General features: G+C 34.8%; 7 protein-coding genes across 13 annotated transcripts; 6 read left to right on the top strand and 1 right to left on the bottom strand.

Annotated features, from left to right (window-relative positions):
- Positions 1 to 13,369: 13,369 nt before the first annotated feature.
- LOC147074841 (uncharacterized) lies at positions 13,370 to 48,143 on the top strand. Its single transcript, XM_085943257.1, has 19 exons — positions 13,370 to 13,487; positions 14,156 to 14,270; positions 14,963 to 15,078; positions 16,147 to 16,233; positions 18,074 to 18,183; positions 19,367 to 19,474; positions 20,883 to 21,057; positions 22,915 to 23,069; positions 27,700 to 27,815; positions 31,758 to 31,912; positions 32,265 to 32,445; positions 33,355 to 33,518; positions 34,066 to 34,232; positions 35,994 to 36,127; positions 37,251 to 37,387; positions 39,459 to 39,609; positions 40,341 to 40,569; positions 46,110 to 46,322; positions 47,215 to 48,143. The coding sequence occupies exons 1-19, from the start codon at positions 13,387 to 13,389 to the stop codon at positions 47,322 to 47,324; spliced, it is 2,724 nt and encodes a 907-aa protein (XP_085799383.1). The 5' UTR covers positions 13,370 to 13,386; the 3' UTR covers positions 47,325 to 48,143.
- A 1,294-nt stretch (positions 48,144 to 49,437) lies between these two features.
- Smox (Smad on X protein) lies at positions 49,438 to 94,278 on the bottom strand. Of its 2 annotated transcripts, none has more exons than XM_085943171.1 (11): positions 93,963 to 94,278; positions 76,460 to 76,550; positions 74,361 to 74,466; positions 73,332 to 73,431; positions 72,520 to 72,597; positions 72,015 to 72,094; positions 64,987 to 65,155; positions 64,599 to 64,696; positions 62,491 to 62,598; positions 62,151 to 62,295; positions 49,438 to 61,172 (listed from the first exon to the last, which is right to left on the bottom strand). In XM_085943171.1, exons 1-11 carry the CDS (start codon positions 94,052 to 94,054, stop codon positions 61,049 to 61,051), a joined length of 1,191 nt encoding a protein of 396 aa, XP_085799297.1. In that variant the 5' UTR covers positions 94,055 to 94,278; the 3' UTR covers positions 49,438 to 61,048. The 2 variants fall into 2 exon arrangements, with proteins under 2 accessions (XP_085799297.1, XP_085799296.1); XM_085943170.1 differs by lacking the exon at positions 93,963 to 94,278 and adding an exon at positions 82,612 to 82,972.
- LOC147074839 (guanine nucleotide-binding protein G(f) subunit alpha-like) lies at positions 93,129 to 114,874 on the top strand. Of its 3 annotated transcripts, XM_085943172.1 has the most exons (9): positions 93,129 to 93,616; positions 93,980 to 94,074; positions 98,958 to 99,114; positions 101,420 to 101,517; positions 103,070 to 103,184; positions 104,639 to 104,725; positions 108,854 to 108,984; positions 110,516 to 110,705; positions 114,312 to 114,874. In XM_085943172.1, exons 2-9 carry the CDS (start codon positions 94,040 to 94,042, stop codon positions 114,498 to 114,500), a joined length of 1,002 nt encoding a protein of 333 aa, XP_085799298.1. In that variant the 5' UTR covers positions 93,129 to 93,616; positions 93,980 to 94,039; the 3' UTR covers positions 114,501 to 114,874. The 3 variants fall into 3 exon arrangements, with proteins under 3 accessions (XP_085799298.1, XP_085799301.1, XP_085799300.1); XM_085943175.1 differs by lacking the exon at positions 93,129 to 93,616 and having other exon boundaries at positions 94,021 to 94,078; XM_085943174.1 differs by lacking the exons at positions 93,129 to 93,616; positions 93,980 to 94,074 and adding an exon at positions 94,492 to 94,634.
- A 7,338-nt stretch (positions 114,875 to 122,212) lies between these two features.
- Positions 122,213 to 126,192, top strand: LOC147074838 (uncharacterized). Its single transcript, XM_085942820.1, has 2 exons — positions 122,213 to 122,832; positions 125,594 to 126,192. Exons 1-2 carry the CDS (start codon positions 122,463 to 122,465, stop codon positions 125,902 to 125,904), a joined length of 681 nt encoding a protein of 226 aa, XP_085798946.1. The 5' UTR covers positions 122,213 to 122,462; the 3' UTR covers positions 125,905 to 126,192.
- Positions 126,193 to 127,351: 1,159 nt separating this feature from the next.
- On the top strand, positions 127,352 to 137,822 carry LOC147074837 (RNA polymerase-associated protein CTR9 homolog). 2 transcript variants are annotated; one of them, XM_085942818.1, is made up of 6 exons: positions 127,352 to 127,773; positions 132,590 to 132,699; positions 133,609 to 133,850; positions 134,078 to 134,316; positions 135,334 to 135,529; positions 137,382 to 137,822. In XM_085942818.1, the coding sequence occupies exons 3-5, from the start codon at positions 133,779 to 133,781 to the stop codon at positions 135,416 to 135,418; spliced, it is 396 nt and encodes a 131-aa protein (XP_085798944.1). In that variant the 5' UTR covers positions 127,352 to 127,773; positions 132,590 to 132,699; positions 133,609 to 133,778; the 3' UTR covers positions 135,419 to 135,529; positions 137,382 to 137,822. The 2 variants fall into 2 exon arrangements, with proteins under 2 accessions (XP_085798944.1, XP_085798945.1); XM_085942819.1 differs by lacking the exon at positions 127,352 to 127,773 and having other exon boundaries at positions 132,369 to 132,699; positions 137,382 to 137,821.
- A 12,628-nt stretch (positions 137,823 to 150,450) lies between these two features.
- On the top strand, positions 150,451 to 176,721 carry LOC147074836 (putative ATP-dependent RNA helicase TDRD12). 3 transcript variants are annotated; one of them, XM_085943328.1, is made up of 5 exons: positions 150,451 to 150,672; positions 150,800 to 150,905; positions 156,658 to 156,940; positions 169,212 to 169,753; positions 171,106 to 176,721. In XM_085943328.1, exons 2-5 carry the CDS (start codon positions 150,896 to 150,898, stop codon positions 176,598 to 176,600), a joined length of 6,330 nt encoding a protein of 2,109 aa, XP_085799454.1. In that variant the 5' UTR covers positions 150,451 to 150,672; positions 150,800 to 150,895; the 3' UTR covers positions 176,601 to 176,721. The 3 variants fall into 3 exon arrangements, with proteins under 3 accessions (XP_085799454.1, XP_085799453.1, XP_085799455.1); XM_085943327.1 differs by lacking the exon at positions 150,800 to 150,905; XM_085943329.1 differs by lacking the exons at positions 150,451 to 150,672; positions 150,800 to 150,905; positions 156,658 to 156,940 and adding an exon at positions 158,145 to 158,331.
- Positions 176,722 to 207,916: 31,195 nt separating this feature from the next.
- LOC147074835 (dymeclin) lies at positions 207,917 to 243,840 on the top strand. Its single transcript, XM_085943156.1, has 16 exons — positions 207,917 to 208,053; positions 211,857 to 212,011; positions 213,612 to 213,758; positions 215,497 to 215,638; positions 216,874 to 217,003; positions 220,221 to 220,395; positions 222,410 to 222,529; positions 223,461 to 223,588; positions 224,267 to 224,437; positions 225,855 to 226,018; positions 231,464 to 231,589; positions 233,718 to 233,880; positions 234,219 to 234,427; positions 234,909 to 235,091; positions 236,507 to 236,629; positions 237,330 to 243,840. The coding sequence occupies exons 2-16, from the start codon at positions 211,872 to 211,874 to the stop codon at positions 237,477 to 237,479; spliced, it is 2,271 nt and encodes a 756-aa protein (XP_085799282.1). The 5' UTR covers positions 207,917 to 208,053; positions 211,857 to 211,871; the 3' UTR covers positions 237,480 to 243,840.
- The last annotated feature ends 44,518 nt before the right edge of the window (positions 243,841 to 288,358 follow it).

The following is a 288,358-nucleotide window of genomic DNA, read 5'->3' as shown; positions in this document are numbered from 1 at the left end:
CAGTCGAATAATTTGATACATTAAAAAATAGATATTTGATCGCTAATATACTACAGCTACATGTATATAGCAGTAGCGTGCGGCTCATAGATGCTCTATATAGGAGCATCTCCAGAAATAATCAATTATGTAACACGATCACGTACTTGTGCATTTGTCTGGTGAATTTTATTTAACTATACGTCTTATCCTAAAAGTTAGATAATATACATTTTAGATAGTAATTATTTCACACAATTTAATGACAATCAGGACCAGTTGATATTGATTATCTAATTATGTATGTGGAATAAGTACTGTATTATTTTATAACCCCATTAACACGGCAAGGGTAAGCGTAACGCAGTTTGAGAAATACTGTTACAGATAGTTACTTATTATTATTAGGGACATGGTGAAACATGTTTATACATATGGTGAAACTGCTTACATTTTACCAGCGTTGTCAATTAAGTGTTTTCCCTGCCAGATCTAGTATTTTTTACTAATCATCTAGCTTGTGGTTCCATTGGCACGTAGCGCTAAATCTAGCGTATATCAATCAACATTTTCTAACATTCTTTGAATAGGTTTTAGCTTGCAAAATTTCATCTGGCGTACGGTGTTTTTAATTTAATGTTTTGCGACACCGTAGACAGCTTAAAACTTCTCATAATAAAACTAGAATATTATAAAAGACTTGCTGAAAATTAACATTGTATTCTTTTGTACTTTAAATCTTATAAATAAAATTAATGTTACATACAAAATGCTTACTTACCTGCATTCATTTTTAATTTTACGACTTATGTCATTAGTTGTAAAACTGTACATTTTGAAGCCTGATACTTTTTAAGAAAATTTAGCATTTTTTTCTGCCATCAAGATTATTTTGTTATCCTATCTGACATAATATTTTTGTGAATTCCAAACAAAAGGTTCCAGAGTTTGATTTGAATTAAAATTTTAAAGCTAAGTAGGTACTAGAGCCTCGTGTCAATCCCATCAGGTATCATTAGCGAGGGGTGCAAGACTAGTCAATGCGCTCCCCAAAGACGTAGACATTTATCGTGACGTGCTATGTTTTTTTTATTCGAAATTTTATTTTTCTGTATAAAATTGTACCTACTTATATTTTTATTATTATTATGTATTATTACTAGATATAATATATTCTCTTGGTGAGGGTAATATTTGTTATAATGTAAATCTCATGTTGTGAACGTCTTGAATTTAGATTTGTCATATCCACAATGTTTTGTGTTCTTAAATAAATAAATAAGAATGTAATTAAATTGTTGATTTCCTTGAAATTGGTTTATGTTTTATATAATCTTATTCTAATTAATCTAAAAAATGTGTGATTTATATTTCTTATAGGTTTTTTTTCAATAACGATAAAATTTGTTAAATGAGTACCTTGGTATCAAAGTGGGACATAAGCCATTTACAAAATTTTACAGGAGACTCACAAACATGTGTGAAAAGTGTCCGTTTTTCATATAACATACCAACTTTAAACTCAAAAATCTCTATGAAAACTACCGTTTTTGATACTTTTTGGTGGATTTTTTGAAAAGAGCATCACTTGCACTACCATAATCAATTAAAACATGAATTTAGTGGGAGGTGGCGTTTGTCCCACTTTGATACCAAGGTACTCAAATATCCTGAATGTAAAAATGTACCAAATGGTAATTTTTATGCGAATTGCTTTCTTATTATCCAGTCAAGGCATGCTTTTGTCGACGATATTTAGCAATACTAGACAAGATAATGCGATCTATAGTTACGCCTCTGGTTATAGTGGTATCATTTCCGCAACTTTAAAGTGAGAAACACTTTTACATTACTTACATTTTGTTTTATAACCTCATGGCAATAATGACATACAATCAATGTAATATTATATAATTCGTATTATACGTTGACAATAAAATATCGATTTTTCATATTAATACATGGAACGTCTAAGCTACATACCTATCTATCAGTGAAATAGACTAGATCAGTGCTACTAAAACTGTATAGAGGTAAACAAGAGGTAAACGATGCGAAGCCAAAAATAATAGTAAATATACGTATAGTCCAGGGAAGTCAGAAATAATGGGAACTGAAATACCTAACGGGTAAGGAGAAGCAGGCAACCGATCTTGAGTAAGGAAGAATACGGGATAAATATAAACACGTGTCAAGAATACGTCGTACGTCGAATACTGACAACTGCTCTCGGTTTATGCATTTACGCTCATTTAATATTGGTGTATTAACACACTATTACACGTCTATAAATAATACGTGGTTCATTTTCTACTACTCATGTGGTTCATTTTCTACTGATACTCACACATTCAAAACTCTGCGTTAAAATTTACTGTATTGGTATAATATATTATAGCCTATAGGAATTCTATTTATTATCTGTTCTGTGGTATATTCGTATTAACTCATCATCATCAGGGGCGCGACAACCCGGTGTGGGTCCTGGCCTCCTCTAACAGCTCCCTCCACCTGTCCCTATCCAGTGTAGCCGCTTTCCAACTTGGTACCCCCAGAATACGGCAGTCACTGGCAGCTCCATCTAACCAGCGAATCTTTGGCCTCCCTCGTCTTCTACGTCCTATTGGATTGCTGGACATCACTCTCTTTGCCGGTTCATTGTCATTCATACGGTGCACATGATCTAGCCATCGCAGTCTCTCAATCTTAATTGATTGAACTGCGCTGCAATCTTCGTACAGCCCGTAGAGCTCAGCATTATAATAATCTTCTCCTCCAATTGGTGCCATCCCTGATCGGTCCATATATACGGCGGAGAATTTTTCTTTCAAATATCTTCAGGGCTCGTTCATTTCGCAGATTTAATGTCCAGGTTTCCGATGCGTAGGTGAGCACTGGCTTTACAAGTGTCTTGTAAAGAGTGCTTTTAGTTCGGCGAGATAGTAAGCGGGACTTAAGTGTCTTAACAGACCAAAGTAGCATTAAATAATATCATTATGTCGAGTTACAAGAGATCCAAGGTATATGAAACTGTCGACCGTATCAAACTTGTATGCACCAATATCTAACTTTGGTGCGACTTCTCGTGGTGTGACATAGACAGGCATGAATTCAGTTTTTGCCTCGTTTATTTGTAAACCCATTCTTTTGGCAGAGGCTTCTAGTGCTGTGAATGCCTTTTTCAGCGCCAATTCCGATATGGCAATGATGTCGATATCATCGGCATACGCCAGCAGCTGCACAGGATTAGTAAATATCGTGTTAATATATATATTCGTATTAACTAGGGATTGCAATACGGAATGAATAATATATATCAATACCAGTATCTCGGTATTTGTTATTGAATACCAGTATTAATACTTTGGACGCGGAAGACGCACATGGCGCGTAATGACCAGGCGGCCGATCGATGTAATTAACGTGCATTTTAAAGGGGGCAATTAAAAAATCATTATCGAGTTAGCAGCGAATGAGTTAATACCGGTACAATTACAATTTTTAATTTTGCCTCTACGTGCTCCCATGGGTACTTTTCATAGTCATGTAAATTCAGTAAAAGCACATGTAAGCGCATGGTGACCTCAGTCTTTGGGTAACTGCTCCTGAGACTTTCACAGTCATCAAAAAAGATGCTTCACATAAAAACGTAGGGTCCCGTGATATACCCGATTAATATCGGGTGTGGTGCGGGGCGGGTGTGGTTTGGTGGGCCCATTACAGCGCTCGAAATGGAAAAGTTCACGAACCGGAGCGCTCGACAATTTTCTGAAGATATTACATAGTTATCAAATTTTATGTGTACTTCATAAAAATAAATGTGTTACATTTTCTATTACATGGCCTATCTAGCTCAGACGGTCAAAATATTTTTTCCACGAGACGGAGCGATAATTTTATCGATGTCACGAACCGGAACGGCGCTCCGGTGCGTTCCGGTCCATTTCGAGCCCTGGCCCATTAAGTTTAATGGCGTTAATGAAAATGACAGAAAAATAAAGGGGGGTTTCTAAATAATTAAAACCAGTACTTAGACAAGAGTACGCGATGTTAGAGAGGTCGCTAAATAGATGAAATGGAAACGGGCTGGACACGTCACTCGGCGAGTGGACAACCGCTGGACTATGCCGTCATATAATGGTACCTAAATGACACTAAACGCCCACAGGGATGCCGTAAAACCCGCTGGATAGACGAACTTGTAAAGTTCGGTGGATGGACGTGGTAGCAAAGAACTAGGGACCGAAAAGAGTGGAGGAAGCTAGGGGAGGCCTTCATCCAGCAATGGATCGACCCCGATTGATGATGTTGATGTTCTGATACACAATGTACGTCTATTTTTCTTTTCCGACACAGATGGGAAATATTATTTATAATAAAATAATATATAGATGTGTATACATATTATAAATAATAATAAATAATAATAATATGTCTAGACTGATTTAGAAATGAGATATTAGTTTTGAATAATTCCATAAATCGTTAATATTTATAAACTTATAACCAATGACATTATTAATGGACGACGCACTCAATACAGTAGCTAGCAAGTAAATTAGCGCATTCGCATGTATAGGTAGACGTCACGCAATTTCCATTATGCGATATCACGCATCGGGAATTTATAGCAATATGACCTTTATTGAAATGGCGTTAGAGCAGTGTTTCTAATGTCAATGTTCATTTGAGCGAACCCGTTCGAACCAAACCATTCGGCAGACCCAACAAAAAGTATCAGGAATTGATAGCAATATCACCTTATTGTAATGGCGTTAGAACAGATTATGCCATTCGGCAGACCCGACAATAAAGTGAGTGTCATTTTTTTTCCCAGATGATTCGTCCATATTAATGTCATTGCTTATAACATAACATTATGCTCTGTTTGGTATTGTCGCGTCTGGAATCTTGTACGTATGCAGTTCGCCGTATCACACTTCACCGTGAAATGTTGTATCGGAAATATATGGCAGTATATTAAAGACCGTCCAACCTTTTTGAGTCGTATAGTACCTACTGACATAAAATTCATGTCTACATAAAACACGGTTCTTGTCAGCTTACACTTTACAGGAAGCCAGCAGCAAACAAATTTTGAAAATAGCCGATATACTGGATTATTTGTTAGGTTACTTTAGGTTTTCATTCTTGAGTTATTCATGATTTTTTCCAAAATCAGTTGATTAATGTTCATATTGAATCTAATACGATTGGAGACCGTATAATATACGGTTATCTCTTTCCGATAAGAAAGCTCACGGCGAATTGTGCCACGGTGAAATGTTTTACGTACAATTTACATGTAACTTTGTATTGTATATAAATGGTAATTTAGTTATTCTACGAAATACTTACAGGGTACCGCGAACCGCCATTTGAGTATCACAGGACTAGATCATCATTAAAACCAATGCCGTAGTTTGAATAATAAAAAATAAGGTAAATATTGATGTTATCGAAAGGGTTAATAATATTTGTTCAATTTTCACAATACTTAGACGAGAATTTTTGGTCAGTAGCACAGTAAACAGGCACATGGTAGCAAGCAGGTGGGAAATAGGTAGATATAAATAAATTTATATTATAAAAATATGTCAATGTATAAAATCCAAAATAAATTAATACTGCTTCAGCACAAAAACGTCAATGTCAACAAGATTTTCAACAATTTCCAAGACTTGGATGTCAGAGTTTAACTTTTCGGTAAATTAATGTCTCGAAATTCGTATGTAGGTACCTAGTGGTTTATGTGTGCTTAAATTAATTTTGCATATATATACGATGTTTATTATGGTTATGGATTATATTGGCTCTTGTCTTTGAGGCACAGTTTCTGTATGTTTCCTAAAACAATGTGAACCTACTCTTTTATAGTACTTTCAGCGTTCGAAATTGAGTATTTTATAAACCGGAGCGCTGTATAATTTTCTGAAGATATTAAAACATGTTTGATTTTTTTGTTAGATACACACAATGCGTTTCGTATTGAGCTGTAAGAAAAAATACGTAATATAAATGAATTTAATGTTTTTCTTAATAATTCACTTAATTTATAAATTTTCCACGAGACGGAACGATAGTCTTCAGGATTTCACGAATCAGAGCTGCATTCCAGTCTGCTCTGGTTTATTTGAAACCCTGGACTATTTATTTTAAGTCTATTAAGTTTATTATGATCTTCATGACACATTTGGCAATGGGACAATACTGACATGGCTCTAAAGTCATAAGCATCACCTTCTTTAAATTATTATTTCATGTCGTTTTGGCATTTAGATGTGAGTTTATACTTTATATGGAGGTCTGGACACTTGGAGCTTTTTTGAACAAGCTAATAAACATTGCAAATAAGATTGTAGAATAATTATTGTGCTTGTGCACGATGTATAGTCGACAATAGCCATATGTACCTTATTGAACAGCGGTCGAATTGGAAAAAATCTACGAACCGGAGCACTCGATAATTTTCGGAAATAATATTAAGATGTTTCTCGAATTTTATATATTATATTTTGTAAAAATAAGTGTGTTCGATTTTTGGTTATTGTGCATATCGACTGCTTAATATGCAAACCGGCTAACTCCATTTGTTCAAATTATTGAGGAAGGAGGAAAAACTTAATAATTTAACTGTTGGGTGGAATTTAGTAATTCCAAAAGTATTTTTCTAAATTAAAAATTATGAAGTAAATTTCCAAGTGTATGCGTTTTTTTTACAAATAAGTTGGTCTATTAATTAATACACTATTTTAGCTTCCCTTTTATATATAAAAAGAATTTATATAAAAAGCGGAGTTGTTCCATTTACGATATTGTACATTTGACATCTGCAGTTGACTTTGTTGTGTGAAGAACGATAACGCAATTTTTTATTGGTTTAGGAGTTTGAAATTTTGTGTGAGCATAGAAAACATGCAAATATAACAAAATGCCATCAAAATCTCATTTTTGGTCAAAAGTGCAGTTAGCTGGTTTACAGGTTAAGCAGTCAATATCTAGCTCAATGTCAATGCGCCGTCCATTTCAAGCCCTGTCATGGAATACATACACACATGATATAATATATGAATCAGGAATATAGTAGGAACCTACCAATTCACTTATTGTTCTACGTGTCGGATAGTTTAGATAGTTAGTCTTTTACATTTTTAAATTATTGCATAAAAAAATCGTTTACGAATATAGCATTTTAATACAAGACTTTTTTTATCTCAATACGGTCTTGGAAAATAGATCTCGGAAAATTTCCATAGGTGAATCTGGAATACAAAAAGACACAGGTAATTTAATTATATGCCTTATTAACTTAATAATATAAGTTACATATATATATAGGGTGGGAATTACATACACCTATAATTTCCTACACCACTGAAAAAAGTAGCATTTTTAAGCGAGCAGCTGTTCTTTTTCTCACAAATCATGCCTCACATTTTTTTTATTCAGTATTTAGTTTTCCCGGCAACAGGTGGCAGTGACAGGCGAGGTTTTCACGTAAATAAATAATTCAACTACCTGCCCAGTGCTTTTATACGTGCATTCTGCAAATGGTATATATATTTTTAGAATATTGTTAGCTATACATATTATTATTATTAATATATTAGTATGATAGTTAGATCACAGCATATTTATCTATAGCCAGTTGAGAGAGTGTCGCCTTATGGGTATGACGTACGTATTTTATTTCAGCACGTTTTATTGTCTTTGTTCAATAATTGGGGATTATTAAAATGTTTCATTTTTTATTGGGGATGGAATTTCTTTAATTGCCATCATTATTGGGAATTTAAAAAAATAACACTTTGGTGTCTGTCTCGAATCTATAAAATATAAAATATTATAAATAAGTACAATTGTTTCAACCACCGATTTGTATGTTACGACTTCTATATTCTGGGCGATATGTTGGAGAGGTGCAAGAGTTGTGAGAGGAGAGAGTGTAGAGGGTGGGTGTTGAGGACAGTGTTATAGACATGGAACAGAAAATTAAAGGAACCAAACTGTCTTATGTCTTAACATACCGGGTGTGACAGGGTACGAGGGTATCTCGAGCACGTAAAAATATGAGGTGAACTTTTGAATATTATACTATATTCAATAGTCACGCCTGTCTCATAATATGCATTAAAATTTGTCACGTAAATATAACGCTCATTTAATATTTGAGGACAGACGTTTGTGGCCGTTGGTTTTATGACCATTTTGTGTTTGACATAGATGTGTGACATCGATTTACAGTGTACCTACATCAGTGACGTCCCTAGATAAAATGCCGCCCCTAGGCAGCGCCAAAATGCCGCCCCATTTTTTACAACGTTTTTCTTAGGTCGTATTCTTATTTGTCCGGTGGTTGTTTGTCCGGTACAAATCTTGCAATCAATTTTTAACTAACTTTCCGACTAGCTAGACATTTGAAACTTTTAGAATATATCAGAACACGATGCCAATGCATTTTTTAAATACTTTTAGCCACCTTTAAGTAGAATTGAATTCATTTTCAGTTAATTCTGTTTTGTATGAAAAGTTATTTCGATACCATTATTGGCATTGATATACTACTAGATGAGCAGTTCCCATACAAGTGTCATTTTAAAAATGTACCACAAAAGATATAACGAATATCGTCTTATAATATTTCCTTGTAGGTATAATGCGTTAAGACCGTTAACATGGATTCCCGAATTTCACCCGTATTCCCCTGGCTGTAAAACTAAACTTGCGTTCTTGGAATAGTGAACCTAAGGGTGCCTGCAACGCAAAGCAGACAGAGCAAGTCGTCATGCGCTGACTATTAGTTAGAGTAAGATGCAAGCTAGATCGGGCTTACTCAGTAAGTTTTAACAAAGGCCGAGTCGCTGAAAATCGAGCGTCATTTTAAGAAGCACATGATTCATCCAGTAGTATATCAATGATTATTGGTTACTAGGGGGTCCTAGCAACTAAATTATTAAATAATATATACGTGCGTTACTATGGAAATCAATATGAAATGACATTTCATTATTCAGTATTTCTATCAAGTACATTTTTTTTGATCGTTTAAGCTAGTCAAGTCAAGTTTATATGATTCAACAGAAAATTTAAAAACGATGTAGGTATATAAAAAGATCTTTTTATCTTGTTATTATTATACAGTATTTTTATCATCCTTTCATAAGTCTAATATCTAAGAAATGTATTGTATTATACATTACTAATAAAATATCAGACTGTAATTACTCGCAAATCTGCACGTGTCATTTCTGGTTACCAAGGACGTCGAAGGGCAACGGAAGTAAACTAGATATCGTGAACCCGACAAAACCAATGAGCTGATTTTTTTTATGGAAAGATATTTTCGTCATTACTAAGTTTAGGTAGATATTTTTATATATTCCAAATGATTCTCTTCGATTTGCCGCCCTTCGAGTAACTGCCGTCCCCAAACGACGCTCAATCTGCCTACCTCCACGGGACGTCACTGACCTACATGAAAGAGCAGGGATGACGTGTTGATCAAAATGTAAAAGTCACACTCGGGGACCACAGAATTAATGGGATTTGAAATACGTAACGGGTGTGGAGTAACGGTCAACCGATCTAAAACCGCGAGCAAATGGCATATTGTGTGACACGCGTGCAAAGTTCATATTTTATATGAAAAGTCTTAGAGTTTTTTTCATGCCTGATTATCTAAAATCTACTCGTCACCTCGAAACTCTGGAAACCTTGAAAACTCGAAAAACTCGGAAAACTCGGAAAACTCGAAAACCTAGTTTTTTGTGTGTGGCCTTGCTCCAGATGGATGCTACGTACGTGATTGTAGGCTCGATTATTCCCAAGTAAATGATTCTAAGGACCTCTGGGGAGGCTCCCCACGTTGCTCTTGCAGCTCTCATAAATCGCTTGCCAATTTGTGTGGCTTTTTTACATGTGTATTCAGTGTGTTTTGACCAGTTAAGGTGTCTGCAGCGCTCGTAATGGAAAAATTTACGAACCGGAGCGCTCGACAGTTTTCTGAAGATATTTACGTAGTTATCAAGTTTTATGTGTATTTCTTAAAAATAAGTGTGTTAGATTTTGTATTATATGGCCTATCTAGCTCAGACGGTCAAATTATTTTAACCACGAGACGGAGCGACAATTTTACCGATTTCACGAACAGGAACGGCGCTCCGGTGCGCTCCGGTCCATTTAGAGCCCTGGGTGTCTGTCTAGAACTACTCTCAGTATTTTGAATGAGTCAACAAGATCTTTCTTTTGTCCTTTCCATGTAATGTTCGGTAGTTGTATGGTGCGTTTGGATATGAACATAATGTATGTTTTTGAGTCAGAAAATGTGAGTTTTGTGTTATTCCCCATTCAAGTGTCTTTTTTAGTATGTCGTTGGTTGTTGTTTCAAATGTTTGTATGTCTTCAGCAGCGATCGTGATTAGTACGTCGTCTGCGAATGCTTGTATATGTGCGTGTTTGGAATGTTTATTGTGAGGAGATCGTTTATGGCAATGTTCCAGAGGGTTGGTCCACAGGTTGAGCCTTGTATGCAGCCATCGGTCTGTTTAGTATTTACTCATCTCCCTGCGTATTTGAGTGTAACTTGTCTGTCTTGTAAGTAGCTTCGTATGAGTTTGTAAATGTTGAGTGGTGTGGATTTTTGTGACGAGTCACTACAGACAGATAACTCTGATTTGGTCATTGTTGGAAAAATTAAATTTAAACTTTACTTGATTAACGTTAATCTGGACTATAATTATTATTTAAAATAAAAATGGAAAAGTGTGCTTATCTAATTCGGAAAAATTACATACTTAATGTTCATTTGTATGGAAAAATATTGTAGATATTATATTATTTTATTTATTTAGTGCATTTACGGTTTTAAAGTTATCTAATATTTTCAAACACGAAATTAATACAGTTCCCATTAATTTCTGACTTACCTAGTTTTATAATTTTGTAGAGAATGACATGTAGAATATGTAGAATAGCTATCTCAAAAACAGTGAAAATCAAGTAATCTAGTTGTAATATTGAGGTGATGTACTGATTTAAAAAAATAGATCATTGTATTTTGGGGTTCGAGGATGATGATGGAGAAGTCAAAGATGTATGCAGAAGCGAGTTTTATTAGCAGCGTAATGGTTGGTACAATAGTATGTTACAGCAGTTATGTTACAATACTAAACTTATGATAGGTACGGATCCGAGGTCCGCATCTCGGTACAATCAGATGTTGGCGAAACGATATAGAGACTGCGATGGTAACAGACTGGAAACGTATATTCGAGTGACATTTTGATAAATCATTCTTCGTAATTTATACAGTCGAAAGTAATACATAAACATTATATTCTAGTACATAATTATCTTGAACGAGTCAGCGGTTTAAATTCGAGTAGCTTGTGAATGTTATTTATTATTACAGTCATAATATAATATGAGACTATGGGAAAGGATTATTCGACTAATCTTCTATTGCGATACCGTATATCGTATCGCCAATCAATCTGCTGATCCAGCTAAACAGTAAACTTGTTTACCGTTATATGAGTCGCTGAGAAATTATTATTGCGGTCGAATACTTTGATACATTAAAACTAGATATTTGATCGCTAATATAATGACAGCTACAGTATCTTTGGCAATATGCTTGTAAATAAAAAATGAATATTATTGCAGAATATGAATGGAACTCATTACCTACCCGATTCGGTTAACGTTTAACTCAATGAAAATTTAACAAATCGTTATTTTGACCATTTTTTGGTAAAAATAATTATGACTATGTACAAAAGCTATTTTTGTCAATGAATTACATCAAAGATAAAATCGAACTGAACGATGTGTAGGATTGTCTTATATTATGTACACCGCGCGTCTTCAATTATCTTCGAAAACCCATCAGTGAGTCTATTCTAGAGGTGAGTTGGAAATACTGTCACCAGTTTGTGTACTCAAGTTTCAGATGAAATTACCCATACTCAGTATGTGTGGCTCAATAAACTTATTCCAAAAAAACTAGTCGCTGTTCTGTGCACTCGCCAGTTGGTAGATTTTCAACACTATTGACATTAAGGCCATGCATTAGTTGAGGCACGGTCTAAAAAGATCGTTGCTAGGCGATGTGCGGATTGCGGGTCGCGGGTGCAAAAGACGCCTGTCAAACGAAATATTATTTCTCATATAAATCCAACATACGTCCATTTTATGTTCTGTTTATTATTCTATTAGTAACAATAATAATATATTCATTAAAATGTTTTCTTTTTAAAGTAAATGGGTAACGTTTTTAGTTATCTTTACACGATTTTAGAATTAATTGGCCCGTCGCCATCACGCAGCAAAGTGACGTATGTCTGACTCCACGTTCTCTCAATGAATGCGAAGCGAGTACAAAATTTCGTCGCGCGTACAGTTGAAAATTATTTGGCGTTTCACTGATGCGTCACCTTAAATGCGCGCGAACGAGATAGTACTTGAATATAGGTATATATCGTCTCTGTTCTGGAAGAACACACTAACTGGAGAATACTAGTTTTGAGTAATTTGACTTTGAATTTGTTAAAATGTTTGAAATGGTCTATCATGTGAGCTTAGAGACTGTTTATATATTAATAAGGTTTCCAGACGGTAAAGTTTGAAATAAGGAACATTTTGGTATAACTAACTTAATATGTAATTTTTTTAAATTAGTGTCTTCTGTCAGAACAGTGACGAAATATTTTTTTATATTACTATATTATTATACTATTGCGTTCAAATGTATGCATTTTGTGTCACAGCACAGTAGTGAGATGACGCACAGGCTTAAACTTGTTATTGACCGCTCAAAACATGTTTGAAATTTTAAAAAAAATCACTGTTATTCATTTTTATTAACAAGAATATTGTAACCTAACAGAAAATTTTTAGCGATTCTATTGAAGCCGATACACAGTCTGAGTTCCCTGAGCCGATATATATTTCAAATACTAATATGGAGTTGGTTTTAGTTTCAGTTGAGTATGAAACTTTTGTCGCATACGCACGCCAAACGCTCTATATAGTATTCCAAATACTAGTTTTTAAAAAGTATTTTGGAACAAGTTTAGTAGTAAGTATACTTAGTCTTCAAAATCGACCAGTTTTCCCATCTCGAGACTATTATATACTTATCGACCGCTAAGGTGATAAAGTGATAAATATTATCAAACTTAGGGTAGGTTTGTATCAAAGTATTAGCAATTTTTAATTTAATTATTTTTTTTTGTATTAGGTGTGTAAATTTAGTCTTGATTGCTAAACTTATAGTAGGTAAACCATTGTATTTTAATTATTTGCAAGTTTGACATACTTGTAGAAAAAGGTTCACTATCCGTGCACTATAGTATAAAATTTTTAAATAAATCGTTTTAATTTTTTTCAGCACCTATATCTTGAACAATGGCCGAATCCGTAAATGAACTGCAAACCTTGAAGTCACATTTGAGTGACGTGACGTGCTGTGATTTTTCAGTCGACTGCATCTTGGCGACAGGGTCGGGGTAAGACATTTCATAGCCATTCTAGATATCAACTAAGATCAAAGAATATTTATCATATCAGAATAGATATCAACTAAAATCAACGAAGAAAGAAAGATAGCGCGATTTGATTCGCGCGTAAAAACTCGCTCGCTTTTCAGGTAGAGGTGACTTCATTGAACCGTGCACTCGGGGCGTAGCACGACGATACATATTGTGATGCAGATAATTTCTAATAAATAAATATTTAATGTGTTTTAAAATTTTGTTGATACCGGCAGCTATATTTGGAATAACGATGGCCGCGCGGCTTAAGCGTTGGACTATAGCGTCGTGGGTCCCAGGTTCGAATCCTGGGTCTGGAAAGTACCCATATTGTTTTTCAATTTGTGTATGAGTCAGAGTATGGACTTGATAGGTTGAGCAAGTAGCTGATATCCATTTCTCGTAAAAATAAAATCTGTTAATACACACCTCCACTCTGTGGGAGCCCATATGATCCTATTAGGATCGGATATGGTCGAAAGAATGGTCACAATTAAATAATGTGTGTATAATATGGTATGTATTGTCACCAATTGTTACCATTCTTTTGTGACACAAGAAGCTAACCACTTCAAACTGTTTTTTTGTAATTTTAAATCAAGCTAATAATATAATGGAACAATTTTGACATTGAATTATTTCAGAGACAAGACAGTAAGGATGTGGGAATGGAAACCGGGGCTAGGTTACGTGGAGGATAATTTCTCGCCCATCATAGCACACAAGTATGGAGTGACCTGCTTGTCTTTTTCTCCACAGGTAATAAATATTTTGCGGTCATAAGACAATAGTTTTGAGCAGACAGTCTCGGGTTCAAAGGAAAGCTATATCACAAATACATATTTTTATTTTGTACTTACTTATAGAAATCAATGTTTTTTAAAATTAATATAAAAAAATTTGGTAATAGTGCCGCAGATGACCACATGACCTTTTATAACTTTCTCTTTAGACCTAACCCAACCTTATCTAACCTAACCTAACTTACCCTAACCTAATCTACCCCAAGCTAATCTAACCTAACTTTAATGTGTGATAATGATGCATTGAAATGCATGAAAATATCAAACTTTAAATTAACAATATTGGATCGAAAAGCATCTCTGCCGACAGAAAAAGGTATTTAATAATATAATTGTCTACATGGGATAAACTGTTTCCGAAAAAAAATATATTGATAAATGGTCATGCGGTGATCTGCGGCACTATAACCAAACTATGAATAACATTAGTTATTTAATTTGTATTAAGTATTTAAATTTGTTAATGGTACCGAACACACTTTTATAATACATTAATTATTGTAGATACAATTTTGCTTTGATACAAGTTTTTTATGCTTCTTAAAAATTACTGCCCTAGGCACTAAAACACCTTGCTACGCCCCTGGCTGTACCTATGTATTATTCAATAACAATAAACATTCATTTTAATATAATTTTGTAAATTAGGGAACAATGTTGGCATCGTCGAGCATAGATGGCACCACTATACTCTGGAGTGCAAAGAACGGTCATCAAATTTCTAAATTCTCACAAGTCAATGGCGATCCAGTAAGAGTATGCAAGTTGGTATCTTATTATATATTATATATTAGTAAAATTAAAATAAACAATATTATCCTATATCAGTGGTGACGAACCTATGGCACGTAAGGTGATTTTTCATGGCACGCCAGTGTTTTATTTTGAAGAGAAAAAAATTTCCTTTTCACAAAAAAGTTTTACAAATAAATATATAATTATAGGTGGGTACTATACTTACATATAACATAAAAAAATAACGATGACATAGCCATAAGTATCTTCTTTGGTTTTAATATTATTTTTTTTACCAATAATTACCAATAACAATAACACCCACGGTGGCCGCGCGGCTTAAGCGTTGGACTATCACGCTGTGGGTCTCAGGTTCCAATCCTGGGTCTGGCAAGTACACATACTATTTTTCAATTTGTGTGTGAGTCAGGGTATGGACCTAATAGGTTGAGCAAGTGGCTGACATCCATTTCTCGTAAAAAACAAAATCTGTTAATACAAACCTCTACTCTGTGGAGGCCCATATCATCCTATTAGGATCGGACATGGTCGGAAAAAAAAAAAATATTTACCAATCGATGCACAAATGGAAACGACGAAATTTGTGCATAAATGACAGATATCATACTCCTCAAGAATAAACACTACGTACGTTTAATGTAAATATATAATTGCATTCAATATACTTAATTAAATTTATCGGCAGTGATTCTAATGTAATAGCTGCTTATTATTTTACCTCAAACATAATCGCCAAAAACGGAAAACCGTTCAGTGATATATGAAAGAAGCATGGTTAAAATACTCCCACGATCTCTTAAAATTTTTTGAAAGCAAGGAAAAAATTATTCAAAGAACAAAAGATATACCTACATTCGACTAGAAACACTGAAGATAGAATCTCAAGAGCTCAATTTAATAGAATTCCTAAAAAACTGTTTTTTTCATTTTTTCCCCATGAAACACTGCTTGGCACGTCCGACAGTCGAAAAATAATATTTGGGAAATTTTGGCACGCATTCGTAAAAAGGTTGGCCAACCTTGTCCTAATCGTATTACGCTAATATTAATATTTTAGTACATTTTTTTCCTAACAGGTTCACTACAGATAGCTTTAATTTGGTGACGGGAGGTGATAACGGAGTGGTTTGCGTCTGGGATTTAATTCACAGGAACCTTATCAGGTAAAATGTAATTTTTAGACATCAATGTAGAATCAAAATAGATCTGCCAATACCAGAAGGTGTTGTTATATGAAGGGTAAACGCCAAAAACAGGCTCATCGACAAAATGATAATAATTGTGGAGGAGAGCAAAAAAAAGAATGAAACTGTTATTGTTGGAAAATGGGTTTAATATTAAGTAAAAGAATTTATATATTGACTTCTCATTTATTTTGAAATATAATAGAGTTGAAAAAAAGTAATAAAAATATATCCTATGTTTTTGTGCAGTTTCATTTTGATTTTGTCTTGACTACACTTTCTTCTCCTTTCATTTGTGAAGCAATGAAATCGATTTTGGTAGTTTTATGATACCATTCTTGAGCACTTCCGTTGTTGAACAAATTGGCATTTAAATCTCAAAAATGAAAAAAATGCGATGAGCCTGTTTTTACCGTGTACCCTTCATAATATGTTTATCTGTAGGTATCCAGCATAAGAATGGCTGCAATGTTATTTAAACGGCTAATATTATAATCATTAACCTAAATAGAAACCACAGAACATATTAATAAGATTGAAATACAAAATCCATGGCTATGGACCAAGGTTTTGAAGCAGGGCACTTTATGACAGTTAGGCCGTAAGACCCAAATAAAACAAATTGCGCAGACTGTCTACAATATTGAATGCGCGTTACATTTACATCACAAACTTTAATTCATATTATTATGATGCAGACATAACTATTAAAAATAACATTTTCTTTAACACGAGTTTAAGTTTATCTCATATTTTTAAGCCAGTTCCTGTTAATTAATTGGTTTCCCGGGTAGGAACCTTTTCAGTTTTACTTTCAGCAGGGCTATTCTAAATAGTAACCTAACACTGTAACACGTTTTCGTTATTTTTATTTTTCCAAAATAACACAAATTTCACTCAGAGCAACCCCTTAAACAAGGCAGCTATCTACAATAATTGTTAATAATTGTTAGCACATGTCTTAATTACAAATACATTTCATTAGAATCAAGTAAGATGTGTTAACTGTGTTACTCAACGATAGCTCGCGGTTAACGCAGTCATGGATGGCCGTGTTAAAAAATATCACACTTGACATTTAACTTCCTGGTATAATTAACTGCCTGAATACGACATATCATATTTATCACTCTATTTTATTGATTTTGGAGATAAGTGAAATGTTAGAATAACCCTGCAGAAGTTAGTTTTTCTTCAACATTATTTAAATGTACACCATATTGCAGTGGCAAAGGGTGGAGGTAGGCTGTTAAGATCCGACATAGATAGTGCACACTAAACTTTGTCAGTCAAACGTGTATGTTTTCACTGAACTAGTAACACTACAATGTGTAGATAGTGTTTGTTAGTTTTTCAAATTCAATTAAACCCTGCCTTATCCAAGCCATAGTAAAAAATAATTCTCAAAAAATATTCGTTTAACTATAAAATATCTCAAATTATGCCATTAAACCATACATTATTTTAGATATTTTATAGATAGAAGAATACTTTTTATTGTTTATGGTTAGGTACAGGGCACAAAAAATTAACCATTAATTCAACGAAAACAAATAAGTATGACTGAAAAGGTGTGCACTATTAATTGTTACCGGATCGCCTATTTTTTTTATTTTTTTTTTTAAACTAACCAGCACCATCTGCAAATTGTATTCTCAGTTCAATGAAAACAAATAAGTATGACTGACAAAGTTTACTGTGCACTATTTATGTCGGATTTTAACAGCCTACCTCCACCCCTCGCCACTGCCATATTGTGCGTTGAATGATGGTAGAGTGAATTGATAACGTACAAGTATTATTGTGTTATTACTTCCAGGACTATACAGGACCATGAGGATGCAGTGTACAGTCTCACACTGTCTCCCGATTACTCGTTTCTTCTCACAAGCTGTAACCAAGGCGTCATCAAACTTTATAATTTATCAGGTTGGTATTTACTGTAAAAATTATCAACTCATTACTCTTCATTACTCAAAATTACACCCTTCCATTTTAGCCATAAATTATATTATGTTCATTACTTACTGTATTATATAAATGCTATTACAGTGGGGAACAAAGTAGGCTTTGGAGATCAGAGAAAAAGAGCACACTTGTCAGGTATACTTACGGGAAATAAGAAGATAATACGTTATTACTATTGATGAATAAGTACACACCAGTGGCAAAGGGTGGAGGTAGGCTGTTAAGATCCGGCATAAATAGTGCACATTAAACTTTATTTGTCATACGTATTTGTTTTTATTGAACTAAGACTACAATTTACAGATGGTGTTGGATAGTTTTTAAAAATCAGTTCAATCCTACCTAAACCAAATCATAATAGTTTTTGTATATTTTGGGAGAACGGACAAAATTGTGCACACTTTTTCGTTCATACTTATTTGTTTTCGTTGAATTATAAATACATATTTCACATATTGTTAGTTTTTTTTTTTAGGTTCATTAAGCGCTGCCTAAACCAAACTGTAATAGCTAAAAAATATTATTCTATCTATAAAATATTCAAAATTATATATGATTTAATGGTATAATTTTAGATATTTTATAGATGAAAAAATATTTTTTGACTATATGGTTTGTTATAATTGAATTTTAAAAACTAACCAACACCATCTGTAAATTGTAGTCTTAGTTAAATGAAAACAAATACGTATGACTGACAAAGTTTAGTATGCACCATTTATGGCGGATTTTAACAGCCTACCTCCACCCTTCGCCACTCGTACACACTAATGATAACGTCACACTAATTCCATGACTCACTGATGACATAAAATTGAAAAATGACTTAAGTATGGTAACATTTATATTTTTATCTATATTAATGAAAGAGTGTAAAACAAATCATAGTCTTCCGAGAATAACGGTTTGTCAGGTCCAAAAGTGGGAAGGTCCCATGACGTGTAATGAAATGTAACAACGAATGTCAAACGTCAACTTTTATGTTATGATTTCATATTAAATCTTATGAGTAGATAGATATACATACGAAAAGTTGGTACCTAGGTACTCAAATGAATCAGAATCAATGAATATATCAAAAAAAGTAAAAATGGAGGTGTTATACCTGTGAGTGCTTCATTTTTCTGTATTTACTATTTTTCAGATGTCTGTGATACAAGACTTGAAGAAGTAAGTGCAATTTTGTCAATTGACGATGCACACGACCTCGGTGTTCTCAGCTGTGACTTTTCAAGTACTACTGAATGTGATGGTAAACAATTTTGAACTATTTATTTATGCTTCCAAAAAGTTTGCTGTAAAAATATTGAAGTTTCTTTTTTGACGTCATAGATCTTTGTCTTCATTATCGACACTCATTACCTAAGTCCTGTCAAAGACAACTTATCCGAGAGAGGTAAACGATAGGCAATGAAAAAGGCTCACACTTGAACAGTCATATTTGCAGAAACTGGTTACATGTAAATTGAAAGTATTACAAGACCGTATACTATACGGTCATCTCTATAAATAGCACCTAGCACAAAATATGCGTTGTTCGTGGAGCATTGCAGACAATAATGTTCCAATTTTATTAGATTCAATATGGACATTAATTTGATATTGATTTGTTTCAAATATCTGATAACTAACGTATCCTAACCTAACCAAGCCAAACCTAACCTAACTTAACCTAACCTAACGAATAATCCAGTATATTGGTTACTTTCAAATTTTGTTTGCTGCTAGCTTCCTGTAAACCGACAAGAACCGTGTTTTATCTCAGTACTATACGACCCAAAGAGCAAACATATATTTCTGATGCAACATTTCACGGTGAAGTGTGATACGGCGAACTGCATATGTACACATAATATTTTTAATACTATTAATGAATTAGTACACACTTATGAGAATGTCGGGCTCATTTGAGCAGAGCGTGCTGCGTGGTATTTTGGAATCCATCACTGACACGCAGTTGGAGTGGAAATAAAGATATAACTGTACACTGTGTATGGGGGCCCGCATATTGTGCAGTACATTGAATTGGGCTGTCTTAGATGGATTGGTTATTTACATACAACACAACTTGGTCGACCTCGTACAAGATGTAGGAACAGTGTCGAGTTAGATTTAAAGACTTTAGCTGTCCTAAACTGGAGGGAAGCGGCTTTGGACAGACCTGGATGAAGGTAGATGTTGGAAGACTCACATATGGTTGTAGTGCCAGGAAGAAAAAAAAAAATGACAATGTACTTATACAAAATATAAAATTGAAAAGTTCGTTGGTAATATAAAATTGAGCGATGATTTAAAATGATTCATTGTCTTTTTTAACCTAACCTAACTTTACATAATATTTAACTTGAACAATGGCTTTAAAAAAAATACTAATTTGTATTCATTGAATAATCTATTTAATATTAATCATCAATAATTCCTTGAAAAGCTGTGAATTAATTCTTTAAACACTACCTTTCATAGTTGTCTGGTAGATGGCATTGTGAATAGCGCAAATATATTTTTTTTCGTTACCTATTTCATACGAAAAATGCATTGAATTGGTGACAACTATAGTATCTATATTAAGCATATATATTATATTGTGGCATATATATCACATATCTAATTACCACATTAACAGAACACAAAACTATCAGTATCTATCTATTTTTTTCCAGATGAAGATGACTTAGCCATCAAATATTCATTTGCCACGAGCGGTAACGACCACTGCCTAAAGTTGTGGCGGGTCACTTTTGTGCCCGGAATTTTGAAAGAAAATGCTTCAAGCTGTGTGGTCACGACAGTTAGTGCCATACGAGAAGCTCATTCTAGCGCCATCACCTGCGTTAGGTTAGATTAATTTTCATCAACTTAATAATGTAGAATAGTCATATGAATTTCAATTCTTGAAATTAAAATATCCTCCTTGCCAATCTAACATACCGTCGGTCCCTATTGAAAAAGTCGGATGTGCAAAATGCTATTTTTCAGTACGAGCAATCAAAGATGTTTCATCAAATATCCTTTGTGACCTATTGCTTGCCGTAATGAATAAAAATACTGGTTATAGAAACTTTTCTAAACGTTTATAAAAACATTCATCTGTCCGGTGAACATAGCAGCAACTGTCAGATCCGACGCATCTTGCTCACCCACGCCCAGCCAACAATGTCGGTTGGTAAGAACCGACATTGTTATTCGGACACTTTCGGTAGATCCGTCATTTTTAACTTGAATATCACGAAATTTTTCAAACAATCAAAAAAAACTGTGATTGTGGTATAAATGTTTAAAGTGTTTAAATAACTTTTACGTAATAATTCGAAAATGACAAAATTTTAGATCCGACTTTTTTAATAGGGACTGACGATACCATAACCACTCAAACTAACCCAATTAAATTATGTTATTAAGTACTTTTAGTAAAGTAAAAAGAAAACTTCCATTTTTGCTCCTAAGTACCTAATGGTCCTAATGCATGATATGGGGCTCAACAGAGTGAAGGTTATATTAAAAGTTTTTTTTTGTAAAACAACATACTTTTTGACACCCACTGTACCAGCTCGGCTACTGCGAGTGCTTCAAATTAGTTAAACTAAAAAAAGTGACATTTAGAGGCCATCCATAGACTGGAGCCGTATGCGGTTTCGAACCGTGTGCCATACTAAACTTATGATTTCTGTTCATGGAAATATATTTTCACAAAGTATATTATAAGCATCTGATCGTATCCGTTTATACCATACACTTACACTTACAAGCTTAGTGAAAATATATTTTCATGAACAGAAATCATAAGTTTAGTATGGCACACGGTTCTACACCGGATACGGTTTCAGTCCATTGATGGCCTCTTAGTTTCCACCAATTGGTACTAATCTCTCAGTGATTTTGATTAAGGGGGGACATGCTTAGTGTAGGTCAAAATGGAGCTTTTTATTGAATTTTCAAAGCATAATCCTGGACATTCCTTAAACGTTGTAGACAATCTATTTATATAATTTTGAAGCCTTATTATCCTTTATATTTATTTTAAACATTTGATGACTGCATAAAGCATTTTTATTACGTAAAATAGTATTCTTTTAAACCTCTCGCTCTAATGTTTAAGAATATAGTCATATTTCAGTACATAAATGTGCAGTGGTGTTAAGATTTTTTACATTTATTAATTTTTAAACGCATTTATAAAACCATTTGTATAATTTATGTCGACATTATTATAGTGAAATATTTACGATAAAAAATTATATTGATAATCTCTGTGATCCCAAATTTGACAAGAATTAGGCATTTTATTATTCAAAAAATGGGCAAGATTAACACATTTGAAGTTAATTCTAAAGATACTAATTATAAGCTATGTCTTTGACCATTCAAGTGTGATAAACATCCTACGAATAATGATTGCCTTATAATAATTATTGACCTAAGAATAAGGTAGTGTTTTTTTGAAATACACCATTTCTTTTGACATTTCACAGTGGTTAAGCTACAACATACGGCCGTAGCCATAAATTGACAAACTAAAACTGAAGTAGGGAGTAAGATTATGTTAACGCGCGTCTTTGAACATGATTTTGGATTTGGATTCACATCATGCATATATATTTACCTACATACAATAATTATGATAGAGAAATGTCAGAAAAATACCAATATTGTTTAAGACAAAATATTGTAACGTAACCACTTGTATTGCATTAGGTACAACCAGACTGGTGATTTAGTATGCAGTTCCTCTATGGATAAATCAGTAAAAATTTGGACATCTGAGGGCGTGTGCGTGCATACTCTCACAGCGCACGCAAGATATGTGAACTGCGTTGCATTCTCCAGAGATGGCGCTATTTTGTGTTCAGGTGAGACCTCATAATGCTAGAGTATTCTTTTACCAATCAGTTCAACCATGATAATGGGTTATCAAATTGGTACTATAGATTTTTTAAATGTCATAGCAGCCATTTTTTTTTTGATTTCCACCAAACTAATGCTAAATACTAATTGATAAAATTTATTAAACAATAATGAATCTATTCAAGCTAAGTTTCGGGCACTATGTGAAATTTGAGAAAAAATAGTACAGTACACTCTCAGTAATCCGTCACCCCAAAAACCAGACAAGTGTCCAATTAGTAAAGCGGCGGATTATAATGCATACATACAAAATATGGTCAAAATTAAAACAGGTACAGTTTTATTTATAATCAAAATCAAGTATTTAATACATTATACATATTTATGAACTAAGTTTATTAACTAAATATTAAACAGTACATCACTTGACACAACTAGTTGTTCAGTGAGGCAGATATTCTTGAATGGTTTAAGATTCCTGGCTTTCCCTATGACCAAAAGCTTCATTTTGTGTGTCCCAGCACGGCATAATTGTGATACGGTCCTTGGGCACTTTGATCCCTGGTAGATTACTTTCTTTGCGATGAACGTACGTTTTACGAAGGAGAAGTTTCCCAAATAAACCCGTCTCCCGTTGTATACTTGTACGCGGCGGACTACGGAATTTGACAATCGAATACCGGCGAATTATAGAGCTTGATTTTGTGCTTTCAATTAGTAAAAATAACGGTGGATTATAGTAGTTGTCGGATAATCGAGCGGCGGATTACTTAGAGTGTACTGTAAATGGTAATGTTTGCGATGTTAAGAATCCAACATGTCAAAAACATCAATGTTGTGAATGAAAGTGTGGATGAAAATTCAGAACAATCAATTACACATCATTCTCTAGAACTTGGACTTTCTTATGGCACTACATGGAATATTCTTCATAAATATTTGCATTTGAAGGCGTATACAATACAGTACTAATCTGTATTTGGTACTGTATTACCACTATTGACTATTTAGTGTAACAATACTTATTTGATAACCCTATATTATCTAATATATAAAAATTAATATTTGTGTGTTTGTTTGTTCGTATTTAATGCGCAGCCATACCGTTCATCCGATTGCGATAAAACTTTGTAAACTTATTGCTTGCACTTGCGGGAAGAGTATAGGCTATACTAATATATAAAAATGAATGTCTGTCTGTCTGTATGTCTGTCTGTCTGTGTGTCTGTCCCGTATGCGTTCCTATACCATTCATCCGATTGCAATGAAATTTTGATAAGTGGTTGTATGCATACCCATAAAGGTTTCTGAATTAGAAAAATCATCATCTTCTTCTTCTTCTTCATTATATTTTCTTTTATTCGTATGGTTCCTATACCATTCATCCGATTGCAATGAAATTTTGGTAAGTGGTTGTATGCACACCCATAAAGGTTTCTGAATTAGAAAAATCATCATCTTCTTCTTCTTCTTCATTCTATCTTCTTTTATTCGTATGGTTCCTATACCATTCATCCGATTGCAATGAAATTTTGGCAAGTGGTTGTATGCACACCCATGAAGGTTTCTAAATTAGAAAAATCATCATCTTCTTCTTCTTCTTCATTCTATCTTCTTTTATTCGTATGGTCCCTATACCATTCATCCGATTGCGATGAAACCTTCATCAGTTGTTGTGGTAACACCCGCAATGGTTTTTGAATTAGTACAACCATCTTCTTCTTCTTCTATTCTATATTCTTCTATTTCTATTCGTATGCGTTCCTATTCCATTCATCCGATTGCAATAAAATTTTCGTCAGTAATTGTGCCAACACCCGCAAAGGTTTCTGAATTAGTACAACTATCTTCTTCTTCTTCTTCTTCTTCTTCATTCTATCTTCTTTTATTCGTATGGTCCCTATACCATTCATCCGATTGCAATGAAACCTTTATCAGTTGTTGTGGTAACACCCGCAATGGTTTTTTTAATTAGTACAACCATCTTCTTCTTCTTCTTCTTCTTCTTCTTCTATTCTATATTCTTCTATTCGTATGCGTTCCTATTCCATTCATCTGATTGCAATAAAATTGTCGTTAGTAATTGTGCCTACACCCGCGAAGGTTTCTGAATTAGTACAACCATCTTCTTCTTCTTCTTCATTCTATCTTCTTTTATTCGTGTGGTCCCTATACCATTTATCCGATTGCGATGAAACCTTCGTCAGTTGTTGTGGTAACACCCGCAATGGTTTTTGAATTAGTACAACTATCTTCTTCTTTTTCTTCTATTCTATATTCTTCTATTCGTATGCGTTTCTATTCCATTCATCCGATTGCAACAAATTTTTCGTCAGTAATTGTGCCAACACCCGCAAATGTTTCTGAATTAGTACAACTATCTTCTTCTTCTTCTTCTTCATTCTATCTTCTTTTATTCGTATGGTCCCTATACCATTCATCCGATTGCAATGAAACCTTCATCAGGTGTTGTGGTAACACCCGCAATGGTTTTTTAATTAGTACAACCATCTTCTTCTTCTTCTATTCTATATTCTTCTATTCGTATGCGTTCCTATTCCATTCATCCGATTGCAATAAAATTTTCGTTAGTAATTGTGCCTACACCCGCGAAGGTTTCTGAATTAGTACAACCATCTTCTTCTTCATTCTATCTTCTTTTATTCGTATGGTCCCTATACCATTTATCCGATTGCGATGAAACCTTCGTCAGTTGTTGTGGTAACACCCGCAATGGTTTTTGAATTAGTACAACTATCATCTTCTTCTTCTTCTTCATTATATTTTCTTTTATTCGTATGGTTCCTATACCATTCATCCGATTGCAATGAAATTTTGGTAAGTGGTTGTATGCACACCTATAAAGGTTTCTGAATTAGAAAAATCATCATCTTCTTCTTCTTCTTCATTCTATCTTCTTTTATTCGTATGGTTCCTATACCATTCATCCGATTGCAATGAAATTTTGGCAAGTGGTTGTATGCACACCCATGAAGGTTTCTAAATTAGAAAAATCATCATCTTCTTCTTCTTCTTCATTCTATCTTCTTTTATTCGTATGGTCCCTATACCATTCATCCGATTGCGATGAAACCTTCATCAGTTGTTGTGGTAACACCCGCAATGGTTTTTGAATTAGTACAACCATCTTCTTCTTCTTCTTCTTCTTCTTCTTCTATTCTATATTCTTCTATTTCTATTCGTATGCGTTCCTATTCCATTCATCCGATTGCAACAAATTTTTCGTCAGTAATTGTGCCAACACCCGCGAAGGTTTCTGAATTGGTACAACCATCTTCTTCTTCTATTCTATCTTCTATTCGTATGCGTTCCTATACCATTCATCCGATTGCAATGAAATTTTGATCAACTGTTGTACTCACGCCGCAAAGGTCTCTGAATTGTTACAACTATTTTCTTTTTCTTCTATTCTATCTTCTTCTATTTGTATGCGTTCTTATACCATTCATCCGATTGCGATGAAATTTTGACCAGTTGTTGTGAGCACGCCCGCGAAGAGTTCTGAATTAGTACAACCATCTTCTTCTTCTTCTTCTATTCGTATGCGTTCCTATACCATTCATCCGATTGCAATGAAACTTTGGTGAGTTGTTGTGCCCTTGCCCGCAAAGGTTTCTGAATTACTACAATCATCTTTTTCTTCTTCTATTTGTATGCGTTCTTATGCCATTCATCCGATTGTGATGAAATTTTGACCAGTTGTTGTGCGCAAACCCGCGAAGGTTTTTGAATTAGTACAACCATCTTCTTCTTCTTCTATTCATATGCGTTCCTATACCATTAATCCGATTGCAATGAAGCTTTGGTGAGTTGTCATGCGCATGCCCACGAAGGTTTCTGAATTAGAAAATCATCTCCTTCTACTATTCGTATGCGTTCCTATACCATTCATCCGATTGCAATGAAACTTTGGTGAGTTGTTGTGCCCTTGCCCGCAAAGGTTTCTGAATTACTACAATCATCTTTTTCTTCTTCTATTTGTATGCGTTCTTATGCCATTCATCCGATTGTGATGAAATTTTGACCAGTTGTTGTGCGCAAGCCCGCGAAGGTTTTTGAATTAGTACAACCATCTTCTTCTTCTTCTATTCATATGCGTTCCTATACCATTAATCCGATTGCAATGAAACTTTGGTGAGTTGTCATGCGCATGCCCACGAAGGTTTCTGAATTAGAAAATCATCTTCTTCTACTATTCGTATGCGTTCCTATACCATTCATCCGATTGCGATGAAACTTTTGTCAGTTGTGTGCGGTTTCTAAATTATTATTATATAACATACAAAGTTTGTTGTTTGTTTGTTCCATCCAATTTTGATTTTTTTTTTACCACATATTTATAACATTAATAACGTTTTCATATTTTGGATTCGATTTTAATTTAGTGTTCTTATGTTTGACCTTTACTCCTATTATAATTATTTTCATATTGCCATATTGTATTACACAGATATTTTAATATTAAAGAAATAATTACCTCTTATTATTTTTCAAATATCTAAGATAAATATAACCACGAAGCGACCCCGTGCGAAGCCGGGTACTTCAGCTAGTATTATATAAAAAGATCAGTTGGAATAATATCTAATTTAACCTCAAAATGTACTGTTGCAGGGTCCAATGATAAAACTGTCAAAATCTGGGATTTGACCGGAGAAAATTTGAGCATTGATTCTGAACTGACAGTTACATGCGTGAAGTACCAACATTTTGCATCAGGAGATTTAGAAGTATGTTATTTGTCCGCATCGTGGGCCTTGCCATTATATATTTTAATGTATTGTATATTATTTTAATTTTGATGTCAAAAATATTCAAGCGATTTATTTTATAATCACCTAGTACAGTGGTCGGCAAACTCATTAGTCAAGAGAGCCAAATATCAAGAGTACAACGATTGCGATTTCTTTGAAGAGCCAAATTTCTTAAACTTAAACTATATATATGTAGGTACACTGATTATTAACTTAATAAACTTTAATTAAAGTTTTAAGTCTTAATTAAACCATAGGTAGGTAAACTGAAAAAAACTTGATGTCTTACTTAATAATGATATTATTTATTGATAAAAATTAAATTGTAAGTAAGGTATCCATAAAATTAAATCAATAAAGTATATAAAAGTCTATAGAGATATAAATTACATCAATTATTATCTTTAAATTAACAATTGCCTTCCATCTCCTTGAAAAGTTTGGGTAAGTCAGGATTGTATGATGTCGTTTTTAATTTTAGGCACGATTCAGGTTTTCATCAATAAGACGACTTCTCAATCTTGATAAGGTTCATGCTTGCAAAAGATTGTTCGCATGAATATCTAGAACCGGAAAGGGAAAGAACAGCAAACGCTAGTTTAGTTAGAGTCAGGAATACTATTCCAGGTGTTAAAAATCATCATGTCTTCCTTCTCCAGGTCTTTCAAAGTAGACTACTTGTGCTATGAACCATATTCATATTTGTTTTTCTCCCATATGTCCATATCAGCACAGAGACGTTGAAATTTAGAGCTCCATAATTCTTCATTTTTTAAATCCAGCATTTTACATTTCAAAATTTCAAAGTTGCCATTGTCAACATTAAAGGGAGAAAAAATTAATTCTGTTACCGTAGCATTAAGAAGTTTTTTTAACAAAGACTAACGTCGCTTTGCTGTTTCTGAATTCCTGAATCCTGTTGAGAAGAGCTTTCCTCATATTTAAAATTGTTGTTTTGAAATAGCAAATGTCAATATCAGAATTATTTTCGTAGCGATGTTTCAGCAGGCTTTGAAAGTGAATCGAAGATTCTCTTTCGAAATCTTAAGCAAAAAGGGATAATTTGTTTTCGAATGAAATAACTTGTTCTAACATCGAAAAAAATGTGTTTCCTTCCCCCTGCAGTTTACGATTAAGCTGATTTAGATGAGATGTAACGTCTCCCATGAAATAAATTTTTGGATCAACTGATTGTCCGTTACCTATTCCTGGATAGTGAACATCATTGGTTAAATGGTTTAATTTCTGTTAATAAGAAAGCGAAACGTTTTAAAATGTTTTCTCTTGATAATCAACGTACCCTGTTATGCAGCAGAAGATCTGCGTACTAAACTAACTAAAAAAAAAAATTGGCGATGATTAAGAGCTAACTTTGCTAATTTCTTTTGGAAATGTCTGCGCACAAAGCGCTTTTTGACGAATGATGCATTGTGTTTATTTTTTTCTTTCAAAATAGTAACAAACCCTTTTCCTACACCGGTCGTACTTTTCGCCCTATCTGTTGAAATTGACACAATTTTATCGAGTGGAATATGATGTTTTTCCATGCACTAAATTACAGCATTTGCAATATCCTCTCCACATTTGACCTTTGAGTGGCAAAAATCCTAAAAGTTCTTCTTTATTACCTGTAGATGAAATAAATTGTACAAATTTGTCCTGTTTCATTAATGTCACAAAATTTCATTAATGTCACAAAATTTCATTAATGTCACAAAATTTCATTTATGTCACAAAACTCGTCAACTACTACTAATAAAGCTGAAACCAATTTAAGATCTTCGATTTGCTGGTTGGTTATATTCGAAGACATTTTGACTGTTTTATCTTTCACTGTTTTAGTCCGTACGTGGTCATTTGTAGAAGAGCCACACTCAAGGGGCCAAAGAGCCACGTGTGGCTCGCGAGCCGTGGTTTGCCGACCACTGACCTAGTATAAGGCCTTTCGCTCATGGAGAAACTAATATCTGACGAACTGGTTGCTGATAGAACTCATAAACTGGCCAATGACTGATGCTTCGCACACGGCGCTACTGAAGCACATTAGCAATAATAATCTCATAACCTCAAACTATCAAACCAGTTTTCTTTCCTACTACATTCAGTTTGATAGCGAACGTTTCGAAACTGAGAGATTCAGTCTTGCCGTGAGCGAGCCGCCATTGAAATACATTAGTTAGATACTGGCCGGAATTTTAGTTTCAGTCTCGTCTTTTTTGAGTATTCTTGTTAGCGGAAGGCCTTAATGTCATTTAATTTGATTTGATTGTAATTTTATTTGTTGATTAGTTGTTTGATTTAATTGATAATTAGATTTAGTTGTTTGTAGATTGTTGATTTGATTTGATGTAATAAGATCTTTTGTCGGATAATATTTGCTAAAATAATGTTTGCCGTTTTATAGGACTTGTCTATTGACCATTCGGTCATAACCGTTTCAGAGAGGCGGAAAACCATTATGCTTCAAATACATTATCATCACGTTATGTGCTGTCACAGTAAGCTACCGCTACCGGAAAAAAATATACAATGTCGTTTTTTTAGTTATTTAAAATGTTATCAGACTGATGCTCCAATCCCGTAGCATTGGACCTTTGAATGAACATTGTCAGTTAGCAAAATCTGCCGAAATCACCAGAACAACAATGAGGTCAACTCACGCGTATCGCGCTATATCATGAACTGCACTAGTAAACTTTTTTTCTATTATCTGCAGGCCTACACATCTTCAACTCATGTCATTCTTTGTTTTTAGTGGTTTTCTCTGTAGATTTTTTATTAAATTATTATCTATGTCTGCTGTTTACGTCTATTATCTATAGTCGCCTGGTTGGCTTCTGTTCAAAATATTATCTATGGATGCAATATAGCAAGTTATTTTAACGTACACACACATAGAAACTGTTATTAATTGTTAAAATTAATTGAAATTAGCGTGAATAATGAATAATAATTCAAAATACTAAAACATTAGAGTTGGCACTCTCTATTGTTGAATTTATAGAGATAGTGATCATTCAAAATATTCTGTGGAATGACGAAACCGTAAATAAAAATTTGTCGCCGTTAGCGACAAACCCCACCAAAAGCGGCGGATCGGGGCACTCACTAAGAAGTAGACCCGTGAAGCGTGAATACAACCGTAATGACACTCCTTCCACCCACTCATTACCCTTCACCTATGTAATAAGGAGCGCGAGGAGCACAAAATAATTATTATTATCAGCGCCTTTCATAACAAAGCAATAAAAATATAATTTTATTTGTCAGCGGCTTGTAATCCATATTCACGATGACATAATTCTGCTAGCGATATATCACACACCAGCAACTAAACAAAGACTTTATTATTATTAAAAGAATATTTATTATATATTTGTTTATCGACAACGCGTCCAGAAGCGGATAAATAAAAAGCGCGAGCCCAGTTTGCCTGCCGCATTCAATGGGCTTTGACGTATTTAAATATGTAGTATTTTCGTTAAATCGCCGCGCTGAGAAGTCAAACGACACGTGCGCCCCACCTGTGTGCTTTGAATTATGGGGCAGGCGGGCGCAGCAGCGCCTTGAAAAATCCGGTGTTTTCTGCCGTATTTGATCATGTTGTATCTTCGATGATTCACTGCGCCATTTGTGAAATTTGCGCGGGCGCCGCCTCACTCCATGGTGTGTAGCTTATCCCTTACAGCACATGTGATAATAATGTATTTGAAGCATTATTCCTGTATATGAGGGTTGTAATCTCCAAAAATGACCACCCCCACAAGTCATTTTCATTAAAAAACAGCTAATATATCTTTTATTTGACAGTTGTATAGCTGAGCAAAGAAGCTTTTGAATATTGGTCCGATACTACACCAAACTCGCCATAGTGGCAGACAGATTCTATAATATTATAGTTCACTTTTTTGATTCCAGGGTATTTCTAAGGTTCAGTACGATCCCGATGTTGATAACAGTGAAATAGATGAAACGGAAATGTTGAGGGTTCAAAATATTGAAGACCTTCATACAGTTTCCATAAATACTATGGAATTTAGTCCTGATGGAAAGTATTTAGCGACAGGTAGTGGGTGAGTTAACTGTTTGTCGTTTACATAACAAATATGCATCATTTGAAAACACCTCCGCGAGGCTATTCTAACATATCACTTAACTCCCTAATAGTGATAAATATGTAACAATCATAGCACTCAAAATTAAATGAGTGCCACACTTTAATATTATGTATGTTTTGTTGTCAAAACAAAACAATAGAGTGATAATTATGTGGTTGAATTAGCCATAGAAAAATCTTATTATTCTGTAAAATAGCAGTTGTGCAAGATGGTGACCTAATTTGACAGTTCGTTATAATGTACATATTACATTGAGATATTAAATGTCTTTGATTTTATATAACTTAATATTGTAATATTTCATCAGAGACAAGACAATAAAGATACTCATGATGGATGACAGTAATGAAGGATTCGAAGATGTATCTTCAGGGTCGATGACTGTTGGTACTCACCGCTACCAAGTGAACAGCATCACGTTTCTGGAGCAAGATATCCTCGCCTCTTGCTCCTTGGATGGATACATTATGTTTTGGAAAGCGGATCCGGTAAGATATATTTTTTTTATTTTCTCTCACTTTTCATGGATTTGGATTTTATAAAAATAACCAGATGGAAAGCCAGTTTAGGGATGTACAGAAAAATATCTTATTTTTCGTTAGGTAGTTCAATGTTAGGACCTTTATGCTGGTATTTATATTAAAATAAGAAAAAAGATTGTGTGTGAAAAAAAAATGTACGAAATCTCCAAATCGATCTTATGCCGGGTCCACACTGGCAACATGTCGCGCGACAACCTTGTTAAATTTTACGATAAGTATGATAATTATCGTAAAATTTCTTAGGCAATTGTGTTAATTATCGTAAAATTTAACGAGGTTGTCGCACGACATGTTGCCAGTGTGGACCCGGCATTATGTTTACGATTTTCAATGAATTTTGATCTTTTTTACACCAGTGTAATTTTTGTATATAGGTATACATTAATTTATGCGTGCCAGATTCGATGCCAAATAGTCTCTTGGTTAAGATACTCTAGAGACAGTAGAATTTTCTAGCCCGAGTTCGAATCGCAGTTAGGCATTACTTTTTTTAACATCTATTCCAGTGCCCATTGTATTTTTTGTTCAGTAAAATACTGAAGATGAACAAATTCGAATTCAATAGGTCACCTACGAATATAGGTCATTTATCTTTAAAAAAATACCTCAAAATTAGAATATATACCAATCTAAGCATTTCATAAGGTATTGATTCAATTCTTCTTCTTCTTCTCTCACCCTGTCAAGCCCCAGCATTGGGGCAAAGGTCAAGCACAAGTTCACGCCATTTCCCTTGGTTCATCGCCAACTCTTGCGTCTCTCGCTATACCAAACCTGACTTAATTCATTGTCTCCAAAAATCTAAGAAAAGTTAGGTTAATTTTGAAATAATTACAATCTATTTATCTGATCTAGGAAAAAGGCTCGTCGTTTGCATTGAAGACGATGTCCATGACTTCGGCAGGAGTCCGCTGCATCAGGAAGGTGAATCATGAATCGGAGACTATGCTCCTAGCGGCATATGACGATGGATTGGCGGCGCTTTGGAGTATAGATTCATCGTCTGCATTGCCTATTGTGTGAGTTTGATTTTCTTCTAACAAGGATATAGACGTCTTGCCATATATCTGCCAATTGAACATCGGTAAATAAAAATAATAATAATGCGCACTTGGATAATGTGTTACTTTGTTTAAGACAGAAACATGCGGCAATTTATTCAGGCTTACTCTGAAGATTTCAGAAATATAGTAAGTATATAAGATTGCCTATTGACAGAGGTAAATAAAGAATAATAATGCACACTTGGATAACATGTCACTTTGTTAAAGACAGACATACAGCAATTTATTCAGACTTAAACTGAAAATTTCAAAAAACACTAATACCTATTCAGTTTACTTTTTGTATAGAAAATTCTGGATCTTTTTTATTTCATTGTAGTGAAGTTTTTGAAGAAGTATTATTGGATGTATAAATGCATATTTTTTAACTAAAATATAATATGATAATAATTCTTTGCCGAGTGACTTAGTGAAATCTGATTAAATTTGCAGACAACTAACTTTTGCGAAGTTATGATACAAACCAAATATCACTTATTAAATAATAATATGTTGTTTTCAGGGTTTATCCGGAGCACGCGGACGCCACAACTTGCTGCAGCGGCTCAAGCGACGGCAGATTGGTCTGCTCCGGATCCCACAATGGAGACTTCAAGATTTACGAAACGGTAGAAGGCGATCAACAACCAGTCGACCCCATATTTGTGCAAGATTGTGCGCATGATTTGGGTAAAAAATGCATTATTTTACCAATTAGTTGATTTAATATCTGGAAGTTGCCCAGCATCACAACTGGTATTAATCGAGGATATCATAGCACCCTACATTTTGATGTGAAGCATCAGCATTTTTTTATGACTTGGAATATCAAAGGAGCCGTTACCAAAGACTGAGGTCATCATGCACTCGAGTGTGCTATGACCAAATTCAAAGTGCCCATGGTAGAGAGCAACATAGAAGCAAAACTAAAAATTGTAGTAAATAACAAAAGCTAATATAAAACGCTGAACAATCTAAGTAAAAAGATCTTCACATTGACAGTATGATGCTGCAAATGTTCTAAATGCAACAATATTGGTCTTTGTGATTTAGTTAAATATTTAGTTAAAAGATTATCATGATAATGGTTAGGCAAAACACAGAAAAATGGTTTGGAGAGATCCATTTTGAAAGGGTATTCATAATATTTTTTTTATTGATTTTAAAGGCAGTAGGAGGGGGCGCAGTTAAGAAAATTTAGCAGGTGCCACTGACTTCCAAATTTACTCCGTCTACTAATTATAGCTTCTCGTCACTTCAACCGTGTAATACTGCACTTTTACAGATACATTCCCCATACCCAGACACTCCGCACTTTGAGTCTAGCGATAGACATCTGGCCTGCAAATATAAGGGTGGTTATCGAATGCGTGTGGCTTAACGGTAATAATTATTAGGATTGTTAGTGTCCATTTGTGTCATTTACGGTGTCTTGTCTTTTAGACATGTTGCATCAGGATATTAAAGCAAACATTGGATGCCCTAGATCAGGGGGCGGCAAACTTTTTGGATGGAAGGCCAAATTCAAGAATTCAAAATGAGAGGCGGACCGCAAGTAAAATACCATTTTAGATAGGTATACACTTTTAATTATCACGAAAAATAAACATTACAAAAAATTAATGAGAAGAATAAAACTGTTGTACATTTTTTAACATTTTTTAAATTCAGGTGTCAATTTTGTAGTTGATATTCTCAAAACTGCTTGAAAATGGGCATCGGAGATATTTGATCGTAAAGAATTTTTATTGAGGTTCATGATCGAAAATGTTTGTTCACATATATTGGTTGATCCAAAAATAACGAGCATTTTTCTTGCATAATCTTTAAGTTGGTTGAATTTGTCTGAATTAAGGGCATTGTAAAATTTGGAGATTTCTTCACGACCATGCAATTCTCTTAAATCAGTGTCACACTGCAGATCAATAATCTCAAGTTGTAGCTCTGTCGGTACACTATCAATATCTATTGAAAATGGATCGCGTACTATTGCTAAACAAATTTTAATCTATTGTCAATATTTTTTAAAAAATTATAAAAAAGTTATTCGTCTACAATTAATGATAGCGGGCCGCAAAAAATACCCAGCGGGCCGCAGTTTGCCCCCCCCCCCTCCCCTAGATAGTTGTGCGTGTCGTAGAATTCCGAGAGGAGTCGGGCCAACCCATTTATAGGCGGTTCGACGGCTTAGAATAAGGAATTGTAATATTCCATTTTCCTAAATAATTTGTATTTTTACCATTTCTGAGAGGAGTACAGACCCGAAAACCCCACCCTTATCTACACGCCTGGAAATGGCGTTTCATTTAAATCTCTCTAAAGAAAAACATTTATAATAATATGTTTAATAAGCATTTATAATGTTTTTTTTATGTTGGTTGATCTATAAATGCACAGTGCGGTTTGTTTTGTAATATATCTAATATATAGTTATCGTTATCTATTTCATAGGTTTACAAGGGATGGACTTTGCGCCATCTGTCGCCGACATTCCTATTCTAGTTCCTGACAATTGCTCGAGTCATCTCTTGGCAACTTGTGGCAACGACTGCTTAGCCAAGATATGGAAAATTGTTATACCAAAGGTATCATAATATTATCATAGTTTCATTAATTAAATTGGTGTTTATGTGATAGAACTACTTTATACTAGTTTTTTAAACACAAGGAATTTTGCAATATGTTGAAAAAACTTTTTTATATACAGGTGAAATGTGAAAGGAATGAAATTAGCTACAAGAGACTTTGCAGACAACTTCACACTACTGCTATGACATTTATTTGCCAATTTGCAGGGCATATAAAAATACAATTCGTCACGATGAGTGGATAATTGGCATTACTACTCGTATTTAGTTAAAAAATCATGTAACATTTGTGTAAAACCATTTATATGTGCACTCCACTATATTAATCACAATGAACATAAAAATTGGCCGCCATTGCTTGGGTAAGATAATCAGAATGGCAACTTAGAGATCTTAATATTTGTGATAATAATAATGTGATAATTAATATTGTAATACTTAACCATGCTTCATGCGCTTGAAAAATAATTTCAATTGTCATTACAGAAATAATGTATAAATCTTCTTTTGTTGATTCTACTATATTTGACTTATTTATGTTGACAACTATAAATAAGAGAATAACAATACGATAATTAATTTTCATAAATTAAAACTAAACGTTTGCAATTCACAATTAATAACAGAAAGAGAGGGTACACTGTGTTAATCTGTCTTCTTTCTATCGCATAACTAGTGTTTAACTGGCGGCTCTCGTGGTACAGTGCGTAAGGCGCTTGCTTTCCACCCGAGAGTTCCTGGGTTTGATTCCCGGTCAGGACACACAATATTTGTGTGTTTTTCTAAAAGCCTGTGTGTTTGTGATTGTTCAAAATTACTAATAACCACCTTGTACGAAAAAGCAAGGATATGATTATTAATAATTCTAAAAAAAAAAAACTAGTGTATAACTAAGTTTCATTTATTTCTACAGACTTGAAAATATCCTTGAGTATGCACTTTTACTAGAGGATTCTCAAATAGGTTATATCCAACTGCTGCCATAGACTAAAAAATATAATATACCATACTGCAACATAAAAAGGATTGTCAAACTGATTTTTGTCTTGTTCATAAATACTCAAAATAATTTAAAATAATTATGTCATTAGTTGTCATTTAATTGTATCATATTTCAAAGCTGGAGGCAATAAATCGTCGGATAACATGCTGTGAATGGCGGAGTCTTCAGGGTCACGGGAGCAGTGTCACGTCAGTCAAGTTTCCACCGAGCAGAGCTGATCTACTCTGCACCACTTCTACCGATAAACAAGCCAGGTCTATTGAGTTTTACAATTATAATTATGAATCTATATCGTCGGTCCCTATTAAAAAAGTCGGATCTGCAAAATGCTATTTTTCAGTACGAGCAATCTAAACGTTTATAAAAACATCCGTCTGTCCGGTGAACATAGCAGCAACTGTCAGATCCGATGCATCTTGCTCACCCACGCCCAGCCAACAATGTCGGTTGATAAGAACCGACATTGTTATTCGGACACTCTCGGTAGATCCGTCATTTTTAACTTGAGTATCTCGAAATTTTTCAAACAAACAAAAAAAACTGTGATTGTGGTATAAATGTTTAGTGTTTAAATAACTTTTACGTAATAATCCGAAAAAGACAAAATTTCAGATCCGACTTTTTTAATAGGGACCGACGATATAATAGTATAGTAGCAGTTGATTTAATGAAACAGAAAAATTATAACTAAAATAATTGTCCCGAATGTAGTAAATTGATATTTTTAAAAGACACAACATTCTTTCAAATGAGAAGGAGTAATCTCAACTGAAACTGATGTAACATGCTGTCAGGATTATAATGTGATATGTTTTATACCTTCATGATGATGTAGTTCAGTGGTCTCCAAACTCAATAAGGATGTGAGCTACTTTCAGAAATTGAAATTATCTGGTGAGCTACTTATACTACATAGGTATCCCTTCTTTATAATTTTTTTATCATCGTCCTTTATTGTACCATACATTATATTGTTATATTACGTAAAATAAATTAGGACATCGTACTTCCAATAAAATATAAAATGCGTACGTTAATTATTTATTTATTTACAAAAACTAATAATAGAAAAATATCTTGAAATAAGTGTGAGTAAAAGTAAAAATAATTAGTGAAATAATGGCATTCGATTTCCTCCATATTTTTTTCAATTCTCGTTGAGTACCTTGTCACTCCCATCCGAATGCAATTAATTATCAAGATGTACATCTGTGGGTCTGTTTCTATCATCTGTGGGTCAGTTCGAGAAATATTTCATTTCGGAGTCCAATAATAAAATTTGAGAAGCAAATTTATAAATATGATAAAATATCCTACGCAGGCTACCGAAAATGCCACCGCGAGCTACCGGTAGCTCGCGAGCGATCGTTTGGCGATCACTGGTGTACTTTGTAGATCGCCCGCCACTGAAACTGTCACAATTATTACTCTTTTCCAATGTGTATTTGAATCAAAGCAAATTCAAATTAATTTATTTTACATATACATGAAAAATTACGTATTGAAATACACGTGATATAAAACAAAAAAAATACAAGATTTAACTAAGTATATTTAAATAAAATTCAGAGTAATAAAATGTGTAAAAAAAGTACATGAAAGTACGCCGAGTGAATTAAATAAACCCTATTTGAAAAAAAATAATATCAAACAATGTCCATCTAAACTCAACTTATGTAAGTGGAATATATCAATATCTGAAGCGATTTGATAGACCCAATGAAGAACCTTTACGGAGTCGGCTTATAATTTCGTGGGTTACCAGGTTCGAATCCTGAGTCTGGCAAAAGCACATATTGTTTTTCAATGTGTATTTAGAGTCAGTTTAGATCTAATAGGTTGAGCAAGTGGCCAACATTCATTTATCGTAAAAACAAAAATCTTTTAATACAAACTTCCACTCTGTGGAGGCCCAAATTAATGATCTTCTTAGGATCAGACGTGATCAAAAAAAATAAATTAAAGCTATCTCTCAGTCAGTGTATCTTAAGTCCAATTTTGTCACTAATTCAACTTATATGTCTATTGTTAACAACATACTCGTACTTAGAGCTAAAATTCCGAAAACCATAAAGCTATATGTCCATTAAAATTATGCAACTAAAATCTTAAATTGCGTTTTCTCAAAAATGTTCTTTTGGACTTAAGATACACCGGTTCTCATGTACAAAATGTATAATGTTTGTATTGAAAAAAGAATAATTTGTAAGTGCTTATAAAAATGGATATCGTATAAAATTACTGGACTATCTGTGCTCTAGATAGAAGTGGAAATGGTAGAATGTTGATTTTCAGCTTAATATTCTAGCATGTAACTTGTTCCAGGATATGGTCGGTGTATTCCGGCAGGTGTCTTCGAGTCCTTGAACACGAGTCTCTGGTGGCGTGCAGCGCTTTCAGTCCAGATGGCGTCCATATTGCCACGGGATGTCTATCAGGACAACTGGTGCTTTGGAAACTACCCCAACACAATATGGTCAGTATTCAGCATTATTTTGTTTGTGTATTTATCATTCATTAATACGCACTGGGTCTTGGTTTGCCTCCAAGAAAGGTTTCCATTCACCTATGTCTACTCCAAGTTTATACCCATGAAGGCTATCATACCCAAAATTAGCATATAGGGGCTGGGCTATTTGTAGAACCCCGAAATTGCCATGAGGAAAATTCATTTTCCAAATTGCCAAATACTTTAAATCACCAATGTTTTTAACACATTTACTACTGGCCGGATAATTACTAATTAATTACCACATTTAAATATCATGCTAATTATATCTAATGGCCAACTAATGGTTACGCATGTGATCATTGCACGTTATTAATCTCTAAATATAATAATCCCTAGTTATTCGCGGCCACATACATCCATGAAACTTTATGAGCTCGTCTGTCTAGCGGGTTTTCGGACATCCTTGTAGGCGTTTAGTGCCCCTTGGGTACCACTGTATGATGGCATTTGTCCAGCAGTAAAGTTGTCAACTCACCGACCAATATATCCAGCCCTTTGCCATTTCATCTGCTTAGTGACCTCTATATTTTCATTGGAAACGTAATATTGAACCGAAATTAAAGCCCCTTATCCGGTTGGGCTCCAATATTTTGTATATCCTTGCTATGAGGTAGCAACCTAGCTGATATTTCTAGCAAAATGAAGATAAAACATACGTTTCAAATCAATTACATCAGAATACCGTCTATTTCCAGATATCCACTGATGCAGATGCACAGCTTTTGATATCCCGTTCGTCGTCTCGTGACATTCGTTCATGGGATTCACTGGCTTTAGCGAGATGGGCGAGAGATAATTGTACTGCTTCAGATGAAGATCCACCAGTCCTGCTGCGGTTCACGGTGAAAGCTCTCGCTGGTCATATCACCGGAAGGCAGATCATGAATGGAAGCGAAGAAGATGCATTTATTACTCTTGGAATCGGTATGATTGAAAAAGTTCAGTCTAACTTTACTTTATTACTTAAAATTAAAACCAGAAAAGCTGTAGTAATGTTATGTAGGTACTAGAAAATAGTGATTACAGAATGGAATCCTGAATTGAGTATTTCCAGGAAAGATCTGATCCTAAAGGTCCTTTTAAGCGTCAGTTCTGCGTCGAGGTTTCCGTTTTGGTCCGTTCAGTTTTGAAACGGAGGTGTGTTTAGACGATCACTTGTCTGTTCAGTCGAGGTTTCAGTTGCCAGTACAGTTCGGAATCAGCGTTGTATATTTACGTAGTTTTTATCCACTAAAAATGAATATTATTCTTATAATTACTTTCTAAACATATTGGTTGGTGTAATACAGTACCTACCTATATTTGAAGAAATAATAAGATTTCAATCAAAATTAGAAAAGTAGTATTAAAAATATGGCAACATACTAATTTACACGTCAATTTAACTGGCAACTCTAAAAACGGATACAAAAACTGACAGAAAATCCATCCTGTCTCTTCTCCGTTTTGGTTTCAGTTGGCCGCTTCCGTTTTGCATTTACACGTTAGTTTAACTCACAGCTCGATGGAAACAGAGACTGATTGGATAGCAAAACTGATTATTTAAAAGCACCTTTAGTAGGGGTTGTGTGAATGTCTGATAATCAATCATAATTCAAGAATAAGTTCAATTTTCATTGTTCGTTTAACCCTATGAAAACTTCTGTAAATATAGTAAACATCCCGTGCTTAATTTTATTCTCTTCCCTGTTTTACATACAAAACGGTTTGTATGATTGCCACAATTACTTCATATATACCAGTGGTGGTGAACCTATGGCACGTGTGCCACTGGTGCCACACTGGATGATTTTGCTTGGCATGCGTTTGAAGTGAAGTAAATACACATAATAATAAATGGCAGATCGAATTGTATAAAAAATAGCAGGCAAATACTCTTCAAGAGTAAGCATTTAAGATACCCGGGGTTCCAGCGGCTAGCTCAGGTGTCTATCGAACCCCGGATTCACAAAAAAAAAGAGTTAAACGATTGGAGTGTAACAGTGCTCGAAATGGACAGGAACGCACCGGAGCGCCGTTGTGGTTCGTGGAATTCCAAAATATACCGTTCCGGCTCGTGGATTCATTTAAAATTGCGTTGCGGTTCGTTAGATTGAGATATTTATGTGTGAATGTATCTTTTAAAGTTTTCCTCAAAATTAAAAATTAACGAAGTTATGTCATGCCGGGAGTGCAAGGGTTAAAAATAAAATTTATGATATCCCTAAATTTCTTTCAATTTTCTTTTTTGTGTCGATACATCCGTGTCTAAATGCATTGTCTAAACACTCCAAATAATTGCATACTTACATAAAAAAAGTAACTACAGCTGCAAGCTACAAAAGAATTGTGCCTTTGCTGACATTGTTTGAAAACCTTTTGTACTTAAATAACTTAAATTCAATAAATAATAAAGTTGGCACCTACATATTTGTATAATAATTTCTAAAGTATGAAACATCTCAGTACAGTCTCGCTTTTACCTTTGACTGGTATGCATTGCGAATTTACTTACCTACTAATTTATTACTTATATTTTATTGTGAGTGATAAAACTTATTTATTTTCATCGCCATCTAATCGCCGTGTTAATTTTATACCCACGTCTATTTTTGCGGGCAAAATTTTCGGTGGTAAAATTAATATGATAAAGTTTGGTAATTTAAATCGTACAATACCGCTAAAATCTACTTATTAGTGATAATCGCTTGTTTTTTAAAACATTTTGTATTATTTAAATTTGTTCTCTTAAAATTTGGTTAAACATCTCAGCAGGCGATACCTTTCTATTTATTACATATAAGTATATTTTTTGTCGTTGGTATCCAAACTGATTTAACATATAATGCTGTTGACCAGTGGCCACAAGAAGAATTTTTTCGTTTTGAAAATGATAAATATGAGTGGATATTTATAAATTTTATGAAGGTTTAATTAAGTAGTAGGTACTTCGTGTAAATCTGCTAAAACATTAAGAATTCACTCCGATAAGCATTTAAGATCGACAATACAGTTGAAACAGGGTTTTCTGATTCAATGTCATTTCGACAATTGACTCGACGTTTTAAAAAATATTTATGACGTGTCGTAAACCCTTATTTTTACAATGAATAATAAATAAATGCACCATTATGCCATTTTCCTACAAAAATGTTTTTGGTATGAAACTATTGAATAGCCTACCGTAATTAGTTTATTTTTAAGGGACGTTTCTATTGTGTTATAATTACATACGTTGTAAGTTGCTACTTTAAAAATAATAGAAATAATAGATACATACTATGTAGAGAACTTTTAGTTAATTTTTGTTTGTAAATTTGTTTTAAAAAAAAAAGGAATATCCTCCAATAAAATTTTATTACTATCATAATAATAAATTATTGTTCTGTATTATCATTATTCATCACCGTGGCAATAATAATGACTATAATGAGACTAGGTAAGGACAAACATCACAAATTGAATCATTTAGTTTAAAATACACTCACAAATTAGGTAGGTACGTGTTCAGTGCGGACAACAAATAATTTTAGATGGTAGTCATAGATTAAATAAATACGGTGGTAAGTTCTTTAATCTGAGGTGGTAAGTGTACTACAATAATGGTAACCAAAGCATCATCATTGTAACATATAGGTCATGGTCTCCACAACGAGGGGCTGAGAGGGCTCTAGCCTGGGAGCCCGTGCTCAGGAGGAGCCCGGCGAGGCGAATCGACCAGATAAGTGAGATAAACACACATCACAAATTTGCTTTAATAGTAAAAAAAAGAATTTTCTTACAATACTATTATTTATAGTTATGTGGTTATACGAAACAATTCTTAATTGTTTATCAATACTTGACATCTCCATAATTCGTATGGATGTTTTAAAATATACAATAAAACACTAAATATACAGATTATTGTTACCCCGTACATACTGCCTTTATTCTTAGCGACAAGAAGGGGGCCCCACCAAAGATCCTAGCCTGGGGGCCAGCTTCACGATGTGGGGCCTATGGTATAGGTATATACTTACACTACAATATTAGTCCTTATAATGTTGAATATAGGTAGGTACCTACTGATTAATGACAATTTTATATTATTCTATAGGAATCGTGTTCAGCAACTCGAGTTGCACCTTCCGTCATGTTTTATCTTATATAATTAATGATACTTCTTCTTCTACCCTGTCATGTCCTAATATTGGGGCATAGGGCAAGCATTGGCGCCACTTCCCTCGGTCCATCGCCATGCGCCTCCCGCCATGTCAGACCTGCAGCAAATAGGTCGCTTTTGTAGCACCGCTGCAGGGTGAGGGAGAGGCGGCCACGGCGATGGAACCCTTGAGGCTGTGCCACAAGGGTACAAAGTGCCGCACTCTTTGGCGGCATCCGGAATACGTGTCCCAGCCACGTAAATCGTCCCTTCGTGATAACTTCAATCACCGAAGGCTGCTGTGCTCACGAACTCGGGTATTTGTAACGCGGTCGTACCAATGTACCCCTAAGATTCGGCGGAGACATCGATTCTCAAAGCTCAAAAGCCGATAATTAATGATACACCATTGGTAATTTAAAATGCTATAATTACGTAGTTTGGTGATGATGGCTTGAAGCTTTTCTTAGAAGTAGGTATGGCCTAATGGCCCTTATGGTGGAGAAGGTTCAAAAGAAATCTTTGAGGATCCTTTGTTTGAAGCTGTGTGGATGCCATCCATGGCTTTATCCGATTGATTTATCTTAAGAACGCTTACACACTGTGTTCAAACAAATTGCTTTGGATATTGGTATATTCCTCCTGCGTGAGAACGAGTTTATGTGAACGATTTATAAATTCTTTGTTTTATAACTTCTTAAATAATTAAATGGCGTAGTTAGCTCTATCGGTGTACAGATATGTACTGAATAAATTTTGTATTTACTCGTCTCTGTATAGGTACTTACTATTTTTTCTAATAGTTGCTGCATCTATTTCTTTATTTTTAAACACTATTTCTTTGATTTTTTTTAAAATATTCTGTGCTCGTCTTGAATCTATAATCTGTAAAATTTGTTATATGTAAATTAATTTTTAATTTGAATCTTTATGGTAGGTATGTGGATATGTTGTTTTTTAAGTTTAAAAAATTAACAAACTGAACTATCCCAAATTAGACAGTAATATAAGTTATAAGCAGTGACGAGTGGTGGTAGAAGTAACATGCCTGCTGATTATGGGTGGTAGATAAAGTAAGAGTAAAGAATAATACAATTCTTGACGGTATACTTTGTTGAGACGAGGTTCTTTCGCCTGCGGCGCTGACAATCCTTGCCCACTTGCTCAATATACAGCCACGTAAGAAGTTCAAAGTTTATTGTTGCATTTATACATCCAACGTACGTACGTATGTAAAGAAAAAAATTAAGCATACCGTTTTTTCGGAAAATTATAGAGCGTTCCTGTTCGTGAAATTTTCCATTTCGAGCACTGGAGTGTAAATAAAACACGGCCTTTCGTGCTCGTAACGTGGTCTTCTTATATTTTCTTAATTTTTAGTTTTACAAATTATATTTGGGATTTTTACAGTTGTAGTCGTCAGGTCCGTACGATTTGAAAACCAGACGCTCACTAACTTTCTTTTTTCTTTTTCAAATTTCGCGTACCCACGCCGTCCAGCAAAAAGGACTCTCGTGATTGGCCAAATTTTATCGCGTGATGCTTTTGATTTGATGAATCACGAGGACCACCCCGGCGCAGGCGCGTGGAAATTTTAACGTTGCCGGCAAGCGCGGCAAAATTTATTATATATGAATACTTATATTTAGTCTTAAAATTATCTCTCTCATCTATCATCATTTATACTTTTTTAAGTCAAATTAAATTTATCTTAATTACACCTCCGCCCAGTAAGTGATTTTCACGCACCGGACGAAGGCCTTTACTTATGAATAATAAAAAAAATTACGTAGTTGAGCAAGGAATCAGATTAGATGTTTTATGAAGCCGTTTCTAGAGGTCAGGGTTACGTTTCGACTTATGACTACTAAATGATTATTTTACATCGAGAGAAGCCCGCCTGTAACAGGGGTGTATCACTAACCTAACCTCATCAGGCGGCGGGGGATGCCGCGCATCAAACCTCTAAATTTGATCAAATCGCAATTCTTTAGATCACTGTAACGACAGAATGAAATGAAAAAAAAATCATTTCTACTCGCAAAAAATTATTGTACCAAATAAGAAACAAACTTGGCGAAGCTAGTAGTAGTGACTCAGGCAGACAGTTTCAAAATTGGTGGACCAGAATGTATAGCGTAATTGAAAAAAGTGATAAAGCTATATTATGTTTGCTATGTTTTCTGAGTGGTATCTAGAACATAATCATTTTTTTAATAGATTTTTTAATTACTAGTTTTTTTTAGAAATTTTAGCACTCATACGTAAAAAGGTTCGCCAACCCTGATATATACTATTATAAATTTCAATGGGTAAGGTAGGTACTGATCTATTGTTACAGATCCCTCAAGCGAAGACCCAGAAGAAGCTAATCTCGCTCGCGAAGTACAGTGGCTACGCAAGGGGCCGCCCCACAAGAACAAGCTCTTGATTCAGCCGCCTCACCGGTACCTTTGTCCCATAACTCATGGTCTGATGATGGATCCTGTCAGTTGCAGCGATGGATTTACTTACGAAAGACGTGCTGTCGAAGAATGGTTTATAAGTGGAGGAGGTGAACATTATATTAATCTAGTTTTAAGTTCTTAAAGCAGTTAACCATTACGAGTGTCCCCATCTGATTTACTCTCAACGATCTGTCGTTGATTGGGAACACTATTTATAAGGCTGACATGTAAAATCATACATTTAAATATAAAATTGATTTGTCTGAAATTATTTTAAGAAACTTGAAGAAGTTCAATATCATGACAAAAATAGATAACAAAATGTTTTAATTTCTCCAAAACTACAATAGGAAGGTTTACAATAACTAAATAATGTTTACTCACATTTAATTAAATGTATAATGCTCATATTTATAAAAAAAATGCAATATGTAACCCATGGACTCCACATCCTGAAGTGGGCCCCCAGGCCAAGATATTTGTCGGGCCCCCCTACCTATTGCTAGGGTTAAAAGCAGTGTGACTACAGAAACTTTTTCAAATGGTGTCCAGTTAAAATTATTATATGTATTTTTCAATAAATTCACTTGAGTTATGAAGTTTTCGAATATCGACACACAATAATCAAAATTTGCATCACATTATCACATATTTTAAAATGTTATTGAATATTCTTTAAGTAAAATAGCGCCGCAGGCGACTTTTTACCATTAGAGCAAATTTGTGATGACTGTACACTGTACTGACTGTTTATCTCACTTATAAGATGATGCGCCACGCAGGCCCCCCAGGCCAGAGCCCTGTCAGCGCCCCCCTTGTGGGGGCCATGATGTAACCACTGGAATATAATACTATTTTGTGAACATTAAATATTTTTCATATAAGAAAAGATAAGGCATTATAATGTATGAATCCTAAAGACTCTTAACTTACCATTAATTCTTAATTTTTGACCAGTTTAATCATGTGTCCTGTCAATGTATTTATTAATTCTTTCAGGCAAATTGCATTCTCCGATGACTGATGAGCCTCTGATGAACGGAATCCTGACCAAGAATAAGAAGATTAAAGCCATGATCAGGGAATGGCTTTATGAGGAAGACTGTTAAGATTAAGATTTTAAAAATACACAAATAATATTAAATTTAAATCTGTATGTATACATATTTTTTTCTTTCGAGATGCGGGTTTACCGAAGCATGTTTTGGTTATCATGGAACAAAGAATATGTATCAATGTCATTTGTGGATAACCTGGCTCCCACGATGGATATTAAAACAATAATAACCAAGAATCTTGTAGAGAAAGGGCATACTATAAAAAGAATATAATATATATTAAATATTTTATGTCAATTAATATGTAGTTAAACTAAGATATTCAATTTGAGAGAGAGGTCTTATACTATAGGACCAACAAAGAAGAGATAAGTCTGATAACTTTGTATAGGTATAATACAGAAGACAGTTATAATAATATAAATAAGTAATTTAAATGTTAAGAAAAATTATGTACAGGTGGCCCTCGACTTTCATACGTATTTGGTTCCTGAAAATATGTATGAATGTTGAATGTACGAAAATAGAGCAAAGTAAAAAAAACATCAGAAAGTGTACTTTAAAATATTTATTTATCAATGGATATAATAAAGTTAACGAGGCGCATTGACAATTGGGTGTTTTCTTTATAAACTTGTCAAGAGATAGTTGAATACCACCTTTTTTTTCTTTTCATGATAAAGAGTTCTATAACATAACATGCTATGTCTTTTATCAATTCAGCTGCATTGAAGGGCAGTTTTTGCATTATAACAAAAATTAAAATTTTTATGAAATGTACAAAATAGCGAATTGTACAAAAGTAGAACGTATGAAAGTCGAGGGCCGCCTGGATTACGAAATGTAACAGTAAAATTAATTAAGATTTATTATTATCTAGTAATTTATTGCTTTCAATTATACATATCGTAATAAATAATTTATGTAATATAAAAACTATTTATTTTCGTTTGTCTGTCCATTATTTTTTTTGAAAAATGGTTAAAAATATAATATTTTTATCAATGATCATTAAATTTGGAAGATGGATTTGTCACCTGAATCCGTCAACATCAATAGCTCAAGTATTGAAGAATTAATTAAAAGCTGTGTTAAAACTATTATAATGGGGCTGCACCATGTGCATACACCAATTTAGTTAAAATGTCAATCTAACCTGTCAGATGTCAGGAAGAAAATTCATAACAATTCAGTCAAAAATCACTATCGGCAGAAATGTCAGTAAAACTACATTATAATTTTTTTTTTTGTTATTTATGTTGACAGCAGAATGTTTCAAGCTATGAACCCATCATTGAAACGTTCAACATAGTTGGTGATTCGAAGAACTTTCTCCCAATCATGCAGTAATGTTTCTTTTTTTTCTCGTCCACAACTATTTTTTTTTCATTAATGTTTCTCAACTTGCTACATAAGCTCGATATATATTATTATATATACGCTCATAGAGTCGTTGCTCCTTGTCACATAGAGATGTACAGGTTTAGGACTCAGGTGGAATCTACAGTATGGATATTCTCCAAGAATTACCTGACGAATCGGGAATCTGCCTTACCTGTTTTCCTTGACTGAATGTGCTCTTTATATCTGGCAGCAAAACTTCTGCCTGTTTGACCAAAATAAGTCCCACACAAACAAATATATAAATTTGAAGATCTATTCAGTTTATTTTTCAAAAAGTTATACGAATCTTCAACTTCAGTTGTAGTCAACCGAGTTGTTCTAGTCCAATATAGCTGCCAAATTAGATCAAGCAGAATTAACGAAAAAAACTCTATTTCAAAACTATGATACTTTTGAGTAACATATGCCAATGGATTCCTTCGAAGCAATTCTATACACAAGGCGGATATTGACAGCTAAAGTGATAAATATTATCACTTTATCATATTTATATATTGAGGCGGTTAATTGTTACAATAAGTTAACTGTCTAAACTGTCTATCTCGCCCTAAAAGTTAACACAGCCAAAAGAGGGGCTGTTAAAACATGGCACTTTTTGACAGTTTAGTAAGACGATTAACTTATTGTAACAATTAACCGCCTCAATACATTAATAAAATACCTTTGATAGCCGCCTTGTGTATGGAATAGCTTCGCTGAAAGAAAAAATGTCAGAAACTTGACCCCGAGCATAAATAGAATAAAGAAATAAAACACGATATTCGATTTTTCATTTTATTGAAGAACACTTTATTCAATTGAAATCAAAAAGAAAAACATACAATTACAATTGGGGAGATCTCACAGAAAATTACATTTCAATATTTTATACGTATCTCGCCTCCGTTTCATAGCGCTCCGGTGCCGCATATTATTAAATTTACTTTTAAAATAATATTAATCTTTCTTAAAAAAAAAAAAAAATTGTACGCAACTTTAACGGGCATTCAAAAATATATTCAGTAATAAAATAATCTCTAACACTCCAACCAACATTTCTCTAACAATATCTGTGAAACCCTTCACAGTTGGCAACACCAAAACAAAAGCCAAAAGCAAAAACTGATTTGGAAATAATCCACCCATTACTGCGAAATATTTATGATTAAAAGCAGATAGATGTTGGGTTAATGCATTAATTGACTTTTGCCATCGGTTGGTAAATTTTTTTAATTTGATCAGAAGTTTTGATTGAAAATATGAAATTCAAATCTAATTTTGGCAAAAAATGACACTTCTATAATCATAATGCATGTCCAAATAGAAAAATTGGGATAAGAAATTCTGACAGTGGTATGTCAAATTTATTTTGAATCATTATAGCTGTGGTCTTTGGTCAATTTATAGTACAAAACTGATAATCCAAGATAGGCATACATTTTTGAGCTCTAATGAAAGTATATTCAATGATTAATAAGTTCATAAATTTATCATTGCAGTTTCTTATATCAGTTTACAGCTTCAAACTCTATTTCATCAGTTAAATCAGTTTTGCACTTACCATAACAAATTGACCAGAGACCGCAGACATAATCGGTTTAGCTATGTAATTGAAAAAGTGTAAACAATTAACGAAGGATTCCACAAACATACACATTGCATTTTTCCACAGCCATCTTAACAACTACTATCGATCCGAAACTCCGCCGCACTTCACTTCTACTAAAATATTACTAAACAAATAATAATTATCATGAGCCGATAAAACCATCTATTATTCATTTCATTGGGAATAAATGAATACTGCAAAAAATATGGTATCGAGCCTCAAACACAGCTCTTTTATCTATGTAGGTAATAATGACATTGTCAAAACAGTAAGTATCATGTTAATGTTATGATTAGAAAAAAGCCGCGGCATGTTTGCTGTGGCTGCTAAAATTGCTGCCACCGTTATGGTCGTCATCATTAATATTTCTGTCATCTACTCTCACTCAAAGAGTAAGTAATAAAAGTTTCAAAACAAAGAATATGTAGTACTCCCGAAGACTCCATTTAAAAAAGTCAAGGATTTTTATTCATTGTGGCAAAATATTCGATTTATTTAGCCATATCATGCAAAATACAGGGGAAGATTAACAGAAGGATTTGATGTATTTTTTGGCTGAAGAATATACATCAGTGTTTCGACCAAGCAGTCACACTGAATTAAAAAATATGATAGCCAAGCTTTGTTTCGTGTTCGAAAACTTGTACGTATGCAGTTCGCCATATCATATTTATTTATCGTATATTTGTATCGGAAATATATGGCCGTATAGTAAAAGACTGTACAACCTCTTTGGTTCGTATAGTACTGAGATAAAATTCATGTCTAAATAAAACATGGTTCTTGTCAGTTTACAGGAAGCCAGAGGCAAACAAATTATGAAAATAGCATCAGCTATTAGTATAACGATACTGGATTATTTGTTAGGTTAGGTTTTCATTCTTGAATCTAATAAAATTGGGAGACAGTATAGTATACGAGCGTCTCTATCCGATACAAAGCTCACGGCGAACGATATGCTACGATACGTACAATGCTTTGTTTAGAATATGCCACATTAAACAGGAAGTGTGTCAACTTGTGTATCAATAAAAGCCGATGATTCCATATTTTTTTGCAAGTATTGATTAATTCCGAGCACCCATGCTGTTGCACTACGTCACCGTTGATTAGGTGTAATTATAGGAAACTGAAAACTTTTCTACACATGCTATAATCAAAACGTTATTTCAATTTATTTTTACACCGACAATATCTCCTGTACTTTCAGATATGTATTCCAACTAAAATTTTAAAAGAATTATACAAAAACATGAATTATTAATAATTACTCGTCATACACTACGTGTCTATTGTCATGATGTAAATTGTACAATTCGTCAATGATTTCAATACTGTATCGACAACTCGATGTCAATTAGTCAGTTGAAAATAATATTTCAGTAAAAAGATTTTAAATATAAATTGCTAAATCTAAATTATGATTTTTAATCAATTAGTATGGGAGACCATGCCAATGCAAAAATACAAAATCAACATAATTCGACCGAGACAAAAAAAAAGAAAATTGTAAATATTTCATACATATTATGAATTTGGAAGACAATCAATAAAATTTCATATCAGAATATATAATAAATCTATATCCATCACAATCTACATATTAAATTTACCGCACATCGACAGAGAACTTGATTTTTTATGTGACACGGCAAACGCAAAAGTAATAATGCAGACTCCATTATTGGCTATGAATGACATGCTTAATATCAACCTGGCATACACGGTTAATTTGCAGAAAATCATTCATTTAAAAAGAACTTAAAATTCGAATTACAGCATAATTCATGATCAAAAGGAAAATTAAATAAATTTATAATATATGTAATAATAGTTGGCTTGATATTAAATGGACAGATTTCTAGTTCTAGTGATATATAAAGCTACCGATACGCTATACATTACTATGTAGCGGTCAAGTGTATTGGTGGCTTTATAGACCGTCAAGTTCCCCACGTGTGCAGGCCAATTTTTCAACACCGCCAGAATCAAAAAATTACAATTTACCATTATCATTACTAACTTTTAAATATTGAGAATTTCAAATTGCCGAAAAATACACATTTATAAATATTTCTTTTTGCTTTAATTACAACAACACTCCTAAAATAACACGTCCCCGGATAAAGAGACAATCGTTGCGAACGTGTTTTGAACAGTTCCACAAGGATCAACAAATTAGGGTAAATTTAATAATAGACAATTGGTATGCAAACAATTGAGCGGTGACTCATTCCTTTTAGAGCCAGACAAAGCAAGAAATAAATAAAAATCTACTGTGCAGGTATTCTAATTTTGAAATACATTATACCGTAGTAAAATCTTGACTTCAAAACAAATGAAAAGATATTTGTTGTCATTCATGTTCAGAGCACGCATATTATATGCATTAAAAAATTTGTTGATTTAATTGATGTGTTAAGTCAACGAATAATGTAGTGAGTTATTGTTTTTGCATGTCCTTGAATGTGTGCGGAAACTTAGACGTATGCAGTTTGATGTACCACACTTCACCGTGAAAAGTTGTATCGGAAATATATGGCTATATATTAAATACCGTCCAACCTCTTTGGGTCGTATAGTACTGACATAAAATCCATGTCTAAATAAAACACGGTTCTTGTTGGTTTACACTTTACAGGAAGCCAGCAGCAAACAAATTTTGAAAATAGCTGATATACTGGATTATTTGTTAGGTTAGGTTTTCATTCTTGAATTGATAAATTTTGCCAAAATCAGCCATGAAAATTAAATCAATGTTTCATATTGAACTAATAAAATTGGAGACCGTATCGTATATGGTCATCGCTTTCCGGCGAACTGTGCCATGGTGAAATGTTTTACGTACAATTTACATGTAACAGCCCTTGAATGGGTATTCCAACCGGTTCAGCTGGTTCGTAATATAGAATGATTGAAAGTAATTTTATGAAACTGTTCAAAGCATATCCGCATTTGTGTCTTTACACCGAAAGCGTTGTCCACTCAAGCACCATATCAGTCGATAAATACAAATCGTCCACAATAATTATTACGATTCGCTAAAATTTTTTTTTTTTAATGTGATCCGTCACGATATGTTATTTAATTTTACACTACATTTTTTTTGTTAACAATACAAGTAATTTTATTAAACTTCTAACGTATCATTAATTCATTAAAAATTTCTCATTTGGATCAAACTAGTGAAACATTGACAGTAACGATTTTTTTTTTAGCCAAGACTCGAACCTTTATTTTTTTTTAAACATTACTTTAGCACATACTCGAATCTTTCATAATATATTTCAAACACTGACCGACGCCATCTAACAAACCAAAAACAATACAATAACGGAGGTCTACTACAAAATACCTTATTATTATCCACTTCGAATCATTGTGAGACCTCTTTGACAAAATAATATAATATTAATCGATAACTATATTAAACTATAAGTAAATGTGTAGCAGTACCTAATCAATTATTGGTATATATTACATAATTCTAAGTAGCTACATTAAAATTAAAGAATGAATTATAATTACAATGAGTGTGAATTTTATGAAATATTATAACATAACACATACATCAAACATATCAATTTTTATTATATATATATATATATATGTATAATATGTAATACATTACAATTTATAATAATATGTACAAATATAATATTTATAAAACCAATGAAAATTACATATTATTTTGTGAAAAAGAAGATACATAAATCATTAATAAAAAGTTTCACTTTGCCACTCGGTAGTTATGTAAAAACGTCATATTAACAATAATAATATTAACATTGATGGGTTAGAGTGCAGATGTTGTATTTCCAGTTTTTACTAAAATTCAGTTATACACAAAATATCTACCAATATCATAACTTTATGCTGTAAAAACATTGTATGTCCAAATAGGGTATCATTATTACACGCCTTCGATTTTCTCAAAACATACAGAAATGGACATACTGCACTGATCCACCAATAATAAAAAAAGAAACAACGGAATAACCAATTATTAAAGATATGGTATTGGTAATTCGTGGGTCTCACTCGTTTATCAAGGATTTTTTCATCGGATGGAAATTAATCTGAGGTTTTGTGACATGTCTTATCCGCGCCTTTATTTAATGAGTGTCGGCTTGCTTGTCTTTGAGCAGAAAGCGAACAATCGAAACGCCTGGAGGACAATTGTGCAGTTGGACATGAACCGGGGTGTTTTATAGCTCCGATCATATAAAAATCGGCTAATGTGGTGATCTCTTCGGTTACTTGGAAATTTACTAATAAAATTCACAAGTCTGTCATTGGCTTTAGATAGAAGTGCAACAAACTGCAATTGTTTTAGTGCAGATAGCGGATCGAATTTATTCACAAACTGTCAAATTGAAATACAATCAATCTATCTAGTCTTGCACACATCGTAAAGCAGTATGAAGTTTATATATTTGAATTTTGCGTTCAATACTGAATTTCTATATAAATTTAATAATGACAATATTGTAAATTAGTGGGTATATAAATCCTTGTTTCAAATTATAAATGAATATTTTTTTGAAAACCAATAAACAATATGACGGAAGGTGACGATGTACACTATACAAATTAGCTCCGTCAACTTCTTGCGCATGGGAAAGAACGGTATCTGTAAAACCGTTGGTACCACTATTATGCCGATTATGATGTGTACCAGATTAGATAGAGTGATGACAAACATAAACGCAATATTTTTTTCGAGATTTACGTAAGTGGAGAATTTGATACCGATCTACGCATTACATAGTTGACAAGGTAACAGGCGTCTGACCAAAGGAAACTATACGACATTGTGCTTGCCCTATGCTCCGAGACCAAGGAGTCGATAGGATCGGAGTGAGTAAATATTTGCAATTATTGCTCAAGCTATTTCGCCAAAACATAAAAATGAATATTTTTAAATGAAACACTTGTTCAGATCATCAATAGTAACTACTATGTTTTAACGTACACTAGCTATTGATAATACACTAAATAAACATATTGTAATCTGCTGATATAACCATACATCTCCAATTAATGTACATTATTACGATTAATGTTTGTTTTAATATTAAACTGTATTGTATAGGAACATGCATCAACTGTATAATTTTTTTTTAATATGGCAACATTTCATCGGGGCTACTCACACACACACAACACACATAAAAAGGTGACTAATATCGAATGTGCGCAATTTAACCAGTACTATTACATTTAACCAGTTGGCGCATTATTTTTGTATAGATTTAACAAATACGTTACAATGAATTATGGTAAAGATAATTCCTGATTAGACACACGAAAGTACAAATGTTAATAAACATTTGCAGTGTCTTACTGCGAGTGGAAGGGCCTCAGGAGTTACTGGTTTAAAAGGCAGTTTTGTGGCACAGAGTCATGGACTGTCACCCGTTACTACAATAAAATAAGAGTCTTCAAGGTGTGGGTATATCAGCGGTGTTACCAATACGCGACTTGTCTTAATTTCAACAAATTAAGAAAAACAGATGGGTAAAGGTGAGAAATGGCGGGACACAATTCGGACGACTTTGACAAAGGATACGGTAAAATCCCACGAACACGGTTATTTCGAAATTCATAAAATCTATTTATAGCGATTGAACAATTTTTACTGTGTTTTGCAATACATTTTGTAATTCAATTTTTTCTCTCGTTGATTTCGAATTAACGGGGTTTTATTGTAAAGCTCAGCAAGGAGAAAATATCTTTTGGTTTTATAATTACCTACTTATAAATTGCGTAAATCCGATATTTGTCACTTTATATTAACATTCAGCATTAGACACGGAAAACATAGAAATAAATAGAAGGCATGTAAATGATCACACATAATTTGACTTCCTTCTATTATATTCACTGTTCTATCATTATCTAGCACAACATAACAATAGCCCGTATTGCGTTCACACAAATGTTTAATAACAATAATAATAATATGATAAAGCTATATAAATAACGCATTGAACATATCGGACTTTTCGTAAAATAATAACAAATCATTCTTTAAATGGACATATTAAACACCTGTAATAAATAAGTCAGTAAGTGCCATTTTTTTTTTTTTTGAATAAACCTTCTATGTGCCATTGCCAATACTCTAAAAAGGTAAAATTCAGTGACTGAGAAAAATAGTCTTAATCCAATGTGTTTATATACGAAAGACACCGTTTTACACCTGACAGCAGTCATGTTTTATATGAAAATGACTAACGGCAATACATTAAGTCCGGTAGTCACATAATCAATCAATTAAAAGCGTTTATTTATCTGAACACATATATCTCGAGTTAACTTTTTTGGCACTTAAGACTAGATGCTTAGTCGTACTTAACAGCCGTTTAACAATACGCCGCCGAGATCGGCAAGTGACACAAGTGACGGAATAGTCAGGTGTATCGTGTACAAAATTCAGATTTCATTTTTAGTACGAATAAACTAAATACAAAGTATTATTTACTTGAAAACTGTGTACAATATGATTAGACTGTTTTGACAGATGCCAAATGCATGCTCATGTCACTAGTTTGGTTACTTTAAGAACATCTTTGCATCTCGCCCTTAGTGCATTATTTATTTCAGGTATTTGAATGACATGTATAATTAACATAATAGTATCAAATTTATTGAAAATTCTAAAGTCCACATACCTTTTTAAAAAAATATACTAATTATTAAAGGTATGTGGGTAAATATTATAAATGCAAGTCTACTAATAATTCATTGAGAATTCAAATCGAAAATACACAAAATTGCCAATATACGACATAAAAAAAATGTGTAACAAAGATCATAGACAATAAATTATTATTAAAAAAAGATCGATTTGCAAAAACACATGTCCGGCAAATATATAATATTGCAAAAACAAATTCATACGTATCTTATCGAAAAATTAAAAGGTATATTAAAAATAAAACTTTTCAGGCGTAGCAGCATTCATTAAAAAAAAGACAAAATTATCATTTTAATCTATACAATATAATAATAATTATTACTTATTTAATTTCTATACAATATGTTTAATCGTCACTCGATCGTACCGGTTTACGTCTCGCAGAAAGCGTATCGTTTGCTGTCGCTTGCAATTTACGACTTGCATTCCAGACTCGACAAAAAATTACGTTGGATTTGTCGCTTTTAACTCAGTGATGTTAAATTTCTCAATTTTCTCAAAGTTACATTTTACACCGACGTATAAAATTTCCAGTTTTGTACCTTTGGCGGTAAAAATTAAAGATAATCAAACAAGAATGTTTCGTTAAACGAATGAGCATCTGTACAAATCTTAATTACTATTTTACATGCATATTACCGTATAATACCAGTGTCGACCAATGAATGACTCTGAATGCTTTACGAACTGTCAGAAAATGCGTATCCATCAAAATCTATGTGAAATTAGCTAAATGCCTATCCTGAATAGTAATCAATGGTCGACACACAACAAGTCTGCACATTTAAGATATATTCTGCAAAATATAGTTCATAGTGCAAGGAAAGGCAGCAGAGGTGTAAATTCGCCATACGTGGCTCAATGTCAAAGATATTGAGGGTCTGATATGACTGGTTAAAGATAGAGAGATGTACCGCAAATTGGTTGCTGATATTCAATAAAAGACGGCACCCTGTTGGTTGATTTTCTGACGAATCACGACTAGCATGCAATCAAAAAATACACCAACGATTCATAACTGACTTCTCGCAATGAATATTATAGAAACTGTAAAATAACCGAGAGGTAAATGACAAACAACACTATCTACAAAAGTGCAACTTTACAGGAGAGCCAAAAAATGTTTTTTTAGCTTCTTGTAACTCAACAAAGGAGATGTTTATTTAAAACCTAATGGTCATATTTTATAATTTATTGTGTAATGTACATTTATCTAGCTTATGGTGATTTTTAAATTTATTGGTATAGTTTTTAAAAAATATGATAACAAGGGTAACTTTATGTACTTAACGTTAAACTTTACTGACGATTTACTAGAAACTAGAAAATATTGACATAAAGTGACTATCATGTAGCCGTGAATGTAAAATAACGTTACGTTACGTTAAAAAAACACTTTTTTGTAGATAACGTTGTTTGATTTTAAGCACTCGAATTTCTATTTCACATCGAAGCATATTGAACCCAACAGATTGACGATATTATATTCAGACTTCTTACTGAGATAACCTCTTAGGCGTTGTTTCAATTTGTTGACACCATGACCTGTATTTAATTACGCATATTAAAAAAAAAACTATGTCAAATTTAACATAGTTGCGGGATTTAAATTAGGCAAAATATACAACATCTATATTGAAGGACAAATATTTCATTATATTCTAATGTTGAACAAACATAATTTTGAAAACACTTCTGAGAAAATATATTATAACCAATAGAAACAATCTTTTTTTTTGAAAAAAGTACTATACCCCGGAGGAATCGAACCTGCATCTCTCGGGTATCGCGCCCACGCACATTGACCACAATGCTAAAGGAGTCATACTTAATTACAACAAATTTTAACTAATGGCTTTTTATACTCACTGAAGCGCTTTCTATTGTTTTCAGTATCTACTTTCTTAGTAGTGTTAGTGTTTTCAAAATTATGTATGTTCAATAATTAGAATGTTACATTCTTAAAAAAAAATCAACTAAGTAAATATTATAATGCATTTGACGGTAATATACATATCTGTACTGATTTATTAAAACTGGGGTATTTCTTCACTGATTGAAGGTTTAATATCATTAACAAATGCGAAAGACGCTATCGGTTGTAATCCAAATTTCATTTGATTCAATCGTAAGTATCTCCATACATATTGGTTGGCAGTTTATATAAGCGAGGCAACACCAAGTCGACCACAGCATGCTTTCGTAATCGACCGATTCTTTAACAGTATTTTCCATCTTAGTTTATACTCCACACAACTTTCTATTAGATTGTTAAAAGTATTTTATAAAAATTACATCTTTTTTGTAACATTACACTATTGTACTGACTGAGTGAGTTGTAAATTTATTTAAAAAAAAAACAAAAACAGGAACTTTGAAATTTAAAAGTATTTTTTTTAATATAGGACGCAGTTCAATGCATATTGATATCATTTAATATGGCAAATTTTAACAGACTTACTTTATAGAGAGGTATTGAGTATTGACAGTCGGTTGGGCGGTGAATTCTTTCATGAGATGATAAAAAAAGACTTTAACTTCATTCAATCTGACATTTATGCGAACCGTGCTATTCCAAAAACATCTGACCTCTAAACGAAAAGAACTAGTATACAATATTACATTACATAACTATTCAATAATTTGTAGTAAGTAATTTAAATAGTTCAGGGAGAAGTGTCAACCACAAACTGATTACATCAGCACATACATTCAACAATAAATTTGAAAATAATAGTACTAAAGGTGCTTTTAAACAATCAGTTTTGCTATCCAATCAGTCTCCGTTTCCATCGAGCTGAGTTGAAACCAAAACAGAAACGAGACAGGATGGATTTTCTATCTCTGTTTTTAGTGTTGCCAGTTAAATTGCCATATTTTTAATACTACTTTTCTAATTTTGATCAAAATCTTATTATTTCTTCAAATATAGGTACTGTATTACACCAACCGATATGTTTAGAAAGTAATTATAAAAATAATATTCATGTTCAGTGGATAAAAACTACGTAAATATACAACGCCGATTCCGAACTGAACTGGCAACTGAAACCTCGACTGAACGGACAACTGATCATCTAAACACACCGCCGTTTCAAAACTGAACAGACTAGACGAGAATAGGTTACATTATAACATTTTCAGCTTATAAAGATATCTTTTACTCTTGCAGATCATTAATGTTTTTATTTACTATTCAGTAATAAATTGAAGCGCTAAAGTTTCAATAAATACAAGTGCACTGGTGATCAAGTTGAATAAATTCACTTCAAAGTTAAATAAGCGATTGTAAAATCAACGTAGCCGTTTCCAGCAATCCGTAAATGAGGTATGTTATCAAAATGATCTATTATTACTGTTCCAAGATGAAATATTGATATTTCTTTATGTTTTAGCATTTGAAGGGAGGATAAGTGAGGTCAAAAAACTCAAATAAACACGTTGCTATGACATTAACAACATTCTATACAGTATACACAATGCTAAATATTATAACTTTTCATACAGAGTACATAGTTACATGTTTCTAGCAATATGTACGTGATGATGTGAAAACTGCTCTCAACAATTTTTTAAAAATAATATGTCACTTGTACTTGTTTAATCCTCAGCGCCTAATTAATTAATGCTCCAAGATTGTTATGGAATTAAAAGAAGAATTTGTGACAGGGTTAAATAGAGAGATATCGAAAGAATAGTACAAGATCAGAAGCAATCGGGGACTAGTTGAATTTAGCTTCGATAAGATGTCTTCGTGTTACAGAAAATATGTGTCGGGGGTTGTACGCAAGTGAGTGACTCTATGGCTGCGGATTGCGAGCGGTCATAATTTAATGCCGGTATTCTCTACGGGAAACATAAATTCCCCTATTATCGGCGACGATTCATTCTTCAAAACAGACTATACCTCGATACGTACACTTCGGATCTCACTCTGTCAAATGTACCAGTGGCGGTGTCATTGAAGTGAAAACGCGGTGCGCACGAGGTTTCTTTGGGGTTTCTTCTACCGTCGCAGTGATAGCTATCATCATCTTCTAGTAGAGAGTGGCGAGGCTGGGGCGGTGGCCGAGGGATGACTTAAGACATGGACGAGCAGGGGAGGCGGGGGGAGCCCATCTGCGTCAAGACGCGGTCCAGCCACTGCAGGGGCCCGTTCAAGTGCAGCTCTATCCAGCACGGGGTCGATGTCACCGTCTGTCTCCTGATTTAAAAAATATTAATATATGATTTTGGCGGGTTTTAGAAGTGATAGATCATTACAAATTGTGTAAAATTGCATATAGAGTATGCGCGTATTTTTTATTAGCTTTTAACGATAAGTGTGATTTATCGGTTATAGTAATTAGACATCTCAAATCTATTCTTCTTCGGGGAATTTTACGCAATTGCTGTCGTAAAGATAATATTATGTAGCTACTATCTCCAGTGAAATAATCCAATTTGCCTTGGCAAGTAGCCAGGTGTGAATAGGTGCTGTAAATGATTCCTCTGAAGCCGTGGATGCAGGTTTGAATCCTGGATCCTGACAAAAATTACATGTTGTTTGATCCAATATGTGTTTAATCCAAAGTACTAATATGTTGGGAAAATGGCTGACAACCATTCCTCACAAAGAAAACTCTATTAATTAAATCTTCACATTTTGGAGGCGCATTATGCTCTATCTCTATGTAAAAGCAAATAATAGTTAAATCCACATTACTTACAAACATTATCGTATTATAAATGGAAGAAAACTAAGCTTAGTCAGTCGTACTTATTTGCTTTCATTGAACTAAGAATACAAATTGCAGATGGTTTTTAAAATTTGATTATACCCTGCTTAAACCAAATCAAAATAGATAAAAAATATTCTTCTACCTATAAAATATCTAAAATGATGCCATTAAACCATACTTACATAATTTTATATAAGAACATTTTTGTTTTAGGCAGGGTTCATTGAATTTTTAATACCAACAAATACCATGACTGACAAAGTTTATTGCACTATTTATGTCAGATCTCTACAGCCTACCTCCACCCTTCGCCACTGATATGGAATGATGTACTCAGTACCTATTCTCGACAAACGATTGCCTTCATTTAGGTGACTTAAAATGCCACAGGCAAGAGATGTTGAGACATTAGCAATGATTTGATTTTGAATATGCCATAGGATAAGAATATTTATTTTTACCTGTACTCCGCCCCCCATCCTTTGACGAATGACATCCTGATTATGCACATTCTGGTTAATTGGTAAACAGCTTCGAAGCCCTGTGACACAGATTGGGAGAGCAGCGCTGCAAACTCTTGGTTGTTGAATATCTTTAGGTTGCAACCTGACAACAAACATTCAAAGATTTTAGAACAGCTAAATATAATCATACGGATATTATCTCGTTGTTATTTCAATCGTTGAAATACAAAACACTTATTATTCAGTTTAATTTAAATGCTAAGTAATAAGATTAAGTGGTGTTTACGTGGTAGAACTCGATTATAACTTTCTTTCAAAACCATTAATAGGATTTTACCTGGAGGTATTTTGCAAACGGTAGCGGGATGCCATCCGTAGCGCTGATTACAATTGGGGGACTGGACAAATATTGAAGAATCACTCAAACACTCCGCAAACACTTCACCTGTAACAATAATAAGATGTATTTGAGACAAGTGTACTTATTTCTTTACCCGAAATAAAGTGTTGATTCTGACAAAATTGGATTTTTATCAAAGAATTTGAACTATAAATAGAAGTTCTTGTAATATATTATTTCTGTTATGACATTTGAAATTATTTTGCAAGCTCATGAAGTATGGTTAAGTTGGTAAACTCCACAAATATTAAGATCGATCAGGTGTCAATCCGATTTTTTTACATATGCAGTGGTGACCACTTTTTATGTTCACTGGGATTACTTACTCAAGTGCACTAATAAACGGTTTTACACAAATTTTTAAACTGAATAATATGTAATGCCGAAATGTAGTGAATATGTACTGCTTATCGTGACGGATTGTCTTTTTATACGGCCTGCAAATGAAATTGCAATGCAGTCACTTACAGCTAATTTCATATGTGGACCAGTGGTTTTTTTTTTTGCTTCAATTTCATTTCAAAGAGGTTTTTAACATCTTTGGTTTCTATGCATTTTGGAATAAAGTTTTCCATCAAATGGTATAAAAGTCTAATTATACAAGCACTCACAGATTCAACCAGATTCAATAATCCACGCCAATCATCATGAGCAAACGTCGACTAAAATGCAAGTACACGGAACGATTCAGCTACCTACCTAATCAATCATGTTGATGCTAGATTTGATTGGCTTATAATATACGCTCAGTTGCTAGCGTTAACAATTATAAGCAAACCAAAAAATATGCATTGGTCAGTTGCACAGTCTTTCCTCATAGTATGTTGTTAGTTTAAGTGCCAACGGTAACTATTGGAAAATATATTTAGAAAATTTGACGATTGTATTTTGTTTTAAATTATTATTGTCTGTTAAAAGAATGTACATGTAAATGTAAAAGACAATACGTTTTATGACGCTGGATGCAGCGTCGAAGACCTGGCAGCGAAAGTGGGATGCTTCTACCAAGGGCAGGCACACATTTATTTGTTCTTTCCGAATATACAATGGCAATTGGAGATAACCAAATTGACTCCTGACTACTACACCAGTCAGTTTTTGACAGGCCATGGATGGACTCGCTGCCAAGCTCTACTAGCTCGGACTTGTTACCCAGCCAACATGTTCAGGTGGCCGGAAAACTACAGGAAGCAAACCACATCCTCTGGGAATGTCCAATAATGTGCTCCAAGAGGGAAGAGATGCTTAAGTCGATCCAACCAGCTGTTGGGCCCATCGGGCCGTCCGACATGGTCGCCACAAAGGCCAATTATATTGCATTAAAAAATTTGCAGCGTCTTATTGCGGACGTGAAGATCTCTCCACATAATTTTAATGTCAATATTGTTTTAACATTGTTTTTTTTTTGTCTTAAATATCATTAAATTTTTTTATTTCTGTTAAGTCTCCGTGCCTTTCTCTCCTATGGCACTTTTTATTAAATTACGTCTTTCAGTAAACTCAGTCAAAGCTCACTTGAGAGCGTGGCAACCTCATTTGGGCATCTGGTCCTGAGACATTCCCAGGCGTAAAAAAACTGCTGATTTTTCACATCGAAAAGTAGGGTCTCGTGATACGCTCGATTAAGACCGAGTGTAGTGCGGGGCGGGTTGGTTTGGATGGGTCTACGTTTGTGTTGTTAAAAGAATGAATAAAGTCATGCAACCTTCATTATGTAAATGCCAAATTTACATTATGTCAAAATCAAGAGTGTCCTACGCCACGTGCACACAAGATTTACCATTAGCATTAAAAATATACCTAAGTAGCGGTTGTCTTCTGAGGTTATCTCACAATTTTCAAATACTGTTTGGAATGAAAAGTAAAGTAAAAAAAATAATATTTTGAAATCAAAGTATGCAAGTGTTAAAAAAAATATATTGGAATGGGCTTGCTCGCCACTCATTTGACTTCACCGTTTCTGCCCAAAACCAAAAAGATATTAGGGAATTTAATGCAAGAGATAAACATGTGTTGGGGTCTAAAAATAAGAATTGTCAATTTACCTCCGATGTAGTACAGTCGTACACCTTTGCCGATGTGTCTCCGCGTCTGCTCCACCACTTCGTTTCTGTTCACGTTCGACAAGAGACCTAGACAGAATCTGAAAAAAAAACAGACCAAGAGTGCTATAATAATAAGCACCGACAGAAAATTATACATCATTATAAAATTACATTTCATAAGTGTATTCAATACAAATATTATTTTTGACCAAAATGAGATTGAAGAGTTTTACAAGATAGAATGACGATTTGCTCCTAATAACATAATAATAATTATCTGGGTGGTCGATGTCACAATCTTTTTTCATTTCTGTTTATGAGGTCCTGGAAATGTGGACACAATATATTCAGCGATACTGTCAAGAGAGATAAATGAATGTCCACTAACCGTTCACTATTACTGGGGTCTGTGAATCCGTCGACGGTGATGCTGGGCTGGGAGGCGTGGAAGGTCTCCCCCACCCGGGAGTTGAGCTCGTAATAGCTGATGGAGCACCAGAAGGCCGGCTCGTGGTACAGCACAGGCGCCGCCTCATTGCCTGGCGAGCTGCGCGCAGCTGCAATCGACACCACAATATTACGTTAACTCACAACTCAATCTTTCAAAACTATTCGCAATACAAGGAGTCCTTATATCGTCAGCTTCTAAATAAAATGGCTGAATGAGCAACAGGGTTGCACCTATAACTGATAAAAGTCAATTCATTTATAGTCTTTATCTATATATATAAAACAAAGTCGGGTTAGTTACACCATTTATAACTCAAGAACGGCTGGACCGATTTTTATGATCTTTGATTTGTTGGATTTGTCTCCTCCCCGAATAGCAGAATAACTATTAAAACATCGGATGAATCACGGAAAAAATAAATTATGAAGAAAATTCATTTTCTCATACATTTTGTATCGAACGGCTTTTGACTGATATCGATGAATTATTTAAACGATGGACCTCGCGCATACGAAAACAAAAGAAAATCACAAAAAATTTAAATCCGTATACAACGCCATCTCTGATACATGACAGAAATAATAAACAAGAAACAAACAAACAAAATAAAGTATGAACATGGCGTTTTTGACAGTTGATTCAGTTCAGCCTCGGATAATACCGAAAGACTTTGTTGTAGACAAATAGCGATTTTGATCGTGATTTTCAAACGATAAGTTGCCTTCTAAAATGTTCACTTTGTGAGGTTATCAAATTTGTGAATGTGCGCGTATCGATAATTGCTTCATTATGTAATTTTGAATTGTGTGATTAATTTTCCAGTGTTATTTACAATGCCGCGAGCCAGAAGATCTAATCTATCTATCTATATAAAACAAAGTCAAGTTAATTACACCGTTTATTTTATAACTCAAAAACGGCTGGACCAATTTTTATGATCTTTAATTTGTTGGATTTGTCTCTGCCCTGAATAGCAGAATAACTATTAAAACATCGGAAAAATTCACAGAAAAAGAAATTATGAAGAACATTCATTTTCACATTTCGTATGGAACGGCTTTTTTGATGATGTCTATTGATGATATAGAACTGATTGACTGATTTCGATGATTTTTTTTTGTTCGTCTCAGCCTCAAGAAGCTTCCTCGCGCATTGGAAAATTAAGAAAATCACAAAAAAAATCCGTATACACCGCCATCTCTGATACCTACATGAGTATTGCAATTCAGTAAAGTACATCAATTACATCTGCAAATATGTCACCAAAGGCAGCGATATTGTGGTTTTTGGCGTTCAAACTCCCAATACCAACGATGAAATCACGCACTATCAAGTTTGTCGATATGTGAGCTGCAATGAAGCAATTTGGCGTATTTTCTCATTCCACATTCATGAACGTCATCCCACTGCTGTACATTTGGCGGTGCATCTGGAGAATGGTCAACGAGTTTATTTTAATGCACCGAATGTTGCTCAACGTGCTGTAACACCTCCAGCGACAAAATTGACCAGTTTCTTTTCAATTTTTAAAAAGCGATCCGTTTGCACGAACGTTGCTCTACTCTGAGATGCCACGTTATTACACTTGGAACGCTTCATCGAAGAAATTTCAACGTCGGAAGCAAGGCGATGCGGTTCCTGATCATCCGGATGTGCAATCTAATGATGCTCTTGGTCCCATTTACACAGTTCATCCGAAGAATGACGAATGCTTCTACTTGCGGTTGTTGATGGTAAATGTTCGTGGGCCGACATAATTTGAATTACTTCGAACTGTCAATGGTGTAGTGTCCAACATTTCGTGCTGCATGTCAACAGCTCAATTTGCTTGAAAACGATATTCATTGGGACATGAAAATCGCTGTAGCAATTGTTTCTGCATCTCCAAGTCAGATACATACATTATTTGCTATCATTATTTCGACATGCTTCCCATCAAATCCACCTGAACTGTGGAACAAGTATGACATGTCAGAAGACATTTTACATCGAATTCGTGTCAGTTCAGAGAATCCCGATCTCGAAGTGAATGAGAAGATACATAACCAGGCTTTGCTTTTGATCGAAGACATGTGTTATCTCATGTGCGGCAGTTTGTTAGTCAAGTTAGGAATGCCAACGCCACATCGTGGAATAAATGACGCTTTTAATCGAGAATTGGAACGTGAACGTGAATATGATCGAGATGCATTGAACCGATCGGTTCGATCGAATGTACCAATGTTGAACCCCCAACAAAAGGAAGTGTACGATACGTTAATGCAGGCAATTGATGATGGAAATGGTGGTTTATTTATCCTCAATGCGCCTGGTGGAACTGGGAAGACATTTTTCATGTCATTGATTTTGGCCACTGTTCGTGCGAGATCCGAAATTTCTGTAGCAGTTGCTTCGTCTGGGATAGCGGCCACGTTGTTAGAAGGATGCCGAACGGCTCATTCAGCGTTGAAATTGCCGTTAACACTCCCGTTGCCACGATGGTCTCGCAGTTTAGAAATGACCTTAAATCATAGATACCCCACTTATTATTATGTATATAAACGTCTACTTTTAGCTATTTGTAGATAAAATATTTAGGCATAAAAAGAAAAATATATAGGTGGTTGAATTGAATGTTTTATATGTAAAATTAATCATTTTTCGAAAGTCTAATCAATATTTTGATAAGACAGTGATGGGGCTATCTAGAAAGATATACGTTAGAGAAACGCGCATAATAGTAATGTAAACATGAGACACTATTTTAAAATGTCATTTGTTAGTCAGAGATAGAAATGTATGTCTTTGTTCAACATGATTCTGTGAATAATGCAATCAGTTATAGCCTCCCATAATATATCGAACCTTGAAGTATACATTTTCCAAATACATCTGACGATAAACGCTAAAGCAACCCTTAACGCAATGTTATTAGTGTTCATTTTACCGTGTTAACTTCGCTACATGTGGCGTTTATTCATAAACAATTGACGAAAAGGATCCAATGCTATTGACCATTGTCTAGTCAAGTCATAAAACCTTTTTTCCCGGATTTAGAATACAGACCCTTGCTACAAGGTTTGTAAAGATTACATCAGTTTGTGGGACATAAGCAATTGAAAAAAATTCTCGAGCGGGCTAAATAAAAACAGCACAGCATGTGGCGTGGCGTATTCACATGTTCTACATGTTTATACTATTATCATATTAGGCAATGCAATATGTTAAATATTGGCAAGGGTAATATTATTTCATTCTGTTTTAGAATTTTAGGAAAATAATACAATGCGATAAATTTCATAATATTGATGTACCTACCCATTCAAATGTTGTATTCAAACCCAAATATTAAACCCGTTTAAATAAATACCCTGCATTGAAATCAGACAGCTACAGAAAATGTAGGTATGTTCTAATGACTGGCATCAATAATAATATATTTGTATTTATTTATTATCGTTAACTGTAGCTTTGTAAATTGCAGTGCGGTGTAGTTAATACGATATTCTAAAATATCCTTTTTTTGACGATATTACTAATACCTACCTATATTAGTTTTTTTTAATTATAAAAGATTATAAATGAGACATTATTTTGTTGGTCCATGATTGAACCGTAATAAATTGTATTGTCGTCGTAAATCACTTATAATAGCTTTCATCCGAAAATAATAATGAGTCAGCAAATGCAATTCAAGTGCAACTAGGTAGTACACGTGGAGTTTCTTTTGTTTATGAAGTAGACACACAGTTGCAAAAAATATTTTATAGTGTTTGCAGTTACCTATGTTCAAACTTTCCCGTCGGAAAAATCGGTATAATATCTTTTAGTAGGTACAATGAATATTTACTTTTATTTTGTTTACATTTGTATCTCTTAATTTTATAAGTACCAATAATAAAATTATAAAGTAGGTACCTACTTACATACCTAATATGTAAATAAATAATCATAGTGAACCTGTTGTGTTTACATGATAATGTGTTATAATATTATATATTATTAACTATATAATATAATTTGTCCATAAGATCGGTGGATTGTAGGTAGGTACAAGAAATTCATTTTAAGATTACTGAATCATTCTAATTTCATAAGTACTTACCAAATAATATTATTATATAAATAAATATTATCATACTCAATCTGATGTAGGTATATGCATAATATTATACTATTGTTTCTTAGTGGTGAAGTGTGGAGGTAGGCTGTCAAGATCCGACATAAATAGTGCATTGTGAGTCATACGTACCTATTTGTTTTTCTTGAACGAGTACTACAATAATTTACATAGCATGGTGTTGGATAGTTTTAAAAAATCAAATAAACCCAGCCAAAATAAAACCATAATAAGTAGTTTCGGTACGCTTTGGGCAATCCGACAATTTTGTGCACACTTTTTCATTCATACTTATTTCTTTTCGTTGAATATAAAATACATATTATTATTACACGTCATGTTGTTGGTATTTTTTAACTCTTCAAGTGAAGCGCCTAGTTTCAGAAGCCCTAAAAAGGTTTTCATAAAATTTTGAGTTTGATATATATTTAGATATATGTTTTTGTCCACTATATATTGGACAAAATGTAAGCAATAAAACTTAATGTGTTCATTAAAATATATCGAAGCCAATATTATTTCATAATATGCTAGGTATCTATTATTTTATGTGGCGAACGTAATAACGAACGCCTGCACACGTGTTATTCTACCTTACAACACCCTCGTCCGCTTCGGATGAATTAGCCATCCCCACTCTCCGTGAAATGACAGCGTGTGTTTGTTGTTCCATTTAAAACAGATCGAGACACACCGTGGTTTGGTTATGACGTACATTTATCGATGTCCGATTATTATACACGATTATAAGATAATTGCATGTGATATACACAGAATAACATGTTAAACGATGACTAAATAGTATTTAAAAACATACTTTACCTTTTGAAGCAATCAATTAGCTTTTAAAATGCCTTAAAATGCCAAATTTCTATCGGGACACTGAGTGGACGGCATGGGAACGGGCGTAATTTTTTTACCATGGTAAGGGAAAGGTTAAACCTTCAAACGACTGAAACACCAACAAGCAGTATTGCGAAACACTCAGCAATGGCCAAAGTTTTGGTAGCAAGTAAAATCATCACCTGGGATGAATGCACAATGGCGCACAAATACGCTTTGGCAGCACTCAATCGAACTATGAAAAATCTGCGCAATTACTCAAGATGTTTTGGTGGCGCAATGATTCTACTATCTGGCAATTTCCGCCAAACACTACCAGTCATTCCAAGATCAACCGCTGCCGATGAAATGAACGCTTGCCTCAACTAATAGACTCTGTGGCGCTATGTGAAGAAACTTCAGCTGACGACAAACATGCAAGTTGCATTGCTAAACGATCCATCTGCCGAAGATTTCTCTAAGCAATTGCTGACTATCGGTAACTGCCGTGTTCCTGTCGACGAATCGAACGGATTGATTTCGTTTCAGCTGAATTTTTGAAATTTCTCAGCGAAGGACGACCTCATCAACAAAGTGTTCCCGAACGTCATTGCTAACCACAAAAATCACAATTGGTTGAGTGAACGAGCAATTTTTGCGGCAAAGAACAAAGATGTGGATCACTTAAACTTCACAATTCAAAATCAAATCGTTGGTCCAATGCATTCCTTCAAATCTATCGACTGTGTAATAAACGAAGACGAAGCAACCAACTATCCAACTGAATTTTTAAACTTATTGGATCTGCCTGGCTTGCCACCGCACAATTTACAACTGAAGATTGACTTGGTAGTTATCATGCTTCGAAATCTGAGCCAACCAAAACTATGTAATCTATTTCATTTTGATTTGATTTTTGCACATTTATTGAACTTAATTCATTTTGAGTATTTTAATTCAGCTAATAAGTTAACACAAGATTATTGATTCTAAGGCAGTACGAAGTTCGCCGGGTCAGCAAGTTAATATATAAATAAAAGATAAAAATATGTATCAACGAAAACACCACGGTATAGCAGTGGCCATAGGTCACAGAATTGGTATCTTGCATCACGCAAAATACACATGTTGATTTCTTGCAGTCACCAATGAGGAAGTCTTACGACGAGCCAGGAAAACTTATAGGCTATCGTCAAACATAAAAAAAGCTGCACACTTTGACCATATTATTTTCTACAATGATAAATAAACATTGTAGGTATCCTCCGACTTATAATAACGTGTAAAAAGGTAGAGAGCTGTAGAGACACAGGTAGAGACTCCAGAGTAATTCAATCGAATTAGTGTGTGTTGGTTATTTGTTTAACCGCTAATTATGCTGGTTGGAATGAGGAAAGGCTCCACATTATAAAACTGATTGTAAGAATGATAACTTAATATTTTCTCAGACCTGGTGACTGGATTACCACTGACTCAATTAACTCTTATTCTGTCACTGTAATGGCCTAATTCTAAGAGCAGACTAGCAGACTGCCGCCGACTTTTTGACCAGATTGAGAAACGTCACATTGAATAAGTGAAATAGAAAAAAAAATATTAGTGCCAGACCCGACGCAAAAGACTGGAGCCAATAATTGCCTCAAAGATTACCGAGAATGGCTTAAAATATCGGAATAATGACATTATTACATTATGCATTATTGAAAAAAAATTCATTCAAAAAAGTCATTGTGAATAAGTCGATATGGACGCTGTGTGTCCCATGGCCGGACAGTGTCGGTATTTTAACACGCATTAAAGGTAACCAGTATTTGCCATTGTAAAAAAGGAGCATAATATTTAACACCCCAGCAACACAACGCATGATATGAAACAAACATGGTGACAAGCAAATTGGTACCTGAATCGTTGTGTGAAATGTCGTAATTAGAGCATTTAAAAATCACTGAGTACTAATTAACATCAAATAAGAGTAAGAATTACATACTAGGCTGAAAGGTGTATATATAATAATAATAGTGCATTGGTTGTGACAGTTACTCACTCATGTTGTCATTGTGGTCCATGGGGTCACCATCTTCGCTCATGTAGCCTGGGGGAGGAGTCTCCACTTGACCGCCGCCACTGATGCAAACAAAAAACAATCAAATTATCACGCGAAAGCAAATGAGCGCTATAATAAGAGCTTGTCCAGACGACGAGTGTCTCACCGCGACAGCTCAATGAGGTCACTTGTACCTCGACCGTGCGCATGGTGACACGTGGCGAGTTCATGTGGACGACTCAATGATAATATTGCGCAAGTCTGTACAAGCGATATGAAAATCTTTGAATTTTTATACTGTATACTTCCACAGGTACATCTGAACATGTGAACACTTGCACAAGTCTGAACCCATCACAATGTTTTGTTGCACTTTTCAACGACGTGGTTCAAGCGTAAGCTAACACCGTCTATAGCTGGCTTTAGTAGATTGGAAATTTGAAGGGTTGCGATTGAGGCACCCCTTCTAGTAGGGGTTTATATAATTTAAAAAATAATTGCTTACAGATGGATAGTGGTATTTGTTGGTACTTGTTGGGCCAGCGTGGCTTCTAGGTACATGGCACTGTGAGGCTGCATTCCCCTAAAACAAAATAAAAAAAAACGCAATTAACGAAAATACTAATTATATATATCGCCACACACTTAAGTGTGCTCTGTCTATTCTCTTCTTCGTCGTACTCTCATGGCTGAGTATTATTGCCATGCTAAAATTCACTCATATTCTGAGCGACCAAGACTCTCCGCCCATCTCGGTCCTCTGCTTCTCTCTCGGCACAGTGAAGGCTGCCCCCAGTAAGCTCTTTCATTCAATTCCGTCTTTCTTTGCTTCACCTACCCTGGAGGCTACCCAGGGAGGGTGTCCGTTTTAACAGGGTAGTTTGTGAAAAATATAATGATGAAATACACATGATGTATTACAGATGGAGCCTATAAAGATTGTTGAAGGCAAAATTAGTTTGATGTAAGTGCCAATTTTGTATGCAAAATTATTTAAATGGCCAGTTCTTAGTTCTGAGTTTGTCTGAGTGATCTTATTAGGATCGGATATGGTTGATATGAGGACCTTTTTTGCCACTCCTTTTCTATATAAAAAGATTCTGTTTAATATCATTGGAAAGTAACCAATAATTCTTAAATTTTAATGATCTCCTTGCTTTTGGCTTATCAATGTTGATATGTGAGCATTGCATACGAATAGGTATTTCGCATGCGCTGAACTGAGGACAATAACGCAAGTGTAGTTTTGTATTTTCGATGTTGTTTTTCAGTAGTCTCGCAATGTGGTAAAATAAAAAAGATAATTCATTGCCTCACCCGAGCGGATTGTAGAGGGGGGTGTGCTGCAATATGGCTGCCGGAGGATAAGGGGGAGGAGCGTCGTTGCCCACTCGCGGGACGAGGATTGGCGGCAACGCTGGAACAGGAAACAAGAAGTAAGCAAGCAAGCAAGTCTCCGTTTTGATAAATCAGTGGTAATTTGTCAATTTATGGTAAAATCTAGTGCATACCGACATACACCTGCCCTTGCAGACAAAATAAACAAATGCATTCAAATTGTATAAAAACTGTTTACAAACATTTGCCCATGTTTTTGGTATCCTCCAGCAGATGGAAAACATAATATGTAAATGCACTGGAAAACAAACAAATTTGGACACGTGTTACGATGTGAACTGTACAAACTACATTTAGTTTGATGGCAATATTTGCAAGTGCAGACATGAGTTACGTTTCAAACAAATATTTGTTTACAGGCAAAAGTTTACAAATATTTTTATATGTAATTTGCTTGCAGGCACACATATATAATATGTACATCTAGATGTAAGTCCAAAATTGATAAATTTCATAAGAGTTTGAACCTTAAATTTCTTTCTGTAAACCGAAAAAAGAATCATTATTCAATTTGTTTTGATTGTCCAAACCATTGAACTCTCAAAACAAAGTAAAACTGTATTGAGTCAAGATCCGAGTCTTCAATCCTATGTTGACCTTGGCAGTCTCCAGGATTTCTCTCCGTGCCCACCTGTGCTATGGTGTCTATTAATGAAACCAAACCATCTGTCATTGATATTTTTTGGTAGCCACGTTTCCTCTATTTGTACAACATAGTTTGCCTTTTGTAAGCATTAATTTTTCACAATCGACTCAAGATCACAGATATAACGTGCAGTTTGTTCTCTAATATTATGGTCATCAGTACCATTATGAGGGTTGTGATGCTTCTCCAGGAAATATTTTCATCCGCATCCATATGCGGTGAGGTCCTTTCACCATCTTTCTTTATACACACCTAATACAAAATGTAACTTAAATACTTTATAAATGAGTAGGGTAATATACCTGGCACGTCTTGCCTAGTATAATGATATGGATTGATGCAGACTTCTTCTTTCTTCAGTTGATAAGCAAACTCACAGTTATCTAAATGTCTCAACTCGTGTTGACTCTGGAAATGAAAAAAAATATGCAACCAATATGAATATAGTACACTTGTACTTCGCTTTACGACCGAAATATGTTTGTGGAAAGTTGGGATTAAAATGAAGTGCCGTATAATGAATCGCTTATTTCCATAAAATTTCCGAACCATCAATTCTAGAGATTTTTGAAATTGCATTTCTTTTTGTTTCAATATCACATTTCCATCACAAAAATAAATAGGTTCCTCATCAGGATCAATTTGATATAAGATGTTTATTTATTGTTTGGAATTAGAAAGCGGTGGGTTTTTTTTTTTTTTGACTATGTCTGATCTAATAGGATCATATTATGAGCCTCTACGGGTTTGTATAAATATTTTTTTTTTTTATGAGAAATGGATGTTGGCCACTTGGCCAACCTATTAGGTTAATTATTTAATTAATTAGCTTAAAGATAAATTGAAAAACAATATATTGTGTATTTACCAGACCCATAATTCGAACCTGGGACCCACAACGTTACAAGCCGACGCTTAAGCCGCTTGGCTATTGCGGGTTTGACAAATCATTGGCTGAGTAGTTCTCTTCACATATCGTTTGCTGAATCGATGTGCGACGTTCATGTATTACTGATTAAAACTACATGAGCCAGAGCTACTCGTTAATCACTCATGCACCATCTTGTATCTCGAATGCGTCATGAGGTCATTGCTAAAAAGCTGTTTCCATAGTGAGAGTCAAAAGGCTGCATATGAAACAGTCACCAGCTTTTATGTGAAGGCAACATAAAGTTTCATGATGCCATAAGCAAGTTTTCATTATTCATTACTTGATGACGTTATTGTTTCTTTGAGAATAGTGAAGAATAATTAAGATTAAAAACAGACCCCTGTGTTAAAATACTATTGTGCAATACGTTCATGATTCCAACTGACTCAAATGAACTAATCAGTCAGAACAGATCATTACCTCTAATTGAATGAAAGTCTCTACTGATTTACTCGATTCCCATGACTATTGCCGAATTTTATGATTTATCAGTCGGTCCAAATATTTCCATCTCTAATTGTTCATTTGCCAAACATTTTTAATGCCTATGCATACATATTTTTTTAGCAGTATATTGACAAAAAAAATGGACGATATTTAAAAAGGGTTAAACAACATTATAGTGAAAAGCTGTATAATGAGCGGTCATACAGTAAGTTATAAATGTAGAATTAAAATGAGGATTCAGACAATATGAACTAACCAACAGAACACAAGAGAGCCAAAAAACTGAAGGTAAAATAGATATTCTTCGTAATTGACGTAATGTCAAGGACGTCGAAAGCTTTGGATACCTAGGGGTTGACTTCACAAAGAGACCTCACTGTCCAAAAGACATGGCTGGTGCAGCATTTAACTCAATGCGTTACACTCGACCAGAACAAAAATTTTAAACGTTTAAAGTGGTATTTAAATTATAAACGTCAAATTAAATCAGATAAGCGCGAAGTTCGATAGTTTGGACAAAAAATGCGACGTAATTGGAGCGATACCAAACGTTTCAAGTACGAGCAGTCGGAAATGGTATCGGTAACAATAATTAATTATTTAAGGTAAAATCGTTTCATTATAGTCACAGTAACAGCAAACAGAGAACGGTTAAAGTATATGAATTATTTGACTACAATTAACATGTTTAAAATGTATAAAAACCATTAGTGATGTCTGGTGGTAAAACAAAAAAAAAATACCCTAAAATCCTTAGCGTTTTCAAGGAATACTGACGACATGATGTCAGATTTACGTCACATGTGTAGTTAGTTATATATTTGAAACATACACAATTTTAAATTAACTGTGTGCTTTTAACATTTCATAGATTTCGTGTGGTAGAACCGACTGTTTTTTTTGTTTACAAACTGTAACTCTTCGCCACCAGTATAATATATCATGGGATACATCTGAGATTTCCAATCCAATACATCTTTATGGAATTCAAATAAGACGTGAAACAATGATGGTGGAACTTACATGTAAATGCGGCCACCTCCACAGTCTGCAGTAGATGACGTGCGGGAGTCCCTTCCTGTGCCCTCCCGCACCCTCGCCACCTGGCTTCACACTGCAAAGTAAATACATACTTTATCACCATCTGATATTAACATAAAAGAAAAGGTAGCGCGAGGAATCTCGACGTGTTTAAAAATGTTCTTTAGAACCATATATGATAAAGTTATACAGCGAACAATACACATTATACAATAAATCCCCTGTCGTTTCAAATATGAAAGGGGTAACTCCATAGGGCAGGCCGTATTTCAAAGATGGAAGATGTCCAATCACCCAAGACGATCCCTCGCAGGGCAAATAAGGGTCGGGAGATCTAGGCTACAGTAGTTGGACCATGTGGAAAGAGACACAGCATGGCTGAGGTAAAAATATCCTCAAATTACTTGCCAACATGTGAGTATACTATAATACGGTGTGTGTTAAAGTCTCTAATGCAAGACTGACCAAAAGAGCATAATAAAACATTTAATGAAAACAATGAACATGGGTAATATGTAAAATTCGTTCAATTCTCGCAAATGTTAGATTACAATTTTTGTCTGTGACAGTTTGTTTCAGAAATTAAGTATTTTAATATCGCTGACAAATATTAAAATTAAAAGCTAAATTTTTCAAATTGTTTGCCATTCACAATAATCATATCAAGTCTTCCACTAAACCACGGTCGTTTCTGGAACTATAACCCTTTCACTACATTTACTTTTATCGCTACGATATTCCCTGTGCCCGTAATTCAGTGTCTTCGTTAGTCGCGTGGAGTTTTATTAACATCAAAATGTTTATACCTTCGCTGAAGCAGATGAAGAGCATAATTTCGAATGTAGAAGAATTGTGAGGAGGAGAAACAGAAAAGAAAGCATTTAATTCCACTTAATAGTGCCAGAGATGACAAGTGAACACGCAAAGTTCACACGACGTAATAGTATCGGCATGCAAAAATCACATGACGTAACAGTGATACTTGTGATACAGTGAAGACTCAATATAGAAGTTGGTCTATATACTGTCACAAAGTGCAGCAACGCAATAAAGATAATTCGAGTGCTTAAAGTCAGACAACGTTATCTACAAAAAAGTGTTTTTTCTTTGAGATAACGTTATTTTACATTTACGGCTACATGATATTCAAACAACGTTATGTCAATCTTTTCTAATTTCTTATTAAATCGTCAGTAAAGTTTAACGCTAACTACATAAGTTACCCTTGTTTTCATATTTTTTAAAAACTATCCCTATAAATTATAAAATATTAATATTAGGTTTTAAATAAACATTTCCCTTGTTAAGTTACAAGAATCTAAAATAACGATTTTTGGCTCTCCTGTAAAGTTGCACTTTTGTAGATAGTGTTGTTTGACACTAAGCGTTCGAATTAATACCCATTAACAAACAACAAACCTCTGCATACAATGCTTCCACACAGAGTTGTCGAGAAAAGCGATTTGAGGTTGCCTTGATTTGATGAAATTTACAATATTTATTATAATATTAAGACCGTCATGCAAATGTTCGGCCAATCTTTTTGCAAACAAATGTCGACGATGGATAACACGAGGTATGCAAACAATATTTAAATAAAATATTATTATAAATTTAAGTTTTTGTTATAATTAAATAAGTATTGAATTCGATTTAATTCCTTTTCATATAATTTTAATACATATTATAAAGAACTTGAAGTGGAGATGGAAAGCCACAACGCTCCCAAGAACAAATCATCGCTGGACAAATTTCATTGTATGATGATACTCGAAGGATATTGAAGTACCTAAAGGGTGATCGATGGATTGAGGAGAGTGGAAGTACGTGGCAACAAAAGACTGAGGGCTACAGATTGTGATTTCTTGATTTTTTTGATTGTCGAGAATTTTTTAGGAATTCCTTCCTTGGAAATCTGTCTTTCAGCAGATATATTTCATGTACCCATCGCGATTTGAATGCATTGCGCTGTCATGCTTGCAATGTGTGCAACATGCTATTACGAGATTCGCCTGTTATGGTATTATATGGTTTTCACAATAGGACATCATACATAACTTATAATGGATAATCAAAAAAAAAACGGTGTGTGTACTTATGTATGCGCGTTAGAAGTTATACTTCTTTGGCGTAACAAAACTCGTGATAACCTAGTTTCTTTGACTAGCTCTAAATTATCTTGTTAAATTACACACTCAAGAAAAAGGACCGCTTATTGGAACTCCGTAGGTTTATTTCTATACACTTTAACATATTACTAAATTATATAATTATTTATCGTTTTTTTATTTTTAAAGTAACAACTGCCACTATGACGTTTAATAGTTTGTTTACGTAAGGAATTGCAAAATAATAAATTCGCTGCCTAGGCAACGGAACAATTCTAAACTATAATATTATACTGTATAATCGTCACGATTGGAGTATCATACTGTGGCGTAAAGGCAGTGCGTTCGGCTGATATCCGAACAATCGGTGGTTCGAATCCAATCGGGTGCGTTTATTTTTGTGTGAAAAAATAAATTAGGTGTTACATGTCACACGCCAAAAATACACTCTGATCTGATTTTCCAAACGTGCCAAAAGAAGTATAACTTCAATAAGAGTGATATGGAGCTGTCCTGACGCAGTGGTGTTAGTTTTCATATTTCTATTTTATTCGTCACACGGCTTGAACATTCAAAGAGATTCACATCTTCTCATGATTGTTGACAAGAATTAATTCTCGATGACATCCTCTAGAAAAATGATCAAAAAGAATAAAGACAGGAAATCAGGGATCCAGCAGTGGATCAACAGTAGCTGAGATGTTGATTCATTAATGGCAACACCATAATACCTATTAATTTTATTATTTTTGTCCAGTAAGGTGCTCACATTTCGTAAGCAGGACTATATCTATAACTTCACTGTGCAAATGTGTACTTGATAATTTTTCAGCTACGAATAGTTTCCCTCAATCCAACAGGCAGTCTTTGCTATTGCCAAAAAGTGAGATTCACACAATGAATTTGGACTATAAATAGAAAGAGATACATTGTTTCCGTCATGACATTTAATGATTTTGCAAGTGCATGACGCAAATATTAAGTTCATCCAGTTGTCCAATTATCTTACATTCTTATATCCCATTTACGCGTGTATGCTGACAGTACGTATTATTGCAGCCATATCAAGAAAATGCACAAGTAAACATGTATAATCATGCAAGTTGCAAGATTCAAGAGTTCGCCAATGCATTTCATAATATTTAAATAATTATAAAGTAACCTTTGACACAAAGACACTCGTGCTTGAACTTGTGTATAAAAACGCTCTAAATAGGTAGGTAGGTATGCGAAAATAAGGAACATTTTTGAAAATAACGTTATAGATAACAATATATTTTATATAAAATTTAGCCACGTTAACTTAACGATATTGTTATTATTTCAGATAATTCTGACTCAAATTTAATCAATAAAATAAGAAGTACGAGTGAAAATGGCTTGAATGGCTCTTATTTACTCTTTGATTAGTGATTGTTTTTATAAGATAATAATATTTATCCATAGTCAGTATTCCGTATTTATTTTGTATTCATTTAATTAAATGTATAATAAATAAAACAGGCTCCAGTTCATGATATTTAACATTTCGCTTCCAACAAATGGCCCGGTCAAAAAGCCTCGATAAAACGGCTCACACTGATTGAAATTAAACGTCACTGGTTTTCATTAAAATGCCACTTTTCCTACTTAAAACTTACCTTTCGGCATAATATACCTATCATAAATATTCATGAAGCATGTTTTCTTTCATATTAAATATTATACCAAACTAACCTCGTATTTTTTTTTAATCTTAATTTTCTCGGTTATGCGTTAATACGGAATACTGACTATGGATATAAATATTACAATCTTATAAGAATAATCACTAATCAAAGAGTAAATACAAGCCATCCAAGCCATTATCACTCGTATTTCTTATTTTATTGATCAAATTTGAGTCGGAATTATCTGAAATTATAACAATGTCGCTTAGTTAACACGGCTCAATTTTATATATAAAATATTGTTAAGTATTTATAACGTTATTTTGAAAAATGTTCCTTATTTTCGCATACCTACCTACCTATTTAGAGCGTTTTATACGAAGGTTTAAGGCTCGCACAAACCAACGCGAATATTCACCAAGTACCCCGTAAAATATCCCGAAAAAAGCACCCGCCATCGGTACGGAAGGTCCGGTCAAAAGAGTCTCAAAAAAGCCAATGCCGCTGTAATGCTCCCTACTTACCTGTTGTTAATGAACAAACGTAACATTTAGTCACGCAGGGGATCAAAAGATACAATGAAAGCCATCAATTTGTCATATATTTGGCTATTTTTTGAGACTCTTATGACCGGACCTTCCATATCGATGCGGGTGCTTTTTTCGGGTTATTTTGACGTGGTAAATGCGAATGGATGGCAGTGTCGGAGACAAATAATTGTATCAATGATAATATAAAATTATTGATATATTATTTAAATGCTCGATACCGAAACGTCAAACAATCGCAGTGCTCCATATTGAACTTTGTAAGATAATAACTTAATTCCCTTCCGAATCTGAACGTCGCGTGCTCTTTCCCGTAAGCCAATACGAGCTTGATTGGCGAATATTCGCTTTGGTGTGTGCACGAATGTCTTAGGTTACTTTATAATTATTTAAATTTTATGAAATGCATTGGCGAACTCTATTATGCTATACTGATTTTTGAAAACGGCGAATATTATTAATTTAAAATGTTTGAATTTTATACTTACATTGTAAATGATTTTTATATTTGTACTTATTGTCTACGCTTATAATAGCGTTTTCGCCATATAATAGCAGTTTTTTCGATGATTGTCTATGCTCAAAAAATCTCGCTTAAGCCGCGTTGACACGGTCCAAGTACGATCCAAGTAGACTTGGATAGGAATGATTAGTATGAAGATGTCTCATCCAAGTGACAGCTTCATATTATTTATTCCTATCCAAGTGACAGCTCCATACTATTTATTCATATCCAAGTTAACTTGGATGAGTAGGACGCGGTCCAAGTAGCTTGGATAGGAATAATTAGTATGAAGATGTCACATACAAGTGCACTTGGATAGGAATAAATAGTATGAAGCTGTCACTTGGATGAGACATCTTCATACTAATTATACCTATCCAAGTAGACTTGGATCGTACTTGGACCGTGTCAACGCGGCTTTAGATGCTTTCAAGTGTTGAAGAAAGAAATCTGACGTTTATCCAGGGTGTACGGTCGTAATATAGAGCCAATGCATCATATTTTTATACTCCTCTATCACAATACACAAACATTTTGTTCTATCTTAAAATAGAATCTCAATTCATTATAATTTATTATCATATTTATCACAAAGAATATAATATTACATTAGTATTATTAATACGTTAGGATAATTCAACATCCTTGTTACTTTGATAGAATATGAATGCCTTAAATAAACTTAACATCAACGTATGTACGTATCTATAATATTTCTAACTGCCTAAAACTCAGATTTATTGATTGGAGCAAGCTTTGTTAATGGACAAATTAACTCAGAATACCAAATACAGGTGTAAAACCAATTATTAACCGCTAAAAACATTATAATCTGCCGCGGTGGGGTGTTCATTGATCCTAAATATTGCAATTAGAGGCGCAATTATATTGTAGACATGTGTGAAATCACACCTAAGATTTTCACTCACCGGCAATAAAAAGAAATGAAAAATCACTTCCGCACGAAGTTTCCGGTCGTTCAGCCGATATAAGCGTACGCCGCAATGTTCAATGATTATATTTCATCGGTTATCCGCACCATAATCGGATTAATGGTGAAAATTTGTGATTTTATAAACACAACAAAAAATCAACGAAATCGGCCATGATAAACACTTTCGATTGTTATGACGGCAATCTAGCAATTGACGTAAGCTGCATATCGGTTTCTCTTTCGTGCACGCGACGAACGAGTGAAACAGAATGGGACATGTACAGCTGTTATTATGGCGGACGATTTTAAATAAGCTGGGAAAGATGTGTGAGTGAATCGTACCAAAAAAACATTGCATAAAAATCGATAGATAATTATTTTTTTACTCACCGGGGTATTGTGACACATCTGGTATTGCTGTTTTCCGTAGAAATAGCTTTCTCTAGTTCTTCGAGGGCTCCTGTTTTCTTTAATTTCTTCACCAAACTTTTAACAGCCTTTTCAGACCATTTGTCTTCGGCGATTGACGAACTGTCCGAGCCTTTTTTCCATCCCAGGAGGCGTTTAACCACCGGGGGCGTAAAAGGCAACATCCCGGGAATCTAAAAGAATGTCCCTATCGTAAAATTACACACTACACTCAGATATTTGAAAATGTCATGGGAAACTCGCGCACACAAGTCTCTGTTATTTAATTCCACCGAAATTTAAAACCGGCCATGTTGAATATGACAGTCCTGACGTAAATGTGAATTGGTTTACAAATCTCGAACACGCCTTGTGTTGGCATTTCGTTTTCCCGATAGCACTGTTTCGTTCTTACCTCGTATACGTCGGTGATTTTTGTTGTCACATCGCAGATGTTGAATTTGATAAAGAAGAAAACTTATACCATAAATGCACAATAAACAAAACTAAGGAAAATACATTTTCTTTCCGATTACTATAATATACTATATTAAAAAATAACTGACTATTTCAAATATTATGTTAATCGATCTCCGACCAATTTAATATTTTTAAAGGAAAATCTGTTTTTTTCATTTGGTTGGATGACAGTACGGTAGCAATCTATCTTAACATTAATTTTTATTCTAAGATATCGTAAGAAACTCATTTTACTTTTTAGATCTTATAAATAATAATAATATATCGACATTATTGTTGAATGTTTAAAAAGGAAATGGGCTTTATCACCGCCATCTTTAGATTAATAAAGCCTGAGCATAACTTTTTGCACAAGCAACGAGTGGTCCACTTTTCAGCTGTCAAGATCAGATCCCTGATTGCTTGACATATTGATTCGCCCTTTCTCGTTTCAAATTGAATTATAAAAAAATTTCTAATAAAATATATTAATAAATTATAAATAATAAACACTCCTGTTATTCATCAGCTGTCAAAGTCAGACTAGTCCTTCACACAAAAATCGGTGGTACTATCGATTTCCAAAATATATGTAACATTTATCTATGCATTACATGTTGTAGAAGGTGTGTTAATGCTAGTGTATTATTTATCATGTAACTTATCTATTCAAATCAAACCATTCCCTGTGTGAACACGACACGGCAGTCGCGTCAGTATGAGCACTCTATAGAACAATGACAGGCAATGGCAGTTCATACATAGATAACAACGGGAGGGGCGGAAAAATTAGGAACAATCGTTGTGAATGTATCGGCTTTCTACTTGAGTCGGCAATGGCTTAATACAACACACACAGGTACCTACCTATCTACTATCTAGGTATCTATTGCCACTATCGTTCGTATCTATCTATTACCACCTCACATTTGCTTTTTATAATTAAGTGGTTGCAATTCCTTTAAAAAAATAACTAAAATAAAGAAATATCAATTTAAAAATGATTATAATTAAAAAAATATATCAACTATTATATAAAAAATATTTCGCTCAACAAGGTATATTATGATCCATAGACAATAGAATAGTTAACGACTAGCAACTTCAGCAAGCAACCCTAAAATATAAAATCTGACAGTGACAGATGCAAATGTCAAAATTGACCAATTGTCCTGATTTCAAAACACTAATCAGCGTTGCCTGCCATGTCAACATTAAAAAACGATACTATTACATCAAGAAGACGTTATATTCATACTTGAAAAAGGCAGGCATGAGATGACTATGAGGAAATCTGCGAAATACTCGCCGCAATAAACTTATTTCGATTAAACGACTTCCAAATTATCAATTCCTAGATAGATTCATTGTTCTTTTACAGTCCCCCAATTAACAGATGATAGCATTTTAGTCTCGCTGATGTCTACGAGTGCGATGCAGAACGATACTTAGGCGCGCAAATCCCTAAGATACGCACCTATCTTTAAGAGGCCTACATCGGCAACTTAGATTATCCATACATAATATGTCATACATTTAGCAGGTAGTAAATCTATGGAAACAAGCAGTGGATTGTGCAAACGATACGTGCAGAGCAAAACATAATTTGTCATAAAACTTCAACATGCGTCCATTTAATGTTTTGTTTATTGTTCTATTCTTCTTCCACGGCGCTACATCCCGGGGTGGGATTTGGCCTCCTCCACAACCGCTCTCCACTCACTCCGGTCTCTCGCCACACTTCTCCAGTTACCAGGTCTTCCTATATGAAGCCAGTCCACTTCTACGGCGTCAGCCCATCTCCTTCTTGGACGGCCTCTGGGTCTCTTCCGTTGGGGTAGCCACTTTGTCATGATCCTTGGCGTTCTAACTTCAGGCATTCTCTCCACATGTCCCGCCCATCGTAGTCTTTGGGACTTACAGTATCTTATGATTGTTTGCTGTTCAATCAGCTCTTCCAACTCGTGGTTCATTTTTATTCTGTAGTTCCCATTTTCCAACGTGGGTCCAAAGATTTTGCGGAGTATTTTGCGCTCGAAGACAGCTAATTTGTTTTCCTCATTTTGAGTTAAGCACTAAGTCTCACAGCCATAAGTGACCACTGGCCTTATAATTGTTTTATAAATTAGAAGTTTACTTCTTCGGCCTAGAATTTTCGACCCCACCAGTCGCTTACAGGCATGCCAGCATTTATTCCCGGAGAGAAGGCGGATTTTTATCTCCTCTGCTGTCTTATTTTGGGTATTTAGGCTGGATCCGAGATACGTGAACTTGTCCACCCCTTCATATGCATGCTGTCCTATGTCTATATTCTGCAGCGGTACCTGATCGCGTGTGCTGACCATATATTTAGTTTTTGACTGGTTTATTTGCAGCCCAGCGTTTTCTGCTTTTATTTTCATAGTGCCACCATGGTCGATCATCCTCTGTTTGGATCTGCTTGTAATTACTATGTCGTCAGCATAAGCGCACATCTGCGTTGTACTGTTATCTACCCATCCTCTTATGTTGGTTTCATGAGCTATGGATTCCACCACAAGGTTAAATACCATAGTGGATAGCGCATCCCCTTGTCTCACACCTGATTCGATTTTGAAGCTTTCAGTTTGTTCATTTTGCACAGTGACAACTGCTTGAGTATCCGTCAGTGTGGTCTTTATTAGCCTTACTAGTTTTAAGGGAATTCCCAGTATTTTTAGGCTTTGCAGCATCTTATCCCTATTCACGCTGTCGAAAGCTTGTTTAAAATCAATAAACAGGTGGTGTAGTGTAAGGTTGTATTCGTGCGCTTTCTCCATAGTTTGCCTCATGAGATGGATGTGATCTATGGTGGATCTATTTGGTCGGAAGCCGCATTCGTATTCTCCTAGAATTTCCTCACCATAGATCATTAACCTGCTATACAGTACAGATGAGAAAACTTTATAAGCTGTGTTTAGAATTGTGATCCCTCTGTAGTTATCGCACATTGTTTTGTCTCCCTTTTTCAGAATAGGCACGATTATACCCATCTTCCATTCCTCAGGTAGAATTTCTTTTTCCCAAATATTGAGAATTATCTTGTGGATATTTGCTTCCAGTGTTGGGCCACCACTCTTTATCAGCTCGGCTGTTATCCTGTCGGTTCCAGGTGCTTTATTGTTTTTCAGCGTTCTTAATGCTCTTCTTACTTCAGGCAGAGTAGGCTCATCAATAAATTCCTCAGCAGTGTGGTACAATACTTCTTCCGTTTCCTCATGACCATTACTATAAGCCTGATTTAAAAGTGTTGTGAAATAGCCTTTCCATCTTTCCATAATGTCCTCCTTTTCGATCAGCATTTGTCCTTCACTATCCTTACAGGAGTTGTTCTATTAGTAATAATAATAATATATTTATTGACATGTTTTCTTTTTCAAGTAAATGAGTAGGTAACGTTTTTTAGTCATCTTTACACGATTTAAGAATTACTACCCCCGTCGCCATCACAAAACAAATTGAGGTGTTCACAGCTCGACTTTCGCTCTCCGATTGCCAGCGAGTCCGAAATTTCGTCGCACCTATAGTTGAAAACTATTTGCCGTTTCACTGAAGTATGCTCTTAATTAATACAGTTGAAATTGTAAATTATCAAAAAAATGTCTCTAATTGCTAGATTCGTATTTTTCCGCTAGGTGCTTCTGCTGGTTCGGTGACAAAACAGAACACGACAAAACAGAACACGACAAAACAGAACATGACAAAACAGAACAGTGACAAAACAGAACAGTGACAAAACAGAACAACGATAAATAAAACTATGACCTTTCAGGAAAAATATAAATTTAATATTGAAATTGTCCTATCTCTATTATGTTGATAGATTTTTAATAACAGAGATTTTCAATACGCCATAATAAATTAAATTATATACCTAATTTCTGCATTACTAATCGTTAGAAAGCCTCAAATAAACTTAACTCGGTGTTGCCGGCAAGCTTAGGATGGGTTTGGGTCGAAATCCCGAAGGCTGAAATCCCGAATGCTGAAATCCCGAATGGCCAAAATCCCGAATAGCTGAAATCCCGAAAGCCTAAATCCCGAAAAATAGAGAAATAAAAAAATGCTTTTTTGTCTCTTGTAAAAAATTGCGCACTTATCTTGAATTCCGCAAATTTTACAAAATGTATGATTTTTTTGTCTCTCTTGTAAAATATGCGCAATTCAAAATAAGTGTTAAGGTTGCGCAATTTTTCACAGGAGAGACAAAAACCCATTTTTTCTACAAAATAATGTTTTTTTTGTTTCCCTTGTAAAATTTACGCAATTCAAAATAAGTGTTACGATTGCGCAATTTTTTACAGGAGAGACCAAAAAACCATTTTTTTCGTGATTTTTGATTTCATCCGGCACCCCGATTATTATTAGCTAGTGCTCATACAGGTCGCCTTGAAGCTATAAAGAAAAAGTATGAGACAGTAATCGAGTGGCAATAGTGTGCATGGTTATCAAAATCAAACAGATAAATTGAGGTATTTACGCCAAATGGCCAACATGCAGTGATTACATTACACAATTTTATATACTCTATAAAAAAAAAGCATTATTTTCAAAAAAAAATGAAAGTATATATTACACCTTGATCATTTAACAAGTTAACATGATATTACTCCCTTCTTCAATTTTAGTTTGTCAATTTAGGGCTACGGCCGTATGTTGTAGCTTAACCACTGGGGAATGCCAAAAGAAATGGCGTATTTCAAAAAATCACTACCTTATTATTAGGTCAATAATTATTATAAAGCAATCATTATTCGTAGGATGTTTATCACACTTGAATGGTCAAAGACATAGCTTATAATGAGTATCTTTAGAATTATCTTCAAATGTGTTAATCTTGCCCATTTTTTGAATAATAAAATGCCTAATTCTTGTCAAGTTTAGGATCACAGAGATTATCAATATAATTTTTTATCGTAAATATTTTACTAAAATTATCTCATCATAAATTATGCTAATGGTTTTATAAATGTGTTTAAAAATTAATAAATGTAAAAAATCTTAACACCACTGCATAGTTATCTACCGAAATATGACTATATTCTAAAACATTAGAGCGAGAGGTTTAAAAGAATACTATTTTATGTAATAAAAATACTTTATGCAGTCATCAAATGTTTAAAATAAATATAAAGGATAATAAGGCTTCAAAATTATACAAATAGATTATCTACAACGTTTAAGGTATGTCCAGGATCATGCTTTGAAAATAGAAAAAAAGCTCCATTTTGACCCACGCTGAGCACGTCCGCCCTTAATACATAGAATTGTCAAGTTTATATGATTCAATAAAAAATTTAAAAACATTTATAAAAAGTTCTTTTTATCTTGTAATTATTTATAATGTCATTTGGTGCAAAATAAGAGAAGGAAATAAAACAAAAATATTCTGACATATATATTATATTATGTTTATTTTACATGCCCACGATGACTGAACAGTAACGTGTCGGCTTACAATGATTTTTATTTGATGTGCCATGAAACAAATTCCATTTCGCCAGTGTGCCGTCAGGTAAAAAAGTTTGGCAGACACTGGGACCTAGGCAGAAGGAGAAAATCCTGGCTCAAGAATCTCATAGTCAATGATGAGTCAACTGATAAATATCATAATGGTGTTCCAACAGGAAAATGCCAATAAAATCAAAAATAATAAGTATTTAATTGTTGAATGTTTTGTGCTAAAATTTGTTATCTATTTGTATCATAGTTTTATCAATATTGATAAATAATTGGTTCAGAGCTGAAATACTGTAAGTGGAAATGAACAAAAATTATTTTTGTGATAATTATGTTGAAATGTAACTAGGTAATTAAGATCGAAAGCTTGTCTATATTACCCACTACTGGATAGGAGCGTTTTAAACTGTCATTGGTGGAATACTTACGTAAAATATAATAATTCATATAACTATGTACCAGTGGCGAAGGGTGGAAGTAGGCTGTTAAGATCCGACATAAACTGTGCACATAAAACTATGTCAGTCATATGTATTTGTTTCTATTGAACCAAGACTACAATTTACAGATGGTGTTGGTTAGTTTTTAAAAATCAATTAAACCCTGCCTAAACCAAACGATAGTAGTTTTGGTATGTTATGGGCGATCCGACGAAAAAGTGCACATTTTTTCATTCATACTTATTTGTTTTCGTTGAATTAAAAATACATATTACTTACACATATCGTCAGTTAGTTTTTTAAAATCATTAAACCCTGCCTAAACCAACCCATTATAGATAAAAAATATTATTCTAGCTATAACATATCCAAAATTATATATGATTTGATGACATAATTTTAGATATTTTATAGATAGACGAATATTTTTTGACTATTATTTATTATGGTTTGGTTTTCGGAGGGTTTAATTGAATTTTAAAAACTAACCAATACCCTCTGTAAATTGTAGTCTTAATTCAATGAAAACAAATACATTTGACTGACAAAGTTTAGTGTGCGTTATTTATGTTGGATCTTAAAAGTCTACCTCCACCCTTCGCCACTACAACATACTTCTTCTCTTCTCTAACTGGCATCTTCTCTATGGAGGTTGTCAATCATCAAATCGATCTCTGCCTCATCTTGTTTTAAAATTAGAATATTTAGAATCATATTTCAATAAGAAAATATCTCATTTCAATTCAATGTAAACAAAAAGATTTATATTATATAAATAGATTTTGTGATTATTTATAAATCACCAAATCATATAGATTAGCGATTTCCAAACTGGGAGGCGCTGAGTGTTGCAAAGGGAGGCGCGAAAAGCTTAACACAAATTGATCGAGCCACAGGTTTGCAGTTTGCAAATGCATAGTTTATAAAGAGCCTGGGGCCCGGGCATAACAGACATCACATATTTAATCCAATAGTATTAAAAAAGTCACCCGCGGCGCTGCTTTGTTTCAAGACTATTACATATTTTAAATGTGTATTGCAATTTGATGTGATATCTATATGATGATTGCTATAGGTACTTAAATGATAACTCCCGTGTATAATTTAGAAAACACTACTTTAGAGCACCACACTGCCGTTAACCTCAGCAATAGGTAGGTGGGTCCGCCGAGGACATTGGCCTGGGGGCCCGTTTCAGGATGTGGGGCCCATGATAGAATCCATTTGTCAATGAACGATGATGAATTTGGATTGACTACTATTGAAAAGGGAAAAAATTGATAGAATTATCGTGCGATAATTCATTGAAACAAAAACCCTAGTTCAAATTTTGATTGAATCGAAGTGAAGAAATAATATAATACTTTGTCAAGAAAAGCAATGCAAGTTGTAAGTAAAGTAGGTACTGCCATACCACTCGTAATATCATATTTTTATGCAACACGGGATTTTCTGCATTAGCTGCAATGAATTCCAAATATCGACCCCCTTTAGTAGAAAAAGAGCACTTTGTGCTAAGAAACAAGCACATCCATCGCATGAAAAAGAAATAAATTTAAAAATGAATATACTTAATAAAAGTACTTAGTAAAATCTTGTTTATTTTTATGATTATATTTTATTTGTTGTATTAAGTAGTACATTTTTGGCTATTTAAAAAGGTGTCTGTATTATTTAATGAAATAATGGGAGGGAGGCGCCAAGATTAGATTTTTTTAAAAGGGAGGCGTGGTAACATAAAGTTTGGAAACAACTGATATAGATTTAGTAAAACATAGTAATCTAAAATCCTCCACCATACAATTAAAGTAGATTTTAAAATCAATAGTTAAAAATTGCTAGAAATAAATAAAAACATCGATAGTAATGACATATTAATTAACGTAATTTTAAACCTCAATTGCATCCCACTCCTTATGTTTTCTCATTAAGAATTCCCACGCCTTCTACTCAATTATGATTTGATATACTACCAACTATCCCTTTCCTACAACATATTACCACCCACCACACAGTATAGACAATAATTTTATTATAACCCTACACAAACGCAAAATAAATGTAATTTTCTGTACCATACCTCACTAAGTGGGCGAAACATATTAAATCATGGGTGGCCAACCCACGGCCCGCAGAGCATTGAGAAAATAAAAATAATATCAAATGCCGCTAGATGTGCTAATTTCGCAAATTGAGATTCGATATTGGCTCGCTCGAATTTGAATTCGCGCGAGAACACGCACATATTCCTTTTTTCATTTTCTCCAATGCCATATCATCTTACGCCAGAAAGTTATATCACTGATGGCATTTTATTTATTTTCGATATAGTTAGCCACCTAAATGATACAAGGAAAAGATCAATTTATTAATAACGTGTATAATATTATTTCCGTGTTCCAGACAAAACTTGGGCTTTGGGAACAACAGTTAAGGAAAAAATTCTTTACTCACTTTCTATATTCTTTAATATTTTGTTTATTTTTTATTATTTCAAAAAGTCTAATCTAATACATATGTTTGATTCTCATTTTTGTTTTATTTTATTAATATATATTTCTTTTTTGTTTTGTATAATAAAAATCGATTGTGTGGCCCGGTAGGAAATCTCATTTTTAGAATCTGGCCGGGCTGCTGAAAAGGTTGGCCACACATTTATCAAAATGAAACAGGACTGCAGAAACTACACACAAATATTGAAAAAAACGTGTATTCTGGGCATGTAAAATGGGAGGTTTTTTCTCTATGTATGAACATATAAATCTACTTTAGCTATCGAAGCATTGATAAAAAAAATCGGCAATAAAACTTTCTGTCTTCTTAGAGACAGCTGATAATAATGTGTCATCAATAATATTTATCAAAATTACATAAAAAAGTGTACGTATATGCTATTAAAATAACACTTAAACGTATTTCCTTCTAGATAATATTGATAACAATTGTAGTACATCTTCCTTATCATTTAAGCAACATACTGATTATCTATATCCCTATTACAAAAAAAAATCAGTCTTCGAACAATGTTTGCGATACAAAAGAGTTGAAAAATGTTTCACATTTGTAAGTTATTCAACTCTACTAAGATAATTAAATGTATCCATTATTATAAATTTGTTCTGCTAACATTGTATTATATAAATTGTTTTATTTTGTGGATAATAATAATTATTAATAAAAGCGTTGAAAACCTAGAGTACTTATTTTGTGATAATATTATGATGTGTTGTGTAACTGACATTCAATAATGTGTACAATATTGATTTGTGGAGTTATGCTGCAGTCTTGGGCGGCGTTTTGAGTACATATCTTAGTCATATGACTTATTAACTCTTGATAAGTCTGATATCAGGCCGTTAAAAAGTTCGTTTTTGTGTCCTTAAAAAATTGTGACTCCTTTCAAATGTCCTCTAGCGATATTGGGAGATCCGTAATGTCCAGCACTCGGTCGAACCTTTGTGTATACAATTTCCCACTTCCGTGTCAACCCTTAATGTTTCAGCAGACGATGAGTCTCTCCAAATTATTATCTCCTGTAAAATACTGTAGTACTCTTTGAAGACATATTATTTTAAAAAATCAGTCACATTTTGGATTTCAACAATGAAGAACAAGTACAAGAAGACCGAACAAAATTATACGATATAAACAATCGTAAAAGTCTCAAACAAATATACAGACGGTCCTCGACTTTCGTATACAATTGGTTCCTGAAAATGTGTACAAATGTTGAATGTATGAAAGTAGTGCAATGAAAAAAAAACTCAAAAAGTGTATTTTAAAATATTTTAGACAATGAGGAAATAAATTCATTTGTAGCATCTTTATCAGTATTAGCAGCTTCTCCAGTAAATTTGTAAAGAATACCTCAGCTTAAATTTGTTGAATCAACCTTTACTTGCAGGAAATTCCATGTTGTCTTCCAATCTTCATGCAAACTAAGAAGCTTGAATCATTGAAAAACTTAGAGGGACATCTTTTTGATGTCAATCAGATCAATTCATAGTGGCAAAGATCTTTTCATTTCATCCATCACTATGCTGTCTCTTTTGGAAACCATCTTGAAGATATATATCAATCGTAGACCAGCTTAAGTCGTACAAACGGCTGATTGAAGTAAAAGATTCACTGTTATCAAAATGCCTAATTATTTTCATCCTCGTCTCGATTGTATGAAGAGAGTCCTTAATTTCTTTTTGTCGATATCAAAACTGCAGTTTCTCTGTTTCTCACTCATGTTTATAAATTTATAAGGACGAAATGTTTCAGGGAGCGATGAAGTGTACAGTTTTTGCATTATCGTTGAAAAATTTAAATTTTAAGAAACGTACAAAATAGCGAATTGTACGAAAGTAGAATGTACGAAAGTCGAGGAACAACTGTACATAGAGATACATCCTATCTACTTATCAAGTGACCCCTTCATTATATTCACCATAAATGTTAAAAGTTTAAGGTTATAATTTTATCATGAGTCAACATTTTATTGAATAACATTTACAGGTGTTGCGTTCGGCCTTTTTGGTTGTCTCAACCCACTGACCGAAGAACAATTAGCATCAGAAGAGAGGGACAAGGAGATTAAAACATGGATAAAGCCATACAAGCAAGTAAGTAAATTATATAATGATAAATTATATAAATAATATAGTGCATGCATGTCCAACTTCAATTGGGCTACATCTAATACCCCGTTTATACGTGCATGGATTTACTGCTGACAGTACGTATTATCGTGGCCATAACATGAAAATGTACATGAAAACATATTATTCTGCAGTTGCAACATTGCATGCGTGAATCAAAAAAGTTCCAAAGCTTCTGAATTTTCATGCGACAGTTTTTTTTGAAAAACATGTAGCGACTTGTTTTGGAAGAGGCAAGAAAGCAAAACGGCTTCATTCAATCACTTTGATGATTCGTACTTCAAATGATAACACTGACGAGTTACATTACCTTTTTGAATGTTTCAGTCTGTAAAAATCCTTCTGTTGGGCGCCGGAGAAGCTGGAAAGACCACAGTCCTGAAGCAAATGAAGATCTTGCATATCCAAGGATTTTCACAAGAGTAGGTATACTATAATCTTCTGATAATAATATATACGGTCTCACAAAGAAAATTTACAAAAGAATCATGTCAGCTAAAGATTGCGACTTCTGTGAAGACATTTTAAGTCCTGCATAATATTTTGCCGAACTAAAAACATGCTTTACAAAATATTTGTAGAGCCTCTGCTCACCCACACATCAGAAACCTGCATATGAATGAGCACTGAACATTTTTTTGAATTGATATATTATATTCTATACATTTATATTGAAAGATGACAGTTATAAACTCGTGTTAGTTAATCTCTAGTAATTTAGATGTTTTGTTTTAGTGTATGTATGACATTTGACATTGACACTGACCTTTGACAGGCAGTTTACATTTGTATTATATTTTAATGCCATAGATATAAATAAGAACATGAGTTGTGTCCGCAATTCGACCACTCACTACAAGGTGCTTGGTGAATTGCGAATGTATTTTACCTATTTTCTATGAATTCATATGTACTTTACCTACTTCTTCTACTACAACCCTATCTTCTGAATTTGGTTCCTCCAGCATCTGCCTTCATCCAGGTCTGTCCAAAGCCATATCCCTCCAGTTTAGGACACTCAACGTCTTTAAATCCAACTCGACACTATCCTTTTGGCTTGTGAGATCCCCGGGGTTCCAGCGGCTAGCTCAGGTGTCCATCGAACCCCGGATTCACAAAAAAAAAAAAATTCAAACGGTTGGAGTATAAATAAAACACGGTCTTTCGTGCTCGTAACGTGGTCTTCTTATATTTTACATTTTCTTTAAACGTTTACATATTTTGTTTTAACAATAAGTTTCGCAGGTCCTATCCTATCGGAAAGGGGACGCTTACTAATTACTTTTTTCTTTTTCAAACTTCGCGTACCCACGCCATTCCAGCAAAAAGGACTCTCGTGATTGGCCAAATTTTATCGCGTGATTTTGGATTTGACGAATCACGAGGACCACCTCGGCGCAGGCGCGCAGAAATTTGGACGTTGCCGACAAGCGCGGCAAAATTTATTATTTTTGAATCCTTATATTTAGTCTTAAAATTATCTCTTTCATCCATCATCATTTTTACTTTTTAAATTAAAAAAAATACTTACATGGTTGAGCAAGGAATCAGATTAGATGTTTTATGAAGCCGTTTCTAGAGGTCAGGGTTACGTTTCGACTTGAGCTACTAAATGATTATTTTACACCGGGAGAAGCCCGCCTGTAACAGGGGTGTATCATTCGCCCCATCTGGATTAAAGTCGAAAGGTACGCCCTGATCTCATCGGCCACCCATCCAATTCCTTGTTCATCCGTTAAGTACATGGCATGATAACAGTTTATAAAAAAATTCAACTACAATCTAACTATTCTAACAAAAAAAAAAAACAACTAACTTTACGTATTGTTTCGATATTTATTTTGATTACTATTTTCCTGCTCAAAGCAATGCTCCTGAATAAGTCAGAGTTTGATTTATTTTTCTTTCTTATTATCATTTGTCATAATTTATTATTATTTTATTTTTCTCCTGTAATGTCGTGCGTTTATTTTGTTTTCGTAATGTTTTTGTTATTCTTCTCATTCTTTTATACTGGTCAGCGGAGGGGTCGTGGAGCTGCAGTCTTCGACTCTTGGGCTGTCCAGTTTTTTTTGTATTCCGAGAGGCTACATTTGTAGACGTTTGGCCCTCGTTCGGAATTATTATTTCGTGTTATGTTTTTCTTCTTCTGGTGCAATAGGAGCGTACCTCGTTTGGCGTTGTCTGCCTTTGCAACCAGGGCGTGGTAGTGGCGTTACTATTGAGCCAGGCTCGTTCCGAGCAGCGGATATCTTTCTGTGGAAAGTTTTCCACTGATCTGCTGGTCTCTGGAGTATCACCTCATAGATGGACAGGTACTGTGTCTCCATCTGTTCCTATTACTGCGGGCAAGGCATCGTATAGCGGTACAACGGCTAGGCTCGCTGACGGCGGCACGGCTTTCTCACAGGTACTAGGATGGATTTTCACAATAAGTATCTTTTTCCCTTTCTTTTCTTTGTAGATGGTTACACTTCGGAAGTACCTCTTGTTGTTTCACGATATCTTTCAGGCGTCACGTCCCTAGTCTCTCCATGAACCTGCGCGAGAAAGGAGAGTGCGCACTCTCCACTCCATCAAGCTTTGGTATCATGAATTTTCGGCTACGCTGCCTTTGGATGCGCTTACTTCGAGAGGTGGCTCCCTTTGTGCTTCCAAATTGTCTTCATCTGTATTTATTCTTTCTCTTTCTTTAGTAATTTATTCGTTCATTAGACTTCCTGTACTTTAAATTTATTCGAGTTTACTTTATTAATTACTCCTACCCCATACATTAAATAGCTACTAATTTTATATAAAATCTTCCCATTGTACTTATGGTACTTACTATCACTTTTAATATTTTACCCTAATACCCATAATTATTTTGCAACATTGTATTGACTGTATAAATCACATTGATATTAAAAATTGAAATATTCCACCCTCTCATTATATTTATTTCTGAATCAGTACACTTAAAACTGTGTAATTAACTTTATTTTGAGTGAAACCCATTTTATTTTAAAAAAATTGTTGTTTCGTTTTACGCGCCCGATATCCTATTCCAAAGGCGCGCCGCGCCGATTTGCGGTGCCTCTCACGTTTTATTATTATTATTTTTTTTTATTATTGAAACCCGAAGAAATTTGAGAAATTTACGGCTTATTGACTCATTTTTTTTTTTATCACAAGCATACAATCTCTACTTTCATCCTCTTATACCTAATTTTAACTTATTATTAAAATTTAACATAACAACTATATACACTTCGTCGAGTGATGCCGTATTATTCCCGTTCCGTTTTCGCTGTGTTAAATTTACGATTGGTAATTTGTAAAGAAATAATAGTGACGGTCGTATACTATTTTCCTCGTTTCTCTTTGAATTCAAATTATTAACATGGCGTAACTTTGAAACAGGTTTCGCGCTACTGTAGAATATCCTCTTTCCCGTTTATAAAATTGTTTGCGATTTTCAATGTTAATGTTTTCGAATTCATTCATATTTACTTTATTTGAACGGAAAGAATTGGCGTCACTTTGCGAAGCGTTATTTTTAAAACTAGAATGTACATTTTTCTTACTAATGAACTTAAGTTTACAAGGCTCAGAAAGTGGGTCCTTAATTAACTTTGTATCCGTAATTAGAAGAATTTCCGGATGTTTTATTCGTATAATCTACACATTTCACTTCCAACAGGAACTCGGCGTTCACCCTTGACTCGAGGGTTGGCGACTGGTCCTGCTTCATCTCCTCGTGGTCGAGCCTGCGCCCGCACAGCTTCGATTCCTCTCAGCTTGCGCGCCTTTTCAGTCCTCTTGTGAGGCTCCCTGGCCTCGCGTTTCCTTTTTCTCTCCTCACCGAACATCCCGTGGTCGACTAGGGTACACGACATGTTAGTGATACCCTAGGAAAATTGGCATTTTGCTCGCCGTTTTTCGTCGCGAGTGGGCCGTGGCCTCTACGAGCCCTCCTCGCTGGATACCGTCGATGATGTGTCTGGTCTCCATAGGTGGGATTTGTGCAGCCATTCGTCGTACTGGAGACGCGCTGGTGCTACGGTCTCCAGCACGACGCTAGGCGCGGTCAGCTCCGTATGTGGACTGTCTTCGAACACCAGAGGGCTCTCCCGGTTTGATGTTGGAGACAGCACTTCTTCTTTGATAAGGGTCACGTCGGAGTCCACTTTTTAGTTAACCATTTCTTGGTTGTTCCGGCTCCTGGATCATAAACTTTTATTTAGCGTTCGCGGGCGTAAATTTTATTTCGCGGGTTCGGAAGAATCCATGCGATTCTTCGAGCTTCACGTTGCCAAGGCGCCATTGAGATCCCCGGGGTTCCAGCGGCTAGCTCAGGTGTCCATCGAACCCCGGATTCACAAAAAAAAAAAAATTCAAACGGTTGGAGTATAAATAAAACACGGTCTTTCGTGCTCGTAACGTGGTCTTCTTATATTTTACATTTTCTTTAAACGTTTACATATTTTGTTTTAACAATAAGTTTCGCAGGTCCTATCCTATCGGAAAGGGGACGCTTACTAATTACTTTTTTCTTTTTCAAACTTCGCGTACCCACGCCATTCCAGCAAAAAGGACTCTCGTGATTGGCCAAATTTTATCGCGTGATTTTGGATTTGACGAATCACGAGGACCACCTCGGCGCAGGCGCGCAGAAATTTGGACGTTGCCGACAAGCGCGGCAAAATTTATTATTTTTGAATCCTTAAAATTATCTCTTTCATCCATCATCATTTTTACTTTTTAAATTAAAAAAAAAAATACTTACGTGGTTGAGCAAGGAATCAGATTAGATGTTTTATGAAGCCGTTTCTAGAGGTCAGGGTTACGTTTCGACTTGAGCTACTAAATGATTATTTTACACTGGGAGAAGCCCGCCTGTAACAGGGGTGTATCACTTGCCGTGACCGCCCATACTGTGCAGATGGCCCAATTGTGGGCCTCTGTACGATGCTTACAGCTCGTAATTGTATATCCACCTTAACCGTGTTTGAGATAGATGGGTCCAAAAACACCATACTCTGTTCAAATGAGCTCAATACTCTGAGCCATAGACTACTGGTTCTATTAGTATTTTGTACATTTCAAGTGTCAATTTCTATTTTAGATTTCTAAGTTTTCTATGCTATGTTCTTTAGACAGACTAATAGACTCTAATAGACTCTAATAGAGTCTAATAGACCCCTGCCTGTCTGACCTAGATAAACTGCCTGACAAGTTCCACACTGTAGGTAATAATAATGGTCTTCATTATGTTGTTACTTTTTCTTCTTCCATTATACCTATTTTTTGTTATTATTTTCAGTGAACGGCTAGAGAGGGCACTCCAAATTAAGAAGAATATTCTGGAAGCTGTGACTGTTCTATCTCATCAATTGACAGAGTTAAAACTAGTTCCGGGACCAGACGCTTCAATTGCATCTAAATGTTTTCAAAATATGGAGGAGATTAAATTCGATGATGTAAGCTGACAAACTTTTTTAAATTGTCAATTTTTGGGAGGAGGACGTTACTTGTATTAAACCACAGAACTATCAGGCTGATTTCGTCCTGCTTATAGTATCACCTCCGAAGGTGGAGAGAGGGAGATTTAGGTACTCGCTTGGTGTTGCTATCAGATGACATTGTCTGCTATTTGTGTACTTCGGATGTTAAATACGAACTTCGGATTGTGGAGAGAATGACAGCTGTGAAAAAAAATAAAACGTTGTTACTAGCTCAGAATTCACACGCAATTTCCTTGATCTATGAATTCCAGACAGCTTGACGATCTCTAGGCGAACAAATATACACTCATCTAAAGATAGACATAGAGCGTATCGTTGCAGCTATAATTTTAATTATATTGAGATGCACGTCACATACTGTCACGCTGTCACGGCGACAAATTTAGTCTATGGTTTCATCATTTTGCAGAATATTTTGAACGAACACGATCTTTGTAAATTCAATGATGGAGTAGCCCAGTAATGAGTCTCTGTAAATTCGATACACACCCCAACCTGCAAACCATAGATAATAGACAACATTCTTATAGAAAATACATAATGCAAATCGCTAAAAACAAAAAACATGCGATTTTAACATGAGTAGGTAGACATGTAGAAAATGATAAAAAACATTCATTGAGTCATGCAGGTGTCGATGCAGTGCGGTACAACGTGAGGTGACCTCATTGTTGTTCTGGTGATTTTGCTAACTGACAATGTCCGTTTAAAGGTTTAAAATGTGCTACAGGATGGGAGCATCAGTCTAGTAACATTTTAAACACCAAGACAAACGACATTACACACATTTTTCCCGTAGCGGCAGCTTACTGTGACGTCACGTGATAGTACGCGATGTGCAGCATAATATAATCACAACTTAATCGGCAACGAGTCGGTCATATGACTCAGTGCCAAAAAATAACTGCCCAACAAACTGCGGACACGAAAACAAAATTTGAATATTATTATCATCAACGAATAATTGCAATTTTTGCTTCAACATTCGTAGTCAACGATGTTCATATTTCTATGAGTCTGCCCGATAATGATTTCGGCCTCTTTAGCGTTCCATGGTATTAGATCCTTAGAGAATGACACATCTTGGTGGTATTAAGAGATTTGGAGTCTAAATATACGAAACTAAACCAAAGATGCTCTGGTCTACTAATTAAGTTAGCTACAAGTGACTTCACATTGCAGGGTTATTTTAAGTGAACTTCACACTTCTACTAAGACATTGCACTATAATTTCTGATTCACACAATTATTAGTTAATTACATACATGATTGCATTGCAATGATGTGCGGATATTGCCAAAATAAGCATAGAGTCATAGGATTGGATAGAGTATAATTATTAAATTCAACTTCAATTTGACATATCACGCATCTCACATATTGCCATGTCAAAGCAGACTTTTGAATGTGAAATTTAGATATAAATACCTTTGGAAAGATACTCCCTCATTTTGTTTTCGGCGCTGCCAATAGAAGAAGAAAATAATGAACTTGTTACCAATACAGCCACTTGCTCAACCTATTAGGTCCAAACACAGATTCAAAAACAACATCTGAATTTGGCCAGACCCGGAATTCGAACCCGGGACCCTTGACATTATAAGCTGACACAGTAACTGCTCCGCCTTCGTGGGGGTCAAATTATAATATTATTAAATTAGATAAAATGCAGGTTTTCTATGATTACAAGAAATCCATCATAAAAAGTTGATATGATTTCCTCTACTCCAAACTGTTTGTATTCATCGGAATTACTGTAGTCCCAACGATAAAATGTCAATCGAAAGCCACAATATAATTCTTCTTCTTATTCTGCCATTCTTACCGTATCAATTTTTGGTTGGATGACAAGGAACGAGGGTTAGGGAATGCTGTACTTTTGTCTTCTCATAATGTGACCGAAGTACTGTAATTTTCCAGTTTTGATACTACGCAAAACTTGTCCCTACTTTCCCATTTGGATAAGAACTTCAATAATTATCACCCGGTCAGTCCAAGGAATTTTAAGAATGCGTCTATAGAGCCACATCTCGAAAGCCTCAACTCTCCGTATAATCTCTTGGTTTAACGTCCATACCTCCTCCATACTATAAAAAAAGAATTGATAGAAAATAACAATGTACCATACGCAGTCTAAGACCTAGGTTAAGGTCTCGATTGTTAAGGAGGCGTCTCATTTTAAAAAAGACACTCCTCAATTATAATTTTTATTTCCTTTTAATGTAATAATTAATATAATACAATAAGTCAATTTTTATAGGCATTCTTCGACTTGGTGGAAACCTTTTGGATGGATCCTGTGGTGAAAAGCTGCCTTAAAAGATCTAACGAATACCAATTGATTGACTGTGCTGAATAGTGAGTATACTACCTATTTATATCATTCGGAACATCCTCAGAAATCACACTCGACGGCTCTCAGTGGCGGAGCACACTGCAAGAGCCGGGCGATGTGCATATGGCGCAGGAGGCCTAAATGACACATGCTTTTTACGCCTCTCCCAGTATGCTTTAGCCCTTACTGACCGTCTGGCCATTTGAAAAATCTCACTTTGAATTGGTGCAAGCCATGAAAGAAATAGAAGCTTTTCTATTATAGACTAATCGAACTCGACGATTGGGGTATAAGATTGGCTCAAAGTTGTTCTGCGTCTGACCACAACCTGTCAATATTGTCATTTTGATGTCTATCTTTTTAACCTTTTTACTGCCGGTAGGTGTATAGGTGGTACCTTGCACGCCGCGAATTGTATTGTAAAAATAAAAAATAAAAATTAATTTACGTTCAAGTGATCAAAACGAATTTTGTTTCAATTCTGAGTATGTGACGATATTCCCAATATATGTCGTTGTGTGTTCAATATATTTGTATGTTTAAAATAGTTGATTTACGTTAGTAAAATCCCGTATAAAGCGGGACGTCTAAAGACGTCATTTTTGTATTAGCGGCGTTCTGTTCACGGAAAAATTTGCGTTTTAAGACGTCATTGGCAGCCATCTGGTTAATAATAGTCACCAGAGTTTATAACAGTTGCAAAAAACAGTTTCTATGGTTATTAGTAAGGAGAGGTGGAAAAAGTTTGTCTGTATATTGAGGGCAAGCCATGAGATCATGATTCGAATTGACAGCAAGAAATACTCTTAAAAAAATGAAAAACCTCTTTTGCAGTCAAAACAGAAGTAATCTAACCTCGACATACAACTTGATATACAAATTTAACCTTTAAAACGGACTAGGATGGACATTTATTCAGTGGCGGCTCGTGGATAAGATATCTGGGGTGCTGCGGTTGATTAAAAATAAAAAAATATGTTTATTTGGATTATATTTTATTATTAACATCAAAATTAAGCATAAATTATTAATTAAGTATATTAATAAGTAATTAAAATAAATAACTTTGCATAAATTGCTTGCAGAAATAAATTTTAGCAATGTTAATAAATCATTAAAGCTATATTTCTTTCTGCCGCTGTTGCATGTGTGCTCACGCATGAATGTAGGAACGGCTAAATACTATTCGGCCAGCAGTACCGATCAAACTCCTTGCTGCGTGCCCCGCTCCCCTCCTTCGCCCATTCGAGCATATTCGTTTGAAAACGGTAATGCAGTACTGCGGTGTATGACTTTAATATTCGTGTTACGAACTTCTTGCATGAATAGGTGAATTTTTTTGCACACTCATGAATAAATAAATCATTCACTTATAGGTGCCACGCTTAATGTGAATTCCACACTCGGAAAAATAGCCTAACAAAATAGTAATGGGATATAATATGACAATAACCAATACCCTATAATGGTGACCCCGACTTCAACGAACAACTGAATATCTTATACCTCACACAAGATTAAGAAGTTAAAATGTGTCATTGAAACGATTATTTTTTCATCAAAATTTGTTTCCAGTTTTCTGGACAGAGTGGGGAATGTGAGAAGAGAAGGCTACATTCCTGACGATGCAGACATCTTGCAGTGCCGACAGACAACAACTGGAATACAGAAACTTGAGTTCAAAGTCAAGGTAAATTTCAACGATACAAAAAACCTGCACAAAATGTGGTCACCGGAAAATGATCAGAGCTGGTCAGAGCTGTGAATGGAACCATGAGTTAACCATTAATTCTTTAGGAACTGGAACACCTGATTACAAATTTGACATTTCAATCAGTTTTTGCTTTTTGACATGCCTAGAAGTCACGTTTTCCCGTTAATTCTTCATTCCCATTTAGTTTAGTGCAATTAAATCATGGTTTAACATTTTTTTCCTCACAGTTTACATCTGAAATAAAGTGAAAGAACGTGTTGACAGGGGTGGCTCTGCCTAAGGGTTCGTAGGGACCATCCCCACATATCTATCATGTCAAAAATACACGTATGATATTTTTGTTATTGCAAATATTATTCGTTGCGTGATTAAATTAAATACTTAACTTATTCCACACACCTCAACCCATCGCTATTTTATAGAGATACCTATTTATCATTTTTATCAATCAAATAAAATAATTTAAATACGCACCATTGCATGATGACACATTACAAAAGCTAGTAAGGGTCAATTTCTCGATTAACGTGATCAATCTGTCCAACCCCGTTGCCGCAGTACAAATCTCGTTCAACACAGGACTCGGGATGGATGGATTAAAATAACCCCGATGTAAGTTAATTACATTGTCAAATTAATTTTATATTGCAAAATAGTGATATTAATTCTGAAAAGGGTATTTACATATAAAATTAATCTCAGTCACCATAATATAAGTAGGTACCTTGGGATATAATGTATAATATGATAAAGTATGTAGGTATATTTATTAATTAATGGGTAAAATAAGCCCCATCACCTAAAAATTCATTAAGCCGCCACTGCATGTTGACATAATATGCTCCAAACCAATTTGAATGATTTTTAATAAAAATTAAGTACATTTATATTTTCTTTTAAATTAAAAGTAGGTACCCCACAATTTATGTTTTCTCTTTTGTTTGTAGGTTTTTTTTTGTCAGTCGTAAAACCGGGGATTTATTGTAAACTACTTAAATTAAACACAGTTTTATGAACTCTACGTAGATATCTTCAATAATAATGAAATTTGTCAACATTCATTAGTATAAATAGCTATAAAATTGTAAAATCAGTTGACAATGTCTCATTAAAGAGAACGAAACCGGCTGTCTTCTGGTTGTTTCTGTCTTTCCACCAAGAATTGATAGTACCATTAAAGACATAATAAAATATATAATTATAATGTATTTTTCTATGTATGTTTTCATATTATGTCATGGACATATTAAATTTATAATTTTTAATGTGCCCTCTATGTTAATTTGCATTTGCGATGACCACGGCTGAATTCTTCCACCGCTTTCTTCAAGCCAGCCCAGTATTGTCCTAATATCCTGTATCCTAATATCTTGTAGATGATAAATATAATGAAACTGACTTTATTATAATACTGGTCTTCAAAATTTTAGGTACCAAAGAACATGCAGGGAGGCTTCCAGGAATTCTGGATGTTTGACGTTGGCGGGCAAAGAGGAGAGAGAAAAAAATGGATACAGGTTACTAAAATTTTTGTAGAATTTAAAAAAATACGTAATTGTTTATAATGTATGGAAAGGTAGAGGACAGCAGAGATGTAGGTAAAAAAAGACACTCTTGGTTACACAAAAGACAGTGAAAAAAAACGTGTTAATCATAGCCCTAAGGTGGAGTAGTTGGTTTCTCATCTCTGAAATCGTGTTTATGTCCAATGTTTGGCAAAAATTACATGTTGTTTTTTTAATACATGTTTGATCTAGAGCAAGGACCCAATTGATTGATCACATGACTGACAACCATTAGTAGTATAATGTTTGTTATAATAATTGAGCCCATATCTGGAAAACGAGCGTTATCCTGAAATCGGTGTTCAGAGATATTGTCAGTTAAACATTTCAGTTGGTTGTTGTGGAGATCCCATTAGAAAATATTTAAATCTGATGAATAAAGGTAGTTTGAGTAATTGAGAACACGTTTTATTAAACAAAAATCTTTATTGGATAAACCACATTGTTTATAATAAAATATACGGTAACAAATTCAATGCTATTTTTCCCAATACATAAAATAATCGTACAACTCTGATTTTGATGGTAACATCCTTTACCCTAAGTTTTTAAGTGAGTAACTTGGAGTGATATCTTCATCAGGAGGTCCATTTCTAACATTTCGCGAGCATAAAACTACAAGGTTCTAAGTGTTCCCAACAATGAAGTAGTATTCTAAGCTGCCTTATTGTTACTTTTGTTTCTCCAAGGACAAATACTTACAACCTTGTAGTTCTTCACTCGCGATTTAATGAGATAAATTCCAATATATTTTTTAACCAATCAGCACTTTGTTGGCTTCACAAAAGGCAAACAAGACAAAATCTCTTCCATTTACTTTGCATCCCTGAAGAATTGATGGGGAAACTACAGTCGAAAACTACCCAATCAAGACTCGCAACTGGACAGAATCTAACATTGGAATGGCGTATTCAATATGGCGTCTATATTGGTTCTAGTAGTTCTATTTTTGACCATTATTCAGATAAATTGGACTGTATGTCGTGTACGGCATAGAGATATTATGGTATACGGATAAACAGCGTGCAGCGCGTGGTCAGTTTGGACTGTCTACTGCCACCTATTGTTAATTTGGTGAGTGCATGCATAGGTATATGCCGCGTAATTTAAACCGATTTGCCAAAAAACAGCGTTATCACGATAACACTCGTTTTCCGGATATGGCTCAATTGCACAATTTTAATTAGGCGACTATTTAAACTAAAAATATTTTGAGATTTCCTAAAATTGAAATTGAAACTTATGTAAACAAAGAATTTGTTATGTGGATTTTTGCTTCAAGACTAACTTTCCAGCGACGTATCTTTTATACCAAGGTATTAGTGTACTTAATACTCCTGTTACTGTAATGTAATGTAAATGTCATCTCAGGTTACCCAGCCCAATAAACTGCAAATCTTTCAGTTAATATACACTATGTCATCTTCATATACATCGGATATTCCTAGAATCATCAATATTGCATCTAATTAAAATATTATTATTTTAAAAATCGATAGCAGTATCCAGTAAATGCATATAACATACAGCAGTGGTGAAGGGTGACTTTTGGAAAGAGGTAGGCTGTGGAGATCTGATAAAAAGAACACACTTGTCACGTACACACTAATTTAATGAAACTTCAAAAACTCACTGACGACATAAAATTAAGCGATCAGTTTAAATTAAGTACCTACGTATTTTTTAAAAACATTTATAGGTAAACATCAAAAATCATTAGATAAAAGTTCTTTTTATTTTTAAAAACAGTCTATATTTATTAATATTCGATTAAACATCATAGAAATTATTTTATAAATTATCTAATTATTAATTATTTAGTTTTAGGCTCTGCGATCGGAGCTTACTTTAGATCAGGGGAGGGCAAACTGCGGCCCGCGGGCCACATGTGGCCCGCCGGGTATTTTTTTGCGGCCCGCCATCATCATTCTGATTACGAATAACTTTTTTTATAATTTTTTAAAAAATATTGACAATAGATTAAAATTTGAAGAATTTGTTATTTCGTAAATGTATTATCTCAGTACATCTTCCTTGCGTCTCGTCTCACACTATGCAACTACTATTTTATACGTTGAACATCGATTTCAATAAATATTGATAGTGTACCGACAGAGCTACAACTTGAGATTATTGATCTGCAGTGTGACACTGATTTAAGAGAATTGCATCGTCGTGAAGAAATCTCCAAATTTTACAATGCCCTTAATTCAGACAAATTCGACCAACTTAAAGATTATACAAGAAAAATGTTCGTTATTTTTGGATCAATTTATATATGTGAACAAACATTTTCGATCATGAACCTCAATAAAAATTCTTTACGATCATATATCTCCGATGCCCATTTACAAGCAGTTTTGAGAATATCAACTACAAAATTAACACCTGAATTTAAAAAAAAATGTGCAACAGTTTCATTCTTCTCATTAATTTTTTTGAAATGTTTATTTTTCGTGATAATAAATAGTGTATATCTAAAAATGGTATTTTACTTGCGGCCCGCCGCTCATTTTGAATTCTTGAATTTGGCCCTCCATCCAAAAAGTTTGCCCACCCCTGCTTTAGATCATACAATTTGATAGACTGGGCGGGGCTACGTGACGTAAAGTCCATATGAAAAAAATTGAGAATTATTTGAAACATAATTCAACCATTATTTACGTCAAGACAGATGGGCGCGCTGTGGTATATTTTTTAAAACCTTTGCAGATTGTTTTGTTATTATCTGTGTAATACATTCCTACACATACGGCATCTCTCATTGGCAAAATAAATTATTTTATAGAATATATGATCAAGTGATTATATAAATAAGTCAATATGCAACTAAAAAAAATTTTTCTTAAGAAGGAGTGGAGTCTTCGCCTCTGACATACAGCAAATATATTTCATTTACCTAAGATAAATAATTATAAATGCACATTGCAAACAGATTGTCACATTGCATTACGAACAAAATAGATGGATCTAAAACATGGGTGGCCAACCTTTTCAGCAGCCGGGCCAGATTCAAAAATTTAGATTTCCTACCGGGCCACACAACCGATTTTTTTTATTATACAAAACAAAAAAGAAATATATATTACATATATTAATAAAATAAAACTAAAATGAGAATCAAATATATTTATTAGATTAGATTTTTTTTAAATAATAAAAAATAAACAAAATAATAAATTTTAGTGAGAAGTTTGATTTTGTGTGGCAGAACTAAGTGCATTAAATATCGATATCGATTGAGGTTCCTACACGCAAACAGTTTTCCAAATGCACATCAGTGATTCGTGTTCTCACTCGGGATTTCATATGCTTCATCTGACTAAAAAGCTGTTCACACGTGTAAGTGTTTCCAAATATTGAAGTCGTCATTAGAGCATATTATTTGTAAAATGCAGGATATTTCTCCTTGTCCAAATATGTTTTGTAAACCCTTCCAAAACAACCTGATGGAATTTCTCCTTTAACTGTTTATCGCAACATATTTCACAATATTCCATTTGTAAATTTCCCGGTAATAAATTCACGTCTACGGAGAATGGCGTTGCAAATGCAGCAAAAAGCACACGGTGCTTTTTAAAATCTTGAGCCAATATCGAATCTCAATTTGCGTAATTAGCACATCTAGCGGCAGCATTTGATAATATTTTTATTTTCTCACTGCTCCACGGGCCACAAGTTGACACCTAGTGGGCCGCATGCGGCCCGCGGGCCCCGGGTTGGCCACCCATGATCTAAAAGTATATGCGATGAAGAGAGACATACTCAACTGTGAGAAAGAGATATGAAAGTAAGAGATGAGACCAAGATAGTATTTGACTTATAGGATGTAAAAATGTATAGAAATACTAATAAGATTATAATTAAGATTAAGATAAGATTTATAGATAAAACAAACAGCAAAATAAAGATGATGAAACGATTTTAGACTTATTTATGTTGCCAAAATAGGCATTTCCCTTTTACTTACTGTAATATTATCAATCTCGTATGGTAACCTAAGGTGACATCACCGGAACGGAAAGAATTTATCAGCATTGTAAAGGTAAGGTTACATAATAATAATATGTTATTTGGCAGGTCTTTGAGGGCATTAGCGCGGTGTGGTTCCTAGTCGCCGCAAGTGATTTCGATCAAACATTACGAGAAGACAACTCCCAGAACAGACTTCAAGAAGCTGTTTCAATATTTGAAGATGTATGGAAGAGCAGGTAGGTAATACTTAAGTATATTTCTAATCTCTCAAAATTTACAAAAATCGCATGTCATTTGTATAAAATGATCGATTTCAGTACAGTGGAACCCCGATCTACGGTTCTCGTATAAATCGTTTTCCCGCGCAGATCTTTTATTTTTGAAAGTCCCGCCAATCACCCATATGAACAATGTTAAATAATCCCGCATTGACCGTTCCCCGATTTATCGTTTTCCTCGATCTATCGTCTGAATATTATGGTCCCATCACAAATATTATCCCGAGTGACCGTTTTTGTTGAATGTTTTTCATTTCGCTTTCGTAGAATTGTTTATGTTTACAGACCTTTCAGTCGCGTCGCTTTGTTTGCACAGGTCGGTTGACGCTCAGGTTTGCCTCGCATCTCATATCACGAATTTTTATAAGTCGCAACTAAAATGCTCCCATGAAGAAAACTAGAACTCTAGCTGAGAAACTGAAAATAAGACGTCGTAAAAATCGAGGAGAAAAAGACTTCTTTTTTTAAAAAAAAAAAATATATATATCCCGCATTTTTCGTTTTTTATCTAGGGTCCCTTGAAAATCGTAGAATTGGGGTTTCACTGTATCATGTTCCCATATTTTATTCTCAGAAAATGAATGAGTTTATATTTTGTTGGCTTTGTGGCGGATCCCCTCCTCTTCTCAAGGTGTGACATTAGATCAGTGGCGAGGGGTGAGGTAGGCTGTTAAAATTCGACATAAATAGTGCACATTAAAGTTTGTCAGTCATACTTTATTGTTTTCATTGAACTAAGAATACAATTTGCAGATGGTGCTGGTTAGTTTTTAAAATTCAATGAAACCCTGCCTAACCAAACCACAATAGTTTAGGTATGCTACGGGCGATCTGACAAAAATCGTGCACAATTTTTCAGCCATACTTATTTGTTTTCGTTGAATTAACAATGCATAATATAGATGTGTGGGTTAGAATTTTTTATTTCATTAAGTTAATTTCACAAACAAACCACAATCGATAAAAAATATTCTTCTATCTATAAAATATCTAAAATTATGTATGGTTTAATGGCATAATTTTAATATTGATAAACAAATATTTTTTGACTATTGTCTACTATGGCTTTGATTAGGCAGGGTTTAATTGAATTTTAAAAGCTAACGAACACTATCTACATTCTACACATTGTAGTCAATGAAAATAAATATGTTTGACTGACAAAGTTTAGTGTGCACTATTTATGTAAGATCTTAACAGCCTACCTCCACCCTTCGCCACTTCATTATATAATATATGCCTGTTGATTTACAACTCCTAAATTCACATAGATTTGATCCGTACACAATTTTTGAAAGTTCATAAAGCATTCGGGGCGTTCATTAGTCGGCATATCAGTATTAGACGGTCTGTAGCCCAGTATAGAGTGATTTTTAGCCAATGAGATTTTATATCCTCCGTCGGACGAGGTCGAGACGGACGACCCCTGCGATGTCAGTTGTACTCTTTTAATCCTCAGTATAATTCATTCTCTTTTATTGTGTTACAGATTCCTCTTAAACGCTGGATTGATTCTTTTCTTGAACAAGCAAGACATGTTAGAAAGGAAAGTAAACGAGGGTCGATCAATCGGAAACTACTTCCCCAACTACAAGAACTTCATGATCGATGTGAAAAATCCTTCTAACAAACTGGATGAGTACACCAGAACCAAGCTCTTCATCAAGAGTATGTTAGTGGTTAGTATAATTTAATAGTATACTTCAATTTCCTACACCTTATCGTTGCCTTGGTGGTAAATAATATACCTTATTTCCACATCCACAAAATAAGCAGTTGAAAATTTTAAGTCTTATTATGTAAACATTTATATGTATGTAATATTTTTGTATACATTGACGTCCCTAGGCAAAAAGCCGCCCCATTTTTTATACAATATTTTTATCACCCTTTCATGACTCCAATATCTATGAAATGTGTTGTATTGATACATTACTAACAAAATATACACCAATAAAGCATACAAAATTAAATTTAGATATAAAAAGCGAATAAATATAATTAAGTTAGACACTTACCCAAATCATCAAAGACTGATGTCGTATTTGGTTGATATTTCTGACACATTTGGTTTGTACCATTTAGCAATACATAGCTTTGTTATTTCCACACCATTTTTACAAATATATTATTGTAGGTAGGTACAACATGTAAACAAAATATTTTTAGCTATTTCTATAAGTATACCAAATCTCGATTGCCGCCCTTCGAGTAACTGCCGCCCACGGGACGTCACTGTTTGTATATTATACTGTTTGACAATTATAATAAAGCCCTAACAGTGGTGCCGCAGTATGCACTTTGGTAACCACTGTTTTAACTAGTAAAGCAGACTGCCTAGATTGCGATGGCTGAGAGTTCATGTTTCATTCGGTGCAAATATTTTTTAAAAGAAGCAAACATCTGTAAAAATACACGATATTACCTATATGATTTTTTAAATCTTGATTTTTCATTGAGTAAATAGAAACACCCACGAAGCGTTGGCCTATTGCGTCGTGGGTCTCAGGTTCGAATTCTGGGTCTGACAAGTACACATATTGTTTTTCAATTTGTGTATGGACCTAATAGGTTGAGCAAGTGGCTGCGATCCAGTTCTCGTAAAAACAAAATCTGTCAATACAAATCACCACTCTGTGGAGGCCCATATGATCCTATTAGGAACGGACATGGTCGAAAGAAAGAAAAGAAATAGAAACGTATTGTGGCTGTCTTTAATAATTTCAGTGCTGGGATAAATATCTATTAAAATGATTGTAAGGGCAAATTGAATTTTGAAGTCATATTTTGGTAATTTTGTATTCATAATCAATGTCATGACACTTAGCGAGATGTCGCATGGTTGATGTATCTGATACTCGATTGGACAGAAGTGTCGCGGATTAATATTTCAATTGTAAGCGAAATAGTACCGGCATGAGCAACTATTTGTGTTTTAACAATTTAACTTAGTAGGTGTAAAAACTAGACATTTGCTGCTTTTATTTCTTAATAATATATCCACGTAAACTTTAGATGTTTTGTTTGCGTTGGGTTATGATATAACCTAAAGTAACATCTATCGACATAAAATAGAACTAATGATCTCAGTCAATAATGAAGAACTCTTCACAAATCAGTTGACATAAACTGACGTTAACTGAACTTATAATATATATATATATATTAACCGGACCACGATGACAGAGCGGTTTACGCGTCGGGTTATAATGTCGTGGATCCCAGGTTCGAATCCTAGGTCTAGCAAATACACATATTGTTTTTAAATTTGGGTTTGGAGTCAGAGGATGGACCTAACGGGTTGAGCAAGTGGCTAACGTCCATTTCTCGTAAAAACAAAATCTGTTAATATAAACCTCCATCCTGTGGAGGCCCATATGATCCTATTAGTATCGGACATGGTCAAAAGAAAAGAAGAATATATATATATAGATTATAAGGAGTAGTCGATATCAAACCTTTCAATCAAGCAGTTCGCAAATAATGTTCTCAAATGATTAACCGTTCCTTTCATACTGTATTTGTCCGAAATAGACATAAAATTACCAAAATAATAAAGCCGTGAGTACTATCATGCAGTGGCGACGGGTAGAGGTAGGCTGTTAAAATCCGCCATAAATAGTACACACTAAACTTTGTCAGTCATACATATTTGTTTTCATTGAAATAACACTACAAATTACAGATGGTGTTGGTTAATTTTTAAAATTCAATTAAACCCTGTGAAAACCAAGCCATAATAGATAATAGTCAAAAAATACTCATCTATCTATAAAATATCTAAAATTATGCGATTAAATCATAAATAACTTGGAATATTTCATAGATAGAATAATATTTTTAATTTATAGTTCTGTTTAGGCAGGGCTTAATGAATTTAAAAAAATGAACCAACAATATGTGTAAAATGTATAACAAACATAACAAAAAATGTATAAACAAATAAATATAAATGAAAAAGTGTACAAAATTTTGTCGTATCGCCCAAAATATACCAAAACTATTATGGTTTGGTTTAGGCAAGGTTTAATTGATTCATAAAAACTAACCAATACCATCTGTAAATTGTAGTCTTAGTTTAATAAAAATAAATACGTATGACTAACAATGTTTATTGCGCACTTTTTATGGCAGATCTTAACAGCCTACCTCCACCCTTCGCTGCTGCTATCATGTAATATTAAAATGGACATGACACAATAAACAACCATAAAAACAGTTCTGTATTTATTGATCAAATACGAATCCATATAAAAAAATCTAAACTTAGTAGTTGGATAACAACAGACCTCCAAAAATTGTATAAGTAAATAAAAACATATAATATTCACATAAATATGTATAGGTATTGTATGTTTTCTGAATGCATCATATTACTTTTATACTGTTTTATCCATAAAATGTTCGTTATGAAAACATGTGTCTCAAGACTTTCAAATTTTTCTGTTTCACTTGTGTACCCTTTTAATAAATACATTATGTGATCGAATAGATTTAAGTTTTGTACTATTCCATTTGGGTGGAATGGTACAAATACTCAAATGGAATAGTACAATACTTAAATCCATTAGAATTAAAATTAAAATTCCATCAAGTACCTTCGGTCGATAGTAGATGTGGGAAAACTGGTCGATTTTGAAGACTAAGTATACTTACTACCAGTATAAAAAAATACTTAGTATCGAAACTTGTTCCAAAATACTTACTAGTGTTTGGAATACTATATAGAGTGGTTGGCGTACTTGACTTTTTAGAAGCCATTTTTACACAAATCGTTTATATAATTATTATCCATTTACACAATTCAGTTTATAAGTTCCAATATAACACTAAAAAATCGAGAAACTCGACATGACGAAACCAAATAAATGCGAGCACTAGTACCTTTCCGGAACTAGAGACTGAAGTCAACTCGACATAAGTCCATTCTCAACTGGAACTAAAACTAACTCAATATTATTACTATAAAACGAACTTGTCACCATGTCTGTCCTTCACTATACCAACTTTACAACTGGGGAGAAAGAGAGCAATGACGCCAATGACAGTTGAGTGTATCACGGCTCGACATACGTGTATTATGCTATCTCGCTCGCGCGCATTTAATGTCAACAGTATTTAACTAGTGAGTAGCGGTGATCTCATCGCATGCGTTCGAACGAGTTTCTGGGGACAAGTTTATTGGGCCACACGTACTGAGTTGAGAAACTTGAGTACACAAACTGGTGACAGTATTTCCAACTCTCCTCTAGTCGATAGTATTAACATTTTGTGATGTTTTCCAGGAAGTTACACAAAAATCTACAATGAGCACCTCATCGATTCCAGCTGGCATCAGATTGGAGAGCTACCATCCGAGAGAATGCTATTACCATTATACTATAGCCACCAGTACAGACAATATTAGAACTGTCTTCAAGGATGTTCACCATCTTATTTTGACAAAAAATCTTATCGATATAGGAGTGTTTTGACTACATAAGACCCTAAAAACCATCCTTCATATAAAATAATGATGTTATTCACCCTGTTTCTTGACAGAAAGTCATTGCAATAAGAAAATATAGTATAGTATATATAGATTTCATGAAAATATCATGCGTAGATTACGCGTTTAGTTTTATTATTACAAATATTTTGGTTTACATCCTCGTTGTTATAAATACTTTTTTTATTTTCAATTATTCAATTAGGGTAACTTAAACCCTTTGGTCAACATTGGTCCACATTGTTTTCTCGTAATTTAGAGAAATTATGTGAAACATTGTTTGGTTTAGAAGTGCATCAGTGTTTGTGCATGTATTTCAAACATATTTAAATAATGTGTTATTTGTATATTGTTTTAGGAAGCATCTGTGTATCATTGTTATAAGTTTTAAATATTGTGAAGTTGTATATTAAATTATTCTAATATTTATCTAAAATAAAATAATATAATATTGTAAAAAAACTGAGTTGAAAATGGAACCAGAACTGAACCCTCGAACCCCTTATTTATATTTTGGAACCACAACCCTTGCTTCCGATTTTTTTGAAAACACTGAACCAGAACCCGATAATAAAAATCAGGTATAAATGTGGCGGATCTATTTTTTTTTTTTAATGTGAATGTAATATTTTTAATTTATCATTTTTGATACTGTAGCCAGTAATTCCAAAAAATATTAATAAACATATTATATGTTTTTCGACGCCTACAATGGCCGAGGGGTTAAGGCGTCAGTTTATAATGTCATGTGTCTAGCAAATATACATATTGTTTTTCAATGTGTGTTTGGACCTAATAGGTTGAGCAAGTAGCCAACATCCATTTCTCGTAAAAAAAAAAATCTGTCAATATAAACCCTCCACCATGTGGAGGCCCATTTGAGCTTCTTAGGATCGGACATGGTTAAAAAAAAAACAAATATTTTAGTATGATATTTTACACTTTTATAGATTGTTTTTACTAATGTAATGGGATAAATCTTGCACGGTGAGCAAATTTTCACTCTTAGAGGACATGATTGGCCCTACAGCTGGCTGAGTTGAGCTTGATTTGAGCTTCTTGACTTTCTGTAGACATTTCAGGGCATTTTCAGAAGGTATGGTTTGCATTCTGTACTTCTACGCCTTATGGAGACGTTGGTCGTGTAACAAGTCTGGCCCATTCACTCACGAGAATACTCAAAAAAGACGCGACTGAAACTAAAATTCCAGCCAGTATCTAGCTAATGTATTTCAATGGCGGCACGCTGACGGCAAGACTGGAATCTCTCAGTTTCAAAACGTTCACGACCGAAACCGAAGAGACGCGACATGCTAGTCTTCCAGTTTCCAGTCACCCATAAAACAGTGGTGCCAATATCAGTAGATTCGATGAAAAATCATATTTTCTTACTAAAATTGGACTGAACTGAACAAGCAATAACAAGTATAGACGTCAAAAGATAAAGATGGGCAAACTGATTTTTAACTGGAAATATGTGGCAGAAGTCGAGAAATACTCCTACCTGTATAATTACAGGCTGCCAGAACATTCCCGTAAAGATATCACGGAAAAAGCTTAGAATGAAGTAGGAAAGACAATGTGTTTGACAGTTTGAGGTTATGATATTATTATTGTAAGTGGTTTTCAGTAGCACCATGTGCGAAGCATCAGTCATTGGCCAGTTTGTTGGGTCCCAGGTTCGAATCCTGGGTCTGGCAAGTACACATATTGTTTTTCAATTTGTGTATGAGTCAGAGTATGGACCAAATAGGTTGAGCAAGTGGCTAACATCCATGGCTCGTAAATACAAAATCTGTTAATACAAACCTCCACTCTGTGGAGGCCCATATTATTATGTTATCTTGAATTATGTTATCAATTATTATTCCTACATGAAAAGAGAAACAATAGACAAGCATTTCTTTATAGATATATTATCTTGCAACCGAAGTAGGTAAAGCCGGTAGGGCTTTTGTGTCATGTCTTTCAGTGTACTAAGTAGGTACTTGTATTCAAAAATAAGTTTGAGAAACGGCACGGAAATTTAAAAAAATGGTTTCATTTTCTATTTCTTCCACTTTAATTTGCTCAAAATCCATCATATTATTTCTTAAAATCAATTAATTATCAAGTGATTTAAACAAATAATTTATAATAACATTATTACATAATTATAATAATGTATTTTGATATTTTGACAGACGTCATTCGCAGGTCCATTTACCTGGATCACCCAATGTTAAAACTCCAAATTTTTTTGGGTGCGTTTGTTTGTGCATCGTTAGTGCACGTTTGTGCATGATTTTTTTTCGTTTGTGCACCTATAATAACCGAAAAATTCCAATTTCAAATTGGGTGTTCCAGCTAAACGTTGGGTCACCCAATGTTGAAATTTCAACTTTTTTTGTGTGCATTCGTTTGTGCATCGTTAGTGCACGTTTGTGCACGCGTTTCTTTCGTTTGTGCATGCACATTAAGGGGGTTATTCGGATTTCAATTTGGGTGACCCAGCTAAATGCTGGATACTTGTGTCACTAAACTTAGATTTTTTTCAAAATTTAAATTGTAAACACTAGTGCGTTAGTAGTGAACGTTAGTGCACGATTTTTTTTTGCCTTTACATCTGTATTCAGCGTGCTATTTAAGTTTTAAGTTTGTATGCAAAACCTGACTGCGTGGGTTTAAAAATATTTTTTTTAATGAAATCTCTTGTCGCAAAGCTAATGCGCAATTCTGCATACTTTTTTATTTATTTTTTTATATAGTGCGTGAGATATTTGATATGAAATATTTGATGAACGTTAAGTCGAACCACCCAACAAACTTTTAAAACTTTTTATTAGGTCATCAATTTGTCTATTATTGGCTTACGTTTGTGCACGTGCTTTTTTTGATTTCGAGATTATATCTTGAGAGATATTATTTTTTTAAATTTAGTGACTTGATACTTGAACCATTAAATTTACCTTAAAATTGTTTTGTTAAGTGCATACGATTACATATATTTTTTTAAACTTTTAACATGTTTTTTCATTTTTTTATCTTTTACATTAAGCTATAAATTTGATTTTGAATGGCCGTCAAGTTTTAACATCAAACATTTTTTTTCCACACTTTTTAAATGCACAGCTTTGAGTAATTTAATTACATGATTTTTCATATATTTTGTATTGTTTTTCCATGTAAATTACGCGAAAAATTCCCATTTTTCCATTTTCACTAAGTACCCCGTCAAAATATCCCGAACAAAAACAACCGCATCCGTTTGGAAGATCCAGTCAACAGAGTCTCGCAAAATAGCCAAAACGGTGTATGCTCTCTAAATATTTCGGTTTATAATAGATTACTTAAAAATTAATATTTTGTATACACAAAAGTGTCAAAATTTAAAAAAAATCATTATTAAACTTAAAATTTGTCTTTTTATTTATGATTTTGTTAATTTCATAAGCAAAAACGCAGTAAATAATAATTATACTTACCTTTTGTTTTTAACTTATGATCCGTAATAAAAAATAAATAAGTTATAATACAATAATTAGGTTGGTATGCATATTTTTGAAAAATGCAATGTATTTTTATGCAACGATATTTTCTTCAAAAGATAATATTGGAATGACATTCCGTCAATTAAATGCGCGGAACTTTTAACTCTTCACAGAAGGAAGAAAAAACTGTTTTAAAATAAAACGGACTGGTTTAGGAAATTTGAAAAACACTTTTAGTATTTTAATGTTATAAATGAGTAAATCTGGTCATTTTTACAAAATATTTATTAACATAGAATATAGACATGGTATGCTTTTGTTTTTTTTTTTTTAGATTTGAGCTGGGAGTTACAATGTTTGAATTAAAATAAACAGCACCAAGTTTTACAGTATCTATTGCTTGTCTACATTATGTTGGAAATTCAATAAAATCGCATAAATAGGGGTAATAAGCATCACATAAATGAACGAAATAATATTTGATTCATTTTAATTTTCGAGTTAGCTTTCAACTGACAGAGTATTATAAAATTAGTGATAATCAGCCACCATACTTGTTTTCAAGAACTGAAGGTATTCTTACTTATTTTATTTTATTTCATGCCTTTCTTGATATAGTTGAGGGGAGGCTGCAAAGAATTTTGGTTGCATAATAGTACTTTAATTTATTCGTATAGGGAGCTCTTGCTATTCTTCACTAAAACGCAGTTTGAAATTAATATTTCCATTTATTAGATCCATTATATTGCAGTGCTCGAATATAAGTCATTAGTTGTCTTCCTGGTCGTACTATGGATTTGTAAAATCTAAGGCATAAAGCCCATTGACGCAGCGAGTGCGGCGCTCGTGCAAAATTTCTACAAGTGGCGCGTAAATCATCAAAAATACAACGTAATCAAATACGCCAGCGCCCACTGAACTTGACGATGCCTTGCGCCCCGCTTGCCGCATGAGTCACCGTTTTTCGCTTCTCGGCGATACGATTTAATGAAAATACAAAGAAGTCCATTCATTGAACACGGCTACCAAAATTACGCTGCTCGAGGCGTCGTCGATCGACGGGCGAAAAGCAATTATTTAATAACAGAGAACCCATTGTTTTATTTTATTCCGTGTCACTATATTTCGCTGGTTGAATAATGTCGTCGTAAATATTTATTACAAGCCCCGAAATAATATAATATTTTTATTGCTTTGTTATGAGAGACGCTGTAAAAATAATTGTTTTGTGCTGCTTGGGCCGCTTATTACATAGGTGAAGGGTAATGCGCGGCGAGAGACGTGTGATTATGGTTATGAATAAACACTTATACGCCGACTTCGCCCGCTCGACGCGTTCTATGGGCACCATCGCTAACACCAATATTTTTTTTATTAAAATGATGGCATACATATGTGACATGGTATGGCTTAGGGCAGGGGTTCCCAACCTTTTTGTACTCTAGAGCACATTCTAAAATATCGGTAGGGTGGCGGGCACCACCTATTTTTAATCGACAAACTCCTTCCATAACTTCTCATTTTCCCATAATTTATTTTCTTATATTCATAATTTATTAATAAATAATAAACAAAAATGTTTCAAAATAATAAAGCTATTATTCAAATTGCATACACACAGAGAAATGTATTTACAAAACGTAAACAAAGTAAACAAAAAACACAAATACAAAGAAAACATTTTATAAAAAAATAGAATATCAATATGTCAATGTGATCTTTGGCATTGCATATCATTGGCCAGTGCCTCATAATTAGGAGTGTATGACGATAATCCTGTTAGCAAACAATCATAAAGATGCTAAAGATGAAAGTGTCGTTCAACATTATGTTTTTTCGGCACTGCAATACTACTACCACACAACAAACAGACGCATTTATTTTTCACATTAAAGAAACAGTACGATTCCTCCCAGTCAGTGTTAAAATTATAGTTTCGTTGTCTTTTACTCGGTCCACTCATTTTATAACTATATAGAAGGAATATCAAAACTTCTAATTCGTGTTTCGTCAGACGAAGATGTCTCCTAGATAACTGTCGCGACCCGAACGGTGCAGCAATCGCAATCACAATGACAACAACGCGGTTCCAGGCGGGGAATGCTATTTGCACATCACTCCTTGTACACGCCGAAAACCCGAACTGAGCCGATGATCGCCGAAGCAATTGGGACGGTACGAGCACGTGACTACTGTCACGTGCTTCGTCGTTCATCGGCTCAGTTCGTGGCGTTCGTTCATTTCGGGTTTTCTGCGTGTGTCAGGCTAGCGTGAAAATTCTGTCTCTGTCGAATAGTGGCGGGCACATACGAATCGTTCCGCGGGCGCCATGGTGCCCGCGGGCACGGGGTTGGGAACCCCTGGCTTAGGGTTTTCCTGGCTTCTTTAAACGCAGTTACATAATCAGCATGAACACGTTTTTTTATTTCTCAACCTCATTTCAATTACAGAGCGAATCGTTCAACCTCAATTTGAGTGTGGTCCTTCTCCTTTTTTTACTGTACATTGGTGCACTGCACGTGGCATTGCAATTTAAATTTAATAAAGCATTGGTGAGTACTAAATTTTTAATGGTTTTTTTCCCCTGCTCCATCACTATACAGAATAGTGGTTTTATAGTCGTCGTCGTCGTCGTAGAAAGAGGCAGAAGAGGAAGAGTAAATTATTGACATATTACACTGGAAAGCTAATTTGCAGTAAGCCCACTTTTGACTTTAATCAAAACATTACAAAGCCATCAATCGTTTTTGGTTGCAGAGAGTAAAATTATGAATGGCAAGTTTTGTTTTAAAATATGCGCTGGACACATTAGATTTTGGATATATCAAAACGCATTGTAGGTCTATTGTAAACACATATTTTTCAGTAATTTTGTCAGATTCCTTTTCACTTCTGGCGTAGGTATGTTTTCTTTTCTTGCTAAACAAGGTATTTTAGTCCATCTAAATTATTTGATTGACTGAAATAGTTTTCAATTCAGGTATTCAAATTTCGGACTTAAACTTCCATACTATGTTTAAAATGTTCATTTGTCCCTTAAAATGGTCGAAATCAGTGTTTCTAAACCTTTTTACAGCTGCGGATTACTGAAATTATTAGAAACGTATTACGCACCGCTAACGTATAAGGAAACCATATTATATATAATATATTATAATAACGTATGATAGCAGTTAATTTCGTCACGTAAAACAATTAATATATTTTAAGGACAAAAACACAATGCTCAAATACTTACAGTTGCACAGGTTTTTATTAAAATTTTAGCATAAACATTTGGATGCCAAAAAATCGCGGACCCCCAGAAAACTTTCTGAGGACTACTGGTCTAAATTATACATTGGCATCATTAAATATACAACCAAACCAGGGCTCGAAATAGACCGGAACGCGCCGGAGTGCCGTTCCTGTTCGTGAATATCTTAAAGATATCGTTCCGGCTCGTGGATTCTTTGAAAATTGCGTTCCGTTTCATGTTATTGAGATAATATTGCATGTAGGTATATAGTTTTTAAAGTTGTAAGAACTGATTCGTGAGAATATGTTATGTTATTTATTTTATTAACGATTAGTCATATAAGGTCTATAATGTAATATAGGCTGTTCGGATTTCAGATGTGCTCCAAATTTGTAATTATTTACTCTTACAAGCAGGGCTGAATTTACAAAAAGGGCTACAGGTCCGGGACCCAAAATTAGTAGGTCTACAGAACCCGAAAAATAATGTGAAATCACAAAAGAACCTTGCAGCGAAGGAATACAAAAATATACGAGCTTCTAGAATTTTGAAGATAAGAGCCCAATTCTAAGAAAATCGATGAAAAATAAGTGATTTTGTAAAAAATGAGTAGGTACCTTTAAAAAAAACTATATTTTAATGTTGTATTGCTGAGGGGGGGGGGGGGGGTAATGTGTATTAGCTGAGGGCTCCTTCAAGCATAAATGAAACCCTGATTACTAGGCATATCGCCCTTATAATATCCGAAAAATATTTAACCCACTTTCATATTTTAGAATGATTATTCAGCGCTCCGGTTCGTAAGATTTTCTATTTCGAGCACTGAACCAAACTAACTGCTTTCTGCTTTCTTGGGCCATGATTAATTGAAATTGATGTAAAGTAGAAACAGTGATCGAGTTTGACACATTAAAATACACTATATGACGATCGGTCACATATATGTCGAAAACCCCGTTTCTTATGTTGGCGTCCTGTGTCATAGAGTGTAAATACGATGTCATAGACTGTCACATAAATGTCAAACGATCTATGACGGCCTTCTATGTCATAGATTTTCGGCTCAGTGTAAACACCTCGGTAATTTTGTGTGACACTAGTTTATGTCTGTGACATCTATGCCGAACATGTTGTCATATATTATTGTTTATGGGTCATAGATCGCGCGGGAAGTGTTTTTCTGTCTTTGATTTCAAACGCCATCTTGACTACTATACAACGAAACAATACCTAGTAAAAAATGGACAAAAGAACTCGCAAAATCGTGTTAGATTGGACGGATGAAGTAATTATTAATTTAATCGGATTGGTGGAAGGTAATCCACTATTGTGGGACTGTACACTGACCGATTATAAAAACAGGGTGAAACGAAATGCTGCTTGGGTCCAAATCGTACAAGATTTGGGCCTTGAAAGCGGTTCTCAGTACTCGGTGGATGATGCCACGCGTAAATGGCAGAGTTTGCGGTGCCAGTATATAGACTATAAAAATAAGGAAAAGGCGACAAAGAGTGGCCAAGGGACCAGCGACAGGTACCACGTTAGATGGAAGTTTTTCGGCCTCCTCAAGTTCCTTGACTGCGACTCGATAGCTGTCGCCACTACTTCAAGTATCGCAACGATTTTTATTAGACATTCCACATCGAGTTAAGTGTTTCTCTAGCGGCTAGCTATTCCAATTCAGATAACGAGCTCTCTTTGCAAAGTATTTATAGTATATTATTATTCTATGAAATGTATAAAGGTACCTAGGTACCTATCCACACAAGTGTAGGTAGCCTTGAGGTACATTCCTTCCTGAAACTTGGTATTATATTAGGCAGATGCTCTGAAATTAAACACAATATCCTATGATCATTCAGTGTCAGTTCTCTTTTCAATTGATGACTTGCTTAGGCTATTGAGCTAGGTAAAGATACTCTATTCCATATCGTTGTGATCTCAATTCTTGATTCCTGATGGTTTTTTTCGTGTAGTAACAATTTTATTTCTTCTAAACATGAAGCAAAGCGTGTCAGTACGTTACCTCTGGAAAGCCAGCGAACTTCATTGTGCAGAAGTAAATCTAGGTACTCGCTATCCACTTCCAAGTCCCGGAGTACCTTAAATTGGTGATGATAGAGGGGTTTGGCCAAGATGCTGTTAGTTACTTTGATAATGAAATTCATTACTGTAACCATTTCTTCGGGAAATATTAGGGCGCAAAGCGCTTCTCGATGTAAATATGAGTAGAGTAAAGAGTGGTAGAGTATGCTGTACATCTAAGTTTGTCTGGCGGCTCTATTTCATAAACTCATAAGTTATAAGGCTGCTTGAGATAAGGTGAAATTGGAGTTTATGTCTGAATAGCCGTAAGCGTCTATGCAAAGAGCCGCTTATTCCGACCCCTGGTCTAGGCTATGCCAATGTAAATCTGCTGGAAAATAATTTGTTTGAATTTAATAACATTTCATGTTCTATCAAACCTACATTTTGTACGAAGTCAGAACCTTTGTATGAATAACGTTGGTATTCAATTATAGGTCGTAATAATAATTTTATTCATATCATGGAAATCACCGGTGAGTCCACTGAGCATATTATCTATGCTCCTTTTAGATGTTTATGCATGGTCTACATCTACAAATTACAATACAGTAAACTTCCAGTCCAGCACCAAAAATTTACCTGTCGAATTGATGGGCAGTAGTTGGTTTAATTTTTGTCCACTCTACGGTACAAAAACATTTTTAAATAGGTTGTTTGAAAAAAAAAACTCTTATTTTGTTAAATAAATATTTCAATTCAATAAATTCTACAGCTCTCTTCCTCTACTGTTGACAAAGCATGTTATAGGTATTATGTGATGGATGTAGACAACAATAAAACTGCATTATGTTTATGTTAATTCAATCCTTTTTGATTTTATTTTTGAAATTATACATAAATATACCTATTAATATAATAACTTAAACATATTAAGTATTTGAGTAAAATTTACTTTGCCAACAAAAATATTGTGTAAAAGAAAAATATACACTCATGTTATAAAGATAATATATCTACATTTGGAGCATTAAAACATTAATATATTTAAAAAACGAAAGACAAATTTACTTTTCCTAAAAAAATATTAAGAGAAATTATACCTACTCACCTTTGTTAAAAATATATATATTTGGAGCACTAAAACATGATATATTAAAAAAAATATAACAATGTTACTTTGCCAAGAAAAAGACAAATTATACTCACATGTTATAAAATATACATTTAGAGCACTAAAACATAATATATTTTTAAAATAATAAATTTACTTTGCAAACAAAAATATTAAGTAAAAGAAAAATTATATTCATATGCTAAATATAAAAAAACATACATTTGGAGCACATAGATATTATATATTTAAAAAATAAACTACATACCTACATAATAGGTTAAAAATATATCTTACATGTTATAAAAATTCACATAAATTTTGAGTGCTAACACATAATAATGGTATTAAGTATATCCTTCGAGTAATTAAGCATAATTATATTGCCATGGCACTTCCCCATCAGTCACAAAATAATTTTTCAAAATTTCTCTCACTTCAGCGCCACTGCGACTGTTACTTGCAACGGATTGTAATGGGAAAAATTGACTGCCATCTTCAGTCGCAACGTTTCGCTAATTCCCATCCACAACAGTTCCGTCGCAGTTATCAACATCTAAGTCCCCATTTGCCAGATAAAGGCGTTGGGAATTTGATGTCATTATAAAATTGTGCAGTGCACATGTGGCCAGTACAATTTTTTTGGTTTTTTCTGCTGTTAAAGAAATCGGCTTTCTAAAAACACGAAATCTCGCCGACAGAATCCCAAACGCATTTTCAACTATACGCCGAGCTCTTGAAAAACGATAGTTGAAAATGCGCTCCAGACCATGTGCATTTCTGTGGGAGAATGGCTTCATAATGTTTTCTTTCAATGAGAATGCATCATCTGCAACCATTACATAAGGCACCGGTGTAATACCATTTTGCAATGGTCGTGCACCCGGTATCTTTATTGAGTTGGTTTGTAATGCTGCAGCTAATGTGGACTCATTAAAAACACCCCCATCTGATGCCCGACCGTTACAACCGACATCAATATATGTAAATTTATAATTGGCGTCAACCATCGCCATTAAAATAATGCTGTGCGTGCCCTTATAATTGTAATATAGACTGCCACTTTTTGGTGGTGCGGTGAGCACCACATGCTTTCCGTCGATCGCGCCTATGCAGTGGGGAAAATTCCACTGCTTTTCAAAATCATTGGCATGCTGTAACCACTCATCTTCAGTATTAGGTACCTGCAAAAAGAAAATAATTTTCTTACATTTATTTGTTTTATTTTTCAGCCATCGAGTACGGACTCATTCATCGACGAATCGTGTACGTCGACACCGGTCTCCTCAGCTCGGGGAAAAAAAGATCGGGTACAGATTTCGACAGAGAAGCCATTCTAAAACAGGCCATCGACGTGATGCAAAAGCCACGGGATGATAACCAAATATTTTTTGATTATATGGCGATGCTGGCGAGGACGAAGCTTAGGCCGCATCTCTTGATTGAGTGTCATGAAAAAGTACAAAACGTCTTATCGGAAATGATGATTAAAAACCAGGCTGAAGCAGTAAATACTGATGACGTATTTGATCTATCGGATTGATTCAAATTCTATTTTTTTACTATTATCCGATTAATTACACTTTTACATTGTGTATATTATGTTCATATCGTTGTGATTACTATAAGTTATAAATATAATGTGATGTGTTTTCTAAAAATCCATGTCTCTCCAGTGAATTAAAAGATTTCAGATCCCGATTAGTCTTTTAGGTGTAAAGCAGTATGCATCAGCCATAAATTTCATTTATAGTCCATGTTCTTCTTCTTATTTTAAACTGTGTAATAAAATTGTATTCTCTAAAATTATAATATTGTTTAATTTACCTTTAAATAATCATTCTTCAGGACATCATATATTGCGTCGCAGACCTCAGGTATAATACTGGATATTGTTGACTGGGGTACACGAAATAAGTACATCAAAGATTGGTAGGAATCACCTGGAAAATTGTTACACTACATTGTAATTATAGGTCAGTATTATTAACGTAACTGATAGCTTCTACCAGTTTTACCGCAAGGTTTGCAGAGAATGGGTAAAACTAAAGACAGCCGATCCTTACAGTACTTATTTCGGTTCCAATCACGATCCTCAGTCATAGGGTTACGACGAGAAAGAGATTGTTACAGCAATTTCCAATAAATAATTAGGTACTGAATGATTGATCGGCTATCAATATTAACTTGAGTAGAAAAGAGATCTTTATACCAAGGCAAGGAATGACCAGAGACCGACAAAATAAAGATAATATTATGTACCTAGGAATGTATTTGATCAGACGGACCATACATAGTTAAAGGGATTTTTTAAAAGCTAGCTGACACGAGTTTTTGTGTAGGTAATTTTATAGTATTCCATATCGTTATTGTCGTTAAGGTGTTTTGAGACCCACGACCTAATTATTTTGGGGTTACGTTTGGTTTATGGTCACAAAAAACTATATGGACTACTATAAAATTACCGAGTGTTAAAATAAAAGTCAGTTGTGAAGCACGAGGTATATTTGAATTACGTGAATAGGCATGTTTTTCTTACTTGTGGCTAAGTAACGCAATGTTATTGCCAATCGCTCACCGGCCGTAATGGATTTACGCATATGGGTGTCTTTCTTTTTTATAATCGGCTCAACCTTTAACAACAATGTATCGAAATCTTCCAGCGACAAACGTACAAAATTTTTATACATTGCCGTATCCTCAGCTATTAGCTCTCTTATTAAATTACTATAACATCCGAGAGTCTCCCGTCTTGCAATCCACTGACGAACCCAAACTCGTCTGCGTCTTGGTTTTTTATCGTCTACCAACAATAAATATGCCACGATTGCCGCGGCAGTAGCTCCATCCGCCGCCATGATAATATCATATGGACAGGAACCAAATAGTTAAATAAATTTAAAATCTAACAAGCCTACTGATTTATTTCGTTTTATATTATCTGTTTGACGTTTACGAAGGCGTACCAACCATAAAGTTTGTCAAGCGTCATGTTGGTAGTATTTATCAGTGGCAAATATGTGTCACAATAGATTTTACGGCATCGTGACGTGTAAACGGATTGGCACATACGGGTGTCATAGAATCTATGCCCACGCCTCTGTCATAGATTTTTTTGACATATATCTGCTTATGTGTAAACGGAATGGCATAGATATGATCATAGACACGAAAACGCTCTTGTCACATATGTGCCCAATCGTCACATAGTCTATTTGAACCAACAACACGGATGGTATACGAACAGACCGATAGACAATAATTAAATTTACTATAACACTGCATACTTAACTCATTTTAGAACAAAAGTGGAGTTACAAGTTCCGCGCAATTAGGTGACGAAAAAAAAATGCTTATTATATGGCTCCAAATGGTATAATCATGAAGATTTCAGTAAAATTAAATAACGTAGGTAGGTACATATGTATTTATTAAAAAGGTTTATTGAAATTTAAAAAAAAACATAAAATAATATGAAAAAACCATTAAAAAAATAATTGAAAAAACCAGGTTTCAGTATTTCACTGTATCCATCATTTCAGAATCGTCCTTGTTTCTCTTATGAATGCCGGATTTATCTGAAATACCATCTGAGATAGTATCTGGCACCACATAATGCAAGACACAAAAACAAATCATTATCTTCCAATACTGGAGCAATATTTTTTGTGTTAAATATAATAATTGCTATAAGTACTATATAATTATTAAAATATCATTTAATATCGATAATTCCTATTATGTGTCATCTGCAAAGAATAATATTTTCCGAATTAGGTATTTGTACCTATTTTAATAACAACTGTTGCGTTTCACTATTGCAAAAAGAAGTTTTTAATTTTTTTCTTCAATTTTCGTTTAGGTTTTTTAACCGGAATACATAGTTTTTCAACTGCGCCACAGTGGATCAAATAAACAGATGTGGATGGTTCAATGTCATCTTGCTGAGATAATAATATTATGTATGATTGTCGGTTCGTGATTAGACTATGGTTGTATATCATTTAGTGTTCTTTACTGTTTCTGTAACTGTTTATTATTGTGTATTTGCACAGTAGAAGCTGTTACCTTGTGGCAGTGAAATTTAATGCTGCTCTGGTCTTTTCATTTTCTGATGTTTTAAAATAACTCCACAATATTGAAACAAGTTATAAATTTTGGCGGTGTCTTCACAGCCTTTCTAGTGTTTATCATTTTAAAGTTATCGTATTTTTCTTCACCAATAACTTTTCTAAAAAAATCACAGGGAATAATTTTGGTTCAAGTTGTTCTGTGTGAAAATGGAGACCAAGCTATACCTACATATCAACAGACGACGTAATAAAATAACTACTGACACCTTATTTTATCAACTAAAAGTTAAAACGGCCAACTACTATACTATGGCCAATTTTCATAATATATAAAAGTCACCCTATCTATGTATTAATTAAATACTTATAAAGGAAATATGTACATATTATACATATTCGGCGTAAAAACCTCAAAAATGATAATCATGCACGACTATTATTGTCACTCGATTACTAATGGTAGGTAGGTACCTACCTATCATATATTTTTTAAACTTCAATGTGACCTGTATGGGCATTGGTTAATAATAATCGCTGGCAAGCTATATTATTTCGTCTAGGACGTCTAGGTATATTATAGGTTCGAAATGCTTGGGTGACTAGGTACAATGAAAAAATGGCGTTGCAAAAACCTTTATAACATTTGTAGTCATGGGACATCTCTCAACAGCAGCCTCAAAATGATTGATTCCTTGCTATAATTAGAAGAGAGGCGATCTTCCTGTTTTTTTTATCTTCACAGAATTTTAAACTCATTATTTCGTTCTTCCAGTCAGCTTTGGCAGGCTACCTAACTTGCCGACAACACCGAGTTGAGTCCTCATTTCAGCGATTAGGAATGCAGTATATGTATGGATAGAATAGTTACCTACCTATATTTATATTATAATATAAGTACTCATATTTAATTTGATTTATTACGGCGTATTGAAAACCTGTGTTGCTACGACAATTTTAAATACCTATTAAAAGTTATTTCTCCTGAAATGTCATAGTTCTGTTTATCGCTGCTCTGTTTTGTCACCGTTTTTTTTCTTAAGTTCTGTTTATTCATGGAACCATTTAAGAGTGGTCTCTTCGGCATGAATGTTGTTTGAGTTTATCATAAAATATAATATATGAAAGCAGATAACGTCAAATGTTTGTTTCGCACCGATCAGTTGGTAATATTTTTGAAGTCACGCTTGAGAGCGAAAAAGGCATAAAACGTGCTAATCGACCATTTATTTAATCAACTCTTCTTTACTCCTACCTACCTATGTGTTTTGTATGAAACGCAAATGTCGCAATCTAGAATTACATCCAAAGAATCATTTTTCTCGTGTTCTTGAAAATGAAGTGAATATTATTGTTCACACTAGATAGGTACCTACCTACTCATATTCCTCATGTCCCAATTTAGTAAAAAATGTAGGTCGGTACCTATCATCATTAAATTTCTTTGATTAGACTTCTATAAACGTCATATTGTGACCAGTTGAGATGCGTATCTTTTGATATGAAGTCTTGATGCATAAACGTACTTGTAATGTCACCGGGCAAATATCGAATAGTAGGGCTTGTTTCCTTCCACAATCAGAAATAGTGTGATGAAATAGATAAGTAGTTAAATATTTGTAGAAATTGGAGCTTTGTCAATTTTATTAACTGCTGTTTTAGAGCCTCGTCCATTTAACCTGAGTTTTTAATCTAGCGGTGTTTCTTCTTGTAGTATTCTGTACAAAACAGAGTCATTTTTCCCATGATAATATCATTATTATCTCACGACTGTTAAAAAAAATGCACACATTTTTTAGGCATATCAACTTCACTAGAGTTGCATGCGTGTTGCAGTTTGTGTAAAAAGATAAACAATCAGTAAGCTACATAATATCGTTGTTAGGTAAAAAATACAGCAAATCATTAATAATTAATAATATTATTATGCTGTGTTATATTATGAATCATTATTTTTTACTGTTTATGTGATAGCAGATCGTAAAAACTATAACGCAGTGATCGTATACTATTTTAAGCCTTTAACTTCCAAGTCGTATTTTTGATACAAATTTTATAAGCCCCGCTGAAATGATTCATTATTTTTCTATGTTGCTTACAGAAGCTTCATACATCGATTGGCGTACGCCGTAGCGTACCGTTATACTGTACAGCAGACAAAGGGTTAAGTTGACGATTATTCCTTATAAGAAAATTATTATACATGAATTCTGCAGCAATGTGAAAATAGATTACGGCAAAACAATAATTCCTTACGGGGCATCAGTGTTGCCAACCGTACTATAATTATAGTATTTGTACTATAGTTTTCGTCTGCGTACTATGTACGATATAAAACAGTTATAGTACGCCCAAAATACTATAATTTTGAGAAATCGGAAAAAAAGTTGCCAATAGAAAAAAAACATCGCCAAACGCCAAAATAATCCGTGAGAAGCAAAAAAAATAAATAATTCGCATGTCTAAAAAAGGTGACGTTAATTACTTAACACAGTGATTTCCAAACTGTGGAATGTTGCAAAGGGAGGCGCAAAAAATTTAATACAATTAATGTAGCCACAAGTTTGCAGTTTGCAAATGCATAGTTTAACGGCCGCTTGTTATAAACTACACAAAAAACAGTTCTATAAAAGGTTGTTTCCAAATCTTTCTGCAAATATGGAGACTGATTATATAATCCCTCACTTCTATACTATTGTGAAGCGCAATGGCTATCTCGTAAAAAAATGAAATAAAAGGGTCAAATTAATCATAATGTTGAAATTTGAGGCAAATTTGTTTAAGAACGATAATTTTGTTGTTAAACTTGTCTATTTGGTTGAAATTTAAAAAAAATTAAGTGAATAAATCAATCCAAGGACCACTAATGCATTCATTGATTTAAAACAACAAAGTGAGGGCATTAATAAAAAATTGGAGCTTTGGAAATCAAAATGACAAAAAAAAGTTCGCCATGTCTCCATTATTTTTAAATGATTTCTATACCAGAGTTCTTGGTTTAGTTTGCTAATGCACTTTTCACATTATTTTATTAATAGCAAAAAAAAGTCGTCTGCGGCGCTGCTTTGTTTCGGAACTATTAAATATTTTAAATATATGACTGAAAAATCTAGGCCCGGGGGGTCCGCTACGGAATGTAGGGTCCATGATAGAATCCATTTGTCAATGAACGAAGATGAATTTGGATTGACAATTATTGAAATTGATTGTGCTAATAAACAAGCGCATTCATCAAAAATTAATGTAATGTAAGTAGTATTTTTTTTTCATTTTTGTATTCGTAAGTAGGTAGGTACATTGTTGACTATTTAAAAAGGTGTCTGTATTATTTAATGAAATAAGGGGTGGGGGGGGCGCCTAGATTAGATTTTTTTTAAAGGGAGGCGTAATAACATAAAGTTTGAAAACCACTGACTTAACATTTGAATTCTGTCTAAAAAAACAAGACGTTAATTACCCTTCATGTATATTTTTTTGAAAATGCAGAAAATTATCGGTCACTCAACGCGTACTATACTTTTTGCCGAAATACTATAATTTTGAAGGCACTGTACTATAATTCCACTTTCGAAATATGGCAACACTGCGGGGCATCCCAAGTTTCGTTTTCTCAATGCAGCTCGATGACGGTGAATTCCCATAACATGAACTCGCAATGCGTATCAGTGATGCCAACCGTACTATAATTATAGTACAATACTATAATTTTGATATCGCGAAAAATGTAAAATACTATAATTTTACGCCAAATATACCAAAATACTATAATTTTAAAGGATTCAAGACGAAAAATGTTCCTGTACTATATATTTTTTAGAAATACTATAATTTTTACGCCTTTGTACTATAATCAGCATAGAAAAATATGGCAACACTGATGCGTATGCTTAAAATGTAATGACGTCACTCTTTAGTTCCTCGTACCTACCGTGCCGCCGGTGCTAGGTCATGCGACTTCGAAACATTTTGATTTTTGGTAATAGTGTAAAGATAAACCTTTAACATGACTTATTTTATAAAAATGTATCGTTTTGAATGTTTAGTTTCGTTATAATTATTACATTGAACTAGCAAAAGTTTTGTGATGTGATTTTACTTCATTTTATGACATGTGATTAACGTAACCAATGTCGTTTGCCTAATCTAAATTATTTTCAGGTGATCGAAGTTCGATCCTGAACAAATATTACCTACCGCATGAGATGAAAAAATTACTAATAAATTCTTCGCCTAGAGAGATCCCATTTATCATCTGGGTCAATGTTGGCGTAAGTAGTAAATTTAGATTTTACGCATGGAATGTAATGAAGTTAGAATGTCACCATCAATTTCCTAGGGAAAACAGTCTATTGTAGAAAAAAAAAACTATCAATTATAATCGGGATGGCGAACCCTTTTGAGTAGGTATATTAATATTATACTAAATACCTAACTAAATGAATTCTTTTGTAATCAATTTTATGGGTAATGATTACTCTCTGGTGTTTGCTTTTCTCCATCGCCAACCACCACGTCTCGACACAAATAGTCGAGCGTATACCATGGTGTACCGAACGTTGGGCGTTTTTCATAGCTGTGCTAAGAGTGACACCTGTAGAATCTTCCCGATACCTCGATTGGCGTGCAAGAATGCATGATTTCTAGTCCAATTTAATCTATTATGGTCATGCCTCAATGAAAAAAGACCTTGCTCATCATATGACGTTTCAAACTTTTTGAAAGAAATAGTGCCCCATAGAAACCAAGTTACAATAACCGAGCGGGTATTAAAACTTACTCGTTTGTATAACTAAGTACCATGATAATACACCGTTTCATACAAAATCACAATATTAAAGTGGGCAAGTTTTGCAGAATAGGTCAAAGACATCTTTCAAAAATCTTGAATAATCCTTTTTTTGCGATGTGGGTAAAGTTAATATTTAACTACTTGCTACAATATAATATATATATATTAGCGTTTTGGAAAGAAATGTTGTACAACAATAACCCTTATTGCGATGTAGGCAGGATTAATTTTTCAACCACATTTATCCACATTTTTATGTCCAGAGAGAATGATATTTGAATGAATGGATGGGACCTGTCGGATCTTGATTTCTATTGGCATCGTTTGCGAGGGTCCTTTTATTTTTTTAAATTGCGTATTCTCATATAAATGTTTGTATTCTATACAGGTGCCGTACGTAAACAAAAAGAACTGATGACTTCATCAAAATCTTGGATCCGGGCTGCACTAACCGTGGCCAACATCGATTATTCTAACTCAGAGGAAGATCAGATGCTGTGCCTGGACATGCTCGCCGCATACTGCGTGCAGGAAGCTAACCATGAAAAGAATTAAAACATGAAACGGGATCTGTTCACCAAAGCCACAAACGTATACACCACTGCCGACAAAATCATCAAGTACGATCATGTAAGACCCACTTTCATTTCCTATTTTATTCAACCTAGTCAAATTTTGTTCAAATTTATTTAATTATATTTAATAATATGAAGTGAACTTTACAATTTACAAGTTCAATCCATTCACAACATGACTTGGAAAAACAAAATGAAAACAACTGATTTTTCATTATACAACAGCCAAATTTATTTACTGGCATAAATGCTGTACCTACATCTGCATTTTTTTTTTTGCAGAATCATCTTTTGGGCCGAGCATACTTGTGCTTGTTGGAGGGTAAGAAAGTGGTGGATGGCGGATGCTCAATTCAATTTTGTGTTGAATGGAGAGTGTACATCGCTTTTAATAAAAAAGACTACCGCAGCGCTCTCGGCTTCTACAGGGAAACTCTGAAAACCAACTCCAACCGCCTGGCTGTTCTCCGTTTTGGCATGGGCCATTGCTTTATAAAGCTAAATAATCAGGATAAAGCAAGGTTTGGGATACTTACATTGTAACCATAATCTAACCTAACCGAAAAAAATATATTTTTTTAAATCGGTACATGTTCAAACAGGCGCGTTACCATGATCTTACTCCCTACTTCATTTATCGTTTGTCAATTTATGGCTACGGCCGTATGTTGTAGCTTAACCACTGGGAAATGCCAATAGAAATGGCGTATTTCAAAAAAATACTAAGTACCTTATTCCTAGGTCAATAATTATTGTAATTCAAACATTATTCGTAGGATGTTTATCATATTTGAATGGTCAAAGACATAGCTTATAATTAGTATCTTTAGAATTATCTTTAAATGTGTTAATCGTGTCAATTTTTTAATAATAAAATGCAGATTATTAATCAAGATATAAATCACAAAGATTATTAAATATATTTTTTTATCGTAAATATGTCACTATAATATAATGTTACCATTAATTTTACTAATGGTTTTGTAAATGCGTTTAAAAATTAATGAATCTAAAAAATATTAACACCACTGCACATGGATGTACCGAAATATGATTATATTCTAAAACATTAGAGCGAGAAGTTTAAAAGAATACTATTTTATGTAATAAAAATACTTTATGCAGTCATCAAATGTTTAAAATAAATATAGAGGATAATAAGGCTTCAAAATTATATAAATTGATTATCTAAAACGTCTTATTGATGTCCAGGGTTATGCTCTGAATATACCATAAAAGCTCCATTTTAACCTACGCTGAGCATGTGGGCCATTTAATCTCTAAAGAAAACATGAAGAAATTATATGAACCTATAATAATGTCTGATTAATAAAATTACATACATAATGTAAATTTCATATATCACATGAGTGTGAAATTTATGAGGAAAAGAATAAAATTCTTTCTACATAAATTTTAAAAAGATCTCGTTGCTCCATCTATCTAGTAATTCAATCTCCTTGTGTATCCGCTTAATTCAGCAGGGTGAAAATTTTTCTCAGTTCAGTTCATTCAGTTGTTTTGTTATTTGTTTTCAGGATTGCAATCCAAGTCCAGTACCTGACTCTGCGTGCGTTCCACAACACAGAGAATCAGGGGTTGTGTGCGGAGAGCTGTTACTAACTTGCACGAGACACCACGACCAGGCTACGCAGTTTGCGCTTTCTGCATTTGTCCTGCCCCACTTTGGCCTCGAGCAGATGTATATTATTTTATCGAAGGGATTCAGAGAATGTATGTATATTTTATATCATATTTGTATATGCGTACAGTTAAAAATATATTTTTTACTGGCCCTACAATCTGATATGGATCTCGGCTGCCTCACGAAGAGGTCTCATAACAGATATTTTTTACAAGAAATAGATGATGGTTTGCTCAACCTATTGGGTCCACAGCTTAACAGTTGATATTCCTAAATAATACACGTGATTTAAGAACGTAAGTCTTCATTGAAAATATTTAACTTGGAACAGCCTCAGTAAGATACCCATTCGAAAAATCTTGGATCTTCTCAAGCTGACTCAGCTGGCATGCGATAGATCAAGGGTTGATTCCCATGTCATGTTCTAACATTTTTATCAATTAGGTTTGTTTCTGAACCTGTTTCGAGTTATGTATGGAAGATTGATGAATGTTTCATTGTTAAATCTTGTGTAACATCTTGAAGAATCTATAATTTAATTTAAATTATTAAAAAGTACTAGTATGTCAGTATGAAAATTCGAAGAGATCCTTATGCTATCTATGAATCAAATTTTGTATATAATAGAATATGACCTGGTATTCACCACTTAAGAAAATTGCTTTACAATAATTGTTTTGTTCACACAATAAGTTTTTATCAAGTCATCATCATCAGCCGGGGTCGATCTACAGTTGGATGATGGCCTCCTTAGCTTCCTCCATTTTTCTCGGTCCATAATTCTTCACTGCCACATACATCCTTCTTCTTGGTCGTTCACTCATAGCTGAGGATCGTGCCCACTTTTTAATTTTGCCATCCAACTTTCTTCTTATTTTTTTATCAAGTATAAGGACTGAAATTTATGTTCTAGTCTATATAATGTTGTAATTATTATTGTCAATACTGTAGGTGGGCGAATTCAAATAATTCATCCAAAGCCAATGTATAAATATATTAATTTGTTTTACATATTGTATTCAACAATTATTCCTTCACTGGGCCTCCCAATGTTTCGAAAATGTCATAAAGGCTAAACCAAACAACTACGAGATAATAAAAATTCTTGGATCCCTATACGCTAAATCTACCTTTCAATCTTAACGAGATGTAGCTCGTGCACATCTCAAGAAAGTCACTGATCAATTCCCAGATGACATCGAAGCTTGGATTTAATTAGAGCAGTCTGATTTGCAGTTATATCATCCCATTTTTTATTAATATGCAAGATATAAACTTTCATTTTTAAAGATATAATAATTATGTATAACCATCTGAGTCATTTTGTCATCTGTCTTTGTTTCATCGTTGATACTAGATAGATCAATATACACTTCAGAGAAGAGGTGTTTATTATCTGCATTGTGAAACTTGTAAAACAGTTTAGTGATTCAGATTCACAATTCACCAAGCACGTCTTTATAGAGAGCAGCAGCCAAATTGTAGATCCAATTCATGGTCCGAAATATGTGTATCTATATGACAAGGGTGATCGACTAAATCTAATGGAGCAATTTGGGATAAAAAAGTGTATTCCAAAAAAGTCTCTGTGAATTTTAATCTGTAAAAGACTTGTTTTTGCAGGGTTTAATTGAATTTAAAAAAACTAACCCAACACCATCTGTAAGTTGTCTTATTTCAATGAAAAAAATATGCATGACTGACAAAGTTTAATGTGCACTATGTATGGCAGTTCTTAACAGCCTACCTCCACCCTTCACCACTGCTATCTATGCAATGTGCTGCTCACCCATCTAATGGTCAAACAAGCAATGAAATGTAAAAACAATAAATTGTTGACTACGTAGTATGTATACGTTTATACAGCAAATACTTTTAAGTAATATTCTGTTTATTTCTGTACATGTTTGCTTAATCTTATCAATGCTTTTTTGTTTGCAGTATGAGAATTGTTTGAACAAATTCCACGCTCACCATAATGTGGATGATTTGATTTGCATGGCCCGAGCTGTGTCGTATGCGAATCGACTCCAGGAAGCCAATATAGCTTTGCTACGAGCCAGACGAGTTAGGCCGTGTAACGGCTCTCTACTCTACACCATGGTGCTCATCCTGAGAAGAATGTCCGCCCACGTTTTGATTGGTCACAGAAGTTTATTACTTTTAATACTCACCTATGTAACTACCTACCCACATTGATTTTTTCCTTTATAACATTGATGATTTATTGTAATATATTTAGACCAAGCAAAGAAATTACATGTTACACCTCCTTACATTTTTAAGTTTAAGTCGACCACCCAGTTAAGTACCTCTTGGATTGATGATTTTTAATAGATAGGTAGTTTTAAGTATTTTAATAAATAATTGATGTTTTATGATAAATGTAATTTCATTTTTTCACCCTTTCCTTTGCTCAGCTGTTAAGTTATAAAATATTATTAAATAATATTCGCAGAAAGCATTATATTACTAATTACACTGTGCTCTAAAGGGATCTTATAGAATATACTATATCACAATATTTGTGAGGGTGACATTCTTTATGAACATACACAATTTTAAAACATATCTGCTCGAATAATGGAACTGCTGGAAGCTGTGTCCCATTGTATTCTGACCAAACCGCAAAGGTCAATAATACTAGCATAATTTGTAAAAAGCTTCAGTCACATTACGGCTAGTTATGCCGTAATTGGATATAATACTGGTGACTAAATTGGTAAAGCACATCGGCCAGAATTCGATGTATACAGGTTCGAATCCTGTCAGGTGTAATATTTTTTCAAGTACCAATGTTTCTGAGGTGTTTTCAAACAGTGCAGGTAGGTAGGTATGTTGTTCTTGTCAGTATATAGGAAGCCAGCGGCAAACAAATTTTGAAAAAAGCTGATATAGGTACCTACTGGAATATTTGTTAGGTTAGGTTTTCATTTTTGTATTCATGAATTTTGCCAAAATCAGCAATGAAAATTGGCGCGGTTCCCGCCTGGCTTCCTGTAAACCGACTTGCACCGATACCGGTTATTACATATGCAAATCAGTGCCCCGCAACCTTTTCTCACCCACGACACACCATAGGTCTTCGCAGAAGACAGTGACACCACTTGTAAAACAATTTATACACCAAAACATGGACCCCACATCCTGAAGGGGGACCACAGACTAGGATATTTGCCCCTCCTACCTATCGCTAAGGTTAAAGACAGTGTGATACTCTAAAATAGAGTTTTTAAAATGGTGTTTGAGGTAAAATTAATGGTATTGAATGTTTGTATTTATTAATACATCCACTTGAATTATGGTTAGTTGTCTGGTTAAGAATATTTGTTTGTCGAATATTGACACAATAATAATAAATAATTATTGTAACCTACGATCGAATGTTTACCAGCGTAGTAAAATAGCGCTGCAGTCGACTCTTTTTAATATGTGAGCAAATTAGTAATTTGTGTTTATCTTTCTTATCTGGTTGACCTGCCACGCAGTCCCACCCCTGAGCCTGGTCCCTCAGGCTAGAGGCCTATCAGTCCCCCACCCTGTGTATTTTTTGACTTGATATTTTAAAGAAAGTTCCCGAAGTTCTTGGTTATACTACATTCTCGAAATTTTTAATAATAACTTGAGTTGAAAAACTTTTGCACACATATATCGTAGATACGGTAGCTGAACTGCAATAGCCTTGTCGGAAATCCAAGAATATTCTTTTTTAACCGAAATCCAGAAAATAGCCAATGGAACATCGGCAAAATTCAATTTTTAGAGTCCCATCGTTTCCCAATTCAACTAATTCCTCTCAAATTTATAGAGAAAGCGGATCTATAGAATTTTTGGCATTGGTTGCGAAACGGTTTCGAATCCAGTCATATTGATTGTATGAATGTAATGATGAAATTTCTTTTGCAGCAAAGTTAGTTGTTTTTGAGACGGATCCAAAATTAATTGCTTGTTTTTAATGGTGGTCTGGTAGGTCCTTTGAAACATTTGTAGAGATCCTTGTCTTAACTCCTTCTAGTTTATCAGAGCACGTCAATATATTATTTTCATTCTGACTTTGCATTGTTTTATTAAATAGTATTTCCAGTACCCTAAACATGAAAGGCGCATCTCATGTGACAGATGATTTTGACGTATGATAGGCAACGACAACAAACTTAATATACTTATATTTAATAATGAAAGGAGTTTTACCTACCATTAAAACTCTTATTATTCTTGTTGACTCTGAAGTCCCTTGAGATGTTGATCGTATTTTTGCCTTGTGTTCTTCTGCGCTGGCCCCCTTTTACCCCCTTTTCTTCTCGATTATTTACCTCTCTGGTTGTTCATCTTGTTTTTTACCGGCTGGCAGGACTGACGCTTGTATAGCGGCGTGCTTTGTCTTTGGTATTCAATTTGATATGTCTCAAGGAAACCAGGTAGGTGTTCTCTGGACTTCAGAGTCAACAAGAATAATAAGAGTTTTAATGGTAGGTAAAACTCCTTTCATTATTCGCTATTGACTCTGAAGTCCCTTGAGATATCTGTTTGTTATCACCTGGTAAAGCAAGATAGATCCTGCAAGATAAGGTGGATGAACCTAACATGAGAATTAGGTATAACATCTCCTTGCTTTTAGGCTCAGTGTACCGGGCTGAATAGAGAGGTCAACATATTTTGTTCCCCCGCTGTAGAAGTCTGTGTGTCTATCGGTCTCTGGTAAAATGTCTTAAAAGTAGCTTCTTGGCGCCAATTACCTCTCTGCAGGATGTCATCTATGGGGTAGTTCTCTAACCAATTTAGAGAGGCGACTGCTGATCGAGTACTGCCTGGTGATTCCTGTACCCCTGCATCATCACCCAATTTCCAATGACTGCTCGAGTCGCAGGTTTTGGGGGGCCTCTTGACGAGATAAATAATGCCGGAATATTACCACCCTCTTCTCTTCTCTCATTGGAAACGCAGATGAGTTTTCGTAGCCAAAAAACTGGATCGATGTTTTGGCAACTGGAAGCGCTTAATTTCCATCCAGATTGGCGGTGCCTTGATGTGTCCGTCTTGGAACCAAACACTGGCCATAGAATTATATGGTCGCCATTATCGACTAGGCCATTATCCGCTATACTGAGTAGGGTAAGGTCATGAACCCGTCGTCCCGATGCGAGTAATAATAGTATAGCTGTTCTGCGTGAAACCTCATATAGGTTGTATACTAGTGGTGTTGTTTTCTTGAGGTAGTCCACGATTATTCTAGGATCCCAAATCGGTGGTTTTGTAGGTCTAGTCTTGCGGGTGGATATGGCTTTTAACATATGACGCACTACTATGTTACTGCTGATGTCTTTACTGATCATAGGTTTGCAAAAGGTAGCTATGGCTGACTTATGTACAAGAATAGTGTTATATGAAAGACCTTCCTTATTGTATAAGTGACCCAGGTATCTAGCCACTTCAATCGGCTCGGGGGTATTATAGCTTATCGTGTTGGCCATGCACCATGTCATCCATTTGTCCCATGCCGGTCTATAAGTCTTCAAAGTGGATGGTCGCCAGCCAGAAGTGAGAAGTGATCTGTCCTCTACCGACCAGCTAGAAACTAACTCTGCCCACCCAAAATTATCCATAACTGGAGTGATAGGTCCCGGACTTGTGGAGGTGGATGGTTTGTCACCGTATCCACTAGAAATGACTCCAAGTGCGGGATCGGGTAGGGGGGTTCCAGTGATCTCTGCTGTAGGTCTGCGCTCCAAAAACACTTCTTCCACCATGGGGCCACTAGTAAATATTTTCCCCTTGCCATGTTCAGGTGTGCCAATACTTGTGGAATTAGATTCGGTGGCGGGAATATCCAGGCTAGTTTGAAGTCCCACTGTCGACTGAAGGCATCGTGGAACAGTGCAAGAGCATCGTTCGGATTTCGTGAGACATAGGTTGCGACAACATGGGCTGTGTTGGACGCGAACAGGTCTACGTCTGGGAGTCCCCATCTTTGAAATATGGGAGCTGTAGCCGCCATAACTAGGTGCCATTCTGGGATAATTTTGCTGCGTGAGAGATGGTCTGCCACGCAGTTGTATTTTCCTGGAAGGTATTGTGCAGTCAATGATATACTGGCCTGGTTGGCGATTTCCAGGATCTGTCGGCAAAGACTTAGTAGGCTTGCGGACTTTGTGCCCCCTTCGTTGTTGATGTAGGCCACCACTGTATTGTTGTCGGTTTGTAGGAGTAAATCTGATCCCCTGAGCGTTTGCTCCCGGAGTTGTATGGCTGAAAGTACCGCAAACAGCTCTTTTTGGTTGGAGTGCCACGTGGATTGGCGTTTTGTCCATGTACCTGATAGGTGGTACTCGTCTAACTGCGCTCCCCAGCCTGAATCGGCTGCGTCTGTGGTGAGGAAGTGATTGTAGGTTGCCCTGTGAATCTTTCCTGAGGAGCCCACCGCTCGAATCCACCACATGATGTCCTCTCGAGCTTGTGGAGGAATCGATGTTGATTTGTGAGGGTGGCTCCTCGATAATTGAGCGCTCGTACGTTGTAGACGTCGGCAATGCAACCTCCCCTGTGGAGTGACGAAGGTTGCAAAGTTGAGTCGCCCGAGGAGGCGTTGGGCCTGCCTGAGCGACCAACTGCCTTTTTGGATCTGCAATTGCAGGTGGTGACGAAGTGATGTGCACTTCTCTGTTGATAGATATTTCCGATTGTTGTGAGTATCCCACGTGATACCCAAGAACTCCCGCTGTTGGCTTGGAATCAGACAAGATTTTTTCTTGTTGATTATCCAGCCTAGAGCTTGCATGAAATCTATCATATAAGTCAGTTGCGACAGGAGAATCTCTCTGGACTGATTTGCCATCAGAAAGTCGTCTAAGTAAGTGACGATTCTCATACCCTTTCCCCGGAGGTGTTCGGCCACCCAGTTTGTTAACGAGGCAAACAGTCTTGGTGCTGCCGACAGTCCGAATGGAAGGCACGTGAATTGAAGGAGTTCTCCTTGGTAAACTAGCCGAAGAAATCGGCGATGTTGTATAGCTATAGGTACATGTAGGTACGCTTGGCTTAGGTCTATTTTTACTAACCAGTCTTCCCTTTGCAGGAATGTTGGGACCTTGAAGTGGTGGAACAGTTTGAACGGCCTAGGTTGTAGGAAACCGTTTAGGCGTTTTAGGTTGAAGACGGGTCGTTGACTGCCGTCTTGCTTCCTTACTAGGAACAGGGTTGAGAGGAAGCTTGGAGATGGTTCTGCCAATTCCAATACTCCCGATTCCTTCAGTTCCGCGATTTGTGAAGTGATCTCCGGCGATTGTCGCGTTTGGAAATCCTTCTGGAATTGCACGGAAGGCATTATTAGAGGGAGTTTCTTTATAAACGGAATACGGGTTCCCGTTATTATTTTTAATAATGGTGGTGGTGCACCCTTGGCCTGCCAGATTTCCTGGAAATGCTGGAAGCGTCCCCCTTTGAACGTGGTGAGGGAGACCCGGTCACCTGCGTCTTGGGTAAGTGCCCCTTGCACCACCTCGGTTATCTCTGGGAAATCGATCAACATCTCAAGGGACTTCAGAGTCAATAGCGAATAATATAATATTGTGACATTGGAGTGGTGAAAACAGTTTTAGGTGACAGCTATAGCCCATATTCCATTTTCAGATTGCGTCTGGCCCGATCGTCTGCCACGACTGTCAAACTCTATTCTCTATGGTTTTCAAGGATCGTGAGCGATCGGGTCGAAAGTGGAAAATTTTCTATATCCGTCGTGCGATCCTTTCATTATCAAGCGAAGATTGCCGAAAGCATACGAAAATAGCCGAATATGCGCCTGAGTCATGCAAACGGTCGTTCATTTCATTCTACTGGTCGATTTCAACTGAACAACTACAAGATGGCGAAAACTTAAAAAATATATATGGAGTATCACCGAGGACACAGTCCTCGTCGAATAAATACACGCCAAAGATATAGTGTGGAACGTAAAAAAATCCGCCATATTCAATGGCGATCACGCTGTTCTTCAGTTAGCCAACTTTTGACCCAGTGTTTTCGTTTACGGCGAGTCCTGACCGCCTGAGCCAGTTGAAATATAGCCATACTTGCTACAATAAATTAGTCTTTGGATTATTCGATTTCGATATTCGAATTACTCAATTGGTTTGGAGATTCAAGCTCGCCCAGTTATTCATGATGTAAATTAACAATAAGTATACAAACTTTCTATAAATGTCAAACGGCCGCATAAATTTTAACAGATCTGATGCTCGCTAGGTTTGACAGCTGACAGCTCAGTTTTGTTGACGTAAAATTGCGCGGGAATGCGTTCAGTGTTGCCACCAATCTAAGAAATATCTAGTTTTCACTCAACCTATATTTTTAATAATAGCAACACTAGTATTATTTTAACCAATTAAATCAAGGACCAACGAGATTGAATCGTTGCGTGTAATTGCAAATAGCTAGCGACAACGGTTGGCGTCGATCGTTGGATCGGGTTGGGTCTGTGCGTCTGCCAATGGAATATGGCCTTATGACTGTTGCGAATGGCTTCGCAAAGTATATTTTGACGACGCACCAATAAAAATATATACAGGTGCTTTCCAAATTGAAGCACGAAGATGTTGATTATCATGGATTATGTATAAATGGAAAACAGATAGAAGCCGTATTGGCTGTTTTGCGAAACTCTTTTGACCAGACCATCCATGCGGATGCGGTTGTTTTTGTTTGGGATATTTTGACGGGGTACTTAGTGAAAATGGAAAAATAAGAATTTTTCACGTAATTTACATGAAAAAACAATACAAAATACATGAAAAATCATGTAATTAAATTACTCAAAGCTGTGCATTTAAAAAGTGTAGAAAAAAAATGTTTGATGTTAAAACTTGACGGCCATTCAAAATCAAATTTATAGCTTAATGTAAAAGATAAAAAATTGAAAAATCATGTTAAAAGTTTAAAAAAATATATGTAATCGTATGCATTTAACAAAACAATTTTAAGGTAAATTTAATGGTTCAAGTATCAAGTCACTAAATTTAAAAAAATAATATCTCTCAAGATATAATCTCGAAATAAAAAAAAGCACGTGCACAAACGTAAGCCAATAATAGACAAATTGATGACCTAATAAAAAGTTTTAAAAGTTTGTTGGGTGGTTCGACTTAACGTTCATCAAATATTTCATATCAAATATCTCACGCACTATATGAAAAAAAAAAATTAAAAAAGTATGCAGAATTGCGCATTAGCTTTGCGACAAGAGATTTCATTAAAAAAAATATTTTTAAACCCACGCAGTCAGGTTTTGGATACAAACTTAAAACTTAAATAGCACGCTGAATACAGATGTAAAGGCAAAAAAGAATCGTGCACTAACGTTCACTACTAACGCACTAGTGTTTACAATTTAAATTTTGAAAAAAATCTAAGTTTAGTGACACAAGTATCCAGCATTTAGCTGGGTCACCCAAATTGAAATCCGAATAACCCCCTTAATGTGCGTGCACAAACGAAAGAAACGCGTGCACAAACGTGCACTAACGATGCACAAACGAATGCACACAAAAAAAGTTGAAATTTCAACATTGGGTGACCCAACGTTTAGCTGGAACACCCAATTTGAAATTGGAATTTTTCGGTTATTATAGGTGCACAAACGAAAAAAAATCGTGCACAAACGTGCACTAACGATGCACAAACAAACGCACCCAAAAAAAATTGGATTTTTAACATTGGGTGATCCAGGTAAATGGACCTGTCATTCGCGATCGTAGATTTGTCTATGACCATAGACTAATATTGTTGATTTGCTGCCATCGTGATTAAAAGAAAAAAGTCATTTATAAAAAATGTGTACCTACGTAAATATATTATTATTCGAATTTGACTTTGAATTCCTTGGAGATAGGGTTTGCTCTTTCTTCTCCGCATGAGGTTATATTCTACCAATGTATTTTCCTTTTTCTTTTTGTTGGTCATTCCTCCGTTTTTATTTACTGGTCATACCCGCGCGTCCATTTTTTATGTATGGAGTTTTGGAACCCCTTTGTCTTCTTCATTCTGGATTTGACTTTCTTATTGTTTAAATGTTGCGTTTGACAGTTCATTCAATCTATCAAAAAATTTATCTTTAAGTGAACGTTAAGTGATCAGTGATTATGGCGCAACATCTGAATGACCGTGAGGAAAGGTTCAACGTACGAGCGTTGATTAAGATGCTGAGGTTTGAGGTATCCTCGTTACGTACCTTATTTCAGCAGGGGGACCGGCAAGGAGTGGCACAACGCGGCCGGCGGCGGCGGCGACCCCTACGGTTAGGTCTAAATGACAAGTTGCGTAGGTGCGACCACTCGTCATCAGCTAAACATCTGACGGAGAGGACCATCGCGGCCCTCCAGAATGCGATGTTTCCCCAACGGGACAGCTTCTGAAAGGGTATGCAAGGGTTAGTGGATTGGGCAACCAATCCTCAAAACATCATAACAGTGATGAGCCTGTCCCAAAAAATCATAGAGGGTTTTGGGGACAACGCATAATAAAATTTGCGAGAACATGACTCAGATCCTTACCGGAAGGATACCTTCACTCGGGAGGCACTATCAGGGATTCCTTCGAGCTGAGAGTCCCGGAAGGCCCTCGAACTCACATTATGGCCGGGACACTCCCAAGGGGCGACGTCCTGTGGGAAGGGAGTTCTCCATCGGAGGTACGGACTCCACCAGGAATCCGTACTCTAAGCGGAGGTGACCGCATCTGGACGACCACAACATTGGGGACCGCCTAAGAGACTTTCAGGGAGTCTGGATGGCGTAGTGTACCCCCCCCCCTAACATTGGTCAAAATAGTAGCCGTAGCCCGCATACATTTTGTACGGACACCACCATTGGTAAGTCCTTCTTTACTTTTACGGAAAGAATTTCAAACGCAACAATTAGCAGAGGTCACTCTCGAGATCGAGGACTTAAAGAACTCAGGGGTTCTAGAAGAAGCGGGTCCAACCCCCAGTTTTCTCTCAACCCTGTTTCTGATCAAGAAAGAAGACGGGACCCTATGCCCTGTTTTCAACCGAAAGCGTTTGAATGCGCTCCTACAGCCAAAGCCATTCAAACTAATTCACCATTACGAGGTTCCAGCCGTCTTATAAACAGAAGACTGGCTAGTAATAATAGATTTAAGCCAGGCGTACCTCCAGGTACCCATGGCTTCTCAAAATCGTCGATTCGTTCGACTAGCCTACCAAGGGGAGCTCCTACAATTCACGTGTCTCCCGTTCGTGCTGTCAGCCGCTCCGATTATGTTGGCTTATATTTCTGACCAATTGGGTCTCCGAACGCCTACGAAAGAATGGCTGAGAAAATTCACTTACCTAGACGACTTCTTAGTAGCCATCCAATCCGAGAAAGTCTCGGTTCAGGTGGAATACAGGATAACTTTCCTACAGTCTGTGGTCTTCTACAGTATCCTGTCTGAACCCAAGCCAACAATTAGGGTTCCTGGGCATCACGTGGGACACACACAATAAGCGGAGGTTTCTGTCGCCGGAGAAGTGTGTAGCACTCCGTCACCTTCTGCTAATGCAGGTACAAAAAGGCAGTTGGTCCCTCAGACAGACACATATCCAATCCCTTCTGGGGCGACTCAACTTCACATCCTACCTCCACGAGGAAGGTTGCATTGCCGACGGCTACAACGCTCCAGTCATCAATATGGCCGAGGTCCCATCCTCGCCAATTGATGATAATCTCACCACAGGCCCAACAGGACATCATGATGTGGCTCTAGGCGATAGGATCCTCAGAGTTGACACAACGCAGGTACAAAAAGGCAGTTGGTCCCCCAGACAGGCACATATCCAATCCCTTCTGGGGCGACTCAACTTCACATCCTACCTACACGAGGAAGGTTGTATTGCCGACGGCTACAACGCTCCAGTCATCAATATGGCCGAGGTACCATCCTCGCTAATTGATGACAATCCCACCACAGGCCCAACAGGACATCATGTGGTGGCTCTAGGCGATAGGATCCTCAGATTTAACACAACGCAGGAACAAAAAGGCAGTTGGTCCCTCAGGCAGGCACATGTTCAATCCCTTCTGGGGCTACTTAACTTCGCATCCTACCTCCACGAGGAAGGTTGCATTGCCGACGGCTACAAAGCTCCAGTCATCAATATTGTTGAGGTCCCATTCTCGCCAATAGACGACAATCCTACCACAGGCTTAACAGGACATTATGTGGTGGCTCTGGGTGACAGGCTCCTCAGAGTTGACACACAGAACGACATTCAATCACTTCCTGGCGACAGACGCAGCCGACACATTCTAGGGAGCCCAACTGAATGAACACCACCTATCAGGTACGTGGGAACAAGACCAGTTAGCATGGTATGGCATTCCAACTGGAAGGAAATGTTTGCAATTCAATCTCGGGTACAATCAATCATAGGATCAGATCTGCTTCTGCAGACAGACAACAAAACAGTCGTGGCATACATCAACAATGAGGGCGGCACAAAATCTGTCACCCTCCTAAACCTATGCCGACAGATACTAGTATTTACCAGTCGAGCCAACATCACGTTTACTGCACAATACTTCCGCAGAAATTACAACTGCGTGGCAGATAATCTCTCCCGCAGACAACTCATTCCCGAATGGCACCTCATCAACACCGCAACCACCCCTTGTTTCAAAGATGGGGTGTTCCCGAGGTGGATTTATTCACAAGCGAAACAGCACATGTCATTGCAACGTATGTGTCACGAGACATTACAGACAGTGGCGCGCTGTTTCACGACGCCTTCAGCCGAGTGTAGGACTTCAGACTGGCGTGGATATTTCCCCCACCAAACATACTTCCACGAGTCCTAGCGCACCTGAACTCAGCAAAAGGGAAGTACTTACTAGTGGCACCGAGCTGGAAACAATGCTTTTTAGGAGTGGACTTACGAAAAAGGGCGATAATACCTCCTTATACAATGCCTCACCTACATACGACACTAGTAGGTATGGAGACCAACCGTCCACCTCCAAGGACCCAGGACCTGTCCCTTTAACTATGGATAATTTCGGGTGGGGTGAAATAACATCAAATTGAATGGTGGAAGAAAGGGCACTTCTTACTTCCAGATGGCGGCCTTCGACTCTAAAAACTTACAAACCAGCTTGGATCAAATGGAAGACAATGGCATTGTGTAAGCATGAACCTAATGGATCATAATAACCCTCAACCAATGGAATTGGCCAGATACCTAGGCTACTTGCACAACATGGAGAGTTTGTCGTACAACACCATCCTGGTGCATAAGTCAGCCATAGCCACATTTTGCAAACCGATTATCATTGTAGATATCAGCATCAACGTGGTAGTACAACACAATATGTTACAGGTAATTTCGGTACATAAAACGAAACCCGTCAAACTACCGGTTCGGGATCCAGGACGAGTGGTAGATCATCTTAGGAAAACAACACTGGTGGAGTACAACCTATTCGAAACGTCTCGCAGGACAGCTACATACTCGGCTGCTTCTCGCATCGGGACGAAGGGTTCATGACCTCACACTACTCAGTAATAGTTAGTAGACAATGGATTAGTGGATAAAAGTGACCACATAATTGTATGGCCAATGTTTGGCGCAAATACAGATACCGCCAAGCATCGTCAATCGGAATGGAAGCTAAGCGCTTCCACGTGTCAAAACATCGACCCAGTATTCTGGTTACGGAAACTCGTCTGCATGTCAAACCCAAGGAGAGAGGAAGGTGGGGATATTTCGGAATTATTTATATCTTCAAGAGGACCACCAAAACCAGCCACCAGGACAGTTATAGGGAATTGGATAAGGTCAGAACTGTTGGAAGCAGGGGTACAAGAACCACCAGGCAGTGTCCGCTCAGTGGTGGCTTCCTTAAACTGTAAATATACCCAATAGGTGATATCTTAAAGAGAGGTAACTGGCGTAGTGAGTTGATATTTCACAACTACCAGAGAACGATGGACACACCACCATCAGAAGGGGAAAGATCCCATTAACTTCTCTATTCAACCATATACATTGAAAGTCACGATGGTCTATACCTCATCAATGAATCATTGTCACATACAGGAATTTGGCATACCCAACACCAGGTGATAACAAACAGATATCTCAAGGACTTCAAAGTCAAATTCAATGAAAGGAGTTTTACCTACCAATAAAACTCTTATTATTCATGTTGACTTTGAAGTCCAGGTAACTTCTACCTGGTTCCTTGAGCCATATCATAATGAAGACAAAGGGGTCCCAAAACTTCATACATAAAAATGGACACGCGGATATGACCAGTAAATAAAAACGGGGGAATGGCCAACGACAAGAAAAAGGAAAATACATTGGTAGAATATAACCTCACGCGTAGAAGAAAGAGCAAACCCTATCTCCAAGGACTTCAACGTCAACATGAATAATAAGAGTTTTATTGGTAGTTAAAACTCCTTTCGTTATTCGAATTTAACTCTGAAGTCCCTGAGAAAGAGTTTGCTTTTATTTCTTCCTACCCCATGTCAATGCAGTTTATATTATTATGCAGCCAATCGGCCAGTGGCTCCCTCATCACATTCTTCAGATAAGTTTGTAGGTCTGTATTAGCATTGAGGGGCATAATATGCCTATATTATAGACTACCAAATATAGAAGAGAGTATTTCCAACAAATAACACAATTTATTTGAAAAAAAGGTCACTCGAGTGACCACGGGAGTATGAGACAAAGATTTTTTAATTATTTTTCTATTGGATATACATACATAATTTATAATACTTTCTCAAATTATTCGTATCAAAAAACCGATTAATTTTTAACGGAATATTATGACATCGCGTACTATAATAATTATTGCTGAAATAAATATGATAATTTCTAGAACCGCGTAGGTACTTTAATTTGGTGACAAAAAGATGGCAACACATAGATAATTTACGTATAATAACATAGAAATATTCGCATCATAGATCATAGACTAACATACTTTTAATCATAGACAATAGATAATCACAGTCTGTGGTGTTGTGATGTGATTATGTGCTTGGTGTGCTTGTTTCGGATTGACAAAATTTGATTTTTGCCAGTAGACAGCATTATAATTTACAATTATCCAGTCAACAATAATTAGTAATTTTAATCTACAGCGGCATACATTATTCTAATTGAATTTTCTATACTCAATATTATTAACTTCTGTTTTATTCATAACCTCGACAATGGATCATCCTGAAGGTATGGTGTATGGAAAGAATATTCATCAATATAACGTTAATATAGATGATAATTATACCACATTATTTAACACAACTTCTCTTGTACTATTTAGCTCGATATGTAATAGTTTTTATTCGATATACAGGACACTTCACCTAGAGTTCCATAAAGGGATCAAAAGAGGACATAATATTACAGTGGTAGCCATTGTCCATTTCCGTACGTAGTCGGTGTTCTCACAATGTATACAGGTGATTTTCTCAATTATGTGTGTTTCTGTGATGTATTTTTCCACTATAATTGAACCCGTGGTATTCCAATGGCTAGATCTCGATAATTTTCCTCGAAATGTAATAATTTTACAATCATGGGTACAAGTCGTTCATGGGGAAGCCGGGTGGGAACCGCGCTAATTGTCATCGCCGATTTTGGCAAAATTCATGAATTCAAGAATGAAAATATAACCTAACCTTAACTATCTCAATCTAACAAATAATCCAGTATATCGGCTATTTTCAAAATGTGTTTGTCGCCGGCTTCCCTTGTACCCAATCATGTATCTCATGATCATATTATTATGAAAATGATCATAACAAACAGTAATTAGTATCAAGTAAATATTGAAATTAAGAAACATGATAAGATATCACAATGCTTTGATAATATTATATTATTTATTTTCTACTTTTAAGTGAGAGATATAAAAAAAGCAAATGATTCATTCATTTACGATGTCAAACACAAATTCAATTAGTTGAAAGTAAAATCGATAGCAATTATACCACTCAGCATTACAAGTGTGACACACTTCAGTTGTCAGCGTTTCCTCAATTATAACCTAGATCAACAGTGTCTATTATGATATGAGGCGTCTAATTACAAAAAGCGACAAGTCCACAATTCAATATTTTCGGGAAACAACGTTTTTATGTTTCTAGCTTCAATTATTTGTTTTAACGTGAGATTTTTTTCCGCGTTGTATTCTATATCGAAATTAGAATCAAATGGCAATTTGTTTCAGCCGATAAACTCTTAAATGTAATAAATATAGGCAAAATAAAATTGAAGAGTGACATTCCAAACCGGCCTTAGTCCAAAATTACAAATTTTCATGTTTTGATGGAATCCGATAGAGTGTGTTGAGATCTATATTCTCACTAAAACTTATATTTTACAAAAAATCCTAAGTCTCTTAAATTTGATGTCGAAATGTGCCTTTTTTCTCAAAACAGCACTAAGGTAACGGTTGATTCTTTCCAAACTGGCCTAAGGATATATGCGCATGCGCAGTTGAACTCTTTTTGCTACATTTACGCTTCAAGCGGCCATAATATAATATTGTAACACGTCAGATTAGAAATGTCAGACGAAATATTAGAGAATTTGTGTTTTATAAGTTCATGTGCACATTTTTATTGAAAATGATCCTACATTGTAGTATTATTTGCCTTTTTTTTTCTCAAAACAGCACTAAAGTAACGGTTGATTCTTTCCAAACTGGCCTAAGGATATATGCGCATGCGCAGTTGAACTCTTTTTGCTACATTTACGCTTCAAGCGGCCATAATATAATATTGTAACACGTCAGATTAGAAATGTCAGACGAAATATTAGAGAATTTGTGTTTTATAAGTTCATGTGCACATCAGTAAACTATTTTTTTATTGAAAATGATCCTACATTGTAGTATTATTATATAATATATTATTATGCTGTAAAAGTTACAATGTTTACCTTTTTATCAAAAAATGCATCAAAGTGAAAGAAATTTTATATAATTTTTATTCATTAATCATACCAACAGAACTGTCCATGACCACATTCTATTACACAATCATAATTGTATACACAAAAGACACTAAACTTTATTTTATTGTGTCCCAAACTGTACTTAGTACAGACTTAGGGCCATTTTGAAAAAAAAGTCGGTTTTTGAATGAATTTTTTTGGAGTTTTACTATACTTTTTAAAGTTATTTATATACTATGTTTTCGAGTCTTTGAATTTTCTATAAAATTGCCAAACATTATAGTACCGAAAAGTTAAGAGGTAAATTGCAAATCACAAAAATATGATTATCTCAAAATCAGATTTTTAGACTTAGGCCGGTTTGGAATGTCACTCTTCAATTGGACTTAGCGCTACTTGTACTTCACTTTTTAATTTATCCCGCATACGGCACATATTTCCGTGGCACTGTCATAAGTTTAACAGATGCTACAGCATGGGAGACGCCCTTTTCAATATTGAACGTTCCCTTATTGGCTTTAAATAATATGAAAAACGGACTTGGCGCTTTTTATAATAAATCGAGACTTAAAATATTTTTTTTCATAGAGTTATGTCGCGTTTTGGAATTTATAAATCAATACATATTGTGTAAAATTATACAAAGAATACGTGCGTATTTTTTTCTCGATTTTGACCAAATGTGGACTTATCGCTTTTTGGAATTAGACGCCTCATATATTTAATTGTGGCATTGTCTCCAGCAACGTATGGATTGCATTTGTATAAATGGCAAGGACAATTCATAACTCGTCAGTCATCCCGAGTCCGTTCACTCGACACAGTCAACCGTCATTCCACTCGAGTCCAGTCTCGCGGTCCTATTTAACTCTCAATAACATCATTCTCATCAGTACATCCGTACCCGCGATTATAACAGTACTCTGTCTTCTTTATCATTGTATTTATTTATTTTTGTAACGATAAATAAACTCTCCTTCCTTCCTCTCCCCTAAATATCCATTGCTTACATATAGGTATAAGGAAAACTTAAGGCTATACCTCAGCTGGGGCACTGGGACTGGGGTCTAAAACGATCGTGGCTAGGCGATGCGCGGATTGTGCAAATGACGCATGCCGAACGAAATATAATTTGTCATATAAATCCAACATGTGTCCATTTAATGTTCTGTTTATTGTTCTATTAGTAACAATAATAATATATTCATTGACATGTTTTCTTTTTCAAGTAAATGGATGACATTTTTTAGTCATCTTTACACGATTTAATAATTAATACCCCCGTCGCCATCACGAAACAAATTGACGTGTTCACAGCTCGCCTTTCGCTCTCCGATTGCCAGCGAGTCCAAAATTTCGTCGCACCTATAGTTGAAAATTATTTTCCATTTCACTGAAGTATGCTCTTAAGTAAGCTAGTAAATAGGTAGGTATACAAATAAATGAATGAAAAAATTATTTGACAGTTGATTCTACAAAATAAGAGCCTAAAATGTTCGTAGCGAAAAAAGATGACCAGGATGAAAAGATGGTAGGTACAGGACACTGACCTCAAAAAAAGAGGACTTGCCCGGGTAAAAGAGGACGTCTGAGAACCCTATCTTTACCTTTAAGTAATAGTGGCATTTTATTATCACCAATTCGTACTCGTATGTAACCTTAGCGAATATAATACGTTTTAAGAATTCAATTGAAGAACCAATTTTTAAGTATGGCTTGTAATCTGGTACATGACTAAAAACATGAAAACAGTGCTGGGCTCATTTCACAGGAGCGTGTTGTGCGGTATATACGGATCCATCAATGACACACAGTCAGGGCGGCGGTACAATAACAAGCTCTACGCTTTGTACAGCAGCCCGCACACCGGTTCTATGACAAAACAGAATGGTGACAAAACAAAACAGCCAGGGGAAAAATAAAAACATACATTTTTGTATGTAATGTAATGGCGTCTGGCTGGGAGTATATTATTATTTTGACTTTTCGAGACGCTGTGTCGCTAGTAGATGAGCGCGTTCGTCATGTGCAACAATCTTGGAACTCGGTTGCATCGAACGAGGCGAGTTTTGATATGAGAGCCGCCTAAATATTTCCAGCGATGAGAGTGATTTTTTGCCAGCGAAAAACAGCAGTAAACGGGCACGTTTATTGTCAAGTAGCGACACTGAATGAATATATTTCTCTGTGGTAAATGTAATTTAAATCGAAAACTATGTATTTTTATGTTTAAGTAATAAATAAATTCGATTTACTTTTGAGTTCAAGAATTTCGTATATTGTGAGTTGATTTTAAGTAACAGCCCGTTCACACGGTGACGTATCGTCTTTTTTTCAGGATCCTGATTTATAATGAATCGTTATTTTTTTTTAGTGGCGTAAGAACTCCTATGAGCGAGTTCACATGCGCCTACGGCTTTATGAATCGTGAAAAATGACATATCCGTCTGAACGCGACATACATTGTCAACACATCACGAATGCGGATGCGGATAAAAAGACGGATCTGTCGTTGAAAACATATAGAGATATACGAATGAGTTCACACTACATTCGTTTTTTTTGCGATTCACCTTTTGTCGTGGGTGGGGTGGAGGCGGAATGCTTGACGGATCTCATAGAATCACGATCCGGTACAAAACGCCGTGTGAACATGATATTCGTTATTGACATATCGTTATTAATTACAATCCGTCAAAGACGGACTGCCGTGTGAACGTACTGTAATGGAACCTATCTACCATTTTTGTATGGGCACCTCATGTTTTTTTACACCATTTTGTTTTGCACAGTAATCATTGGAACGTATCCCCCGTGCAAAAAGAGGATCGGGTGTATACCTAATAAACAGTTGATGATTTCACCTCAAAATCGGAAAATTTTAAAATATTAAATATTTATGTATATTTCGTTTATAAACTTTAAAAGTATTTCATTAACCACTTCCCAGTTATATTTTGGTGAGAAAGAGTGTCTAAAAATTGTCAGATATTTTTTTAAACATTTTATAAACAATTTATTAAAAATTTTATTCTTACCTTTGTTTTACTTTTTTACAATATTTAAAATTTTATGAAAAATGTCAAATTTTCTTTTAACGTTTTATTATAAATTGTTTACATGTTTTTTTACTTTTTATCACAACAGATATGTAGGTTTATGTTTTAAATTTTACGGAAATAAAGTCTTTTTGGTATGGTAAATTTTGAAAAATTCAATACACAACCCTACATCACAATCTCACATCACATATTTACAGAAGCATAAAATGATATAGAATCATTAAAGACATACATCAACAAGAAAATGTAGTATTTACAGAAGCATAAAATGATATAGAATTGTTAAAAACATAACAAAAATATGTATTATTTACAGGAACATAAAATGATATAGAATCATTAAAGACATAAATCGACAAGAAAATTTAGTATTTACAGAAGCATAAAATGATATAGAATCATTAAAGACATACATCAACAAGAAAATGTAGTATTTACAGAAGCATAAAATGATATAGAATTGTTAAAAACACACTTTTTTACAATATTTAAAATTTTATGAAAAATGTCAAATTTTCTTTTAACGTTTTATTATAAATTGTTTACATGTTTTTTTACTTTTTATCACAACAGATATGTAGGTTTATGTTTTAAATTTTACGGAAATAAAGTCTTTTTGGTATGGTAAATTTTGAAAAATTCAATACACAACCCTACATCACAATCTCGTCTCATTCCGTATTTGTTTGTCGTTATCATTCATATGTGAGCAGCATACTTTGCACGTCTAGTAGGCCTTTCTTTATTCGCCGTATATGGTATTCTCATATATCACTCAAATACCAGTCAAAACAAATAATAAACTGTGTGACAAGTTGAAATACGATCTTCCCGAATGGAATGTAGGTGTGCGAAGAAAACGTGTGCCCGAGTCACACTCGGGATATACAGACAAGTGGTTAATAAGTAGATTCCACAAAAATGAATTTTATTTTTCTCCTGGTTCTGTTTTGTCACTGTTATGTTTTGTCATGTTCTGTTTTGTCACCGTTCTGTTTTATCCGATTACCCCGCACATACATTCCATCAAATTGGGACACTATAGATGGCTGCGCCATGTATACAGCAGGATGGACGAGTCAAGCATAACAATGAAGCTTACAGGGAACTTACTTACTTAAACTTATTTCCTATGTGCCTATACAGGTTCCTTTATAAACTGTATGGAAATAACAAAATAATTTCATTTCAGATCCGCCTGATGAATTCCCTGTTCGGGTGGTGGGAATCTTAAACCCCCAGGATTTTTGGATTCACCAGGTGTTGACAGAAGACACTCCTTATGCCGGAAATCCTGTCATCAGAGCGGGGATTTATGGAGCATTTCCAGTAAGATCGCAATATACACCTCAGAAGGATGAGTTAACAATTCACAAGGCCAAATTTTGGACGCCCACATCCCGTCTATGGTTTAGGAATTATATAAAGGATGCAAAAGATGGCATTGTGTTTGCCCCCAAAGAAATCATCGATACGTGAGTGTTTTCATTTTTTATCTTATAAAAAGGTAAATTGGTTGGAACAAGAATACAAGATTATCCAACTTGTGGTATGAATTTCACAGTCCTATCATTTGTGTTACCTGTCAAATATTTCACGTCTATTTTTGACATATCGTCAGTTGAAAGCTCAGAGTAATAATATAAAGAGAATGGGTATTGTTTGGCGAAATGAAGCCGTGTTTCTTGCGTATAACGCATAGTAGAACCTCAATTTTGTGGTTCTGAACCTGATCTGTGCCGTGAGGTTTTGTATGACGGCAAGTGAGATGCCGCGAATTTTTTAGCAAAAAAAAACCTTTTTTTTTTTAATATATCAATACCCTAGTTTTATAAGGAAACAACTCAAAATTTTGCAGTTGTCGAGTTAATAGTGCCATTTGATACAGAATCATGGCAGCTACATAATTCAATTAAAAAAATTTTTTTTTTAAATCCCAACAATTAGTAAAAGCAAATAATTCCATATGGAATTTCTTTGTATTCTACATGTTCATAGTTCTATAAGGAAACATTTTACTAGGTTCCTTATTGAACTAAAAAAATTGAACCACATTGAGCTTGTCATAGTTCTATAAGGAAACAAGTCAAAAAGATCAAACCAGTGACAGTCTATTCATTAACACAATTATTATTCAAAAACTATGAGGCTATTTTTTTGTATATAACTAATTCATTGTAGTCTTAAATAATTTAAATTAACATTATTCTATCGAATGAGAAGTAAATTAATGATTTAAAACAGAAATATACTTGAAATTTTGAGAATTTCTACACTCATTACATGGTAACAATTTACTTACTTACTTTAATAGAATATTCTGATAGACTAAGTGCTCTATCCTCAGCACACCAAGTAGAAAGTAGAAGTAGCCTTAAAAAGTACTGATGGTTTAGATACCTACCGATACCGATAAATATCCCTTGCAGACAATCTTCATTTTTGATAATATTGGATAGGTGCATGCCATGGCTCCCACATAATGAAGCGGGCCCCCAGGCTAGGATATTTTTCGTGCTCCCCTACCTATCACTAAGGTTAAAGGCATTATGAAGCTTTATAGTAGCGCTTTCCAAATGGTGTTTACAGTAAAATTATGGATATTTAATGTATTTATAGTCCTTAAATACACTTGAATTATAGTTATCGAGTACCGACACACAATTAAAAATTGGATAGCATTACCACATACTTTAAAATATAACATTACAGAAGGAAAATAGCGCCGCAGGCGACTTTTTTACTGTTAGAGCAAATTTGTGATGTGTGTTCATCTTACTTATCTGGTCGACTCACCACGCCGGGCCCCCAGGCTAGAGCCCTGTCAGCCCCCCCCTTTTGAGGGCAATGGTACATACATGTACATGTAAGTATCAATACTTTTTCTTTCGATATGATGGCCAGCGCCACTAAGCATAAGTGACCAACAGATTTTTAATGAGCCATTTTTTCATGGAAAATGTGAGAAAATAGATCAGCTATTAAATTTCCTTGAGTTTCAAGTTTCAAGTAGGTATGTGTGTGAACATTTTTATTGAAAAAAAAAACCCAAATGTGAATTCATCGCTCATTGGAATCAAAGACGAATCATATTTTGTTAGTGTATTATGACATTACTACTATGTAAGAGGAACCTTCTTTTTGGTATGTGAATAAAAATAAATAAAAAACTGGTATTCGGGACATGATGATGTTTATTTTAACAATGTTTAGTAAACAATAAAAGTGACATAAGAATTATAAAAATATTTTTGTCGATAATAATTGTTATTTTCTTCTTCTCGGTGAGAATAACTGTAATATAAATAACATAATACTGAAACATATTGAGGTTCAATTTACATTTGACAATTTAAACTTTGTTCTCGCTAGACTATAATATATGTATAAGATAAATAACAAACCAGAAAGGACAAGAAAATTAAATATTTACAAAAGCATAAAATGATATAGAATCGTTAAAGACATAACTCAACAAGAAAATGTAGTATTTACAGAAGCATAAAATGATATAGAATCGATATAGATATAGAATCGTTACAGACATAACTCAACAAAAAAATGTATTATTTACAGAAGCATAGAATGATATTATAGAATTATTAAAGACATAAATCGACAAAAAATGTAGTATTTACAGAAGCATAAAATGATATAGAATCATTAATGACATACATCGACAAGAAAATGTAGTATTTACAGAAGTATAAAATGATATAGAATTGTTAAAAACATAACAAAAATATGTATTATTTACAGGAGCATAAAATGATATAGAATCATTAAAGACATAAATCGACAAGAAAATTTAGTATTTACAGAAGCATAAAATGATATAGAATCATTAATGACATAACTCAACAAGAAAATGTAGTATTTACAGAAGCATAAAATGATATAAAACCATTATTTAGGTTTTTAAAATAATTGTCTGCAGTATGTGTCGATGTCAGATTAGATTCTATATACAAAGACCTAACTAAATATAAAGAAAAAAAATGAGATAATCTAAGAGATGCCGGCTATTATTAAACATTATTATAATGTTTTAATGATTAAAAGTAAATGCATCACATAATAAAAAATATTTAGGTTTAATTTTCATTCCAGGTCAAGTTTACTTAACCAAATAATAAAATTAATGTACACGATGAACAATAAATCATAAAATATAATATATAAGATTTAGATGCAGTTAAATAAAGATAAAATACACCTCCATACTGGTGATTTTCAGAGCATAATATAAAAATATACAAGAGGAATGATAGAACAAAAGATTAATACAAAAACAAATAAGAAAATATCAATAACCGTCAAAGATTTTTAAGTGTAACTATTTAAGTGTATCAATCTGCCTGTGGATTTTTATAAAAATCCCAATGGACCCTAGGAATGACATTGCTATCGCATAATGCAATTAAGTCCTTCTTTTTTGCGGCTGATATTTTTGGGCACGATGTATATGCCTTGTTAAGGACTGGTACATGGGGGGTTCCTCTCATCAGTCGACGAACATCAATGCTCTTAAAGCTCTCATCGCCATAACTATTTTTGTAATGGATCATGTATGGCGTGGTCTTTTGTAATTTTACCATTTTTACATCATTCCAAATAACTTTTTCGTTATCGATATTTATAGAAAAGTTTTTGCCAGTATCCATGCATAATTTTTTTATATCGACGAATTCGTCATTTGCCATTTCCTTGACAGTGTACGCTGGCCATTTTCTTTTGCAGATTGCATAATAGCAGTCCACTGACAAGGAACGGCAATGACATTATCCTTCGTTTTGAGCACACATGTTTTTTCACGTTCAATACATGCATGAACACTATCGTTTTCATTTTGCCCATGCCCAACTATAAAATATTTATGAATTATTTCTTCAATATTTAATGTCTCTGAACAATGCAAGTATAGAGACATTAAATATTTATTTTTGTTTTGCGCTACGCAATTGTCACTGTATAACATCACTGTCTTTTTACTATGACAATATTTTTTTAAATATAGATATATACAGCTCCCAATGTTGATAGCTCCTCTCTTCGCTATCCCTTCATGCCATGTGAAGCAGTAGCCAGTTTTTTTAATCAAATTAAAAACGGTGAAATTATACAGCGACAGCTTGCGTTTACAATACAGCTCCGATACATTACCTGTGGGCGTTGAAAGAACTGCCTGCAAATCAAAACAGCTCACTTCTGTGTCTACAGATGTTGCAGCCAAGGCTGTATCCCGCTCTTTCTCCAGCCGACACAACCCTTTTTCAGCATCATGCTGTTTTAATATTTCAGCTTTGGCAGCTTGCTCATCTTTGGAAAGGATTTTGAACGATGTGCACAGTGTGCAGGCATCTTTCTTTGGTTTAAAGAAAGAAATATTAAACTCAGTCGTGAATAATTTGTGATAAATATAAAATTTTGCTGCTGGCTTGTTTTCCAGTGCAGATGTCTATTGTCCGGCAACTTCATCTTGGCTACGTGGCAAATCTGTGAACTACGTACAGCTAATCGAACTTCCGGTTTCAAATTAGGAACGCCCCCAAATTTTTCATTACATTTTTGACACTTCGTATTGGACGCATCTATCAATTTACGTAATTTGAAGCTTTTTATATTCAAAAGATGTCTAACACAATACGAAATGATGTTCGAATTATTATCAGTAAACTTTTGATTTATTGCGAAGAAGAAAAAGAGTCGTATTTAAAAGGTGAGCCTATACAATACTTTCAACAAGCCCATTTTATGGGTTCCTGTCATGTCAGGTATGTCAAAATTCAGTGTTGTAATACTAGAAATATTTCCCCAAATACTGGAAATTATGTTTGTATATTATAAAGTTATGTGTATCGTAATCTATTTTATTAACCCGGCCGCCGCGTCAGTTTCAATATGAAAGGGGCTCTCTCTGCGGTATCATTTTTCTAAATGCTATGCTTCGCTATATTATGATAAATACGGCAATTAAAAATAGCTGGTATTACTGTTATCATGCCTAGATACATAAGGTTCGAAGTGCCACACTAAAAAATAGAATCGATTGTTGAATTTAGCTGTGAATGCTTGAATAAAATCGTCCATAGTCCCTTGTACCGAAAAAATACGCAGCCATGTTTGTGACGTAAAAACGCGTCATTGAGATTGTGCGCCTATGAAAAGAAATAAATCACTGACACTAATTTTATTTTAGTCATGTTAGAAACACTTAAAAATGCCGTTAAAAATATTGAAAATAATAGCTTTTATTGTGTCGCATATTATTACAAGTTTTATGGGTCGCGTAAAGTTGAGTCCACAGTGGTGGAAATATTGTAATAATTTCTTATGTTCTTTTTTTAGTGTAATTTGGATTTTTACTAGATTAAACTTTTCAGTTTTATTGAGCATTGTGTTATGTTAGTGATTGTCGTTTTATGTTTTATAAAAAAAAACAATATTTATTTTGTAAAATCTGCTGCGTGCTTGTAAAAGTGCTATAAAAACATTTATTGCGTGAGGTTTTAAAATTTCATAAACATTAAATTGCATACAAAGATAATATGTAATACAGTTGAAAAGTCAATATTCCATGATTTACATTTTATATTATGTTGTATACCCGTGTGTTTTTTTTTATACTTACGTTTATTTTTACGTTTTATATATTCCTTCCTGTAATTTATTGGTAAAACTCGCAATCGTCCTAACTAAAATATAATAATATATTATATTTTTTCATTCCGTGTGGACGTATCTTTACGACATATTTACGACTTTCAATAATGAGCTCGATTTATGACTTTCAAACAATTGGGGTGACACATGACGACATGACCATGAGTAATAAAAATAAATGACATAATCCAGAACACAAGTTCAAGTACATATTTATAAATATTTTGACGACACAGGTTCGTTTTTTTGGTTGTATTTTATTCCCGCAAACATGGTGTTGTAAAGATCGCGGTGAATATTCAACTTGACACGATAAATCACTCGGCGCACACTCAAACTCGAATGAAAATATTTTGTATACCTAGTGCGCAGGCGCTAAAAAATACCGCGTAGATTTGAACTGATGCAATCGTACCGGCGAATCTCAATAGATCGAGAGGGTTCGAAAGATCGATGTTTATGAAATTAAAACAACATATTTTTGACAAAGTTATATAGGTGGAAGTAGGCGGATGGATCGGGCTATTTTTTAATAAAATTCTCAATGCCGCATGAAAAATATTTCTTGCGTTATCCACAGGTCAAGGTTTGCGTATCTGACTGCTATACGGTCGCCCATGTGTTACGTACTAGCTGTATCCTACTGGAATACGGTCGCCGGGAAAGGGTTAATATTTTTAGACGTATAATAATTAAGTATAAATGATCATTAGTTAGTTAATGCATTGTCCTATTTTTTCCTAATTTTTAAACCGATAAGTAGGACATCATTTGTAAATTATAAAACATGTGATTGGGTCATCAATATAATATTGAATATGTTATATCTTTCACTTCTACTTTTTTACTCATAATTTGTGTTCTAGTTATTTAATTAATAAATACCTGCAGCAATATTATCAGTTAATGTGGGTTCAATGATACATTTCCTTCCAAATTCAATAATTACGCTGTAATAATTAACCTAATATAATAGTAATAATTAAGAGGTGAAATTATTTGAAAAAAAAATTCTATTGATATTTATTGAACAATAATTAGACTTATAAATTAATGTACTTATAAACTTACTGAGAATAGAATTGATATAAACTTAAAACCTAATTTCGCGGGATATGTTTTCTCAAAAAATGACAACACTGTGAAATATTCTATACGCGATAAGAGCGACTTCCTGTTGTTGCCTAAATAATGTTGTCGTACAGTATATAAAGTCTGTGCATCATGGAAATATTTAAAGAACCATCAATATATTCTTTTTTTGTGCGCTTTCTGCAATAGTGCGACTCAACCCGTGCAAATGAATTTATGTGCTCTATTATGTCATCTTTCATTGATTGGGGTACTTGATTTTTCAATGAATGTTTTCCTTTTTTTTGGGTTTTAGAAAACCTTCCGGTGTTTGTTTTTTCACAGTAGTGAAAATAAATTTTTCACTTATGTCGTCCAGTGTAGAAGTGAAAAATTTCCTGCACACTCGTATAGATTCCTGTCCCACTTGGAAACTATACGAGTGATTTTCTGCACGACTCGAACCGTGCACCGGATATCGATATTGGGGTGTTGTTTTAGACATTTGTCGTAAAACAAATTCACGGCGTCCAGTGACATCACCGTTGTTCCAAAAACTTTCAAAAATACAAGTTCTTTGATCTTCTGAGATCTTTTCAGTGTATTTGTATCGACATGATACGCATGGTTCTTTTACTATTTTGGCACTGCCGACCGCCCCAGAAGCCCTAACATATTGCTTTCCGGCATTGTAATCTTTCTTATATATATTTTTTGCCCAGCTCTCTTCATTCCGCAGGCGCTTAAGTACAATTTTCTTGTTTCCATAATTTTCAATAATTTCCTCTATTATTACATCGCTGCAAATTGCCTGCTCTTCAGAAGTCGACGGAAGCACTAGAAGAATATTGAAATTATTAGTTTATTAAATAAAACAATATAAATATCAAGTAATAGCCAATACATGAATAGCATAACTCACCAATAAAATTATCATGGTAAACCTCCGTGTTTGATACATTGAAGCTGGTATCCATGATCAATTCTATACCGGGAATCATCAACATTTCGTCCGTCACTTCAATTTGATCTTCCGTTAATGGTGATTCTGTAAAATTAATAAACAATTTGGTGATTAAACATGTCATAGAAAGAACAGCTAAGAAATAAATTAATAACGCAGGGATTTCGATAAATAACTTACCAGGACGTGAATAGCTTGACGTAGTTTCCGCTGCAATAATATTATCATCGTCATTAAACACCGTACCGTTATCGATCAGTGCGGGTAAAATCTGTTTGTCACAAGCAATTACGGGTGAATCTGAAACATGAATCAACCATAGTATCCTTTAATACCGAATATATAAGCCAAAACTGTATTACATTACAATACGGATAGTTTACAATGGGATGCTACTTACAAAGAGAAAGAGGTACATGACAGCTGGAGCTTATTTCTTCAACTGTGTTGGAAACATCAAGGCAGCTTGTATCATTATTACTCACGATAGTATCCAACTTCTCAGGTATCAATAACACATCTTCTGGAACAGTCAATATAGATGTTGCTGTACAAACACATACCACATACTATAACACGGGATAAAGATAATAAGGGGGCTATTTAAGTAGGTAAAATTGTTCTTATAATAATAATCCAGACATCAATCACCTTAATAGTATCATTGACAAAGCTTACTGGGTAGTATAATGTTTAATAATTACAAAATTACAGAAGTCATACAACGAAAACAATGTCAAATTTACATTTTGAGGTTAATATTTTTAGGTTTCACACCACTAGTAATATCAATTTAACTCACCAGATCCATCGGAATTATTCATCCCACGGGATTTATTTAATGCCAATTCCATGATAATGTTTGCTCTCCCACTCATTTTCGGTATTTTGTGTTATTTTAAGAACGAAATAGCGGACGACGAACGCGGTAAATGGCGGTAAAACGTCAAATGAGTTGCCGCATGTGAAATGTTTCCATAGACAAGCAGCATTCAAACAAGTTTGTGCAGGCAAACATATTTCTATAAGGAACCATTTGATTTGTTTCCTTATAGCAGTGGTTCCCAAAGTTGACTGGGCTCCGACCCACCTAACAAAAATTTCCAATCTTGGGACCCACCTCTTAGCTGTTTTAGAGAAAAGAGGGCATGAATATTGGTAATGCTCAGATTCCCTAGTGGCGAGTCGTGGAACTATGCTGTCTTATTTGTTCTAATTGAAATTAAAAAAAAAATTATAAGTGTTACCAATATGAATGAAAAACTGTTGAAATAAGAAACACAACTTAAATAAAAAAAAAATATTACTTAAATAACTACACCTGCAAGGTTTTTTTACAAAGTTATTTCAATGGAAAGGATGTATTTGTTTCTTATTTTTCTTCATTACAGTTTTAGCATCAACTTCAACTTTAGCTACTTTTAATCGCACGAAAATCCGACCTCACATAGATATGAGGTAGTAGAGAGGAGGAGGACTTTCATAGCTTCATCGAACAGGCAAGGATAATTATCAGCAACTGAGAGCCAGAATTTCGTTAACTGTTTACGATTGAAACTATTTTTCAGTGACGAATTTTCTGATAAATCAATGAGTTCTTCACTTGCTTTTGTTGACATACTAGTTGGTAAGTCGTCTTGAAATGGGTTACAAATCCAACGCAATGAATTAAACTTTTTCATCTCTTCCACAAAATAGTCGTCAAAGTTATTTATTAACAGTGATAAATGACTTGGAATTTCAGACGTTCATCGTTCGTTCGTACGTTCATCTTAGGCTGCACTTGGTTTTCAATAATAACATTTTCAAGTGTTTCGAAACAATCATACTTGCCATTCTCAATACAAGTTTTCCACAATATAAGCTTTTTCATGAACGCTCGAATTTTATCGTGAACTGCAAAAAATGTCTGATCCGTTTGATCCCTGCAAATACAAATTAGGTTCGTTTAATTTCAAAAAATATCCGCCAAATAAGTGAGCTTGAGAATGAATTCTTCGTCCAGTAGATGTTTAATATACCTATTCAGTTTTTCCTTCCAAGCTAATTGTAATTTCATTACGCAATTCCACTAATCATGTCAGTACTTTTCCCCTGGATAACCAGCGAACTTCTGTATGCAGAAGAAGAAATGTATGGCGGCTACCCATTTCTTCACTAGTTTTTGAAATAGGCGGGCTTGTTAGGGTTTTGTTTTATTATAATTTACAATTTTCACAGCTGTATCAAGTACTGTTTTGAAATCATCGGGCAATGCTTTGGAAACCAGTGCTTCTCTATGAATGCTACAGTATGTCCACAATGCACAGGGACTTTATTCAAGAACTCTCGTAACCACACTGCTACTTTTCCCGCACATAGCCTGCGCACCGTCAGTGCATATACCGACACAGTTCTTCCACTGTAAATCTTTTTCTTTTATATGGGAGTCAATTATATTGAAAATTACCTCAGCTTTTCCACGACTTATTGGCTTGCAGAACAAGATATCTTCATGCACGTCGTTCTGCCATATATAGCGCACAAAAAATGTATACAGTGGCGAGGGCCCACTCAATATTCGCTCGCGACCCATAGTTTGGGAAACCATGCCTTATAGAACTATGAATGCAGAGTATTTATTTGTCGTCACCGGAAACAAGTCGAATAGTCGTTAGTTTTTGTTTAATATTAATTTATTCTTGCATCAATTATTAATAATATGATGAAAAAATAAAACCATAATAAATTACATTGTTATATCTATCACTATTTAATAATGCTTTCACCAAAAAAATCTTCGGAATTAAAGGAACCATTTGATGCAAAACTTCAAATGCGATTTACTCAGAACAAGGATTTTTGAGTTGTTTCCTTATAGAACTAGGGTATCGATATTGAAAGTTTATCATAAACACTTACCAATCATATGCTAAATGTCTCATTGGACCAATATTCTTCCGAATTTTAAATTATTCATAACAAACACCCGAGACTGGCATTCTGTCTTCAAAGACAGGTGAATAAGTTTGCGTTCTTTGTATGGCCGGCACTGTACGAAGATGTTCGCTTTGGCACAGAACCGGACTTCACTATACTAACTTAACTATGAAACGTTATACCAGTGGCGAAGGGTGACGGTAGACTGTTTAGATCCCCCATATATAATACACATTAAACTTTGTTAGTCATACATATATTTGTATTTATTGAACTAAGACTATAATTTATAGATAGTGTTGGTTAGTTTTTGAAGATCAATTAAACCCTGCCTTACCAAACCATAATATTTTTGGTATATTTTGGGCGATGCGAGAAAATAGTGCACACTATTTCATTCATACTTATTTGTTTTCGTTGGATTAAGAATACATATTACACATATCATTATTGGTTCATTTTTTAAAATTCATTAAGCCCTGCCTAACCAAACTATAATAGATAAAAAATATTATTATATCTATAAAATATCCAAAGTTATGTATGATTTTATTGCATATTTTTTGCCTATTATCTATTATGGCTTGGTTTTCAAAGGGTTTAACCCATTAGTGACCGACTTTATTTTTGTACATAGAATACAAAATTGACTCCCATCATAAATTTAAAACTCAGCTATAAATATCTGTGGAAAGATTTCCTCGCCAATTTTATGTAGGCAGCTGATAGCAATAGAGTTAACATTATTTTTAAGATTAATAATCACATAAAACACTGAGAAATGCGCACATAGGTCATGTAAAATAGCAACAGACTGTTAAATATCATTTAAGTTATTATAGATAAGAATAAATATAAGGCCTAGCTCATTGGCAAAACATAAAGAACACCACACTCAGGCGGTATGGCTCCGTTTTAAGAGAATCACGTAAATAAAAACATGTGTACCATAAATGGTAGTAGACTTACGATCCTTAGTCCACGTTATTTACCAGGGGACGCAATCCTCCAATCCATATTTATGAGAAGAAAGTTAAAAACACTATAATTGTTTAAAACCAATTTACATATTGAAAATTACAATACACAAAGATACCACATAAATTTCAGCATAAAAGGTGACTTTAGATTTTATATTTAAAACTATAATTATATGTGAAGCGTATGCTGGTTTCCCAATTAATTATTATTAGGAAGTCCAAGTCATGACGAAACTTCACACCAAAATGCCAGTCACCATTTTGTTTTGGGGCTGCCAATAGAAGAAGAAAATAATGAACTTGTTACAAATACTACATGACGTATAATCATTTGATTCGGAAAATGTACTGCAAAATTTCTAATATGAAATGCATATTATACTCTATCTAAATCCAAATTCTTTGAAAAGAAGACATATTTTTTTTTCGACCTTGCCGATTTTAATAAGATTATATGGGCCTCAATAGAGTGGAGGTTTGTACCAACAGATTTTGTTTTTACGAGAAATGGATGTCAGCCACTTGCTTAACCTATTAGGTCCATACTCTGACTTATACATAAATTAAAAATAGTATGTTTACTTACCAGACCCAGGATTCGAACCTGGGACCCACGGCGTTATAGGCCGACGCTTAAGCCCCGCAGCCATCGTGGGTATTTTGATAGGGTGGATAGAAGTTTTCAATTTCTCAATTTTACGAAGACTTCGCTTAATCTAGAAATATACAAAAAAGTATTAGGTATCTGTTAAGAGCATACATAAGTGAAACGGCAAATAATTTTCAACAGTAGGTGGAATGAAATTTCGCAGTCGTCGCCAATCGGAGACTGACAGTCAAGGTGTGAGCACGTCAATTTGTTTTGTGATGGCGTCGGAGGAATATATTCTTAAATCGTGTAAAGATGACTAAAAATCGTTCCACATGTACTTGAAAAAGAAAACATGTCAATGAATATACTATTAACGATCTTTTTAGACCATGCCTCAGCTGAAGTATAGCCTTAACACATTCATTGCTGACCAGTTAATTACTAATTAATTACCACATTTAATTATCATGCTAATAGTATCTAATGGCCAGTCGCGTTGACGCTAAATAAAAAAAAGCGCTAAATGAGTTAAATAATGTCTTTATTTTGTATTTCAGGCAATACTCAATAGATGGCATCTCACCGGTTTGCATGTATGGCGAACTGTACGTCTACAAGAACGGTGTTCGCACGCGCGTGTCCAAATTGCTCTACAATCAGCGTCTAGCTTACAGAAGCTATACACAATTTGACAGGTACCGAAAAGCAGACAGATTGCCTAGAATGATAAACACGGATGAGATATCGGAAATCGTCTGTATGATAAAAAATGAAGTGCCGAAATTTAAAATCAGTTCCTATGTTGAATTTCGACGACAGCAGATGAGTGTGCCATGGACTGTTAAAAGCAGAGAACAACAAGTGCTCGACACGAAGGCGATGATCCAACTTCAGTTGAGACATTGCGGCGTGCCAATGGAGGAAATCAATCGCACGCTGATGGAGAGGGAAGAAGATTGGAATCTTGGATGCGACAGTGACGATCTGTATATGACTAATTGCGGTCGGGAGTATGCACTCCTTCAAAGGATGATGGCGAAAGAGAAGAAAAAAATGGCAACTGAAAGAACTGTAAATGTAAATGAATTGGAATGTATAGGTATGTGGAATATATACACTTTATTTTTTACATACATAACACAGGGAATGGGACAATTGGGCGCCGCACTGTCAAAAGAAATTAGTAGACGTTCATTACGAATTACAGTAAAACCTCGTTAATACTAATTCCACGTAACTGAAAATCGAAAAAAAATTCGAATTGCGAAATATGAAATGTATGGGGGGAAAATATTAAAATTTGAAAAAAAAAGATGTCTTTTGTTTTTCATTAATTTCGTTTACGATGACTCTGAAATCATTTCGAATTAAAGGTATGGTTTTATATGAAAATAATGTTCAAGTGACTTTTTTTGTGAAAATTTCGAATTACGGGGAATTTCGAATTATCCGTGTTCTTATTAACGAGGTTGTACTGTAGTAAGTAGACAAGGAATTCAGTTTCTATCTACCTACTACTTATAGTTTTTTTTCATTTTGCTCTTAAAATAATGTTTTTTATTGCGGATTGAGAATAAAAATAAAAGAACTCTCTTCTAGTCGGAACTTAAACATATGAATAATGAAATCATTATTTACGTGTGCATATTTAAATTCTCACTCTCTCAGTAGTAAATATTAATATAGTAATTTAAATATAAATAATAGTATTAAATATATATTTTCAAAGTACCTATAATTCACAAACGTATATTTATTTTCGAATTTCATTTGATTGTGTGGCACCCAGTTGTCCCGTCGCCAAATCGTTCTAGACTCTATAACACATCGTACACTATCGTCCGTTGTTGATGTATTATTCCTACCAGATAGTGGTGATTTTCCATGAAACAAGAGGCAGTCATTTCATCAGAATGTAACAATCCTTAAAACAAGGATTCCCTACCATGTGCCCGCGGACACAGGTGCGCCCGCAAGCACTTTGGCTTTCACCCACGGATTCATCTGCGCATTCTACCTTAATATATATATTATATCAGTGGCGTATAGAAACTAAACTGAGATGCTTTTGAAAAAAATTATAGGTACCTAAAGCTATTTACCTAGAAAATGGAGAGCACAGCATGCATGATGTTGGAGAAACTGCCGCTGCTCTCAACCCCTATCGCTTCCACCTTCTCTCAGTTTCCACCAGTAAGCTCCTTTACTTGGTCGCTCCAGCACAGCGACGCTGTTCCTCTGCTTCGCCCTTCATGGAGACTACACAAAATCACCAGGTTATCCGGCCCTCACCTAATAATATGTCGCAATAAAATTCTTGTGAAGCTCGAGGAGTCAATAATTAATCTCCAATTCCTGAGAATCGAATTCATGATTTTCAAAAAAATTTTAGTCAATAAATTGGAAGTTTTAATTTGGGTGTTAATTGAGTTGTCTTTTATTGTTTTGTAGGTTCTGACGATACTGAAGTGGTCTGCGAAAAATATACTGTATATCCAGCTGGAATGCCCATTGGAGGGCAAGTGATTAAGAAAAAAGGTGGGACACCAAATGAAAAAGGTGTTCACACGATAAGCACACCTGAAAATGCATCCAAATCCTTCATAAATTCTACTGATGTAACTCTAAATGAATCCATGACTATCACTGACAGATCTGAAGATTCAGCGCATGCAGTTCAATCTACTTCAAAGAATAAGTCATCAGAGTCTTTACCAGTTAATGGAGACTTCACAGCATCTGATGTGGAGTCTTCCTATCAGAACGCTTTGAAATCTGGCAGAAGCGATGAAAGTATTGTTAGTGCCGTTGCGAAGACCAAGCAACAAAATGTGCATTATACAAATGATAAAATAGAAGTTACGCAGTCAGCTTCCACTGTTGTTCCCTTGAATAGTTTTGGTGTTGATACAACAAAACACAGCTTCGAAGAAAGTTTTGTTGATCATCAGTATGAAGACAGATATGGACAAAAGTCTCAAAGCAGTAAAAGTGGTGAAAAGACTGACAGTCATTCAGTGGATAAGTTATTTGAAAGTAGTAGCTCACCCGAAGCAATTTTTGGGAGTCTTTCTTTGAAGTCTTATCTCAGTAAACCTCAAGAATTGGCTTCTCACTGGGTAAAACACCAGGATAAAGACGACATCAAAAAGCAGGCCGCCGAAATGAAGAGGCTGCTCGGAATGGCCGATAGAACCACTGAAATACCGGATAATTCTTGCGATCAGTCGAAATTGAACAAAACGGAGAGTGAAAAATCTTCAGATTCAGTTCTTGAAGTAGTCGAGAGAGGTGAAGAGATTGACGATAGCAATATAATATCCCCTGTAAGAAAGTTTGTCATTTTAAAGACCACATTTTCTGATGAAGAAAATGATCCTGATATCGTCGACGAAGACAGCTTCGATCAGGACAGTTCGTCGCATAATCGTTCGGTCGGTAGTTTTGAATCCGGCTTGAGTGGAATGGGATCTCTCATGACAAATCATTTACTGTTGAATCCTAAATCAACGTGCAATCTCTGGAGTGCCACACAGACTCGCGCCAGAATTACCAGTATTAACGAAGACGTCAGTGATATTGATTTAAGTTTTGTCAGAATGGTGAATTGTACCAGCTCTCCGAAAGAAGCGAAAGATGATAGAATTACTGCAGTCGAAAAAACAATCAGTACAGACGGGATGGAGTGGCAGGCGCAGGCTGATGTTGAAGAAATTGTCAGGGATGTCATAAAAATATCTGAGGAAGTTATAACCACATCCGAGCCAGATGTTGTTCCAACGGCGTGGAGAGAGTTGACAGAGGGTCGTTCGGAAGAGACCGGAGTGGTCAGTCCCGCATTTGATGGTTCGATGACGATGAATGCCTTGAGAGACGATTCGACCCGGGGACTGTCAGGCATGAGATTGATGGAAAGTATCATAGAGCCCAAAGTGATGATGCATTCGCAGAGCGTAAACATCAGTTTGTGGTCGAGCATGACAAAAACATCATTCCCGCATCGGATAAGAACCATCCTCTCAGCGATGAATGTTGTAAAGCCAAACCGGTTGCAGACAGCAGTGTGGCCAGCTATGATGCGAGGACACAGTGTCGTTGTCATTGGTCCAGCGCATAGTGGGAAGACACTGGGGATACTGGCGCCATTTTGCAGCTCGATTACCGATTTCGAAGATGTCAAGGACTCCCGTGGCCCGATCGGCCTGATAATTACCCCCGACGCTAAAACAACTCATTCCAATTTCTCGATGTGTCAAGAACTTTTGCGAGGCGCCAAAGTCAACGGAGTACACTTGAAGGTGTTACGCGTCTGCAGCACGGGAAAGTATACCCTGTTAAAAGTTTACGAGGGTTGCGACATCCTCGTAATGACGTCTGCAGCATTTTTGGAGTTCTTCAGGGGTAAATTGCCCCTGTTAGACTTGTCGCGGTTGAAAATGCTCGTATTTGACGATGCTGACGTAACATATTCTCAGTGTAACGACGACATTGATAAGATATATTCCGCCTGCTGCACCGATAAAAGTCTCCGCTTTCAAGTTGCGCTGACTGCTAAAAAATGGATGGAACAATTCAGACCTCTAGTAAAAGATTTCAATATCCCCATCGTGTGCATCAGTGCTTTCCAGGAGTGCGTTCTGTATTCAAAAGCAGAATTGTTCGTGGAGATGCTACTCCAAGATGATAAATTGCAACGTCTGATCGATCTGTTGAAGAAACGAGCTGGAATTTCATGGAAGCTGGTCATAGTCTGCATTAATAACGAGGAAGTGCTTGAAATATATGAAAAACTTAAGTCTATGCACTATTCAATCATGTATTTGAACAGTTTCAGTACAATTGAAGATGTGCAGAGTGCGCAAAGAGTTTGGGAAACACAGCAAGTATTGGTGTGCTGTGACATGAACCTCTCTTACGTAAATGTCATGAATGCTACCTGGCTGATTAATTATTCATTACCGAACAGGTTTTCCATCTTCAATATGCGGTTCGTTACGATGACCAATTCTTATGACAATATGTTTTTGCAAAACCCTTTGAAACCATCGTTGAGAGTTGACATATTCGTTGATGAAGAAAACGTAGACCAGCTGCCGAAATTGCTAGATTTCATCCATAGATGTGGCAACGATATTCCTGTAGATATCAAAACACTAGCCGATGAGATATTCAGTTCCCAAGACAAAAAACGTGCAAACAAAGGAATAAATATTTGTGATGAATTATTGAGCTATGGAAAATGCACCAATTTAGCATTCTGCAGTTTTAGGCATTCTATAATCGACAGAGACGTGCCAGAGAAATGGATTCCGTCTTCCGGTAAGGTCGTTTTTAAGGTTCTCGCGATTCACAGACCGGATCTTCTGTCCGTGCAGTTGATAGAGAGCACATCTTTGGATGGTGTCGTTGAAAAGTACGATCACAGACACGTGGAGATCGCTTTCAAGATGACAGCGTATTTCAACGTCGAGAGCAATGTGCGCGCACACGGCCACGTAGAAGAGAACGATATCGCCGCCATCAAAGTGGCAAACAGCGTCACATACGAAAGGTGTAAGGTCGTTAAGATATGCACGACTAATCGCACGGGCGGCCCGGATACCATACTCATTAATCTGCTGGAGTCAGAAATTATAACCGAGGCGAAAGCTTACGAACTTTATTATTTACCTGACCATTTGAAAAATATCGTATCGTCGGTCGTTCGGATTAGAATTACCGGTTTAAAGCCGAACGCTGATAGTGTGGATTGGAGTTACAATTCGGTGAGTGAAGCCAAAACAATACTGACTGATAGAAGTAATAAACTTTTTAATAGAGCCAATATAGTATTGGCTATCGGTAACACGTTATTCGTTCAAACTATCCAGTGTTGTCAGAAAGTGAATGTCGATAATATTATTGAAGTTAAAATAAACTATTGCGAGCATTTGATTTCTAAAAAATTAGTAGGTGAGAATCCTTGTCACCTCGAACTACTCCGCCGTTTCTGTGATAAATTCGATTATAAATATCCGACGAACAAAAAAAATGTAAGTAGTGTAGTTGTTAAGAAATCCGTGCTGCCTGAACCGCAATGGGCGCACTTGAATGATAACGAATACCATTCGGTTTATATATGCTCCACTGTCGCACCGGATCAATTCTACATTCGAGAAGTAAAACAGCAAGATTTCTTGGATAGGTTGACAGCAGATATACAAGTCTACGTTGAGAACAGAAAAAACGCTTTTATACCTAAAAAAAAAAAGGCTGAATGGACATTCGAGGTCGGCGCGTACTGTCTGGCGAGATTTCCTGACGATGAAATTTTATACAGAGCCAGAATCCAAAAGATTGACGCCAAGGAAACCGATGACAAATCGAAAGATACACTTTCTGGTAGTCAAAATTATTACGAATGTTTCTTCGTTGATTTTGGCGACTCAAGACTTGTAGATTATAAAGATCTGTGTCCGATATCGCCTGAGTTTATTACGCGATTGCCATTTTTAGCTGTCGAATGTCGGCTTTTTGGAGTGAAACCTACAGGAGACACTTGGAACGATGCGTCCGGCGATCTGCTGTATGATTTAAGCTTCAAAGAGATGAATTCGGAAGACTTGAAATTGTTTTACGCCAGATACTATATGAAAGAAATTGCTGATAAGACACTCGGTAAAAAGTATGCATTGCTACTGTATGACAGTAATAGTATAGATTTAATAAATAATGCACTGTTGGCGAAAGATTTGGCGGTTAATGTTGATGGTGAATCGAGTCTGGTCGAAAAGGATAAAGATGATTTTAGGGAGTGGTTAAATTCGCAGTACATGAAGAATGTTTTAGATGATGATTTCGATACCGTGTCGAATGCGTCAGGTTCGATTCCCGATTTCATTCTTAAAAATAATATAAACTGTGCTCATTCGACGAGTTTATCCAGTTTTTCGGATCTCAGTGATGCTGAAAATAATTCTGAATTGATTCCATATAAAGCGGGCAAAGTCAAAAGTGGCCTCAACAATTTTGACGTATTGGACGTTGATGCTTGGGATGTCCAGTTTGACAAAGAAGACTATGAAAACGTTATGTTAAAAAACTCGGTCTCTAAATTACTGCCGAAAATTGAAGAGGATTTCGATGGTTCTAACGCATCACAAAAAAACGTCACTATCACAGAAATTACTGATGTTCCTGATTTGACAGTTACTACTGTAGATAGTAAAGAAGACAAACCGGTTGTGTTGGCATCCAAGAAAACTGTCGACGATACATGTAGTAATGAAGAGAAACCTGTGTGGACTTCTAAAAGACATGAGCCAGTGTCTAATAAAATTACAAACACCATAATTAAACCGAGTCAAGAGTTGACATTGACACAAAATGAAGTGCAGAGTAGAGTCCCGCGTGTTTTATGGCACCAGACAGAAACTGAGGTTATTTTAAAAATTAAATTAATAGGCGTCCAAAAATACACATTGGATATCGATGACAAATTGGTAACATTTGAGACCATCCTTGATGATGTTAATTACCAGTTCAGATTGGAATTGTATAGTTATGTTAGCAAGAAGAATTGCAGCCATCAGAACGTCGGTAGCTATATACGAGTCAGATTGTTCAAACTGCGGCCGGTCAGTTGGTTGCAGTTGATGAACTGCACCATCGCGAAGCTCAGCTGGGCCTCGTACGATCCGGACCATATCACCGAATGTTCCGACGAAGAGTTGGAAGAGACGAAGGAACGGGAAAAGTCACTGATGGAAGCTCAACTAGACATGATTCAGCGGGTGCATAGAATAGAAATGGATGTAGAAGAAGATAGTGACGAAGAGGTCGTTAACAATGATTTGTATGCGGCCAAGATAAAGAGAAAGCAGCAGGAGGTGATGCCTTTTGAGCTTCAGGACGTTTGTCCTGACCCAAAAGTTCTTGCCGACCCTTTAAATTTTCACTTAGAGTAATCTCATTACAAACAGCTGTTTTTGTGTGAGAATTCAGTGTTGTAACAGTGGAAAATAAATTTTTGTTAAACATTATTAGGGATACTGACAGTTTTTTAGGCTGGATTCATAAGAACTGTCTTTTTTTATGTGCTATATAGCATGTTAGTGTTTAGGCAAGTCACTAGAATTATCAGAAATTTTATTGTTTTAATGTGTATGAAAAATCATGATTCTTGCACTGTTGCTCTCTAATTGGTCTAGCTCAATATCCCTGTTTGAACGGTAGTTTTTTTCTTAATCCATTCATATATTATTTAACTGCCGTTTTTCCAGATTGTGACTTTCACTTGAACTATGGCGGTATGATGTTTTATATCATATTGATATGTTAATTACATATTTCGGTGAACAATGACAATATTATGACGTATAGTTTAAAAAATCACATGTGTAATACTAGGCTTTGTGACTAAGTTGAGTAAATTGACTTTAGAAGTTAAATATTATATTAGGTATCATGGGCTAATGTACGAAGCCTTACCCGTCAGATTCTGACCTTTGCACAATGAAAACATCAACCTCCACTTTTGACCAGAGATAACGACGGCAGATTGTAACCTTTGACATGAAGACACTCGTGTATAATCCTTCGTGTAAAAACGCTCTAAAGGGGCGATAATTAGGAACATTGCTGAAATTAAGGTTTAACAATATTTATAAAAAAATTAGCCATGTAGCCATGCTAAATATATCGATGGCTCAGTTCCATAGTACGATAAGTCAAAAATTTCAAGTTTTGAGTTATGTTAGCCATTATATTCGTAAATTGCCCCTCTTCAGTTCCACTTCAACTCGAAAAAATTACTAGTTCGACTACTACCTACCTTGTAGAGCCGATGTTTTGAGTGTGTTTATTAAGTGAGTCAAAACTTTGATCAGCTATTACTCAAAACTACTAATTCCTAGTTGTAGCCTGGAAGGCCGCTAAATACTATCTATATAGTGTATACGGCGGAGCTATGGGATGCTGGTTTAACGTGGAACGAAGCAAGAAGATTGGCGAGCGACAGGGATTCTTGGAGGTCCGCGTGGTGCCATATGCTACAACTAAGGACAATAATTTTAATGGTAGTGTGGGCTGTTTTGTCAGAACTATTTTATTTTGTTAAGGCTAGTTTGTATTGGAATCAAATGATTAGATATTTTTACAATAGTTGTCTATCGTCAAAAGTGGAGGTTGATAGTTGTCAATGTGTAGCGGCCAGATACCTGAAGGGTAGGCTTACGTACATTGGCTTATGTAGCCCACCTTTCGCCACTGCCGTGTCCATAATTGTTTTCTAAACATATTATATTAAGTGGTGATTTTTACTTATGCGATCATCGCATCCTAATTGAATGTATGTCCAAATGTCAGTGATTTTACTTTTACATTTGAAACTTTTAGAATATATCAAAACATGATGCCAATGCATTTTTTTAATACTTTTAGCCATCTTTAAGTAGAATTGAATTCTTTTTCAGTTAATTCTTAATTGTATGAAAAGTTATTTCGAACCCATTATTGGTTGCTAAGCGGATGGTCCTAGCAACTAAATTATTAATATAAACGTGCGTTACTATGGAAATCAATATGACATTTCAGTATTATTTCTATCTAGTACAAATTTTTTTTTGGTCGTTTAAGCTAGTCAAGTCAGTATATATGATTCAACAGAAAATTTAAAAACGGATATAAAAAGTTCTTTTTATCTTGTAATAATTTTTATTATTATTACTTATATTAATTTTAATTTAAGCAATTGACCAAAAAATGATAAAACAAAAAAACATTGGAACCAAAAATGACAGTTTCCATTCTTGTAAAATGTTAGTACATATACATACTTTGTTTAAATGATATACCTATAAGAAAGAAATTATTTATTTCTATTGTCTATTAAAAAAAATCCGTTTTTGCCTTCAAATGCAGTGCGGTTACAGACTTTCAAACTTATCTAGAGAATGAAATGGTGGAGCCACTATCGAAAACTACCCAATTAGCGTGCAAAATCTGACATTCGGATGACGTTTTTCAATATGGCGTCCTATGATGGTTCGTAGTTCCATTTTTGGCCATTCTCCAGATAAATTTGTAGGGCTTATAATGTTTGGTGAAGCAAATGTCATCAAAGCCAATTTTCAAATGGCATCTAGCAACACTGCAAAAAAATATTTTATCATAGACAAATCTTTGATAAAAAAGTAATTTTGTGATATTACTTTTTATGAAAGACATTTTACAAAATGTAAACTGCAAACTGTAAAAGATTTTATAAAATATTTTTCATGAAAGATGTGAATGAATGCCTGTCTTTAAAACTGTGGGTACTGGTTCAAATCCCACACCCCACATCTGGAGGAAGTCACAAGTGTTCTCATAAAAATGTGGTTTATATAATATTATAAATTTAGAAATGTAAACTTTAACCCAATTCAACTTCAATTCGAAGCAGTGATGACGAACATTCCACTGTTGCATATCGTAACAATAAATTTATTGTGGTTTATAATATTAATAAAACAAAAATTGTTTGTAATTATAAACTTAGATGTGTAATCTGATTATTAATTACAAAATGACTGATTACATTATAAGCAGTGGCGGCTCGTGGATATATCTGGGGGTGCTGCGGTTGATTGAAAATAAATGTTTATTTGGATTATATTTAACTATTAACATCAAAATTATGAAAATTAAACAAAATATGTATTTTTATTTTGATTCTTCTGTCTTTTTTCTTGAAAAAAAGTCTATCACCATTTTGTTGCTGTCGACAGCTGTTGCGGCGCGCTCAGAGCCGCTGCACCCGCATGCATCACGAAATACTGCCAGAGTGGCAGCAGCAGACCAAGCTCTAGCTGCGAGCCCCGCTCCCCTCGCCCCTCCTTCGCCCACTCGAGCATATTCCATCGAAAACGGTACTGCACAAAATCATGCGATGCGTCACTTTCTGATATTAGTACCACGGTGTATGATAATTATGTGCGGGCGAGCTTAATATACGCTTAAATAATATTGATGTAATATTATAATATACATAAATTTATGTATATTATAATATTACATTTTTCTCAATTTGCTTGGGGGTGCTGCAGTGCATATGGACGAGCCGCCACTGATTATAAGTATAAAAAAATGTATATAACTTAACTATGTCCTGTACATAAATAAATATAATAAATTTCTCATACTATGTATATATTTTGTTTTTTATTATTACACCTAAATTTTAATAATTTATAAAAAGGTATATTTTATCAGTATGTACTTTTAATTTATTCAGAAACAGTTGACTCTTAATCAAATTTGTTACGAACGCCATATTACTGTCACCCATGAAGATACAGTGGGTGTTGGGAACCCATGATCTATTATGTTTTGTCTTTTATTGACTTTCTCCCTTTCACACTTCTTGATAACCTTTCATAACACTAAATTAACAATGCCTTGATATGCTTTTTCTAGTGGTAACCAAATACCTCCATGGGTGTTCCTACATTTTTTGGCAGTGTTATACAACAATGAAATTTAAGAATAATCAAATCCGCAGACATGTTTAATGTGTCCTCGCGATTTGGTTGCTTTGTGACGACCGAAGAGAAGTGATAACCATCTCAAAAAGCCAAACATTAATAAATATATCCATACCTATTACAAAATAAAAGTCTTTATCAAAGAGATGTTGCGACCAAAAAATAATATAAATATATCAGTGATAGGTAATTATTGAAATTTATAAATAATAATATTGTAAGAGGAATAGAGAATAATCATAAGGAAAGATAAAACGCACAATAGACTTCTGACTATCCGGGCTAATGGTGGGGAGAGGCAGTACGGATAAATGAAATTATTATAAATCTATTTGACACTGCAGCACTGGAATTATTTATAAGTGAGAAGAGGCAGATAATAAAAGACGATTTGCTGTAGGAATTTTGTTTAATAGAATTAATAATGAAAATGACAAATATTAAGTAAACATTATTTTAAAACTACTTCTTTTTTAGCATTGTACATATTAGCAATGGTTTAGTGTACAGATATTGTATGTCCAGTTTAGTATGTTTTGAGAAAATGAAAGTTTAAAATTTGAGATGCATTAGAAATGGACATATTGTGTATTTGAATGATACAATATCTTCTAAAATATCCTATTTGGGCGTACAATATTTTTACAGCTTAAAGATATGATGCAGACGAACATTTTATGTATGTGAATTCAATTTCGACAAAAACTGAAAATACAATATCTGTGCACTAAACCATTGTTATAATACTTTTGAAACTTTTTACTCGCAGCAGAGCAGACCCTGGAGCAAGTATTAGATCCCGGAGCGCAGCAACTCAAAAAACAGTCCGCTCCAACCTCTGCTTATAGCTGTTGTAAAACATTTTGCTCATTCTTTGTAAGTCTGTAAGTAGCAGAGTGTGGGCTAAATTAAGATTTTTCGTCAACGTATAGACTGGCTTATCAATGGATCGAATATTGTAGGTAGGTACCTATCTAATGTTATTGTTCATCTTTTAATTCATTACCAATTTTAATCTTGAGATTAGACCCTTCAACAGTTTTGGAATGTAATGTGAGGCACCCACCGATAATTGAATTCATCATTTTTGTCTTAAGTTTACTGAAAATGGGGATAATAATCACTATTACACAACCTACCTATAAGGTGAGTCGGGGTAAGTGTAGCTACTAAGATATCTCAGTATCTACTACACATTGGATGATGCCATCTATGGAAAGGTGATAGCAAAGTCACCGATTTATAAAAATAATCAGAAATGGTGTCGATACCATGTTTTTTGAGGTGACTACATGGATTATTCTCCAGACGACATTTTGAAGTCGACGAGTGAGTTGGTAGCTGTTACTAAAATATTTTTTTAAACACGGAAATCTGCACATTGTGGTTGTAAAAATTGGTGAGTATATGTCTTTTGATACGCTGCTTCGTCATATTTGCTCGCACATTTAGCTAGCCAGGCGGGCCTCCCGTGTCTCCCTTTAAGCGGCGCTCTTTAGCGATCGTCGTCGTCGTCGATGTCCCCCTTTAAGCGGCGCGACCACATTCGTCCGTTAACCTAACCTAATCATACCTAACGTGACTTAACCTAACCTGAACTGACCTGATTCGAAAAAATATTTCATTGTTTCATTTACGACGTTCAACATAGGGATAGGTGCGTAAAGCGCGAGGTCGAGTTCTAGCGGGATAATTGATTAATAAATTTTTAATTTTTTTTCATCCATCATAAATTGTTACGATAGATAGATACCATCGACATAACAATATTATAATATCGTTATAATACGCACGCCGCCAAACCGGCGAGAGTTGGATGTAAAGTGCACGACGCCGGGGGGACGCAGATTTAGTTAGCCCATAGATTCCTGGGCGCACATATTATTTGTGCGTTTCAAGAACCGTGTGTGTGGCGGTACGCACATTTTTGTGCGTTTCAGCTACCTTCAACTTCATATTTACAAAAAATACGTCTAAACGTCCAATTTCTTCTGTCATATTTGCTCGCAGATTTAGCTAGCCAGGCGGGCCCGTGTCTCGCTTTAAGCGGCGCTCTTTAGCGATCGTCGTCGTCGATGTCCCCCTTTAAGCGGCGCGACCACGTTCGTCCGTTAACCTAACCTTACCTTTTTTTTTCCGGCGGGGGGAAATCTTCGTAAGACACCACCAACAGTCAGCGGCGACTGGCTGGTGATAGTGTGGGATTTTTACCCACTAAAACCCCCCTCCTCTTCTCAGCTGCCACCCCGGAATCCGCTGGTAAGCATTACTTCAGGGTGGCAGCTATGTCTTTGTCCTATTTCAGGCCACGTTTAATCCTCGCCGGGATCTTTCGTCCTCTTCTTTTTCGCTCAGCACGCACGATGCAAACTTGGACCATGCTGACCATGCATCGCTACTCCCCAGCATAGAGGAGACCATGTTCGTCGGCGAGAGCTCCTGTTCACCTATCTTGAATTTCAAGATGGCTCTCAACTCTTGCCATGCTGAGCAGTCAAAAAGCGTGTGATTCGCATCATCCTCAATACATCCGCCGACTGATGGCACTCACGGGTAGCTTCCTTACCTATTCTGTGTAGGTAAGTTCCGAAGCATCCGTGTCCCGTGAGCATTTGTGTCAGGTGGTAGCTCAACTCGCCGTGTTTTCTCCGGCACCATGCTTTGAGGTCACCGACGAGTTTATGCGTCCACCTGCCTTTTGCGGATGTATTCCACCTTTCTTGCCACTTATGCATGGTCAGCTCTCTCGCTTCAGCCTTCTGCGTCCCATTGTACATCGCTTGCCTTTCGTGTGCTAGCAGGTCAATAGGCGGGATTGCAGTAAGCACCAAGATGGCTTCTTCCGACACCGTGCGGTATGCCGATGCGACTCTCAGTGCACTTCGCCGTTGAACTCTGGCTAGGCTCAGTCGTGTCCTCTCGATATTTGTTGCCTCTGCCCATATCGGTGCACCGTATAGGAGTATGGAGTGTACGACTTCGCTATAGAGTTTCCTCCTTTTCGGTTTCGGCCCACCTATGTTAGGCATGAGTCTGGCAAGGTCTTCGCCTACTTTCGCCGCTTTTGAAGCTGCTTTTTCCGTGTGCTCCGCAAAGCGTAGTTTATCGTCGACCTGCACTCCGAGGTACCGTAGAGATCGTGAGAATGGTACCACGAAGCCGTCAACCTCGAGTGTTGGGGGAGCCAGCTTTCTTCGTCTTGTGAAAAAGACAGCTTCAGTTTTCTGGACGGCTAGTTCGAGTCCCGCATTGTTCAGCCATTTCTTCACGCTTCGTATGGCTTCTTCTCCAGCTAGGCGAAGCATTGGTACTGTTTTTGCCGTAACAACCACATCGTCAGCAAATGCTGTCATTATGGCTTCTTTTGGCATGGGCACCCTCAGCAGGCCATCGTACATGGCATTCCACAGGGCCGATCCCAATACTGAACCTTGAGGAACCCCTGCTGTGATGCTTCGCTCACACTTCTTGCCCGCACTGTCATACTCTAGTACCCTATCGGAGAAATAGCTGCTTATTAGTTTTAGCAGATGTCCTTGGGCACAGGGCTCGAAATGGACCGGAACGCACCGGAGCGCCGTTCCTGTTCTTGAAATCGGTAAAATTATCGCTCCGTCTCGTGGAATAAATAATTTGACCGTCTGAGCTGGATAGGCCATATAATAGAAAATCTAACACACATATTTTTATGAAAAAAAAAAAACACATAAACTTTGATAACTTTACTATCTAAAAATCTTCAGAAAACTGTCGAGCGCTCCAGTTCGTAAATTTTTCCATTTCGAGCGCTGCTTGGGTCCCAATTTCGGTCAATGCGTTGAGGGTCCTTTCCCAATTGGCCGTGTTAAAGGCATTTTTAATATCCAGGGCAATCAGTACGCAATGTTTGCAGGCCTTTACGCTTCCGTGCCATGCATCCCGGATCATTGCTACGACCTTTGCTATTGCGTCGATGGTGGATCGGCCTGGTCGGAACCCATACTGTTGCGGCGATAGTCCCGTCTCTTCGCCTTCTAGGGATTGCTGGAGTCTTTGTAGGATTAGTCTTTCCAGCAGTTTCCCGACTGCGTCCAGCATGCAGAGTGGTCTATACGAAGAAGGGCCAGGTATGCCTTGTTTCCCTTTAGAGATGAGCACAAGTCTTTGCTTCTTCCAGGGAGTTTTTTTTTTTTTTTTTTTCTCCTAGATGCCTTTATGGATACCTCGCATTTACTATCGAGGTTTCTTAAGGACTTTGGCACGCAAACTACTCTACTTGATGCTAGTCAAATGAAAATTGTGCCGGCTGAGAGAATATGCCTTATTGAAAACTGTTCTTCTACCCGCATCGGGTATTGCTGATTTGAATTCGGCCAGGGCCTATGATACCGCCTTGCAAAAACCCTGGAAAATTCTTAGTAGCGCAAGGCGGAGGTGATTCCGATGAATATTTTGTCGTATTCATTGGGAACTGAGGACTGCGATTTGTAGTCGAGTTTTTTCCCGTGGTAAAAGAAATGTCGCATTGGACTAATGTTCTAAGTATATACTTATCCTATCTTATATGATTGCAGTCACTGGATCTGAAAGGCATGAATCATCTTTACATGTCACCATTTATTATTTTTATTCTTTTTATTACATCAATACAGAAATTAAAAAGGGCATCTCTTCCGGCCTCGTTTGCCATGGTCCCCGGAAGGTCTCGAATGTCCGCATCTGCCATCTGTAATAAAAAGTTCAGGTTGTGCCGCTCCTTGCTAAAGATTTGACAATCTAGGAGTAAATGTAAGACGTCCTGGGGCCTTATGTTAGAACTTGCGAGTCGTGTGAAACATCGTAGTCATTCGCGAAAGTGACGTAGGTTATCGAAATAAGGCATGTCGAAACTTATCACTACCTGAATTAGTCATAATCTGTGTCGACAATATTACCCATACCAAAGGGCACTCGTGACCATAGTCCCCCATACGAGTTGAGTATGTGAGCATGCGCACTGATGTCTCGCGCCGATAACGCAGTTTAGTTTTCAACTGTCAAATAAAAGTGAAAGGTTAGGCTGCGAAAAGATAGTATTTTATTATTGGGCTCGCGAGAATAATTACCTACATATTATTATTTTATATTTCGCCAAAGCATTGCTATAGATTTGTATCGTTCACCCAATTATTGTAAAATATGTCAATCCCATAAATAGTTACTTTTGCGGCACTTTTAGGATCACGTAATCATCCACGAAACAGATCAAATAATTATGTTAACTTATGTCAAAATGCTTTTTCACTCAGTGATGCACTATTTATACGTAATTTTCGATTAAACAAAGAGCTTGTGAGATATATTTTACAAATTCTCACGCCATATAGGTTTATTAGGTATCTTAAGTTTAATGTTACTACCTACCTACAAGCGTGAAGAGTTTACAATGCGAAAAAATGAATATGGTTGCATAGATTAAAATTAATCAAAGACATATAAGATGTATGTTATATTTTGACACATTATTACGTTTATAATATTATATCCATGGAGAATTAAAAAGTCGTAGGTAGTAGGTATAATGTTGAGACGGACATAACCTCACCTACCTCATTTCAATTAAGATCACTTAATTGAAACCTCTCCATTATTTTGCTACTTTTGCACGACGAAGGACGTGAATTCATGTACCTATTACCCGATTTCCATGTTTATTTTGATATTTCGTTTCGTATGTGACAGTGACCTTGAAAATCAAAACGTCAAAATGAATGAGTTCGCTGACGGAAAGAACACGGCATTACCAATTTATAAACAATAAAGATGCCGAATTATTATATTACCTATTCACAATGTTACTTAATACTCTGTTATCTTGAGTTCAATTAATTATGTTAATGTTTTATAATGGTTTGTAATGAATAAATACCTACATAAAAATAAATGTTATTGAAGACACTGTGTTTATTTTGTTAAATCTTGTTTTACAGTGTAATAATATTATATGGTTTCGCATTTATGTAAGGTTATATTCTACGTACATATATCTATATCATATTATACTAAATCAATCGAATATTGTAGGAATTATACACAAACATAACCAACAAAAATAATGATTTCGTTTGACATTTTTTTTTGACACCACCCTGCTGGTCGCTTCCGTCGTCGCATGGACACTTTCCATCAGATGTTATTTTAAACCGGTGCAGGTATGCTCGCATGACTCCGTGACCTGTAAGAATCTGAGTCATCTCAAAACACAGTCCCTTATGCACCCTGACGTCTCGTGCTGCTAAAATTGAAGGTAAAAACTTTCGGGTCAACTCCCCTGTCGATGAGTTTATGTATCGTGAGTTCCATTCGTTTTTCACCATGTCTGAAATTGTAATTTTCGCGTAGCTCAGAGGAAATTTGTCATAAGCTACCGCGGTCTTGGGTTCAGAGGCACCATGCCGAGCCAATTTGTCAGCTCTTTCATTTCCTTCTATCCCGGTGTGTCCCCTTATCCACTTGAAGTGCACCTCGGGGTGGCGCCGTCTCAGTAGAGTGGACTCGCTGTGAATAGAAAAGACAATCGGATTAGTAGACAACGGATTTCCAATTGCTTGGATTGAGCTTTTGGAGTCCGAATAAATACAAATACTATGGTTTTCGGTGAGCTTTCGCTGAATTGGATCTGAGCCTGCCCACTCCAGAGCGCATTGGATGGTATAGAGTTCGGCCTGCATTACCGAACAATAGCTGGCAAGGCGGTACTTACGAGCCGCTATCTCACCGCCATTAATGTATGCCACAAACCCTGCACCAGTACCGCCATCAATTTTGCTCCCATCAGTGAAAATCGGCATGTTATTGCATTCGTTGCTTTCCAACGTTGCAGGATAAGAAACCACTTCAGAAAATAGTCTAGCCGGGTGTGGCAGCCTTCTATAGTCCACCGGTTTTTGCAAAGATTCCTTCGGACAGACAAGTATTATATACAGCTAGCAGCAGATCAGGGTCCCTCAAAGCGATTCGCTTAATGACCGCATTTGGGATGCAATCCGGGCCAGGTGCTTTGGCCACTTTAATCCGCTTTGCTGCTTCTATCAGTTCAGCCCAAGAGAAAGGAATAACTACGTCGTCCTGGTATGTCGCTGTCTGCTTTCCTCTCAGGATGTCGCGGAAAAAGACCATGGCATCTACTACAGACGTACTACATCAATTTCGACGTTCAACATAGGGATAGCGTAAAGCGCAGATATAGCTAACAAATTTAAAACAAACAAACGTCACATACATACCTCGAATTATTGTATGGCGTTGGCAAACAAAAATTTCTAGGCGTTGCCAAGGTAACAAATTTATAATAAACAAACGTCACATACATACCTACCTCGAAATATTTTATGTCGTTACTATGGTAATAAGCAAAAATTTCTAGGCGTTCCCATGGTAACAAATTTATAATAAACAAACGTCACATACATACTTCGAAAAATGTATGTCGTTGCTATGGTAATAACGAAAATTTATAGGCGTTGACATGGTAACAAATTTGGAATAAACAAACGTCACATACTTACTTCGAAATATTTTATGGCGTTGCTATGGTAATAAGCAAAAACTTCTAGGCGTTGCCATGGTAACAAATTTATAATAAACAAACGTCACATACATACTTCGAAATATTTTATGGCGTTGCTATGTTAATAAACAAAAATTTCTAGGCGTTGCCATGGCAACAAATTTATAATACACAAACGTCACATACATACTTCGAAATATTTTATGGCGTTGCTTTGGTTATAAACATTTTTTTAGGCGTTGCCATGGTAACAAATTTATAATAAACAAACGTCACATAGAATATACTTCGAAATATTTTATAGCGTTGCTATGGTAATAAAATAGAAATTTCAAGGCGTTGCAATGGTTACAAATTAAAAATAAACAAACGTCACATACATACTTCGAAATATTGTATGTCGTTGCTATGGTAATAACAAAATTTTATAGGCGTTGCCATGGTAACAAATTTAAAATAAACAAACGTCACATACTTACTTCGACATATTTTATGGCGTTGCTATGGTAATAAACAAAAATTTCTAGGCGTTGCCATGGTAACAAATTTATAATAAACAAACGTCACATACATACTTCGAAATATTTAATGGCGTTGCTATGGAAATAAATAAAAATTTCTAGGCGTTGCCATGGTAATTTTTTTAAAATAAACAAAAGTCACATACATACTTCGAAATATTTTATGGCGTTGCTATGGTAATAAACAAAAATTTATAGGCATTGCTATGGTAACAAATTTATAAAAAACAAACGTCACATAGAATATACTTCGAAATATTTTATAGCGTTGCTATGGTAATAAAATAGAAATTTCAAGGCGTTGCAATGGTTACAAATTAAAAATAAACAAACGTCACATACTAACTTCGAAATATTTTATGGCGTTGCTATGGTAATAAACAAAAATTTCTAGGCGTTGCCATGGTAACAAATTTAAAATAAACAAACGTCACATACATACTTCGAAATATTTTATGGCGTTGCTATGGTAACAAATTTATAATAAACAAACGTCACACACATATTTAAATTAATATTTTATGGCGTTGCTATGGTAATAAACAAAAATTTCTAGGCGTTGCTACGGAAACAAATTTATAATAGACAAACTTCACATACATACTTCAAAATATTTTATGGCGTTGCTATGGTAATAAACAAAAATTTCTAGGCGTTGTCATAGTAACAAATTCATAATAAAAAAACGTCGCATACAAAATTCGAAATATTTTATGGCGATGCTATGGTAATAAACAAAAATTTCTAGGCGTTGCCATGGTAACAAATTTATAATAAACAAACGTCACATACATACTTCTAATATTTTATAGCTTTCTATGGTAAAAAAAAAATGTCTATGCGTTGCCACTGTAAAAATTTATAATAAACAAACGTCACATACATACTTCGAAAAAAAAATTTTCGCAGTTGCTATAGTAATAAACAAAAATTTCTAGGCGTTGCTATGGTAACAAATTTATAATAAACAAGCGTCACATAGTACATACTTCGAAATATATTTTGGCGTTGCTATGGTAATAAACAAGAATTTCTAGGCGTTGCCATGGCAACAAAATTATAATAAATAAACGTCATATAGTACATACTTCGAAATATTTTATGGCGTTGCTATGGTAATAAACAAAAAATTCAAGGCGTTGCCATGGTTACAAATTTATAATAAACAAACGTCACATAGAACATACTTCAAAATATTTTATGGCTTTGCTATGGTATTAAACAAAATTTTTAGGTGTTGCTTAGGTATCAAATTTATAATAAACAAACATCACATAGTACATGCTTCGAAATATATTTTGGCTTTGCTATATTAATAAACAAAAATTTCTAGGCGTTGCCATGGCAACAAAATTATAATAAATAAACATCATATAGTACATACTTCGAAATATTTTATGGCGTTGCTATGTTAATAAACAAAAATTTCTAGGCGTTGCCAGGGCAACAAATTTATAATACACAAACGTCACATACATACTTCGAAATATTTTATGGCGTTGCTTTGGTTATAAACATTTTTTTAGGCGTTGCCATGGTAACAATTTTATAATAAACAAACGTCACATAGAACAAACTTCAAAATATTTTATGGCGTTGCTATGGTAATAAACAAAAATTTCTAGGCGTTGCTACGAAAACAAATTTATAATAAACAAACGTCATATACATACTTCAAAATAATTTATGGAGTTGCTATGGTGATAAACAAAAATTTCTAGGCGGTGCCAAAGTAACAAATTTTTAATAAACAAACGTCACATACATACTTCGAAATATTTTATGGCGTTGCTATGGTAATAAACAAACATTTGTAGGCATTGCCAAGGTAACAAATTTATAATAAACAAACGTCACATACATACTTCGAAAAACTTATGTCGTTGCTATGGTAATAACGAAAATTTATAGGCGTTGCCATGGTAACAAATTTAGAATAAACAAACGTCACATACTTACTTCGAAATATTTTATGGCGTTGCTATGGTAATAAACAAAAATTTCTAGGCGTTGCCATGGTAACAAATTTATAATAAACAAACGTCACATACATACTTCGAAATATTTTATGGCGTTGCTATGGTAATAAAAAAAAATTCTAGTCGTTGCCATGGTAACAAATTTATAATAAACAAACGTCACATAGAATATACTTCGAAATATTTTATAGCGTTGCTATGGTAATAAAATAGAAATTTCAAGGCGTTGCAATAGTTACAAATTAAAAATAAACAAACGTCACATACATACTTCGAAATATTTTATGTCGTTGCTATGGTAATAACAAAATTTTATAGGCGTTGCCATGGTAACAAATTTAAAATAAGCAAACGTCACATACTTACTTCGACATATTTTATGGCGTTGCTATGGTAATAAACAAAAATTTCTAGGCGTTGCCATGGTTACAAAATTTTAATAAACAAACGTCATATACAAACTTCGAAATATTTAATGGCGTTGCTATGGTAATAAACAAAAATTTATACGCGTTGCTTTAGTAACAAATATATAATAAACAAACGTCACATACATATTTTGAAATAATTTATGGGGTTGCTATGGTAATAAGCTAAAATTTCTAGGCGTTGCCAATAAAAAAAAAATATAAAAAACAAACATCACATACATATTTCGAAATATTTTATGGCGTTGCTATGGTAATAAAAAAAATTTCTAGGCGTTGCCATGGTAACAAATTTATAATAAACAAACGTCACATACATACTTCTAATATTTTATAGCTTTCTATGGTAAAAAAAAAATGTCTATGCGTTGCCACTGTAAAAATTTATAATAAACAAACGTCACATACATACTTCGAAAAAAAAATTTTCGCAGTTGCTATAGTAATAAACAAAAATTTCTAGGCGTTGCTATGGTAACAAATTTATAATAAACAAGCGTCACATAGTACATACTTCGAAATATATTTTGGCGTTGCTATGGTAATAAACAAGAATTTCTAGGCGTTGCCATGGCAACAAAATTATAATAAATAAACGTCATATAGTACATACTTCGAAATATTTTATGGCGTTGCTATGGTAATAAACAAAAAATTCAAGGCGTTGCCATGGTTACAAATTTATAATAAACAAACGTCACATAGAACATACTTCAAAATATTTTATGGCTTTGCTATGGTATTAAACAAAATTTTTAGGTGTTGCTTAGGTATCAAATTTATAATAAACAAACATCACATAGTACATGCTTCGAAATATATTTTGGCGTTGCTATATTAATAAACAAAAATTTCTAGGCGTTGCCATGGCAACAAAATTATAATAAATAAACATCATATAGTACATACTTCGAAATATTTTATGGCGTTGCTATGTTAATAAACAAAAATTTCTAGGCGTTGCCAGGGCAACAAATTTATAATACACAAACGTCACATACATACTTCGAAATATTTTATGGCGTTGCTTTGGTTATAAACATTTTTTTAGGCGTTGCCATGGTAACAATTTTATAATAAACAAACGTCACATAGAACAAACTTCAAAATATTTTATGGCGTTGCTATGGTAATAAACAAAAATTTCTAGGCGTTGCTACGAAAACAAATTTATAATAAACAAACGTCATATACATACTTCAAAATAATTTATGGAGTTGCTATGGTGATAAACAAAAATTTCTAGGCGGTGCCAAAGTAACAAATTTTTAATAAACAAACGTCACATACATACTTCGAAATATTTTATGGCGTTGCTATGGTAATAAACAAACATTTGTAGGCATTGCCAAGGTAACAAATTTATAATAAACAAACGTCACATACATACTTCGAAAAACTTATGTCGTTGCTATGGTAATAACGAAAATTTATAGGCGTTGCCATGGTAACAAATTTAGAATAAACAAACGTCACATACTTACTTCGAAATATTTTATGGCGTTGCTATGGTAATAAACAAAAATTTTTAGGCGTTGCCATGGTAACAAATTTATAATAAACAAACGTCACATACATACTTCGAAATATTTTATGGCGTTGCTATGGTAATAAAAAAAAATTCTAGTCGTTGCCATGGTAACAAATTTATAATAAACAAACGTCACATAGAATATACTTCGAAATATTTTATAGCGTTGCTATGGTAATAAAATAGAAATTTCAAGGCGTTGCAATAGTTACAAATTAAAAATAAACAAACGTCACATACATACTTCGAAATATTTTATGTCGTTGCTATGGTAATAACAAAATTTTATAGGCGTTGCCATGGTAACAAATTTAAAATAAGCAAACGTCACATACTTACTTCGACATATTTTATGGCGTTGCTATGGTAATAAACAAAAATTTCTAGGCGTTGCCATGGTTACAAAATTTTAATAAACAAACGTCATATACAAACTTCGAAATATTTAATGGCGTTGCTATGGTAATAAACAAAAATTTATACGCGTTGCTTTAGTAACAAATATATAATAAACAAACGTCACATACATATTTTGAAATAATTTATGGGGTTGCTATGGTAATAAGCTAAAATTTCTAGGCGTTGCCAATAAAAAAAAAATATAAAAAACAAACATCACATACATATTTCGAAATATTTTATGGCGTTGCTATGGTAATAAAAAAAAATTCTAGGCGTTGCCATGCTAACAAATTTGTTATAAACAAACGTCACATACATACTTCTATATATTTTATGGCGTTGCTATGGTAATAAAGTAAAATTTCTAGGCGTTGCCATGGCAACAAAATTATAATAAACAAACGTCACATACATACTTCGAAATATTTTATTGCGTTGCAATGGTAATAAACAAAAAATTTTATGCGTTGCCAAGGTTATAAATTTATAATACACCAACCTCACATACATAATTCGAAATATTGTATGGCCTTGCTATGGTAATAAACAAAAATTTCTATGCGTTGCCATGAAAAAATTTATAAAAAACAAACGTCACATACATACTTCGAAATATTTATGCAGTTGTTATAGTTATAAACAAAAATTTCTAGGCGTTGCCATGGTAACAAATTTATAATAAACAAACGTCACATACATACTTCGACAAATTTATGGCGTTGCTATGGTAATAACGAAAATTTATAGGCGTTGCCATGGTAACAAATTTAGAATAAACAAACGTCACATACTTACTTCGAAATATTGTATGGCGTTGCTATGGTAATAAACAAAAATTTCTAGGCGTTACCATGGTAACAAATTTATAATAAACAAACGTCACATACATACTTCGAAATATTTTATGGCGTTGCAATTACGTAAGCAACGCCATAAAATATTTCGAAGTATATATGTGACGTTTGTTTATTATAAATTTTTACCATGGCAACGCATAGACATTTTTGTTAATTACTATAGCAACCGTATAAAATATTTCGAAGTATGTATTTGATGTTTGTTTTTTATAAATTTTCACCATGGCAACGCATAGACATTTTTGTTTATTACCATAGCAACGCCATAAAATAATTTGAAATTTGTATGTGACGTGTGTTTATTATAAATTTGTTACCTTGGCAACGCCTAGAAATTTTTGTTTATTACTATAGCAATGCCATAAAATATTTCGAAGTATGTATGTGACTTTGTTTATTAAAATTTTGTTACCATGGCAACGCCTAGAAATTTTGGTTTATTACCATAGCAACGCCATAAAATATTTTGAAGTATGTTCTATGTGACGTTTGTTTATTATTAAATTGTTACCATGCAACGCCTAGAAACTTTGGTTTATTAACATAGCAACGCCATAAAATATTTCGAAGTATGTATGTGACTTTGTTTATTAAAAATTTGTTACCATGGCAACGCCTAGAAATTTTGGTTTATTACAATAGCAACGCCATAAAATATTTTGAAGTATGTTCTATGTGACGTTTGTTTAATATTAAATTGTTACCATGCAACGCCTAGAAATTTTTGTTTATTAACATAGCAACGCCATAAAATATTTCGAAGTATGTATGTGACGTTTGTTTCTTATAAATTTGTTACCATGGCAACGCCTAGAAAATTTTGTTTATAACTATAACAACTGCATAAATATTTCGAAGTATGTATGTGACGTTTGTTTTTTATAAATTTTTTCATGGCAACGCATAGAAATTTTTGTTTATTACCATAGCAAGGCCATAAAATATTTCGAAGTATGTATGTGAGGTTTGTGTATTATAAATTTATAACCTTGGCAACGCATATATTTTTTTGTTTATTACCATTGCAACGCAATAAAATATTTCGAAGTATGTATGTGACGTTTGTTTATTATAATTTTGTTGCCATGGCAACGTCTAGAAATTTTACTTTATTACCATAGCAACGCCATAAAATATATCGAAGTATGTATGTGATGTTTGTTTATTATAATTTTTTTGCCATGGCAACGCCTAGAAATATTTGTTTATTGCCATAGCAACGCCATAAAATATTTCGAAGTATGTATGTGAAGTTTTTTTATTATAAAATTGTTACCTTGGCAACGTCTAGAAATTTTTGTTTATTATCATAGCAACGCCATAAAATATTTCAAAGTATGTATGTAACGTTTGTTTATTCTAATTTTGTTACCATGGCATTACCTATAAATTTTTGTTATTACCATAGCAACGCCATAAAATATTGAAGTATGTATGTGACGTTTGTTTATTATCAATTTGTTAACGCCTAGAATTTTTTGTTTATTACCATAGCTACGCCATAAAATATTTCGAAGTATGTAAGTATGTGACGTTTGTTTATTAAAAATTTGTTACCATGGCAACGCCTACAAATTTTTGTTTATTACCATAGCAACGCCATAAAATATTTCAAAGTATGTATGTAACGTTTGTTTATTCTAATTTTGTTACCATGGCATTACCTATAGATTTTTGTTATTACCATAGCAACGCCATAAAATATTTCGAAATTTGTATGTGACCTTTGTTTATTATCAATTTGTTAACGCCTAGAATTTTTTGTTTATTACCATAGCTACGCCATAAAATATTTCGAAGTATGTATGTGACGTTTGTTTATTAAAAATTTGTTACTTTGGCACCGCCTAGAAATTTTTGTTTATTACCATAGCAACTCCATAAATTATTTTGAAGTATGTATATGACGTTTGTTTATTATAAATTTGTTTTCGTAGCAAAGCCTAGAAATTTTTGTTTATTACCAGAGCAACGCCATAAAATATTTTGAAGTTTGTTCTATGTGACGTTTGTTTATTATAAAATTGTTACCATAGCAACGCCTAAAAAAAATGTTTATAACCAAAGCAACGCCATAAAATATTTCGAAGTATGTATGTGACGTTTGTGTATTATAAATTTGTTGCCATGGCAACGCCTAGAAATTTTTGTTTATTAACATAGCAACGCCATAAAATATTTCGAAGTATGTACTATATGACGTTTATTTATTATAATTTTGTTGCCATGGCAACGCCTAGAAATTTTTGTTTATTACCATAGCAACGCCAAAATATATTTCGAAGCATGTACTAAGTGACGTTTGTTTATTATAAAATTGTTACCATAGCAACGCCTAAAAAAAATGTTTATAACAAAAGCAACGCCATTAAATATTTCGAAGTATGTTCTATGTGAAGTTTGTTTATTATTAAATTGTTACCATGCAACGCCTAGAAATTTTTGTTTATTAGCATAGCAACGCCATAAAATATTTCGAAGTATGTATATGACGTTTATTTATTATAATTTTGTTGCCATGGCAACGCCTAGAAATTTTTGTTTATTACCATAGCAACGCCAAAATATATTTCGAAGCATGTACTAAGTGACGTTTGTTTATTATAATTTTGTTGCCATGGCAACGCCTAGAAATTTTTGTTCATTACCATAGCAACGCCAAAATATATTTTGAAGTATGTATGTGACGTTTATTTATTATAAATTTGTTACCATGGCAACGCCTAGAAAATTTTGTTTATTATAATAGCAACGCCATAAAATATTTCGAAGTTTGTTTGTGACGTTTGTTTATTAAAAATTTGTTACCATGGCAACGCCTAGAATTTTTTGTTTATTACCATAGCAACGCCATTAAATATTTCGAAGTATGTTCTATGTGACGTTTGTTTATTATAAATTTGTTACCTTGGCAACGCCTTGAAATTTTTGTTTATTAGCATAGCAACGCCATAAAATATTTCAAATTATATTCTATGTGACGTTTTTTTATTAAAAATTTGTTACCATGGCAACGCCTACAAATTTTTGTTTATTACCATAGCAACGCCATTAAATATTTCGAAGTATGTTCTATGTGAAGTTTGTTTATTATTAAATTGTTACCATGCAACGCCTAGAAATTTTTGTTTATTAGCATAGCAACGCCATAAAATATTTCGAAGTATGTATGTGACGTTTGTTTATTATAAATTTGTTACCATGGCAACGCCTAGAAATTTTTGTTTATAACTATAACAACTGCATAAATATTTCGAAGTATGTATGTGACGTTTGTTTTTTATAAATTTTTTCATGGCAACGCATACAAATTTTTGTTTATTACCATAGCAAAGCCATAAAATATTTCGAAGTATGTATGTGAGGCTTGTGTATTATAAATTTATTACCTTGGCAACGCATAAAATTTTTTGTTTATTACCATTGCAACGCAATAAAATATTTCGAAGTATGTATGTGACGTTTGTTTATTATAATTTTGTTGCCATGGCAACGCCTAGAAATTTTACTTTATTACCATAGCAACGCCATAAAATATATCGAAGTATGTATGTGATGTGTGTTTATTATAATTTTTTTGCCATGGCAACGCCTAGAAATGTTTGTTTATTGCCATAGCAACGCCATAAAATATATCGAAGTATGTATGTGATGTTTGTTTATTATAATTTTTTTGCCATGGCAACGCCTAGAAATATTTGTTTATTACCATAGCAACGCCAAAATATATTTCGAAGTATGTATGTGACGTTTGTTTATTATAAATTTGTTACCATGGCAACGCCTAGAAAATTTTGTTTATTATAATAGCAACGCCATAAAATATTTCGAAGTTTGTTTGTGACGTTTGTTTATTAAAAATTTGTTACCATGGCAACGCTTAGACATTTTAGTTCAATACCATAGCAACGCCATAAATATTTCGAAGTATGTTGTATGTGTCGCTAACTTGTTGATTATAAATTTGTTAGCATGGCAACGCTTTGAAATTTTAGTTTATTACCATAGCAACGCCATAAAATATTTCGAAGTATGTATGAGACTTTTGTTTATTAAAAATTTGTTACCATGACAACGCCTAGAAATTTTTGTTTATTACCATAGCAACGCCATAAAATATTTCAAAGTATGTATGTGACGTTTGTTTATTATAAATTTGTTACCATGTCAACGTCTACAAATTTTCTTTTATTACCATAGCAACCCCATAAAATATTTCGAAGTATGTTCTATGTGACGTTTGTTTATTAAAAATTTGTTACCATGGCAACGCCTAGAAATTTTTGTTTATTACCATAGCAACGCCATAAAATATTTCAAAGTATGTATGTGACGTTTGTTTATTATAAATTTGTTACCATGTCAACGTCTAGAAATTTTTGTTTATTACCATAGCAACCCCATAAAATATTTCGAAGTATGTATGTGATGTTTGTTTATTATAAATTTGTTACCATGGCAACGCTTAGACATTTTAGTTTAATACCATAGCAACGCTATAAAATATTTCAAAGTATGTTGTATGTGTCGCTTGTTGATTATAAATTTGTTACCATGGCAACGCCTAGAAATTTTAGTTTTCCTTTTCCGATTTTATCCATATTTTAGCTTTTAGATTGATTTATATTGTCACGACATGACAAGCAAAGTGCACGACGCCGGGGGGACGCAGATTTAGCTGGTCCATAGATTCCGGGGCGCACATATTTGTGCGTTTCAAGAACCGTGTGTGTGGCGGTACGCACATATTTGTGCATTTCAGCTACCTTCAACTTCATATACAAAAAATACGTCTAAACGTCCAATTTCTTCTATCATATTTGCTCGCAGATTTAGATAGCTAGGTTGTTGTGGTATGTTTGGCGTGTAGGGCACCGGGGCAAGCCCCATATCCCTTTCATCTGTATGATGGCGTGTGATGGAAGTCTCCTCCCTTGCGGGTTTTTTTCTGTAATGTCTGCATCATGGCTTGTTGGTTAGATTTAAAATAGTGTTTTTCTTCTTTCTTCTTTCTTCACTCTTGTCAGCGCTCGTTCGTTTCTATCTATCTTGGTCTGGATTTAGGTCCTTTTGCTGGTTAGTCTTCTCATGAGTTCGTTGGCGATATCGATGGCGTTCTTGAGCGCCATTAGCGCTTCATTGATTTGGTCTGGCTCCGAGTTTCTGGTGGTGGTATTCATCCAAGCTGGTCTGAATGTGCTTTGCGGTTCTTCGCGTTGTCTGGGCTGTTGTTGAAATTGCTTGTCAGCGTTTGTAAACGCATATCTGGCGTGTTTGAGGTGCCTTGGGCAACCTCTGTAGTTGGCCGGGTGTGGGCCACCACAGTTGGCGCATTTGGCGGGATCGGTCGTATTTTTCTTCTTGCAGTCCGAGGTGAGGTGTTCACCGGCACATCGGACGCACATCGGAGCTGCGTGGCAGCAGGAGGCGGAGTGGGCGAAGCCCTGGCAGCGATGACACTGTCCATCCGCCGTTTTTCTGCGTAGCGGCTCCACTTGGATAGATGCTAGCCAGGCGGGCCCGTGTCTCGCTTTAAGCGGCGCTCTTTAGCGATCGTCGTCGTCGATGTTCTCCTTTAAGCGGCGTGACCACGTTCGTTCGTCAACCTAACCTAACCTTGGGGTAAGTGTGCTAAGGCTGGGAAGTAAGGCTAACGTGGGATAAGTGTGCCTTTGTATTGTGTCACACTTCCCCCATATATTTTCTATGAATTTTCAAAGTCAATATTTTAACTAGTGATGGGACATGACGCATTATTTATATCGATCGAAGATCGAAAATGTTCGTAATTAAAATAGAATGTTTATATGTAAGAATTTGTATACCAGTATAACCTAGCTAGATAATTCGAAATCTGAGGGACTTATTCAACTTAAATCGAAGTTTCTGAAGAAGAAAAAAAACTCGTCAATTTGTATGGGGACTGTTCGACTCAAAAATGTTCTTCTAAGCCTATAATTCTGGATTGCAAAGTTGTTCAATTACCAAATAAAGAAGTTACAGAAAGTTTCATAGAAATGCCACTGTTACAAAAGTTTCCTGCAGAAAATATAGAAAAAACTTTGTTTGAAACACTTTTTCTGAATTCTATCAGTAGTAAGGCGCATATAAAGAATAAGAGAAAAATGGTTGCCCCAGGAGCAGAAGTTATTACATGTTATGATGCTATAGAGCGATTGAAAAATAATGTCCCAATAGAAAAGAAAATAAAGCCATTGCAAGATAAAACTAACATGCAAAAGAAGGTATTAAAACCGATAAAAGTACACCAAAACAAAAAAAAACACGAACCCATGTCATCGGAAGAAGATTTGTCATGAACATCAAGTGACGAAAGCGAAGATAATATGCAAGACTATATTAATGATTTGCTCGGCGATGAGAAAAACGATCCTTCAATTAATATGCTTAATATATCAATGTTTGATCAGTTTGATGATACTGCAGTTGCATCTAATTCAGAAATGTTAGAGATTGGAAAATGGATTGTAGTACAATTTGCTACAAAAAAAACTGTGAAACATTTTGTCGGAGTTATAATAAAACTTGAGCAAGATGACAGAATTCTGACAAAGTTTGCTCGAAAACTTAAGACTATTAAAAAAGAAAACGAAACTATGTTTTCATTTCCAAGAGTAGAAGACATTTACGAAGTGAAAGAAGAGGATGTCATCTGCATATTGAGGCGAAATAATTTTCAAAACAAAAATCTCTGGTTACAATATTCAGTAGGTACCTAGTCATGCAATTACAAATAGGTAAATATTCCAATTCGAAATAATTAAGTTAGAATAAATAGTTTTGTAAGTAAGCACTTAACATGAATTATTGTAAGTACAGTAAAAATGAAAGAATGATTCGAGAATGAGACCCAAAACGTTTCTAGAGATTTAATGTTTTTGTGTATTAATTATTATTTTTTCTTTTATATCTTACTCTCTATTTGTATCCACATTTTATTTTTGCTGATTGTTATTTAATTTTGTAATAATACGAAAATAATCATGTTAGGTATATAAGTTTCATCAACTGTTTGTTAATGCTCACTGTTTCGAGATAAAAAAAATAATGATTTACCCTGTTAATCTGTTATGTGAAGCTATTATAACATTTCAAATTTAACTCATTCTTTCGTACACATATTCTCACGCTGCACACAATCGACAAACCTCTTTATCGTTTTGATTTTACTGTAAGTGCTTACGTCTTTGTCATGAAAGTACTGACGTTTTTTAGGGTTACCTGCATTCCTGTATTGTATAATTTGTATTTGTGCTCTTTCGAGACGAATAAAATTATAAGTTAATCTTCGAAAGCCTTTGATTGATTTACCTACCACTCCTGTTGCTGAGATAACCACATTAAACAATTAAGTACCTACCTAATAGAAAACGTCATTTTTGTTTCGGGACATCACTAGCTCTACATAAATAAGTATGACACACTTACCCAAAAAAAAATGATAGAGATCATTTTTGTTAAAAATCTATACAAAAGTTTTAATTTAAGAATCAATATCCATAAAATGATATAATTACCTTTCTATGCATGTAATACGTTATAGTTTTGAAGAGCTTTTGGAATAATGGTGAATTTAATTACACTTACCCCAATATTGGGGTAAGTGTAACAAACTGACTAGTAATCAAAAAATATCAAAATGTCGTATTATAGTAAGATATACAGTGGGTGTCTTATGTACATATTAATTGTAATGATATTGTAGATCATATCGTCGCCCTCAAGGAAGAACTCACCAACCAACAAAAGTAAAATCCTGAGATAATCGACTTTTAAACTTTTTCAAAAATTTTACATTGCTCTCATTAGAAAACGAAAATACATAGAAGGAGACGGTTTTTTTGTTTGATTGATTATTTTTGTGTTTATGTACATTACATTTAAAACATGTAACCTTCCTTGGAAAAAAATCTAGAAAAAAAGTTTTTCGTACTTGGTTAGTTTTTCCATACACATTCAATGTATGACATTATTCAAATGGTGAGTTTTTATCTTGAATGATGATATTAATAAAACACATCAGAAAAGAATAATAATACTGTATTTAACTGAAATAATCTTGTCCATTTACATATTATAAGTCTTATACATAGACCGAAAAACGAAAAAATGTCCGCAAGGGAGACCTAGAGGCCGCTAGATCGATGAAAAAATAATGATGAAGTTCGGCGGAAGTACGTGGCAACGTAATGCACAGGACCTAGAAAAGCGGAAGCAGCTTGAAGAGGACTTCATCCAGCAGTGGACAGATTCAGGCTGATGATGATGATGATGACATAGACCTCATTCACATTAACAATTAGTCTTCTTCTGATTCGTTTTCATTCATCAGAATATCATTCTGAGGAACATTTCTGGACACTGGTAGTTGTGCATACCAGCCGTGGTATTCCTCTGGAATATTGTTTGAAGTGCAAAGTTTCCAGAGTTAATTTTTTTTTTCACACTTACGGTCAATATTTTATTATATGCCTTTTTTATGGCTGGTGGTACTTCAAAGTTGCCATGTCCAGATACTTGTAAATTCTTATATTCATACTGGTGGCCATATCTAAACTGGATAATACCCGGTAGTTATCGATCGAATCTCATACAGTTAATCTTCAACCATTTTATGGTCTCACCATTTTCATCCTTCAATCGATTTTTTGTTATCTGATTTGACAACCATTGCAAATCCATCATGTCGTCGAACTTCATCTCTTCAACAAGATATGGCTGTCGATCGCTGGTTCTTCCTCTCGCATTTTTAAATATTTCCAACCAATCACTCATTCCATAGACGGACTTGTTCTTACTTTCCCGCTCTATAGCAGAATGCATGCTGTGAACAAAAATAGAGCAGCAATGTTTTTGTTGCGGTTCAGGCCACCACATGTATCAGAAAACAGTGAGATTTTTTTGACCTCATCTGGAAGATTTTCCATCCATTTTATCAAAGCAGAGCAAAGAGATTAGTCTTCCAATCTCTTTGAAGCAGAGCCAATTTCATAGCTGCCCTTTTTTCCACGCATTTCATTCCAGCAATAGCAACCAGCTTTACCTGTAGCTCCATCATAAACAGTCAAATTGTAGACGCATATTTTTCTTGAATAGTAAAATTGCGAAACTTCGGACTTCGGAATTTGTAGGACACTTTGAAGGTCGAATGTAGCCATTATGAATGAAGGATGTGATTTGGCTCTCTCATTGTGAGCTGCTTTCGCTGCATTACAGTCTTCTTTCCGCCTTTGATGCTCTTGATAGTCTTCTTCAAGTTTGGCTTTTTTGGATTCATCCGTACACTTTGTAATTTGTACAAGTCGGGCACAAATCTTTTTTAGGTCTAAGAAAAGACAAATTAAAGTTTCTGCAGAAAAAACATCTGTACAATGTTAAACTTACTGGAGTTAAACTTTTCCCTGTGCAATATTCTTTATAAACTGCGTATATTTTTTGAATACTCAAATTTTTATCTAAATACTGCCTCTAGCAACTTTTGCGAACATAGTGTGCTTCCACTCTTGGGAAGCTGTTTATGTGCTGTTTGATAATTCTCGTTTCTATTTTTTTCCTTTCCTTTTTCCTTTAAAGGCAGTGATTATTGGGCCATTACTTATGCACAACGTTTTCTGAAAAAAATCGCGGCATACTCCTATATTCTCACCATTTTTCATGAAGCAATAAGTCCGTGAAGCCAGCCTATTTTGATTTGCATTTTTTTTCATGCGAATAGGTTTGTGACTTGTGACAAATTTTAGGATAAAATCGTGTCGTCCTTGATAATGTAGACCCCAATAATGTTTGCATAGCTCCACTCTATCTTCAGAGTTGAAATTTTGTTGACATTTGTAAATACATGCGGAGCAATCTAAGTCTTTGGGTAATTTTGCAATCTTTTTGAGACTCTAAATTATAATATTTTCGTGACATTTTAGTATTTTAACGATAAACAACGCAGGGAAACGTTAACCGCCATAATACACAACGCCGAACTGACAAGTGACTCAGTGAAAGATGTGTCACCAAGTGTTACCAATACGAAAAAATACGCATGTAAGAAGTCACCAAGTACCTTGGTGACTTTTTCCATAACACAAAATATCGGCTTTTGTATTTGGTGAATTATTTTAATTTTATATTTTTTGACTTAAAACGTATAGTTAGAATGTTGGTGATTTTTTCTAAGATAGAGCTAAAAATTACAAGTTTGCCAGTATAAATAACTCATTTTGAGCAAAAACTGTATTTGGTGAGTTCTTCCTTGAGGGCGACGATATGGTAAAGTTTTCAACGGTTTTAATGCCAGCGCTCCATTGGCGAGCCAAAAGTCCGACGACAATAAGTCTTCAGATTTTTCTACGTTCTGCTACTGGCCAACAGACGTTCAACGAAACGAGTATATAATTAATTTGACGAGTAAAACAGTCGACTTTGACAGCATAGATAATATACGTATATCTGACAGTTAAATCGTGATGGCGTTAAATGATACCGACGTTTTATGTTTTTTGGGTTATTGGGTGGCAGATAATGTAATAACGAAGCAAAGGGTACACAAATACTGGGTGAAACATTGGATAAGGAAACGAACGACATTATCCCACACAAATTTAATACGAGAATTGCGTTTGCAACCGAGCGATTTCCGCAATTATTTGCGAATGTCGGAGGATGTATACACAGAACTGTATAATTTGGTCTCCCCATTTATTAAAAAAAAAATACTATGATGAGGGAAGCTATTTCTCCTCATGATAGATTATGTGCAACCCTGCGATTTTTGGCTGCCGGCGGAACATTCACTGACTTGCATTATAGAACTGCGATTGGAAGACAAACTCTGGGCAAGATAATTCCCGAAACTTGCCAAGTCATCATTGACGTTTTGAAAGGAGAATATTTCAAGGTGTGTATTATATTATACGTCATCTAATAAAGTTGGGCAAATTTACAAATATATCATTAACAAGTAGACATTGGTTGGTCTTATAAAGTGAACGTTTAGTGGATTGTTTTACCTATATAAATCATAGACGGCAACATCATAAGAATGGCAGACAATATGCATTTGAGATAGGTATATATATAGTCACAAATAAGGCCATCGTTGACATGCTAAATATTCAATAGACCATTAGAATGCTGTACCTAGCCAGGACTCTCCATATAGGCTGTAAGCAAGCTGCTTAATTATTCCTGTTGAATGTATTGTAATACTAGTCATATTCTTCGAAAAGCAAGCATGGAATTTGATTTCTAAATGAGGCCACATAATAATATAGGTTTGCTAACATAGCTCAAATACTTACCATTTGTTGTATCGCTTAAGCTAAGGTTTATAGGCATAAAAACAAACAAAAAAACAAATATTTTTACAAGATATTTATTCATACAAAAAACATTAATTTATTATACCGGCTTTTGTACATTTTTGCTTAATATACGATAAACTGGTTGAGTATGAACAGTAGTTGCTGGCATTATTTTGTCACTTTGTCCCATAAAGGCAACTTCATGCATCAGCTTCTCGGCCAGCAATCTTTGTCCCTGTGACATCGATCGTAGTTTCATGGCCATCATTTTGCCAAAAACATCAAATTCATCTTCAGTCTTGCTTAGTTTGTCGGTGATTAATTCTAACACTTTGTTGGCGCTATCATTCGATTTTTTTCGTTTGAACGATGGGGGTTCTGGTGCTCTATTGAGATTCGACCTTGGAGTAGTCGACAACGTGGATGTTGAAGGCGAATATTCTATCTGTAAATAAAATGTTGATTATTTTTTGTTGCAGTTCCCTGATACGCACGAAGAAATGGAGACGATTGCAGAAGAATTTAATAGTAAATGGCAATTTCCAAATTGCCTGGGCGCAGTTGATGGGAAACACATTGCAATCGTGCCACCTGCAGGCGCCGGCTCCCACTTTTATAATTACAAACATTTCCACAGCATTGTTTTGATGGCGATTGCAAATGCTAATTATGAATTTATTTATGTTGATGTTGGAACAAATGGACGTATTTCTGATGGAGGCGTACTGAGAAAATCTGATTTTTTCAAACGTTTAGACGAAGGCAGATTAAAAATACCTGCACCAAAAAAATATTTTAATACTATCGGGGCTGTCACATGGCAAGAAAGTATGATAAGCAATAGATAAATTAAACCAATGTAACAATTTAGTTAAAATGTTTTACCTCAATACAATATTCGTTGTTTAACGAGTTGGAGTAACTCTCATCAGGAGACATGTTTTCCAAATCGTCCACCATGCTGGATATTGAGCTCGATTCTGTAAAACAAAATGTAAATTGTTAAAATACAACATAATACTCAAACTTGTTTTTTATTATCTCTCCCCTAAGTACCCATTCCTTCATACGGTTAATATTGATATTGGTATAATTGGTGTAATCCAGTATATCGGGTATTTTCAAAATGTGTTTTCCGCTGTATTCCTCATAACCAAACTGTACCATTAGTTTTGATTGATGATTGACGATTTATTGATTGTCTCTGAAGGAACCTAACTCGAGCGATTTTTGATTTTATGATCATTTCTTTTCTTCTTCTTTCGACCATGTCCGATCATAATATGGACCTCCACGGAGTGGAGGTTTGTATTGACAGATTTTGTTTTTACGAGAAATGGATGTCAGCCACTTGCTCAACATATTAGGTCCATACTCTGACTCATACACAAATTGAAATTCAATGTGTACTTGTCAGACCCAGGATTTGAACCTGGGACCCGACCACGACTCAATAAGCCGCGCTTCCACCGCCATGATCGTACCTATATATTATTATTTCTTACCTACCTCAGCAAAGAATAAATAATTTTATTGTGACTAGAAATGATTCATAGCTGTATGTTTTAATTGCTTAATAGTAGCTAATCTAATGCGATGTCACTTTCAGAGATACGACAATGTCATAGTCTGCACGTGTATAATAAATAGCTTTAAAGCATTCCCTCGTACCTATATATTATTATTATTTATTACCTACCTCGGCAAAGAATAAGAAATTTTATTGTGACTAGAAATGATTCATAGCTGTATGTTTTAATTGCTTAATAGTAGCTAATCTAATGCGATGTCACTTTCAGAGCTAGGTACGACAATTTCAAAATCTGCACGTGTATAATAAATAGCTTTAAAGCATTCCTACGTACCTTCCATTTGGTCGTTCAAGAACTCCAAATTTTTATAGTACCACAGTTTGGGTAGATAAACTGCGTCTGTGCCGGCTCCGCTTCGATATGATGTCCTTACTTTATTTCTCTCCTTTCTGTAACCCGACCTCAATGTCTGTATTTTCTTTTTAACATCGTCGACCCTTGCCTGCGGCTCCACCTTGATTAAAATCTCCAAAAGTTCCGCATACGCCAAGGACTTGGCATCACGATTCTTGTATAGTGGGCTGGTCGTCTTCCACAACGATGGGTTGTCTTTAAAACAACTAATAAAATCTTCCAAGAAACTTTTCGAATGCACTCGTAGATCTACCATTGTTGTTATCGATGTGAGATGTCCGAACACTTTGAATGACAGTTGATGGCGCTGTCGTCCGTCGGCATAGATATAAATAATGTGACGGTAAAGCGTGGTGAACGTACGAATTTCAGCGGCTCGGCGAGTAAAATATCAAACATGTTTGAAATCCAACGAGCCTGGTCTGCGGATTAAAAAGTCCGCAGACCTGGGGTGCTCCACGCGAAAAAAAAGTCCGAAGACTGTAAATTGTCTGACTTGCGTGCCAATGGAGCGCCGGCATAAAGCATACCTATTCATCATGAATCAGGTTGAAATTCATCTCATTAAATTCTATATCACACTTACCCCGACTCACCTTATATATTTTATCACATTAATTTTTAAATACATATTTAATTCCAAAATCAATTAAAGCTCATAAATTACTATTTACAGGTTGCAAATAGCCCTAACACAAAAAACTAGTTGTATACCGACCATGTAAAAGCCGGCCAAACATTTAATTTAAAAATATAATTTTGAAAATAAGATGTTAATATAAAATAAAAATCAGTATTAAACATTATGAAATCGTATTTATGCAATGGATTATTAATATTTAAAATATTTCTTCAATTAAACTGATATTTAAATCTGCTTGTGAGTCTTTAAAGTTTGAGCTTTATTTCGTCTAATAAAAAACTATTTTAAATGATAAACAATGAAGGTATGCACACTATGTCGTATTATTACAGACCTACAAACTTATCTTGAGAATGACCAAAAATGTAACTACGAACTACCATAGGACGCCATTTTGTAAAACGTCATTCCAACGTCAAATTTTGCCTGTTACGAGTTATGATTGGGTAGTTTTCGACAGTATCTCCTCCATCTCATTCTACAGATAAGTTTGTAGGGCTGTGTGTATTTGAAAACTTACTGGATGAATACTAATTGACTATATAGCCATATTACAAACGTCAACCATTTGGATTGCGTCAAATTATCGATAAAACAGTTTACGGTGCAAGTGTAGTGTAGAAAATGTCAGATGTGACAGTTCTTTGATGCGTGGCTTCCTTTATAATTTGTACAATATCTCAAAATATTGAAATAAATACGCGTCAAATCGACTGTCTATTGATGCTTATATTATAAACGAAGCGTAAGCTATTTTACCATGATTGATTACTTTTGAATTACCACGAATTTAATGTCTATGCGGCACTTTCTGTATGTTATCAATTTTCGTCCAATAACCGCAGTATACGTGTTAATAATATACACAAATATATTTATAGACTCAATTACTCTTCAGTAGATTATGCCTTTAATGAAAGTTTATTGTACATATTTATGACTGGTGAATCAGTGTTAGGAACCCCATACCAAGAATATTGCATTTGTACGGAATAAATCATACCTAATTTTATTGTTGTTTTATGAAGATGCCTACTCAATTGTCTTGTTATGGAGAGATGCTATTCAACTATAACTTATATAAATATAATTTAATTATTATATTATAATATTATGTAAATATAATTGATTTGTAAAAATAAAGGAGATATACAATACATTTTATCAGCGGTGAAGGCTGGAGGTAGACCAAAGAGATTGGACTCCTCCCCAGAGGTAGCACACAAATGTCAGTGTGTACTCGTTTTGTGAGAGAAAGTTCTATTTCTCTGAAATTAGGTACTCTTTGCTGCAAATGGGCCATACTTGGACATAAAAACCCCCCACTGAGTATTTTTTTTATCAACACAAGCTTACAACCAATTTATGATAAACGTATTTTCATTATAAAAAGTTCCCGCAATAAAAATTTTATTAGGATTCAGGGTAAGAAAAAATAATGCAAATGGATTTAAGTATTGTATTTTTAATAACACAAAAAACACAATAATATTATGAAAAATTATACACAAATCAGTTAATAGCAAATGGTTAAATGTTGGAATAAGAAATATGGTCTTGTTTTTACATATTGTTCTATATAAAATAGCAGCATTATTGTTTAGATAAAACGGTTAAATAAAAAACACAAATAATAACAGTAAATTACAAACAAAATAAAAGTTTATTATATTACCTACCTATTTACACATGTGTATTTTGAAAATATTTTATGAAATAAAAATATAACATGGGTTCGTTTTTGCCATATTGTGTATAAAATTACTTGTTTATACAAACCTATTAGACACAAAATACAGGTAGGTATGTTGAAAATTTGATTATATAGTTAATTACATTATTTTATCTATTTAACTCACTTTTTTAACTCTCATTTAACTTTAACACTCATTTAACTTCACTTTCCGAGAAATGCTTCCCACACAGTAATGAATATTTAGATGGCACCCAGCTCTCCCGCCCGACTGCATCAATCCACAATTTCCGAAGAACTTTATTTTTCGGAAATCTGAAATAATTTAATTTGTATAACATTATAAAATTGCTACATATACTCCATTACATACTTCATATAAATACAATTTTTTGTTTGGTATTCTTAAAAATATATTTAACTCTGAAATGAAATATAAAATCTATGTAAATAATGAATGTCATTAACTAGCACTAACAGTTTTTACTTTGAAAAACACATCGTATATTTTGGGTTCAAAATAATATTATGCATACGGCCCTGGATTTTTCGCAATAAACAACCATTTGACGTTTGATGTAAAAGTTGTGAATTGTTATTGTAAAAGATCTTTTAGGAAAAACTATCAATTTATAAATAATTAATAGTATGCAAATTGTTCCGAAATGCTGTTACTCATTTGTATTCTTCCATTAATAAACATTTTTTACCGAATAATAACGTATAATAATACAATACTTATTTGTCAATAAACGTAAAGAAAAATGTAATATTATTATTATAAATACCTGTGAAAAGATACGCCGGCATTTCTCCTGGCTTTGCATCCTATTACACTGCAAGAGGCCATGGTTTTTTTTACTTAAATCGAGAGAATAATAATATTATATCCGCCATGTTGTTTTACCACACGAACTTGAAGTAGTAGCTCCAGAATACCAACATTACCAACTGTCTTTCTCCGATTCGTATTTTTTAGTACATAAATGATGGCGTGTTCCCTCTCCAGTCTTTCAATCTCTTTGAGGTAGACTGTGGAGTTTCAACGTAAATAGAGCGTACTACGTTTTGTCAGTCATACTTATTTGTTTTCATTGAATTAAGAATACAAATTGCGGATGGTATTGGTTAGTTTTAAAAATTCTATTAAACCATGAAATCAAACCATAATAGAAAAATATTATTTATCTAATATCTATTATGGTTGTGTAAGGCGGGGTTTGGTAATTGTGTCGCAGATGCCGTCATGAGCTTTTATGATTTTTTTGTTGCGAAAACAGTTTATTTCATGTAGACAATTATAATAAATACCTTTTTCTGTCGGCGCATAGGCTTTTCGATCCAATAATTGTAAATTTAAAATTTGAAATTTTCATACATTTTGATGCATCATTATCACAAACAAATATTATATTAGGTAATATTAGGTTGGGGTAGGTTAGATCAGGTTATGTTAGGTTAGGTTTGGTTTGGTCTAAAAAGAATGTTATAAAATCTCATGACAGCATTTTAATTAAATTTTAAAAACTAACTGATACCATCTCCAATAATTGGTATTCTTAGCTCAATGAAAACAAATAAGTATGACTGATAAAGTGTAGTGTGCTCTATTTATGTTGATTCTGTTTATTTATAAAAAAAAAACGACGCTCCACAGCCCTCCTCCACTATTCATCACTGCATTTTATATACTTACTATGAATTTGTCATAAAGTATATTCTCATGTTGTTGATTGATGAAATAGGAAGATTCGAATGAAAAGAAGCATTACAATCATGCCCTGAATCCAAAGAGACATTATATATTAAGATTATCGATTGGAAACATGGCAATGTGAATTTTACCCAGACAGCAAGATTCAAACCACATTCCCCGTTCATTGCAAGTGGAACTCTTTATCCCCTGATTCTCTTGACGGTTATAGTGCCGCAGATGACCGCATGACCATTTATCATTTTTTTTGGCGGAAACAGTTTATCCCATGTAGACAATTATATTAAATAGGTACCCTTTTCTGTCGGCTGAGATGCTTTTCGATCCAATGATTTTTAATTGAAAGTTGATATTTTCGTACATTTCGATGCATCATTATCACACACTAAGGTTAGGTTAGGTTAGATTAGGTTGGGGTAGATTAGGTTAGGTTAGGTTGGGTTTGGTCTAAAAATAAAGTTACAAAAAATCATGCGGTCACCTGCGTCACCAATACCAAATATAGATTTTTTGAATACATTTAAAAAATATTTAGTTTTATTTTAAAGACATAATTCATATTTTAAGGCGATGTCTTTACCTACCAGAGGCACTTAGGGTAAAAATACGAAGCTTGCGATTTGAGACATTTTTTTGATAATCTACAATTTCAACTGTATTAATTAATAAATATGTATCTGAAATCATTAAAAAGAAAAGTATTTTTCATTTTAAGTCAAAGATAAACATATAAAAATTGTAAAAAAATTTAATAAAATGTGAATTTGTCGCAGGACCCCATCTTATTATTACATATATTTTACGGTCATATTTATTATTAAAATTTCGTTTATTAAGTTTTCTATGCTTAACCTAAGAGATTTTTGACTAATTATTCATAGTTTTAATATTTTTATATTGATTTAAAAAACATCGATTTTTATAAGAATATAATAATGTGTATAACTTGATCCTTTTTATTTTCTTCTTCAGTCTTTTTCTTTAGAAAACCCCGAAAATTTTTAGATAAACCATTTTTGTATTTGCAGTACAAAATATTTTAATGACACAATTCGAAATGACACAACTCGAGGCCCTAGTGTTCACTGATATAACAACCCTGCTACAGAGTTGATATTTGCTCATCAATCATTCGTTTCAGTGATCTATCTCCAAGATGGGTGCCGGAGTGAGTCAGGTGTCGTCTCTTCAGAGCAGTGAGCAGCTTGCGGGTCTAGTGGGGCCTGACCATATCCCTCCTGCAGACCCTTATTGGACTCGACTTCTGTCTTTCAACTTGAACCCTCCCAATAATAAGTTAGTTACTACAATACTATTAGCTATCAATTTATTTCATGGTAAGTAATTGTAGCGCTGCTAAAGCCTCAATTACATTGAGCTTCTTTACGAGCTGTTTATTGGCGTATTTAAAAGCGGGCGATTCAGCTACTGCGATTTGATGATTACACACAAAATTTTCCATTCGCTGAGAAGCCACAAGCCAGCGACTATTTTGACGGAACGTAGTTCGTTTTTTTACCGGGAGGTTAGTACTGTGCTCTACTGCGCAGACGCAGTAGGCCCACACGCCGGCGTGTAGCGTGTAAAGTTGACCGGCTTTCAACTTTTCTCGGTAGAGTGTTTACAACCTGCTTATTAGCTTATTCGATGATTACACTGGGCGACTTTACAGGCAGATTGTAAATTCGCCAATAAACAGCTCGTAAAGAAGCTCAATGTAATTGAGGCTTAAGGAGCACTAAAGCAATATTAATTATAATTTAGTATACATGTAAACATTCTGAATGACGTTAAGCCGGCTCTCACATCAAAACTTGTCTCGCCTGCAATGTGTCGAATAGTCGATGTGACGTCATCGTTATTCACAAAACATACGTCGCCAAATGGAGCTCCGCAGATTGGTTGAATGCGACTTTTTAGTTTGAAAAAAACATCTACTGTTGCAATCAACAAGTTGCATGCTTCTCGAGCTGCTAGTCGAAGACACCAGGACGCGTACGAACACCTACGAATTGGTCATTCCTATACCAGCTCGCCGATCACTGCATCCAAATATCTATATGTGTCGAAGGTTAATTGCGACTGTCGCAAGGTAGATGTGCGCGATCTTCATATGAAACACCGAATCAACGTTCATGGAAGGTTTGATTTATGGCTGGAGACATAAAACAGTCTTGTAGATTTTCTATTAGCAAGGGAGTCTGACAAGGCGATACGATCTCATCCAAATTATTAACGCTACTCTGGTAGACCGATTCAGGCGACTTGACTGGGAGAACAGTGAAATTACCATTAGGCGGATACGTCAGCCATCTGCGCTTTTCAGATAACATTGATGTCTTTGCGAATGACCCGGAAGACCTCTAGAACATGATGCAGGAGCTTGCAAATAAAAGCCGCAAAGTTGGTTCAAAGATAAATTACTCAAATATAAAAGTAATGGTAAACTGCTTTGCTGAAGCAAAAGCGATCCTCATCAATGGCACTCAAATCAAGCGAGTCAACTACGTCATTATCTTGGACAATAAATGTCAATTGACAGTGGTGTGCATGGCATGATAGCTCGCAACATCAAACTGTCATGTAGTGCATTTGGGTACCAGTAGAGTATCTTCAAAACTGACTTCACACTGTGTTAAGTGTTCAACCAATGTGTGCTACCAGTGCTCACATACAGTACAATTGCATATGGTGAGAAGATACTTAAGATTTAATTGTATGTTTACGCGAAATGCGATAAAGGCGTCGTCGTCGGCTTGTGCTTGCCACTCTGCACCTCTTTATTGTGCATCTTTAGTTGATTATGCACCTAATAAATGTATGGAAATAAACACCGCTTATCGACGCCGCTAAGTGGCATGTGAAATACTAATGCGTAAGTTTATTTTAATTTTAGTGAGGAGCAGGTAATGCTTGATGCGATCACAGAGCCACTTCTGCAACAGCTAGCCGCCAACAATCCAAGATCCGGTAACATCGGATCGCTGGTTCAAGTATTCCTCACCAGAGCCACAGAACTGCTGGCTTCTCCGGGAGCTGATAAGTAAGTTATCAGAAGTATTCATCTCTACGACCATTCCTGTCTATCTTCTTTAGCTCTTTCAAAGAACTGGTATAATATACGGGGCAATATGAAAATTATGTCTTACATACTTGATCATGATGTCAAAGGATTTTTAAGGGCTCATGACCCACTGTAGTCAATCTGTAACACGAACCTGTAAATTTTGATAGTGCTAGTTTTTGCTCATACTTTGAATGCAATATGGTAAACTGTTTGAAGAAAGTGATGATTGTTTCATGTTTAAATAATTGGTAATAATTTGAATGAAATCTGTAATCGAAATTCTTCATTTATTATGAACAAGTTACCGCATTGCATTCGTTAAATGGAACTGAACGAATGCCGCCCTGAATCTAGTCAGCCTTGTTCACTATATATTATCCTCGCTTCAAAAGACTTTTTTAACTAAGACATTCATTCGACTCAATATCAAAATAATCTAAACCCAAAAATGCTAACAAAATTATATCCACTCCAGTATACTTAATCCGTACGAAACATCACCAACTTAAATTATGGTCAAAATAATCGATCTACAGAGCTTACTATTCGTAATTTAATTGGAAAATTCAAGTTACATGTTAATGTTTGTGACAAAAATCCAACACTTCTAAAACGTAAACGAACTGCTGAAAATATAGATGTTGTGAATCAAAGTGTGTATGAAAATCCAGAACAATCAATTACACATTGTTCTCAAGAATTCGGACTTTCTTATGGCACTACATGGAATATTCTTCATAAAGATTTGCATTTGAAGGCGTATAAAATAGAGTTAACACAAGAACTTAAACTGAATGACCATTTGGTGTGTTTAAATTTTGCTAATTGGGCTTTAGACTTAGAGCAACTTGAAAAACCTTATACAGTACTCTCTCAGTAATCCGCCACCCTAAAAACCAGACAAGTGTCCAATTAGTGAAAGCGGCGGATTATAGTGCATACATATTATATTATAATATGGTAAAAATTAAAACAGGTATTTTGTGAAAATAGTTTTTTTGAGAAATTTGTACTAGCAAAGTACGGTATTATTTATAATTTATATCAAGTGTTTATTAAATTATACATATTTATTTACTAAATATTAAACAGTAAATCACTTGACACAACCAGTTGTTCAGTGAGGCAGATATTCTTGAATGGCTTAGGATTCCTCGCTTTCCCTGTGACCAAAAGCTTAATTTTGTGTGTCCCGGTGGCATTGGAGTACGGCATAATTATTGTGATGCGGTCCTTGGGCACGTTCCTCCCTGCTACGAGTACATTACTTTCTTCGCGATGAACATTCGTTTTAGGAAGGAGAAGTTTCCAAAATAAACCCGTCTCACTGCGTTATATACATGTACGCGGCGAACTACTGAATTTGACAATTGAATACCGGCGATTTATAGAGCTTGATTTTGTGCTCAACTAGTAAAATTAACGGCGGATTATAGTAGTTATCGGATAATCGAGCGGCGGATTACTGAGAGTGTACTGTATATGCTGTTCAACTTTGTTGCGTGTGCCAAGAGTTGTCTTTGAATTGAAAAATGTGGCGAATCTCAACTAAATCGCATGTACAAAGTTGACGAGACGTTGTCACAAAGAGTTTGTATGTGTGACCCACTTTTAACTAATTATTTTATCTCGTTGTTGATTGGTTATCCTGTGCTCATTAATTAATAATAACTTTTTCCAAAGCAGTTAAAGAAATTACAGTTTTTTTTTCTAGTGCTATTCTATCATGGCAGACTTTCAACTGTTTGTTTGTGATTCGATGCATTGGAAAATACTTGGTGGAAACGGTTAGCGAACCGGTGCTCCGACAGCATTTCCATTCTTGTTGGGAAACGGAACCACAGCAGCAGGTGACGGTAAGTTGTGACAATTTCTAAGATGTTTCCTTCGTCTCCAGTAGTGAGCAAAAAAAGAATTACTTGAGTCTGCTCAACCGTGCATTAGTCATAGACATATTTCTACTGTTTAATAGCATACTACCTATCTTTTTTTTATGTAATACTGTTTCATATTTCTTTGTTTCTAAATGTCATGTTGTGAACGTCTTAAACTTATAATTTGTTATGTCCACAATATGTTAAAAATAAATAAATTGAAATTGAATAAATTGAAATAGACCAAAAAATAAATTTGTATAATTTTATAAAACTATCGTAGTACCTATAAACTTTCTTTATGGTGTTCACTGAATTCTATGAAGTAAAATGCTTTTTTTTGTATTTTGAATATGAGAAATATATGCCAGACATGGTATGAGAATAAGCTAGATAGGAGAAAAAAGCTAGAGTAAATTAAAATAATATTTAGAAACTAGCATTTCAGAAAAATAAGTCCTAATTATGAACATGGAGAAAGTTTAAGTAAGCTATTTGTAATGTCGAAAAATGCTGGATTTAACACCATACGCCAAATGCGTATTTTAAAAGCAAGATGCTTATCAAAAAATGTTATAACTGATAAGAAATTTACTTAAGCTAGGGTATCCTAAGAAAGCGGTGCCGTTATGTAGCGGCCATAACATGATGTGATGCGGCGGATGTAAGAAAACGGCTGTAAGAACAATAACCAGAGATGTAAACTAAAAAAAAGACGGACAATGGTCAGTGGTGGAGAATGGACGATCTAAACATAGCATTATTACTATATTTGGAAGATGAAGAGTCATCGGACGACGAAAACTGTCGTTTCGAAGAGACCGAGGAAAACCTGGGGAAAAACGTTCTATGACTGTATGACGACCGTCATGCAAATGGCGGCACCGATATTTGATGTTACACTCACAACCAACGCTCTCTAGGAAACCAACGCCATATGGTTTGCATAGACAACGTTTTAGTGACGTCAACCACTGCTACATTACAGCCGATACATAACGACACTGCTTTCTTAGGAAACCCTAGCTTTAGTTGGCAACAATGGATGGTACGATAATTAAAAGATTGTATAAATTTCGGTAGTCTGACTTAATAATGCTTACTACGTGACGAAATACGTGGCGTGAAACAATTTTTATATGACACGTTTAATGCCAAATGATAGAATACATTTTATAAAATAAATACGTTAATTATTTACATAAATCTATTTTCAGGTGCAGCAAAATCACAACACATCAGATAGAATGAACGGAAACTTGAATGGACCCCAACATGACTCCGTTAGGCAATCCTTACCTGTTCAAACAGACGATAATGCTGTAGGACAATCTGCACACACTCAAGGTATAACATCACTAAATTTTTTTTCTTCAGTTGGCTCTACAATCTGAAGTGGATTTTAGCCGCCTTACGAAGAGGTTTCATAACATATTTTGTTTTACGATAAATGGATGTTAGCCCCTGGTAATCCCTGATGTATACTGTGTCAGATTTTAATTCTAATTAGCATATAAGTCCATTACTGCAAAGTTATTCTTAACCGTTAACACAGAAACACTTTTCCATTATTTTTATTGGTCCAAATTAACACAGAAGCAATTCCATACACAAGGCTGGTAACATGGCGAAAGTTTAAGTCGATAGGTACGCCTGTTGTGTGAAATACATCTCTTATTTGCGAAGTTTGGTCAAATTCAAGTATGCTTGTGCAGGTGTATCTATGGTTTTTCCACCCGAATCCTGAAATTTCATATTGAAATTTCAAATAAGAATTGAACATATCGCACCGTGAGTGTAAAACCAAGGACATATTTTGGATATATTAGGGTTTGAAGTCTTCGTTTTGTTAGAAGAAATAGAGTTTCTAAAAAAAACCATAATATTTTGATACGAGGGTGGGTCAATAAGTCCTTAGAAAAGCCGACAGGTGGCGCGACTAGTACTGTAAGCGGTTTGTTTTCATGCAGCGGCACTACCGATTCAGTATGCTGCGAAGTTTCAATCAGATTGGTCGGGTTGTTGTTTTTTATTTTCGTACATTTAAAAAAAAAATTTGCTTGTTTACAAAAATGGAGAAAATTGAGTTTAGAGCTGTTATTAAACATTTTGATATAAAAGGGTTAACAGCAAAGGAAATAAAAAATGAGTTGGATTTAGTTCACGGCATATCTGCTCCTTCACTTGCAACTATTTATAACTGGTTAAATGAATTTAAACGTGGTCGTACATCAACAAAGGATGAACCACGCTCAGGACGTCCTGTAGAGGTGACTACACCAGAAATGATCAATAAAATCCACGATATGGTGTTAAGTGACCGAAGATTAAAGTTGAGTGAGATAATTGAGGTTACAGGGATCTCAAAAGGTAGCGTCATTTCTATTTTACATGACAAATTGGGCATGAAAAAAGTTTCTGCAAGATGGGTGCCGCGTTTGCTCACAGTCGACAATAAACGCAATAGGGTGGTGGCCTCTAAAGCCCTGTTGTCGCTCATGCAACGCAATCCGGATGAATTTTTTCGTCGCTTTGTGACTGTAGATGAAACATGGATACACCACTATACTCCCGAGATGAAAGAACAGTCAAAGCAGTGGATTGCGAAAGGCGAACCATGTCCAAAGAAGGCGAAAACCGTAAAATCAGCTGGTAAGGTTATGGCTACTGTATTTTGGGATGCACGTGGAATTATTTTTGTTGACTATTTGGAAAAAGGAAAAACAATAACAGGGGATTATTATGCATTTTTATTGGACCAGCTAAAAAACGAAATTGAAGAAAAACGGCCTCATTAAACAGGAAAAAAATCCTCTTTCATCAGGACAATGCCCGTGTTCACACATGTTTACGATCAATGGCTAAAATTGAAGAATTGAAGTTCGAATTGGTCGACCACCCACCGTATTCGCCAGATTTAGCCCCCAGTGACTTTTTCCTTTTCCCAAACTTAAAAAAATGGCTAAGTGGACAACGTTTTTTTTTCAAATGAAGAAGTCATCGATCGGACAAATGCTTATTTTGAGGACCTTCCGAAAACTTATTTTTCTGACGGTTTAAAAAAAATTGAGAAACGTCTAACCAAGTGTATTGAGCTCCAAGGAGATTATGTTGAGAAATAAAAAAAAAATACAAAAATAAAAACTGTTTTAATGCTTTTTTCTAAGGAATTATTGACCCACCCTCGTATATTAATATTTTGTGATTGTGATCTTTGTCGTCACAACTACAAAATAAAAGCCTTTCTAAATAGAAATAGAAAAAAGTGTAAAGTAATAGTTAAAGCAAAGAGAGCATGAGACACAAGGAAGGGCCGTAGATTATCTGATCTTTTTCAAGCCGAACGATAATTACTTCTGCAACCTCGCAACTGACAACTGTAAAATTTAATTAGAAACAGAGGGATTTGCACTGAAGAAGACTCGCGCATGGTTAAAGATGTACATAATAAAGTCCTGGACGCCACACGATCTTGAGACCGTGAAAGATTATAATCATTTAACAGTGTGGAATAAAGTGGGAACAATAAATAAAAGAGCAATTTATATACTTGACAGAAACTATATTATAGCAAAAGCAAGAAATACATTAAAAGGTTATTAAGCGGCTCGATATTGAAATTTGTAAATACTAAAATAAATGCAAGCAGCTAAGTTTGAAAAGAAACATTGGAAGAATAGTGAATCAAATAATAGATTTAAAATACCAAACTGGAACGATCAGAGGCTTCAAACACTGCGGCTCCGTTAAGTGACGTCCATGATAAATGTTGGGTAAAACTCAAGCGGAGCACGACTATACTAGACGACAGTCAGAATCAAAAAGCCTAGTTGCTTGTTCCACACCTCCCGACGTCCGTTGCGGCCGGAAATTCCATCAGCGACATCTGTCAAATCGCGTACGCTCCATCGACGTGACCATAGATAATCGTCGGGGTTGCCAGCGGTATGAAAGTTAGTTATGTTCATTTTGAACATAACAATTTGGTTTATCATTATATTGCATGTTCTTTTAGTTACTTCACTTTTACATTATCAAGTTCACGACTTTTGCAGTCTCGTAATTAACTCTTTCGTCTTTAGTAATCTCGAAATTGAAAAATTTGTCGATGCCTTGGTTTTACACTCACGGTGCGATATCAACATAACTTACAATTTTATTAGTCATGCCACTGCAGTATAATTATTAAAAAAAATATGTTACGACTCGCCACTCGATATATGATAGCTCGCGACGAACTATGAATTGAGGGCGGCGGCCGTCACCCGTGACGTAGATTATTTTCCAAAATAGTTAATATGTAATTGACATACTCTATCTCGGTCTAAAAGTTTACACGACCAAGAGAGGGGGGGTGTTAAAAGTTATCACTTTTCACAGTTAATTTGTAATAATTAACTGCCTGAATACATAAAGTGATAAATGTAATATTTTTATCACATTTATCACTTTTTGAGTATTACGTGATATGTTAGAATAGCCACGCTTGGTCAGCTGTATTTAGATGAACAATTTACTGCAAGTGAAGTGAAAGAAAGTGTACATTGTATAGTTATGTTTTTAGATGCGAAAGACAGAATTGGTAATCATTCCGATCAAATTAATGGCGTCGACGTTCCAACAGAGACACTGATACAGCTTGAAGGCCAGACAGTTTCTAATGCTACCCTCTGCATAGACGGACCATTAGAGATGCTTATGGATGCCTTGTTTGGCCTGATAATCGACGTACCCGTCACGTAAGTTCTTATATTTTCCACACTCATTTTCTTTCCAATTCTTTCCAAATCTTTGCAATTTTTCGTACGGCATGAGAAGATGCGGAATTCACAAGGAATTGACAAGTCATTGATCAACGCACACAAAAATCAGACCAAGAGACACAAGTAGACCAACGGCATATTTTTTTTACATATCTATCTGACGGTGGGGAAGAGTGGAGGTAGACTATGGAGATCCGACAAAAATAGTGCACAATTTGTCAGTCATAGTTATTTGTTTCCATTAAACTAAAAATACAAATTACAGATAGTATTGGTTAGTTAACAAAATTCAATCAAGGCGAAGTCTTTACTTACCAGAGGCACCTAGCAGAAAAATACGAAGCTTGCAATTATTTGAGACATTTTTTTGATAACTTATAATTTTAAAGGTATTAATTAATAAATATGTATGTATCTGAAAACATTAAAAAGAAAAATATTTTTTATTTTAAGTCAAAGATAAACTTACAATTTTAAAAAAATGTTATAAAATGTGAAATTGGTGAAGGGTCCTGTCTTATTATTATAATATAATATTATTTTATGGTCAATTTATTATTAAAATTTGGTTTTATGAAGTATGAGGTAATATTTTAATGAAGAGATTTTTGACTAATTCATAGTTTTAATAATATTATTTATAATATGTATTTATTTTAAAAAACATCAATTTTCATAAAAATATAAATTTGTATAACTTGAAATCTTTTTTATTTAACTCTATAAAATATTTGAAATTATCTATGATTTAATGGCAAAATTTTTATTTATTTTATAGACATGTCGAAGAATATTTTTTATTTATTATGGTTTGGTTAGCAGGGTTTAATTTAATTTTGAAAACTAATCAACACTACATACATATGTGCAAGTTGTATTAGTTCAATGAAAAAAAAAGTATGGTTTGCATAGTTTATTATGCACTATTTATGTTGGATCTCTACTGCCTACCTCCACCCTTTGCCACCGCTATGTGGAAACCGATCATGAAGAGTCGATTCGAGATCAAAAATCAAAAATCAGAAGCAGTAGGACCATTAGCAAAAGAGATGGACTGGATTGTGTGACCCCCAATTTATTAAGCGTCTGGCAGTTTAAACCGAACGACCTATCCACCTCTCTGCTTCCTATGGACTCTGCAGTATTGTAACCCATTGTATTTTTGTGGAGTGGTCATAATCGGATAATACGGATGATGAATGATATTTACTTTATGCTGGTTGAGTCTCAACTTCTTGGATATCTATACATTTCCATTCTTGATAGTCGGTCGGATGTGTCGGTAAAAACTACTTAAGATATCAAGCCCAATATAGGTAATGTATTGAGGACATGAAGACAGATAAGCCGGTCACGTTGTTAGATGCGGTAGATCTAGAGCAGGGGTTCTCATGTGCGGCCACCAGCGCTTTACAGAATAATATTTCAAAAATGTATTCATAAAATTATGAAATTGATTGAATACACATATCTTACAAATATCGCAGCCAGTTGACAGATGTAAATTTAGAAGCAGCCATGCGGCTCGCATTGGATAAAAGGAGTATTGAGGAATTTCCATTTGCATTATTTTTAAATAAATGGATATGTACTGAAATGTTCAAATGTCTTTTATTACATGAACTTGTCCATAAATAAATTGATCCCGTTTTTTTAGTAAATTAAATTTAGCTTTAATTTTTTCAATCACAACAAAAGTGAAATTTGGTGCAGCCACCAGATGTTTCCATAGAACTGTCAATGTGAATTGTGCGGCCACAGTTAAATTCACGTGAGAACCACTGATCTGGAGCTCTATATAAGGTTTATGAAGGGTAGATGGGTGGACAACGTCAAGAGGGATGCAGAAAGGCTGAGTGTGACCGACTGGAGAGAGAGAGAGAGAAAGATTGATTCAATCAAAATTGTACTCTTCTCTTTATTGGGATCTAAATTGCGTATTAATTTTAATTGTTTAATTGATACTTGAACATTTTATTTTTCTTTATAGTGACAACACCTATTACCTACACCTTGAAGCAATCAACACATTGTTAGTGTTACTCTCTGTGCATCTATTCTCCATGTCACATAGCGAGGTCATCACTTCTGAAAATTCTCATATATACAAGTAAGTATTCATTACAACAAAAAATTGTCAATACTTATTGACACTTTGGTATCGATACGATAATGATCTGCATTTTATTTTAATAAAAGTTCATGCGGGTAATGATCATTTGACATCAACACTTGCAAGTATCGATACTTCGATACAATACAGATATCAATAACGCCATATCAATAATTACAACATATATTAGAGGACAAACAATTATCTATTAATATAATGCTTCAAATATATTATCATCACATTACGTGCTGTCACAGTAAGCTGTGGTAAAAAAATGTGTGAAGTCGTTTTTTGGTATTTAAAATGTTATCAGACTGATGCTCCCATCCCGTAACACAATTTGAATTTTTAAACAAACATTGACAGTTAGCAAAATCTGCAAAATCACCAGAACTACAACGAGGTCACCTCACGCGTATCGCGCTACATCATGAACTGCACTGATCAGTGAACTTTTTTTTATTCTCTGTAGGCCTACACATTTTTGACTCATGTCAAAATCACGTGTTCTTTGTTCTCAGTGGTTTTCTCTGGATTTTCTATTAAATTATTATCTATGTCTGGTGATTACGTCTATTATCTATGGTCTGCTGGTTGGGTTCTGTTCAAAATATTATCTATGGATGCAATATCGCAAGTAATTTTAACATACGCACACGTAGAGACTTAAAATTGATTGAAAGTACCATGAACAATGAATAATAATTCAAAATGCTAATAGATTAGAGTTGGCACTCTCCATCATTGAATTTATAGAGATAGTGATCATTCAAAAAATTCTGCGGAATGACGAAACCATAGACAAAATTTTTCGCCGTGACAGCATGTGAGGTGTTATAATGTAATCGCTGCTTAAGATGTTTTATTGACTCACTAATTTAATAATTTAGTAATTTTTGAATATGCAATTGTGTTTCCTCTTTTCAAGGACTGTATTTGGGGGACGATATTCTCTTCACGCTGGTCTCTTAATAAAAGCTCTGTTAAGGGATATGGCTTCATTGAGACCACCACCACCGGCGGCGGCTAGCGGGAGTTTAGTTCTTGGATTAGCATGTGAGTGTATTATTTTTTTAAGTCTGTTGCCTGTATACCTATATGTATTGTTCTTCTTCTTCGGCCATATCCGCCCCTTAGTTGGAGCAAATTGACACCACGCGGCGCCTCCAAGAATCCCTGTCGCTCGCCAGTCTTCTTGCTTCGTTCCAGGTTAAACCAGCATCCAGTAGCACCGCCATATACACTATAGATAGTATTTAGTGCCTTCCAGGACGCCGGAATCCTGTCGAATTGTATTGTTACCATCGTAATAATAAATCGATAATACCTGCGATTCAATGTACAGCAATCATACTACTCAGCATTACAAGTGTGATACACTTCAATATTTATGTTTTGTTGTCAAAACAAAACAGAGTGGCGGAAGTGATTCGTCAGCCGCCATTTTTTATGTTTTTTGACCAACTTATAACATAATTTTCGGATAATTTTAAGGTAATTTAGAATTTATCCACACTTTTTGTAATTATTGTTATTAACATGTTTGTTAGAAAAAAATTTTTTGCAGTCCTAAATGCACTTGGTGGTTTTTTGTGATTATCTCAAAATGGCGGTTCATGATTGTATGTAACCATCTTTGTAACCAATAGCCTTAAGAATTAATTATTATTCTCTTATTGCTGAATTCATTGTGATGTTATCTTAATTAAATAATTACATTTTTTTATCTTCCAGCAAGTATATGGTCGATAATGTCGGGTTCTCGGTGGCGCAGCGAAGATCTGGAGTCGGGAAGTCACCGAATGGCCAGACCGGCAGCCAGTCAGGCCTGTCTCCTGGCATTAGCTCTAGTCAATCATTCTACCCAGCATAATCTGTACAGAGAAGCGTTGTTTTTGTGTCAAGGTGAGTGGTAATTTTTTCTTCATTCAATTGGTTTAAGGTTACAACTTTCCTACTGTCACCTCACCCTGAGTATCCTTAGTGGTTAGTATCTTAGACAGGCGGCTTGACATAACAGTGAAGCACAACCTTTTTATCAGTGATATAAAGAAAGATGTAATGTAACAAGGAGAGCAAAACAAAAAGTTTTACATACTCACTTAAAAAAAATCTACTGACTGCATATTCCGGTTATACTGTGCATTATAAATATATATATGATGGGACTCAGACTATATTGTTTAATCCCACAATTTGACGCATATTAATCGTTATAGTGAGAAGAATGAAACTACACTACAGCACAATAAACTTTGAACGTCATAATTAACGAATGAATGCATTCTATTAGAGATGGGAAAACTGGTCGATTTTGAAGACTAAGTATACTTACTACCAGTATAAAAAAATACTCAGTATATATACTTGTTACAAAATACTTACTAGTATTTGGAATACTATATAGATTGTTTGGCGTGTGTATGCGACAAAAGTTTCATACTCAACTGAAACTAAAACCAACTCCATATTATTAGTATTTTAAAATACGTATCGGCTCAGGGAACTCAGACTGTGTATCGGCTTCAATATAATCGCTAAAAATACGCTGTGCTCCGCTTGTCGAAAAGTCCCATTTATTATAAAATTTTAAATTTATGAGTTGTTTTTCTGTTAGGTTACAATATTATTGTTAACAAAAATGAATAACAGTGATTTTTTTTTAATGTTAATTGCGTCATTTCACCACTGTGCTGCGACACAAAATTTATTACCTATTATTATTCATACATTCGAACGCAATAGACTAATAAATTAAAATATACCTATATTCAAGTGCTATTTCGTTCGTGCGCATTTAAAGTCAATAGTGTTGAAAGTCTACCAACTGGCGAGTTCACAGAACAGCGACTTTCGATGATATCATCACAAGTTTTTTGGAAAAAGTTTATTGGGCCATAGATACTTAGTATGGGTAGTTTCACCCGAAACTTGAGTACACAAACTGGTGACAGTATTTTCAACTCACCTCTACATTCTATCATGTTTCTCTTCTTTGCTTCTGGCACTCCATCAAAATCTGACAGGTTTTATTGAATTCAGTGTCTCGCATGCGCATACTGAGCAGGTATACTAAGCCACCGAGTTACACAGTGAGCTACGTTGTGAGCAATGTTCCCTGTAAGGTGTGCGCGTGTGCAAAATAATTTTAAATGTCATAACAAAAATAACATTTAAAACTTCTAGTTATGGTCAAAATTATTTGGAATATGCTAATATTTTTTTGCACACATTTCATTTATTGCAATTATTGGCATCCAGGCACGCAGGTTTTGCAATACTGATATAGCGAGATGAATAATTACGGAAATTGATATTACAGATGTTCAACAAGCGGGTGCACTAGGAGTTGACTTTGGCTTGCTGTACTTGGCGTTGGGGAAGTCAGCGGAGGCGGAACAGGTGACGCTGCTTCTCTATCTGCTGCTGCACAGGAATCGGAGCTTCAGGAATTATCTCATGGCGAGACCAGATTTGCATACTCTGGTAAGATATGTTTATGATCATTATTAATAAAAAATGTTTTATTAAGATCAGTTTAATATATTTTTGAAATCCAACGAAGAATTCCGATCATAACATACATGTAGGAATATCCATATACCATTTTTCCACCAAGTCTTAACTGTGAAAAATATTGACATCCAGATCGATTTGGGTGAACACAGTTATTGCCGTCCCAATTGGCAAATTAGTTGTGCACCTTGGCGCTACCTTAAGGGTTCATAGGGACCATCCCCACATCGTTATCATGTCAAAAATACACTTCCAATATTTTTATCATTGTCATAATATACCTACTTAATTACATGATTAAATGAACTATTTAATTTATTTTATCCATCTAAACCTGTCGCAATTTTGTAGAGATATTTATTATTATTATTATACAAATAAATAAAGCAATTATTGCAAATTATGTAATAACATAATGATGATTACGCGGTATTAAAATAAATATGCCCTATTTCACGGTGACACATATGGACAAATTAAGAAAGCTATAGTGTCTATTTTTCGCTGATCGGGGTAATTCAGTTTCATTCCATTGCCGCGGTACAAATCTCATTCCACAAAGGATGTGAATGCATTACCGTTAGTATACACATACTGGGGAGCGAATCAAATAACCCTTAGGTGAGTAAAAACGCTCGCTGTATATCGTTGTTGAAAACTGATTATTATTAATTAAGTTAATATTTTTAAGCACGCTTTTTAGATGTGATTAAGTAACGGCTCAGATAATCATATTATTTCTCTTGATAAATCACTCATTTCCTCATCAATAAAATCATATTATTATAAGTAGCTTAGTACATAATGTATAATATGAGAAAGTAGGTAGGTATGTTTATTTAACCGGATAAGTGCCACCAGCCTCCTAGCACGCTTTTCTATTCCGAGAACAGAGGGCCAGCAATGCAATGCAAAATGCGCATGCAAAGACGCTTCACTTGAAACGCAATATATCGGCCGAGGCAATGTTTTGAATAATTCAATCGCATTGCCCATACAGCGACATCTCTTAGGATCATGGTGTAATACTTACATTTGTAATTTTCTATATTATCATCAACGAAACATCAATTTTAAACAAACCTTTCTTTGGTTACCGAAACGCGTCGCTAGTAGGGTTGTGCCACGGATCCGATATTTATCAAATTACTCGCCGGATTCCCGTTTACTTATAGTAGATGCAATCGAAATTATGGTTCGCTTATGCATACGAGAAACGGGGAATACTGTGATTCCTGAATATACACAACTACACAATAGCAGTGACACATCTTCGAAAATATGCCAGTTGAATATTCGAAGTCGTATTTGACGTACCTAATTCGGTTTCGCGGCTGAAATATTTTCACTTTATAATTCATTTCAGTAATTTACGGGTACGATTTTGTAATTTTTAAACCTTCGTAATCTGTGTTGTGTGTCGTAATTGTATATTTTATAAGATATTAGTGTCGGGACTTATTTTATTCGCATAGTGTTTAACTTATTTGACTTTTTGTGTTATATCTTTTTATAATAAGTCAAGTTTCTGGGATATTTGAACTTTTTTACATATAAACCTTTTGATCTTCTTTCTAATCAAAATGGAAGGAACACAAAGTTCATCAGAAAATGCCGAACAGGTCGAAGATTTGATGTACAGGGTTGGCATAACTGTTGAATCGGATGATAGTGATTTTGATGTCGATTTGGATGAAGAGGAACAAGATCCCAGTGCATATGAAGCTGCACAAATTGACGAATCTGTACCGGCTGACGAATCTGTTCCAGTTTTCGAATGGGAAACCGATGATTTTGTCCCCAAAATAAATTCATTTGATAGCTCGAGGTCAGGAGCGGACATAGAAAATGTTGATAGCAGAGAATCGGAGTTTTTCAAGCTGTTCATAACCAGCACGCTTATGAATTTCATTGCCATGGAAACCAATAAACAATACCAATACGTCAAAAATCACTGCAATGAGTTGAGTTGGAGATTGAAACAATGGGTAGACGTAACAGTAGGAGAATTGTACCTCTTTTTGGCAATATGTCTTTTGATGGCCTGTAATTCGAGAAATAAAATACAAGATCACTGGTCTACAGATATTTTACTATTTTCTCCGATTTACTCAGATACGATGCCCCGCAATAGATTTCAAATCATTCTTCACATGCTCCACTTTTGTGACAATACGCAACAAATAAGTGGGGACAAGATTTTCAAAATTAGATTCCTAGTGGACTATTTCAAAAAAAAGTTTGCGGAGTGCATGTATCCTTACATGAATGTGTGCATCGATGAAAGTTTGCTACTTTTCAAAGGCAATTTGTCATTTCGCCAGTATATCCCATCAAAAGCAAGCCGTTTTGGCATTAAATTTTTTGTGATATGTGACTGTGCCACCGGATATGTACTGAATTTTATTGTGTACACTGGAAAAACCACCGAATATGTAACACACATGCACATGGGTATTTCAGGAAGTGTAGTCTTGACTCTCATGGAACCATATTTGGACAGGGGACATACCCTGTACGTAGACAATTGGTATACTAGCCCAATTTTGTTCCAAAAACTACATGACCGGAAAACGAATGCTTACGGCACTGTAAGGAGAAACCGAAAGGGATTGCCAAAGCATACGGAGAAATTGAAAAAAGGAGAAATGAAAGCTTACCACACAGACACTATTTCGGCACAAATCTGGAAAGATAAAAGGGAAGTGTCCATGCTGACGACTCTTCATCCTGCCCAGCTCACCGACACAGGCAAAAGAACGTATCGGAATGAACCGATAATAAAACCGGAATGTGTCCAAGATTACAATAAAAATATGGGTGCAGTTGACAAATCAGACATGGTTTTGTCAAGTGTACACTCGACGCGCAAAACAATGAGGTGGTACAAAAAAATGTTCTTCCATCTAATCGACCTCTCACTGTTGAACAGCCATATACTGTTTTGTCAAAAAACTGGAAAACGTGTACCGTTGGCACAATTTCAATTAGAGGTCATTCGACAATTAATTAACGAATACAAACGTGTTGTGCCTTCCAAATCTTCAGTTAGGAAAAGACATTCAGAATTGCCATCGCGTCTCACAGAGAGGCATTTTATGGCAAAATCACCTCCAAGTGCTAAAAAAGTCAAAACAATGGCAAGATGTGTGGTGTGTTTATCCAGGAAACTTCGAAGAGAATCAAGGTATGAGTGCAAACAGTGCAAAGTGGCTCTCTGCGTTGAACCTTGTTTTAAGACATACCACACGGTAGAAGACTATTAATTTTTTTTTGAATTCGTTATATTTTTATTTGGTTTTAAGACTAAAGTAGCACATTGTAGAATTACTTCTCATACATTATCACGTTCTCATCTTTACTGTGTAAGTGTTGTGACAACCCTGACGTTTTGTGAAACATTAATTGTGATTTATTTGGATAAATAACGGCGTAAATGGACACATCGTGTATTAATTTGGTAAGTCTATATGATATAGTATTAATATAAAGCCAAAAAAAGTATATTTACTAAGGTTTATTTTTTCAAAGAAAATCGCGGCCCTCCGTATATGGCCATACAAATACCTCTTGGCAGAGAACAGGTTAATAATTATGGCTAAACTCCACCGTCTAGAAAGTCGTCTAGCCGCCACTGCTTGAGAGAACAAACAACTGAAATTCCTGATTTCTAAGTTATTATTCGAAAAAAATGAATAGCCAAATAAAGGTCTTTTCTAACTTTTATACTACAATAATATATAAGCATACCTAAGAAAAAACCAAACCAGGTAAAGCCACGGATAGTATCCATACAATCTTAAATAAAAGAACATTAAACATTTCTTAACCCTTTCGCTGCGAGCCATTTTCGCGGGAATTTATTTTCAGTCAACTGATCTGTTAAAACGGTCACTACAGCTAAAACAGATCGATTCCAAAATTAAAAAATAGATTACTAGATGAACTATATATCAGTTATTCCAAATGCGCCAAGAAATAATCTATATTCGTGACATTCTCACTAAAATAGATCGAAGAAAGTGAAGACGCTAAAAAATATCCAAGCTTTGACCACGGGCTTAAAATGGCAGCCGTCTAGTCTTCACATACACGGTTTCAACACATACCACCGAGCAATTCGCCGCGTTAGTATTTGTCATACACAGGGTTGGGTTGAGCTGCCGAACGGTCTATGACAGATATATTACTAAATCACTTGTGGAATAATCAGTGGGTTATCGCATTTAGTAAGTCGTAAACTCAAATTTTATTACCGTTTCAAATTCCGAACCTATATTTATTTTCTTCGCCATAAAATAATGTTGTCATCGTGAGACTTGCTCATTACCATTAGGATGTTTTGGAGAATAAAACACTAAAAATAATTACTGCATTGCTAAAATACTATTATATTATAATTTATGAGGCGCCGTCGGCTTTTTCATTGTACAAAGGGCTGTCGAATGTGAACAGAGCTAACACAGTTTCGTGGCACATAAAAAATAAAAATTATTACCCATTATAATAATGTAAATATCAAATATGGAACAATGAACAAAGCCATACAAATTTACTGGAAAGCTGTGCGTCGATAAAATATTTTCCAGCATGATTTCTTCGATAATATTATGTGGTAGTGACATTTTGGCGGGTGAAATGATTATTTCACATATATTTATAATGACAAAAAATACTAAAAACGAATCGTCAAAATGTTTCTATCGAGATCACAAATCACCAAGAAAAAATACATAACACTAACGTAATCGTAATAATTAATTAAATGGTAAATAAAAATATAATCGATGCACACTTTTCGATGCATGACCAATGTTTTGTTTTGATTTTTGACACATCGAGTACACCCGTCTTCGCAATGGCGCGCGATTCAAATGACTGAATAACGAGTGTTCTTTTCAAAAATATATTTCCTTGTGTTTTACTTGACATTTTTTATGATTGTTGCCTGATATGTCTACCTAAAGGTTTGAACTAATTTTTAAAGCATATTATCCACAACTGTCTCTTTCTTATTTGGTCGAAAATACGAGATAAAGTCTATCGCATGTTTACATGCCATACGCAGTGTAAAGGTTAATAACCCTTTCCACTGTAAGGTCAAACTTCAACTGATGCGGGGCCCAAAAAATAGACCCATTCTCAAGCCTGTTTCGAACTAAGGATATAATATAAAGATTTTTTAATACAGTAACATCTGAAAAGTCCCTGTAAATATGCAAATCTTGTTACAAATGCTGAACAGTAAATTGTACTGCACTGTCAAACATAATGCCAAGATCACTTTCAGATTATATTTGTAATAGAACTCTGCCATCATGATACTGTGGTGTTGAAATCATCAGGTATCGTCAGCCTATTAGGCTTTGGTGTTAATTCGATTCTTACAATTTTTCTTCCTCTTTTATTCGACAGGTGGTCCCCATAATGAAAACCTTGTACGAAGCAGCATACAGCAGCTCCCACCACATCTACATGTCTCTGATAGTTTTGCTAATTCTGTCGGAAGACGATAACTTCAATAGGTCCATACACGAAATGGTAAGTTCTTTGTATTTTGGTTGCATACTATTTATCAAACGAACCACTTTTTTTACATCTATATAGACTTATGGTGCTTTACGTTGTATGGCAGAAAACTGGACATGGTGTCGAATCAAGGGATAGGTAATTATTGATAACCGGCACTTCTTTTTCAAACACATTTATTTAGGTACTAATTCTGACACATTTGACCAAACACATTTATGATTAGGTAATTGTACTGGTTATGGAATTAACTTATTGGCCGAGATCGCGACTTGCCCTCTCGACCTGAAAACAACAATCCTCAAAATGTTACATATCTGGATTGGCTACTTGTTAATACAGGCGGATGGCAACTAAGTTTTTTCCAGGTACCCACCTGTAGTCGGAGTGATTAATATAAGTACCGCTTTCGCAAGGAGAAAGTGCATCTTGTTAAAATGCACCAATTTTAAACAAAATCAAACAGGTTCTGTTTTGGTTAATCATTCGCAATTACAATAGTACATCGATTCACACGTGCTATCGATATATTATTATTATTATGATGGTATGGAAGGATCTATATTGCAAGATATGAATTTTATTCTTCTTGTGCTACATATATCTGTTAGGTACTATGTATGTGTCGTGTATGTATGGCATGGCCACCACAAGGGGGGGGGGGGGCTGATAGGGGTCTAGCCTGGGGGCCCAGACTCAGGAAGTCGACCAAATAAGTGTGATAAACACACATTACAAATTTGCTCTAATAGTAAAAAAAAAAATAGCTATTTTCCTTCAATAATGTCATCATTTTAAATTATGTGTTGAATAATGCAATTTTTAATTGTGTATCGATAACCGGCAACTCCATAATTCAAATGGACGTAGGTAATAAAATATACAAACAAACACTAAATATATTAATTTTACCGCTACTGTAGAGCGTCACACTGCCTTTATCCTTAGCGATAGGTAGGGGGGCCCGCCAAAGATCCTAGCCTGGGGCCCGCTTCAGGATGTGGGGGCCATGATGTATGGTGTATGTACAATGTGTATGTATGTGGTTAAAAAATAGTATTTTATTTATACGTCAGGTTTTTGTTGATGTGTCATGTTGTTTGCAATATTAACTAAATGTATCGCTAGATTTCAGAATCAGCCAAGTCCACCTTTAGGTATTTTTGACTTTTTTATAAATTGCTGAAGAACTACTGCTTTCTAACATTTCTGCATTATCGAAATGTGGAACTTATTAATTTTAAATATCCTATACTGGAAATAGTATAAACTTTCACCCTTGTGACTGTGTACTTGAGAAAACAAAAAGCTGTTTTTCTCCTATTCATCTATTATGGACTTGGCTGATTTTGAAATCTAGCGACACAAATATACTCCCTGCACAGGCAATGTGCATTTCAATGTACAGAGGGTCCTCATTATCTGAGTCTCCGCAGTTACGAATTTGCAGGTTAATGCAAAAAAAACATAAACACAAGATCAATAGCTCACAGTCATTAACTGTCACTTTTAATCTTTCAATCCCACACTCCTGCACTATTTCTGTCTTATTCACGTGTCTTTTTCTTTTCTAAATGTGTCCCAATCTGGCCCCATTTTAAGGGGATTTACTTTTAGAGGTATTTTTCAGTCCCAATTACTCTCAGATAACAAGTACCCATTGTATATTGAAACTGTTATGCTGTTCAACTCATTCTTACCTTCAAATCTGTCTTGAAAATAGCTATCGACTAATAAACTGACTTGTAGAATTTAATATAATTAAAAATTTTATCAATCAATAAAATCTAATCAATGTATGTTTTTTCAGAATAGCTCACAGTCATTAACTGTCACTTTTAATCTTTCAATCCCTCACTCCTGCGCTATTTCTGTCGTATTCATGTGTCTTTTTCTTTTCTAAATGTGTCCCAATCTGGCCCCATTTTAAGGGGATTTACTTTTAGAGATATTTTTCAGTCCTAATTACTCTCAGATAATAAGGACCCGTTGTATATTGAAACTGTTATGCTGTTCGACTCATCTTTACCTTCAAATCTGTCTTGACAATAGCTATCGACTAATAAACCAACTTGTAAAATTTAATATAATTAAAAAATTTTATCAATCAATTAAATCTAATCAATGTATGTTTTTTCAGACTCTCCGAAACGTAACGTGGTACACGGAACGTTCGATGCCTGAAATATCTCTCGGTGGACTGTTAGTCCTGGTAATCATCAGGACGGTTCAGTTCAACATGCTACGGATGCGAGACAAATATCTTCATACCAATTGTTTAGCGGCCCTGGCTAATATGAGCAGTAAGTTGTTTTATCTCCTGCATTTACAGACGGATGTGGAACCTCACATCTTCAAGTCAATCTGTCAACCAAACTGCATATTTTTCGTGTTTTTCAATCAATAACTTTATTGGTTAATTTCTTGCCATCTTCCATTTTGTATTTTGTAATGAACTGTCAAAACAACAGTGAACCGAAAATACTCTTTACCATAGACTAATCTTTGATAAATAATATTGTCGTTCTATTACACTATAAAAGATTTTATAAAACTTACTTCATGAAGATATTTGTCATAGATTTTAGATAGCCGGGAAAATTTTAAGAGCTGTTGCATAGTACTTCGTTTTCGTTTCCAGGTGAATTTAGAAATCTCCACCCGTACGTAGCGCAGCGCTTAGTGTCCCTATTCGAAACGCTTTCGCGAAGGCACACTCGGTTGGCAGCGAGGGCCCATGTTCCGTTGATTGTTCCGGCCACTCCGACATCCAGTACGCCCGCCAATGACGTCCACTTAGATGTTGAACATGCTGAAGAGGTTCTCACCGAAGAGATGCGAGAGGAACTGGTAAGCATGGCGACTTTAAATCATTATAGTAGAATTTCATTTATCTAAATGGGGATTTTAATTCTGGACTAATTTTTGTCAAGAATTTTTTTGACATAAGAAGTATTATGATTATTCTTCATTCATCCAGACAGGCATTCGCAGCATGTGGCCGAGCCAGGTCCAACGTCGCCTCTTCACTCTCAGCGTGATGAGAGGGTGCTTCGTGCATTCTCTTATCTTCTCATTGCTCCTAAAGTCATACCACCGCACACCCAGTATCCGTCGCAAACATCTGTTTTCGAAGCTCAGTATACGGTTGCTCTGAGCCTTCGTAAGGTGCCATGATTCGCTATTGTAAAGCAGCACTCAAGCGTCGAATAGGCGGCATTTGGTTTTGACCGAGTACAATCGTATCAATTATGATTATAGCGCACCATATCTATCACTGCCTATAAAAATCATTGCGTATTTTAAAGTAATTGTTCTGATATCTGTACAGCTCCAAGATATGGGCGTTGTGGAAGAAGTTCTCCGAATGGTGCTAGAAATAATAAACTCATGCCTGACGTCTCAGCTGCGAACTAATATTCATCTGGTGTACACATTGCTTCACAAGCGAGCTCTGTTCCACCGATACCGGACACATCCTGCCTTCCAGGACTTGATACAGAACATTGAAATGGTAAGAGCCATTCTATTAACATTTATTCATATTAATAACTTGGAAGATCTCTCAAAACTTTATCTTTTTATACTTACATAGTAAAATTTTAATTGGATTCTAAAGAGATCTATAAATTAGGCCATCATTATTATCTGTATTTCGGATGTTGCTGCTGAAGATACCGCATATAAATTTAGAATTATATTTTATTAGGTTAAACTATATGCCGGAAGCTCAGAATGTATTCTACATTTGAAGGGTACACGGCAAAAACAGGCTCGTCGACAAAATGATAATTGTGCAGGAGAGCAAAAAGAAGAATGAAATCGTTATTGATTGGAAAATGGGTTTAATATTAAGTAAATGAATTTATATATTGATTTCTCATTTATTTTGAAATTTAATAAAAGTGAAACAAAGTAATAAAACATATCCTATGTTTTTGTGCAGTTTTATACACAATAACTGATTTTTGCCTTGACTACTTGCTGTTGAACAAATTGGCATTTAAATCTCAAAAATGGAATAAATGCGATGAGCTGTTTTTGCCGTGTTCCCTTCATTTATGAGTTCTTTAAAATTTTAATGTATGCGAAGTTTGAGGTCAAAAATTAAAAGAATAAATGAAATCTCCATTCCCACACAAAATTGCAGTAGTGAAAGAAAGAGAATATGTTAATCCCTCTCACTGAGTTTTTCTTCTGTCTTACCGTCACGCAATAGGCTCTTTGAATATTGGGAGAAAACCTTTCTACGGATCCAAGATCCGAAGTATTAAGATACCACCAACCTCCGCCCCCTGACCCTCGAACAAGGCAGTTGTGACACCACAACGGAAACACTCCAATCTTATTCATGTTTCAACAGATAGTTGAGCAATAAAAATCGTAACACTGGAACATAGCATTATACCACCTCTATACATGCATGGATTTACTGTTGACAGTAAGTATTATCGCGGCCATAACAAGAAAATGTATGGGTAAACATGTATTATCCTGCAGATGCAAGCTTGCATGCATGAATAAAAAATGTTTGGAAGCTTCTGAATTTTCATGCGACAGTAGGGATTTTTTCGACCTGAGCTGGCGCAGTAGAACAATAGTGGCGAACCTGCCGTCAAAAAGACGAACTATACTCATTTTGAGGTTACCTGATTTTCACTATCTGTCAAATAGTACTATAAAATGACAACATCGCGTCTCGCTTATTCTTGAAGAATGAGATTGGAGAGACAGTCAGCCCTTTTTCGTGTAAACAGTTATTGTCACGATAGTTTAAAATATCCTCTATTGCTGCCAGTAAATCCATGCACGTGTACAGGTGCTATTAGACCAATCATCTGAAATCAATAAAGAGTCTCATTCATATACTCATTACATATATATATATTATGTACATAACGAAGTAATCTATTTTTGTTTGTCTGCCAGGTGGTTGGATACTTCTCAGCCAGATTACAAAGAGCCCAAGAACAGAGAGGAACGTTGGGAGCTGCAGAAGTTTTGGCCGTGGTCACCAGAGCCGCTGATCACTGGTCAACCGATAGACTTAGGGTTAGAATTTTTTTATTTAATACTAGATATATAATTCAGGAGCTGGATTGAAGAAGTGCGTACGTGCAAACCTATAATTTTTAGAAAAACGTGTTTGAACATTAATTGATCCAACCAAAACGTATCGATATGTTTAGATTTTTACCACTCACTTGTACAACTTGAGACATCGAACATTAATGTCAATCTACAACGGGTGTGTCTGGATATTTTTTTGAATTAATTTTTATTTAAGAAAACAAAATTCAGGACGTTTACTACATGAGATTTACATTATATCAAATATTACTCTCATAAGAGAGAAGAAGAAAATAATAATAATGATTTTAAAAAACAAACAATTTTATACAATAAAATAAAGTTTCGAAAACAAAATGCAAAGTACATCATTCAAAATGTCTATGTTTTTAGATATATCATCTGAAGCGAATGAACAAGATTTTGTTTATGTGTTTATATAACGGGCTTTTAGCTTTAATGGACACCCCCTCACCCGCATTAGTCCGTTATATCGAGATTCAACTGCACAATAAATACGAAACATAATACCCAGGGAAAAAAAATATATAATGGCAACACTTAACCTATTTAGGTCATCTGAAAGCCGAAATTACGTGAGGTCGCATTATTTTGACACACAGTCAAGTTACGATGGAAAGACAATAATGGTGTTATGTTATTCTTAAATGTTTCATTCCAGAAATTCCCTGAGCTGAAATTCCGGTACGTGGAAGAAGAACAGCCTGAAGAATTCTTCACTCCTTACGTGTGGTCTCTGGTGTGCGCCCACGGTGCCATTCGGTGGGCGACCGGGGCCGGTCTGCCCATTCTTGCCGACATGGCGTGCTGATGACGCTAATAGTTTATTTCTATGCTGTATACCTGATTATTTCTGACGGGATTTGCCGTGACTATCAATTATTTTCTGCTATGCGACCGGTTATTAAATGTATTGTGAAAAAAAATGTCTGAATAGATGGGGATTCCCTCAAATTTAAACGGAAATTGTGTCGTGTATATTGTAATGGGAGACAATCTCTTTGCAATCTCAGAGTTTCAAGTTGGTGATATTGATTGCCGTTTCATACTATGAGACTATCATTAGAACAGTGGCGAAGGGTGGAGGTAGGCTGTTAAAATCCACCATAAATATTGCACACTACATAAACTTTTTCAGTCATATGTATATTTCGTTTTCATTGAAATAAGACTACAATTTACAGATGGCGTTGGTTAGTTTTTAAAATTCAATTAAGCCCTGCGAAAACTAAGCCATTATAGATAATAGTCAAAAAATACTTCTCTATCTATAAAATATTTAATATTGTGCAACTAAATCGTACATAACTTTGGATATTTTATAGGTAGAATAATATTTTTTATCTATTATTATAGTCACACGAAAATAAATAAGGATGAATGAAAAACTGTGCACAATTTTGTCGTATCGCCCAAAATATGACAAAACTACTATGGTTTGTTTTAGGCAGGGTTTCATTGATTTTTATCATCTCATCATCATTAGGGGCGCGACAACCCGGTGTGAGTCCTGGCCTCCTCCAACAGCTCCCTCCACCTGTCCCTATCCAGTGTGGCCGCTTTCCAATTTGGTACCCCCAGAATACGGCAGTCACTGGTAGCTCCATCCAACCAGCGAATCTTTGGCCTCCCTCTTATTCTACGTCCTATTGGATTGCTGGACATCACTCTGTTTGCCGGTTCATTGTCATTCATACGGTGCACATGACCTAGCCATCGCAGTCTCCCAATCTTAATTGATTGAACTGCGCTGCAATCTTCGTACAGCCCGTAGAGCTCAGCATTATAGCTTCTCCTCCAATTGGTGCCATCCCTGATCGGTCCATATATACGGCGGAGAATTTTTCTTTCAAAGATGTTCAGGGCTTGTTCATTTCGCAGAGTTAATGTCCAGGTTTCCGATGCGTAGGTGAGCACTGGCTTTACAAGTGTCTTGTAAAGAGTGCTTTTAGTTCGGCGAGATAGTATGCGGGACTTAAAATGTCTTAACAGGCCAAAGTAGCATTTATTCGCAGACATGATTCTCTTGTTGATTTCTTCTGTAATATCATTATGTCGAGTTACAAGAGATCCAAGGTATACGAAACTGTCAACCGTATCAAACTTGTATGCACCAATATCTAACTAATACCATCTGTAAATTGTAGTCAGTTCAATAAAAACTAATACGTATGACTAACATTTAATGTCCACTATTTATGGCGGATCTTAACAGCCTACCTCCACCCTTCGCTACTGCATTAGAATATTCTGGTGATGGGTTTGTAGTCTGAAATAGGTATTGCAATTTTTTGCTTCCCATCATTACAACACAAATTCTAACAAATAAACAATAATTTAATCAATAAATAGAATGACAAAATCAACCAATCACAATTTTTGAACAGTTTTGATGTTCGAGCATAATATTGATCCACAAATTAATACCCCGGTTTGTGGCTACCAAAATGGCTAACGTAAATATCTGTGGTCTTCGATCAAATTATGACAAGTGCAAAATTGATAATTTAAATATAGCTAATATCGTGTCCGGAAACTTTTATGTATGCAGTTTGCCGTGAAATGTTGTATCAGAAGTATATGGCCGTATATTAAAGACAGTCCAACCTCTTTGGGTCGTATAGTACTGACATAAAATTCATGTCGAAAGAAAACGTGGTTCTTGTCGGTTTACACTTGACAGGAAGCCAGCAGCAAACAAATTTTGAAAATAGCCGATAAATTGGATTATTTGTTAGGTTAGGTAAGGTTTTCATTCTTGAATTCATGAATTTTACCAAAATCAGCTATGAAAATTGAATTAATGTTCATATTGCTGTTATGTAGTGGTGGTTGATATCACTAAAACGTTGTCTATGCAAACCAGATGGCGTTGGTTTTCTTGAGAGCGTTGGTTGTGAGTGTAATGTCAAATAGCGGTGCCACCATTTGCATGACGGCCGTCATAGCGGAACAAACAGTCGCGGAACGTTTTTTCCCGTGTAGCTGTGACCATTTTCACATAAAAAATGAGTGTAAACGCTGCAAACGTAATTTGGACCAGCGAAAATTACAAAATATTGATAGATTTTGTAAGAAATAATGAAGCTTTATATAATATGAATAGCAAAACTAGAAAAGCCATCTCTTATGTGATTCAGTTCATAGTCAAATAATACTGGTGTTAAGCGAAAGTAATGCCTGAATCTAGATCGTCTATTCTCCACCGTAATACGCTCACTGTTGTCCATCTTTTTTTAAATTTACATCTCTGGTTATAGTTTTTACAGCCGTTTTCTTATGTCTGCCGCATCACCTCGCTACGGCCACTACATAATGGCACCACTTTCTTTGGAAACCCTAGCTTAATGGAGCAGAGGGGGTTTGAAATAATTTGATGATTTGTGACGAAGCTATAATATAAATGTTTCGTGAGAACATTGTATAGAAAACAATCAGGGAAGTTAAAAAATGTGGCGTAATTTAGACAGGGTTAAAAGTATTTATGACAAAGTGTGACGATGGGGAGAAAGGGTGTTAAAAAACATCAAAAAATGTGTGATATTATTATGGACAACCTCTAATGATAAATATCATTTTTTCACGTATCATAATTTGACGAAAGCCTACAGATATATTTATACCGGATACTAAATAGTTTAAATATATTTTGTAATAATATGTAGTTGCTTTGAGAAATGGGTAGAGCACTGGATTCATTTAAATTAATAAGAAAATGTTGATTGTTTATGGTGTAGCTGTACCAAATAATGGCTAATAATGTTCAAAAGATATATGCAACCATAATTTACTCCCCCTATAAGCCTTAGGATCCTTTTAGCTTGTTTTAGCTTTCTATTGGTATATTGGTAACCGCTAGGAAACTTAAATATTTGGTAAAGTTTGATGAAACATTTACAAAAAACATCACCAACTTAATATGCGTAGTTATATAATAAAATATGTATTATAAAACTCTTAAGACTATATTTTATAATTTATAATAGTGATTTTAGCCGTATTTTATAGAATTGAGACACATAATTTGCTAGTATGACGCTGTAACTAATTAAATTAATGCAAATTATATCACCTCTTTTCTGATTCAAGCCCGACACATTTTTGACACATTTTGTATTATCTATTGATGTCTTTGAGATGTTGTGTCGGAGATGAGGATTCTATGGTGGCAGGATCAAGAAGATAAATATTTTTTTTTCTGAATGAATAAATGTGAACGACCAGGCTCTCTCTGAAATGTGTCTCTAATTAGTTATTTCGCCGTATAGCCAAATGTGAAAATAATAATTTTGTCAGCGAAACATTGGGTATCGACACGGAAGAAGGAATTTGCCTGCGTGGCGGTCTGACTATGCGAAGGACACTATGACACATAATGCAGGCCCTTTACTGACAAGAAATTTAGATGAATAGAGTGACACCAATCTTAAAAAAAAGTCTTCAGCAAATAGACTATGCCATCATGCTGGCATATGCATTACATTGCACTATGCATTGTAGTATGCTAAAATGGTGGCCTAGTTTGGTTGCCATGTTTCGCTGTGAAGGCTTCTAATTTAAATTGGCATTGCCCAAAGTCGTCTGACTTGTTCGCTAATGGAGCGGTTGTATACCAGTGGCGAGGGGTGGAGAAAGGCTGTTAAGATTCAACATAAATAGTGCACACTAAAATTTCTTAGTTATAATTATTTGTTTTCATTGAACTAACAATAAGAATTCAGTTGAATTTTAAAAACTAACCGACACCATCTGCAATTTGTAGTTTTAGCTAAATGAAAACAAAAATATGTATAACTGACAAAGCTTAGTGTGCACAACTTATGTCGGATCTAAAGAACCTACTTCCACCCTTCGCCACCGTTGCATTCCTAAAACATTTAGTCATTTTCCTCAACAGTAAGTGACATGAAAATAAAGTATTATCTAAACATTGACTATTACAATCTGCTATCATGAAATTCCCTCCGAATGACCAATTTAGCAGCCATCATCAAATACAAAACGCACGCTGCCGTTTTATAAATGTTAACCTTTCTGTAGTATATATAGTTATGCATGTCTTTGTTAGATGTGGAGTGTTGAGAACATATCGAATTGTTTGTAATGACCTACGTAATATTATTAAGTCTATGATTTAGGGCTTGAGTCAGAATAGAGAATAATTTACAATTGAAAACTTGTTCACAAAAGTGTACAATGCTCTCCACATGGCATAAATTGTATATATACATATATATGTAGCAATTTGAATAAACGCCCTTGAATTCAGTAAATTTTATAATCTACTATATAATCAAGTATAAGTACCTACTACAAATCTTTAGTGTTAGTAATTATGGTTAGTGAAAAAGTAGCAAAATCAAAATATATTGCAACATTGTAGTTACAATTTTTGTAGGGTTTGATGGTTCAGGCTGATGATAATAAAATATAAAGAGAGATAGAAGCTAAGCAATACAAGCCAAAACTAGAGAAACAATGTAAACACTGTCGACCATAGACAATATGTAAATTAGCCCCTCCTACTTCTTTAAGAAATGGTGTTTGTGCACCTTAAGCGGGAACTACATTGAGGTGCATGTCGCCTACTGTCATGCTGTCGCGGCGAAAATTTAGTCTATAGTTTCGTCATTTTGCAGAATATTTTGAACGAGCACCATCTCCGTAAATTCGCTAAAGAATGACACTGATGAAGAGTGCCTACTATAATGTATTAGTAATTTGAATTATTATTAATTATTCATGCTAATTTCAATTAATTTTAACAGTTTCTAGTGTGCGTACGTTAAAATACATGCGGCATGACATCCATAGATAATATTTTGAAAAGAACCCAACCTGCAGACCATAGATAATAGACAACTTTCTTATTGAAAATACATAGTGCCAACCGCTGAAAACAAAAAAACCTGATTTTGATATATCGTCGGTGTTTTGTAAAAAGGGCAAATCAACCATTTTGGCGAAATCGAGATTTTAATGAAAATACAGTATGTACCCCACTAGCTTTGTTGTGTAAAAACGGCGAATTTTTATCTCCACAAGAAAGTACTTAAACACGATAATCAACTAAAATTAAATTAATTAAAATTACGAAATAAAAAGCAAATGTGACATATTAGGCCTTTTAAAATATTATATAATAATACGTATTATAATGACAGTATTCTTTCTAAGCTTTATTATAAACTTGTTAGATATTTATAATCATATACAGGTAAAAAACAAATAAATGTCAAAAGTTAAAAATCCTCCTCCTGTAAAGTAGCATTTTGGTTAATTCGCCCTTTTTACAAAACACCGACGATATGACATTCGAAAAGTGTAGGCATGTGGAATATGATAAAAACATTCAAAACGTCATGCAGGTGCCGATGCAGTGCAGTTCAACGTGAGGTGACCTCATTGTTATTTTAGTGATTACTGATTATTGACAACTGACAATGTTTGTTTAAAGGTTCAAAAAGTGCTACGGGATGGGAGCATCAGTCTGATAACATGTTAAACACCAAGATCAACGACATTACACACTTTTTCCCTGTAGTGGTAGCCCGTAACAGTAGCCGACATGCACATCAATTTGGGTCGCGCTTTACTCACACTGTGATAGAGCTATTTTACTGCATTTAAAAAATAATGTGGCCTACGGCGAATGAGAAGATTATCGTCTCTTAGTTGGCTTGATTGTTTTTTTTTATTCTTTGCTCTTCTCCATTTAAAAAAATTCATTGATTAGCCGTACTTGAGTGTGTGGTATCCTAAGCTTTGGGTAGTTGCTCTTGAGACATTCACAGACCTAAATAACTACAGATGTGTCACGTGACATTTAAGTCGGCTCTCACATCTAAACTCGCCTCGTGTGCCGCACAGCCATAAATCAAACCTTCCGAGAACGGCGATCCAGTGTTGCTTGTGAAGACCGCGCACATCTACCTAGCGACAGTCGCGTGTAGCTTTTGAAATGTATAGATATTTGAATGGCGCGATCGGCGAGCCGCTCTAGGAATGACCAATTTGTAGGTGTTTATATGCGACCAGGCATCTTCGACTTGGAGCCCGAGAAGCATGCAACTTGTCGATTGCAACAGCAGATCGTCGCTTAAGAAACAACACCGCGGAAGTCATTTAATTAAAATTTTCAGGGGAAACAAAAAACGTCTCAAAAATTGAAAATTGATACCTTTTAACTTATTTTTTTTTGTGTTTAGTTAAAAAAATGTTTCCTTTAACTAAACACAAAAAAAAAATAAGTTAAAAGGTATCAATTTTTAATTTTTTGAGACGTTTTTTGTTTCCCCTGAAAATTTTTATTAATTGACTTCCGCGGTGTTGTTTCTTAAGCGACGAGACGATTTTTTCAAACGAAACAGTCGCATTCGAACAATCTGCGAATCTCCATTTGGTAACGTGTGTTTTGGGAATAACGATGACGTCACATCGACGTATTCGACATGTTGTAGACAAGACGAGTTTTGATGTGAGAGCCGGCTTATGCCTACAAATACACCGAAATTTAGACTGGATGTCGGCATTGTTTAATTATGTTGGAGCTATAATAATTTATTACTTACGAATGATAATTAATTGGCTAAAAGAAATCAATTAGGAAAGACTGTAATTTAATTGTGTCCCTCTTCGGGAAAATAGCATTATCCTATCGATTAATAGGGCCTGTACACATGCATGGATTGACTAGCACCAATAGTGTGTATTTTAAACTATCGCAATAATAACTGTTTACACATTAAATTGTCTTGCCAATCTCATTCTTCAAGCTTAAGCAAGATGCGATGTTGCCATCGTATTGTGCTATTTGACCAGTTGTGAAAATTGGTAAACGTCAAAAAAGTTTAGCGCGGTGCAATGTAGTTCATTATTTTTTCGGTAGGTTCGCCACTACCGTTCTACTGCGCAGGCACAGAATACTCACAAATTCTAACTGTCGCATGACAATTCAGGAGTTTTTGATCCATGCATGCAACCTTGTAACTTGCACGATAATACACTTTTTCACGTGCATTTTCTTGTTATGGCTGCAATAATACATACTGTCAGCAGTAAATTCAATAAGCACAACGCGACAGTACAATAATAATATGATTTGAATACCGTGTCAACACAGACTTCTAGTGCCCTCTGTATTTTTGATTTTTGCTGATATGTACACAAATGGATGGCGCGGCGCGTTGTTTTAACTGATTTCCTGAAAACGAGCATTATCATGATAATCCTTATTTTCTAGAGAAGGGCTCAATTATTACATAACGGCACATAGTGGTATTGTTTTTTTTTTTATTAAGTTAACAATAAAATTTCTGCCAATGAAAGAGTATTTCCTGAATTTTTACCATACATAATAATATAGTGTTGATGTCACATTTGATCATAATAAACTTAATATATCTAATTAGAAACATTTAATAAAAATTGCTACGTGACGCCTCTTAAATGTAATGTCAATATAATTTGATTTTGCTCCTTTTTTTCCTACATATAGTAAATAGTTATCAACGAACCAATAAATGATTCCTAGGTTAAAAATAAACATGATGCAATTTACCCATAATATATCCTTATAGTTGCAGTAATTGCGTTTGTAGTTACCGACAGAGGTACTGTTTTATTGTCCACATTGGTTTGAAACTTGAAATATTTGTTCAATTTTCTTAAATGAATTTGTATCTAACCACCATTTTCTTTTTTTAGCGTTTAGTAAACAATAATTTCATTGTAATTGATTAACGCTTTCGCTGCTGAATAGATAATGAGATTTTAATTGCCCCCTTTAAAATGCACGTTAATTACATCGATCGGCCGCCTGGTCATTACGCACCGTGTGCGTCTTCCGCGTCCAAAGTATTAATTATGTGTGGGGAATTTTATTATTATATAAATGGTTATTAGTAAAATGCTGTTGTAACTATGTATACATGACTATACCTTATAGTATATTGAGCAATATTGATTCATTACTAATTTTATTGAAATTGATTTTTTGAGACTTCAGCGTAATGCAGAACCTTACTTAAAACCCTTAGAATGCTAAACAGCGATATATCCATTGATATACTACTAGATGAGGAGTTCCCATACAAGTGTCATTTTAAAAATGTACCACAAAAGAAGATATCGTCGTTGAAACTAGAAAATTGTGTAACTCCGTTTTAATCGAAAATTGACTTTGAATGCCATCTAGTGGCCGTTGATAATATCTATCCGTCTTGCAAATTTTGTAATTCCAGAAAAATTGTATCATTGTTAAATCATGGATGATTTCACTCCAAAACCATACATTTGTATAGGAAACCATAATGTTTTTTGTCTCTCCTGTAAAGTAGTGTTTTTGGAGTTACACAATTTTCTAGTTTCAACGACGATATTACGAATATCGTCTTATAATATTTCCTTGTAGGTATAATGCGTTAAGACCGCTAACATGGATTCCCAGATTTCACCCGTATTGCCCTGGCTGTAAAACTAAATTTGCGTTCTTGGAATAGTGACCCTAAGGGTTCTGCAACCCAAAGCTTGCAAGCTACCAAAAATTCATGTCTGAGTGGACAGAGCAAGTCGTCATGCGCTGACTATTAGTTAGAGTAAGATGCAAGCTAGATCGGGCTTACTCATAATTATTGCCAGGTCGTTTTCGACACAAATATTCAGTGAGCTTATATCGAGTTAAGTCCGCTGATATTAAAACAGTAAATTTTAACACTGGCCGAGTCGCTGAAAATCGGGCGTCATTTTAAGAAGCATATGATTCATCCAGTAGTATATCAATGGATATATCGTTGTTTGTAATACCCGTGAGAAATGCTAACCATGATCATTGTTGACGTCAAAATGCTTAGAATGGTAAATTATTTTGGGAACCTTGTACTGTGGCATTATCAAATTGGGTTTTATTTGGTTTTCTTTGTACATTTAATTACTTTTGTGGGTTAGATGATTTATTTATTGTAAATTAAACTTATTTATGAAAGGGGAAACCCATGTATCAGTGTTGCAATTTTAAAAAATCTGAATAATAAAATCAAAAGGTAAAAAAACAAGGTAATCGAGTGTAAATAATCTAATCAATATAACAGTCAAAATTATCTTCTTCTGCCATATCCGCCCCTGGTTTTCGAAGCTCAGTATACGGTTTCTTTGAGCCTTTGTAAGGTGCCATGATTCGCTACCCTAAAGCAGCACAGTCAGAATGCAAGCGTCGAATAGGCGGCATTTGGTTTTTACCGAGTACAATCGTGAGTCCCAAACACTCCGCATCAAGTTGAATGTTGCTCCAGCCATTCCCATTCGGATAACGAGCTCTCTCTGCAAAATGCAATCTTCCGTGATGTGTACTCTCAGGTATTTAAAGCTGTCGACGCGCTCAAGAATTTATTTTCAACAGTATTTGGCTCTGCTGACAAAATCATTAAAACTTCATCGTAAACTTTCGAAGTGGAGCAAAAAAAAAAGGCGTGTGTGACAAATCATAATAAACTATGGCATGTGTGTGAACAAGGAATGTGGATCTCTGTATCCTCAATTGGCACATTTTCATGCAATCGGACAATCCTTGATTCAATCTAACTTTCATTCAATTCAATTTACCGCGAATTGTTATTAGGCACGCTTAGTCATAATAATTACCATATTTTTTTATCAACAATAATTATAAATCATAGCATTTCTCGTTGGGATTTTGAAAAACATCATAGCAGTCGAAAGGTTAAACAGCACCGCATGTTTTATCTCACTTCCACTGACGCTAAGAATATATATTTTTTTCACTCAAACTAGGTTGCCGATTTTGACATCTCAAATTAGATGTCTATCTTTTGGTTCTGCATTACACTTATAGACCATAGAATACTTAAAGACTGATACCAAAGTACAATATTGTTTTCAGGTGGTATCTTGTGTTATTTGTGAATTAGCAAATTTTGAATCAAAATAGAAGATTGATTACAATCTAAAAATTATGTTTTCACCATTAGGAGTGTGACAATCCGGGGTGGGTCCCGGCTTCCTCTGATAACTGTCTCCACTTGTTCCTATCCAAAGTATCCGCTTTCCATTTACCTACTTCAAGTATACGGCAGTCGGTGGCTTAATCTAGCCTGTGAGATTTTGGCCTGCTTCTTCTACACTCCATTGAATTGTCACTTGGATCAAGGATATGGATGCTTGTCATTTTCTCTTCTTTCCACCCTGTTCGTGGACAAAAAGTCTGCTGCTTCTTCATTGAGTAGGTCCATACTCTCCATATTGGTGTCCTTTGAAGTCATAATAATTTAACGTCATCCATTCAGGGTGTTCGAAAGAAATAAACTGTAAATTCCAAACTACATAATATGAATAATTAATATATCTTGTTATATGTTGCGACTTTGTCTTTCCCCTTATTTACTACAATATATTATTAAAAATTAATTGTTATTTATTTTATTATGTGTTTAAAATAGTGCTCGGAGAATAATTAAAAAACAGGAAATTAGCTGATGTGTTTTGATAATATATTTTAGTAGGTACCACTAATTAATGTTACCATCGGAAACAAATTCCTTTTAATTTGTTCCATATTCTTCATCCACTCGAGAATTGTATCTTCTTACAGCCACACATACGAGTCCAATTTTTGAAACAAGCAGTAGATATCATAAGATATGAAATTTGCTTGATAACACGAAATAGCATGATGCTTTGAACAGTGTCCGAAAATGCCACGTAAACATTAGGCGTACATTTATGATCGCGTAAAAGTTTGTATTATATTTTAGTCTATGGATTCTATGACAGCCAATGACTGCTCAAGTTAACCCATAGCTTACGGGCCGCACAAAATTGTGTTTTTGCTAATTACTTTTCAAATGCAAATTAACACGTTAATTACAAAATTAATTAAAAGGGCCCGTAAGCATTGTGTTAACATGTAAACAAGAAAATAACCTAAAATATGATAATGGCATTATCATAACCGTTATAATAGTATTAATAAAACAACTTATTCTTAACATATGTAGCTAATTTATCCTTTAAGAAGCTACTTGCGTCAATTAGTTACGTTATAGGTACCTAATATTGATTATATTACAATTGTAAATATGAGAATGTAAACAGAATTCCCGGTGTATTTTACAAACCTAATATTACTATATAATAGGACGTAATGCAGTGTTAAGATCCTGAAGCATGGGGAATTTAGTTCCACTAATTCATATAAGAACCACGATGATGTGTGCGCCAGCTTATAGAAATCAGTCTCTATGTACCTATATTACAAAATAATAAATACTTCAATTAGAATTTAAATACAAAATAACACTTTCAACGATAATATTATTTAAAAGCCAAAAAAACAATAAATAACAGAATTACGACGTTACGTTACAACATTCAATCTCAAAATTAAAATAGACGACCACCAGCGACAAACTAGTGCCTCTACCGGGGAAGCATGTGAAACTCATAAGCCTCCAAGACTTTTAGATGCAGTTGTATAAATCGAAGCAGAAATTAAATTTCTCATACAAAATCGAAGCAATGTGCTTGAATGGCTGTAGATATTGCTTGTTGCAAAAATTGGGCTCCAGCAGGTAACCTACTAATTGTGTTCTGCTAAAAACCATCTAATTTCGGTTTTAATTAAAGTTAGAGAAAACTGTAAAAAATGACAATTCCTGTATCCGTTGACCCTATACTGTCATAAATTTCTACATTTCTGTGGATCGATTTTTTAGATTAACGTGATACCGGTCCAATAATCTTAGAATGCAGAAGTCAGTAAAAATCAAAATAGAATTTACAAGCTTTATAAAATAAGCATTGTGCAATTAAAAAATCGATTGTATTCTACAGTATGCTGCGAAAATTTTATAGTTTAATTGCATCTCGTGACGCGGAAAAGGTTTGAAAGCACCGTTGTAAATAACCAAATTTTTCATGGTACTCCCTTGTAGTCCGACACTCGTGAAAGCCTTTGTCTATTCTTATCCCTTTCTCTATTCGAGCACTAGTTTATAGAAAATGTCGAAATTAATTTTAATATGAATGTCTCGTTTAATTTATTTATTGATATTATATTTTTGTGTAGCTATGATGCTGAATTGTTGTCTATGAATGCTTTCTCCAATAGTAAATAGAATAGATTAGGAATAACAATTAAGATGTAGAGGCAGTGTATTATAAAAAAAATCATATTATTGTAAATTTTATTAAACTGATGTTTTCCTATCCAAAATAAAAAAAATATTGTTTTCGTGTTCATTTTTAATAAATCCTGAATTTTTATTTATAACTCCTTATATGCTAATCCATTTTCCAATTGAATCTCAAATTGCCAGGATGGACCTCCACGAAGAAAAAGGGGAAAATCCAAGGTGTTGGGGAAAAAAACCTTCTTCAGGCGGTGGTGAGCAGATGTTAAGAGTCGACATAAATAGTGCCCACTAAACTTTGTCAGTCATACGTATTTGTTTTCATTGAATTAATAATACAATTCGCGGATTGTTCTGGTTAGTTTTTAAAATTCAATTAAACCCTGCCTAAACTAAACCATAATATTATAGGAATGCTATGGGTATTTAACTATTATCTACTATGGGCTGAATTAGGCAGGGTTTAATTGAATTTAAAAAAATAATAAACACTATCTTCACATTGTAGTTTTAATGCAATGAAAACAAGAATATTTGACTGACTAGAGTTTAGTGTGCATCATTTATGCCGGATCTTAACAGCCTACCTCCACCCTTCGCCACTGTCTACAGGTAATCCTCATTCATCGTGATCCTGGCGAGTGCGAAATTGTTACATGGCGATAGATTTTTTATAATATTATTTAGATATGTGCCATGAGCCAGGAATTGTCATAATGAGTAGCATCACACACGTATGATCAGATTATTTGACAATTATCGACTAATTTTACATACAATCCAAAGCAGGTTTAACTCTGCAGATTCTTTTTTGCAACCCTGAACAAAATGAATGTTATTTTTACAGTTTGCAAAATTATAAATTTTTGGTATTTCTGATATTTTGCTTATTGCGACCGTGTCCAAAACGTATCCCCCACAATTAACCTATGAAGCCTGAATGTATCAAATTGAAACTTAAAAAAGGATCTGGTCTACTGCTTAATTTAGCTACAAGTGACTTTGTATTGTAGGTTCATATTTGACGAGAACTTCACACTTCTACTATGCTGCCATTCTAAGGAAGAAGGCAGTAACTGACTCTCGAAACACTTTCAAGATAAATGACATAATGTGTTTTTTCTCAAACTTTAGTACTGTGAATTTATAAAAAAACGGTGGTAATTTTTATTGGTAGGATGTTAAAATACAAAGTAATAATAAACAAGCAGTAACTGCAATGAATAGGTGCAATTACTGCCTTTTTGCTAAAAAAAATGTATTATTTTAGAAGATGTCTATTTTTTCACTAAGGATAATACCGATTTTAAAGTGGACTGAATATATAGCTTTCAAAATTACCTAACGGATGGCATTCATAAATCAATTTCACAAACTTTGCGTGTTCCTGCCTTCTTCGGAGGGCAGTATGACATTCACCCAATTATTTAATTACGTATATGCAGATATTTTTACAATAAGCCTTGAAAACCTACATTTTCAGGATTGTATAATGAAATTCAACTTCAATTTGATATATCTCGCATATCGCCGTATCAAAGCAGATACTTGAATATGAAATTCAGCTATAAATAAATACCTGTGGAAAGATACTCTCTTGACAATTTTATGTAGTCAGCCAAAACCAATACATTCACCATTATTTTAAAATATAATATTTAGGCTCTCAGAGGCACACCTTTTAAAATGTATATATATATAATTTGGATAAATCAGAATTTATATGATTTATATAGGGGGAGAATGAAATATTAAAGTTTGTTTCCTTATAATTTGGTACCTGATTCGAAAATGAAAGTTCTACTTTCTACGCATAAAATTTTCCATGATTTGCGAATCGATGAATGATAACAATGAAGGTTGATTTTTTCACTGTGCTTATGGAGACGACATTACAAACGAAAGTTATACCTTGCCCACCTTCAGTTTTGGGCAAACTTGCATCAAAACAGTATAAAATCTCATTGCCTTGAAATACATACTAGCTAAATTTAATGTCTATCCTATAAGTATTTAGATCTATGGATGGTAACGTATTCATGCAAACAGAATCCGCTTATGGTTTTGTATTATACAAAATCATCATCATCCACTGCTGAATGAAGGCCTCCCCTAGTTTTCTCAACTCTTCTCGGTCCCTAGTTCTTTGGCGCCATGTACATCCATCGAACTTTATAAGTTCGTTTATCCAGTGGGTTTTAGGGCGTCCCTGTGGGTGTGTAGTGCCCCTTGGGTACCACTGTATTACAGCATTTTGTCCAACGGTTGTCTGCTTTCCGAGTGACATTATAAATTATTTGAAAAGCTATCAAAATTTGTTGCTATGGCTACTAATTACGTACCGTCTTATGCGTCAATTACATTGAGCTCCTTTACGAGGTGCTTGTTGGTGAATTTACAATCTGCCTGTAAAGTCGCCCAGTGTCATCATCGAACGAGCTAACAAGCAGATTGTAAACAATCTACCGAGAAAAGTTGAAACCCGGTCAACTTTACACACTACACGCCGGCGTGTGGGCCTACTGCGTCTGCGTAGTAGCAACCTCTCGGTAAAAAAACGAACTACGTTCTGTCAAAATAGTCGCTGGCTTGTGGCTTTTCAGCGAATGGAAAGTTTTGTGTGACATCATCACAATCGCAGTAGCTGAATCGCCCACTTTTAAATTCGCCAACAAAAGTAGCTCAATATTGACGCTTTATTGATAGATTTCAGCTTAAAATAAAAACGAGCCATGTAGCTATTTTTAATTATTTTTTTTAAGAAAGTCTTTTCAATAATGTACCTAACTAACGAGTTCGTTATTATTGTATAAAACGGGAGAATGGAAGAAGGTTATCGGCAAATAAAAAAAAAAAATTTTGAATTCTCTTAAAATAATTCTCAGATTGCCATGTGAAATAATTTATATTAAATGGTTTGCTAATATTTACAAATCAGTCATTCTGGCGAACGTTTTGAAAAAAATCAATTAAAACTTGAACGAAGGTGGATTATTAAATTAAAATAGAAAACGGATCAGACTTATAACAATAATTAACAGTAGTATTTATGTATTTGTTTTTTGTGAGGTATAAAATATCTGGGCAACAGGCAACACTGCGATAAAAACGCAATTCGAATTGCAAGATGGTGGTTCAGATAATGTTTTTGACGTGTAGGTAGTCTTGTGTGGACGTGTTTTTCGATCTATTTAGGTGTGATTTTCTTATCAAAAACAGTGAAATTGTGCAAATTTGTGAATTACATTTCATAAAAGTGTATAAATTGTTAGTCTTACGTACCCAATTAAAGGATATATAAATAAATAAAAAAATTCGGGTGAGTCCTATATTATTATTGTCGTAGTAGTTCCTTATGCAAACCGCGATAGGATTATTGTAAATTTTATTTTTATGTATTTAAAACATTCTTTTTTTAACATTGGCGTTTGGATTAGTGTAAATATATGTTGTATTTATTATAATTTTCTTTATTTTTCTCACGTTTTCTTGGTAAATGGGAGCAAATGACCTTTTTGCTGAAGAAAATTTCGAACGCAGTACGTCACTCTGTTGTTTTTTCTTATGTCAAATAATTTCTCCCATAACCTATTGCCGTTGTTTTTTTTGTGTATTTTAGTAGGGCAAACGCCGGTTGGTAGGAAATTGATAGCGATAAGTCGAAAATTGTACACATCCGACGGCAATGTCATTGGTATCATATTATTTTTGTAATCGTAGATACAATAAATAACTGTTGTTTGTTCAACATGGTCTGTTTAACACGAATATCTTGGTAACGGAGAATGCGGACAGGGGCGTACGTAGGCGGCATGAAAGTCATGCAACACCCATTTAAAACTGATTGCATATTATATTTTGGGGGCGGCCGAATTGAATAAATCAACGAAAAATAAATATTTAATTGCATACTTAACACTCCCGTTGCCATGAAGAACTCGCACTTTATTTAGGCCCTTAAATCATGGATACCCCATTTATTATTATATACAAAAAAATCTACTTTTAGCTATTTGTAGATAAAATGCTTATGCGTAAAAATAAAAATGCACAAGTAGTTTAATTGAATGTTTTCTATATAAAATTAATCATTTTCCAAAGTCTGATCGATATTTTGATAAGACAGTGATAGGGCTATGTAAAAAGATATACGTTAGAGAAACCCACATAATAATTTTGTAAAGTGAGACACTATTATAAAATGTTATTTGTTAGAACAGCGAGACCAATTTATGTGTTTGTTCAATTTAATTATATGACTGATGGCTCGTATAAATCCTCCCATAATATAACGAACCTTGAAATTTAAAATGTTCCGTGCATCTGACGATAAATGCCAAACTAACCCTTAATGTAATGTTATTAGTGTTTATTTTATCATGTTAACTTTGCTTCATATGACGTTTATTCCTAAACACTTACCTTAAATTCCCGGTATCTCGGGCATGTCATAAAAACCTTTTTACCCAGATTTAGAAGAATACCAACCCTTATTACAAGGTCTGTAAAGTTTACATCAGTTTGTGGAACATGTGCATTTGAAAATATACCTACCTCGAGTGACCTGCACAAAAACGCACAGCAAGCGGTCGGTTTTCCTTTGTGCATATGAGTACTTGCATATTCTACCTCTATAATAAATTATATTGTAGTTATAAATTACTAATAATAACTTATGCCCAAAAAGAATATTATTTAGTCAGGACATGCATTTCAAATACAACTAGATATTCTTTTGTTTATGAAGTATGTAGGTATACAATAGTCGCAGAAAGTATTTTTAGTATTTTCAATAGTATAGTATACACGACATTCTCGTGGTACGAACCACTATGCTTTCTTTCAGTTGGTTACGTCTAATGAATAAGTGCTTACTGATATTTATTTTTATCTTTTTTATTTAAAAAAAATAATATTAGTGAGTAGGTACATGTCTAAATAATTAATTATATTGAAACTGTTGCATTTACATGTAGTTATTATACTATAACATTAACTCCATGTTATTATGTCCCTGAAATCAGTGAATTTATTTAGGTAGGACTAATACATTTAAGATTACCTACTAATTATTAATTTTGCTTTTAATGTCATAAGTACCAAATAATATTATTTTATTATAAAAATGTTATCATACTCAATCTGATGTAGGTATAAACATAATATAATATTATTTCTCTGCACCCCATGTCTGTAAAATCAATTCATTTTATGTTGGTATACCATTTTGGACATAGTCCGTACATAATGGTATTGACTAAATTTAATGTAAATTGCAAAAAATACCTCTATCACATGTATAAAATGTTTTTATGTATTTTGTATATATTATGTAGGTAATGTTATTCTTAATATTTTGCATTTCAGAAAGTGAGTATTTTTCTTAGAAATATAATAGTAGGTAGTTTTATTATTTCGATTGTTTTATATTATAATATAAAGTTATGAGTCACCATTTAAATTTTAATTAGATAATATTATGTAGATATATTCATTTGTAGTTTGTATAATATGTTATGCTTAGAAAATTAAGTTAAAACGTAGTACAATGAAATAGTCGTAATGGGAAAACCACAGATTTAAAAAAACCCGCAATTTAACTGTACCTCCACGGTGGTGTGGAATTCAGTACAATTTTTGAAGTAAGGGGTCTTTCACACCGTTATCTTCCACCTAAGTAAATCTAATGATTGTTTTATTATATGTAGGTAAGTATAATGTTTAGTATCTACAAAAATACACAAGTATTAAATTATGGTTCCTATCAAATACATCAGTGATTTCCAAACTTAATGTTATTACGCCTCCTTTTTAAAAAAAAATGAAACTTGGCGCCTCCCCCCTTTATTTCATTAAATAATTCAGACACCTTTTTAAATAGTCAAAAATGTAGGCACTAATACAAAAATAAAGAAAACTTAAATATATAAATAATAAACAAGGTTTTACTACTTATATTACTACTTATACTTATTTAAATTAATTTATTTTTCATGCGATGGATGTTTAAAAAAGATTTTGCGAAAAGCGAGCCCCTAGGCCAGGATATTTGTCGGGCCCACCTACCTATCTCTGAGGTTAAGGGCAGTGTGGTACTATAATGTAGTGTTTCCTAAATTATACACATACACGGGAGTTATCATTACATATATCACTCATGATATAGGTATCACATCAAACGTACAACTACCTACATATTTAATATATCATAGTTTTGAAATCAAATGATTTTTTTACTATTAGAGTAAATTTGTGAAATAAATAATGGGGAAAGTGCATTAGCAAACTATCATAACGCTCAGTAAATAGATTTTTGTTTGCTTCAATATATCTGGCGCAAAATCATTTAAAAGTGGAAACATGACGATTTTTTTTTTAAATTTTGATTTCCAAAGCTCCAATTTTTTATGTATGCCTTCACTTTGTCTTTTTAAATCAGTCAATGCATTAGTGGTCCTTGCATTGATTTATTCACTTTTTTTTAATTTTAACTAAATAGACAAATTTAACAACAGTTATCATTCGTTAACAAATTTGCCTCAAATTTCAATATTATGATTTGATCCTTGTATATCATTTTTTCACGAGATAGCCAGCACACTCAACAATAGTATAGAAGTGAGGTATTAAAAAATTAGTCTACATATTATCTTCAGACAGTTTAACAAACAACGTTTTTTAGGACTGTTTTTATGTAGTTTATAACTAGCGGCTGTTTTATAAACTTTATTTGCAAACTGCAATCATGACGTGGCTTTATTTGTGTAAAACTTTTCGTGCCTACCTTTGCAACACTGCGCACCTACCAGTTTGGCAATATATAATATGTATGAAAGTACATTTTTATGGAGATACAATATATTTATTTTAACATAGACTAGAAAACCTCTTGTTATGAAATTCTCGAAAGGTGGGTATATTATAGACTTACTACATGCGTATAGGTACACATAGCGTAGTGATTTAATTTTTATTATGTGTAATTATTTCAGCATAATAAACATAACATCAAATAATTTTAGTGGAAACTATAAGATTGAATTATTTTTGTTTTTAATTATTCTTATATAAATATTTAACGTGTTTTGAAATTATATTATAGGTGAGATACCCGGCTTCGCACAGGGTCGCTTAGTGGATACATTTACCTTAGATATTTAAAAAATAATAATGAAATTATCTTTTTAATATTAAAATATCTGTGTAATACAATATGAAAGTAATTCTAATAGGAGTAAAGGTCAAACAAAAGAACTGTAAATTAAAATCGAATCCAAAATATGCAAACGTTATTAATAGTATTAATATGTAGTAAAAAATTCAAAATTGGATGGAACAAACAAACAACAAACTTTGTATTTTATATAATACTAACCATCCCAGGTGTGCGAACAACAACTGAGAAAAATTTCATCGCAATCTGATGAATGTTATAAGAACGCATACGAATAGAAGAAGAAGAAGAAGAAGATAATTGTACTAATTTAGAAACCTTTGCGGGTGTTGGCACAATTACTGACGAAAGTTTTATTAAAATCGGATGAATGGAATAGGTACGCATACGAATAGAAGAAGAGGAAAAATATTGTTGTACTAATTCAGAAACCTTTGTAGGTGTGGGCACAACAATTGACGAAAGTTTCATTCCAATCGGACGAATGGTATAGGAATCATACGAATAAAAGGATATAGAATAAAGACGATGAAGAAGAAGAAGATGGTTGTACTAATTCAGAAACCTTTGCGTGTGTTAGCACAACAACTGACGAAGGTTTCATCGCAATCCGATGAATGGTATAGGAACCATATGAATAAAAGAAGATATAATGAAGAAGAAGAGATAGTTTTTCTAATTCAGAAACCTTTGCGGGTGTGCACACAACAACTCACCAAAATTTAATCGCAATCGGATGAATGGTATAGGAACTATATAAAATAAATGAAGATAGAATGAAGAAGAAAAAGAAAATGGTTGTTCTAATTAAGAAACCTTTTCAGGTGTTAACACAACAACTAACGAAGGTTTTATCGCAATCGGATGAATGGTATAGGAACCATATGAATAAAAGAAGATATGATGAAGAAGAAGAAGATGATTTTTCTAGTTCAGAGATCTTTGCGGGCATGCGCACAACAACTGATCAAAATTTCATCGCATTCGGATGAATGGTATAAGAACGCATATGAATAGAAGAGGAAGAAAATAGTTGTACTAAATCATAAACCTTTGCAGGTGTTACCACAACAACTGACGAAGGTTTCATCGCAATCCGATGAATGGTATGGGAACCATGCGAATAAAAGAAGATATAACGAAGAAGATGGTTTTTCTAATTCAGTAATCTTCGCGGGCATGCGCACAACAACTGATCAAAATTTCATCGCAATCGGATGAATGGTATAAGAACGCATACGAATAGAAGAAGATAGAATAGAAAAAAAGGTTGAAGAAAATTGTTGTACTAATTCAGAAACATTCGCAGGTGTCGGCACAACAACTGACGCAAGTTTCATTGCAATCGGACGAATGGTATAGGAATCATAAGAATAAAAGAATATAGAATGAAGACGACGAAGAAGAAGAAGATGGTTGTACTGATTCAGAAACCTTTGCGGGTGTTGCCACAACAACTGGCGAAGGTTTCATCGCAATCCGATGAATGGTATAGGAACCATATGAATAAAAGAAGATATAATGAAGAAGAAGAAGATAGTTTTTCTAATTCAGAAACCTTTGTGGGTGTGCACACATCTTCTTCTTCTTCGATGACGCTACAGCTCAAGTCGAGCCCTGGCCTCCTCCACCGCTATCCTCCAGCCGGAACGGTCCTCCGCACGTCTTTTCCAGTTCCTGATTTTTAGTATCTGGTTGGCATCTTTTGTAACATTATCACGCCATCGTGTGCGTGGCTTTCCCACTGGCCTTTTTCCTCCTGGGTTTCCTTCGAGGATCTTCTTCGGTATCCGTGACTCAGGCATGCGCTGGACATGGCCTGCCCAGTTTAGCCTCTGGAGTTTTATGAAGTTGGAGAGTTTTGAATCTTGGTATAAGCGGTATAGTTCCGTGTTGTACCTAATTCTCCACTCCCCATCATCATTCATGGGTCCGTATATCCGCCTAAGGATCTTTCTCTCAAAGCAATCCACCATTTCAGCTGCTTTTACATTTAGCGTCTATGACTCGCACCCGTAGTGCACACATCAATTCACCAAAATTTCGTCGCAATCGGATGAATGGTATAGGAACGCATATGTCAGACAGACTTTCATTTGTATGTATAAGATATATAGTCTATAATCTGCGCGCAAGTGCAAGCAATAAGTTGACAAAGTTTTATCGCAATCGGATGAACGGTATGGCAGCGCATAAAAAAACGAACAAACAAACTAACAAATATTCATTTTTATATTATAGATTATAATCAGGGAATCGATATTGCAAAATTATAAGTATTTTTTTTATATACTAGAGAAATTATCTAAAAGTAGGTAAGATATATCTAAAGTCTTAGAGGTATAGACTTAATACGTGCGTATAAGTTCAAGTAGCGTAGTTATTTATATTTATTAATGTGTATTATTTCAGCATAAGAAACATGATATTAAAATATATTTAGTGGAAACTATACGATCAATCGGAGTATTTTTCTTGATTAATTGTTCTTATGTAAGTATATTATTTTAATGTGTTTTAAAATACGATTTTTAAAAATACTTAATAACATGATACAATAAGATCACAGTGTTTTAAAATTATATAGGGAATCGATATTGCAAAATTATAACTATTATTTTATGTGGTGAACGTGATAACGCAAGTCCACACAGATGTTATCCTACCTAATAACATCCTTCGTTCGCTTCGGATGAATTAGCCACCCCCACTCTCCGTGAAATGGCAGCGTATGTTGGTTGTTCCATTTAAAACAGACCGAGACACGCCGTGGCTTAGATATGACGTACTTTTATCGATGTCCGATATTATACACGATTATAAGATAATTGCATGTAATATACACAGAATAAAATGTTAAACGATGACTAAACAGTATTTAAAAACATACTTTACCTTTTGAAGCAATCAATTAGCTTTTAAAATGCCTTAAAATGCCAAATTTCTATCGGGACACTGAGTGGACGGCATGGGAACGGGCGTAATTTTTTTATCATGGTAAGGGAAAGGTTAAAAAAACAGCAATATTTACCGTCTACAACACTAATGTAGGTTTTCGTTTCATATAGGTATATAATACAGTAATAAAGCTACATACGTAATCTAACTACATATTTATTATTTCTCCTATAATCATACACAAATTAGGTATGTTAAAACTTTATAATACAACATTGAAGAAAGAAGGAGGAAGAACACGGGGTGATACCCGTAGGCGGCCCTCGTAGACCATCATCTGGGGGCTCCGGGTTTGCTTTCCGGTGAGGTCACCATATATTTATGTGATTTTATTCAAACTTGAGTGCTTGTGATTGTTTCTCTTCTATTACTGAATACACTACTGTCAATGGAGCCCCATGGGCTGTTGTGTTAAAAAGAAAATAAATCCAACTTATAAATATTACCACAACTAAAACAGGTTACAATGTAAGATTAATATGTAATTTCTTTACGCGCCAAATATAAATACTACTTTTAGTAAAGATCAAATTAAATCAAATCAAATTTATTTTACATAATATAATGAACATAACAAATTATAAATTCAAAGTGTTCACGACATGACATAAAATAAGTGTTAATAATTTTTAAAAATAAAAATACGGAGAATAAGTAATAAAATAAGAAAATAAATAAAATAAGTAACAAAATAAAAGTAGATGGAAGCACACAGAGTGATCTTTGATAGACCCTATCTTAAAAACTTATAAAACAACGTCCACCTAAATTCACCTCACGTAAGTGGAATATATCAATATCCGAAGCGATTTCATTAAACATGGTTACTGCCCTCCCAATTGGCATTACTAATGGCAGGTTAGTTCTGCACCGTGGGAGAACAAACAACGGATGCCCTCGATTCCTACAGTAATTATCAGAGACACACAAGCCAACACCACCAAGAATGGCAGAGTTCACAAGATACCGTACTTACTCTATTATAGTTCTTGTAAAACTATTTAAACTGAAAAATAAACCAAAACCTAACACTACCTTTTTATTTTAGGATTACAGTAAGTTAGCTACCTATGTTAGATTTTGGTTTGGTTTTTGGTTTCAAAAGACTTCGATCACAAAAATGATATGGAGTACCTAGGTACCTACTGTATAATATTTACATCAGTTCGTCAGTTGACGATGTCTGTATAAGCGGAAAAAATCGGTCGTGATTTCTGATCGATATTGTGTAGGTAGGTATATTGATTTATTTAATTTAGTTAGGGTTTTCTACATTTTAAACACATTATTTTGGTGATTTGGCAGTTGCTGATGATGGCATTACTGATGATGTGTACTAGAGTTTTGAAATGAGGTTCAGATTCGTTATGAGACTGAAATTCGCTGATAATAATTCTCTTTCTGGCCTTCATTACAGTGTTATCCAATATTAAGCCCTTATTAAGCTCAAATTACATTGTCTGATTCTCAGGCCGACCGTCTGACCCGATCGTGAAAAGTCACTTTTGAATCGTTCCCTTGAGTCGTGACAGAATTGGAACAATTCCTATTTTTGGGCACGATTCACTCGACAATCATGTCGGATGATTACCGAGAACGTACGAAAATATCCGAATTAACCTTGAGCTTCAGAGTATGGCCGTAAGTGGTGTGTCATGTCCTGCGTTTGGCATAACAACACATATTTGACATTTACATAATAAATGCTGCTTGACTTTATTCAATATTTTAACATACAAAAATAATATCCTAGTAGATACAATAATTAGCTATTTCTTGTCTAAATGGTATCTCTATCTATAGTGTCCATCGGGATTTAAAGTATGAATATATTATGAAAGAAGACTAATTCGTATTGAAACCAAGATGACAAATATATATTTTTGTTTTACTTGTAATTGTCAACACAAGTAACTGGGCATATATTATGAATCAATCAAATCAAGTGTCGGCACGATCGAGTTGATAGCTGAATCGTTCAGTATGTTTCATATTTAAAGTAATAATTTGAGTCTGGTTGGATCTGCGAGTCAGCTGTTTGTTGTAAATGCAAAAGGCCCGCATTACCAGGCCGCCTCTGCCAATATCTTTTGGCCAAATGTCAGATCGAAACAGACCAAACTTAATATATCGATTAAATACTTTATTATGTCTTACGGTATTGTAACATCTCCGAATATGTATGTCGTATTCCCATATACTACAACTACACTGAACCAAACGATTTCATTATGCAAATAAATTGAATGCTCAATATTCGTTCGACACCCTGACGTCCTCGTAGAATTAATTTTTAATTGATTGCGATATTTTTAGATATATTAAAAAATAAATAAACAAGGTTGGTCGAAGAATCCTAGGTATCTTAACTAACCTGTTATGTAAAAAATGTTATATAAGTAAGTAAACAGGTGCGACATATTTAAATAAAATGTTTGGACTCTAAATCTGTCTATTAATTTTGAGATGTAAGTACCTAATCAGTTTATTTTTTTATCCAATGAAGGTTTGTCAAGTATGGTTTTCTCACATGCAAAATTTGTAATACTTAGGTCCGTTTAGACGTCATCAACTGTTAATACTCACATAAACGATTATTTTTGAAAATGTATTTTTTTGTCAATTGCGTCTACATTCTATAATCATAGTTTTCTGTGTCGGTGAAGGAAAAATCATACATACTTAGATACCAGTGGCGAAGACTCCATACTAGGCGATTGTTTAAAGCCTACTTTCTTAAGAAAAATATTTTTTAATTGCATTTCGACGTATTTACTTATATACGTGTCCTTAGTCTGTCTATCGCATTGTATGCAATATGGTAGGCTCCGATCGCCAAGCCTAAAATCTTTGGGCATAATATTATTTTATATGACTGCAGCTTTCTCCAAAATAATTATTAGATGATTTAAAAAAATAATTTCCATTCCAATCACATTAAATACTTACTTAAATACAGATTGTTTTTAAAAATAAAAAATAATTTTATCGAATGATTTTTGATGTGTATAATAATATTATGTTCTATTGATTGATTGATTCACCCGCTACTCTTGAGGACTTATTTAGGAGACTTGATTGGGAGGAAAAAGGTGTTCCAATTAATGGAGAGCACCTCAGTCACCTGCGCTTTGCAGATGATATTGTTGTACTCTCACAGGACCCGAAAGACCTCCAAGGTAGAATGCAAGAACTCGCGGATGTCAGTCAAACGGTCGGTCTAAAGATAAATGTCTCAAAGACAAAAGTGATGAGTAACTGTTTTTCGGACCCTGCGATTATCTGTATTTCTGGCACCCAACTCGAGCAAGTCAGCAGCTACGTCTATCTCGGACAGCAGGTGTCCATAGACGGAAGCATGCACGATGAAATTGCTCGAAGAACAAAGCTGGGATGGAGTGCTTTCGGACGTCTGAATAGTGTCTTCAAGAGTGACCTACCATTATGTCTTAAGCGTAGGGTGTTCAACCAATGTGTGCTACCCGTGCTCACATACGGCTGCGAGACGTGGACCCTCAACACGAGAGATGTCCAAAGGCTAAGAGTCACACAGCGAGGCATGGAGAGGTGCATGTTGGGCATCACGCGAAAGGACCGCAAGAGAAACGAATGGGTTAGGAAGCAGACAAGAGTACGCGATGTAATAGACGTTGCCAAACAGCTGAAATGGAGATGGGCGGGGCACATTGCTCGCCGAAAGGACGGCCGCTGGACAAATGCCGTCATCCAATGGTACCCAAGGGGTACGAAACGGCCACAGGGTCGCCCTAAAAGCCGCTGGGTTGATGAACTGGTAAAGTTCGGCGGAAATACGTGGCAGCGAACGACACATGACCGAGAGAGTTGGAGAAATCTTGGGGAGGCCTTCATCCAGCAGTGGATTGACCCCGGCTGATGATGATGATGATTGATTGAATGAGCTATTGAAATTTCATCGCATAAGTGTGTCGTTGTCATTGGTGTGTACCTATTCGTTAGTAGTAATATCGTCTTATCTTCTTATTTCCCGTAAGTATACATGACAAGGTGCTCTTTTTCTCAAATCAAATCAAAAGTCATCGTTCGCCACTGTTGGATACATTGTCACTTGTCCGACTGCCGATCGATGGCTAGTAAAAATGTTGATCCTGCCAGCTGCTTTAATTTTATTATTTCGTTTGTCGAGTAAATGAATGATTTTTAATTTAAATAACTTTGAATTGGCGGTAACATGAAAATTAATACTTGCGAGTATCATTGTAAAGCTGTCACTTATTTTGTTAATAGTTTATCGAATGACATTGATTTACGTAGTTGCATAATATGCAGTCATCGCTATTTCCAAAATATTGCAAATTCACAATGCATAATAATATAATGGATGTGTGTGGGTCGTGGAGATAGTGTATGTATATTATAATCAATACATATAACTAACGACGAGCATGCATTTGAGAAACCAGAACTAATTCTTTGAAATATCGTCCATCGTTTTTTTTTTTGAGAAAGCAGAACGTGTCAGCCGCAAAACAATCTTGTTTTAAAGTACTTATTTTTGGTTCGTTATTCCCGCTTCATGAGTCGTTGGTTTTTCCTTTACGCGCACCTATCTGGAAAAATATCTCATCACGACTTATACCTATAATATTATTATAAATCAAGTAACATATATAGACTTGAAGCTTTCGAGATGTGGCTGTATAGACGCATCCTCAAAATTCCTTGGACTGACCGGGTGACAAATGTTGAAGTTTTCAATCGAATGGGGAAGGACCGAGAAGTTCTACGTAGTATCAAAACCAGGAAACTGCAATACCTCGGCCACACTATGAGAGGACAAAAATACAGCATTCCCCAACTCGTCATTCAAGGAAAGATCAATGGGAAGCGTAGCAGAGGACGGCGCCGCATTTCGTGGCTTAAGAACCTCCGTGGTTGGTACGAGTGTAGCTCCTCCGAACTGTTCCGGGTAGCAGACGACAAAGATAAGATCGCCTTGATGGTGGCCGACCTCCGCTAGGGGATGGCACAATAAGAAGAAGATATAGTTATTATTACCAAAATCTTAAATACGATGTTATTAGATGGGAGCACAAATGAAAGTGAAGCCGAAATCGGGTTAGCAATGATAACGCATATTATACTAGTTGCAAGTAAACAGCATTTTTTTCAACACAATTTAAAATTCTCTAGATCAGTCAATTCGATAAATTCAACCTTAAACTAGAATTTATTACGAATGGACGTCTCACCATTATTATATTATTATACCTATGAAGCGCTTACTTTCAATTTTTCAAAATGAAATAATAATTGAATAATGAAGAAAATCGAAACAACCGTATGTCATTCTTTCGACCATGTCCGATCCTAATACGATCATGTGGGCCTCCATCTGACTCAAACACAAATTGAAAACCAATATGTGGATTTTCCAGACCCAGGATTCGCACCTGGGATCCACGACATTATAAGCTGACGCTCGAGTCGCTCGGCCATCGTAGTAGCATTATAATAAAACGGCATAATACATTGCCACTTTTAAATGTGACAACGTACATAATATTTTTGTACGGTTGTTCAATCACAATAAAAATGTTAAAAATATATGATGTCCTACCCCTATTAGTTATAGTCCCAACTCTTGGTTATATCAAGGTATTTAAATACATATTATCAAATAATGAGTAGAATTTAGTTATGAATCATTTCTTCTTCTTATTGTGACATCCCCTAGCGGAGGTCGGCCACCATCGAGGCGATCTTATCTTTGTCGTCTGCTACCCGGAACAGTTCAGTGGAGCTGCTTTTCGTACCAATCACGGAGGTTCTTAAGCCACGAAATGCGGCGCCGTCCTCTGCTACGCTTACCATTGATCTTTCCTTGAATGAAAAGTTAGGAAATGCTGTACTTTTGTCTTCTCATAATGTGGCCGAGGTACTGTAGTTTCCTGGTTTTGATACTACGTAGAACTTCTCGGTCCTTCCCCATTCGATTAAGAACTTCAACATTTGACACCCGGTCAGTCCAAGGAATTTTGAGGATGCGTCTATACAGCCACATCTCGAAAGCTTCAAGTCTCCGTGACATCTCTTGGTTTAACGTCCATACTTCCATGAATCATTTAGATACAAGTTAATATAGGTATTTCTTGCTTGTTATACCGATAATAAGTAGGTACCTACATGACGTTGCTTAGTTACCTATCCCTTATCGAATAAACCAACCCTTGCAGATTCAATTATCGCTCATCACAGTAGGGCTGATAGATATACACGGGATACGTGTGCATGGGTGACCAAGTTATGTTTACATAATGGTAAATCGCGGTTGTAAAATCTATTTCTTAATACATACTTACCTATATAAATAATAGTAAACACATTCTTATTAATTGATAAATGAATTAGCAATATTATTTCTTCTTGTTTTTCGTTATTTTTTTTCTCCTGAGTTAATTTCTTTGTTACAACATTTATATACATGACGCGTGCATCCAAGAATCGCTTTCGCTTGCTAGTCTTCGTTTACGTTTTTCCAGGACATGCCAGCATACCGTAAATTCACGTTGGAATTCGGATGACTTTAATGGTACGTTTACATTTGACACTAATATCGTCATATTTATGTATGACACCATATTCACTTAAGTGTAAACAGTAAGTATATTTGTATCTGCCACTTATTTTGCGTGTGTCGACTCTCACCTACCACTTATTCAATCTACTTATATACGCAAATGTAAACACCGCGTATTCCACAAGTTCGAACTTGGAGCGATATATCACCGAAGTTGGACCACCGTCTACTTTTATGTCAAGTACCTGACACAATATTCGTAGTTTGACAGGTACCTAGTGAATTGCATATGTATATTTCTAAAACAACGGACAATCAATAATCATAGGTACACCATGAATGTATGCCCAACGTTTACGTTAATAATTAATGTACTGTAGCGATCTGTCAAAAATCATAGACAATGAGAAATAAATCGGATGTGCCGTGTTCTATGGATTTTGTTCGAAAATAAAATATCGCTTGTTCTCGGCACATACGATTAATTCTGATGCACTCTGTGAAGAAAAAATGCGCTTCAAATGGTATTACCTAATTCATTTTGGCCCACACCTGCACTCGTATTAGGTACGATAATATTATATTGAATATGCAATGACGATCAAGTGCTAGATATCGCAATGTTACTGTCAATCGTTCTTCTACGCATTTCTGAATTGTGTGTCTTGTTTTTTGGCAAAAGGTCCAATCTTGCAAACTAAAGTTCACAAATTGAGTTGGATCTTCGATTTTAAACTCTGACATTAAACGGAAGGCACCTAGTTCTTCTCGTCGCTGAATCCATTCCCGCACCCATCTACACCATTTTTTCCTCCTTTTTGTTGCCAAAAGACTTAAAATAATAACACTCGCTGCTTTCTTTTTTAACATTCCCATATTGACAACTGACATAACGTTTTTGAGAACTATACAAAATAAGTGTCCGAATAAATTACAATATCATATGTAAACACCACATATATTTATTCCAATGTTGCCATTGAATAAAGTGTCGAGACTTTATTTCAACGAGAAGTATACCAGAATTTTATGTCAGATCCATGCAGGTGTAAACAGTAAATGAAATTTTATGTCCGACACATAAAATAAGTATAACGGTATAAGTGTCAGGTGTAAACGTACCATAAGAAAATACATGCCAAGATGAGATTTTTTTAAGACATCACGTGGTCTAGCTAAGTTCAACGTCGCTTCTTTACCTTATGTATGTATGGTCCCCCTCTTTATCTCCTTCTTCCGCTGTACTGGTATCCGCCGCAAGTATCTGGCTCTTGAAGCTCAGTATGCTTAGGTTTACTCCGAGTCTCCGGCAGTTGCCATGATTAGCCAACGTACATCAGGGTCGTTTCATTTTACACATGCTGAAGCCCGTTAGTAAATAGATCCATTCGCCTATGGATAAATGATGTAGTTGACAGCACGGATGAGGATATATTCACAGAAATAAAACCACGTAACAAACTGAACATGTTACTATGGAAACAACATTCATAGTAAATTTGGAAAACTAATAGTTCGCAATGCACATCGGCAATACTCACACTGTGACATTAGTGCCGTCCCAAGTTATGGTTGTCGGTCTCCAACTGCTATTTGCCACTGACAGGTCGCCGATGAAATACTATAATATGCTGTATTGTGGAATGACAGATAGGAATGTGATATTCTAAACATATATACTAAAACGTTTAGATAAAAAAATATACTTCATTGAGTAAATTTAACCACATAACTGCACAACACATACATAATAATATTATGAGATAGGAAGTAAGTACTAGTAAGTAGTATATTTCTAGGAATGTGCTGCATCTACAACATATATGGACAGTACGCCACTGTTCCTAACATTGCACTTATCACCGCTGTGGTTACTCAATCAGAGCTGTTTTTACGTAAACAACATTACATACTACAATAAATTATTACTTTTCATATTATTTAAATGAGTTTCACACGTTTATATGTTTTCACGCATCGATAGGTGTGTATGTGGTGATATGAGGACTGATTGTCCTTGTATCCCTTGAGCCCTCAGGCCCCCTTAATTACTGTTGAGGGGTTCAATTATTAAAATAGATTTTTTTTTATTCTCAATATTGTCATGTCATGTTGTGGGTGACTTGTGGTTTTTTTTTGTAAATTCGTTATAACTGCTTATTGTTATAGGAATTGCGTGGAAAATATACTACACCTTCGGAAGTTTTTGGAGGAAGTTTTTTGGTAGGAAGAGCCGGAAAAAGGCCAGATGACGTCGTGGGGGTTCGCTAATACCTATAGTAAATAACTGTAAACAATTAAGGCTTTGAAAATTGTTTTAGAATTGTTTGAAATTCTTTGAACATTTAAGTAATATTTATAATCTAAAACCCCGAGGAAATCGAGCGGGGGGAATCCATTAATGTGTCGAATGGTGGAGGTAGGCTGTTAAGTCTTTCAGTGCTAAAGACGCGCTAGGCGCGTAACCATTAGTTGGCCATTAGATATAATTAGCATGCTGTGTAAATGTGGTAATTAATTAGTAATTATCTGCTCCACAGTGAATGTGTTTTAAGATCCAACATAAATAATGCACACGAAACTTTCACACGTATTCGTCTTCATTGAACTGACCCTACAAATTTCAGATAGTGTTGGTTAGTTTTTAAGATTCAATTAAACCCTGCGTAAACCAGGCCATAATAGATAGATAATATACTTACGTAGTGTGTCGGAGTTTCAACGAGGAAATATAGTATTAATGCTATCGACCGAAGGTACTTGATGGAGTTTGAATTTAAATTCAAATGGATTTAAGTTTTGTACTATTCCATTTTAGTCGTTTTTTTTAACCTTGGTTTCGTCTTTCGGTATCTTCAGGCACTGTGTAACTGACAACGAACACTATAACAAATCAATACAATAAGGAAATATAGGTTTTATCGCGACCAAATTATTTAAGATATCAGCTGCTTAAATATACGTGAGAGATTGTTTTCTATTAGAAAACCTGATATACCTAATTAAGATTGTTTGGAGCACCTAAATAGTTTGTTGTTTTCTAAACAACTTCATCATTCTAGACCACATTCAATTCATTATTATTTTAACTGCCAAAATAAAGAAAAATGGCGTTACGCTTCGTCAAATTGCAATTCCAAATTGTGTTTTTATTTTCACCGATTGGCCTGAATTTTCAGACCTTTCTAAAAATAACTAGGTAGGTACCTATTCACAACATTGTTTCGTTTGAAACGAAAATACCAATAGTGCACCAAGAGTTTGAACTAGAATCTGACGTAGTCTTATGAATTTATTGTATTACTAAACTTGATGTGCGATTCCGCAATGTTTTTAGGGTGGTTGAATTGATAGCAATTGTTAAAATCAATAATCTATACGTTGGCGCATTGAAAAACGGTGGCTATAAGCTATTGTTTACACCTGCCGTCTTTGGCAGCCTGTTTTTACGTTTCGTTATTATCTCCGTACCGTTTTTGTGATTTACATTTTCAAAATAATGATGGTATGTTGTTTTTGGCAGTCTATCTGTGAACAATAATTGACTGGGTGTCCTTTTATGTGAACTTATAGCTACACTTGTATTATAATGTGAATGTTTTGGTTTCGGTACAAGTCGAACGTATTCTGTGTTTGTAATTAATAAAACAATACCATCTATTCGTAACATATTCAAGTCTGCAATATCAGTGGGTAGGTATATTAAACAGGTAATTTATGGAATCTAGTTTGATTTTTGAAGGATTTGTTACAAAAGAATCTGTAATGCAAAACAGGTGATTTAATAATTCCCAGCTCCAGGCTCTGTTAGTGTATAATATGGAGAAGGTGGTCTATAACGTCTTTGAACAGTACCTACCTAATTATTAGGTTTTTTTTTACTAATTTTATTATTATACCTAAGTGCGGTATCTTCAGATTTTATACGATATAGGTACTAAGTTTGTCGCCGTGTCTAGTTGCCACTTATACCTCAACATATAGCGTTTCGTTGTATAGATCTGGAAGGTCTGGGTTTGTATCTTTCCCAGCCCTCTTAGTTTCCCACCCTCCAATAATATGAGTTGACTCACAGGTAAAATGATGCGTCTTTTATTGATTTTATTGCAGACGTAAGTGGGTATACCCACAGCCGTTGAATGGCTTAGCAGAAGTCCACTTTAGGTACTCATCAAAGTGGACGTTTCTTAGAAATGCCCGTGGTGTTCTTGCTTCATCAGAAAATCATACTGAGTTGATAAGAGTCTTCGCAATTAGATGTTTTCTAATTTTTGAATGGTTTTTAATACACTTTAATTTCATACTTCGCTGGTTGCCTTTTGGCCGTGTTTCCTTTTACGGTCCGAGGATTTACATGATTGTTGTGAATCACAATTACACACCGTTATTATTTTTTATTTGCATGAATATTGAATTTATTTAATAATTTACACATGTAAGTAAGTGCACCTTCTAAAGAATTACACGTAATAAACACTATTTGAAGACAGTTTCTATTTAAATCTTCTGCATCTATGAATATTGACTAGAATGAAGACTTCTAAAAGTCATTATGAGAGTTATAGATATAACGTCAAAATCCTGTTTTACTTATTAGCTTACAAACACTGGACTAGATGCTCGGCACTCGACGGCGAATATTAGTCCGCAGTGTATGGGTGTCTCAGTAGAGTACCCAAGTTACATGTGTATAACTACAGATTGAATCGACTTCATTTGAATGAGATTTGACAAAATTACGATTAGGAGATTAATTTCACGTTTTCGACAGAAGGTATCATTCATTAGTAAAGTTGTCTTGTATCGAACCTAATTCATCCATTCGCTGTGTAGTTTTGTGCAGTGTTGCATCTGAAAAATGATCGATAGATGTTTGACATTGCAATACTTCATACTGCCCTATCGTCAAAACTCAAAAGACCTTCCGCAAACCATTTTTGAACGAATCATTTCGATTCCAAATTTTGCTTGGTCCAAACATTCGTTTGATTTTAACCCTCCAGACTTTTTCATTTGAGGACATTTGAACGAATGGCGTGAATATTATATTAAGTATGAACAATCTGGTAACGATACAACGACATTGGATGTTGGTCTGTAGCGAGAAATGGTGGGCACTAAATTTAACATTTTAGAACGATTTTTGCTGTATTAGCCAGTATCTAAAAAAATATGGTAAACAAACTTTAGCGTGACTTGAGTACCATCTCTATAATGCCGAACTTGGAGATATGGTATATAATATATATGATACCTGTATATTATATCTACAGAAGCTCCGAGTGCATGGGTCATAGACTATCCTAGAATTGGGTGTGTCAGTGAAATAAATAATTGCATCATATTTTGTCTGTTGTCTCTGTCCTCTGCGAGCAATGGGAATTAATATACATATATGTGTTATGACTTCACCGTTTGTCCGCAGATGAATTAAAATTATTTTCTTAATTATACATTTAGTACACGGATCGCAAAACTAAATAAGTTTTGGTCTATGTACCTACCTACATCTACAGGGGCACTGCTTGAAAAGCCTGTCGCACTTGTACAACCGATAACGTTCTCGACGTGTAAGTGAACCGTGCCTTTGTTGCCGATGTCTTTCTTTGCATTATTCGTTTTCAGCTACCATCGTTGCGAGAAGCCGATGTATTGGGATCCGTGAAGCCGTACAGTCACACTTGGTAGCGAGCGCTGACAATAGTTTATTGTTTTTAATCATTCATTGGAGTACTTTGCGCACTTGTATTTATATTATGCCTATATAACTAAACATTATTGATGTAATTATTATTTTTAATTCAATGAAGTTCTCCATAATGTCTTTAATGCAGATAACATTTCTTTAAACTGAGTACATACAGTACTCGTACTGACGCCCCTTTTTATGTCTAGCAACCATAATATGTACATTTCCCGCCTTTGGTTTACACGAAGTAAAGCTATCCCAGTTACACAAAGTTCACTGCCCCCATTTGAAAAGATATCTCTTTCCGCGCACACGCGTTGTGGAAACAAAATGTTATTTATCGCGTTCTTAATTTAGTATCTACTTCTATCACTACAATATTGTATAAGTACTTACCGCCTTTGTAATTTCTACTGTATCAAAAAATCAGTTTACTATAATCAGTGTAAAACCTGAAAAAACCTCTTGTTAGGTAGGTACTCTAAATACGTATATAGCCGTTTGACCTACTGTAGTCTTTCTCTCATTGGCCAGATGATTGGTATCAGTACATCTGTCAACATCGTTTTTTTTTTTTTTTTTTTTTTTTAATAATACGAAAGTAAGCATTATCAAAACACAACACTGTTTGTTCAGAATATTAAGTTTAATATATAATGACAAAAAACTGGGCGTGCCTGTTCGTAATATGAAATGTCGCTTGTACCTCTTTCCACGTTTTGAATTTTTTATAATAATATTCTCATTCCTCTTTGGGGAACTGGTTTTATGTTCAATTCGCACGTAGGTAAGACACATACCTATCTAATAATAATGGTTTATGTCTATTGTAACTTTATTATTGTTTATGACGTGACAGCTGAAAGCCGGTAAACTGAAAACTTGTCTATCGTCCCACTTTGTTGTTGCGTTCGAAATTCAAATTTCGCGAATCGATCGCGGCGCGGCGAGCCATATTCGATGGCCTATAAATTTTTCGCTAATCTTGCAGAAGATAAATCAACACACAAGGTGAGAATTTATGTAAGCGGGTTATATAATAATATATGCGTGGTCGAAATGCCACGGGATAATATTGTCATCAATCATAAGTTGGACTGCGTGTTCGGCTAAGATTTACTGTCGGTTGGTATAGTTTTGGTAAATATATTATATTAATTCCATTGCATGTCTGTTGGGAAGTATCTATCAATATTGGGGGAGATGGCTATAATTTCCCTTGTGTATTACACGGTCTCGTTCTTCTGTGATCAACTTCAGTTTTCCGCCCGAGGAAGTCGCTCGCTGGCCGCCCTGTGGCATCATGTTTGTTAGGTGTAATTTCAACACGTAAACTTTACCGTGTAATTTCGTTAATGTAGTCAACAATCAATTGAGGTTGGAGCGGGCCATTTTTAGAGTTGCTCCGCTCCGGGACCTAATTCTTGTTCCAGCTCCGCCCCAGGGTCTGCTCCGCTCCGGGTAAAAAGTTTCAATAGGTACCTTTTATAATATAGTATTATGTAAGTACTTATACAAATGTTAAAAAAATATTAGTTTTGAAATAAGGTTTATTATTCGTCCTTTTCATTATTAATCCTATTAAACAAAATTTCGACAGCAAATCGTCTTTCATTATCTGCCTCTTCTATAAAAAAAGTGAGGTTTTTATTACATGGCCGTATTTCAAATAATACCAGTCTTGCAAAGTGTCAAATATAATATTTTCATTGGATTTTAGGACGAAAATCTAATAATATTATCTAATATATAACATTCGGAGCGGTGGAGCACTGCACATTCTCGGTGCTCCGGCCCCGCTTCTGCTCCAGGTAAAACCCCATTGCTTCACTGCTCCGTGCTCCGCTACGACGCTCTGAATTAATACTTGGTGGAAAGGCATTACTTATATTATTTAAAATAAAACACAGTATGTATTAGGTACCTACTTACTTCACTTAGTTTTATAATACTCAGGATTATCGTGGATAATCGTATTGTCCACGTGAACGGAGGACCAGTGTTATACTTTCCGATTACCCCAAAAAGTCTGAGGCGGACCAGTGTTATACTTTCCGATTACCCCAAAAAGTCTGAGGCGGCAAGTCAACGCTCGAAGGCGGAGTGTGACGACCTTCATCAACATGATCAGCCAGCCGGCCGGCGTTTCCAGAATAAACATACAACGTTTTCATTTTCAACAAGACTGTCTTCATTATTTTCGTTCGACTGAGATTAGATAGTCCGCTAGGCCTGATCATTTAGCGGAGCGCTCTTCTGCAGTTTGACACACGTCGAAAGAAATAGCTGTCATTTAATAGCAGGTAGTAAATGCATATTAATTTTAGAAAGTATTAGACGACACTGCAATTGATTTGTGACAGATTGACGGAAAGGTAAGGCAGTAATGAAATCTAAATACGATATTAATCAAAATAATGTATTGAATATATCTTCTTCGGCCATATCCGCCGCTTAGTTGGAGCATATGGACACCACGCGGCGCCTCCAAGAATCCCTGTCGCTCGCCAGTCTTCTTGCTTCCTTCCAGGTCAAACCAGCATCCCGTAGCTCCGCTCTATAGATAGTATTTAGCGGCCTTCCAGGACGCCGGAATCCGGTCGGCTTGAAGAACAGGCATGCCAGGTTGAGGTTCTATTCTGGTATCCGCAGCACGTGGCCGAGCCAGGTCCGACGTCGCTTCTTCACTCTCACTCTCTTGAATATAATATATCTAATTTTAAAACATCTCATGCATATACCCACTAGAAAAAATCTTTTTAGAAAAAAATAGAACAGCCGATGGGATTTGCATTTCGTGTAACAACTACTAGTTAAAGTCGTCGTAATTAAATAGGATGCCCGTAGCTTAATTGGAAAAGCACATTGGTGCGAATCCAGCGGTTACAGGTCCAAGTCCCATCGGGTGTCGTATTTTTTTCTAAAAATATTTTTTCTATTGGGTGTATAGAACTAAGCCATATCCAATAATGTTGACGCTGCCACCTGATTTTTTTCTCTAGTAAATAATGTATTTTATTAAAACAAAAGGCTAGCATGTGAATGTTCAAGAAAATCTTGTGTACCCACTAATATTCTAGTTTTTGTAGATTTAACGCAATACAGTATACATCAACCAGGTGTCTGTTAATCAGCGTTGTCAATTTAGCGTTTTTCTTGCCAGATCTAGCTATTTTCGATATGCATCTAGCTTGCACAAAACGGCGGTTGGCGATGCTCCTGACTTGATTTTATCAGGCTCGGCCCGACCAAATCAGAGCGTCTGTGGGGGACCGAATGTCTTGTCTCTTTACTATCCTATCAAGTGGTTATTTAAATTACAATGCATAAAGTGTGGATATGCCTATCTGTACAACAGTGTTCAAAGGAAAATATTACGCTTACATATCGGTTTCCGTTTCATGTGGCACACCTGTGTACCTATGTTTTATTTATATGTATACTTATATACTTGGCGTGTTTGACTCCCGATACGTTGGTATTCGTATTATGCTAATCGAGTGGCTAGTCATGTATCATTGAATGCAAATTATAATATCCGATTAACGACCTATTAAAACTGTTTTTACAGCCGCGCTATCGCCTTGGCCGATGGAAAATGCGAAGGCGGCACTAGCCTTAATTTGTTATTTCGCCAGTCTCAATGATGGATCTATGTGAAATTATTACGTTTTTGGAGAAAAAATATACTAGCCTGACAGTAGCGACGAGGTCTTCTGCATCTGAATCGATTAGGTGGTAATTTTGAACTTTGGAACGTAGTGCCTTTTCTGGACATCACTGTGGAGGGCACTATTGCGCAATCAAATGAACTTGTAACAGTTCCATTAAAGCCTAATCTCTTATTTTTGTCTTCTGACCAATGACATATTAAATGGACGACTCACTTCATACCCGGCGCGCACGAGAAATTGTGCATGAAAGTCATTCACAGATGTATAGGTAGATGTCACGTGACCATTGACGTATCCGTTTCCATTATGCGATACAAGCTTCGAGAATTTATAGTAATGTAACCTTTATTGTAATGGCGTATTAGTGTCATGACTCATTGCGTTAGAAACAGATTCTCGGTTACTTACGACTTCTCGGAGATTAGACGCAAGTGAGCCCAGCGAATCACAGGCGACTGACTGTCCAATGGTTCCTGTCATTCAATTGCATTGAATAAACATTCATCAATATCTTAAAATGGCATTTTATAAATAATAAATAATACTAACACATGCAAAGTGATATCCCATCTTTCTTGGAGTGTTTAGTAGATTTTTTTACAATTTTTAACTAGCCACATTGGCATTTTGTAACACAATAATAACGGTGGAGTCGAAACCTGACAGTCAGAAATTTTGTATGGGCACACCCAGCGGTGTCGCCAGACCGCTTGCAAGCAGAATGTTCATTTGAGCGTAGGATACCGATATTAAAATATGAATTTCGCCATCCGGCAGACCCGACACAAAGTGAGTGTCATTTTATTTTCTAGATGCTTCGTCCATATTAATGTCGTTGCTTCTGACAGATCGGTGCTCGTTGGACTATTTGTATCATCCAGTTGTATTCGATAGATTGATAGATAAAATATATTTTAAACTTTAATTAATCCGTTGACATCGGTTTTTGTGACCCGGCAGCTGTATCCAATGGTAGATATTATACAACTGTCTGATGTCAAAAGGCCAGCATGTTAATTTTCAAGAAAATCTCGTATACTTATATTATTATAAGTTTCAAGCAGATTGACGCTAGATTGAATGCAATATGCCAGATACAAAAATATGTAATATATACAGATAAAATGTAGAGGGTTGGAGCGGACACTTTTTTGAGTTGCTCCGCTCCGGGACCTAATACTTGCTCCAGCTCCGCTCTAAGGTCTGCTCCGCTCCGGGTCAAAAGTTTTAATAAGTATTATATGTATACAAATGTTAAAAAAATAAGTAGCTTTGATGTAGTAGTCATTATTACTTATATTAAACAAAATTTCCCACAGCAAATAATAGTCTTTCATTATCTGCCCCATTTGTCAAAAAAAGTGAGGTTATTATCACTCGGTAGTGTTGCCGTATTTAAAATAATTCCAGTGTTGTAAAGTATCAAATATAATATTTTCATTGGATTTTAGGACGAAAATTTAATAATAAAAAAAACATCCGGCGCAGTGGAGTACAATATTTCAGTGCTTCGACTCCGCTCCTGCTCCAGGTAAAACCCCATTGCTCCACTGCTCCGTGCTCTTGCTCCGAGCTCCGCTCAAACGCTCTAATACAATGCCTATTAAAAATGCTAGATCTGGCAAGCTAAACGTTCAGTTGACGATGCTTTAGTTTAGTTACCTGGTTTCGCCTTTCGGCATCTTCCGCTTCTACTTATATCCGTCCTATGCTAAATGTACGAAGGTACCGAAAGGGAAAGCTCGGGCAGTTAAAATCGATTACTATGGAGTAATACAGACATTTCATAAATTGGAAGATATTAAAAGATTAGGCGGGGTTTAATTGAATTTTAAACACCACCAAACACTATCTACACATTGTAGTCTTACAGGCCATCCATAGACTGAAACCGAAAGTGGTTTTGAACCGTGTGCCATACTAAACTTATAATTTCTATTCATGGAAAGTTTTTTCCACAAAGTATACCTATTCTATGCATCTGATCGTATCCGTTTATACCATACACTTACAAACTTAGTGAAAATATATTTTTATAAACAGAAAAAAAAGTTTAGTATGGCACACGGTTCTAAACCGCATAAGGTTTCAAGTCTAGGAGGAAAACTAATACGTTTGACTGACAAAGTTTAGCATGCACTATTTGAGTCGCTAGATTTCAAAATCAGCCAAGTCCATAATAGATGAATAGGAGAAAAACAGCTTTTTGTTTTCTCAAATACACAGTAACAAGTGTGAAAGTTTATATTATTTCGAGTATAGAATATTTAAAATGAATAAATCAGCAATTCACAAAAAAGTCAAAAATACCTAAATGTGGACTTAGCTGATTTTGAAAAGTAGCAACACAATTTTATGTCAGATCTTAACAGTAAGTTTACCTTCACCCTTGGTCACTGGGGTATGTAGTTATTTAATCAAACAATCTTAAATCAATTTTTAATATTATCTAGTTATCTTAATCAACATACGACAGTTTCTGATTCGGATTTATACATTTTAAAGCCGTATAGTGCCTATTATTTGCTATCTAAAATTGGGCACAATTCGTGAGTCGTGATGTTTGCTTTAGTCAATAAAACAGTTAAGACGTCCAAGTGAAAGTTATCTTTGGATCTCCTTTATAAACGATTTTGGTGTGCATCAAATGGTCTTTGTTCGAAACTAGCGATACTTTAGTTCGTGACACCTTCAGTCAATTTCATAGTTTACTCCCAAAGGCTAGTCATCGAGAAGTGTCAACAAAAAATACAGTACTTGGTACTGCGGAATATTCGGAATCTAAAAACCCCTCCCGTAATTTCACGTAGATTGTAGGTATGCTTCATAACTTTGCACTCCAGCTTTATTATGAAAATTATGTAATTATTCTAAACATATTTTTTTTACATAATATCATCTATTTATTTATTACTAGATATATTAATACAAGTGAATATCATTTGATCTAATTTTATGCGAGGTAATCAGGAAAAGAGGCGTAGCAGTTTAAGAAAAAAAGTGCAACGTTATAAAACGCATACTTACTCTATATCTATGTGGGTGTCGCTTTCGTCCATTCGCGCTACTTACGCACATCGGGCTATCGGGAAAGTAGTAATGTAAAGAAAGGTTTAAAAAAATATGCAACATCGCGACATCTTATTATCGCGACAATTATTTGCCGTGTCAAATACAAAAACAGTCAACATACAAACAAGCAAACAAACAAACAAACATACAAAAACAAAACAAATACAGTCAAAAAATATACCATCTCTTGATAATGGCCTCTGCAACGAGCCCGAAACGTCGAGTAAAGAAGGAAGAAGGACACACGGTGGAAACCCAAAAATCTACTATGATAAAAAACAACCGTGAAAGTCTCAAGCATTATAATATGTGAATAGTAATGTTTTTTTATTGTATGAACTTTATGTCACGTGACCTCAGGATGTCTGGAGTAGTCTATACAAAACGATAGGCGCTAATGCGTAAGACTAAAATCTTTACGTATATTATTAAAATAATTAATAATTGAGTAATTAAAAAAATTAATATATGGCATTCAATAACATATTATAAATAAATATATATTTTTTTAAAATAAAAAAATTAATTTTATGTAATGATTTTTGATGTGGAAAATACATAATTTAAACTCATCACTCAATTTTATGTCGTCAGCGGGTTATTAAAATTGCATCGAGTTAGTGTGTAGATATTCATACCTATTCATCAGTAGTAATATCGTTTTATATTCTTATTTCCCGTAAATACACCTGACGAGTGTGTTCTTTTTCTCTGATCTCCACAGACTACCTCGTTCCAAAAGTCACCCGTTGCCACCGGTGTAAGGTCGTTAAAACATGGATGCCGTGGAGTAAAATTGACCGCGTAGGGTTTGCTGAACATCGTCGTCATCAGCTGTCACTTGCGGCCCCTTCATTTCTTCCCTGGCGGCGTGGGCCAGCGAACCGGTCGCGGGCCGTGGGCGTGATATATCTGCCTCATTGCTGTTTTGCCCATACCGAGAGAGAGTTAGTCGCTGGTGTGACTTGGCGGTGCCTGAATTCGATCGTTCGATCCATATTCGCGCATTGTTTCCCCACTTCCCACGTGGGAATGACTATTCACGATTGCACGCCGTCATGTCGATTTATTAGTTTATTGTCTGACTGATAGTTTTGCTCCCAATTAGTCTGCAGGCCTTGACTCGTCGATGTTTACAACTATCAATAGGTACTTCTAGATTTGTATATTCAGTGACGTCCCTTGGGGGCAGGCAGATCATGCTTTGCACATGAGCGGCGCATTATAAAGGGCAGCGAATAAAGGACATTAAAATTGTTGGGGCTCCAACCTGTCAGTATCACAGACCTTCACGTTACTTACAACCGTAATTTCAGTAGATTTTTAGTGTTTAGCCATGACGTGTGAGTCAGTCACGAGACATCCGCTTATACAGTGGTTGCGAACCTATGGCACGCGTGCTACTGGTGGCACGCGAGATAATTTTGCATGGCACGGGAATGTTTTAGTTTGAAGAGAAAAATATCTATGCTTAATAGTATTAAATGACAGATCGCATTGTATAAAAATAGCAGGCAAATAGGTACTCTTCAATAATAAGCATTACTTTTAAGGGGGGACATGCTCGTCGAACGTCAAAATTGAGTTTTTATTGTATTTTCAAACCATGATCCTGGACACTCCTTAAACGTTGTAGATAATCTATTTATATAATTTTGAAGCCTTATTATCCTTTATAGTTATTTTAAACATTTGATGACTGCATAAAGTATTTTTGTTGCATACAATAGTATTCTTTTAAACCTCTCGCTCTAATGTTTTAGAATATAGTCATATTTGGGTACATAACTGTGCAGTGGTGTTAAGATTTTTTACATTTATTAATTTTTAAACGCATTTATAAAACCATTAGTATAATTTATTACGAGATAATTTTTGTAAAATATTCACGACAAAAAATTATATTGATAATCTCTGTGATCCCAAATTTGATAAGAATTAGGCATTTTATTATTAAAAAAATCGGCAAGATTAACACATTTGAAGATGATTCTAAAAATACTTATTATAAGCTATATCTTTGACCATTGAAGTGTGATAAACATCTTATGAATAATGATTGCTTTATAATAATTATTGATCTAAGAATAAGGTAGTGTTTTTTTGAAATACGCCATTTCTTTTGTCATTCCCCAGTGGTTAAGCTACAACATACGGCCGTAGCCATAAATTGACAAACTATAATTGAAGTAGGGAGTAAAATGATTTTGACGCGCGTGTTTGAACATGTACCGTTTAAAAAAAAAATAAAAAAAAATTCGGTTAGGTACATGTTCAAACACGCGCGTTAACATAATTTTACTCCCTACTTTAATTATAGTTTGTCAATTTATGGCTACGGCCGTATGTTGTAGCTTAACCACTAGGGAATGACAAAAGAAATGGCGTATTTCAAAAAAACACTACCTTATTATTAGGTCAATAATTATTATAAAGCAATCATTATTCATAAGATGTTTATCACACTTGAATGGTCAAAGACATAGCTTATAATAAGTATCTTTAGAATCATCTTGAAATGTGTTAATCTTGCCGATTTTTTGAATAATAAAATGCCTAATTCTTGTCAAATTTGGGATCACAGAGATTATCAATATAATTTTTTATCGTGAATATTTTACAAAAATTATCTCGTAATAAATTATACTAATGGTTTTATAAATGCGTTTAAAAATTAATAAATGTAAAAAATCTTAACACCACTGCACAGTTATGTACCGAAATATGACTATATTCTAAAACATTAGAGCGAGAGGTTTAAAAGAATACTATTTTATGTAACAAAAATACTTTATGCAGTCATCAAATGTTTAAAATAACTATAAAGGATAATAAGGCTTCAAAATTATATAAATAGATTATCTACAACGTTTAAGGAGTGTCCAGGATCATGGTTTGAAAATACAATAAAAACTCAATTTTGACCTACGACGAGCACGTGGGCCGTTAATGTAAATATATAATTGCATAGGTTGGTTCTTGGGTTTTATCGCACTAACCTCACCAGGCGGCGGGGAACCTCTGATTTGATCGATTTACAATGCTTGAGACCACTGTAGCAAGAGAATGTCTCATCTGATCGGAGCAATTATGATGCCAATTTATGCGTAAAGAACCAAAATAAGTTAAACAGTAGGTATCAATCATTTCATCATTTCTATCCTAAAAAATGGCTGTACCTACCAGATAAAAAAAAATGGTGGAGCTATTAGTTGTAATTCTGGCAGGCAGTTTCAAAATTAGTAGACTGAAATGTATGGCGTAAGTAATTGAAAAAAGTGACAAACCTATACTAATGTGAGCTATGTTCTGTGAGTGGTATCTAGAACATCATCAATTTTTAATAGCATTCTTAAAAAATATTTTTTCCCCATGAAAAACTGGTCGGCACGTCAGACAGTCGAAAAATATATATTTGGGAAAATTTGGCCAACCTGGTTATAAGATTGTCAACGAGTGACCTAGGGGCAGCCTCTGATAGCGGATAGCGGTGCATTACTGTCAAACATAAGCCTTGAAATAAACAGGCTGCATGTGGTTCCAACCGAGTACACATGGGTCTCAGACATTCCGCATCGAATTGAATGCTGCTCCAGTCATTCCCATTCAGATGGCGATGTCTCTTTGCTTGGTGCTATCTAGGTATTTAAAGCTGTTGATAATCTGTCCGTCGCTGATTACGAGGGAAATAAGACACACCTATATATTGTGGACTTGTTATGATTGGTAAGCTCTTGTCACTGCATTATGCGTGTAAAGTAAAAGAAGATGAATTATATCAGTAGGACTGAATTTCGATCTCTCTTCTAACTTTGACTTAAATATCGTAACACTTCTGACTACCCTTATATCAGAAATAATAACCTTGCTACATCATTCAATGTTGTGTGGATGTCTCATAGGGGTAGGCGTATCTTCACGATACTTTGGCGTGGCCATGGCTCGGGTGTTGATTCTCTCTTTTGATATATTGCGATGCAGCTAAATCGAATATGTTTCTTTAAAGTTAGAGCGGAATGCAGAAACATTTGTCATAACTAAAATTTCCTTAGCAGAAAACACTATGCAGAAACATTGTCCTTAGTTAAGATCATTTCTATTGAAAATAATACCATATTTAAAAATTCTCTTTCCTATAGTTTAGGTAAATTATTTTATAATTGTTAAACGATGACAAAAATATGACAACTGCATTTTATAAATGCAATAACTATAAATACATAATAATATTTAATTATAATACTCTTATGTTTCCGTTATAAGTCATTATACGTGATTCCACAGGCACCGCAAGATATTTTTTTAACATGGTAACACTATCGTCAAGTGTCATTCTTCACCTGGCATTTTGTATTTCTGCGGGCTGGCGTATAAAAGTAAAATAATATTCTGCAAGTACATGCCAAACGAATTAACACCATCAATATCCATATTGAGATACATTGTTAAATGAATTTGAGTGTATGGACTGTTTTATAGACATGCGAATTTATTTTGACAGCAGCTGTCAGTGGTAAATGGTAACACAGAAGGGGGCGTGTTCATAACAAAAGTAGTCTATGGTTAAGGATTCCTCAACTCTATACTCAGGATTGTCTATAGTTAGGTCATGCTTTTCGGCGACTTATCCTTAGGAACGAAATCTTAGATTGTGCATGCTGCTCTTAATGATTATACTAATCACTTTTCCCACGTGGTGAGGCATTGTGTTATTTCGTTTAATTTAATAGTACATATAATAATAATACATATATCATAATATTATCCCATGGTGCATAGAATTCTTCAAGCAATCATGCCAGCTGGTTTGGCAACTATTATGTTCGATCCATCATTGTTTCATTAATATGTCATCATTTTTTGTTCTCGGGTCGTTAGTTTTTAATGCAATGCATCAATGAAAACGAGATGATACCACTTATCAATTAATTGTTATCGTTACAATTGTTGCATGCCCAATATTGAAAGCAATCAGCTTGGATAACAATTACTGTTGGAGAATTTATCATTTATGTATTATTGTTATGTCACGTCTATATTGGCCGAAATAAATAATAAATAAATAAATGTCACTGCATCCCGTAAATAAATACGAAATATAATAATTTATAACAAGGTAATTTTTGAATGAAATTATAATATCATAAGATTCATAGGTATTGGAAATTGGAACGCAATGCAGCATACTGGAACAGGAATCTAAACGGTTGTGTCCATGCGAGAGAAATCGAAGGCCGAGGCCACAGAACAGATTATTAAATTGAATTCAGATAGGCTATACCCCAATACATACACTAAATTTTGAAGCAGGGTTTTGAATGTGTGAGTGTCATACGAAAATGAAACACACATTATGGACATGCAATAGTGTGTGTTGCAACTTTCAAATACACCAATAATAATATTAATTCATACATAAACCGAGAGCAGTAAAGTTGTCAACGAAGGACAAGCTTAGAATGACGTATTATTGACGTGGTTAAGTTTATCCCATATTCTTCCACACTCGAGATCGGTAGCCTATTACTTCCACACCCGTTAGGTATTTCAGTTCCCATTAATTCTGTGTTCCTTTTGTCTGTTGAAGATGAAGGGGACTCTGCTGTCAGCTGGTAGTAACAAATCACCCTTGAGCTCCGGGTGAATACGGTATGGAATCGCTTGAGAGAGGGTGTGCAATGTTTTTGAGGGGCTGGGGGGTTTTTTCAAGATGAACACTGATTAGATCCACAGATTCAAGCGTGCTTGCTTTGCGATTCTCACGGAGGACCTGTTTGTACTCGTCACCAGTAATAGGGCAACGGTCTGTGGAAAAGCTTCACCATCGAAAGGCAAAATATGCAAAATATTTCTGAAGATTATTCACACTTATTTCAATATACATAGTGTACAGTTTTCTTTGTCAGTTATATGATCGCGCAGGTCAGATACCTGCTTATATTGTCAAGTAATTCACTCACCACTACGCAGGTACCTTTTGTTACTCTAAAAATAATTTATTTGGTGAGGGAGTTGAGGACTTAGAAATCTTGTTTTTTTTTCATAGCATCTATTTTTTAATGACATTTTTCTGTATTTATTGTTTTTGCTCTTCTATTATGTAATAATAGGCTGAAATGTCTTTGGCCTGCTCCACTTGGCTTTACCCCAACGACCAAGTCCTTAGTACATCTTTTTAGTATTATCATTCCAGTGTAGACAAGGTTTCCCTGCCGGCCTCGTGTCTCTTAGTATGGGACTCACTGAAGTGTCATTACGACTTAATTTTTTGATTGATGGGACACTTCTAAATAATTCAATTCATAAAAAGTTTGTTCAATGAAAGCTCTTGAGATTACTGCTACCGACGTAGGCTGAGAAGAGTAATAATTGGACGCAGGCAAACATATGTAGGAACGTTGCATCGGTTAAAAGTCGTAGGAGATGCAAACGTATTTTGTGAATTTAGGCAGTCAGGCCTTGACCGGAATATTAAAAACTTTCATTTTTTGCATAACGCCTCCCCGTCTTCCATTTTTCATTGTCTCGAATTGAATAAAATGTGAGACTTATTAAATATTTCACTGCGTTTATTTTTATGCATATAATTTGCGTATACTTTTGCAGCATTCGTTTTCGCAACATTTTACCGAATTAAATGTAAATTTCATTATTATTCCCACGTGTATTAAAGAAATAATCGAAAGTAAAGCATTCTCAGAGTTCGTCTTCGTTTGACATACCTATCCGCTCTATCAATGATTGGAGAACTACCACGAGACCTCTTGAAAACACCAACACTCTGCCTTCTGGGTCTTCACAAGGATTCCAAGAACTAAAACTTTACTGAAGACATTATCTACGTTTTGTGCGTGATAATTTTGGCCATTTTTTACTGTTTGTCGCTGCTTTGGAGAGAGATACAGTACTGAAAGAAAACGAGTCAGTGAAATTTTACCATGAGCTTACTTACTGCAAATCTACCCTGGAATATAAATGGTTACATGTAAATTGTACGTAAAACATTTCATCGTGGCACAGTTAGCCGTGAGCTTTCTTATCGGAAAGTGATGACCGTATACTATACGGTCTCCGATTTTATTAGATTCAATATGAACATTAATTCAATTTTCAAAGCTGATTTTGGCAAAATTCATGAATTCAAGAATGAAAACCTAACCTCTAACCTAACAAATAATCCATTATATCGGCTAATTTAAAAAATTGTTTGCTGCTGGCTTCCTGTAAAGTGTAAACCGACAAGAACCGTGTTTTATTTAGACATGACTTTTATGTCAGTACCATACGACCCAAAAAGGTTGGACGGTCTTTAATATACGGCCATATATTTCCGATACAATATTTCACTGTGAAGTGTGATACGGCGAACTGCAGTTTCCGGACACGAATAAATAAGCTAAATATGTCACCGTAAATGGTTATTAGTGACCTTTCCACGTTACATGTATTATATGGTTTTTATTATGCCAGGTTTTATCTCTCCTGAGAGATTCATAGCACACTGTGAAACCATGTTGTTATTTTCTAACTGGATTTTGGATGAAAGTTGTTATGTTTTAATTAATTACTTTCTTAGATTAGGTTTTGAATAATTTTTGCAACTTTTATTTACTGTTTAGTTTCGTTCTAGCGAAAATGCTGCATTGGCCGATTTGTGCGGTCGATTTCTTGGTGCAATTTTTTTACACTCTTTTGGCACGCTTCCATAACTAAGTATTGTACATTGTACTGCTGGAGCACTTCCAATTACCTAATATTCAAGTATGTTGATCAGATTTTAACGTAACGATCGTTAAAAACATATAAACACTGTAACAGATTATTTATTTACGCAAAGTACCTACATGCCTGACTATTCAAGTTTTTATAAACGAATTTATGGAACGTTAAAAAACATAATCAATATGCCTATTGCGTGGGTGTTGTTGGCCATATTATAAACCAGTGATATGGAAACGGTAGTTCGCTAGCGACTGTCATATTTTTCGGTATTTCAGTCACTTGAAAATTTACCAATAACTTCATTGTCGGCTTCTATAGCATACTCTTTATCTGTTGTGCCCACGGGCCCCACATCCTGAAGTGAGCCTCCATGCCAGGATCTATGGAGGGCCCTCCTACCTATGGCTAAGGTTAAGGGCTGTGTGATTTTCTACAGTAATATTTCCTTCTACGGAACCCTAGGGTTAAGGGTATTCCGTGTATTTAGCGATTTTTAAATAAATCCAGTTGACTTATTGAGTTGTCGGCATATTGTGAAGCACTGATTGCGATTTACTTTTGTGGTACCTACCCTTCGCTATATTGGCTAGATTTTTTAAAGTCTACGACAGGAAATACACTTTAAGTAATTATAAAATAAAATTCTACGCGAGAATTGTCATTTAATTATATCAATCACCATATTATATTAACTTACATCGCACAGTTACATATTTTTAAATATCAATAACCATTAAGAAAAATAGCGCCGCAGGCGACTTTTTTACGTTTGGAGCAAATTTGTGGTGTGTGTTTTTCCCATTTAACTAGTCAATTGCCACGCCGGGCCCCTAGGCTAGAGCCCTCTCAGCCCCCCCTTGTGGGGGCCATGGTTGTGCTACCTCTTCCTTTCCTTAAGGGCCCACATGCCCAACGTAGGTAAAAATGGAGAATTTATGGTATTTTCAAAGCATTAGCCTGAAAAATCCTTCAACGTTGTAGATAATCTACTAATTTTGTAATTTTGTAATACAACTAATTTTGAAGCCTTATTATCCTTTATATTTGAAGACTGAATAAAGTATTTTTATTACATAAAGTAGTAATCTTTTAAACCTCTCGATCTAATTCGCAATACCTATTAATTACTGGCTTGTTAAAATCATATTTCGACACGCACAATTCGTGGATCAAAACTGTGTCACACCACTGACTGTCAAAGTAACCACGAGATTATAAGGTGTGTAAAGTTTAATTCAACTGGCGCACGTCGTACGGCCATGATTCGTCTCGTCCTTGGACCATTCTCATAACAATTTACTATGGAATAAAAATTGTGTCATTTTTTGTGTAGGTGGCGACGCGGGCACTTTGGCATGAATAATGTTGTAAAGGGGGGCGCCTATCGTATGAATCGGGTCACCGGAAATTATCCCCGACAGTCACGCAACGCCCGATAAAGTAGAACGACATAATGGGTTAATCCGTAATACCTATTACCTACCGCGTGTGATGGATGACATAAGACATGACATTGTAATGTTACCCATCGCCATCAGTATCGATCGACGTGTATGTTTTTCGAAAATTACAAGGTCATGGGCACCTACTTAAGGACATTTTTCTTCTCTTTGATGAAATTCGTTGGCCACGCTCGACGCCTTAAATAATTCCTATCGATTTGCTAGTGTCCTCACTTCTTCATAAGTCATGTAGGC

The sequence above is a fragment of the Rhyacophila brunnea genome, unplaced genomic scaffold (assembly GCF_057557595.1).
Source record: "Rhyacophila brunnea isolate RB1 unplaced genomic scaffold, BYU_Rbru_1.0 scaffold_15, whole genome shotgun sequence".
Taxonomy (NCBI): Eukaryota; Metazoa; Arthropoda; class Insecta; order Trichoptera; family Rhyacophilidae; genus Rhyacophila; species Rhyacophila brunnea.
The sequence above is the reverse complement of the archived record's forward strand: the minus strand, read 5'-3'. Positions and strand labels throughout refer to the sequence as shown.

What these genes read in the sequence shown, in the direction of transcription:
- LOC147074841 (XM_085943257.1), top strand. Translation starts at nt 13,387, where the DNA reads ATGGCCGAATCCGTAAATGAACTGCAAACCTTGAAGTCACATTTGAGT. An exon ending in CAAACTTTATAATTTATCAG is followed by an intron (nt 18,184 to 19,366) that starts GTTGGTATTTAC and finishes ACTATTTTTCAG; the next exon opens with ATGTCTGTGATACAAGACTT. An exon ending in AACTACCCCAACACAATATG is followed by an intron (nt 39,610 to 40,340) that starts GTCAGTATTCAG and finishes GTCTATTTCCAG; the next exon opens with ATATCCACTGATGCAGATGC.
- Smox (XM_085943170.1), bottom strand. Translation starts at nt 82,814, where the DNA reads ATGTTGCCTTTTACGCCCCCGGTGGTTAAACGCCTCCTGGGATGGAAA. An exon ending in AGATGTGTCACAATACCCCG is followed by an intron (nt 76,551 to 82,611) that starts GTGAGTAAAAAA and finishes TTTACTTTGCAG; the next exon opens with TGTGAAGCCAGGTGGCGAGG. An exon ending in ACAAATACCACTATCCATCT is followed by an intron (nt 72,095 to 72,519) that starts GTAAGCAATTAT and finishes TGTTTGCATCAG; the next exon opens with TGGCGGCGGTCAAGTGGAGA.
- LOC147074839 (XM_085943172.1), top strand. Translation starts at nt 94,040, where the DNA reads ATGAAGATCTTGCATATCCAAGGATTTTCACAAGA. An exon ending in TTGATTGACTGTGCTGAATA is followed by an intron (nt 101,518 to 103,069) that starts GTGAGTATACTA and finishes ATTTGTTTCCAG; the next exon opens with TTTTCTGGACAGAGTGGGGA. An exon ending in GAAGATGTATGGAAGAGCAG is followed by an intron (nt 108,985 to 110,515) that starts GTAGGTAATACT and finishes ATTGTGTTACAG; the next exon opens with ATTCCTCTTAAACGCTGGAT.
- LOC147074838 (XM_085942820.1), top strand. Translation starts at nt 122,463, where the DNA reads ATGGACAAAAGAACTCGCAAAATCGTGTTAGATTGGACGGATGAAGTA. An exon ending in AGCTGTCGCCACTACTTCAA is followed by an intron (nt 122,833 to 125,593) that starts GTATCGCAACGA and finishes TTTATTTTTCAG; the next exon opens with CCATCGAGTACGGACTCATT.
- LOC147074837 (XM_085942818.1), top strand. Translation starts at nt 133,779, where the DNA reads ATGAAACGGGATCTGTTCACCAAAGCCACAAACGTATACACCACTGCC. An exon ending in AAATCATCAAGTACGATCAT is followed by an intron (nt 133,851 to 134,077) that starts GTAAGACCCACT and finishes TTTTTTTTGCAG; the next exon opens with AATCATCTTTTGGGCCGAGC. An exon ending in AATAATCAGGATAAAGCAAG is followed by an intron (nt 134,317 to 135,333) that starts GTTTGGGATACT and finishes ATTTGTTTTCAG; the next exon opens with GATTGCAATCCAAGTCCAGT.
- LOC147074836 (XM_085943327.1), top strand. An exon ending in CCCAAAGAAATCATCGATAC is followed by an intron (nt 156,941 to 169,211) that starts GTGAGTGTTTTC and finishes TTTGTATTTCAG; the next exon opens with GCAATACTCAATAGATGGCA. An exon ending in AAATGAATTGGAATGTATAG is followed by an intron (nt 169,754 to 171,105) that starts GTATGTGGAATA and finishes ATTGTTTTGTAG; the next exon opens with GTTCTGACGATACTGAAGTG.
- LOC147074835 (XM_085943156.1), top strand. Translation starts at nt 211,872, where the DNA reads ATGGGTGCCGGAGTGAGTCAGGTGTCGTCTCTTCAGAGCAGTGAGCAG. An exon ending in GAAAATTCTCATATATACAA is followed by an intron (nt 222,530 to 223,460) that starts GTAAGTATTCAT and finishes CCTCTTTTCAAG; the next exon opens with GACTGTATTTGGGGGACGAT. An exon ending in ATAGGTCCATACACGAAATG is followed by an intron (nt 231,590 to 233,717) that starts GTAAGTTCTTTG and finishes ATGTTTTTTCAG; the next exon opens with ACTCTCCGAAACGTAACGTG.